Below are 288358 nucleotides of genomic sequence, written 5' to 3' on the forward strand. Positions count from 1 at the left end.
AGTGCGGCAGTTCCCCAGAGCGAGTTTTATGCTAGCACGTCTTTGCCTTTTTCACATCATCATCGCTGCTTCCTTAGCATTTTTTTCAGTCTGTTTTCCCTGTTGCTGCTTTTTTTTAATATAAATACGTACTGTTAAAGTAATGAAGGCTACTTGAGGGGAAACTTGGTTGCAGGGGATGTGAAAAGAGTGCAGAGGTGTGTATTTGATTTGCACCAAGTGTGGAAGTGAGTGCTCTGTCTTCCTTCGATACGCTTGAGCACGTGTCTGCTGTGATAAGTGTCCTGAATGTGCTAAGCTCTCCTTTTCCTCTGTTTTCCATTCAGGGTTTGAACATGGGCACCCAGCCACACGCTGTGACCAAGACAGAGATCCCTGACCATGTTCTTTACACTGTAGGAACGTGCGTGCTCATTATTGGCTCCGTTGGCATCATTGGAAACTTCCTAGTGCTCTACGCGTTTTACAGGTACAAAAATGCTTTTTACGGTTAATCTGACTGGCTTTGAGGTTCACATGTACCTGTGTGCAGATGTTCTGCATTGGTTTCCTCTTGGATTAACTCTCCAAGCAAAGGCTGATGGCATCAAATGGGGGAAGGCAACCCCACCCCACCCTCCACCCCCAATCACTGATAACCTCAGTGTAAATTCCTCATGTTTTAAGGAACCAAAGAAAATAAGCAAACAAATACTGTGTACAATTCTCCTGAAAAGTTTAAAGAAGACTTTAATACTTTTAATGATAGAAACAGCAGACTTCTTCACTCACCCTGTAGAATTTGCAGAAAATACTTGACAAAAACTGACGCTCTTCCCAGCAGCCCAGATGTCCTGGAAGGACCAAGAAAGCAATGTGCTACATGAAATGAGCTCATGCCATCACTGCGTTCCCTGCTTCAGGCAGATCATAGGATTTCTGTCAGTTTGTGTGCTCTCTTGGCTTCTGACGGTGTAATAGACAGCCAAAGCTACTGCAGCTAGAGTATGCAAGAATCTCGTGGAAAAAATAAATAGTAGCCTTCTGTCCTGCACCGTGGTGCTGGATTTCAAAATCCTCCTGGCTCACTGCTTGCTGTCATTATGCATTCAATGGTAGAAAGATCGGTGGGGCTATGAACCAAGCATTAGTTTCCTATTCTTAAATGTTTAAGACAAATAAATTAGTTCAGTTATTTTGAATAACTGGTTTTAATATGAGAGAGAGGAGCAATTGAATTCCCTGCAACTGTAGATACCTTCATGATTTTTGAAATGCAGTGCAAGCTCTCCATTTTTCTTGAAATTTGTTTGTTTTAGTTGGTGTAATAAAAGCATTAAATTGCCAAAGTAGGAAAATCTCTGTAGGCAGACAAGCACGTGTGAAGGTGTGAACTCTGCACACACACCCCCTCAGTTGTTGCAGGCAGTTATGAGACCCAAGATTTTGTTAGAATTGCAGAAGCATTGAGATGGCTTTCTCAATTTCTTTTTCAGTATTTCTTTATCAGCGTGAGGAAAGAAATTCATGTTAGCTGCAAATACTGATATTTTAAAGCACATCAGAGAGGTCTCAGTTGTTCAACTTTCTACACTGAAGGAGGCATTTGGGGGAAAAGAAACAATTATTTCAAACTATTGAGAATTACTGCATGCAGGTTCCAAGAACAAAGCTATTTATAAAATCCCGCTTCCTCCCTATGTCTCACAGTGTGCCAAGTCACTTCTTTCTGTATTATATGTACCTGACACTGTGAAAAGTCCTGAATTCAAACTCTAGATAGCAAAGCTCTTTACTTCACCACACAACCAATACAGTGGTTCACGTTGAGGGACTACTAGTTCAGCGTTACACCTTCTCAGTCGATCCCTCAAAAGTGCCAGTTTTAAGGTAGATTTGGGTGAGCTGAACTCACAAATTAATTTGCCTTTCATAGTGGGACATAATATTTGATCAGAGCAACAAGGGCACATTCAACCTAATAACCCCAAGTAAAAGTGAGACGTTCTTTATCACGTTACCAGTATCTTTATTCCTCTTAGCCAGAGCCAAGGGTGATCTCGAATACCAACTGAAAGTCTCCTAGGAGGTTGTAACTCCAGATATCCCTAAGAAGTGAGACTAAGTGAGGTGGTGAGATGTGGGGAAAAAACCTGGAAGTGAGGTTTGTTTTCTTTGGATAAACTTTGCTTGCCGACTGGCTGCTGCTTTCAAGCTCCTTGTTGCGGTGTTTAATGTTGCCTGTTCATCTGCAGCTGAGTGTTTTTGTTACCTCTTATGAGATGTGTATGAACAAAAGTATTCTTGAACAAAAGTATTTTTTTTCAAATCTCAGTGCATGCTCTGCTTGTCCCATAGCACTTTGCAAAGGGTCGTTTAGTTAGTGGTAATGTGGCCACTTTTCAGGTCAGCAGCTTTTAAAAATTCACCAAAAGCAGGTCCTTTGGCTCTGTAACCTGCTTCAGATCCCGGTCTTGTGCAGTGCAGGACATGTTCAGTGTTACTGCTCTATAGGGAACTGCTCTTCTCCTGAACAAATCCATATTTTTCAAGACAGCTGGAATTCTCAGTTTGAAGAGGAAACAATCCATTTTAGCCCCCTACTATTGTCAGTCATCATTTTGAAATGACTGTAGCTGCAGTAATTGACTGATGATTAGCAATTGATGGACCGTTAAGTAACCACCAATTCCAACCTGGATAGTATTTGTTTATGCTAGTAAGCAAAGTTATAAAGTTAATTGTTCACTTTGTCTATTTAAAATCACATGTTTCTCATATTTTTAAGCAACAAGAAGCTGAGGACACCCCAAAACTACTTTATAATGAATTTGGCTGTGAGTGACTTCCTGATGTCGGCTTCTCAGGCACCCATGTGCTTTGTCAACAGCTTGCACAGAGAGTGGATTCTTGGAGATATAGGTACTTTTCAACACTAATTCTCATACCTTACTAGCTCTACACTGTTTGTTAGCCATAACAATCTTGGTTTGTGCTGGGGAGACAGCAGCACAAGACTCTTGAGTGACAACCCAGGTTCTTGACATCATCAGTCAGCATGATGGCACATGTTTTGTGTTATAGGTTTGATGCTTTCATCTTATTTTGGAAAGAAAGGAGTCAACAACAGCATGTAATCATGTTACCCTTTAGCTTGTAAGGACAGATGCTATGGCTGAAGATGGGTAGAAAAGTTTTATTAAGTCATAAGTATTTTTTTCTGTATTAGTTTAAGAGGGAGTTAATATTTTTATTTAGAAATGTATTTTGATATCCATTAGCATACTTCTAGGAATCTCACATTTAATGAAGAGATTTAAATAACGGTAGTCAGTTGAGGACTCTGTAAATTTACACTCCTTTCTTTCCCACTGCAAGAAAGAAAAGGTGGTGCATGCTCAAATTATAGCTGAAATGTGAGTATAGCAAGCTCCTCAGAAGGCTCAGTGCTCTGCTTGGTACTGCTCATCACATCATTGGGTGACAATTTGCACCAAGTAGTGGTCATGTATTGGTGGAGCAAGCCCAGAAATCATGTATTATTCAGCAGCACAAAAGGGGTGCTTCTTTAGTTTGAGGATGTTTTTAGTCTTGCTTATTCCCTTAGATAAAATCAGTGTAAATTATCATGCTGCCACAAATGAAGCAATTGATTTGGGTTGAGTGGGATTTGGTCCTTAATTGCAGGTTATTTATAAAGACTTTAGAAGAAGCCTGCTTTAAGGTTGAATCTGGTATTTTGACTGCCTCCCATTCCTGGTGGGCTGTTGTCTATAACCACACGGGGTGATGCAAGATCTCAAAAAATGAATGGTCATTCGACACAGGTTTCTGAAACAAATTAGGGCCAGTGCAACTCTACAAGTTTTCATCTGCTAGTGCAATGCCTGAATGCAAAGAGGGGAAAAAAACCTGTTTCATGTAAAAACTGACAGTTTTTTTAAAAAGTGCTGCTATTAAATATAGGAGCTGGAGCTATGTTTTACAGCTGATCTTTTAGCTATCAAATTTAAACCACTTCTACATTTTTAAGCCACATAAACCAAAGTCATTTTTTGAAACATCCATCTGTCATTAGCAGACAGATGTCTGCTGCAGCCTGTTCAGATCAATATACTGGGCAACAGTCCAGGAAAATATAACTTTAATTAGATTAGCTTTTTTTTTGAGGCAGTTTTCCATTGACAAAAGGTTCCTAGTTGCAGCCCGCATTGCAGAGTAGGACTTGTTAAATACATACATTTGTATTTTATTAATATTTGTGGTTTTTCTAATAAACACTTAATAATTATGAAATTGTGAGGCTATGAAAATTCTTCTAATGGGAGAGAAGTCCTGAGCCAGGAAAAATTGGGAAGTTTATCATGTCAGGCTCTGAGAGAAAACATGCGTCTGTTTGAAGAAAATCCCTGACATCATTGCCATTTTCTGCTTCAGGCTGTGAGTTGTACGCTTTCTGTGGGGCGCTCTTTGGAATAACCTCAATGATGACTTTATTAGCTATTTCTGTTGACCGCTACTTTGTGATCACTAAGCCCCTGCGATCCATACAGTGGACTTCAAAGAAACGCACCCTGCAGATCATCGCTGTCGTGTGGCTGTACTCGCTGGGATGGAGTGTGGCTCCGCTCTTCGGGTGGAGTATGTTGTCTGGTCTCTATCTCTTCTAGCGTTCCCTACGTGGTCTGTCTTAGCCTTGCTCGGGGTATGAAAAAATGAGATTTTTTGATAAGTTCTCTGGTGGATGCCTAGCCAGCACCTGATGGTTTACTGCCGTACCGTGTATCTGCATCTGTTGCAGTGCAGACACCTTCCTCTCCCCTACCCCCAGGTTGTATTCAAGAGGAACAAATTGCAGATGGAGTATTAGGTGTACCTGAGTCTGGCAGTCAGGACCTCCTCTCCACGTGTGCACTTGTATTCTCAGACCACACGTATAATACAGCATGCATAGCTCTTGAAGACTATGTATACAGTAGAAGGTTTATTTTAATTGCTCAGTTGTTGGATCAGCAACTGCACAAGCTTTGGGTGTATGTGAAAATAATGTATTCCATGTATTTCATAGGTTCCTATGTGCCTGAGGGCTTGATGATATCCTGTACATGGGACTATGTAACCTACTCCCCTGCAAACAGAAGTTACACCATGATTTTATGTTGCTGCGTGTTTTTTATTCCCCTGATAATAATATTCCATTGCTATTTATTTATGTTCCTGGCCATAAGACGTACTGGCAGGTAAGCAATGTAGCCTGAAATAAGTAAACGTCCCTTTTCTTGTATTAGATTTTCTCAATTTCTTTAGCTGCAGAAAAATCTGAATCAAAAATTAATCTGAATTTAAATTGGAAATAAAGTGGCAGATCATAAACAGCTGTAACTGGAGAAATATTTTTGCCAATGTAAAAACTGGAATGGATAGATGTATTCTGGAGTAGGGAAAGAAGTCTCTGGTGGTTCTAATCTTAGCCCAGACTGTGGTAATTATTAGTATATCAGATAATCTGATAGTTTGAATTATTTGTATTTCAGATTTGCAATGCAAGGAACACAGTCCCTGTGCATTCCAACACAGTTTTCAGCCCCAAGGGATGATAAATAGCATGTAGCATTGGGGTCATCATCTGCCTTTGAGCTGCTCTGTAAACATAACAGTCCTCATATTTTTGACAGTTTTATTTAAGGCAGGCATCCCAGAAAACCTTGTGGTTCACTAAAGCATCACAACTGCACACACAAACTCTGGCTATGCTTGTTAGGACCCTTTTTTTTTTCCCAATTCTTGGTCTATATTTGAAATAAAAAATCAGCAGGGTTTTAGACTTGTAAAGTAACTTCATTCTGTCAGTTATTTTTCTCCTAATGAGCACGTGACTTATCTTTGGTCTGATCCAACAGCAGCTGAAGTTGTGAGTCCTTCCTGCTGCTCGCAGTGTCATCAGCTCTGGTGGCTTTTCTCTGCACCTATCTGCAGGCACTTCTTGAAATCATTTGGGTTCACAAGGCTAAATTCCTTTTTCACAAGCATGTTTCGCTGTATGCCTAAATTGAAGTTCTTACTGAGCTCTATTTTTGGCATTGGTCTTGGTTTTTACTATGCTTTGTGTATGCATATTTGATACCAAGCAAAGAATGCATCCTTAAAACGGTGGTGTCCTGTACACCCATGAAGCAGTGGCCACAAGATTTTTCTATGCCTTTTGCTCACTAATATGGTAAACTCACTTTATGGGTATGTTCACAGCGCTCCAGGAAACAGTTTGTTACCTGCTGGCTGGTAATTACTGTCTTCAGCCTGAAATATATCTTCATTTAACAGCACTGATATGTAAAAATTGTTATTTCTGGGCTAAACTATACAAAACGCTAAACCATATAAAATAATTTTTTTTAATAATGTGTGAGCTGTTTGTCTGATGTGAGAAGATAATTTCATGGGACATTTTTTGGCAAAAATATTACGACTGCCTGTCGTACTCCCCCCTGAAAATACTCTTCTCCAGTGAATAAATCTGCAGGGAACTAAAATGTCGCCATAAGTGTTTGGGGCCAGGTTCCTCAGAGTAGTCAGGGTATTCCAGCACATGTTACCTTGTGAGCTGAATTTCTGCAAGCTGTTCCTGCCTTGAAGAGGAAAAGCCATCAGATTTAATTTTGCATCCAGCTGTGCCTTTGATTGCTCCACCTCTGAGAGCAATGAAGGCCAAGGGATACCAATTTCTTCACCCTCCTTGTGTCAGGATAAGGAGATGGCAATCCTATCCTGTAGTCCCAGGGGTTTCTTCTGGCTCAGTCCCACACGCAGTTGAAGCTCGGGCAAAACACGTGGGACCATTTTCCTACCTTATTTACCTCCTAGATTTTTAAATATCAGAGGACAAAAGAATAGTTAGAGCAGGGAATGATGAAATCTGCTTCATTTTGCATATTGCTGAGAATGCATCAGAGATGTCGCACCTTGCTTTTTCACCCTCCTGCTGACATACCTGTATTTTTTTTCCCCCTCACAGAGATGTTCAAAAGCTAGGGTCCTGCAGCCGGAAATCCTACCTCTCTCAGTCCATGAAGAATGAATGGAAACTGGCAAAAATTGCTTTTGTGGTCATCGTTGTGTTTGTCTTGTCCTGGTCTCCATATGCTTGTGTCACCTTGATTGCCTGGGCAGGGTAAGTGGAAATCTAAAGAGCATGGGGTATTCTGAAGTATGGTTAGTACTGTCACCCACAAGAAACAGATCTCCCTTTGGAATGGGTTTTAAATAGTTCTTACATTAGAGGTGTGATATTGCTTTCTTCACTATATCCTTTTGGATAAAACCAGGAAAAGGGGTTCTCTATGTATTTTAAAACTATTACGACTTTTTATCTACATTTTTGGTACACGTTGTTTCCTCTCCCTCATGATACTTTCTTTGAATGAATTGGAGGAATTGCTTCTTTTCTCTCCTATTACCTGTTGTCTCAAGAGGTTTCCACCATACACTGCTGCCTCTGACAGAAAAGAGATTAAATTCCCAGGTATCTTCACCCCTGAGCTCCCATCTTCCTCCAACTGCTCTCTGCTCCAAGGGACCTGTTGTCTTGTCAGTGCATGTTCTTGATTTCAAGGTCAGGTTGGACGGGGCTTTGAGCAACCGCATCTAGTGAAAGATGTCCCTGCCCATGGCAGGGGGGTTGGACTAGATGATCTTTCAAGGTCCCTTCTGACCTAAACCGTTCTGTGATTCTGTGATACTGACTGTGATTATCCTGCGCCAACGTTGATCACACATGACTGACTGTGGGAACTTAAAGTCAAGAGGAGAGTATTGGTTTAAAACCACTTCCAGTCCTCTCTTCCTTCTGCAGTGTTTGCAACTGAGTCACTGACAGCCATTACTGTGCAGCACTGATGTTGGTGCTGAAAGATTTGTAGGTTTGATTCTGGTTTCTTTTTTATCGCCATTCTCTTTTCCCAGATGGTCACAACGGGCGTTATTTGGTTTTTGGGGTGGGGTTTTTTTTGCCTAGTGTAGAAACAGGGAAGGTGATTCTTTGTGTTCCTGGTCATCCTCAAACAGATAGCTAATTACTTGCATGTCCTTCATCTTCTCCAAATGAATGAAACCAAGTACACACTGTTAAATGCAAGCCTTTCATCTGACCAAAGAATGCATTTGAATGAATTAGTGTTTCAGGGGTATTTCTTATCAAGAGATCACAGGAAAAAACAGTCAAAAAGAGTAATATGTTTTAGTAATTTAGCATTAATCCATGGCATAGCTGTGTGTGTAATGTTTTTGCTTTGTTTTAGTCGAGGCAACACCCTAACACCATATTCCAAAACTGTGCCAGCAGTTATTGCCAAAGCTTCTGCAATCTACAACCCCATCATATATGCAATAATTCACCCAAGATACAGGTACAGTAAAAATCTATGTTTCCAAATATACTGAAAATACTGCTTTTTTATTAGCAGGCTTGCTAACTTTGGTCAACAAGCATTTGCCTTCAAAAAATAAAGCAGACATGTCTGAAATACTGTACTTTGTGGAAAGAAGTCTCTTCTGAAGGCTCAGTTTTCATATTTGTTTCATTTAGTTGTCTCAGGTAAAAGCTTTTCCATTCTTTACCTTTTTAAAGATATTAGCTTTGACTTAAAAAAAAAGTTTTACACTACACTAATGTGGGTCACTGGGCAAAATGTGATGTTGATCACTTCTCTGAAACTCTTCAATATTTTCTTGTAGATGTGAAATATTTCTGAACCTATGCCTTCATAAGCAAATTATTCTACATTCTCATTCTACTTATTATTACAGATACCAACTACTGTATACTTTAAAACAGAAAACTGTGCCAACCAGCACAATTTCACTAATGCTCAAACGCTATCCAGTCTCAATAAGCTGTGTGGTTAGCCAACTTCTCTTGCCTTTTTATTTCCTTCTCAATTCCCTCACAGCCAGTGAATGAGTTTCTGAGCTGAAAGGTGTGAATTCCGCTTTTTATCCAGGCCCTCTGACTGCAGTAAGGTAAGGACTAGAAAGTATAAAGATAATGTGTTCCCACAGAGTAGGTGATTAGAAAGGTAACAATGCATTGTAAAAAAAGATTTCCATACTGTCACTCTGATGGCAAACCTACAAGATTAGGGGAATAGAATGATAATTTCATATACCATAAAGGACATTCCTCCAAAGAATCAAAAACCTTTCCCTTCCAGAAGAAGTTCCATTATAATCTCCTTTAGTAACTTTTAGAGCATCACAAGTGGTCTCCAGAGACCAGCCCAACCTTCCCCAACATCTAGGGAAAGCACCCACCTTGCATTTCAGAAAGGTCACCTGCTCTTTGAGCTAGCTAGGACCTGGAGGCATGCATAGTATGGACACATCAAAAATTATTGTATCTTCGGTGGTGTGGCCCTAAAAGGAGTTACAAAGTACTTTTGCAAGGGAATAAGCTGGCATGGTGTTCTGCTGAATGGTTTCAAACAAGGGCAAACTTAGCCTGCACTTCCTAGACACTATGCAAGCTAAAATTTTTTTGAGGTCATCATTTTATTTAGAAATGTCCTCCCAGCTTCAGCTGAAAAACGTGTTCAAGTACTGGCAAAGTCAGTCACTTCAGTTAAAACTTCTAAAATACTTGGTTTCCAAAAGTCCAGCAAAAGGAGTTTTTTGGGGGTTTGTTCTGGGGATTTTTGTTTGTTTGTTTAATGTAAGGAAAGGACTACAACTCCACTGTGTTCTCAGCCTAATCTCCAGCATCAGATGAGCTCCTAAATATTTTTTTCACCTTCACTACTCACAGCAGTGTACACAGAAGAAGCTATACCACACATAGGAGTCATAGCTCAGAGCTTGCAATTTCCTCCCCTGGCTGTAAGTAATGTGGTTTTGAAACATTGGCAGTGAAAAATACTTTACTATATAAAAGGAGAAATTCTTGTGACAGAACCGTTATTCAGCATATCTCTAGATTTTTCTGCAAGTCTTGCAAAGCGTATCTACCATAAATGGATGCTGCGTCAAAAGTTCAGAAGAAACACGGGGATGTCGCGGTGATGAAACGTGATAAATGTATAAATGCCACTAGATGGCAGGGTTAGTCGTTGGTATGAGGTCTCTCTTGCCCATGAAGAGGAAAAACTGCTAGGTTATATTGCCTGAAAACTGGGATTTAGGGGCTGGAAAGAGAGTTCATAGTTTTGAATGCCTGATGAGTGAAGGTGTGGTTGTAAGAACAGCTAAAGTTTCTCAGAAGGCTGGTGGAAATACACCCAGAAATGGTGAAAACATATATTTTGTTAGAAAATCTCTCTGATCATAACTAACACCATTTTACATCCTCCAAAAACCTGAGTCCATCTTAGTTTTTGAGGGTCATAGAGGATTTTAGTTTATAATAAGAGAATGACTACTCTCTGATGGCTTGCAGAAGTTCAATGAAAAGATTTGCATGGCTGGCTGACACACTATGAACCTGGTATTTTTTTCTGACCCAAAGCTATTGCGTTCAGTGATTCCTTATATTATCCTTGCAAGGTCAAGAGAGTGTTTTCAAAGCAGATACTATATAGTGAACTGCTTCAATTAGTGTTTTTCCTACCAGCATTGGCTTTTCCAAGTAAGACTGTATTAAGGAAAAAGGTTGGAGTCCGCAACAGGATTTCAGAGACTCTCTTAAAATGTGTGGGGGGGGGTTTCCTGCTTCTTTAATTTGTATTTCTAGACATGTCAACAAGAGAAGTGTTTATGCAGTTGTTTTGAAGACATTTTACAGACTTGGTAGTCATCCAGTCAGGAAAAGAGGTAATGTTGGGTCCCTTGTGATGAATTAAACACGCAGTTGTAAAACTGAAAAAGCAGCTACAGTATGCCAGCAAGTCAGCTGGTGAAAATATGTTGGCAGGACCAATTTTGCTTGAACAGTGAATAATGAATATGTATGTAAAGATCAGGGTTTCTGGATAATTTCCATATCTTCTGATAGTTCACATTATGCCTTGAAAGTAATTTATCCAATGATGGATAAATGGGCCAGTCTGTTCAGGCCCAAGACTTAATGGTTGGGGGGGGGGGTGAATTGCCTTTTTGCTGTTGGAACTACTGAACTGGGTTAAATCTAAGTTCTTTTCCAAACCTTTCTAGAAAGAGGTACCTAGAAATCAGGATCTAAAGAGTTCAGATGAGGCTCAAGCCAATGATGTAACGCTACCAAAGCAAGTTGCTTTTTTTTTTTCCACAGAGAATTGCTGTTGCTGCATCTTAACAACCCAACAAATCAAACAAGTCTTTTTGTGGGGTTTCCTTACCTTAAGCAATAAAAAAAAAGTACATTACAATGAATGTAACTGAAAACATAATAGTGACCTTTGTGCTAGCATTTGGCTTTCAAGAACTGGTCTGAGAGGTTGATTGTTATATACCCACCCCCCACCAGTATGAAGGAGAAAAACACTTCTCTCCCTGATAGGTATCACTGGAAGTAACAAATGTGAGTAAGTAAGGAAATGTATGCAAAGTTTTAATTTATGAAACGCTGTTTTGTGGGGGAAGAAAGTTTTCACTCCTTTAACAACCTGTATATGAGCTGTAGGGAGCATCACTTGGCTGTTGTTAGAGTTATTGCAGAACCTTCCTTCGATCTTGGAAGTTTTAGGTTTTGTAATCATTCATTCATAGCAAATGGGGAAATTCTGCATCTCCATGTTTCTAAGTTGCTCCCAAGTGAAGCACAATTTTAAAAAATGGTTTGTTCAAAACTACTCCATCATAAATAACTGAATAATCATGAATAACTTTGATTTGCAGTATTTTCTCAAGAAGATGTTTGCAATTACTACATATTTGACTTTGGGTGACTTATTTTAGAGGATTATAAAAATATCATCAAATAAGCACCACAAAATATTTTGTATTTCACATACACAATATTAAAGCTCCTGTCAAAATCCGTACTTTCATCTCAGTCCCTCAACAGTCCCCTCAAATATTAGTAAAATTGAAACTCTGGTCCCTTGAGACATCAAAAATGTTCTTATGTTGTCCTTGAAATTTCACCGTCAGACATACATTTCCTGAGCCTCCAGTGTGAGGAGGTCTCTGCATGAAATGGCACTTAATAAATGGCATAGTGTATTTTACACCAGCTGGAAGTTACTGAATAGTTTACAGCCCCAGGTAGGCTGTGACAGACATCAAAAGCTACGTCTATGTCTGAGGGAAGTGGTTCAGATCCTCAGCTGGGGAAAAAAGCTGGCAGCTGCTTTTTCAGCACCAGCCTGAGGTCTTCAGCATGGAAATGAACTTATGGGGCTTGGCATTTTCTCGTGTGCTGTAAACCCTTTCTGATTCTCAAAACTTTTTATTTTCTGCACAACATCAGCTCTTTTTTTTTATTCAGCATCATGCGGGCAGCCTCCTGCACCCCGAAGCAGCTCGCTGGGGCTCTGCCAGCTCGCTGGCAGGCATCTTGGCAGAATCAGGAATGACGGTGTAGGCAGAAAGCTTTCTTCAGTCCTCTCTCCGCTGTAGGCACAGAGCTGATTGCTCAGTTGCCTTTGAAGTTAGAGAGGAAAGACATGCAGAAGTCTGGTATACTGAGAGTGGTGATGATGCTAAATATTGGGGTTTGGTGGTGGTGGGTTTCTTTCCTTTTTTTGTTATTTTGGGGGGTTTTTTGGATTGACAACCAGTGATCTTGTCTTGTGATCTCAGAATAAGGTCTCTGAGACTTTAACATGTGTGATCTTTTCTGAGAATAGAAATGATTATTTAAAATGTACTAGTTATTCAACAAACCTGGTAACTACAGAAGCAAAGGTTTTACAATATACATCCACTTGACATGCATCTCAGTGTAAAGTCAATATACTAACATCCTCCATTGAACCGTGAGTCCCGCTATCAGTTGTTTTCCATACGTCTTGCTGCCTCGCTTCTTGACTTACTCATTTAGCTTTGTGCCAGTATTAGCTTCATCTCTTGGGCTGAAATAATGGATGTGGCACTGGGGAGGTGTTACACCAAATGCATCACCCTGCCAGTCCTCGGCGGCAGCGAGGAGCAAGGCCAGCTGGCATCACGCAGGGGAGGCTCTTGGTCTCTTCTGCTCCATGTGGGGCTGGGGCTGGGAGGAATAGACTCATACAACCATTACTGAGATTATTATTTAATGAATTAGGCAGGTTTTAAGTTCTTTGGGGTCCAGATCATCCTTCTCCTCTGTGCTTGTACAGAGTGTTAATTCCTGATAGGAGTTGACAGGAGCTGCCCCAATACAAATAGACAATACCTGATTCTTCTGGCCCTCTCCCCTTTCCTTTTTTCCACCACTCCCGTGCCTTTGCACAGAGAAGACCTTCATACCAGCTAACCTGAAAGTTTTCTGGGTTAACCTTTTAATTAAATCAGAAGCAATCATGCTCTCCAAGATATTTCTAATTCTCACTACTTATCCATGCAGCTCTTCCATGTGTGTTTTGATTCGAGGCCCAGAAGCCACCTGCTCTTTTCCTTTCAGCCTGTTGAGTAGTTTCCACTAGATATACCGTGCTGTTTCCATGTAGGCTTTAAGACCTCCTCAATCAAAACAGAAGCCGTGCTGAGGTTATGGAAAGGGACGGTACTTTCACCACATGATTTTCAAAGCTGCATCACCAATGTGCTATTTGTGTTTTTTTCTCCTGTTTTCCTTCAGAAAAGCCATCCACAATGCTGTTCCCTGCTTGAGGTTCCTAATACGAATATCGAAGAATGACCTCCTGAGAGGCTCCATAAATGAATCATCGTTCAGGACCTCTCTCTCCAGCCACCAGTCTCTTGTTGGCAGGACCAGGAGCAATTGTGTTTCATCAGTTTCCACTGGAGAAGCTGTAAGTCTTTTCTTGTTTCCGTGAAGGAAAGTGAGTATAATGTTTCTCCTACTCCCGAAATTAGTGACTCTATAAATACATATTCACAATGAGAGAATGGAAAAGAGGTGGGGGGGGGGTCACTAAATTTTTTGGGTCATATGAGGTCATTTCTGCAAAGCCTTTCTTGGGCGTTCACGCATGATGATTTCTGATCAGAAAAAGCATCCAGGCATGGCATGCATCCATCTGCGTGACTCAGTTGCTTACTGTGGGATCATGGATGTTTGGGTTAAGTCTTTAATGTGAATTAGAAAGAGCCACTGTCAGGCACTCCCCATGTCACCAACTCTTTGCTACATAATTCAGTACCTGGTGAGGCTGGAGGACAGGAAAACCATCTCCATCCAAAGTTTTGTAACCTATCCAATAGCTGTTTTATTGTTTTAAAGGAAGCCCATTTTCTGTAGACAGGAAACCTTTTTATTTTTTCCCCTGGATTTTAACCGTGAGGAGTGGAAGATTCCCACACCTGGAGCTAGGTGGGGTGTTTTGTGAGCAGCGTACCCCAAGTCGCAGTAAGGCTGGTAGTCTGGCTGAAGCATAGCGTGAAGAAGCAGCTGCCTATAGCATGGAGGCTTTTCCTAGGGAATAGTCACAGGTTAGAAACTCAGGATGTGTAACCTGTCGGTTTGGGTTGCGTTAGGGGGGAAAAAGGTGGAGTCAGCCCTTTCTCTCCTTCCCAACCAAGCAGAATTAAACAGAAACCAGGTCTCATAGCAGTAGGATTTAGGGAGTTAGAAATAAAAAGATCCCTTGGGGTTCTTCACAGCCCTTCTCAGCATGACCTTGCCTGCTTCTATAAGTCACAAGAAGCCGGCCTTGCCCGCAGAGGTGCCGGGAAGGCAGCTCCCAGGGAGGGAAGGCAGCCGCAGCAGGGGCTGGGCTGGGGCTGCCCTCCCAGGGACCTGCGCTGCTCCGCGCTCAGCTCGGGCATAAGACACCTCCCAGAGCGACCGCTGCAGTCAGTAACCTTTCACAAAGGTATAAATCACCGTGACGGGCTGAGTGGCAAGCTCTTGGCTCTCCCCTTGAGGCAGGTGGCAGTGGTCTGAGCAAGGATGGGGCTTGGTTATTTGCGTGCTGTCACCTGCAGGCTGCTGCTTTCAGGGTGCTGTCGCTGAGAGTCGGGCTGTGGAGCTACTTTTCAGTGAATCCGTAACCACGTTGAGTGTTTTTGGGAAGGCTGGGGTCCTTGATTTGGATATCAACCTAGGACCACCAGGAAAACTGGCATGAATGGTGCACCATTCTCAAACACGAAAATTTTCTATTGAATTTTCTGCCTGAGAATGAATGTTGTTCCTTTCAGGTAACAGCACTAGGGAGATTTCTGAACTCTTTCATGGCAGACAGGCAGTAAAGCAAAAACACCTGAGCAAAAAATGGACTGTTCACTGGGAAACCAAGCAGTCCCAGCTAATGCTAGCACTGTGCCCAGGTGCTGACAAGAAATTCAGGCCTTCTGGCTGTGAAATCAAAAAACAGAACAAAAAACCCCCACTTTAAGTGCCTGAGGGGAAGGCTCACTGCCTGAGCTCTAATGAAACAAAATCTATCCCATTACAAAAGACAGGTTACTTTGCAGTCCATGCTGCTGCCTCTCGTGCACATTAACCATACAGCTGCATCAGGTAGACTTCCAGTTAAAACGACTAATTGCACGTTATTGGGTAGCCTCGGTCGTACAGCTTGGGAAGTTGTGAGCTGTTTGGGGACAAGGATCCTCTTCCACTTCGTGACTGTATATCACGTATCCCAGCAACGTTCCCGGCTTTCACTGAACAGCCTATGGGTTACTGTATTACAGACAAGTGATAATGATGATAGTTACAGATCACAAAATCATTTAAATGGAGCGTGTTTTGTCATTCAAAATTAGCAGGTGTTTCAATACCACGCAATGGACAAGCTACTTCTCAGGAGAGACCTGGTCTAGAATTGACAAGCTTTTTCTATAAAGTTTCATAAAATACATCTACCATAAAATTTCATTTAAATTAAAACAATAAATAGAAGAGTGAAAGGCTTCTCTTAGCCTGGGCAAAGACTTTTTAGTATACCGTTGTTCAGATTTGAGCCCAAGTGAGTTTGAAGTGTATGATGAGACTCTTGTGGAGCGTGATACTACTGTACCACACCACACAGCAGGAAGATCCCCAAATTTGCTTGCCTAGGCTCTCGTAGTCTTCAGGGCGTGGGGAGCGCTTTCATGTTTGTCTGGTTGCTGCTATATTAGGGCAAAAGACCTTAATGAGACAGAAAAAAAAGAGTGACTCACTTTGTACGGGCTATGAAATTTAGCATTTGTCTTGGCTCTTGAAGATACAAATAAATGCATAAATATTTCTGTTGCAATGTAAATGAAAATGAGATCATCTATCCTGCTGATTTAATTCCATTTACAGACCGCTGATTACACAATGATGCATGAAAGTATCAACTGTGATGATTTCATAAACTGTAAAATACCAAGATTATCCTTGCAATATGAGGTTAGTATATGCAACATGCCAATATCCTATCATAAAAAAAAAAGAGTATATTTTATTTGGGATTGCTTAACAGCTTGAGCAAACAGAGCACCCACATATATCTGTATCCCACTTGAAATCATGGGGATTACTTGTCTGCTTACACTTCAGCTTCATTCACTGGTTGTAGATAGCAGGTGTAGCCACATGGAAATGTGTTGATGTAGTTTAAAACAGGGAGGCTCCTCATTTACTTATTTCCAACCTTTTTTGCCCCTTTTACCTTTTAATTTTCTTTTACTTAAAGTTTATTGCTAAATTCTGTCCCCATTAAGTCTTTGTGTGATGTCAAATTAGGTAATTTGTGCTGGATCACCCTCCCTGATCCAAGAAGCTTTCTGTTCTTCACTGTTGGTCACTACTTGGTTTTGGTTCATTGGGGTTAGCAGGTTGGGGTTGCTGTTTAAAGAGACTGGATAATGTGGATAAGAGGCTTCGGCCTTTGGTACAACTTTGGCTTAGGAGTCCCAAATATAACACCTGCTGTTAGCTATGCACAGGACCGTGTTGTGCCGAGTTGACACAGCCAAAGGTAATAGTTCTTGGGGCAACTTTCAGCTCAGTGCAGCTGTACAGATTTTAGCTGAAACAGCAGCTGCTGGAATAAAAGCTAAGCTCAACAACTCTTGCATGACAGCAGCACCAAGTGAAATTTGGAATGCTCCAATAAAGTATTGATGGGCAGGAATGACACCACAACTGTAAAAGACGCAGCTGTTGCCACCAACACTTTCCTCTATATGGTATGTACATGTTAGTGTAGGGAACCAACATGTTCGTGAGTCACATAAAGTTGTATTTACAGTTTGATTCTACAAAGGAGGAGAAACAGACAGGCGGTAATACATAGATGTATGAACAAGGTGATGCAGTGGAATTATGCACTAGCTTCCCACTTGTGTGGAGCCCTATCTATCTTTCTATCCGTATCTAAAAGCTGGTGTGGAAAATAGTGGGATGATCTCATCATTGATACTCCATCAAAAAGTCTCCACAAAGTTAGGGATGATAGATGGCCCCTGCCCAAGCCCATAAATGGAAAGGCATGGTTGCAATATCATGATTGCACTCCATTACTGGCATGCTCTTGGCAAATTAGTGCAGAGCCCACCCATTGCCTCCCATCCACTGATGACGGTTCCGAGAAGAAGCAAGCTCATGGGGCTTGAGAAGCCCTGGGTATTCTGGGTGTCCAGCTGGGATGTATGCAAATGTGGTTTTGGACCTGTGCACGTCCACGGTTTTGTACCAGCTGATGGGCACACAGAATGCCATAAGCCATTAAACCGATTGGTTGTACTTGCTCCCGTCTTTAGACTTCAGGTGCTACGCAGCTATAAGCATTGCACAAGCAATGAGATAAGAAAGGGTGAAAAACATCCTGGTGAAAAGAGATTAAATAATTTTTCATTAATTCAATTTTTTTTTTTTTTTTGTTCAGAAAAATAGTCCAGGGTAAGTGACAAGATTAAAAATCAAGCGTCTCCCCAGGGGAGTTTTGGGTGTGAGACCTGTGTTAGAACAGCTTTAGCCTTCTGTAAGTGTGCACGGTTTCTGCTAGGGTTTGAGAACTTTTAGAATTTGAGAAAGGATGTAACAGTGTGAAATCCTTCATTATTTGTGATTAGACCTGGAGCGATGTAGAGCTGGACCCTGTAGAGTCAGCTCATAAGAAACTGCAGCCTCGACGAAGTCATTCTTTCTCAACAAGTGTGAGACAGGAGAAGAGAGACCTGCTCCCAAAGACCTGCAGCTGCGATGCAGCAGCTGCAGAAAAGGTAAGGAAAAAAGTCTCTGCTGGGGACTCTCCATTTTACTGTTAATCTTGCTACAGTATGTCATCTCTGGAATAATAATTCAGCCTTTATACTGATCTCTTTGATCTGTAGGCTTTATTTATACTGATTCCAATGTGCTCTTCAGCCTTGCTGTTGTTTGTTTTTTTGTGAGTAATAAGGATATCAGTAATGCCTTATTAACTTTTTTCACTGATATGTTGCCTGTTTTTGGAAAGCCAGCATCAGCTCATAGGTCTAAAGCTTCATTAAACCATAATCAGTAGCATCAAATGTGAGAAGTTGACTTCTTTGCCCCTTTGCCTGTTTATCTACCCCAGCTCTGGTTCCTCCCATCCTGACCCTCCTGTCTACAATGTGGCAGTCTCCTTTTATTACCAAGTCAAGGCTGCAAAACAGAGTTTGACATGATAGAAGCCACCCTTTTTCCTCTTTTCGGTGTACATTAAAATGTTTTATTTTTGTTGAGGGGGAAGACGAGAAAGAAACTCCCATTTCTCCCTAAGGGTGGGAGAGTCTGGCAGCTGCCACCCTTCCCTCACTGAAAGAGGAGATGGTGAGTACGTAGCGCATCTTCTGTGGATGCATCACACTCATTGCCCAAACCGCTGAGGTTTGGTGTCATGTGGTTGAAGAGCACTCTGTTCCCTGAGGAACTCCTGAGGATGAGAGCAGTAGGTCACCCGCAAGTCAGCTTCTGCCAGCAGCGTATCACCAGCGTCAAAACAAGTACTTTTGTGGGTGGCACAATGTCAAGCATATATCGGTGCTGCATTTTCAAGAAAAAAAAGGACTTAAAATCCCCTGCCTGTGGCTGGACTGAGTAGCTCCCACTTTTTGTTGGAGGCACCCTTTCATGGGGTTACTTTAGTGTGTGTAACCAAACACACGCACTTTGGGCAGCTATGGCATCGGCTTCTGTCCCCTGTGCTCCCTTCCAGCTCTGAGGCTAATTGTTTAGAGAAAGCGTAGTTTAAAGAAGGAGATGTTCTGGAAATTTCCAGCCATCCAATGACCTGGTTCCTGCATGCATCTGCCCTGTCTCCTTTCACGTGTCTCCTTAAGATGAAGTTCTGAGAAACGGTGGTCTTTTCCTGTAACTGTTGTTAATAGTATTGATGGAAAAGAATGGCTTCAAATGTGGCCGCAGGCAGGATGGGCTCAAATCTACTACCCACCTCTGCTGCCCTCCACCAGCAGCCCCGTGTGTCCAAGGTTGTAGGCAAGTGGCAAAGACAGGTGCTGGAGAACCACCGGCTTTTGGTCTCACAAGGAAGTAGGAGGAAAATAAATCTGAGGTGATTGCATAAAAGTGTTCAGTAATACAAAAAAATATTTCTGTATTCTGCAATTTAGTAACTGTGTAGCCCACAAAAAGGCTCAGACACTATACTTTGTCTTTAAAGGACATCTGTTGGATTATTTTGATAAATAACCTTTAAACAGAGTACCTTCATGCTGAGGCTTTCAGTAGAGTTCACTGAGATGTGTGGAGTTTATTTACATTGAATGTTCAAAGCCTCATTTGCTTTTCTCAATCTTTTCAGCAGAGATTCCTGTGTGGCGTGAAGCTCCTTTGCGTGTTAGCTAAATGCATGAATATTCATTCTATCAGAATAAATATTTGTCAAGCTCAATTAGAGTGTTTCACTATAAGGCCACCCATTTATCCTTAAAAAAAAAACCCCAACCAGCCCTAAAGAAACCCCACTGCATTTTTAGATATTTATTTAAAGGTTTTAATAGCATTACTGGATTGTCTATGACTGAATTCCAGTTATGGCACTTCCAAAAATGCTCACTTATGGAAATACATGTGTGAATTTGGTGAAGGGTCACCTAACTTTTTGATTTAACAAAATATGATTTATTTTTTTTTAGGAAAAGAATCTTACACTTCTTTTGCTTTCTTTAAGAAGACCATCTCAACAACATCTAAAAAATTTATGTACCTCTAAATTCTTTTCACTGACTGAGATCGGGTCTCCTTAATGCACAGTTGCAGCTGGGTTGTGAAAAAAGAAAAGTCATCGCTCAAGTGAAAGTAAAAAAGCCAGTCAGTGTCCTGGGCTCCGTGCTTTCCAAAGCCTAAAAACACATGGGACTGTTTTCTGTGCTGCCACAAAGATATGATCCAGCCCCATGACTTATTGCAGTTAGTTAGGATGCTAACAGACTTGCTGTAGACTGACACCTGGAAACCTGGCGTGGCAGGGAATGGCCTCTTTGGAACCATTAAAATGCAGGCATGTATTATGAGGATAAGATAGGTTTGGGTACTTGATTTCAAAGCAGAGTTGCCAAGTGTGCTCTGTGCATCCAGGGTTTGTGTCAAGGGGATTACCCAGCGTGAAAACTGTTAAAAAAACCCTGGAAGTGGCGTCCTGCCCACTAAGCCATATCCCAAAGAAACCCGTCCTTCTGCTGCGGTGAGAATAGCACCTGAAGCAGGGAGGAGTGGTTTTAGGTTTTGGGGTTTTTTATTCTATTATCATTGGTTTGGAAGAACAGACTTTTCTTCTCTGTCAGGTTGATTTAAACCACTTTTTTTTAGCACGTTGTGCTTCCTTCCACTTGGGTAGGTTACAGCGACTGAAGAAATCGTTATCGATTGGGATTGTGGAGTAGAATTACATTATGCTGCAGTTTACACCAGTATCTAATTTTAAACCCAGACTGACAGAGGGACAGAGGCAGGGGAGAGAGAGACCAGAAATTCTGTGTGAAAAACAAAATGTGTTTGGTTTTCTGCCTGTAAAATCAGACCAGACCTATGCTATGCCATAACATATTCTGCCAAACTATTTGCTGAGACTGGGATGGACCCCTAAATCTTAAAAAACAAAACCAAAAACAACAAAAAAACCCCTTCCCTTTTTGATTTAAGGAACCATTTTGTTTGTCAGTATAAAGGCAATATCACCGGCCATGGACTAGGTGGGGCCAAGATTACAGCTCCTGCTGGGCTGTAATCATGCTAGAAACACATCTAATGTTTTTAAAAGACGTTTTAGCACCAAACGACTATAAATCCATGGGAATTGCATGCCTGAATGCTTCAAGATGACTGAAGTTGAGTTAATGAGGTTTGTGACTGGAACAGGAATATCTGCAATAGAGGAAAAACTTTACAAAACTATGATGGGAAGCTCAAGCTATGGAGAGACTCAGTGTAGCTAATTAATACACTTTACAATAATATTAAGAGAAATAAATAAAAGTAGAACTCTGAAAGATGCTTTATAACAATTTGAGTAAAGCTTAGTTGTACTCCAAATTCCATTAGGTTTCATGGGAATACACATAATAATGAAGTAAAAACTGCATTTTACTTTAAATGTTGATTTTCCCCAGGAAGGAGGGACTTCTAACTTCTTTCTGTATCTGGCACAGTGATTTTATAACCTTAACTGTCATTTTCTAAAGCAAGCCAAAATTGATCACTCATGCCTTCTGTTGCCAGTGTATTTAAACATTAACTAACTCTTTCAAAGCTTACTTAGTTTACTCTGGTTTTGCATACTGTGCATGAAGAGGTTTGGAAAGGTCACAGTGGAGTTGCCATCAGGGCCAAGTTAGAAATTAGAGTTCTCTCAAAATAGACAGATGGTAAATGGTTAGCAAAACAAAATCACAGTTGCTGTTTTCCCCTTCTTTTTGGCTGAAGTACTGTCCAACATATGAATGCAAAGCCACTGACTGCCCCGAGGCAGTACCAGGAGCCATTTGGGGACACCATGATAGAGGTTGTCACAAGGATTATCAAACTTTAGGCGAATAAAGACTACAATGTGCTTGAGTTTTATCTGAGATCTCTTCCAGCAGAGAGAGAGAAGTACAATTATCCAGTACCTTGAGATGTGTTAAAAATGGAGAAATGGAGAATTTTTTTTTTTAAACATAAAATAAGTTAGATATAGGAATGGGCTTTTCTTTTTTTCTTTTTGGTCTCTGCTGATATTTGAGCATGTCTTATTTTGCTTCATTTAACATCCTGCTTTCCAAGCTGTAGATGTTAACACATCATGGTATTCCCTCCTTCTAGTCAATGATTCAAGTGTTTAGAAAATATGACTGGTGACTCAAATAGCGACTAGTAGTAGTGAATTTCAAATACTGGTTTCCATAGTCATATGCTGTATGACAACACTAAAGCTTATGTCTCTGCTCTAGGTTTCACTCTCCTCCAGCTGTTTGGAGAAGGTGCTTGGGCAGTCAGTCCTACGCAGTTCCCCTGCAACACTCGTGACCAGCTCCCTAAAAGCAGCTTCTCTGCCTGTTTGTTTGAATAGCAGCAGTGTTGGCAGAGGACAAGACTTGGACACTTCACAGATGGCAACTCAAGAAAGTCAGGTTAATGGAGTCCTGGGCTCTATCATTAGCAATACAGTCCCTCGCATCGTCATCATTCCTACCTCAGAGACCAACCTATTTCGAGAGGAACTGGAAGAGGAAGAGACTGAATTATTCCACTTTCATGACAAAAAGGGCAATCTGCTGGACTTGGAAGGGCTTAGCTCATCCACGGAATTCCTTGAAGCTGTTGAGAAATTTCTATCGTAAGTTTGTCAAAAGAAAACTTTCCGGTAATTATTTTCTTGGCATCTTCTCCACTTAATTATACCAAACAACCGAAGCCTTGTAGGTTAGATCATCGGATTTTTTTGTATACTGTAGTCACTAGGCAGCCTTCAGATTTATCTTTGTCCAGACCAGCTCAGGCATGGAAACAGGCTTTCTTTCAGACTGTGCTGCAGGAAATGAGCAGTGGAAGGTCTGGCAGCACGGTCGAGTGGCATCGGTCAAGCTGGCCGCCTGCTTCGTGGGGCCCTGGTTTGTAACCACAGGTGGAGGTGCCAGCAGAAGGAAAAATGACTGAGCGAGAGGAGGGGCAGCTGCTGAATGTTTCTGCTACCTGCGCGTGAAACAGCATTCCTGTTTTGGCAGCTCTCTTCTGGACAGTGATGGGAAGCGCCACGAGACCACAGCTTCCACCAGCCCCAGCCGTAACGCAGATGGCTAGATGATCTGAACTATCTCTTAATCAAATTATTTTCAGTGTTGTTTTGGTTTCTTTTTAAATAGGCAACTTGCTAAACATAAATGAACACACTGATGGTGTAACTGGGAAGTGACTGCTTGCTTTTAAAGTTTAGTGCTAGAAGTCTGGATTTTACCTCAGCATTTAGCACAATCACCTGAATGTCAAAATGCAAGGTGCTGTATGCTAAAACATGCGCTACTACCTGTAGAAGCATTTAGAGCACCTTCAGAGTTACAGTCTTGATTAAATATGTATGGATCCTAATGAGTCTGTGATTAAAAGGGTGAACGCTCACAGCTGGTTTGACAAGTCATTGACAAAAATAAAGCCTTGGCTGCCATATATCACTTCTCTCTTTAGAGGAGATTCTTCTCCGCTCCTCTAAAATGACCCAGCGGATGTCTTCTCCTGCAGGTCACTTACTGGAGGTCTTCGGAGCAGGTAAAACATCATCTTCGGGAGAAAACTCCACAGTACTGTGGTGTTTGCTGTAGGATCTGCAGTCACATCATTATCTGCGGTTACTGATTGTGCTTATTTTGTCTGTGCCTCACGTTATGGCTCAGGCTCACAAGACCCTCCTAGCACTTTATTCCTAAATGCATTCTTCCTTTCATTACTCATTTTCCCTTTTTACAATATGTTATCCACATCCTCCCTTTCAGTCTCTGACTTTCAAATGTAGACAAGTTGAACTATATTGTTCTCCACATAATGTCAGTATATCTTAGTAGAAAGCAGGCATTTCTCTGGATATAATAGTGCAAATATTTGGTCCAGTGAGTCTAGTAGCATTCAGACATCCAACAAGAGAGTGAGAGTTTATGTTCATAGTTTCGGTTTATTCCCTTGACTGTATCCTAGATTGTGCAGAGACCACTGAGAGCATTTCCAAGTTTTGTGTACGCACTGGCTGGTCTCGAGAAATAATTTCTCTTTTCCTGTTCTCCTGATGCAAAAAACAGATGGAAAGATGGAAAGCGTAGAAGTATTTTTTTTAAATTATTTTTTTATTACAAAAGAAGATAACACAAATCTTGTTTGCAACTAGCTAGACAGGAACACCACTGAAGAACAAACTAAAACCCAAAGCAGCGCAGGAGGCAGAGGAATGCTTCCAAACGTGCAGAGCCAAGGCTGTGCAGGGTGTCAGCACGGCAGACCTTGGAGAGGACTGAGGCACTTGCTTTTGGTACAGGCTCTGCTCTTTTTAGGAAAAACAACCCTCTGAGTTACAGAGGTGATTGCTGAGACAGGCTGCCTATTGCAATGCTAACACTCTTACTGCTGCTATGATTTGAGGTACTCTGCTGTCTAGAGCCCTTCATCAGAAACGAGGCCAACATACCGCCTTGCCTTGTGGAGAAGGGGGAAAAGGGTGGTGGAGCCACGTCATGTGTGTGGTTGTCTGCGTGCAGCCCCGGTGCGTGGTTCGGGGGGCCAGGGCTCAACCGGGGCAGCACCACGCTGTGGTCCCCACAACCGGGCTGCTGAAGGCTGTGCCCACTGGGTGCCGGGTTTTCTACTGGGGCCAGGCATCATGCCAAGGTTGTTTGCAGTCAGCTTAGCATTTCCAAAGGCAATTCCTCCATTCGAGGACTGGTGCAGTGAGCAGGCAGCATGGGGCAGCTGCCAGGGACTGGGACGGAGACCTGCTCGCCTGCAGCTCCTCGGTGCCAGGCTTTCATCCAGTGCATGGTTTTGGCCACAATGAGTAATCAAATGTTAATTAAATACAACGTTCACGAAAAAATGGGGGAGGCTTAATCCTAGGCTAAACATACTGTCCTGCCATCTCTGACTCTTTTCATTTTTTTGCTGAACCTGTCCTCTCTGATTTGTTTTTTTTTCCTACATCAACTCTGCAGTCCCTGACCGTACTTCTTCTTGCATTTAATATCCTCAGCTGTGGTATCTCCTTTCTTCTCGAGCCAGATGTTGGGAAGCAAGTGTTCTTATAAGCCTTCCAAGTCTTATACCTGATGTTTACTGTTGCAATTACTCTAAATAACAACAAGAAAATGCGTCTGGTGTTCCAAGGTATAAAAACATGCCCTGGAGCAGATTTTGCACTCGGATGTTGACAGACTTGTACTGGTAAGACTGTAGGCAGGATGTTGCCATAGTTTCCAACAGGATGAAGAAAGTAAGACCTAAAGTAACAGTCAACAAACTCCTCTGTATCCAGATAAAAAGTTTTGCATTCTACTTGTTAGCCTACGAGATGACTTTCCAGTGATCTCTTGCATGTGTGCTGGTACTGATAAAGTGTCTCAGAAAACTAGTGGGCTTGAGGTATGTGCAAAGAAGTGTTTCACTTTCATACTGTTAATGTAATATGCTATTAGTACCATTGCTTCTGAAGCTAATGTCAAGATTACTGTTTACTTCAGCTGATGTAGGCTAGAATGGCAAATGAGATAGCAGTAGAGAGATAAAACATAATTGTATGAAATATCAGATAGACTTATTATATTCACTGTGAGATTTTTGCAGAAACATCAGTCACAGAGTAAACGAATCTTAAATTGACTACTACAATGCAGAAAAATTTTGCAAACTTCTCTGTTGCCACATTAGAACAGATGGCACATAAAAATGTATAATATTACCTATTGCTTCCCATTTCACAAAGGAATGTATTGGTTCACTCAAATGGAATAAAAAATTCTGAGGAGTTAAACTAAACTACCCATTGTTTGTTTTTCTTATCTAATCATTAATTTCAGGAGCTAGGAGGAGGAATGAAAAAGTTGAGTCAAAGCTTTTGAAACCTGTGCTGTGATCCAGTGAATAGTAAGGTACATATATAACTTTATTTACATGAGCAGCTCCTTTCAAGTCATTTAGACTGCTCACGTGCAACCAAGCACTTGCCTGCTTGAGTGCAGAGCATCTAAAATTAGAGTTCACTGACTCGGTAAAATCTGAAGTTGCTCAGCAACATTTGAAATATGATGACTTCAGCTGGGATGTCAGGCATCAGGCGAACAAAATAATTGAAAAAAATTAGCCAAAGTCAATACATTAGAACTGTGACAGCAGTCTTTGATCTTTGTCCTAAATCTGAATGATAGTTAACCAGCAATTGTTTGTGTTTCTGCTAAATCTTTGTATAGCGGAGTTAGAGGATATGTTCCAGTTTTCATGAGTAACAGAAAGTTCAGACCACAAGCGTAAACATTTTCTTATACCATGGACAATGAATTTATTTTTATAGTTAAGTCAATGGTTAGACAAAGGTTTCAAATAAGAAGGAAGAAATTATTTACCTGAATCTTAATGAATCTTGCTGCCTTGGGTTGGTATGAAGCAGGACCTATACCACTTTCTTCCAGAAAGCTCATTCAGTTCCCAGACATCCATTTCCCTCCTCTCGGGAGACACCCCTGAATAAGAAAACCCTTCCATGCTGCTGTCTGAAAAATTTTTATGTTCCAAGGTGACATGTGGTGCACAAAACTGGAAAATACTGGAAGAGAAATATCCTCTTGTTTAATTTCCTTCCTCTTTCCCCCCATCCCCCTCTCCTTTTTACAGCTGCTCTTTACTGATTCCCTGTGTAGGTTATCCTTGCTATTTTTTGCCTGGTTCTTTCACAAATACATGAAAGCCATGCAAGCTAGTGGGGAGCTGTGTATTATGCAGTGTTTTAAGTGTGGACTCCTTTCTCGCACAGGAGTAGTTCAATATTGACCATGGTGCTTTGGTTCAGCCAGTGCATGTACCAGGTAACTGCAGGATGAGGTTGGACAAAGTGGAAGCAGCGAAGATGTAACTGTCCCTCCTGGGTCATCTCAACACAAGCTGGTGATTATTTCTTGCTTTTCATCTCATCCATATCCTCAGTCTGTACATCAATGTTCTGGCTACACGCCTTGAATGGATAAGTATTTAAGTGGAAAGTTTGGTGCTGGGATGCTTTTATTGTGCCTGTCACATTTACCTGCGTAAATATACTATATACATTATCTAAGATACGTATACTACGGCTTACTAAATTTTGGATGTCTCTCCATATATTTTACCTGCTTTATGACATGTCTGTGTTGCACTCTTATTTGCACTCTGGTTGCACTTGTTAGTGCTACACGTGGTAGCAGGACACGAAAAGCTAACTGCAAAATGTCAAAGTCAGGTGTAAATCCACTGTTACTAATTCTCCCCTGAGCCAGCATGGGGATATATCTGCTTGTCAGCAATCCCGGTGCCAATACGTCATGCTAAAATTTCCTGAGAGAAAATTTCTGGTAGAGTCTTACACAACACATTGAAATTTTTATTCTGAAACATTTTTACACTTTATTTGTGGTTATGTATCATGTAGACATTTTTATTTAAAAAGCCAGATGTTTCCTTCATCTTAAATCAAAACTTCAGAAGACCCCTGTCACCTTCAGGACCTTGTGCTGGACTGAACAAGCCAAAGACATAGGCAATAACACATGAGGAGATGGGCTGCTGCCGTTACCAGCGGTACAGGGTTCTTAGGGTGATGCGCCCCAAGCCTTTCCCTCTGTGCTGAGGAGCAGGTCTGGTCCCCATGGACCAGTCAGACACGTGTGCTAGTGGGTGCATATGAAAACGGTATTTTCCAGAAATTTGTAGGGAACTAAGCGTAGGTAGATTTTCATGGGGACAGCAGAAGATGCCTCCCTAGAGTATCTCCTTGCCAAATTTCAGGTTCCTTTCCACTGTAAGCAGGTGGTAAAGCTCTTCAAAGGAGCAGATGGATGTATTTAACATTAACAACTAATTTTCCATGGGCGTGCTCTTGGAAACGAATGATCCCTATTTCCTGAGATGGAGGAAAAAAAAAAAAATCCAGCCCAGAGCAGACTACAAGTGTGGAAAATGTGAGACGGAACACATTTGAGTTCAGTAAATGTGAAGCAAATGAAAACAGCAGCTTATAGTGGAAATTGTTGAGCCACCAGGAGTGCAGCAAAATAGCCAACTCCATCTTCGTAAAAGATGTAAAAAGCTGTATCCAACCAACTAACACACCCAGGTTTTCTTGTCTGTCCCCATCTATGGACAACCCAACAGAAAGGAACTGGGAGCCACCAGCAGCTTTGTCACGCTTGGGTCACTGTCACCAGACTTGACCGTCTGGACACCAGCATGTGGAGGAAAGGGTGATGAAAAGTTTCTGTTACAAGAGCAAGCTTAATTCGCCTTGTTAAACCCAGCAGAAAAAGACTGAGGGGTATATGACTGCTGTCTTTACATGTGTCTGGGGAGGAAAACGGGCTATTCAAGCCAAGTGTCAATTCTGGCACAGGAATAAGTTAGCATAAACTGTCTGTCTCTGTGAATTAATGTATTCTGAAAATTACATGGGGTTTGGTGGGTTTTTTTGAGCCTGAGGCATGTGCGTTGTGGGGATACAAAAGAAACAACAGTGTTTTATACTGACTTCGAGCCTCGTACAAGCCTTGCCGGCCGGCTGGCTGTAGCCCCAGTGACAGCCATCAGCAGCCAGTCTCAGACACTGATTGCATCAGCAGAATAATGATAATTTTTTTTAAAGTGCAAATACCCCCAGAAACAAATCCTGGTATTAAAAATGTCCTGAGATCACTCATTTGCTGATGGTTCTAAATAGGGCTGGGGTTGTTTTGAGTGTCAGTGACAGGCGACTGTCAGGCGAGTGCACAAGGCAGGAGTCCTGCTGGAGAAATGCAGCAGTTTTCCTGATGATACACAGCCATCGAGCAAGGAACTGCTGCTGATTTGATGAGGGGAAAAATTGCCAAGTGACCGGTAGGATCTCTGTCATCCTTTTTGCAAACTTTAGTGGAAAAATTGCCTGTCCCCTAAGCTGTTTGGCAATGTGGAAATAACTTGAGCTTCGGCTGCCTGGAAGGGCTGAGCCTGCGTTTTGTCACATTCCCCTCCTCGCCTGTCACGCTGCCTAAAAGCCACACGCTTTTCTGGGCCTGAGAGTTGAGCTGGTTTGGCCTTCTCCTCCTGGCCCCAAATTGTGTTTACAATCGCAGCGTAGCTTAAGACCTTATTTTGCAGCGTCGGAGGGTCCAGCAGCAAGTGCCGAACTCCCTGACAGGCCCCCGGGGCTCTCCGCTACACGCCTTATCCTCCCAGCCTTTAGTCTACCAGATGTGCCGGTCTGCGAGGCCAAGGGAAATAGGCAAGTGAAAAGAAGCCTTCTGTGGTTTTCCACGGTTTCACTATCTTGCCTATTTTGGGAGTGACTGGTTGGGGGGGTTTTTTCTCTTTTTTTTTTTTTATTTCTTTTTTTTCCTCAAGGATGCCTTGGCATGCATCCCTGCTGGCACAGGATGCTTCCTCAGAAAGCCTTTGTTTTTGTGCTGGTCTGGATTTATTTTCCCCAAGTGATGATTTTTCCTGGAACAGCTTCTGAGCACTGCTGAAGGTGCCTGGCAGACGGTCCTTCATGGCTGGGTTGCCCTGCCACACTCTGGTGCTGCTGATGCACCGAGACATTTGCTTTTGGGTGAAGCTCTTCCTGTCCAGCAAGACTTAGCAACTAAGATTTCCAGAGGAGAAACTCCCACAGCATGTTTCCGTTTTGACTGAGGTGCTGTTTCCAAAACTGTGTAAAAGGAGGGCTGGAAATGGAAAATTTGGAGGGTGTTTTAACCACCCCACAAAGTCTGCTGGTTTGAATCTCTCTGCTCCACATGCTTCTGTTTCAGAAAAGGCTGTTGTGCACTGCTGGAACATCATCGGTGTTAAAATACTGAAAACATGCTGATACCACAGGCTACAGAGAAATCAGAGGTTTCAATAACCCAAGGGAAAAAAAGGGAGAAAATCAGTCTGTAGGTGGGAATCAATGGACAAGACAAGGTAAAGGGCAGGTAGTAAAGAAGGCTCCTCCGTTGTGCTCCTAAAGTCCAGGCCTGGACTCCGGCGGACACAGTGGGGCTCAGGACAGGTGACTGCAAACACTCAAACAAGCTAGACCCTGAAATAATCATGAAACTGGGTAAAAAGCAGAGGACTACCACAGTGAATTTTCACGAGTCTTCACCTTCTTTTCAAGCTTTGATCTCCAACCTGAATAGACAGAAACACCATTTTTTGCACAGAAAAATGAAAAAAAAAAAAAATCATACAGACTCAGACCAATGGTCCAGTTGACTTAATATCCTGTCTCCAACAGTGACCAGCAACAAGTCTCTAGGAAGCGACACAAAACAGCTACCGATACTTTCCTGCTATGCTTGCCCAGCCTTCAGCAGTTCTACGCCAGAAATTGTATTTAATAAGCCTTCACAGACCTCTTTCTCTTCCACGGATTTATGGAATCGCTTCTGGGACTCACGTGAAAGCCTAACTACCAAAACATCCCGCGGCCTCTGCGGTTTAATTGCGATTTACATGAAACAGAGCCTCCCTTTGCTTGTTTCGAGGCAATGCCTGGTAATTGCACTTGGTGCCCCCCGGTTCTCATAGGGTGCAAAAGAGCGGATGATTGCTGCCTGGTGGGCACCTTCTCTGGACCCCCACTGAGGCTGCGTCATCTCCTCTCCCAGCTGAGGGGTCCCGCTCTGTCCACCAGAACCCAGGAGCTCCATCCCGTTGGCACAGCAATGCAGTGTGAAGCCACTGGATACCACGAGCGAACTGCAAAGCTGCTTTGGTTGCTCATCCCTGGAGGAGGTCCTGGTCGTTTGTCTTTGTCCTTGCCCTTGCCCCCTCCTCTCCCACACCGGTGTGCCCCTGCCCTCCGCCTGCTCTTCCAACAGCATTGCTGGGAAGTTAGGAAAAAGCCTGAAAAACTTGGAGCGGAAAAGTGATGTGCTTGCAGTTAAAGAGTATCTGCAAAATATTTACAGATTATTTAAGCAGTTAGCAAGCACTTTTGGGGAATAACTTATCAACAGGCTGTCTCCCAGCTCTTCTGGGAGGGAGGAAAATGTAATTATCCTCATATAACATCAGCAGAGGCTGGGATGTAGCGTCAGCATGTGCCCAGATGGTAGCAGCATTGTGGCAGTCTCCTCCTCTCCCCAGCCCAACCCAAGACACCAGACCCTTCGCTCTCCCAGACTGTATGCAGCACATGGTCAAAATCACTCAAATCCTTGGCTTTCAGTTGTAGGTTTTACATCAAAAAAACAAAACAAACCCCTAGATCCAGACATTGCAACAGCCATGGTGTTGGATCTTGCCTGGGATCGAAATTTTGCCACTTAGTGTTTCTACCTGTATAAGAGGTGAATTTCAATGATGGATTCAAACGCACAGCTGGAATTGTCACCAAAATGTATGCCTGGGACCCACTCTAGGACACATGACTAAATAGCAGGCACTGGATTAATATTATCCTCACTCCTTAATCTGGTATGCCTCATGGTAGAAACCAGAAATTAATATAAAAATGGTATTTCTAAGGGCAGGGATTCCAAGCCTTCTCTCCCAAAGAATATAACTTTTTTTAATAACCAGTTTGGAAAAAGTGTTGCCCACGCTTCTCTTCCAGCCTATAGGATGTTTTCTTTTTTGCATAGTAACTGAACTTTCTAGTCTTAATGTTATAAAGCATTGGCAATGACAGCAAAAGTCCCAGCATCTTGTGAGCATGCTGCATGGGATGTCCTGTTAGAAAATCAACATTATGCTTATACTGTCTTTGAAAGGAAACAACTGAGGGTGGCATAAGGATGAGGACACGCAGCACGTCTGCCCAAATGTCCTCGTACTGCCCTGGTGAAGCACGAGGAACGCTGTCATCCCCAGCACCCGTCCTGCCTCTGCCAGCGCGGTGTGCCCTGCCAGAGCCAGTGCTGCAGGCAGGCGTCACCTCCCTTAGGCTCACGGATGGGTGGGTGAAGGAAAAGTCTTGGTCTATTTTTGGTGCAGCAAACCCCAAAAGGTAAGTGGCTGTAAGCCCTGGCTGGTTTTCTGCAGCCCAGAGTGGCTGGGAGCATGGGGTGCCTCGGCAGGAGGTATTTGTCTCCCCAGATCCGGGGCACGGAGAAGCCACGCTTTCCAGGGGCAGCTTCTGGTCCATTCAGATCAACTAATAACTTATGAATGTATTTTCTCTGTCTGTCTGTCTGCTGCAGCTTAGGGAGAGACCAGTATTGCTTCAACATGCGTGACCCTTGCTTCCCTTTGCCATCGCGGCTTGCAGGGCTCACCCAAACATAAGCAAGTCAAGACTTTCCTCCCACAGGCTGGACAGAGAGAAAGGCGAGGGGAGGCGGCTCTATTTTTAGCTGCTGAGACATGCAGACCTCATGGTGATGGGCGGCAGATAACGACATAATAAGTCATACTAAGATTTGCTATTTAAGTCTATCTGGCCTCTTCCTTATCTCAAGTGCTGTACTAGCAGTTCCCGCTCTGCATGCCCGTAATCAAAATATAACGCATTTTCCTGGAATTCACTGCATGAAGTAATAGCCTATTTAATGAGCGGCTCTTCTCCATACGCTGTTCTTCCTGGCTAATGCTTACAGCTAGGTGCTGTTGCAGTGGCTATATTGGTATCGCCAGATCTGTTGTAGCCCCATAAGCAAAACCATGGGGTGAGCAAAAGAGGGTCCTTAACCACCGGGGCAGAGGGCCTGCTTTTGAGCAGACTGTCAAATATTGCGGTTATTGCCTCTACCCCGATGCTGCCACCCCTATTGAGGGAAAGTGTTCTACACAGAAAACGCACCTATAAAAACCTTTCTGTCAATAACTTCAGCTTCTGTAGCCAATATGTCCTGGGTGCTTTCATGCTGCTATGACCCAAAATGCACCCACCTATGCGTCACCTGGCAGCCTGCAAAGGCAGCCTGGAGCAGGCAGATGGGACCTTGGGCTTAGTCTCTTCCCCTCCACAACAAGGTATTTGTAAAATTCCTCATGATTGATTTAGGGATTTTGGATCATGCCTGAACCCCTGGCTATGTCCCACTGAGCCCCTCTGGACAGAAAGTTCATCATGGCTGTCTCCACACCTACTTCATGGGGGTTTTGCCAGAAAAACCATCTTTTCCCAATTCCACTAGCAGCAAAAGAGGGGAGCAGTGAAAGCAAGGAGGCTGTTTCATAGAAAAAGGACATGGGAAGCTGTAAGGCTCTTTAGTGGCCTTATCCAGGGAAAAGCCACATATGCTACTGCAATTTGAAGCAGCGATATCTTTTAAAAATACAACCTTTTATTCACATGCTGCTCTAAAGCACTCAGAGGAAACAAGCACATTAAAAATGAGGCAGTGGCCTGCAGTTCCCGGGAATGTCCTGTGCCACATGCCACAGGGGTGCTCTTGGATTCGAGGTGACGCAGAGCCTATATCCAGCTCCCGGGCACAGGGGTGAGTGGAAATACTTCTTGTTGCGTTAAGAACAAAGGGCTAAACTCCAGCCGTCTAAACGCAAGCAATTGGTTGGTGGTTTGGGGAGAAACCAGAAAGGCTCGCTGCAAAGGTTTTTGTTGTGTTGCACATGAACCACAATAGATTTAAAAAAAAAGTGGACGAAAGGTCTCTCTATTTTTATATAGCAGAGTGAAAGTGTTAGGTATCTGCGGCAATATTTAGTCCGAAGGAAAGTGAAATTGAATCTGAGTGACATAATGAGAAAGTGTTTGGCAAAGCCCGGTCCAGAGGAAAAGCAGCAGGGATCACTGCCTTCTAAAATTTAATTTTTAAGATGGATATGCAACGGAACTGAAAGCTATAGTACAGCTAAAAGCTATTGTGTAGTGGAGGCACTGTTTTGGGGGGAGAGACAGAGGTGTTGGCATTTTAAAGCATGAAATGTTTGGACCATGAAGTGAGAGAGAAAATTTTACTAGCATCAGATGAAACTTGGAAGAGTTGCACAGAAGAGAGCAGTGAGCAGGGAACAGAGGAGGGAAGCACCAAGTGCAGAATAAAGGGAGGCAGGATGAAAACTGCCTAAAACTGGCACAGCAAGGTAAATGGGAAAATACCTCACAGCTGGTTTCAGCTCTTGAGCCTCTCTTTCAGGCACTCTCCTGCTACAGGTCTGCCACGGCGGCAGGTGTCTCAAGGTAACGTCAGGCAACACCAGGGTCGTTTTGCTCCCCTTTAGAAATTGGGGCTGAGAGGGGTGTCTCTGGAAAGGAAGGGCTTGAAGAAACAGCTCTGAGTCAGGTAATGTTTCTTTTTGTTCCTCTGAGTTCCTGCAAGAAGTAAGTAATGGAATATTTCAGTGTGAGTAAAATAAGATGTGACAAGTGAGAAATCCTTCAAATGTACTGCAAAGAAAGATTCAAAAGAACAGGCAAATTGGGGGGGGAAGGGGGCAGATAATATGATTGCAGGCAGCAGTCTAAGGATATGCCTGCCAGTGTGGTCTTTGAATGCTGTGTGCATATTTACAGAGATATATATGCTCAACTGATGCAATGAGAACTTGTCGGAGGGGCTGATTTCTCCCTGGTGCTCTGCCTGGCTGAGCAGCGTGCTGTAGGTCATTTTACTGTGGACTGGTGTTTGTCACAGCCCCGCCGCCCCTGTCATCCCCTCCGCAATGGCCTGGTGCAGGCAGCAAGGGGAGTTGGGGGCGCGGGAGCCTTTGCTGGTCCCCCGCTCACGCAGGCTCTGGTTCGTGCTCTGCCTCACGCCTCCCTCCTCCCAGCATAGATGTATCTCCCTGAGGCCCAGCAAAAACGGTGCTAAGAGGTTACAGGGCTATTTTCCCAGGAGGAAATCTTCAGTACACATCTGTGGTTGAGCCCCTTTTCTGTTGTACAAGAAGCAGCTATGGGGTTTCTCAGCTGCTTTTATTAGTATAGGAGATACTGAAGAGGTGTACTGCTTTTTTCAATCTCAGATACTCATAAGCTACAACTATGAGGCCTGAAAAAAATCTCTAGCACTGTCTTCCAGTCTGTCCTGCAGCCCTTGGTACTTTGTTACACTGGGACATTATTTATTTACATCCGGATTAAGAAAGGCTTGGTGTTTGCTACCAGGTGAAAATAAGATACCTTCAATTATTGGAGCTGCAGGTGATAGGTGAGTGGAATTTTTTTCCTGCAAAATCACTGCTGATGATAACTTTGGCTGCAGCCAACAAGAAGTACAGAACTGGCTTCTAACAACCTTGTTGCTACAAAGCATCTTGGGAGAAAATTATCATGAAAATTATTAAGTCCTATAAACAAGGAAAAATACCTTTTTTCCTGCCATAGCTTTGAAAGCTTGCCTTTGAAATACTAACAGTAATATAGGAAGCCACTAATAGGTCAGTAACTGTGAGATGTACGTGCAAATTAAGCTTTCAATCAGGATGCTCCTTGGTTGTCATGCTCTGTATCCCAGTAATTGATGTGCTTTGCCAAGGCTGTCTTGCCACTTATGGTGCCGTTACCGTATAATTGCTGGCGTTAATAGGTGGTTGCAATCGTACCAATTGGATGCATGCTGGCAGTGATGAGGAGGAGACAGATAGACAAAATTTATAAAAAAAAGACAGGATACTCTGCCACTCTATTTGTCTTATATCAAGAGCCGATTCTTCAGTGCAGTAAAAAAATCCTGGTCTGAACAGTATTTGCGGCCACCCATCATGCTGCTAGAAGATAATGGATGAGATAGCAGCAGGACTTGTTATTAAAGCAGCAGGTGTAGAAAATGTAAGTATTAATAATAGTTACTCATTTTTCCACTAATTGCTTTCAGGGTCTTTTCTGGGAGAGACTATGGTTCACCATTACTTGTGTTCAGAGATACAAGGGAGTTTATCAAGAGAAGAGCTATGTGCTAATTGAAGAGCAATCAGTCTTCTAAAACCAGACATTTTTGAAGTGGTGCTTGTCACCCTGTTCCTAGTTTCATGTGCTCTGACCTGCAGGAGAACCGGTAGTGGCCGTGCACCCTAAATGCAAAGTGAGCACAAGCAAGAAAAAGTTGAAATCAAATTGCTGGTTCTGCGCTGTGCTCTTTCAGGATGAATTTTTTTTTTTTTTTAATATAAGCTATTATTCAAGCATATTGCCCAAAGTCCCCAATGTCTCCTTGGGGATTACCAGACCCCCCTTCTTTTCCATTTTTAACCGGTAGAAATGGAAACATTCCTCTAAGAGTGTCTCAGGATCCCATCTGTTACCTAAAGCTGAGAGATGGAGGAACTGGAGGTCAAAGTTTGAGTTCAGCTTCCTGTGAGAAAGCAGAGCCGAGATTCCTTAAACATGTTAAAGTTTTGCTTTATATGGATTGTTTGTCTCCCAGTTCTCATAAAATACTTCTAAAAGAAGTATTTGCATCTTAAAAGCATTCTTTCTCAGTTTCCATGCTTTCTCACTGAAGGTAACAGAGTAAATTGTATCTATGGCTTGGCAGTTCTCCCTTTTTTTAGTTTTCCTTTTGCTGTTTTCCAACACTTTCCAAAACATAGCCAAATTTTGAAAAGCTGCAGCGTAACAAAGCAAACTGATGGAAAAGGATCCCTGGGCCACGTAGGAGAGCGAATGGGGTGAGCAGGAGGAAAGAACGCAACAGAAAATCCAGACTTTTCTGCTTTGATGGAAAACAAACAAAGCTGAGAAGTCTCTTCAGAATAGAGTTTTCCGCATTCAGGATTTTTTGTTTTTTTCTTTTATTCCATTTTTGCACAAAAAATAAATTCTGTGCCCAGCTCTGGTCCTGGTCCATGAAACCTCAGCCCCCTTACAGTTTGACCAAGAGCAAACTGAGAGGCAATCTTACAATGCCGACGGCCTCGCATGATTTGAGCAGCTGAACTAAGCTGCCTGGTTACATTTTTGCAATATATTATATACAGCATTGAATACTCAATGGCTATTTGCCTAATGGAAAAGAAAATGGAGAACACATGGGCCAGATTAATAGGGAAAAAATTGGACTGATTTTTTTTTTTCTTCTACTGGCTTGGTTCCACCTATTTGATGGAGTTATTAATGATTTATGTTGCCATGCAACATATATAGCTAGCAGAGTAGGACTAAGGGTAAAAGAACAATGGACATTACAAGTGTACAGGACAGTTTTGGGGGAGCAGGAGAGCTTAAAAAAATACCAGAGGAGAAAGCATTCACTAAAATTGTGCCTAAAGTTCACTTTTCTCTATAATAAGAAAGAAATGAGCAGGTACAGCATCCCCTTCATCCTCCTCTGCTCTCTGGGAGGGGAGACCCTGGAGCGTCTCCTCTTCGGAGAAGGGCTCCAGGGCACCTGGCTGCTGAGGAGGAGCTGTACATTGCAGGGGAGGGAGCTCTGGAGGGAGGCTTTTTTTCATTTAAAGAGTAAAAGTAGAAAAGCTACATTCAACCTTTCAGTTTTGGTTTGCTCAGCTATGAAAAAAGATGGAGCTTAACTCATGGGTTGTTAATTGCCATTGATGGGTAAACAAGAAAGAACCTAATCTGGCCAAGTTATTTGTAATTTTTTTTTTTTTCCAGTTCACTTGATCTGGAAATCAGTGAGACGCAATAAATAGAACGCCATGAGGTTATCATTCACAGCATCGCTTTTCCTAGTAGAACCATGCTTTAAATCAGCAGGACTGTCAACCCCCTGACACGGCCAGGCTGTAAATACTCAGTCATCGCTTCACTCGGGGTGCAGGGGAGTGGTGAGAGAGGAATGACCAAAAGCTTTCCCAGAAATACGCTGCTCTGAGGATTCATTTGTTAAATAGAGGCTGTGCCAATATGTTGCTCTGCCAGCCTTATACCTCTATTGAAATGTCTCTGCTGATTTATTCTCAGCGTCTGCATTCCCGCATGCGAATTCTATATCTTTCTTCATTTGCCTTCAAGATCTATAGACCCAGGCTGAATTTTACAGGATGCTGTGTGCAACGCTGCAAGGCAAAGACAAGTTTCCTCTCTCCCCTTCTCAGCTAGTCTCAGTGCTCTTCTCTTGTGCTTTAAAAAACATGTTGGGTTTTGGTTTTTTTAAATGTTAGTAAAGCTTTATCCGCTGTCTGTAACTCTGCAGGAATTAGTCTGAGTACTGGCCTTTTGCGATGCATGTGACTGGTCCTGTTTGTTTGGGCTGGTGTCTGAGGATTAAGAGATTTGGGAAAACTCATTCGCTCTTTCATTCTTTCATGATCCTCTCAGTTGCTCTGGCTGGTTTTCTGCCTGCCCGAAGCAGGGAGATGGAAACAAAGATGTGTGGCACTTACACTGTGCTCCTCACAACCAGCAAAACCTTACACTTGTCCCTCGGCAGGAACCAGCAGGACTCCTGTACGATGGGCGTGCACCGTATCTGGCTTATTCCTAGCTGCGCTTTTGGACTTCATATTGTAATATTTATGCTGAGTACTTCACATCAGCTGAGAAGTCTGACTCCAAGGTTTTTTCTACTATAGTATTGTACAGGTGCTAAATAGTCCCTGCAAGGAAACACGGTTGTATACCTGCTGCTAAAAGTGGTTGCTGTTGAATTCATTACAGCTGCTTCTTCAAACTAGTAAAAAGAGAAATTTCTGTTCTTTGTCTCACTATACATCCACAGTCAGAAGTCTATGTTTTCTACTGGGGAGCACTACAGACCACTTCTTGCACCTCCAGTGGTTTTTGTTATCAGATGCTGTTATGGGTTTACAGCAAATGTAGTCAACTTGAAAGTTGCGTGAAATACTGTATCTAAGGCTGTGATTTGCTTGTTATGGAAGTAAACCTCCTTGCACAAACATCTTCTAGGAGAATCAATTACTAGGTTGCTGGGAAAGTGTCAAAGCCTGTAATTGGTGGGGTTTTGTGCTTTGTCCGCAGATGTTAATTCCTTGAGTTTTGGTCTCCTTCCCCGCTGACATGATGGCAGCAAAGGGGTTTCGGTAGCTATTCTTCACGGACGTAGATGTGGAAAAGCAAGCCCTTGGGTGTAAACTGCAGCTTTGCCCACCGGTGCTCTCCTCCCAGGGCCACCCGTCGGAGAAGAGGCCTCTTGGGTACCCTTTAAAGAAGTCTTCTCCGCTGTGATTTGGGAAAACACTAGGTGTCATCAGTGAGGTTTCTTTTTCCAGCAGTAACATCTGCATTTGAGAACCTACAGCGATGTTGTTGATAGCGTATTTGCCCAGGATTGTGATGTGCTTTTATAGAAAAGCCAGGAAGAGTCTCTGAAATCCCCATTCCAGACAAGTCTAGTCAACAATTTAGGTTGTCCAGTAAAAACCATGTCAGGGCGAGGCTTGATTTTTAAGTGCATAGAAGGCTATGTTTTAAAGCCCACTTTTATGAAGAATGAAAACATTATTAAAATACCAAGTGAAATAGAATTTTTCCTTTATTTGTTTTTTAGTTATCAGTTAGATCTTATTGAGGATTTTTTTTCTTTTCTCTCTGTTGCTTTTTCTGCTCTCTGCACAAATCTCTCCCTATTGCAGTACTGTGTCCCTAAAATAAAATGGCAATTACCTTGTTGTTCAGACAGGCTGTTTTCTGCCGGTGGGATGTGAACAGCAGTGCACCTGCACAGCTCAGCCTCCTGGCCCGAGAGGAACTTTCTGTCCCCAGAGGACAGGGAACTCACTAAAATTTCATTTAAAAAAAAAAAAAAAACAAGGAGAACAGAGACAAATGCAAGGAGCTAAAGCTGCCCCAACAACTTTTAAAAAGGTTAAAACTCCTCAGGCACAGAAAAAAAAAAAAATCTCCTTTTTGCCTCTGCTCTGGCTTCACTGTCCCCTGCTCAGACCTCCAAACACAGAGAAGAAAAGGGGCTTTTTTTGACCACAAGGAGGAGGTCACTTTTTTTTCACTCTAGATAATGATCCTTTCTCTTTTTCTCTCCCTCTTGGTCATCTCTGGTGCTAAGATTACAAGAATGGAGGTGGCAGCCAGAGAGAGACGAACTCCAAAGACAAAAAGTCATTTTATCTATTTTCCACTTCTTTTCCTAGACAAATATGTGTATTATAAATACTAAATAGAAAAGTTTTTTTCAGTACACTCTAGGTAGCTAGGATTTTTATCTTCTTTTTTGGAGAAGCACTCTGAGTTGCTAGGAATGAGGGAGTTTCATCTTTTTATGTTTAGGGATTAAATTCGCCACAGATGCTCCAAATCCTCGATTAAGTTCTTGCAGGTGTCAGCTGTAGTGGCACTAGAGACTTCCAAATCCTGGCACCCACGCAGTCTAGCCATAATTTAGGTTCAAAAACCTTTATAACATAACATTTCACAAGACAGCACGTGCTCTGGACTAGGAGAAAACCCTTTTGCCTCCCCTACCAGCTTTGGCAATATCTCAGACCCCCTCTATGAAAGGAGTGTGGCTCAAATGGTAGCATCTATAAAACTAAGATCTATATTTAAGCCAAAATCTAATCTAGCATCTATGAAACTAAAGCAGACTTGCTTTACAGAGTCTGAAAAGTAAATGTACTGCCTAGTCCAGTTCCCCTTAGCTGACTGGTGCAAATCCTGGATCAGACTTACTCAAACTCTTTAACCGTAACACCAGCATGTGTTAAAGTTGGGGCAACGACGGGGACCGCTCCGAGTGGGAGCATGGTGGTGGTGGGTTAATGGTTGGACTTGATGACCTATAGGTCTTTTCCAACCTTAATGATTCTGGAATACACTTAACCCATAAAAAAAGCAAGAAGCCATTCAGAAAATTGCAGCGTATGAGGAATTAGCTGTAAGCAGAGAAGATGGCAGAATTTGTGGGAGAGAATGCTGCCGTAAATAGAAACTGGCAAAATAAAGCTTAGAGGGTTGCAAATGATAAAATAGCTTTCTATTATGCTTAGGCAGGGAAGCAGGTTTTGGGTTGACCCTGTTAGGGAAAGGACCGCCACATAGAACAGTGCTAGCTGACATGATCCTGCATCACACTCTGCAGTTAGCATACAGTATCTGTAGCTACTTCCTAACTAAAAAGGTTTCTAAACAGCAGTTTTTCCTCCCCATCTCAGGAAGAATCACATTTTTCTCCATAGTCTGCTTCACTTCCCCAGCCTGAATGGTGCTAGGTGGTAATTCTCAGCCATGCATGCTGCTGAGCGCTGGCTGTGCTTCACAAAGCCAGAGGAAAGGTGGGCAATGCGGTTCTCAGGGTGGCTGCAACTAAACACAGAGTTAATTTCGGGAGAAGGTCAGTGCTTCTGGAGAAGCAGGGATTGGACAAAATCATGCCTCACTGTTCACATTTTGTCCTCTGTTGTAGAGCTGGCCATTTTTTCAGTTCTTTGCCCATATCTTTGTCTCTGATTCAGCTCTCAAGATAGTCCTTAACTAACAATGTGCCTTACAAATCCTTCTTAAAACAAGAGATGCACAAAAATTGTTGTGGACATATGGTATGCATTAGCTCAGCTGCTTTTTTTCCTCCTTTTAATTTAGCTGGAATAAACTTCTTTATTTCTATTGCTCTGAACTTTCTATCTACAAGATGACAGGGCTGCCCCTCACTTAGGTGTCCCAGCTGGAGAGCAACAGGCAGTGGAGTGATTCCAACAAATTGACCTACAAACCCCGTGACGTCTTCTCTTCCACCACCATGTTCAGCACACAGGTAAGAGGCTTTGTTTCTCTGTTTCTCACCTGCTTCCCCATCTTCATCCTGTTTCCCTTTTCCCCCTATGTTGTTTCCATCCTCAAGAAACTGCTCCCTTTAGCATTTGAAAACAAAAAAGAAAAAAGCTAAAACCCTATGGCATGATTCTCCTCCTTTCTTGTCATTTTTCTAGTAAGCAATCCCTGCTTTTAAAGTAGGGAGCATTTGTGTTCAGTCCTTGGCTGTTGCTCCTCTGTTCCTGCTGAGATACGCTGGGGTTGGTCCTTTAGGTGTAGCTTTACTCATCCACAGAGGGAAGAAAGTAGTTAGCTACCTTTAAAGGTGCTCAAGATCCATTTTTGAGGAACACCTATGGGAAAAGAGAGGATTTCATTCAATCCCTTTTTCACCTTATCAACCCCAGGAGACCCTGGGGCTGGTGGTGAGACCTTGGGAAGAGACCGTTGTCCCTTGGAAGAAGGGTTCATAACCAAATGTCAGCAGAGTAACTCCACCATCCATCTTAAAATTCATACTTTTTTTCCTTGCCTTTACTGTAAGTCGCAGGGAATTTATGGACATTTAGGTACATGGCCTAAACATGCCTTTGAGCAGAACTGAAAGATGAGGGCAAGCAAAGAGGTAAAGAGTAAACACTGAGAGCCTAGGAGATTTTTTTTTTTTAAGGTACCAAGAACCTTCGGCTATCTTTCCATTAAATCCTCTTCATCACTTGGATAGGCTATTATTAGAAAAAAGGTACACAAAGTCTTCTGCCTCCATTACATAAAGGCCGCTAATAAATCTTGTTCGGTTCCTTGCTGGCCAATGCCATTTCTCAGTACAGCAATTTCATTATTGCCTGGGTGGTTGTTGACTGTGTCTCTGGCAGTCTGCAGTGGGAGTAAAATGCTGCCCTTCTGCTGTGGGATCATTTTGCATTCGCTGTGGGGATGTGTCCAAATGAACGTGCAAGCAGCACATGGAGTCTCATATCCCCTGCCTACTCACGAGCTTAGATCAAGCAGCAAAACTACCCCCAGTTTGTATATAAATAGAATTGTATCTAAAATCCCAACACCGTTAGCTTACACAAATTGTGTATGCCAATCATTCTAAAAATTCTTTCCAAGCAAGCAAATCCTCCATAAATCTAAGAGATAATCAAGTACAATGTCTTGCGGTCACTTTACACCTTCAGTGACCCCATCAAAGCATGCCAGTGCTTTGCCAAAATCCATGACTCTGTCTGCAAACCTTAGCTGTTCCAGAAAGTTTGTGCACCTGATGCAATGTTACTTTTATTAAAACTCCTGCTTGTTTTAGTTCCTCCTTTTAATTTAGCTAGGGTCAAGTCAGGTTTCTAGCCATTGGAATAAAGTTAAATGTGAGGAACGATCACTACTGGAATGATACATCCTGTATCTTGTCCTTAGCTAGAGAAATTGATACTTCCCAAAGATATGGGAAAGAGGGAAAAGCCAGAAACTCATAATTTATTCCTGGTATTTTAAACGTTTCAAGGATTAAAGATTATGCTCAGTATCACAAATTTTTAAGACAAAGTGAAAATGTAAAATTATTTAAGGCCATTGCCCTCTGAAAATAACTGTCCTCCAAAACTGATTAACGCATATAAAGGGCAAATGTGTATTATTATTCCTGATAACAGATACAAGAGGTTCTAGTTTTACTGATGCCTGCAGTCTGAATGATATCAAAGCACCTCACAAGGTATGTGTCAGACTTTTTGTCTTGGCCTTAACAATCCCAATTCACCGATGAGTAATTGTAGCTTTCCTCTGGGAAGCCGCAAGGCTACATGAAAAGAGACGCTCCTGGTTTCCCTCCTAAAGAGCAAACCCACATTACAACTGGCAGTAGACACCAACCCTTTGTCAGTCTCAACACACGAAGGGAGATGTTTAAGGGAGCGAAACGCTCCCTAAGGCAGAAGGGACCAAGTCACGGTTCACAAGCCACATCCAGCCATGGAGAGGTTGGCCAGCAATCACCACAGGCGCAGGCTGAAACGAATAGCCGAAACTGTTTTCCAGGTTCAGTAGTTTCTCTTTCTGATTAAGAATGAGGAGGCAGCAGTAAGTTTGATGGGCCACAGCTGCTCTTATTTCGAGAAAACTGAAGAGGTTTCAGAAACTATGCTTAAGTCGAGAATTTTGTCTGGGGGTGAGAAGAGGATCTACCTGTGTTCAAGCAGATGGAGAACTCGCAATGCATTTTCTTTAAATTTGATCTCTCCTACAGCAAGCCAACTTGTGTTACACAGCCTTGTCCACTGCTTTCCTATTCTGCTCATACCACACAGTCTTTTGTAAACAGACCAAACGCCATCCAGAAAAATCAGTGAGGTTGTCTTGTCCCAGCTGCTCCGAAGTTTGCTCCAGGATTTCAGTCTTCTGATGGCTGCAAGGCTTCCAATGCCCAGCCTTAATTTATTCCACCCTCTCTCCGGGTTATTTATCATGCCTGTAGTTATTTATGATCAAAAAGAAGAAAACAGATTTTTTTGCGTTAGTACAGCCAATGGGATAAGTAATCCTTTCTGTTTCAGAACTTACCCTGAGTAACTCTGCACGAAGCCCTCCTGCAGCCCCGTAAATCCCTTCTCAATGCTGTCACAAAGACTTGTGCGATACTTTGAAATCTCCCGTTTGGGAGTTTCTTACCAACTTTCCACCTTTTTTGTAGACATTCTTATTTCCTGCAGTTTGTTTATTAGCTTCCCAAGCAGTCCTAGACCTGATGCTTTCCTGAAATGCAGGGAGATAAAATCTACTTAATTTCCGTAGTCCAGCAAAGGGACTCCCTATCCAGGAAATGTATGGAGTGAGTCCTACAGCACCTGTTTTTAGCCAATATGCTTCATTTTGTCCTACTTTTCATTGACATCTGTATCTGCCTCCATCGTATGAAAAGCTTCTTTACAGCCCTGCATATTTCTGGGCTTCTAATAACTGCAGATGGCTGTTAAGCTCGCCTTTTTCCCCACGCATTTGGTCTTAAGTCAAACCATCTCAAGCGACTGATTACAATCCCCGCCTGCTAGAGATGCCCACAATTTTGGTAGTCGTGGTTTGGCGTGCCCACCTTGCCCAAGGCTGCTTCAGCCCCAGTAGGCAGCTCTGGTGACGAGAGCCGTCCCTGGCGATGCAGGGACCTGCCCCAGCCCCTGAATCGGCACCTACACAGGGATTAAAGCATTCCTGACACAGCTGATTTCCTAGGAAATCACTCATCGGGTTAGCCAGAACATGCAAGTTGTGCAGACAGACTGCCCAAATCGTTGAAGACAGATCAGCGAGGCAGGGTGGGGGAAGTTATGCAAAAGTCTGGCTAGACAGACCCAAAAAAAGAAAAAACATAAGCCCACACCCTCTGTCTGGTGATCCTGATGACTGAACAACAGTGGAAATGCGTTTAGTTGCCAAAAAGAGAGCTTCGCTCCTTACAAGGAGCTGTGTACATTCATCCCTGTCTTTGTGGTCCTCTTAAGCACTTGCATCTCCAGCAACAGGAATGAAAGGCTGGTCAAAATTCGTCACTGGAATGAAACGCTATCGCTCATCCTCTACCTCTTCCTTTCTCGCTGAATAGATAAGGAGGTGGTTCACTCTAGAAGGGTTTGTTTGCTTTATGAGGCATTTCAAGCCGAGCGCCCGAGGCTGTAAGGTTAACGCTGCGGGATGGGGTGTATCTCAGCAGTCAAGTTCTGATTTGTGCAAGAAGGAAAAAAGTCATTTCTCATGCTGTTTTCCCTCTCGTAAATAGAGCTGGTTAGAAGCATTTTTTTTTTTGCAAAAGTTTTGGTGAGACATGGAAAATGTGTTCTGTTCTCTCTGCAGTCGGCTCCTCTCATCTTTTTTTTGTTTTTTGTTCTAACAGCAGCTATTTTGAAATAAGTCTGATTAGTCTGCTCCTAACACATATTTTGGCTTTTGGCATTTTAAAGTGTTTTATGTTATGTATGTGCTGCATACACGATGTGTTATTTTCTTAAATCTATCATCATTTTTTTTTCTCTTCTGCCCTTCCTGTCAGCTAAACAGAGATAACTGAATCTGGATGTAAATTTTATGGGTGGAGAGGGAAGGAAAAGGGGAGGTGGAGGGGGAAGGAGCAGCAAATTGTTTTGCAAAAAGCCTCTGGGCTGGAGCCATGCTTTTGTTTGAAAACATAGATATATACCCAGTGACTGCTAGTGTTAAAAATAACATAATGGTAATAGTCTATGAGAAGGCCTAAGTTACAGGTCACGGAACTGTTAACGACAGGCTCCTATGGCTCCTAAGTGCCCTTTGCAACATGTTTGGTTCGTGTTGTCTCAGTCCACAGGGTTTGTGGGATGAGGGTAACCAGCCCATAGAGGCTAATCTGGTAATTCCTGTATGTGCCTCTGTCTCCGGAGAAAATTGTCAGTAATCCACTGGCTAGTCCGCTGAGAAACAGGAACTGAGGTTAGGTGAGCATTGCTGCCCTGCTAGAGCCGGGCCGGGAGCAGGCTGGGGTGGGAGCAGGAGAGCAACCTGCCCCACGGAGGGAAGCTTTTCGAGGAGATTTTTCCCTGCTAGACTAGGAGTGGTGGAAGCCCTGCCCACAAAAGAGAGGTGAAACTATTTTTATAGCCGCTTGTACTTGCACTTCCCTGGATTATTCAGATACTGCAACGATGAATGCAGGAACGCTTGCAAGTTACTCAGCTACTACGGTGTTGCAAGCTATATGAGGTAATACAGAAATATTTCATTCATTTCCAGGGACCAGCTCGCTGGCCCTTTTCCAGCAGCGCTGTAAACTTGTAAAACTGATGGATCAGTTTCCCAAGGGTCTTTATTACCGAGACTTCTGACTTCTCAGCAACTGGAACAGCCTCGTAAACTATTCAGACCATGCAAGATGCTTAAAATAAGCTTACAATTAGTGTTCCCTAGGGTTTTGTGCTGGGCTGCTTTTCCCAAAGACTCTCTTCTGTCATATTTAGCACAAGAGGATGCGACTCTCTTGGGGCTTATCTCTGTCAACAGGAAAAGGGCACTTCTGAATGAAATTAAATGCTACCGCTTCCTTCCTCAAAGGCAGCAAACACTGCAATGAGTGTCAGTTATGCCTCGGGTTGATGTGAAAAATCCCAACCTTTGGGATGACTTGGATCTGGTTCCAATGCGACTTAGCATAAATATGTGTATAACTGACTTTCAAACATAGCTCTGCACGCAAATTTAACTCTACGAAACACTGTTAATTTGCCTTTTGTCATATAAAATCCGAACTGGTGCGTGCCTCATGTCTCTCTCAGCTGTTCTGCTTTGCCATCCCTGTCCCTCTGTGTCGTGCAGGCAACTGGTTCCAGAATGAAGCCGTCTTCTGTTTGCTGATGTGTGGAGCGCAGATCAGGTATATTACCATTACACACGGGATATAGGATTTTTTTTTTAAAAAAAAAAAAAAGGGTTGCCATTAGAGTGATTCTGGTTTTGAAAGATGAAACACTATTTAGATGTATATATAACAATAATATGTATACAACATAACGCTATACTGATAACTTTTTTTTTAACCAAAAATGAAGGAAAAAAACCCCAAAACACCCAGCATTGCCCATGCATGCTTCTGGATGATAAAAGCTGTCCCCTTCCACTTCAGTTTCAGGAAAATAAAAATAAAATGGGAGCAGAACAACCACTTTGTTCCCCAGCCCTACCCCCGGGTTGTATAAATAGCAGGCGTCCCTGCGCCCGGGTGGCTGCTGGAGTGCCTCTCATTCCAGAGATCTTTGGCCACCCTCTTATCAAAACAGAAAGGCTGACTTCACTCCCGCCCTCCGCTGATTGATTTCATGTTGGAAACAGGTAACACGACAGCTTCCATTGTCCTTGAATTAGCCACCTACTTCCAGAGGTCAAACAAACAGGCTGAAGGTCCAGAAACTCACTTCAGCTAATTGCTGCCAAAATTCCTTCTCCGTGAAATGAGCAGGAGCTGGAGCGGGCCCGGGTGACAAATGTTCTCCAGAGAGACGCACAGAAACCATCCCGGGAGGGCTAACAAGGGGTATCGAGCTACAGCGCTGGGGAAGAGGCGAAATGCGAGACAAAGCCCCGTGCCAATTTTAAACTTAGGAGCGGGAGCTGCAGAAAGTTTCTACTTGATTTTAATAGGCTTTGAAGTCTCGGTCAAGCTGATGGTGGAGCAATAGCGTGAGGACAAGGCTGTCCGATTCAACCCCTGGGCTCGGGAGGCTCAGCTTTACACTGGGCATTGGCATGGCCCTGTATTTGCTGAAAGTTTTCTATCAGCGTCAAAATTTCCTACTGGCTTTCTGCTTTTGTATTTTTAGAAATAATATGAGTTTAGAGGCATTGCCTGGTGGCTAACACTTTTCACTCTTCCCCCTCCTATTGTCACTTTTCTTTTTCCCTTCCACCAGCTTTCTAGCTGTTGCTCTAATTAGTCTCTAATATGTTTCCCCCATGTAGCACGGACACCGCAGCTACTGCTGCGCAACCTGGGTTACGCATGTGACATGTACCCTGTGCCAAAGGTGATTGATGCCGCCCTCCTGTCACTGTCGTATTTTCTTTAAAATGAAAGCTAGAGAATGAGGGGATTGTATCGCTCTGCTTTGGAGGGTTGTCCTCACACGAAGAGACGGAAAGCACAGGCCTGTGCCTGGCTAATACATTGCAGGCACTTCACGCTCCTCCAAAGTACTGTCAGCTCCTGTTTATCCCTGGATTGATTAATCTGACCACGTGTCCCACCTGTAGCTGCACAGATGCTGCGGACAGCACAAGGCAGCATGTAAAGCCAATTGCATTAGATCCTGCTTCACTTATGGCTGTTTATGTATTGTCCTTCCTCTACAGGAACTGGCTTATATGTTTTCCCATAGGTGGGTATAGTCAAGAAGCTCTTAGGGAATAACCCAGGTATCTACAGTTTTGATTTATCAATGTTAGGCCACCAGCTTGCTGATAGGAAGTGTGGATGAGAGATATTTGCCTCTCAACAACAGCTTTTTCTTTCTTTTCCTCTTTCCTTAATCTGTGTAAGAGAATTTTTTAACCCTGCTTTAACAAACCTTAACCCAGCCTAAAATACTGTTTTCCCCATCTTTCTTTTGTTCCCTGTCCTGTTTTGAAACAAACTTCTATTGACCCTCCTAAGTTCTCTGCTTCTGCTGCCTTGCCAACATTGGCATGATAATGTTGTGAATCTAAGACATCGTGAAACTTCTCTATGTTTTAATAGTGGCTCTCTCCGTTCCCTTCGTCACTCAGACCTCTGAGTGGCCTTTGACTCCTGCCGGCTCCCGTCTGAACGTCACTACAGACAGTGCTTGCAGCACGTCTGTGCTTTCCTCCCAGCACGGCTTCTCGGGCTCACCAAGGGCAGCTCGTGTCGGACTAACCTCACAGCTTTCTTCATCACTGTGATTATAAACAAAAGGAATGTGTCAGATCCCATTCGGCCGGGCTTTAGGACAGCATCTGATGTCCTACGGCAATCCTTATGCTGCTGAAGGCCATCGTTTTTATGCAAGGTGAGCAGGAAGACTGCAGCAGGTAATACTGCGACAAAAGGTGCCAGGCAGAAAGGTAGTTAATGGAGTTTATGTACGTACATATATATAGTTATGTGGTTATAAAATTAAAAGGTCTTGGAATCATTCCCGCTTAATGTTTTCTTCAGTAAACTAGGCACAAAGACTACAAGTTTTCTGATTACATTTGTGGATGACAAAAAGTTGGGAGGCACTATCAGGAGGGAGGAAGATCTGAAAAATGTTATGGGAAGAAAAAAATGCAATGAAGTTAAATCCAGAAGCATATATGACAAAAGTACACATATGGAGATTACTTATCGGTAAGCTGAAAATGGAATAAAAGCAGAAAAAAAATGAATCGATGGGGCAACTCTCTGGTACCTCTGGAGCACCAATACTATTTTCTTTGGAGAAGAAGGAAATGTCATTCTGGGACATGTCAGACGAGATGTTTCCAGTGGAAACACTAAATCCATTACAGAAGATGATATCGGTAAGGTGTCCTCAGGATGCTATATATGATTTTGATGTCTCATGTCCAGGGAAAACACAAATGTGAACAGGTGTAAAGAAAGGCTACTGAGATCTCCAGGAGTGCCACAATCTTTCCTTACAAATGGAGGCAAGGCAAGCTCGACTTCTTCAGCCCAGGAGACTGAAGGTTGACAGGGGATATGGTTTCCATCTAAAAATATCCGGGAGTGAAACAGCGGGGAGGGAGAAGAACTATTTAAACTTGTCTGTGACTAAACTTAGTCTGGAAATAAGATGCAGGTTGCTGGCCATTAAAACAAACAGAGGCAAGGACAGCCTTCCGATGGGAACAGCTGGGACTAGAAAAGCACAAGCGCTTTTAAGATGTAAATTTGATTGGGAAGAAACTATAGCACCTCAGGAGGGAAAGGCTTGGGCTCGATGACACCTCCTGTTTGTGTGACTCCTGCATCCCCTCAGGGATGACAGTTTCTGACTGCTAGCTAGAGATGCAGGATGCTCTTAGGTGCCGACGGTCCCTTCTGTCCCTCCTGCTCTTCTTGATTTATGTACGGTCTTTCAGCCAAAAATATTGGCATAGTGTAGGTTTCATTCTTCTGCTGGTGACACTCAGATCTATGTGGCAGCCAACCTTGCAAAGCCAACAAGGAACCGGTGTTTTCACAAACAGCAAGAGGGATATAAATCATTGTAACATAATTCACACATAAATATGCCGCTGGTGTATGTAAATTTGGTCCAAATTCTTAAAATGTATAACCATGAGCTTCTCTGCTGGGTTGTTCTTTTCTCCCCCTTCTCCTCTGTCAGTAAAGATCAGATGTATTTTATTTACTGTGGGAATAGCTATTAGCTGCTTTAATATTTTTGTGGGCAGCAGCTAAAATAAGGTCTCCTTGACGTGTTCTCAGATCTTACTGCTCTCATGGTTGGTTTAATTATTATATTTTTTTCCCCAGAGAAATATAACTTTAGAGGTGGTTACAAAGGCCTACTGTGGTTTCTCCGCACGCAGAGGTTTTTGTACGGATTTACCTAAATAGTTACAAAATCCAGGTCAGTTAAGGCAACGCAACAGGAAAGCTATGTTGATTTTTTTTTTCCTTTTATGTTTGTATTGTTAGACCTGTTGATGCACTGGAATTTCACTAGCTTGGACTACATTGATTTTTGTATCAGTTCAGTTACGTGAACTGGCTGAAGTGATTTGACTTGGTGAAGGTGACACGGGGTCGTGGTGGCCGAGCCCCAAACAGCATCTACCCAGTGCCTCTCCCTGAGCTGCAGGACAGACCCGTCTCACGAATTAGCTGTGCTTGTGTGAATTAGCGGTGCCGGTAGGAATAACCCAGGGGAGCTGCCTGCCCCCCTCCTGTGACGTCTCTCCAAACCCGTGTGCCGGGCTGCTCCCGACGTGCCGTGCCAGGAAAAGTGCTCTTCGTGCCACAGCTTGCACCCGCTCCCTCCCTCGCTAAGGCAATACATTACATAAAAGTTTATAGGCGAAGCTGCACCTCTTCTCTCATGACATTAATTAATATAAATAACTGCAAGGATCACTCTGAAAGTTTGGCTGTTTACCTGCCAAATCCTACTTAATTGGTGTTCGTGGTGTATGTCAAACGTAGCTCAAAGACATCACTCAGCAAGCCCTTCCTGCGCAGCTGATGGACTGTAATTAAACCACACCAAGCCACAGATTTCTGCATTAACCGTTCCCTGTCATTAAGGAAAAGGAGATTTAAGCAGGCGGCTTGCTTCAAGGGGTAAGAGCGTGGATGATTGAAGGTGTTACTCACGTAACATGCTTGGCTCTGTCAAGAACGGTAAATATGAAGTCTGAATTTTTTTTGTTTTTTCTTCCCCTGCATGGCTGTGGTTGAAGAAGCAGAAAGGGCTATGTCAGCCCGGGGTAGGGTAATCCAGTAGTTCGGAGCTGCGCAGGAATTTGGAAGAACTGGTTTCAATTCTTTATCTGACAGTTGATTCCTTGCATGTGTAAATGTTTATTGCCTCTGGTCACCATCTGTAAAATGAGGCTAATGCTTCACAGCGGGGCTGAGGATGAAACTGTCCAGGCTGTGATGTACTGAGAAGCTTCAGATTGGTTTCAGTCCCTAAAACGGGACATGATTAACATAAGTCTGTAACCTGGAGTTCCTCAAAAGGCTTCTTCTGTTCCCTGGAATTTAAAGATTTAGTTGCTGTTTTACTGATTTGGACTCGTAGGGAGGAAATGTTTAACCTGCAGCACGTGCTGTGGCCTCCACATGGGTGGTCCTTCTTTCACCTGAGAAGGAGGGAATAAACCAGATTTGCTTAGCTCGCAGCTTCTCGGTGAATGACCAGGCTCCGGATGCGTCCGCTCAGTCACTACAAAGGAGCCCAGTAATAACACACACTTATTTCCTTTGTTTACACAATTTACCAAGATTCTGGAGGACATTATAAATAAGGAGTATTTTATTAGTAAATACTACTTTTTCTTTAAAAAGAAAAGCACCGATAAAGAAAATTCCAAGAAGGCTTGATAAGCTAAAATAAAGAAGAAATTAGGATACAAAAAAGATGATAAATCCATTCATAACATCAAAGGCTTTAACGGCTAACTATCTAAAGTGGGAAGACCAACACTGTTAATGTTTCAATCTGACAAAAGCCATGGGCTTAGGAACTGGCCTGACCACCGACATGGTGAGCGAACTGCAGGCAGAGAGGACAACAGCTACAGAATCATTAACGCCAGAAAACGTTCCTGGTGCAAAAACAGGCTGATGAAAAGTGAATGTGGTCGGCACAGCTGGAGGAAGTACCAGGGCTCTAGGAGGAGAAAAAAAGAGGTGATGAGTAAACTTGACTATGGGGGTTTTTTTTGCGTGACAAAGCTGACCCGAGGTGAATTGGGTGGGTGTAGCTGGCCGGATCCGGATCCTGACCCCCTGTCCGGCCACCCTGTCCCCCGCCACTCCACCGGCAGCTCCGCGCGAGGAAGTCCTCAGGCTAACTGGAGTTACTGTGGTGGACAGGACGTGTGAGAGAGGATGTAATTCAGCACTGGGTATCTTTCCAGACCAGGGACAGGAAACAGAAAAAAACCCAAAACCACAAAACACCAAACAAACAGAAAAATAGAAGCACTTCTGTGACACCAGTTTGAGGCAGTTTGGGCTTCACCGTGACCGGAGCGTAACAGCTTGCCGTCTGTAGCTGTCAAAAGCTGACTGCAGCCCCTGCTTCTCAGAAACACTAGGAACATATCTAATTTATTTTGTTGTTTGGCCAGAAAGCTATCTTGAACTGGAAATAAGCTGTGAGGCTATAGATGATATTCGCATTAACCTCTTGTAAGAGGGGTTTACTTCATGCTGAACTCCCAGCTATACAGTGACTGTCAATATTTGCATTAGCTTTACCTCTGGAAGAAAAGCAAAAGCGAAACTCACGGTGTAGCAAAAGCGCAGCTCGTAGTTCAGTGTCTCAGCACACAGAAAGCTGATGTTAGATTAACTGCTGCTTAACTGAGAATCATTTTACTGTGCATTGTTAATCTATTCATAATTTAGGGGCTGCTTTTTCCATTTAGGAGAGCCTTTTTGTACTTCAGGACCGCAGGTGATACTCTCTGTCAGAGTTTTGCAGTGCACGTTATCTGGCACCTAAGGCATTTCATTAGCATTTAAACAAGACTTAAGTGCCTGAGTAATTTTGAGATAGGCTGTATCTGCATGGCTCGAAGACTACTGCACTTAATTAATTTCCAGACTTCTTCCTTCCTTGTTCAGAGGGAAAAATGCAAGCTCTGTCTCAAATACGGTGGTGGTAGGAAGAACAGGCAGGCCACAGTTCTGGCTGCTGCTGAGGTTTCTTGCTCAACTTGCTATCTCCTATTTCACTATTCAGCTCTAATGAAAAGCTTTTTCTCAAAGAGGAGAATGTTTGAAAAGTGACCAAGAATGGCGAGATCTCAAACTAATGAGTTGCCCCTAATTTCTGTGTCCTGGCTCTGGAGGGAAAGGGAAACAGATTCATTTGTCACGAACTGATCATGCTGCAGAAAAGCGATGATGGGCTCAAAGACGAGACTGCCAGCTTTGAGCTGGGAGTGGCACTGGCCTGGGTGCAACGGGTGGGTATGGTGCAGAGTGCATGCAGCCTTGCCAAGGGTGAAACTGGCTGCAACGCCTACCAGCAAAAGTCTCTCTGCAAGTTCTCCTTTAGGCTGAGGAATGAATGTAACGTGGTCCTGAGATGCTGCATGTGCAGACAGCTTGGGGAAGCTACTCCTCCATCAAGAAAAGCTGAAGGCTTTTGAAGAACTGAAGTGGCAAAGGATGTTTTTCACTCATGTGGCTAGCCAGTATTCCAGGCTAAGACCACAGGCTGTGCGTGCTGGTGAGCTGAGAGCGGATTGCTGCTACCCAAGCAGTCCGCGCAGGGACACGCTGACCTTGGAGATGTCACATGAGTCACGTTGGGGAGTGGGGTCCTGGAGCTTTTTCTACTCTAATAAATAAAACAGCATGGGAGTGACCTAAGGCCCTTGTGACACAATGAAAAATCCCTGTGTTGGGGAATTTTTACCTCCATGAATTAAAATCATGTGAGAGAGTCTGTGTGTGTAATGGGGATTTTCAGTTTTGCCTGATTAGAGATACTTAATAGGAAAAGAGCAGAGTGAAGAAGAAAGATTTCTGAAAGAGCGGTTTGGCTACATTAGTGTGGGGTTTAGATGCTTTTGGTTTTGAGATGTGGTTTGAGATGCATTTGGCCTAGTCATGGCAGCTGAGGAGACACACAGCTCAGCGGGACGATGTTAAAATACCCCTGTTAAAGTTCACGTAACTAGTACTCGCAGGGCTGGGCTGGCCCCAGTTTCATGCACGCCCAGGCACCCGGGGCTTGGGTGTCCTACCCCAGCATCACCTCCAGCCTGGGGGGTCCCGCTCGGGGTAGCCTGTGTGGGCACGGGGGGGGCAGCTGGGCCACATGCAGGCTCTGGGCCTGTGCAGGTGACAACTGAAGTGAGGGACAGTGCTGCCCTCCTCCTAGATGGGGACAGAGGGGCTAGGCAGGGCCATCCATGGTAAGGACTGCGCGTTGTGTTGGCTGGTGATAAGAATTTAAAGCTTTCTTCTGCACTCTTTCTCCACAGCAAATCCACGCTTGAAGAGGGGATTGAAGTCCTTTGAATTGTAGTGCTAATGGTACTGTTCATTAGATGGACGTTTCTTTCACAGCCACTTTTATTTGTCATGACTTTCAATGTGTGTGAAGCATGGCAGGAACCTCAAGCCTCACCTAGCTGTGCGGCACAGCTCAGCACGAAACCGAAGCGCTGTCACTTCATCTTCGCCCTGTTCCCCCCTCCTGCGAGGCCGCGGCGGTGCCCGGCTCTGCTAAGCACGGCAGCGCGCTCTCCCAGCCAGTCTGTCCTGCTGCAGGCTCAGCAAGCTTGTGGCTTGTCAAGCTGCTAGTCTCTGTGCTAAAGAATGATTCTGCTCGCGGGCAGGTGTATCGTATGACCTAATCTGACCAAGCACCACCTTAGAACCAGTTTGATTTCTTGCACCCGCTCCTACGGAGAGGCTGTGCCAGAAACCTCCCTTTCCTCCTTGCTGGTGGACCCCTACTACTTTCTGAGCTGGACTTACTCATGGCCACTTTACAGCCATTTGTTCTCGTGCCAGCATTGTCTTTTGGCTTGAACAGCTCTTCTGCCTCACTGCTGTTCCCCACTTTGATGTACTTCAGGAGGCGAGTATATCCCTGTCAGCCCTCACGTTACCCCACGTTAAATAAACCAAACTCTTCCTCCTTTTCTAAAGTCTCCTGCTCTGCCCCTGCAGCCCTAGCAGCGTACCTGGGGCTGTACCGATGGCATCGTACGTTTAGAATCATTTTGGTTGGAAAAGACCCTTAAGAGCATCACGTCCGACCGTAAACCTACCCCTGTTCGATACAGCGGGGGGTGCCTGGGGGGCACTTCGGGGGCCGGGCCCCTTCGCTTCCCAGCGCAGCAGCCCCCTCCCTCCGGCCGGGGAGTGGAGGGGCGGCGGCGGACGGAGACCCGGCGCCCCCTCCCCGCTCGCCCTTTCCTTTCACAGGTGCGCCTTGATCGTTTCTGTCTAAAGCGGAGGGGGGGGGGGGGGGGAGCGCGCGTTTCTCTCTTAAAAAAGCGATAAACGGGGGCGGCCCGGGAACGCTGCCCTCCAGCCTTCCCCGCGCCGCTCCGCCGTCCCGTCCCGTCGCTGCCGGGCTGGGCCGGGCCGGGCAGGGCCGGGGGAGGAGCGGCGGGAGACGGAAGTGAAAACAAGACCGGGGGGACGGGGCCGCCGCCGCCCAGACGCGCCGCGGGTGTCCTCGCCTCTCCGCGCCCTGCACCGCACCGCACCGCCGGGTGAGTGGCGGCCCAGGGGGGGCAAGAAAATAAGAAAAAGGGGGAGGGAAGCAGAAAGTCAGCAGGTTGGACGCGGTTTTCAAAGCTTCACGGTGCTTATTTTAAGTTATTTCTTCTTGATTTAATTTTTTTTTTTTTTTAAGCGGGGGGTGCGGTGTGTCGGGGGCTGCGGAGCGCCGGGCCGGGGCGGTCGGTGGTGCCCCGCTGCCCGGGGGCAGCGCCTCGGAGCGCCCGTGGGGTGTCTTGTCCCGCGGCTGTGGGGCACCTGTGGGGCTCCTTGCCCTGGGCCGAGCGTGCGGGGGTGCCTGTGGGGCTGCTCGGGCCCGGGGCTGTGGGGCGCGTTGGTCCCCAGGCTTTGTGGCACCCCTGGGGCTCCTGGGTGTGGGGCTATGGGGGTGCCTTGGGCCGAGACCCAGCGCTCTGGGGGCTGTCTGCTCCCCCAGCCTGCGGTAGCCGTGGGGCTCCTTGTCCCGGGGCGCTTAGAGGGTTTCGGTGGGGGAGCCGGGCAAAGGGGCTGCCCCCCCAGGCACAACCACCGCTCCCGGGGGGCAGGAGGGCCCCGCTGGCCGCCCCTGGGGCTCTGTGCTCTGGTGGCAGTGGTGAAGGCGAGCGTTTCTGCCTGGGTTTTGAAAGTCCCCCTTCCAGAAGTAGATCCACCAAGCCTTTGATCGTCTAAAGGAAAGTTGCACAATTTCACCCTTAGCTGGTTTCTTTGCGCAACGTTCCCCACATGGAGTGGGGTTGGTGGGTTGCAATGCTTAGATGTTGCTTTAGCATGTTTTAAGAAATTTGTTAAATTAAACTTTGAAGAGGTCTCTTTTGTCTGCTATTCCTTCCTGGTGTATTTGTAAGCCTGGAGATGCAGACACGGCAGAATCGAGGGGGTGAGAAAGAAAAGATGAGCGATGCATGGCATTTCAGCATGCAGTCTCTTTCCTCCTATTTGTAGTTGCTACAAATAAAAAAGAACAGTATCCTTTTCTAATATAACTTAACCTTTTCCTGGATCTATTACTGTAACTGGCTGTTACTCAGTTAAAAAAAAAAAAAAAAGATGCTACACAAGTGCTTCAGCTTTAACTGATAGGTAAAGCCTTCTGCCTGTGCCGATGAATTGCATGTGTGCTGGTTGCTAGATGTGATTTGCTTTTCTGCAATCTCTAATTTATAGTGACCTGTCACTGCTGTGGATTTCATTTAGAGGGAATGACAAGAATTTCTATGTTTATACGGAAAGCACTCTGTGACTAATTAAAATCCTCTTTTTATAAGGAATTGGGTGCGCAGAGCAATTAAACGAGTTGTAGTTCTCGCTTTAGCGGTGAGCGAGTCCCCTAAGAGTCCTAGCTCAAACTTGGTGGAGGCTTCTTGTTTCTTTTTTTCTCTCTTCAGCCAGATGAAAGCTCAGCCGCCTGCCTTTCCCCCTCCGTACATCGGTGCTTGTTGAGACTTTCAAGGGTGGGTTGAGTCAGCGCCCGGGGTCGGAGCTGCCCCTTTGCTGGATGCCAACAGGCAGGGGCACGTTGGGAGCTGCCCGGGTGCCCAGGCGCCTCTGTTACCAGCTCCGAAATCTGCTTCCTAATATATATCGTGTTCTGCCCAGTGCCAGCAGCCCCGTTACGGTGACCTGAGCGGTAGTCGGTGTGAATCAAGTTTGCCATTTGATTTGGAAACAGGTCTGAGCCGCCGATCTCTGCAGCTCGGGGAGGTGAACCCAGAAACATGCGGTACCGATGGCCTTCTCGGGGAGTGACATTAAATGTCCTTCCCTGCACCCGCGGGGGCTGTGCGACGGCCCCGCTCTGAGGGGCCGCAAGGCTGGCCGGCGCTTGCAAAAATCCACCGCCTCCAAAAAAATAACCCCCACCCCCAACTCCCCCCGCAGGGTACGACCAGGTAGAAGCGGGCTATGCGGAGCTCGGTGGGGTTTGTGGCCCGCTTGCTTCTCCTTGACTGAAGGTCCACCTTAAATGTCCCTCTGCGAGTATGGAATCTGGCTGTGCCCCGGTGTAGTCTTACACCAGCCCGCCCTGGTGTGCTCCTGCCTGAATTCAGCCGCACAAAAATAGACGGGGTCCACTACCTAAGATGTCATTGTAACGTAACTTATCTGAGGTGAAACTGAAGCCCTTATCTTTGACGCTGAACGGCAACTAAGTGCCTCGGTTGCCTTTTAAAGGTAATTTGTTGCCCACGTTTGTGGGGAGGGAGACGCTTGGGTTTTGCTTTGGTTTTGCTGCCTCAGCGTTAAGTTGTGGCTGTGGGTATTTCGCTTTAGTTCACAGCTTTCATTTGAGGGTTGGTTTTAATATCTGTTTTGCCTGTAGCATCGTTCTACCAATACGAAGCTATGCTATAAAAATAAAAGAGTCAGAGGGATTTTATTTTCTTTTGATTAACTTAAAAGCTGTCATGTTTTGACATCGTTTTGAAATTGTCGAGACATAATGTGTTTAGAAACAAGCTTTGAGCTGATGACATGGTAGCATATGATATTCATTTTGTTAGAAATGAATGTGCCAGTAGTGCTAATTTCTTCCATACTTGGATTTAAGGGATACTATAAATTCATGCTTGTCTCAACATTGACTTTTTTAAGATGAGCTTTAATGTTGGGTGGTTTTTTTTTTCCCCTACAGTTTTTTTTTTTTAGTAAGAAGTAGTTGTCAAACATCTCAGCACCAGAAGTTGTCAAAGTCCTGAGACCACGTTACTAGTTCCCTAGTTATGTTTCTTCCTAAGCTATGGAGGAAAACAACACACGAGGAATGAAAGCACAAGTAATGACAGATCTAGTGTGGTTTGTTTTGGCTGTTTTTATACTCTGGAGGGGAACACAGACAAAGAAAGAAGGCTTTCAAAATGGTAGACAGTGCCTTTTGTTTTTACCGTCTTTAATTTAAAACTCTAATCCTTTTTCACAGGCATCAGTTCTTTGGATTTGATCCTTGAACATTAAACATCATGAGCAACTACAGCGTGTCTTTGGTTGGCCCGGCTCCTTGGGGTTTCAGACTTCAAGGGGGCAAGGATTTCAACATGCCTCTGTCTATCTCTCGGGTAAGTGCATTTGCCTCTTTGCCTGCATGTAGGTATCTGTTATGCTGTGGCCGACCTGCAACCTTCAGACATAAGTATGCAGAGCCATTAATTACAGATGCTGGGGCTCAACTTGCCCTGTGCCATGGAGGGGTGTTGGGGGCTGGTGACAGGGAAGCTGGGAAAATGAATCTCACTTGTCTGAAGGCTCCAACAAAATTGTCTTAGGAAGGATGCATTCTTTTGAAATGGTTGGTTTATCTGCATTTATTTATGCAACAAACAAAAGAAACCAGCCTTGAATTCCCCTCCCTGCTGCCACCCAGAAAACGGAGATGCAGAGATTGGAAGGAAACAAGCCATTTTCTGTGCCGGGCTTAGCCTGCCCAGTTCAAATGGGAGGCAGCAGGGCAAAATCACTCATGTTACCCTTGTTTATTCAGCAGCTCTTAGCAGCTTGAGGATCTTCTGGTGTCTGTTCTTGCAAATCCCACTATTTACAATAAAAAGGCACTTAAATGACAGTAGTTGTAAATAGTGGCTCATCAATATGTGCCTGAGTGAACGTGCCAGTTTCTCACGAGTGTTCTGTAGAGTATGCGCTCTGAACTGGTATTCAAAGGATTTGAGGAACTAAGTCAAAACAAATGTGATCTTTGTACCCAGGCACTATCTAACTAGTTTTCTACTTTAAAACCGCGTTTTCCAGGAAGGCTTGTCTTTCAGTGTGGGCCGAGTTTCAAAGCTTTCCTCAGATGGCTGAAGCACTTCACGTATAAAATATAGGGACAAACTTTACGGTATTGAATTTATAGGATCATTGGAAATCTCGGAGTGAAGAAACTGGCTACTGATGGCTCTGTGCCCTGGCACCTTTAAATTTGATTTGCAGCGTGGAGGCATTTTGTACAAATGGCCCCTTCTCTGTTGACAGATCTCCTCCCCCTCCTGCATAGTCATATAGTTTAGTGACAAAGATGAATTATTTTTTACACCTGTTGGGACTGCAGAATTGATACTGCCCTGGGAGACGGAGCAGGTTTCTATTTGGGTTTATGCATCATGGCAATATTTTTAGCTAATCTCAACTAGCGATTCGAATTCTGCCAGTTCATTTAGACTTGGCTTATCCTGTCCACCTGTGGATTATGCTGATGAAGTTAAAATACAGTTTGGCTCTGCAAATTATTTTTTATATGGCTAAAATGGACTGGAGAGCTGTAGAAATGCCTGCATACAGATGAATACAGCTGATATCTGAGCCAAAAAGGGGTTGAGAAGCAGTTTATTTCCAAATTCCGGGGATTTTCAAGCTAAACTGTAATTCAGTTTCTTGTTCAGTAGCTGGTTACTCCTACACTAAAGAGAAATTTGAACTGGCGATGCGGATAGCACACTTCTGATTTCATGGTAGAAGTGTTCTCATGACAAGGATTTGCAAAAGCATAGGCTCTTGCCTGCATAGGGTGCTTGTGCATGGTACTGATGAGCAATTAAGCGCTGTAGGCAGTAAACCATAGAAAACAACTAGTTTTAGGTAGTACGTTTTTGTAGGGGCCTCTGCTGTCCTGGAGATCTACGGTGCAGTCCTGCTGTAAGCAGGCTTCCCATCTGAAAGCTTCTAAAGAAGAAACATATGTTGAAATTAGCCTAGACCAGTACTTCATTGTAGGAATCAAACATGCTGTCGCAGGGAGTAGCCTAGGGGAATTGGCCTAAAAAGCTACGTATAAAAGCCTCAGTTCTGGGATTCCCTAAAGACAAATGTCAGCGCCCACGAGAGCAGAATGTAATGAAAGATGGGGACCAGGATGGTTTTAGGACTTTAACTTGTGCACGGGAGGGGGAAGCACAATATCCAATTCACCTATTATACCTCAGCACTGCTTCTCAGCTGAACTGTTTCTTCTTATTTGCGGTTAAGAGTATGCAAATATTAGACTGCCTGGTGCTTCCCCCCCTCCTTTGGATCAAAAAAGTGCTTAGTTCTGGTATGCCAATCCAGCTTTGGCCCGGTAGCTGGAAGAATTCAACGCCGTGTTCCTGGTATGCTAGAACAGCGCGTACCATTCACCCCCCCTCCAGCCCTTCTTTTCCTGATGAAGCATAAATGCCTTCCTGTATGTGAAGACTGCTAATTAAATTATTTTAGCAAAACAGTAATGAGACAGCAGAATTACACTCTTTGGCAAGGAGGACTTTTCTGGTTTTGTTTTGTTTTTAATTTGTCCTCTAGATGCTGAGGGTGAATCTGGCTGCACTGCTGAGGGCTAATTTCCTGCTTTAGTTTAAAGTCCTTGAAATTAAGTTCAAATAAAGTACAGTTTACGAAGCACAGAAAATGCACTGGTTTCTAAAGCTGTTTATCTGAAAAGCCAATCTCTTTTTATTAATGATTTGAACAACTTAAGATCTCATATGGTTCCTTGGAGAAAGTTTTTAGTAAGTCATTTGGCTTTGTACAGAATGCAGTTTAAATGGGCGTATTCCTTGTTGCCTCTTTAAGGTGAAACGAGCCTCTTTTGTGTTCTTCAGTTGAAATTCTTAATGTCCGCTAAGGTGTAACAGGTTAACATTAATGCAGGGGTAGCAGTAACATCTAATTTTTCATAAGCTAGTATATTGTAGACTAGTTGCAACATCATAACCGATAGCAAGGGTTATTGCAGGGTTATGTCAGTCACTTAATATAGCTCTTTTAGTGCTTTAAAGTTGCTACATATGCTTATACAGCTGTACACGTTTCATGGTAAGTAATATATGTGATGTGGGGATATAGCCTTGTAGTTAGTGGCATAAATCAGTACAACAAAAACGCGTGCAGTACTTGTTATGTATATTTGTACCTGGCTGGACGTCAGCAGGGTGGCTTTCACAGTCCCCCTCCTTACCTTGCAAAGGCGCCTGTCTGAGCCCTGCAGAGTGCCCTTACGCAGGTCAGGAACTCAACGCTGGGAAGCTGATGCAGGGTGGGAGTGTGGTGGGGGGTATGGCTCTCACAAAGGAGGGGTCAGTGGGAAGGAAGCTGCTCTGAAAATAAAACTACTTGATCTTTCCCCTTCAACCAGGAATAAAGGGTGGGCTGAGGTGGTAGATCTACATCTTCTATTAACAGCCAAGTGTTAAAGCGGCTCAGGCCACCACGTGTAACTGTACTCTAGGGCTTCCAGGTAGTTTATTCTGTAGTGGTACTTGTATAACGAGAGGTTGCAAACTGTGACCAGTTAGCCTGCAGTGAAGAAGGCAGAAATTACTGGAGCCGAGGTATGCAAACTTAGATTGTTCTGAGTTGCCATTCTTACTTTTTCCTCACAGCGTTTTACGTTAATTAAAGAAGCAACTGTTCTCCTTATTCCTTCAAGACCTATGTTGTGATGCAAAAGTGAAGAAAATGGAAAGCTAGAGCAGATAAGAACAAATTACTGAGATGCCAGGTTAATTATGTTCTGGTAGCTGTAAAGTAGCTTTTGTAGGAAATGGCTAAGATTTACTCTTTCCCTATGGAAGAAAAAGCTTAATGTCTATCCATCTGTCTGTAACATATGTAGTCCTGTGAAATGTAGTCTTCCGTAATGCGATTATCTTCATATGAATGAACTGATTGCTTCTGAATCAACACAGACCACTGGAAAGGCAGCTACTTAATAGGCATCTCCATCTCCACCTGATAATTTGGGAGGCATTGTCCAAGTTTCAGGATGTTCTATTAAACACCAGCTGGGTCAAAAAAGACTATCGGACCAAAATAATTGCAGCCGAATTATTTTGTTTTTAACCATGATTACCAATAATAAGGGATCTGCTATTGCTGATACCATGTAGATCTGTGGTCTTGGAGAAATCCTACTGATGCTAGGGGTATGTCCAGTTTGGGGATAACATTGGTCTACACTCAATAGATCTTTGTCTTCTAGATTTCTTTGTGCAAGAGTTTGTTTCTTCTGCTGAATTAGAATAAAGAAATGCAGTTTTGGAGATAAAGTAATCTAAACACACTGCTAGGTGGGATTCCTGGTGTGGCTCGGGCATGCTAAGTATTGTATTTACAGAATTTGGGGTTGATGATATCTATAACATGGTCTATGTTGTTTACGTGCAGCACAGCAGCTTTTAAAACAGTACACGCTTCTTTAGAGTTTGAATTAACATTATATTTGCTTTACATTTTTGGGAGTTGATTAGTTCCCACTGCTTAATTAACATAACCAGAATAAACTCAGTAAGCATGACTGTAGCATTAGAATCATCAAAACTGCTGTCCTCTGCAGATTGAAATAAATAGTGTTTGGTATTGATGATGTATTCATTATGTTGTGATGACCTGTGAGAGGTTTAGATATTTGTTATAAATGTATGCTTGAAATGTTTGTAGCCTATCAAAATTTTTGTGGTGCATTCTCTAAACAGCGCTTATCTTTGGTTTATGGCAGTATTTCCAACTAGAAACAAGGAAATACTGAAGTGAAACTGTAGTTTGAACAGTAACGTAGCATACGTGCAATATATACCCTCCCACCTAATGCAAATACACAGGATATTTTCGTGTATTTAAAAGTTACTTTTTTGTTCAGTCCTGGTGGCAACTGTAGCCATCTTCCTTCAGAAGATGTTTCGCTATTTGTCTTTCTCCTCCTGGAAGAATTAAATGGAATACAGTCGTCTTGCAATGCTTGACCTGACTGACAGCTCTGTTCTTCTACTGCAACTTCTTTCATTGTGTTCCCCCCATGCCCCCAGCTTCTTCCTGCGTCACTGGTCACTTTGCCTCCCCCAAAAAAACCAAACCAACCAAACACACCCCACCCCCCCCTTAGAAATAGCCCCTTTTTGCGGTTTTTCAGCCTTTATTATTTTTTCATGTTTTTCTGTGTTACTGTTGCAAGCTAATAGTTGATGGAAGACTCATGATAATGAATCTGTCAGCAAGCAGTACACCCAGGGAATAGGTGGAAGAGCAGCCTGCCTTGGGATGAAGTCGGGAATGCATGTACAGCACATCAGCTACTCAATATTCATCCCACGTGAGCATACTGACATTCTTCATGCTGGTATTGGGAGGACACTATCAGAGGAGTTGTCTCCTCTGCTCTCCCACTTTCCCTCCTTCCTTCCCAGGTACATGCGTAGTTACACAGCAAGTTGTCCACGTGGATGGAGCATGTATGACTGGTTTTGCACAGTGTTTGCTTATTCAGGGGTTGGGCCTTTGGCCTTCTTAGTGTTTGGAAGCAAGCTATTTTAAAGTCATTAGTATCTATGAAAATGATGCTAACGAGAAGAGAATAACGGAAAATGATGCTTTGAATGGACCTAGAGCATGTCAGCTTTGATTGACTAGAGTCTGGCTGAACCTCTTGCCCTTTGTGTTTGCGTGAATTATTTTAGTAAGCCATATGTATTATTTCCAGTAAAATCAAGTTTTGTATAAGTATGAAATAAGTTATTGCAGTGGGGGATGGGGGAAATGGTCTTTCAAGCAGGCATGTGAAATAGGAGAGAAACACTAGAGCAACTGCTGGCCTGGCCAGTGGTAATTGTGTTGGTAACTTTATGCTTCATCCTGGAAGCTACCGGGAGCTACTAACTAAGCCCTAACTGGCAGCTGCTGGCATTGCTGTGCTGGTTTGATTTGCTACCGAGTTGTGACGGTTTGCACAGAATACAGCTGAAGATGTATTCCACTACTGCAACTTCCCGGCACAGGGTCAGAGATGCCGGCAGAGGTCACAGCACTTACCTGCTGATCCTGCTCCTAGAGTAGTAATTGCTGCATTTTTACAGGAGCTCTCAGTGCTTATGAAATTGGTGGGATTAGCCAAGACATAAAGCAAGAAGCGTTATTCTGTTCTGTTTAATTCTGTTTACAAGATGTGGTTTACTGAAAAAAAAATACTGAGAATGACAAATGAACTACCAGTGCCAAAGTCTGTATCCTCTCTGCACAGAGTCCTGAAGGAGCAGACGTTTGACTTTGGGAACCGAGTGGAATATGGACAATTACAAAGCTCCCAGCTGCACAAGTGGTTTACTATAAGTGAGTTTTCTGAAAGTCCTAAGAGTGCTCGTTAGTGCTTCAGAGTTTGCGTAGTTGCCTGCGAGCAACATCTTCCTTTAGAGAGCTCCTCAGTTTAACCTGAAGACGGAGAGGTCAGTTAGTACGGACGTACTTTCACGATTGCTTCTCTTCCCACCACCGTTTAACCTCTTTGTGCTGAGAATTGGGGAAAAAAGGCTATGTTTGGCTTGACCATTTGTTTTCCTTCCCTTGTCTATTCTGCTATGCAGTTTAAAGCAAGACAGACCATTACTGGAGTGGGGTTGGGAAGAAGGGAGGGCATGGGGGAGAAGAGGCGGAAGAAAAGTGTCTGCGTCTCGTCTGTTCATGACCTTATTTGTCAGACAGCCTCCTCAGACCAAGTAGGAAGCTAACTTATTTTAATATAGTTCCTCTGCTGATACCATTCCCCCAAAAGTGAAGCTGGCTGTACTGGGGGGAAAAAGGAACTAAAGAGCTTGTAGCAGAGGGATATCTGATGTGATGTGTGAACATACTCTTTCTACATTAAAAACTGCTGGTAACTCTTTTTGCCCTTGTAAGTGACAGTTTAGTTACAGTATGAGGAGTACAAGCTAAATATGTCACGGTGGAAAAACTAAAGTATTTTTTGCAGTGTCTGCTTCTCAAAGACAGATGTAGTGAAAAAATAAACTCTGATTAGATGTTCAGAGCAGATGCAAAATTGGCAGTCCTTCTAGAGGCCAAAAAGCAGGACCCTTTACTGAATAGTAACTGCAAAAAAATCAGGCGTGTTTTCTTTGCGAGTATCTGGCCCTGGAGGCCTGACAACTTCTGTCGACTTCCCCACCGTTTGGAGATGCTATTTTTAGTGTAACGGTTTTTCTCATTATTCATTGGCCGATGGCTATCAAAAGGCATTGTGAGAAGAGACATGGTGTTGAAAGGTTTGTTTGTTTGGCTTTGGTATGGAGCCAGGAGATAACATTGTTGGCTTTTTTTTTTTCATTTGTTTTGACTTTTTAAGAATAGATTTCATATGTTATCAATATAAGGGAAAGTGTGAGAGAAAACTATCTCTCGTGCGCCTAGAGCAGTGGAAATACGGGAAAGGTGATATTCCTCCTGTCAGTGGTCAAAAAGAAAAAAAAATTGAGGCTGAGGTTTGTTTGAACAAATATGAGAAATAGAGGTATGTTTACTTCCATAGGTAGCTGTTGCAAGAATAGTCAGAAGGAAAGGAGGCCACTGCTAAGGCTGGTGAGTCTTTGAATGACTCCAGTCTTCAGGGCAGTAAAAGTAGGGAAGATATGACAAAAGTACCTGTTCAGGTTCCCTTACTAGAAGAGGTCCTCAAGCTGAATTTGCGGAGAGAGGTACTATCTTAGAAGAGTTGACATGGGTGGAAGAAAAAGGCTACGAACTGTGGGCACAGAGTCCTTTGAGGTGCAAGTAGCTTCAGTTACTATGTTGACTTAAAGCCTTGCTTGTGTTACTGTCCTGTTGCTCTGATGTGTGATGCTGAAGACAGAGCTGATTTAAACCATTAGCCTGCTTTAAATGCAGACAAGCAACTGCTCTAAGTATGTCGGTAGGTGATTGTGGGCTATACGGGTCTAGATGAGGGCTATGATGGTCTTCTCAGACAAGTTTGCTGGTAGATGAGATTTGTAATTATGTTCGCTTCCAGGAACCGTACCTGAAAGGGTTTTCTTCAGGACCATGGTCATGCTGGTAATGCTGTGCTGTGGCAATTCAGTCTCATGTTCTTAAGAGGAGGAAAAAAAAGAAGGCATTAGGAGCTTGTGCTATGTTTGTGCTGTAAGAACAGCCTCTCTAATGACTTGCTTAAAACTAGCTACATACGGAAGTGAAGTTCAGGGAAAAGTAGGAAGAAGCAACGGAGGAAGAGCGGAACAAAATGTGGATGCTGTTGGGTTTGGTAGAGCTGTGAGGAGGGGCAGGTGCTACCCTGTGACTGACTGCTACCCAAGCACCAGCCAGCTGCATGTGCCCGTGGCCACTAAACACTTCTGCAGAACAGACCTAAGGTTTCAAGTTGGGGAATGAAAGCCACCCTTACTGGACAGGCTGTAAAAAGTCTGATTTAAATGACTTGTGTAACTCTGCCCAGGGGAATTTTCACCCTCTTTTTTCCATTTCTCTGCTTCATTCATCACTCGCCTTTCAACACTGTCAGTTAATGGGGTGGTGCCACACACACAGTAGCTTTTCATCTTTTGTCACTTCAAGACACCAGTGCAGTTCCCACCGCATAGTCTTGTGTATGCTGACACAAGTAGAGAGGTAGTATGGGGGCAAAATAGCATGTTATAAATTGAAGACCGTATCTTGATGCATACCCTCAAAGCACGAGTAAGTGCTACACCAATGGAATATACTCAGTAGTTCTGCTGTAAAGTAAGGTTAGCAGCCACAGAGCACAAAGAGACTTCTGCTGTCAGTCCCTTATTTTTACTTAACGGGGAGAACAGAAGTCTCTGCTGTTTTACAAACCAGAAAACTTGGAGTGAAATTAATAATTCTGTGACACCTGGGTGACTGTTCTGCCTATATGCTATCAAGCTTCAAGATGTACCGAAGTGTTGAGTCCCCACTCAAAACAGGAAGATGCTATGCATTCCTTAAGAGATTGGTGTTTTTTCTTTTAATGTAGGCAAGAAAACTTCAAGTAGAATAGTCCACAATATTTTTCTATTGTGGATTATTATTATTATTATAATTTCTATCTCATTCTGAGTTAGTCTTGCATTAAAAACTTCAGCTTAAACAGTTAAGCTTAGTAAGAGTAAAAGCAAGAGAAAATGGCATTTGATAGTTGAAAGTATTTGAAAGTATGAACTCTCACAATTGCTGTCAGCTGTGCCTGTAACAAAGCCCTGAAGTACAATGTAATGCCTTGTGTGAAGTCCCATAGGCTAAAAAGTGGATCTTGCCAGGTCTTTAGTAGTTCTGTTGGAAAGGTCAAATGGTTTGCATGTTAACTGGATATGAAAGAAGTTTGGCTTACCCTGCTCTATATTAAGGGATGACCTAATGCGGTATCTAGTTCTTTCCCTAACAAGTGATCGAACAATGTGAAGTGCTTATCACGGGAAGGCAACAGAAACATTTATTTTGTGTTAATTATTTCATAGTTCTTTTAAAGGCTTGAATTGTGATTTAGATTCTAGGCCTGGATTAATGTAGAGTGTATCAATTTCAGGAGGGTAAAACTCCCTGTTTGTTAAGCTTTTGCGTTTATGAACGTAATCGGATCACCTTTAGATGTTCTTACACCCCAAATTTATTAAACTTGTGGAGAAAATTATCAAAGTGTCTCCGTTAAGTGTGATGTTGTATTGGTAGTAATAGTGTTTGAGATTTTTAAAAAGGAATTCTGTAGAGCGAAGGCAAAATGCTGTAAATGTGAAAAATGGAGATATAAATAGGGATGTATTTTTGCTATTATAAAAGTTTAAATCACCTTGGTGGAAACTCTAGCTATAGAACATTTTTGTTCAGGACCCTTAAAAAAGAGCTGCTTTGCTGTGCAAACGCTCCCCCTCCCAGACAGAGCAACTTCATCTCAAAGTTTATAGTACATCTGCTATTAAAGCTTTTTCTTTCTAATGTACATCTTATACATGACAAGCCAGGCATAGTTCCGAGTCCAACGCAGCTAGTAAGTGAAACTTTTCTTTCTTCCTGCGAAGTAAGAGGCCAAAATTGTTAGTGTTTTTGAGGGGGAAGGGTGAGGCTCCCTTGCCAGTGATTGCTACCTCTTTTCTTTGCAGTTCTAGACTTAGCTTGGTGTTGTGAAAGACATGGTGAGGTAGGCTAATGGGATTGCTTGTCTCCAACTTGCTCATGTACCTAAGCAATTCCTTCTGTGCTGTTCAATTTTTCTTTACCTAATGCCTTTAAAATGAGGGGAAAAAAAACCAAAAAGAAGACAAAGAAAAGCAAACAAAAAACCAGTGGAGATCTACAAGCCAGAGCGCTTGTGGAAGTTGGGTTGGGCTTGCTTTTATTAGACTGATAGGGAAATGGAAGGCTTGTAAAACTTTAAACATCGAAGACATCTTGGTAGAGTAAATTCTCTTGTTTTCTGTTGGCTTTCTGCAGCTCCTTGTCAAATCACAGTGTTTTGAGTCCAGACCAAGTAAGAGTGTTCTCTGCCTGGTGTCTAAGGTGGCTTGTTAGCAATCATTCAGGAATGAAAAGGCATCCCCCAAAATACGTATTCTGGCAAGCAGAGTATATTCAACCCTCAGAGGACAGTGTACTAGTTCTTTGTGAGGGACTGATTGTCTGGATTCATGGCTTGACCAAATGTTACGTAGATAGTGATCAGGGGACACGATCAGCCTCGCAAAGGAAGCAGTAGCGGTTGGAGAGCAGGCAGCACTGCATCCTATCTGGCAGCCTGAGTTCCTGTCCTCTTGAAATCTTTTCTTAATGCACAGAGATGTGAGAGGGAAAACCCCCCAAAACATTGGCAGTTCACTAAAATGGGAATAAGCTCATGTAATACCGAACACTTTTCTTGTATGTGAACTGGGTCCCACCCTTTTGTCAGTGGTAATCACTGGCCGAAGAAGGTTGGCGGAAGAAAACCTGTGCTTACGTTTCTGTGTCGGAGCTCAAAGCCAGCTCCATGGATGAAACTTTTCATCCATCAGTGCCCTAAGCAGGAACAGTAGGTAGGACTGGTGCAGCAGGGGCTCACTCAGCCCGGCAGCCTTGGCCGCGGTAGCTGGGGCTGCCGGCACAGTGGTGGAGGCGGATACCTGGGGACAGTACAGTCTAGAAGTGCTGAAGCCAGACTTGCTAGGACAGTCAGTGTCAGTGTACTAAGCTGTGAAAACTGCCACTGAATGCTTATTCAATTACAGCTTTTGTCAGCTTTGGATACAGTCTATTCTTTCCACTTTCCAGCTGTCCTATTTTGGCAACTGGCTATAAGCAAAAGTCATTGTAGCAGGGGCTTACATGAATCTCCTTTTGAGAGCATATTCAATTTGTAAATGAAATTATTTTGCTGTTGTGCAGATCGAGCGTAGTCCTGTAAATGCTGAGAACCCAAGCCTTGGCACTGCAAAAACACTTGAGCAAAAGTGTATTTTTAGGCATATAAGTTGTCTCCATAAGATGACTCTTGCTTAAGGCTCAGCCTATGTTGATGCGCATTGCTGCTTAGCACCCTGCAGTGTTCGGCCTTCAGACTATTGCTCCCAGAAGGAAAGAAACATTGACTTGCTTGGAGGAGACAATTGACCTCTCACGGCCAACTTTCTACTTTCTGTCAAAGATGCATTAGCTGGTGATTGTTAGCCGTAAGAGAACTGGCTAGCAGAGATGTTTGTATGACATAATGAGAGCTAGATTACAAACAGACCTTTGACCAGCCAGTCAATCCCCGTCACCAAAACTATAGAGCTAAATCAAGTGGTTAAGTAGCATTTGACGATGAGGTGTCTTTGCGTATTAGGTATGTGGCGGTGTTTTACTACCCCTTGCTCTGGAAATGCTGTAGAGATGCTCTATTCCCTTATTTCTCTTTGCAGTATGCAATTATTGCACTCTTAAGCTAGAGATTAGTATCTTAGAGCAGGTCCTTTTCTGGGTAGTTTTGTAAATCTGTCTCTTCCGAAGTATTGACTAAACTAATTGAGCTTATGAACAAAATATAGATGAGTAAGTTTTTTTGACTGAAGGAATAAATTTTGTGCATACGTCTAGAAATGCAATTCACTTTTCATGTGAAAACCTAAAGATGGTTTCCTTGAGGTGGGCACTTAAATCTTGGAGACTTGAATTCCTGCAATATCTCTCTGGATAAAAGTATCGCCATCCCTGTTATGTTAGAGGGAACATGATACTCTCTGGCCGGTTGAGTAGCTCCTCTGTGAGAGTATTTTCCTCCATTGACACATCTGCACTTGAACTTTGAAATGTAGAAACTGCTGATCATTAAAACTTCAAATGACATTAATTTGTTTTGATACCTGACCTGATGAAAACTGCTGCTGTTGCAGTTGACAGCTCAGATCAGTTTATAACTCTGTCCTGGATGGTGTGGGGTTAAATAACTGGAAATTGCTCGCAGGAAACTCTGATTACAGCAGTCATAGTAAGGATTCAGGGCAAACCAGTCGGTGTTGATGGCTTACTTTGCAACCTCCTGCTGTTGGAGAAGGCTAAACTGCTGGGGTTTTTTTCCCCCGCTTCCTCCTTGCAAATGTAAGGCACGCTTTTGGCATGGTGATGGAGACAGTACGCGATTTTGGACGCTGTAGCCATTGATGTCGACTGGTTCCTGACCTCATCAACAGGATGGAGTCCCTCAAGTGCTTCTGGTAACACCGAATGCCTCCTCTGTCACTTGCTCGCCGCGTGCGCAACTCTGTACTTGGTTTTATTGCATATCCTAATCTATGCCTGTTTGGTTAGCTCAGTAATTACCCCATTCCGGCTCTCTGACTTCTGTTGCTCTCTTTAGCAAAGACCGTAACCTTAGGGTACCAAACGCGGTTTCATAGAGATTTTGCTGTGCTGCTTTTCCCTGATGATGATTACTTAGTACAAGTCAGCCTTTATTCTACAGCATGGACTCATTCCCTTGAAAGAATCTCCTGTATGACATGGCAGGGGGGCGGCTGAATATGGGGTAGAGTTGAGACCTCACAAGAGGGGATCCCTCATGAAGAAAAACATTATCCAAAATAAGGGGATAAAGATATAAAGATGAGCTTTGTGGAATGCATAACTGCTGCGCTTCAGGGGAAGCGTACATTTGGGGGGGTGGCATGCAGATAGTTTAGACTTAGATGCAATGACATTTATGTAATACTAGTATCAATTCTGGGAAACGTAATGCATAACAATGGGCATTATGTATTAGGAAATACTTCACTTCAGCATTTAAGATTGCTAACCACTCAAATTGAATCAGAGTTGGTTTTCTAGTGCCATTTTTTGAGTTTCTGCCAAATAGGTTTTACTCTTTCAATTGGTCACCTGTTTTTCTTTTAGCATAAAGAGGAAGGTAGTTCTGTAAGAACACAGTTTGTGTTGCCTTCCATTTTTTTTCCCCCCTTGCTTTCCGTAGCCTGAGGACATCTCATTATCATTTAAGAGAGATGCCGTTCAGAAGCCATTATTATTTGTGGCATTAACAGGGTTTAGGGTTCAGAACAGTGTATGATGGGGTAAGAATGAAGGGAAGAAGAGCTAAGTATCAAAAAACCCAGCCCGAACTATGAAACCCCACAAAACTATTAAAATCAAATATATAGGCTGTTTGTCAGAAAGCTCCAAATGACAAATGCTCAAAGCTTTGGACTCTGTATACCAGATGATGTAAGTATTTATAGGGATATCTTGCCTCTGTCTTGGATTGCGTAAGTACTGCATTGTAAGTCTGTAACCATCCTTTTCCTTCCAATTTTTCCTTACCGTGCCAGTCCTTGCCAGACTGTAGTATGTCCTGGCTTTACTGTGCCCAGCACTGGGTTTCTGTTTAATCAGAAAAGCAAGGCTGTATGGCAGCTTTTGCTTTATCAGTACAGTTGCAGGAAATGCTTCAGCATCAAGAAACAAGCTGCTCTTTCATACAGCAGAGAGCACTTGGGTACCACTGGATTCCTGAACAAAGCACGGACGCTGTCAGCAGCATGCGCACGCATTGGGTTGCCAGCCCAAAAAGCACTGCTGGCTTCTCCAGGGAAAGTTCTGTAGCTGGTGTTAGGTGGGAGGTGGTGAGATGGGTCTAGAGGTGGCTTCTGGCTTTCAGTCTCCCAACAGACGCGTGATCACCCTGGGCGTGTAGACTCAACTATGTACTTCAGTTTCTTGCCACCCCGTGCGTGGGGCTATCTTTCAGAGCCTGCCACAAGATCCCTGCTGCTCTCCCAGCTTCGTGGCAACAATAGCAGGTCTCCTCCCTCAGCCGTTCTGATTCAGGAGAGCATGAAAGGTTTAGGTTTTGCTTGCCCATGAGGCTTTTACAATGCGGTAGGGCTAAACTGCTTTGTAAAGAAAGTAGCAGCTTCCTTGGGTTGATCTCTGTTCAGCAATAAATGCAGTCTAAAAGCAAAGTGTTGGTTAAAAATCACCTAACAGATACCACTTTGGCCAGCCCCATCCCTCTTCTTCACAGAATCACTAAGGTTGGATAAGACCTGTAAGATCATCAAGTCCAACCATCACACTGGGAGGAAGAGTAAAGGTTGAGTTGTTGTTGAAAGGCTTGACCTAAAATGGAGCCAAAATCGAAGTCATCAGAGGGGCCACGCTGCAGTACAACAGAGCCGAGTTTGTTTTGCCAGTCGTCCCATACAGAGGAGGAAGTGCTTTGAGATCCTCACCAGCAGCCCCAGCTGGACGTTGCTCAGGACCACCCGTAGCTGTCTTCGACCTCTTCTGCTGTCTTCCTGCATGCTGGAGTGATACTCCTAAAGCAGCAGGAAGCAAGGGGGGGCCCGTGGGAAGATTGCTTTGGTCGAGGCTATAGAGAAACCCCGCGTTACTCTTGCTGATGCCGTTCTTGAGTGTCACAGTAGCTGTGAACTGGGAGGGGAGCGGTGAGGGGGTGCTGTTAAGCTCCCAGTCCTTTGCATTGATGCGCTTGTATCAAAATCTGGATTTGATTTAAATCATCAAAATAATCCCTCAGTGTTGCACTGAAGAGTCAAGAAAAGTAATTTGAAAAACCCAGCGAAACCTCAGAGTGTATCTTGGCATTAAAATCGTGAGATTAAAAAACACTCCTTATTTCTAGGGCCTGACTCATGGTTTTTGAATGTGTGAGGGTGGCAGCGCTAGCTCCTATGGTCAAGTAGCATTATAAATATTTCAGGACTTTAGGGCACAGAGCTGTGCCAAATATTTTTCTCGTGTTTGGATGGGTTTTTTTCCTAATTCCCAAAACAAATTTTTGCAGATGTCTTACAACCTGGATTGTGTGTGTAATTAAACAGACACCATGTTAAAGCTCCAAGTTTCTGAAAACAGTGCATCAAATCCAAGTATTTAAATCGATTACATAGTGACCAAAGTGTGGCTGACTGTCTAAAAGCTGTTTTATTGGGACATAATGTATGCAGTTTCATGTGTATGTGGTAGAGGGAAGTGAATTGCAGAGCAGCTGGCTTGCTAGAGGCCTTCAGGAATAAACAGCATGTGGCATATGTAGTAGAATTTGACCTTGTTAGGAAAGTAAATAGGACAAAGTTGCTGGTTCCTAATGGTGGCTCCAGCTTCTGGTGGCAGCATAGGCAAAGCAAAAGTAAAGGAGGGGTGGGGGGTGGAAATCAAGTGGGATTTGAATAATTCTTCCTGCCTGCCAGGAAGCCCTCGGTGCCCTGAAACTCATTCAGCCAAGTCGGAAATGAGTTCTCCTCTGACAGACTGTGCTCTGGGGGAAGTACTTTTCTATTAGTTTTCATGAGGCATTGCAAGTTGTGTTCAAGGATGGAGGGGGCTTCCAGCGGAGGTGTGCAGGAATGTCTTGCTCAGGACTTCGTCGGACGGTGGGATGTGGGGTGCTGCGTGTGAGGAGCCGGCACGTCACCCACTGTGCGGCGGGGTCACCTCCGGCGGCGTGGGGAGGGGCGGGCGGCTGGGAGCGTTGGCCTCATGAATTTCTGGGACGTGAATTGCCAGAAATGCTGAACAAGGTCCCTCCACGCTTTAAAATGAGAACTGAACTGCTAATTTGCTTTCTCTGGTTACCGAATGTTCGGGTGTGAAGAAGCTGCCCAGTGCCCTGTTCTGTGCAGGGGTGAAATAATGAGGTTGAGTGCTGTGGATGGAAAGGGGTGGGTGGTGGGTCTCTTCTGCAATATATCCAGATGAAAAAGATAAAGGATGAATACATACGCTTATTTCTGTAATTTGTCCATCGCGAGTGTGCTGAATCCAAACTGCTGTGCTATGTGGAATAAGCCCTTTAACGGATAAAGCTTTGGGCATCCTTTGTCCTTCAAGAATTCCTGGACTAACTTCACTGATCTCTTCTGATCCTGGGGGAGACAAGTCTTTAGGCAGTGACAAATGTGTATTACTCCAGAAAGTTTCTTCGCTTGTTGTGTTTGCTGCTCTTTTAACAAGTATGTGTCATGTGTGGGAAATCCTCGGAAGTAGGGGATGGAGCATGGCACGTAAGATCCCGAGGAAATGTTGGCATAAGTAGATATGCAGATAATAGTAACCTGAACCTCTCTTGAAGATGATGTGTAGGAAATATATTGCTTCATTTATAAATTTGCAATACTTTTAAAAGACACTAAAACATAAAGATGCTGGAAGAAGGTATGCCACATGATACAGACCTTTTTCATAAATGCCTGGGCTGGGCCCAGTCACTGTAAGCTGTACAGGACTGTAATATAGGTATATTCGTGATTTCTCTTTCTGCAGAGGAGAAAGAATGACGTTTACGATATGTTCCTTATGTCTCCGTATGTTGTTGTTTAAAATAAAGTAACTGAGAGCAGAAGGTAACAAATGTGTAAGCAGAGTACTCCACAGTTATCACTGGGACATAATTCCAATTGGCCATCTGCATGTCCAATGCATTTACTTTGAAAACTGAATTTCAGTGTAAGAATGGGCTTTATATCGTAAGTTAAACTAGCTTTTGGATTTTTAACTAACACATTGTAGAAAAAAATGGAATTAATACATTCCCCTTAAGTGAAACTCTAACCTTGATATCTTTTCCTTTCTTCATTTGGTTTACTCTCTATATACAGGGATATGACAGCTGGCACGACGCCTCCTTTTTGAATGGTGTCGTTTAGCATTTCTGGCAGCTGGATGCGTGTGGAAAGCTGTACAGTGACAAATCTGTTTCTCATACCTTTTGTAGTCTGTTTTTCATCAGATAGAAAAATGTTAATTCCCCCTGAACTTTCCTCCTTTGGCTCACCCGGACAGTAATTTACTCGAGCATTTCCTGTAGGTTGTCTCTGGGTACGGAGCTCGTGCTTTCCATCTCTGCTGCGTTGCAGAGCTGCACCGGGGTGCTGCCTCGTCCCCAAGCCTCTTGGGGCATTTCCTAGGACACCCCAGACTTGCATGCTGCAGCTAATTGAGGCAGTGCAAACTCGCGGAAGGGAATTTATCCCGAATCCAAAACAAAATCTGAAGCAGATTTTGGAAAAATGCTTCATTTTGTGTATTCGTTGCAACGCTGTTCATGTTTCCTGTATATCTTAGCAGAGTTTCATAAATTTTCTGGTCAAACAGAAGTCTGCCTATAAAGAGTTACTGCTTAGAAAAGCAGTGAAAAAAGACAATCCTGTTTTTTCCACCTGTTAAAATGTATTTTGATGCTAGTAAATGAATATTTTCATAAGCGATGAATAGAACCTTTGTTTTCAAGAGAATTTTCCCCACGTTTATTAATGTGTTTTGGCTTCAGAAACCTACAGACAAGTGAAGAATATGGCATGGAGCTGATTTGGCTGTTGAGTGACTATTTTGTGTTTCTTCAGGCTGCATGAGGAATTTTGTGTTGTTTGTGGGCAAATAACCTGATTCTAGTCGACTCTGCCTGTCGTGCTTTAATATCTAAGCAGGTGCTGAATTTTGAGCTCTCGGACATGCAGGTATTGGGATCCATACACACGGTCTGGAGCGGTCACCTACTGTAAGCAATCACCATAATGATTTTGCCTTTTGCTCCTTTTCTTCTCCACTTGGGCACTTAGTACAAACTCTGCAAGCATAAATAGTTCAGCTCGACAGATTGCAGTTACAGCTTTCTCAGTGCGCCAATATGCAGTCTTGCTGCAATACAAAGGGTTTTTTTGGAGACAGAGCAGCAAGAAGTGCTGAAATGCTGCTTGGAGCTCCCACCTTCAGTGCATGGATGGACACTGTAGTGATGACAGTGCCTGGAGGAAAAGTATGCAAACCTTCTTTTCTGACAGCAGTTGGAGAGTCTTGTCTAAAGGTTTTACTTGGCTAGCCTGCTTTAACCATTTATTTATTAAAAACGTGCAGTGTTGAGCCCAGAACTTCAACATTTTGCTGTTTTTTACTCAGTAAGATTTCCTCTACTAAAGCTCCATTTTTCTTTATTCTCCCTTCTTGCTTGAAAAGCTCCTTTTTTTTTTTTTTCCTTTCCTCTGCCCCGTATAGCAAAGCTGAAATAAGAAGGTGGTTTTATCCTTGCAAATATGCCTTGCCCTTCCATTTCACTACTGGTTTTGAATGCTGACGGAACTGTAATTTGTTCTGCTTCTTGTCTTCTCTCCTCCAGTTCTTCTAAGACTTGGAGCTCTCCTCAGACCTCAAATATTTTCACACTGGAGAAAAAAAAGAAAATCTTAGATTATTTGAGCCAGGCTACATAAAAATAATAACAATATGCAAGAACCAAAATACAAATCCTTGAGAGGAGGATGAGGTGTTGTCTTTCAACAAGCTCTTCCTCATCAGTAGTTCACTGAAAAATTTACGTTGATTCTCCTTAAAAAATGTTTTGCATTATTAATGGGCTTTGAAACTTTATTTAGGACACTATTTTCTCTTGTCAAAAATGTCTTGAAGTTCTTCAAAAGCTAATTTGTAAGTTATTGCAAGGATTAAACAGACTCATGTTGACATAAGTAGGCTTTTATGTTTATTATGTAGACATCAAAAATGTGTATGTGCATGTCTTTCTGCATGTTTTATTTTAATGCTGCAGAACGATGAGGGGAGAGAAGTTGCAACACTGAGGTTTTTGTTCAACGTACAAGCTGACCTGCTGCCAGCAGGCACTGGAAAGCTGTCATGCAAGGCTGAAAGAGAAATCAGCAGTGGCTTCCTTAGTACAGCTTTTCATTGATGCATAACAGCCCTAAAAGAGAGGTGGTAACAATTATCTGCAGGGGAGATGCCTTCAAAAATTTTTCAGCACAGCACTATTACCAGAATCTTTAGGAGCAGCGTATATTTATATTGTTCCTGAAGATTTGGGGGTGGGGTGTATAGTGTTGTGTGGGTTTTTTTTTTTTTTTTTTTTAAAGGCAGAGCTACTCAGTTTGGGATGGATTCGGTTTCTGGCAGCACCCACCGCAACCCTTGGTCCAGGATCAAAAACTTGCTCCCAAGAAAAGCAATATCTGTGCTGGCACCTTCCTGGGGAGGGGGGAAGGTGTGACTCGGGCCATGTCCTGTAGCTCAGCTTCATTCATGGAGCCATTTACTATGGCCTGACCCTTCTCCTACCTGGCAGCATTGCAAAAAATGGCAATTGCGAACTTGTGCTTGAACTTACTGTGTAAACCAACCTGGTTTGTGTGTTTTCAAGCCCCTTCCTTCACTGGGGTCTCAAACAAGGAGTGATGAGTTTCATTGTCACATTAAATGCCACTTGCAAATAAGTGGCAAAGGTCCCCTTTTTCTTTTCTCCTTTTGGTTGTTATACTGTACATACCTGACGGAAGCACAGCGTTTGTTATCTACCAAACGAAGCAGCAGCGGTCTGCAACGTTTCGGTATTTTGTTCTGTTTTCACATTGCCCTTTAACATGAAGTTTGTGTGCTGGTAATGCCATTGCTATGGGACAGCCTGTCCCTCGTCCTGCCGTCCCGCCTGACCCTGGTTCGTGGGCATGCTGCTGGTACGGGTGTCCCCAGCCCTCCCGGCACAGCACTGGCACTCTCCCTGCCCTACCTCTTCTGCCCTCTTGCATTTCCTTGTGTCACTGGCTGAGACTGACCCCGGGAAAGCACACGAGCCCTTCATTTTTGTGCTAAGTATAGTTCAGGTGGATAGCTGGATGCTTTTCTTATTTCTGCATTGAAATGGGGCTTCTGCTCAGGTTAGAAAGCAGTGAAGACTGAAGCTGTAAATCAGATGCAGAGTCTGTAAAGCATAGTTAAATTCAGTTGCAAGCTCAGTTTGTTTCACTTATTCATTGTAAATTTTGTCTCTGTTCCATCTGAGACCCTTTGCCAAGCACCTGTGGCATTTTTTTACTGCTGTGGGATACTTCTGCACATCCAGATTTGGCAGAAGCATTAACTAAATCCCGTAATTCTTAAAACGCTAAAGCTGTGGCCCTCTGTCTGCTCCATTTCACCAGAGAGCTGGAGATGAAGCTAAAGGTTCATTATAAAGCAGAGCTGTAACATAATCTATAGGCAGTGTATTAAAGTGACGTGCCAGCTCGATGTGCCGTGGTTTTAAATAACTTGCATTCATCTCCCCCGAGTACTGGATGAAAGTTTAGACCCTTGCTGAGCAGCCCACACCACGCTTGGAGCTTGCCGTTCCACACGTAGGCTCGGGACCGCGTGTCCATTTTGGAGGCTTTCCTCTATCACTCACTCTTCCATTTCTTTTTTTTAATCAGACTTGTGTTTTGTTTTTTGAAGCCAAATTAAAGTGTCAACTCTGGAGACAAAGCTCTCATTTCCTATGCTGTATCTGTCTGTAGATAAATGACTGTGAGCCTTTTCATTCCTCTTCCTTACCACCCTACAGTCTTTGGTATCACTAAATTAGGCTGGAGTGATTTTATTTTTACTTCCAGATGTTTCATATAGGGGAAAGCATTTGACTGAAATTGGATTTTTGGGCAACTATTATAATGTCTTAACTGGATGATAGTTACAATTTGAAGAGAGTGTTTAAAATTATTTAATTATGCAGAACTAAACCAGAAGACTTTTATGCCAGTAAAGGTATCATTCCATCAAGCAAAAAGGAGATAAGATTAATTGGATAAATAAAAAAAAAGTTTTTCATTGGGGGACAGTGTTGGTGAGCTGTGTGACTAGTATTAATTTCTTCATGCAGTGTGTCACAGAAACTTCGCGCTTACCTGGGATTGCATTTGTAATGATTTGTATTTGTGGTTCACAATGTTAATCAAAATTCTTTTCCAGTTTTGGGGTGTTTCCTCTGGTATTGCAAATTTTGCCTTTATGGATCAGAGAGCTCCTCAGCCCTGTCTCCAATAAGCTTGAGTAGGAAGGCACAATCTCATCAAGCCAGTCAAAGTCAGTATTGCCCCAACCCTGCCATGCCCCTGGCCCCAGGTACCACCTCCAGCCCCTCTGCTACTGCCACTGTTCATCTGTTCACCTGCTGTGCTAAAACAGCAGAAAAATATGCTTTGTTTTCAGTTTTGCTGGGTAGTACTATCAGCTTTTCAGTTAGTGTTAGGGATATGCCTGTCCTAAAAAATAGGTTTCCAGGAGAAGTACCTGTAACTGCAGGGCATTGTGTTATTAAAGTGTCAAGTTTAATTATATAAGCTGGAAGTTAGAGCACGTTCTTCTTTTATTTTGGTGAGGTTTGCCTAATCCCACCCCAGGGACATAAGAGTAATTAACTTTCACTTGTTACTGACCTGAGTTAGATTCAGCGATACAAAGGGAGGTGCTGTGCAGCATATCTGGCTAGTAACACTTCCCTTAACGAATATTTACTTCTTCTGATACCTTCCTTTTCTTCTTCTTGTGCACCCTTTTATATGCAGTGATCTGGGTTGCCCTCTCTTCTCTGAGCTGTAATTAGCAGACTCTGATGAGTGTGACAAGTTACTTTGTTTCCCAGCAGATTGCACTTGATCACTCTTGTTCCAACCTGCCCCATCTGCTGTTGAGTTGCTGCATCAGTCTTGTACTCCTCAGGATGATGAAAACCAGCCTGCCTGTGTCTTCTCTGGAACAGGGGGAGGAATGACAGCTATTTTGTGTTCAGTGGGCGCTGTGGTTAGTGTTTAGGAAGCACATGTGACAGTAACGGAGAGGCAGGGAGGTCTGGTGTAACCTCAGGCAGGTTAATCACTACACATGTCAACATTTGAATGGAAACTTTCAGATGCACCAGATTTTCATACGTCTGCTTGGTATTTCTTTTATTTTTTGTTTGCGTTAGTATCTTGGTCTAGTCTGGAAGAAAAAAGAACTATGATGTTCTGCTTTAAGCTTTCTTTATTCAGAAAAGACCTTTTTCCACCCCCTCAATTAATAGGAATGTGGAAGAAACTCTTTCTTCCCTGGTACACATCTTGTGCTGCTGTCATTTTTATTTGAATTTTATATGCTTTCAATTCTCAAAGGCCTGAGCTTCCTCGTTCCAGTTAAGCACTGAGAGTTGAAGGAGTGAACTCAGTTTGCTTATGCATCTGAAGGGCTTGAAATGTAACTTCTTCAGCAGTTGACTTAGTGGTATCATGCTCTTCAGTATGAATCATTGCTACAAAATAGAGCACTGCCAGTGCTGGTCTTTTCCGTTGGCACATTTTAGTTTGTTTAGTTAATGAGAGAAGCTCTCAGAGGTAATTAAATGCTTTGTGAAACTCATGTTAGTGAAAAGTTCCTATAAATGGGAGACTGAAGGCCTCCGGGTGCTCTGGGGCAGCAAAATGCCTGGAGGCACTGAGAGTGGCTGGGCTGTTGGCTCCCATGGGTGAACAAGGACCTGTCCCCTTGGGAAGGCTGCTCTCCTGGGGATGCCGTCTGCTTCTGGCAGCTAGCAGGGCAAACACCTGGGACAGAGACTTTGAAGTCACCAGTTGACTGGTCCTAATGTGAGATGGGAATTGTTTTTGTGACTCTGAGACAGGGTTGCAGTTGGCCAGCAACTCTTGGTCAGGCTAACAAATATCCATGCATTGCTGCATGAGTTGTCTCTTACACTAGCAGTAATAGTGGAAGCTCACACACACGCACATATAAAGACAAGGGAGGGTAGAACTGACCCTGTTACTGCTGCTCCTCTCAATAAGCATCCTAGCGAGGGTGCTGAAGTACCCATATCCATCATCCTCCGCATCTGCTTACTGTGTTCATGCATTCATTTGGAAACATTTGCAAGACTGATTTCTCCCCTTCCCCTCCCCACAAGTCCTGGTTTGCATGCTGCTATTTCCCAGTCTTCAGGAATACGTGTAGCAACATGCTGTGCTCGGTGTGTGGCCCTGGAGGAGACCGTGTTGCCTTCCGCTTTACTGGTGCGAACACTGAGTCTTTTCTATCGAACTCTTTAGAAGCGTAGTCATTAATGCAGTCGCTGTCTGTAGACTATGGTGTGAAGTAGAAGGATTTTGGGGGGGGTCTTGCATTTGGGGGGAGGGTTAAGTATAAAATTAATTGGCTGATTATCGGATCTGTAAGAGCATGTTGTCACCCAAGTGTCTTGCTAATACCTGGCCCAAACTTTGAGTAACATCAACTAGAGTTTTCTGCAGAAATCTGCAGTTTGGCGTCACAGTCTCATGGAGGGTGCTCAGACCTGTGTACTCTGTATTTCTGTAATGACTTACTCCCTCAAATCCTTCCCTTGGAACGGAGGCTGCCAGTTGCATGAGTTTTCTTGTGGTAAGGAACCAAACTCCAGGTTAAAACTGCAAATGCCATGTCAGTTCATGGTCCAAGTAGTATACGTGTTGTAAGAAGGAACTTCAGTGTCTTCATCTGACCTAATTGCCTCGCCAGGTCACGGGTGTCCTTATGTGAATGGGAAAAGAGAAAAACCTGTAAAGCCATGCTAACCTGGTATTCCCCACGCCTCTTTTGTGAGTGGGAATGAAGGTCTGTTTCTGAGAAGATGTTTTAGTTCCAAGGTTTCCAGCTTTATTCATTTTCCTGCTTTGGCCATGCTTGTTGTCCCCTCTCGCTTGTACGGTTTGCTTTTGTTCTTCATCTCTGCGCTCAAAAAGCAGTGCAAAAGGTACTTTTGTAACCTGCAAGAAGACTTGGATAACAAGTCTCTTCTGAGAGAGGCTGTATTTTATTTAAGGTGAGTGAAATATTGGCCCTGTTGAACTACTAAGTAGTAACTTTGTTAGTGCATTCTTTATTTTTGGTCAAGAGGAGATTGTGGAAGGTGTTCGTCTCCTTCAGTCCTCATGCCCACATGACTGTTGTTTGAGTCAGTGACTTGTAGCATAGTGCAGAGAGATCGGAATACTATGGTGTACAAAAAGGTGTTACATCCTTCTCCAGTTAGTGCCTGAAGAGGTTTAAGGACAATCTTACTGGGAAGCTGGAGGAAAAAGAAAAAGCATCTCCAGCTGTACTGCAGGCCTTTCTTGCTCAGGATTCATTTCTCACTATAATCAATTGCAAGACTCCTACTGATGTTAACAGGAGTTTAGCTTGCATGTGATTGTTCCAGGTTAGCTTGAATTATTTTATGTGAGTGAAATAAAACTTCAAAGTGAGAATTTATGCATGTTAAAATAATTCCAGTATCAAATTCAAGTAGGGATAGATCTTAGTATTTTTTGTAGCCGTGTCAGTGCTAATGCCTTCCTTCAAAATTCTTATTACAATGTGCTCTTGTTCTTATTCATGTATGCAATCACTGTATTCTCAGCATACCTAAACATACTTTGGATGCTATAATTGTGCTAAGTTGCCATTTAAATCTAGTAGCTTAGCAGACAGAGAAAACATCCCTGTGCTCCCTGGAAAAGCAAACCTTTTAGTGGATTAGAGGTATGGGCTGTAACTGAACACTAAGCGAGAGCTATAAAACGCTCCCAGACAGCTCAGTCTCTGGAAGAGCTGCTCAAGGACATGTGCTGTAAATCTAGGGCCTCCCTTTGGTAGGTTGCGTAATTTTAAGATATCTGATGCGTTCTAATAGGTGGCCGGAGAGGAATGTATGAAGCTGTTAATTTCAAGAAAGGCATGATGGATGCGTGAAAAGCTTAGATCCTTCTGTAGCTTTTTCATTGTCCCGCTGAACCCATTTGGCTTTTAGAAACTGGTTGAATAAAAATGATATGAGGAAAAAGCTTTCCCCTAAAATTGGTTTGTTAAACAGGCAGTAAATACGCGAACGGTGCATTTTAGGATCAGAGCAATGTGACCCTTGATGTCACCAGCTCATATGACATGAGGACATTGCTTGCCAAAGGTCCCTGGCTGCACGTTAAGTCTCACTTTCTGCTTCCATGCCTGTGGTTGTTCCTGTCTTCCACCTGCAGAAGCAGGACCGGGGATGCTATTGCTGTTTGGTGATTAATAAAGTGCACCTTGAATGGTGGTCTTGGGTGGGAAGCCATCAGACCCTTCTAGTTCTGGTGGCCAGCCCGATTCTGTGATGGCCTTTGAATAACAAATCTTATCCTGCCTCATGATGTTTGGGGAGGGGGGGGAACGGACAGGACTGAAATATGTCTACCTTTTTTATTTTTTGTGTTCCCATGAACTGAAGGTGGAGCCTCAGTAATTTTGGAAACTGTTTGCATTTACTGTATCACCTCAGTACATGGGGGTGGTTTTGCTTCGTTGGGTTCCTCCCTGCATCCCAAGTTTTGCAGCCAAAAGTTGGTTTCTTTTGTCTTGAAGAGCTGTTTTGCAAACATTCAATGCACCACTGCTCAATGAAGCCTTATGTCTCACTGAAATGAGTTATATGCTCATGTGTCTTGTTAAATCATGGTTTTGAGCGTTTGAACGTTAGTCACAGCTGATGGATGCGTCTTGCTGTTAGCTGTGGGGAAGGAGCGGATGCTGCGGAGGCTTGCAGTGAAGGCTTGCTCTGCCATCCTCTCCACCTTGGGCAACAGGCATTGACATCTCCTGAGTGGCGTTTCTGACCTTGCCAGCAGTCCCAGCTGTGGTAAGCCTCCAAGCAGGAAGAAGTGTGAAGGCACAGTAATCCTGCCAGGACAGCTCTCCTGACCCGCTTTCCAAGATCTTTCTTGGATATTCTCACTTCCTTTTTTTTTTTCCTAGGTAGATGAAGAGGTTTTCATTGCTTTCGAGAGGCTGTGTTAGTTGGGTAATTTTTGTTGGATTCAGACTGATGAGGAGAATCTCTTTTGAGGATAAGCTTTCAGCAGTGAACATCCCTGATGACTTATTCCAAATACCTTTTCAATTTGAAAATACTTTCCCGTCTTTCTTCTGCCAAAGGGTACGTAATCATTCACACTCCCAGCTTTCACCAGAGCCTTGCTCTTGAGTGGCCTACACAAACTTGAGGTATACAAAATTCAGTAACGTTCAGGGTAGTACGATGAGACACAAAGAGCAAATCACCATGGCTGTTGCCAAAATAGTGGTCAAAAGGACATTGTTATAAGGGCCAGAAACTTTGCTTTTCATTTGGTATAGCTGATGCAGAATTCAAGCAAAAGCAAGCTGGAAAAAAAACAATTTAAGTACTGATTTTTATTTACTTATTTATAAAACTCTTCCAAAGTGTTATTTCCAGTAGTTCTAGAAGTAATACATTTATTTCTAGAAATTATTTGAAATCTAGCATGAGTCTTCCTACAGTAAATTTTTTTGTTATTGGGTACTCACTCAGTGAAGAAACCTGAAGTGAAATGCTTAAAAAGAAATTGCACAGATTTAGCAGGCATGAAGGTATCATCATGTTTATCAAAAGCCTTCTGCTTCTGTGATGGTCAGGCTTTTATTCTTACATAGCTTTGGAGGCTCTCAAGAGACTGTATGTAGGTTTTAGAGGTTATGAGAAGAGTGTAAATCACATGGAGGCCAGTGACTCCTATGTGAGTGATCAATATTTTGTACTGTTATCAGCAATAATAAAACCACACAAACAAAAAAACCCAACCTGCAGGCTTTCCATACCATCTGTCTTGGATCAAGTTGGAGAAATGAATGGATATTGGCTTTTGGTGTTGCATTGTTTAACCTGGAATTGTTTCCTAGCTTTGTCTGTAACCAGCAGTGCATATTGTATTTTTTTTCAGAATGCTAGAGCAGTCTTATTTTTAGTCCTAAAACTTTAAGACTGTAAATTATTTAAATTTTTATTTCCTTAGATGTGATAATGAAGTAGAGTTTACAATGAATATTTAGGGTGGATTTCTTTTTCTGCATCTTAATTTTGAAATGTCATGATTTTGGTTTTGGTAGTGTAGAGCTCAGAGATTATGACATACAAAGGGGGGGGGGGAGAGAAAATAAAAAAGAAAAAGTCACCAGAGAGCTAATGTGACTACCAGCTCATATTTTACAGGCTTCTTCTGCAAGTCCAGGCTTTGAATGACTGGACACTTTCCACTGCACAGGGATAGACTGAGAGCAAGTGATAGACTGTTGCAGGGAATAAATTTGAAGGGTTGAGTTTTCTTCATTGTTTTTTTTTTTCAGAGCTATTCAATAACCAGCCTTATTCATTGTTTAGTTGTGTGTGTAACTTTTGGATCTCCAGATGTCCAAGTAAGAAGAAACATGTTGCGGCATAACACAGACTTTAGGTTATTATGATTAGGAGTTGCGGTGCAACTCTCAGCAGTGAAACTCAGAAGACTGTTAAAATACAGTTCATAGTGGCAACAAGTACACTAGCATTTTCCTTTCTGGAGCTTTAGTACGGAAGTTCTGCATGGATTTACACTCAGTCTTAAATGTCTGCAGTGCATTTGGCAATTGAATGGCAGGAGAATTTACTTAAAATGAGGGTCTTCATTTTCTAGTCAAAGTATTTGTACTGAATAGCCTTCCTATTTTCTCTGGACAAGTGCTTTTTGTCATGCGCTGCCTAAAAAAAATGCTGATAATCTTCACGTGGTCTTCTCGTACATGTCCCCAGCAGAGAGGACAAATGCCTTTTTATTTATATAGATGTGTGTGTAAAATAAATACTTATACATAAATATTTAGTTAAAGAATATATGTGTATAACACCATCTATAGTAATATATCCAGTGTTTTAAATACATATGTAAATAAAGGTATATATAAAAACCCTACACCTGGAGCTGTATAAACAAATCATGTAAAAGTGATGTTTAAAGTCAAGTAAACTAAAACAGTGGGGGGTGTGTGTATGTATGTAATTTAGAAATGGAAAATTAAATTTGAAATTGTAAAATATTCTCATGAGCTTTATTAGCTTGCGAGAAAGATTTTTGTGTCTAAGCTATAAAAAGCTGGTATGAATTTATTAAACAATGTGCAACTCCTTTAAAATGTGTTTCTTGTTTTCTGAGGGTCTTTTATTGGACTTTTTTCTGCAGTATTTTATACTTTGGGGTTTTAGCCAATAAGTGTCTGGCTTAAAATAAATGTCTGCTGTAATATTTCCTTGACGTATAAAAGGCAAGATATCCACTAGGATTTACCGATGTCTTCTATTTCTGTTTTATTTCTTTGTGCTAGAAGTTTGTGTTGGTCTAATCCTGAGTTCTCTCTCCATTGCATTGAATGAAGGCACGTACGTGTAGGACTGTGCTTCATTGATCTGGAGTAGGTCTCAGCACAGCAGCGTATTAGCCATAATAGGTTTAATTGTTGCTTTCCATGCACTTCGGAGCATGCTTATTTGTCTGAGCTGCGTTGTTGTCTTTCACATGTTTAAGGTTGCCTTTTTCTTCCACGTTACCAAAGGAACATACTGTAAGCGTTAGTGCCTTTGTACTTAAAATGTGAACCCCTCTGTTGATGGAGCACGGTTGAGTTGGCGAAGCTTCTGCACCTTGATGTATTTTTTCTGCACTCTCTCCTTGGGTGCTGAGCTGCACGCTCAAAGGAGAGCTGGCAGAAGTGTAGCTCTGAGTCCCCAGCCTTTTAGGCTGCCGGTTATAATGCTAACAGAATTTCTTCATTACTTTTTTAATACGTGACTCCTAAATGTGGCAAAACTTTCTGCAGGGAGTGGATGTGGTGGGCTTCTACTGCTGCACTTGGGTTTCACCTTGAAAGTAGACTTCTGCTATGGCTTTTGCAGAGTGCCGGTTTGGGATGGCATTCAGGTGAGCTGTGCTCCCTGGACAGGGGATTTGTGCCAATAAGCAACACTCGCAGTGCCTGAACTTGCCTCCATTTTCATCTTTACTTATGTGGTGCAGCTTATCATTATCTCAATTCTTTGAAGCAAGCGGGTTGTTCCTTACGTGTGTATGCATGCCTGGTTTGTTTCTGAATAGGAGAAAGTGAAACAATGGTTGCTGTATCAAGAGGGATTCAATTTGTAGTAGCGTTTTCTTGTCATTGGCTGTTAGTTTTTGTCTGATGAGTTTTTGGTTTACGTTTCCCCACTTAAGTCTCTCTTTGCTTTGCTTTCACGTGTGGGAATGCTTCATTAGTTGCATTTCCTTCTCACTGCTGCCATGTACAAGGCTGCTCTTTTTCCTGTGAGAGGGACTCCAAGGCAAAAAAATCAATACCTTTAAATTACAGTGTAAGATATTATTCTATTTGTATTCCTAAATTGGATGTTCTGGAAAGCATGGGGTGATGGCATCATGTTTGATGCACGAAAGGCACATCCCATTAAGATTGTAGACCATGAAAACCTTATGAAAACACGATGATGCATGTTGGGCTACTAAGGTTATTAAGGAGGTGGATGTTCAGTTAGTGGTATTAATTGTATAATCTGTAAATGAATAAAAATAATCCTGTTTGGGAAGGGAGGAAGTACACCATTATATGTGCTGCAGACATCTTCATATGTATGGCCTTTACAGTATGGAAATTAATTTCTTTGGAAGAAGCTGAGCTCGTTCCCTTTTGCCACTTCACACTTAAGCTTCTTTGTTTCAGGTTAGTTCAGGAGGCCCCAGAAACAAAACTTAGCAACTTTCCAAACTGTTTATTCCAAAAGAGACAGGCACTTAAACTTCTGTTCTGATGCAAATTGCGTGGCTTCTAAGGTATCACCTGCCTCCTCAGCAGTCCAAAGTATTTGCGTGCTTTGGTTATGGAGTTAATTTGTGTTGTCCATCCAAAAAAACCCAACCCTATAACTGAAAGAGAGACTCTACAGGCTTGTACCTCCCAAAAGCTAAAGCAGGCGTACAAAGTTTACGTTGCGTTTTTAGCTACATTTTCATTCCATTTCCTCTTTCTGTCTCTCTGAGAATTAAAGGCAGCAGTAATTTTTACCCACTGGCATATAGTCTCCTAGGGAGAAATCTGAATTAGTTCTGTAAACTCTCCAAACAGAAGAATAATCTTCAGAGAGAAGACAGCCAGTTAAAATAAATAGGGCTCTAAGGCACGCTGGCAGCATGAGAACACGACTGAGCTCCTTGAGAGAAGGCTTAGTGAAAGCTACTAATTTAGGGTCTTAAATATCTGCAGACATTCTGGCACTTGACTGTAAATCATTTTCCATCACTTAACTATTTGGAAAGCATATATTTTTTGGAATTGCCACGTTCTTCTTGCAAATGTGATTTTAGCCACGATGTCTGAGTTATTTTTGCCTCAGTCCTTTTGACAACTTGTTTACTGACATTGTGACATTATTTCTTCTCCAAATCAGAACACTAGTTGTCTCCTGTTATTCAGGGGACCCACAAGTATTGCCTGTCCCATCTTGGTGACAATCCTTTTATCTCTTTGTTCTCTTCAATGCTTCAAGTAGCTTGGAAAAGCAAGACCAGATATTTAGTCTTGTTAGATGCCAATAGAGGTGCACTTGCACAGAGTAGTTTCTTTATTCCTCGTGTGAGGTGAGTGTGAATTTTGACTCATTTTAATAATCCTTTGAATTCCAATTCGAACTTATATGTCAGTACATGAAAAAGGTTTAAGTTACATGTAAAATATGTGAAATGTATCGGAATTTATTGCTCTGTGTGTAGTTAACTGCTTCCATTTCATGTGGACAAGTTCAAAAACAGGGATCATCCTTTCTAATAACTGCTACTGAATTTGCAGTGATGATGCTGTATTGGTATTATGTCAAAAATTAAAGCCAAAGGTACCTTTTGTGAAGTTGTTTGCCTCTGCTTCCTTATGTCCTGGAGCAGCTGGGCTGTCGTTAAGGAAGGGGGAGAGGTAGCAGAGATGAAACCTGCTCATAGAAGAGTAGAGCTGCAAGGAAACCATGATCAGTCCAGCTGTGACAAGTGAGAGATGGCACCAGCTAATAACCCTTCGGGCACTGGCATGTGGAAACTGTTCCTGCTTATTAGCCCCCTGTTCTGGGGCAAGCGAGGGAAGCTTGAGGGCTGCTGCTTCTGCTTCAGTCCCCTGGCATTGAAGTTGATGTGTTTAGTGTTAGTTGACTGAAAAATAAAAGAGCACGTAACCAAAAGGCCTATGCATTGTGCAGTTACCCTATTTTGTAAACTTAATTTATATTTTTGGATGCTTTTCTGCATCAACCTGGTTAACACTATGTGGTGGCTCTTCTGTTTTTAGCAGCTAACATCCTCTCATGCTCCTCTGTAGGTGCATAGCTCCGTGTTTGGTGCATGCAGGGATGGACAGAGTGATGGATGTGTGTGTGTAACAGTTTATTTAAGGTGCAAAAGCAAGTTTTTTTTTTTTTTCCTTTGTGGAGGGCATTAGATAAATGTTAACGTCTGAAATACAGTAAGAGAAAAATGTTAAAAAGAAAATGGAGAGGGTTGAAACCATGTGTTTTTTTCCTAAAACCTGTGAACCCATAGGCATGCTCAGCCGTGTTTGTGTAGAGGGAAAATTCAGACTTTGGGTTAGGTTTTGTTTGACATAATTCCTGAATGTGGGACTACAGGGATGCACAGCATAATCGCATTAAAATGTTGTTGTCAGGGCTACCGCTGAGGATAAGTAGCAGAACTGAGAATGAAATGCAAGAGATGGTTTTGTGGGTTCTTTGCTGGCAAAATGGCTGAATGCCTGCGGGCTCTCCCCGTCCTTTTCCCGTGGCCTGCGATGAGTTGAAGGGCTGGTTTGGGTCTGCTGCAGCCAAGCCACTGCTGCACCGCGGCGAGGGAGCTGCTGCGTGTGGAGGGAAAGGGATGGAGCAAAGCTGGAGGACCTGGGGGGACAGGCTGGGAGGCGTAGGTAGCTCTGAGGACCTGGGGGGACAGGCTGGGAGGTGTAGGTAGCTCTGAGGACCTGGGGGGACAGGCCGAGAGGCGTAGGTAGCTCTGAGGACCTGGGGGGACAGGCTGGGAGGTGTAGGTAGCTCTGAGGACCTGGGGGGACAGGCTGGGAGGCGTAGGTAGCTCTCTGGCCAGGGCTGGGGTGGTATCTGCTGTTGGGGTCCACAGCCAGACCGAGAAGCATGGTGGGTTGGTACTTTGCCCTATATGTTTTTTCCTTACGTGTTATCTTTAATGATTATTGGCGTGCTGTGTGTGCCTTAGCCTACAGGTTTACAGATCAGTCTGGAAGCACCTTTAATGTTACGGGGAGGAGAAGGAGGGAAATGAAAACTTAGAGGAGCACGTGGGAGTACGGCCTCGTGGAGTGAGACGAGGGCAGGGTTTCCTGGCAGTGATACATAGCAAAATACTCTGGTAATCAAGAGGGTTTTTTGACCTAAGCTAATTTTGATCCCTGCTTAGTTTGGGGAAAACCTTCACGTTATTTGCAGGACTGCCTCATAACCCCTTTTATAGCTGGTTGTGTCAGCGGTTTCCACTGCAAACCCTGCATTAGGGTTCTTATAACTCAGCTGTATAAATTTGATCTGGACTTTAAAATTGGCATGTACGTTCTTGATTTGGAAGCAAGTATTGAGGCCGGATGGCTAATCTGTTGGCTATGCGAATAATATTGCTGTAGTAAAGGCTGTGAGGAATATGATACAGCTCTCAGTTTCCATTGAGTGCAGAGGAAGCTTATTTGCCACAAAGAGCAGGTGCTCCCATGGCTCTTTTTTTCATGCAGAAGTGGTAAGCTAGATCCCAAGTGTCCCAAACCCATTGGGAGTCTGGAGTGTACGTTGGGTTTTCGCTTCCTTCCCGGCAGGGAAGGAGGTGAGGAAGGGCTTTGGCGAGCCACCCCGTTAGGTGGGGCGCGCTGGAGCACAGCGATAGCCTATTTGAGCTCGTGGTGTTCGGGTGTCAGACCCGAGCACGCCGTGCTGCTGCCTGCCCGGGTTGCGTGGTGCTGGGGCCACCCATCAGGCGTCAGGTCGGAGGCGCGCAATTAGTTTGAGGGAACTGGTGCAGCCACGGAGCGTAAGCATGCCTGCCCTCATGTTTTGGGACAAGCTTGTGTTCTCCAAAAATACAGTAAGGACTTCTTCTCTTGCAGTGATTCACCAAAGGGGTGCTTTGAGCTCTATGTACATTTGAGAGCATGCTGTTAAAATACTGGCTGTTGGGGCAAGGTGGTTCTTTGGCCAGGTGAAATGAGGCTAGGGATAAACAAGGTAGCAACAGGTAATGAGTGTAAATATTAGCAGAAGGTGTATTATAGCAGGGCGATAAAGCCCTTGTGGTTTGAACGTCTGTGTGAAAAGGCAGAGTTGATAAAAGAGAAGTTGCCTGATTGCTTATTTTGTGATTCTGCAAAGATTTCCTGTAATGTTCTTTCTGTATGCGGGTGTGTTGTGTTTTGTTTTTTTAATTATTTCAAGTACTTTAATATAGGGAAGGACGTAGACTGAAATAGAAGCAAGAGTGGTAACGATACAAAGGTCATTGTCTGGTTGACTTCTGCTTTGAGTGTGCATGTCTTTCAGACTGAATTGCTACAGCCAACCGCGTATCGGAAGTGCTCAAGGGGTAAAACTCAAGCTGGAGGGATTTCAGATAGCCCAGGGAGATTTAAATTGGGAGCAATGAAATTACATTCTGAGAGAAAGTTGCAGATGACATTGAAGGATGTTTGTGTGATGGGGGACCATTGTATACTGTCAGACTATGAAATAGTTTCTCTGGGAGAGTGGTTGTGACGCACTATCACAGGAGCCGGTTGCAGCTAGGATTGATTCAAAGCAGGTGTCATGGAAAAGATAAAAGGCACTTCCCATCTCTAGGCAAATAGATCTTTGTCTTAGGAGTAACTGCAATTTAAGTGTTTCATTTATTACTGCATGAAAGCTAAGTAATGACAGTTCAAAGAAGAACTGCTTGTCAAGTTTTCTTCTTAGTCATGTGAAGAAAAATAGATGGTTATATGTTAATTAGAAATGATTCAGAGATAGATGCACATGTTATCTGCACACATGCAATATTCCTGGAAAGGATCTTTTAAAATACCTCATTTAAGATTAAAAGTAAAGAAGCTATTTTTCTTGCTATTTGTTTTAAATATTGGTTGCTGCAAAACAAAATAATAGGCTGGCTAAAATTTAGCTTGAGAAAACAGTTGCATTCCAGTGTGTTTTGGGCTGTTTGCTTTTAAAAACCTGAGGCGTAGACTATGTTGAGATTACTTTTTATACTGTTGCTTTTGAAGTTGATCATGGATCAAGAACTGGTTTACTTCTGTTTTATCTCTGTTTGGAATGTATTTTAGAACAATATTGCAGTTTTGCAATTCTGATGTTTAAAACAACAAGAACAACAAAAATTTTTTTTTTGGGTCAAACAAAACTGAAATCTAATCTTAGATGGGTGATTTTATTTATGTTTATTAGAAAGCGTCCTGAGCATCTCTGGATGGCATAGGCTGGCTTTTGGCTTTCGGCCATGAAGCTGATTACTGCTGAGGGGCCGAAAAGAGGTTTGCTGCTGGGGGCTGGGGGAGTGACTGGCCTCAGCAGGTGCCTGATCATGACATGTCTCTCCTGCTTGCCTCCCCCTCTGTCTCCAAATGAGCTTCCCAGAGTATAGAGACGTGGAACTAAGTAGGAGGAAACATTAGTGGTTGGCCAGTTTCATGGTTTTAAATCTGCTTTGAAACATCAAAAAACTCCCTATTTTGTTGTAGCTGTAATTCATGCTTGATTTTTAAAAACTTGTCTCATACTGTAAATAGAGAATTAAAACAGATCCATCAAGGATTTCAAGAATATTTGTGGTGCTTAGAAGCTGGTTTGATTCATAAGTAGCCTGTTTTATAATTTTAATGCCATACTCTTCCATGTGTGCATCTTATTGCATTGATTCCATTTGTTTGCACGTGTACATTTAATAAAGGTGTGTTTTAAGGATATGCATATTTCCTACTAGGATTTCAGCATTAGGTGTTTTTTGCTTTTGCACACCAGTTTACTAGTCTTTTGGTATTTAAGCATAGGCTATACTGTAGTTCTGTGACTGATGACATAATTTTACTAAGCTAAGGCTAAACTTGCAGTTTAACAATGAAATCACTCATGCAGGACAAAAAAAGCTGTACAGAAGTAGTAATGATTTATAAATAACACTTCAAAAATTCCTATATCTTGGCACCTACATCTTTTTATATCTTCTGCAGCTGTTGGATTTTTCAGAATCTGGGTGAAAAAAATTAAAGAAATTGAGTTAGTTTCCATTGTGCTAAGGATTATGAGGAACTTTCTCTGAGTTTTGATTCTTGCATCTGTAGTACAACTCTGCCCTGTAGTTTCAGTACGACTTCGTTATAGGCGCTTTGCAAACCAAGGACTTGTGCTCCAGCTGAGATTTCCTAGAAGTACCAACCTCACCTCTCTTGGATAGTCAGATCTCTTATCCAAAATCAGTAGGTGTTACTTGGAAGTCTTACCCCTGTATCTAGATAAGGAGATTACTGCTTTGGCATCGCTCTGTGTGTGCAGCTCTTCAGACTCTTGTCCAGTATTTAGATAATTCAGATGTGTCTATGATAGCCTCACCTATAAGGCAGATTCAGTCCCCTGCCTGCACAGCAGGTCTCGTGGACATAGCTAGGGGCTCATCACACTTCTTGGGACTTGTCTGCTTTTCTTTCTCATCTCCAGGGTGTACTTTCCAGCTGTATTTTTAAGGCATTTTTGGCCTGGGGTTCTGCTGAAATGATTTTACAATTGTCTCCCATGTGTGCTTACAAAGAGTTTCATCACCAGTAGGCAACAGTTTAAGAGTGACCTCTTGAAAGTAAGGTGATTAGTTGTGCGTTGTTGTGTGTTGGCTACTGGAATCAAACAAAAAAGTGACTTTTTTTTTTACTAAGTTGTTTTATTTTACGCTTCTTTGGACAGTAAGCCCCCCCACCCTCCGCCCCCACTTTGAAGTCTTACTGCTGAATGTGTGTAGGTTGCTTTTTTCATCACGAATTGCAATGCATGAATGTCATGCACGTTTGCGTACATTTGGAGAAAGCTAGATTTTATTCACTTCAGCAGTCCAATCACAAAGCACAGCGATCCATTTGACCTTTAGCTTTTAGCGCCCTTACGTTCCTTTCCCTTTTCCAGACCTTGCTGACAAATGTCAGCATGCCGTAACATATTGGTTTAGGGATCTGTTTATGGCAGGTTCCACCCCTCCAAAGGTTTGAGGAGCTTCCCTATAAATAGCTAAGTTGGTCATAGCTTTCTATGTGCTTGTAGGGTTCCCTGATCTGTGTTTTATAGTAAGCAGGTCTCTTAGCTTAGAATTTGGGTATGAACACCAAATTTTGGAGGAATTTTGGCTTTGTTGCTGAAGCATTTTGTAAAACTGTACAAGTTGTAATTCTGATTAATTTAGCAAGTCAAGAAGTTTTTCTGAAATTAGTGCATCTCCTTTTTCCTTTGTCTTCTACCTTTCTTCCTTGCATGGGACTTGCTCTGCTAACTTTCCCTTGTTAGCACCCTTTGGTTTCAACTCTGGGTGAAATTGCTCTGTTGACCTATAATGCTGAGGGACTGGCCGCTATCTTGAATCTGAGAGATGACAAATCTTCCTACATCTCAGGCCTCCCCTTTCACCAGAATAATGTATTTGATAGCGTAGGATTAACACCAACTGGAAGGACTTTTCTGGTTTTGTTTGAATTTTTGGCTATTGTTTTTAGTTACTAAAGATTGTTACTGCAGATGTCTGTGGGACATAGATTGATGTTGAAGAATGCTGGCCGTGATCCACTGAATGTGAAATTTCCTGCTTTCAGACTGTATGTTGTCAAATTATACATTTTTGGAGTATTGCATTTGTCTTGTGCATCAGGCAATACTTTTTCCTCTGTTTAAGTATTTGTCTTTACATGCTGTCTGATAATGCATGTCACAGCTGTCATGTATTATAGTCTCTGAGATTTTAGGAAAGCCTTAATCATACCAGGTAAGCTGATGGGACACTTTCCACAGGTTTACTGACAAGTGACTGTTCATACACAAATGCAAAGACTGAGTCCCCAGTATTTCATGTATTTCTACCCCTTTGCCATACACAGTTTTCAAGAGCTAGCCTCACTTCTCCTGTTGGAGAAGTGAATGGTGTGGAGACTGGTGACTGTATTTTGTGGTTGGTCATTGTTAAAAGGAACCACAAGGAACCAAAACTTCTTGATCCCTACTGAATGAACTAAACCAGAGGCAGTTAAAAAAAAAGAGGTGAAAGCCTTCCTTCTGCCTCCCTTTGAGGAGTTGCTTACTAGAGCATGACTGTGGCCCAAGGTGAACTCCGCTTTTGCAAATAAAGATGAAGTAATTCAGCTGTTTGCAGCACCTCCCTAAAACATAGCACTTTCTTCAAGGAACAGACTCATGCTTGCAGGCAAAGGAAAGAGTTGTGAGGTTTTGTATGCACAGCACAAGCAGCTACAACTTCTCTGCTGTGAGATAGGAGATACATCTGGAAACAAAGGGAATTTGCACCATCCAGGACTGCTCTTTGCAGCCATCTATAACAATGATTAGCAGACCTGAGGACCAGGGATATAAATCGTTGCATAGACCTTACCATGTGTTGCTTTATTTCTATTTCTGTTCTTGGGAATGAAGCTAGTTGAAATTCAGTGGCATCAGATGAAAAGGTTAATTTATTGTTCAGTCAGGGTCAATAATGTGAACTTTACAAAGATTTCTGTTGCAAGACTATTTCATTCAAGTGGACTGATGGCAGTTGAGCTGAACTTCGTCAGTGACCTTGATCAAAGAGGCAGACTGCTCAAGAGGCCGTTCTTATTCTGGTCTGAATATACTGCAGGTCGCTGGGGGCTGTAAACCTACTGAGAGGAAGGCAAAACTAAGTCCTGTAACTGGTCTGTCTGTAATGCTGAACTTCTGACTTTCTGGTAGTTGCAGCTGGGGAAAAGTCAGCTTCACTGTTAATGAAGTCTTCCATACACGTGACCAATCATTGACAAATACATATATTCTGAAAAGATTGTTTTGATGGAAAATCTAAAATGGAAAAAGCTGGTTTACAGTCTCACCTCTCCTCTTGTGAGAAAAATTTAACCTATGAAGAGAAAAGAGGCTGGAACTTGGCATCCAGGAAACTGTGTGTGCCTATCCCTGCTTGTGTCTCTTGGTGAACACGCACAGCTTGCAGCCAGCAAAGTAGAAGTGGAGTTTGATTTTTGAAAAATAGGCAATACTGGGCAATACTTTTCCTGTAGTTCAAGTGAAATAAGAACAAGAACCTATAAATACTGCTTCACCAGGAAGAAATATAGCGCAGCAACTTTCACAGGGACATACTCACAAAGGAGAAAATACATCTTTCCCCACCCCCACCCCCCCCTTCCTGTGAAATGGCACTGTGAATAAGATATTGTGGTCCTGTGTACAGAGAATATAAGCATAAATCATCCAAATTTCTCATTTACCGTTCTTGTGATATTTCAGCTTAACGACGGTGGTAAAGCAGCCCGAGCACACGTGGGGATAGGTGATGTGGTTCTCACCATTGATGGGATAAGCACGGACGGGATGACTCATCTAGAAGCACAAAACAAGATCAAGGCATGTACAGGCAACTTGAACATGACTCTGCAAAGGTAAGATACTTTTTTTTTTTTCCAAAAAAAAAAAAAAATTAACCATCATTGTAACAGTTGTTTGGAGGATAAAAACATGTAAGTGGTTTGGCAAAGTGCATGGAGTTAAGTGGCCACGATTGAAAGATATGCTGCTGTAGCCTGAAATGTGTCTTGATTTATAGCATTTTAGAAAACTTATTAGGTGTTAATTATGTGAGTCAACAAAGACCTTTTCCAACCTTCTGTCACCTGCTCTACATTGAATGAAGTCTAGTTACTCTTCCTTTTGAGCTTTAGTTTTGTTAACACTTGTTTAATTAAAACCAGGTCTTTTTCCCTCCCTTGACTGGCTAGGGGCACTTCTTTTTTGGATCAAGTCCTACATCATCATTTTTATTAGCAAACAGAATGATGGATTTAAACAGTTAACCCTGAGTTATATGGATGAATATACTGCAGCTCAGAGTCACAGAGAGATTTTTCCCAAAGCGATCCTACTGTTTCACAAAGTAGCAGCCTCCCTTTGCTAATAGCAATGTCTACTATAGAAGTTACAGCTTGGTCCACTCTCCCCATTCCTGAAACATACAGTTCATTGAATCTCAGCATACCACTGTCAGCCTGGGACTATGTTTTGGGAGGTGTTGGAAGAAGGGAGCAGGACGCTCGCATACGGGTTATTGGAACTGAAGCAGGAAGAGCAGCAGCACAAGCAAGAAATTCCTTCAAGCTCTCAGAAGTCTCCCAGGGCTAAATACTGGCTTTCATTAGAAGACTGCTATTTTTATTTAATGATGTGAGTAAGCATCTTGGAGCAGGATTGGCCTCTGAAACCATCGCATAATGAGAACCATCCTTTCTTGTTATCAAAGAAAACAACAGCAGTTGCACCCCGTGATTGCTGTTCGTGCCCGCCTTCAGCAGTGAGAAGTTCCTCAATGAGCGTTGGTTGAGGCCCATAGCAGTATCTCTTAACCAGTTACTACCTTTTCTGGCAAATTTTCCTGCCCTTAACGAAAGGACCACCTCTATCAGAGTTCATCAGTGTAAGAATAAAAGAGACATGAATATGTAAGAATAAGAAGAGACGTGGTTGTAGGTCTGACAAATGTCCAGTTCTCCAGGGTGGTGGTGCTTGTTCCTAGCCCTAAGTAACGTGTAGTTGAATGATTGTGCGAGTGATTTCTTTCCTAAGAGGCTCCAGTTCAGCCCTGCTTGTTGTTTCTTGTTTTTCCTGTTGTCCTTCTGTACTTTGGTCCTTAGCTACCTTTAATAAGGGATTCCCTTTGCTCAGCCTCTGAGGAAAGGAGTATCTTGTGGTGTGATTCATGCCTAGGGCATCTTCTCGAGTGAAACTTGTAAAGTTGGCATTGGAAGTTTCTTGATGAAACAGAGGTATTATACCAGCTCATCAGAAGAATCGCACGTTGTATCTAGTGTGGCACTTGCTTTTCTGTCTCCCAACGAGGCAGGCAGCCCTTTTTTAGAAATGCACTTTCCAGGAGCTCACTGAGTCACTCCAGCAGGCAGCTGGAGTGTGGGGGTTTGGCCCACTTTCTCCTGTCACCATAAATTGATGGGCAGGGTTAAAATCAGATATAGGAAAGGAATAGCAGGTGTGTCTCGGTCAGGCAATAACTTGTCTGAGGCTGCTTCTGGTTGGGTGTAGGGATGAGTGGTTTGAAAATCGAATTAATCATGAATTCGCCCGGTACCCTCCTGTTCTCACCCTTCCTACCCAGCGTAGCATCTGACTCACCAGCGTCGGCTACCTGACAGCTGAAGGCTAAGTCAGGATCAGACTAGCAGAGATCAAAGGAGTAGCCTCGGTCCCAGCATCTGGGCGTGGGACAGATGTCCTGTCTTGCGGCTCTGCCGGTCTGCAGTCCCATGGTCTCAGCTGTTTCTAATTCTGCCCAGATCTCATGAAAGCAAAGCCGTAGACAGTGCTCTCCCAGCTCCTCTGCCTGTGAAAACTTCCTCGCTCTGATCGCTGTTTAGCAGGAGACTTGCTTCAGTTGTTTATTTGTTCTTTTTAGCCTGGAAGAAAGTGGTGCTTGGAGTCAGACTGGCTCACGCTAACTGCAGATGCTGGCTGCTCATGGGAAGGACACCTTGAGACTATAAACAGGGTGGCAAGATAAGCCATTTTAATATTGGGGGATCTCCTTAATTATATTCTTCTGATTTTTGCCTCTTGTCCCAAAACAAAACCAAACTAAATTAAATATTTTGAGCTGTTATTGTTCACGTGCAAGGTTAAAGAGAAGCTGTCAGCGTGAAACCATCGGCCTTCAAAATATGAGTTGTTGCCACAGACAGGAAAATCTAAGACATATCTTTTTTTTTTTTTTACTGCTTTTAATTATCTTCAGGGTTTTTTACACTTCCCTGAGCTTTTATCTACCTCCACACAGACTACTGATAGTTTGAACTCCAATGCAAGAATGTTGAGGTTACTCTTGAAAGCACATATAAATTCTTTGATACTGCCCGAGTTTGCTGCTGCTTTAAAGGAACACCGTGATCTGTTGGTTAGCGCTGTTAATTTGAGGTCCGAGAAAATTGGAAGAGCATTATGGCTTGGAATAATGGCTTTTGCACTGTGACCGTGTTCATGTGCTGTTTTATGAAAGATGTGAAAGAACTCAGTTTGATGAAATTAGTTGTAGGAACCAGGATATATTTTTGTAAGTTCAATTTGGTACCTTTTTGGTGGTAGCACCTAGTGAACTTTATTCATGATAAATTGTAAGAAGCACTGTGCACTCATCTGTGGATGCCTGCTTTACTCTTGATCAGTTATAATTTGACACAGATTCATGTGGAATATGTGGAAATTAATATAGTGGCACAGACTTAAGTGTAATGTGAAAATAATGGTAATATGGGGAAAAATGGCTGGGTACGCCGCCAGTCTCACGGCATGTCAGAAACGGGGCTGGCTGTGCTGTTTGCTTGGGAGGGACTAACCAAAATAATCAGTAATTATTTGAAAAAGAAACAGGGTCCTGCCCTGGCTTTTTAGTTTTTGTGGGGTTTTTTGTGAGGATCAAAATGACAGTTGGTAGAAAAGCAGCGGTACACCCAAGGGATTAAGATGAACCCAAATCACTGGTAGGCCAGTGAACTCAAGTGGGTCCCATCTGAGGCTGATGGGCTCCAGCATCCCGGTTTTTACACAGTGGCCGAGGCACGGTGACAGCCTGCCTTTTAAAAGCTACGAAGGAAATGTCGTTGATTCTACGTGGCAAAGGCGAGAGAGGAAATTCTTTATGATCAGCTTCCTTATTATAAATATTTTAACTTGATATGCTTTTGTACTGCTGGTCAAGTTTTCACTTGACTTCTATTCTTTATGTGCAAAGTGGAAAAAATAAAATGGAGAGAAACAGAATACATGGCAAGTAGCTTGTTTGGGAGGTTGGAAGGAATATTTAAAGCAATGCCTTCAAAAGCTTTACTTACAGGTTTAAAGCAGTATATTCATGGAGGCAGATGTGCACGTACCTCTTGTGGAAAACCCATTTAGATGTTTTGTTACTTGTAAATAAATGTTGGCAAAATATTTGAAAGGAGAATAAAAGGCCCCTTTTTTCCTGTGTAAGGCAATATGACATGTTGGGTTTTTAAATATGGAATTGTTCTCTGTCCCTGGAAGGAACTGGAATTACAGCTGTCACAACTGCAAGTCCGCTTTGCTTAAACAGAAGTAGATAATTGTGCTTGCCAGCTGTGTACGGTAGTAGATGCCTAACATTTGCATGTGTTGTCAAGTATTTTCAGGTATATGTCTTTAAAATTAATTAGTTCTGTAAACAAGTCTCGCTGTTTATTATGAAGATTATACCTTTCAAATTGTGACATTAAAAATACAGTTTTGGTGTGTTTATTTGCTCATTTTTAATATTAGTTATGCCTTAAAATTCTGTCGGGAGGTGGTTTTTTTTCTTTTTGTAACATGCAATTTTAGGTTCCTGATAGTTTGTTGAGTTTATTTAAACATTAAATGCCTTTCATAGGAAACTTTTCTTTGTATGCATCCCTCCCTCCCTGAGATCTTGCTCTTTTGCACCCCAATATTTTATTTTCAGTTAAAGCCCTTTCCAGGTTCCCATGAGGACAGATGGAAACCAGATGCTTGCTTTTTGGATATATTTTCAAGTTCAGTAACTTAGCATGGACTTCCATAAATAAATCTGTAAGTTGCTGAACAGCAAAAAGCCAACACCTATTTTAAATATTGGTTTTGGGGACTGTTTCTCCAGACTCCTGCCCTAATGATTCTTTGGAAGTGAGAAAGATAAAGAATTGTGTATTTCTACTGTTACGTGAGATCATGATACCCATGAAACTTCTGGAAGAAGTGTCAGTGAGCAATACAGGGATATTAAAAAAAAACAAAAAAACCCCAAAAAACCCCCAACAAAACAAAAAAAACGAAACAGAAAAGCCTGGAAAATTGGGGGTTTTTTGCTTTTATAATATTGCACTTATTTACCTCTCTATTTTATAAACAGATCTGCACCGCTATAGTGTGCTTTGTAAAGGAATTTCTTTCACCTCTCCCTATGAATTCAGTCATTTAGGACAAAAGGCTTTGGGATTGCTTGGCTTGGGAAGTGAGAGGAGGATTCTCAAGGTTGTTTACCTCTCTCTTGCTATATTGCAATGCTTCAGTAATCTTTTTGGGTGCTGTAGGTCATTGATGAGAAGTTACTATAGTTCTGATTCCAGCTCTTCAATGGATGACTTCATGGATTTTTGCACGTGAACATGGGTGTTACAAAGCAATAGATGAATTTCAGTGATGGCTATGGTTTTGGGGTTTTTCCCCCCCCTAAACCTTTTAAAACCACAGGGTTGTCCAAGTGTCATAGGTGAGGCTAGGGCCTGCTGAATGTTTTTGATGTCCATGTTGACAGGACTCGGAGCCAAAATTCAGATGAGCCTTAAGGCTGGGTTCTGCAGTTGGTGAACTCAAGTGTTAAAAACCATGACACTTATTTTCTGCCTGCCTGAGCATGAATCTTTATCATACTGTTCTCCCTCATCTTTTCAGGTTTTCGTTCAGGAAACGTGAAGTCTAGACTTCTAGCTTAAGAACAGCTGAAATTCTCATGATTTGAGGTGGGGTAATAGGGAAAAAATGTTATGGATCATTTGATTTCTATTTTCTAAGGTAATTTTTCAAGTTATCCTTTTCAGAAAGGGATGTCTGCAGTAAGAGTAGCTCAGTATGCTTTTTACTTAGTATTTTTATTGTTCCCCGTCTTGCTTTTATTAGAAAACAATATAATGATACTACCATTTATTGCGTTGAGAGCCCTGCTCTGCTTTGGAAATGCACAGGAGGAAGAGTGTTTTGCTGTGTGAGGAATGTGTGTTCTGACTATCTATATGGACAAAATGGATGATCTTGCTCCTATTTTGAAGATGAGGAGGTCATGTGCCTTGATGTAGACCAGGCTTTAAGAAAATGGAGTCCTTTGCTCCTCAGGTATTAAAATAATCACCTAGTGTAGGTTAGCTGTAAACTATTTAATTTCACAAAAATACAACCCAGCAATGTGGGGAATGGCACCATGGATCCCAAGAGCCAGCCTTAGTCACTGTTACAGGGGGATCTGAATTGCTAAAGTTTAAAAGTTTTTTAAATTGTCTCCATAGAAAGGTGAGAGAACAGGATAACCGCTGAATAAAATGGCAGGAGAGGCTGTTATAAGAAAAATAAAAGAGGAGGAGCAAGCAGAAGAATACCAGTATAGAAAGGGTGTCACACTATTAACAATACAGGCTTCGCTTTAGATGATGGTTAAAACTCATGCTTTCAGGTTTGAGTCATGGGTTCTTTGGGGTGGATATTTTGTTTCCATAAACCATATAAGGATGAGCTTTAAGAAAACTATGGTAAGAATGCATTCGGAAGTCTTATTTTTCTCCAACTTTGGTTTACTGTCATCATCATTTCCCTTACATAGGCATGTTGAATTTAGTTTTGTTCTTCAATGATTTGTTTTTTTAGCCTATGGAAGAAAGTTTGGTTGTCCCGTGCCACTTGAACATAGGCAACAAATTGGTTGAAAGCATCACAATTTCTGAGTATTTTTTTCTAAATTTGAAAGTGATTTTTTTGCTGGAATTCTTCTTGTAATATTAATTCTTGCATAATTCTTTGTTCAAGGATGTCGAAATTGAGTGTTGATTAAGGGAACAGCACCATTATCCCTCTTTAATTGAGAGAGTTGAGACAGAGAAATTACAAAACTCAGTAGAGGTCATATGGCTAGGAATATATGAACAAACTGTGTATTTATAGTTTAGGCGCTAGTCAAAACTTTAGGCAACTTATTCCTCAATCCTAGATTGTTAACCTCAATCATTAATATTAGTTTTCAGTAATTATGCCTGAAAATAAACTGGCTGAAAAATAATGCCTCCCAAACAGAGGTTCACTTCTCTTATTTATCCATGTCACTAAGCTTTGAGATGTGGTTATTCCACGTAGCTCACTCAGTGGGGCCCCATATAGCCCTGCAAGACTTTAAACGTTGATGTTGAACTTTATTTTATTGACCACAGACTTTTCTGAAAGTTTCAGTAGAAAACGCTTAACTTATTTCTGATCTGTTGCTGATCTTAAATGTTCATGGCCTCTTCTCCTCCAAATGCCAGCATTTTGGCAATTTGAGGCCTTAAAGCCCTCCCGTGAACATTTTTTAGAAGAAAAGAATCAGCTGTCAAAGTTTTTTCCCTAGTTTGTAAGGTCAAAGCAGCAGAGTTTTGGAGAATGAATTTAACGGGCTTAATGATGCAGGTACGGATCTGCCTTGCTCCGTATATTAAAATTCCTGAGTCTCTTCTGTTTTGTTTTATCGTATTATTTTTATGAAATTGCATGGAAAAGCATTGCCAAAGAAGCATTCAGGTTACAAAGCCAGGTATGCAGAAATAGGAAAATGTGGTAATAGAAGAGTCTCCATTAAAACCAGAAATCTGTTACTTAGGGCTCCGGAAGAGAGCCTGCACGACCAGGCAAGAAAAGCAATAAGGCAAAGCAAAGTAATAGAGCCCTCAGAGTTTATTGGTTAAAAAGTATCCGGTGATTTGTTCTGTAGTCCCTCTCACGATCTCCAAAATTGCTATTTCAGCGGCGCACAACTCGCATGTGTTCAGAAATGTGAACATTTCTGTTGAGGGGGTGGAAGGGGAGGAGAGCTGTGCCAGCGGGGCTGTGACGGGGGGTCAGCCTGGAAGGCAGGTGGGTGTGAGTGTTTGTGTAGGTTGCCGGCACTGGTGTTGGGAGCCGCTTTCATTATGGAAGTGTAAGGACTGCGTGTGCACCTGGTGTGGGGCTGCCCGGCCTGCCAGGCCCTCGTCCTGCGGCTTTGGGCTTTGCTCTGTGGCTCCGGGCTGCTGAACAGGGCTGAGGGAGAAATGCTGTGCAGAGCTGGGGCTGGCCCGGCCCGCTGCGCTCGGCAGCGGCCGACAGAGACGTTCGATACGTGGCTTGTTGAGGAGGAGGTGATCCAAGGTTGCGTGCCTCGCGGCATGAAAATCGCCAAGTGCTTTTGTCAGCCTGACCTTTGGGTCTGGAAGTAACCTGACCTGCAGGACCAGCGCTGCTGTGCGATGTACAGTAACTGGGTGCTGCTGAGATGCAAATTTGCAGAATCCGTTTCCGAGCCGGCATTTCTTTGAAGTAAATCCTGCGAACTCTGCGCAGGCTTTCCAAATTCCTGTGAGCTTCGTAAACGCCAGTTTCAGGACTTGTAGGTGAGGCGTTGCTGGTCTAGAGCCCGGCAGTTTTCACCTCTCCCTCAGCTCTGCTGATGGTGTCTTGTTGAAGACTTCCTTCTCTCCTCAGAGCCTGGGCTGGTGCCTTCCCAGGCCACGTCTGAGGCTGTGGCTGCTGCTGTGTGCCTAAGGTGCAGGGTGACAGCTGACCTGAATCCCTCAAGGCTCATACCCGTCCATCTTAACAAGAGCTTTTCGAAAGCTGAAAGGGTTTTGTGTGTGGCATTTTATGTTGTACGTTGCAGTGCAAGCAACTGAGTCACCTTCGGTCCTCCTGTTTTATCTGGCTGTCATTGAGTTTGCGTGGCAAGGTTTTGGTAGCGGGGGGGCTGCAGGGGTGGCTTCTGTGAGAAGCTGCTAGAAGCTTCCCCCATGTCCAAAAGAGCCAATGCCAGCCCGCTCCACAACGGACCCGCTGCTGGCCAAGGCTGAGCCCATCAGCGATGGTGGTAGCACCTCTGGGACAACATATTTAAGAAAGGGGAAAAACAACTGCACAACTGTAGCCGAAGAGAGGAGTGAGACTATGTGAGAGGAACAACTCTGCAGAGTTGCAGACCACCAAGTGACCTTGGTAGGTCAGTGAAGAAGGAGGGGGAGGTGGTGTTCCAGGCACCGGAGCAGAGACTCCCCTGCAGCCCCTGATGAAGACCATGGTGAGGCAGGCTGTGCCCCTTCAGCCCATGGTGGTCCATGTTAGAGCAGATATCCCAAAGGAGGCTGTGACCCCGTGGGAAGCCCACGCTGGAGCAGGCTCCTGGCAGGACCTGTGGACCCGTGGAGAGAGGAGCCCACGCTGGAGCAGGTTTGACAACAGGACTTGTGACCCCGTGGGGGACCCACGCTGGAGCAGTCTGGCCCTGAAGGAACATCATGGAAAGGACCAACTGCTGGAGCGGCTGGTGAACAACTGCAGCCCATGGGAAGGACTCACGTTGGAGAAGTTTGTGGAGGACTCTCTCCCGTGGGAGGGACCCCACACTGCGGGGCAGGGAGGAGGTAGAGAAAATCGTGAGGAAAGTTAAGCCCAGAAAGAAGGGAGGGGTGGGGGGAAGGTGTTTTAAGACTTAGGGTTTTATTTCTCATTACCCTACTCTGATTTGATTGGTAATAAATTAAACTAATTTCCTCAAGTCGAGTCTGCTTTGCCCATGATGGTACTGAGTTGCTGAGGGATCTCCCTGTCCTTATCTCGACCCATGAGCCTTTCGTTATATTTTCTCTCCCCTGTCCAGCTGAGGAGGGGAGTGATAGAGCAGCTTTGGTGGGCACCTGGCATCCAGCCAGGGTCAACCCACTACACTGGTCCTGAAATTAAGTGGTGTTGAGTAAAAAGTTGTCCAAAGAATTCAAAGCTAATAAAGATACTGGTTTCTTCTTTGCCTACAAAGGTGTCTTGGTGCGTAAGTATATGCATTTTTTTTTTTAATTGGAGGCAAGGTAGAAAGCTTTTGCTCCTAATTTAGCAGCTGAACAGGTTTTGCTAGCTAAGCCGTACCTTTGGAAAGCCTGCCCACAAACTAAATACATGGAAGGGTACAGCTCTTGCTTCCAGCTGGAATTCGAAATCTTTTGTCGTGCACAGCACTTTGTTGCACGTCAGCTAGCAATTAGATGAACCACAAAACATGCTGCAGCTAAGTGAACCTGACAAACTAAAGGCTTGCCTGGAAGTTCAAAGGAGAGTTGCTGGGATGAAAATGGAAGGTTGTGGGGTGAAAATGGAGTTCAGTGACTTGCGGGATCATACCTACCCATCTGCCAGGAAAATGGGTGGGAGTGAGGGCTAGTTAAGCAATAGCAGCCTTCTCTGTGTTGTGTACCTTAGAGCCTTCCTGGGAATTGTTACAGCTGCAAAGATCAGGATTTGTAAAGGTGGTTCAGTTTCTTGAGGTTGATACAGTACTTAGCATAGGAACATAATCGCAATAGTAAATATAGGTAGTGGACAAAGCCAGGTATCATGGGTAGCTCATTATTTATTGAGTGTCAAAATGTTTGCTTCAACTGTAAGTTTAAAGACTTTTTTTATATTAATTTTGATTAATTCTTTTTTTCTTTCCCCTACCATATCATTGATACCAACACACAAAGAAACCAGGCAAAGAAAGTGAAACAAAGGAGCAGCCCTGAAATTAATTATTTATTTCAGTGAGGATTGAAGAGGAAACACACAATGTATCTGGGGTTTTTTTTGTTGTTTGTTTGCTCCCAGAGAAATGCAAAATATCACCTTTGAGTTGCAGCAATTGAAGTAAATTTACCGTTATGCTTTTGGGGTTTTTTCTACATACTGTATTGTGGTGGACTGAACCAGAGGGCAGTCAGGTTAGGAGGATATTTCAAAACTCCACCTTCATCTGTATGAAAATGAGGTCATTATGAACTAATTGCTTCTCACAAGCTGGGAGCCTCTAAGTTCAATTTGGGACAAATTTGCAGGATTCCTGCCCTCATAGTCCAAGTTCTTGATGGAATAGGGGTTGGTCAATTGAGAGGCTGCTTGGGAGGATAGCTCAGATGTTATAATCAGCAGAGCCTTATAGGCAGCTGGGTGGGAAATGAGTGGGGCATCACTATTTGAAGGGTAGTGAGTGCTTGAGGGAGAAGGTTTGCAAGTCTGGTGTAATCTGAGAGTCCCTCACTCAAAACGGAGGGAGAAAGTGTTGGATCCCAGAAGTTTCCACCTGTTTGCAATGGATCAAGTGGTAACTAAAGGGCCTTAACATGTCATCTTGCTTCTTTTCCTTAACCAATGAGAAATGGCTGTGCCTTTGCTTTGTACAAGTTGTTGCATAGCACAGACGTCTGACAAATATGGCAAAATCTAATGCTGCTTTGTCTCTTATTTAATTTGTTTTGTTTGTTTGTTTTTAAATTGGTTGCTTTCAGACAAGGAAGTAAAGATATATATTTTTTTTTTTAAAAAGTGATGTAAGTGATTTTGATGGTGTTATAGATGTTTGCTGTAAGGTCTGAAACCACGCATAACTTTCAGATGTGTTGGGACTAGCCAAAGAATAAATGTTTATCACCTGTTGTTATTATATGGACTATATTCTTTAATTCCTACATTTAAGATAGATACAATAATAATTGCCTTCTGTTATAGTTCCACTATAGGGATTAAAATACTTTGATGTAGTCTGATATAAGACTTGTTTAAAACAAAGATTCAGTTGATAAGACAAAAAATATATAGTGAAAAAGACTGAGTTTTAAAAGCAGTTTTACACAAGCAGATCATTGGAAAGGTAATAGTTTGGGCCTGACCTTTAGATGAACAGTAGTTTAGAAGCCTGTTTTCACTCTATTTTAAAACTAAAACTAATCTGTATTCTAGCTGAGATCTGACACGATTCATTTCTGTCTGTGACGACAGGAACAGTGATGTTTTAATAAAACATATTTTACTTGAAACGGTGTACTTCAGTAGGAAATGTCTGGAAGTGAGAGCATCTTTCTTGATCTCAGCGTGTGCTGGGTGGCTAGTATCCCTCAGTACATGAGGTGAGGACCAGTTTGCAGTGCTTTGCCTGGTGGCAAAGTTGGTGACAAGTTAATGATGAACTACCGCTTGTGATTTAAAATAGCTTTCTGTGATATCAATAGCTTTCTCCTGTCTTTCAGAATTCGAAAAAGCTGAGTTGAGGAGGTATCTCAGTGGGCAGCAGGGAATCACCTAATGCACTCTACGTGGTTTGATTTATATGTTCTTACTGTAAGCAAGAAATAACATTTGCAAGCTGAAATTTAATACAGAAAATATGTCTAGGTTGATTGAGGTGGTAACTGGTGTTACTAGGAGTCTGACCACTGCCTAGCAGTAATCTGCAGGTTGCAAACTCCTCAAGTTAGTTTTGCTTGTCTTTTCAAGTTGATTTATATTCCCAGTGTTGAAAATCTTTTCATTGCTAGTGAAGGGTGGAAACAGAACATGCAATACACGTTCAAACATCCCCACTTTGAAAAGGTGCAACTCTTCCTAAGCAGTCTTTAATAGTGTAGATGCTTGTAAGTTGTAGATTGAATTTATTTCCAGAACATTAAATGTATGTATTTTAGGAATGCAGGAACAAAACTAAGCTAATCTTCATTACGGAAGTCTAAAAAACACTCTTGAAAACCACAGGAGTTAATTTTGCTAACTATTGATGTCTACGTGATGTGCAATAAAGCTTCTGTTTAATAGGAAGAAGTGCTGTTTTCCTCCATGAGGGGAAAGCGTTTACTCTCAGCTGATAGTGAAGTGCCGGATCAGCCTTTCTGTAGTCGTTATATCCCAGGTGCTTTGGGCTACGCAACCATTTGTGTTTTGTTTTTGTTTAGTTTTTTTCCAGAAAAAAAGCAGAAATCGAGCCATTGAGTCCTTCAGATTTTGATGGCTGATAGGCAGGCAGTGTTGTTTGCTCTTAGCATGATTTCCCAGTTAAGTCCTGCTTTTTAGTTACTCTGAGGAAAAGGTTCATAGCTATGTTTCAGGAAGCTCATTTGGTAACTGTTTCCCTCCCATTTATAAATAATCCTTAGAGGGGAGTGTAGGTTTTTTTTTTCTTTAATGAGTTACAGCAAGCCATCAGAAAAGTTATATTCTTAGGATATATATTATATATATATTATATTATATTTCTTACATTTTGTTTCATCTGAAGTGATCTTTGTGGAGTATTATTCTCCAGGAGGCCTTTGATGCAATTCTCTCTTTCACTTCCTTATTTTCTAATGGCCTTTGGTGGTATTCATGGTGACAGTCACCGATACTCCATAAGCACTGCAGCACAATGTAGCAAAATGGTTTTTTGTTTCTCTAGTAATAGTACCTACTGTGTGTGGCAGCTAATTACACCTTTTTTTAAGATGCTATATTACTTGCAAAATGTTTTCCATTAGTGATCTTGGTATTTCAGGTGTTGTTTTATTTGTCGAACTGATTTAGTGGTTACGCATAGGTTTTAGATTCATGATTTCTAGTTCCATTTCTGGATTTGCAGCAGACTTGGTTTGGCTTTAATGTTTTATTTCCTAAAACTAGGAGTTTCCTCTTTTTCTTATGCAGATAATCTTTATCTACCATTCACACAGTCAAATCTGATCTTGCTGTTGAGGATCTGAGGACTTCAATAGAAGATACTAAGAAGAATAAAGTATCATGATGACCGTTAAATCAGGGATGACTATTACCAGTCATTTTTGTTTACTTCATTGTGAACTAAAGTGTCTGTGTCCTCCCTCCAAATATTTTCTTGTTAAGAACCCGTAGGCAAATATTGATTGTTGTACTTATTTTTACATGTTGGTGATGACGTAAATCTGCTTTGAACTGTTAAATAATATATAGGTTTTGGAGTGCACACAGGTTTTGCTTCCCGAAGAGAACTTCCCTACAAGAAAATAAAATGAGAAGAAGGGTGCGCTCTTGGATGCTCTGGTGCAAAACACACTGTAGGGTTCCATTGCCCTGTAAAACAGACCTGAGAGTTTCATCTTTTAATGCTGGTGTTAGTTCAATATTAGAAGTAAAATCCAGCTTTGCCTGGTGGTTGAATAACAAAGAGCTGTGCATATATTGATTTTTACATCCTCACCACCGCGTCACATTTTCCGATGGGATGTGTTTTGGCCTGACGCTGAATAGGATCTGTTTCAGCGGATATGTTCTGGTCTGAACACTAAGCCTGAAAAATAATAAGAGAATTGAAAAACTGTAGGGGTGGCTTTATCTTAGGGGAGTGTATTGGATCAGTGAACCTGTTAGTCTGGTATCTAGACCCATTGTGGGTTGGTATCTGATGATTCAGCAGAGCAGGGGGGGTGAGAAGTAAACTGTGCCTTTGTAACCCCTGCGTGGTGAAAACCTGGGTGCTTACACAAGAGATGTGGGTTTGATTATCATAAACACTTGTAACTAATAATTAAATTGGGGTCTTATGGGTGTTGTTTCATATATCCATCAACATGACTCTTGTCCCAGACAGGCTGACAACATCAAGGTGTTTGTGCTGTGTGCAGATGGAAAGTATTTTCTCACATTGATTTTTTTTTTTTTTTTTTTAAATTGTGCTTTCCTCCAGTTTTGTGCACAGTGTATCCCCACTTTCACCTAATGCATGGTGAGCTATGTGGGGGAAAAAAATGTCAGGTTTCTTTACCCACTTCTATGCAACTTTTCCACTTTTGGCAGGGTCTGCACCAGATCTGAGCCTTCGTCAACTTTGTGGTTCGAGACCTGAGCTAGGAAGTATCGAGGATTCACCTGACACTTCAGATTAGTCATAGCTGAATCCTTGTTCCCACCAGAAAAAAAAAAAAAAATGCACTTTGTCTTTGCAGTAGCACTTGTGGAGCTGCAGCAATTTCTGGTATTGAAAGGACTTTGGTTCCCAGCTGGAGAGGAGCTCCAGAGGACATGCTTTCCTCCTGACCTCATGGCATTTCTGGTGGAGCCCTTCTGTGTTTGAGCCTCTACCCAAAAAGTGCTCGGAAGGAAAAATTTCCCTTCCTGTGATGAGTAAGGAGGTTTGAGAGACCCTACCTCAACTTTACAAAGGTTTTGAACTGCCCATTTAACCTGCTGCTTTTGTTTTGTGTTTGCTCCACAATCCTCCTCTGTCTTGCGCATGACCTGACACCACCGGCTGCTGCTGGAGATGTCAGATCCTAGCTGTCCCCAACCCCAAGGCAGCTAATTAATATGAGGGAAGTGTTTGATGCTGCTAATTTCAGGGAGCTCTGAGAAGTGGGAATGTGGGCATCTGGATATAGATTATAAAGATGAGAGCAGAGAGGGCAGAGCAGGATGAAAACAATTGTCAGGAAGAATATTATGTTTCTAAGAATGAAGAGGCTTTTAAGGAAAGATAGTGTAACTCTTAGAGGAAGAAGGAAAAGAGAAATAGCAAACATGGTAGGGGGAAATACAGTGGAAATGATGTGGCACATCCTCAGCACAGAGATGTTAAGAGTTGGTTCACATTGTTGAATGATTGTCTTGTCTTTTGCAAAAATACAAGGTGGCAAAGAGTTGCCTTTGCTTCTGATCCACGAAAGTTTAAAACCAAAAATACTAGCAATAAATGTATAGGGATGAAAGGAAAAAAAAGTTATTGCAGATATTTCAAGAACAGTTTGGGTAGTCATTTGACCACTGAAAAATTTGGGCAGGCTTACTCGCTTGCCTTAGGTGCTCCAAACAGGACTTGCGTAGCTGTGGTGGAGGAGTTGTGCCTGCTTGAACCAGAACTGAACTTGGATATTTTTTAATTTTTTTTTTTTTTTTTTTTTTACTTAGTGACATCTTCTGCTGTTATAAACTGAGTGAATGATTCTTATTCTTGTCTATTTTCTCAGTTTAGGTTTAATTGAACATGATGCTAAAAAAGCATTTCGTGCATAATTTGTAAAACATTGGCGCAAGTTTAAGATTTAGCTTTTTTCCAGCATTCTTGTGGACTGTGTAAGCTGAGTGGAGTCTGTCTGTCAAAATGAAATTTGCAAATTATTTCAATCTCTGTGATGCTTAAATTCACAATAGATTTATATACTTTCATATTTTGAGTCTTCAATATTCCTCTTATTGCCTTACAACTTTTAAGTTTATAATGCCTGCTGAGTATTTCTCTCCACAGTTTGGCAAGCTTTAATTTCCTAACATTTCTAATTCTTACCAAGATGCAATTAAAATATTCCTTAAAAAACCCAAAAGAAACAAAAAAACCCCTGAAAGTTTTAGAAGTTAGTTTTATGTGGCTGAGCATGAAATCTTGCAAAATATAAATGGTGAAATCTGAGAGGCTATAAGCCGTTGTCTGAGACACACAAACTTCATAGAGAATTTATGTCAGCAGGTGAGACTGTCTCGAAGCTGGTGTTTGATGTTGCTTTCTGTTTGGAATAAAGTCTTCACTGGGCAATTAAATGGGTTTTCTGAGTGGCAATTGTTTAGGGGGGGGCTTGCTTTTTTTGCCTAGTCTGTTGTTTGCATTTAAGTTATGACTGACTGTTGCTATACAAGGGAGAACATCTTGCCAGAAGGGAATCAATTATGGAAATAACATGAGCTTCGTCAGAGGGGACTTTTAACATTCACTTAATGTCTTTTGGAGGGAAAATGACCAAACCCAGGGTAGTTAATCTGTTGACCGTATAGTATCCTTTCTAGCTACTAAGCTTCTATGCGAAAAATGGAATGTAGAATACATTCTTAAAATGTATTCCAGAGTTTAGGAAGCCAAAGTTTTAATGAGCACAGTGACTTCAGAGATAACTAATGCTTCTCGATTACTAACAGATTATTTTTCCTTTACATACAAAGCCACTCCACATGAGCAGACTATAAGTTTCAGTGACACATGGAGTCACTAAAATACATGTTCTGTGCTAAGTATAATGTATAACAGTTTTTGCAAGTACAAAAATGCATAATATTTTCCATTCAAGGCCTCTCAAGTACTGAAATTTATAAGTGTGTCTCCTGTCAATAGTGATCTTGGAGTCCCTTGGCCAAAAGAGTTGCCAGTTATATCCTTTCCAAGTTTTGGAAGGAAGGTGATGGCTCAACAAATCAGTCATTTTCCACAAAGTCTTGTTAACCCGTAAGAGACCACCCCATTAATGGGATAGTTAAGTGAATGCTGGGACTGAAGTCCCAGCTGAAGGGAGCTTTCCTGGAACAGAAAGCTCCTAGGGCAATTTGAGTGAGCAAGGGCAGACTGAAGTTCTCCTGGCAGGGCTGCTAGACTAAGGTGGCACAGTGCTCTGAATGGATACTTTGGGCTTATGTGGAAGTGGGGACAAAATCAAGTTTCAGCACAACTCAGGTAACCAATACTGTCATTTAAAAAAAAATCCATATTAAATCTCTGTTATCATATAGACGGTATTTTGACAGGAAATGGGACTCTGGAGAAGAGAACTAGATGTCTCATGTAAGTAAAAATTGCTTCCTGCACTTCCTAGACACCTGTGTGAAGAGCTGTTAGGGTTTTTTTAGAATCCAGATGAATTTCAGAACTAGTATTTTAAACCGATAAATAAAATCTGTGGGTTACTTTTTTTTTTTAACAAAACCAAACAGTCCTTACTTACATTAGCTGTTAAGTATTTTAGTGACACACAATGTAGTTGTTGCAAATAAAGAACAAATACCACTTACAGATTCTGTTAGACAGACTGCATGGAGGTAAGTGGGGGTAGCATGCCAGTGCTAAAATTAATAATATATCAGTTCAGTGTTATTGTTGGTCATTTCAAAGGGGGGAAAAAAGAAAAGGTTGGAGACATCAGAACTACATTTCACGTAATCATAAGGTGGTATAATCTGGTAGACTTATCTTGGTAGGGAGGATGGATTCCTAACTTATATGTGTTTGTTTGGTTTTATATTGGAAATAAAAAAAATGCATTTTTGCATTTAATAATATAGTTATAAAGTTTTGAATTTCTCTTCATGTGGAGAGAAAAAAGGGTTCTTTGTTTAATGAGAAGGACTTCATCTGCTGTTTAAAGATAATGGAGCCTGAGGCATTTAGCAGCCTTCCTGGAGAAACGTAATACCTTGCAGGGCTGGACCTCAACTGTTTTTGGCATAAGCCAGTAATTAGCAGACACAGCACAACTTTGATCAAGATCTGAATAAAAGACATGGTGAAACTATTCCTTTTGTTTTTCTTTTCTTGTTTTTTTGCAAAAGAGAGATGGAGAAGGTTGTAGCTTGCTATGTGGCTTTGTCTGAGGATGTAATAGTATGGCAAATTTTTATTTTAAAGCCACACTGTTTATTTTGATCATGGATATTTTTCTTGGCTGAGTTGGGTTTTTTCTTCCCCCCCCCCCCCCCCCCCCCAATACATTAGCACTAGAGAATGTCTCCTTGTTAAGATGAGATATCATGAATAGCTGCACACGGTGGGTGGGGCCACATGAAAGTATGAGGGTGAGCTGGAGTAATTGCAAACATTAGATACTTACTCTTCACTACCCTATTCATTGTGTGATTCGCCCAAATGATTTTATTCTTAAAAAATGCTAAGAATTCATCTGATCCTTCTCATGACGCACCATGTTCCTACTGTTCAGTTTTGTGTTTTTTGTGGTTTTTTTCAAACAACATGGAAGACTCCTTTCATGGTGAGTCACCAAATCATTATGTTACTACTTGACATTTTCAGCATTTTTCCTTTTTGTCTGTCTATCAATCTGAGTGGAGTGTTTTTGGTGGGGTGTGGTTTTTTTTTTTAATTGCTCTTCCTAAAGAGGGTTTGTCAGACTTTGCTGCTACCCATTTAGGTAGAAATGTGGAAATGAAGATACAGTACATGGCATTAATGGTCAAATACTATTCCCTGCTTTAGGTGACTGTAGATTGCTAATAGGCAGGCAGGGAGGCAAAAGGAAAAACTGGCAGAAATGGGCAGGACCCAAAAGATGATCAGATTTCTGTGATGGCAGATGTGGAAGTGTTTTGGTGTGGGATTAGGGAGCTCCTGCGGTCACAATCATTTCAAACTCACTGTGCCTTCAGGGCTGGTCAAGCCTATAGGAAAGGCTTGGGTAGGCAAGGATCAGCCCTGGTGAGAAATCCCCAAAATTCAGGCTTTGTGCATGTGGCTACTGCAACTGGACACTGCTGGAGTGAAGATGACCATGGGATATCATGTATGGAGACTAGAAGATGGCCAGCACTACTTTGTTGGTTTCCAAACTGTGGTATCCGACCCAAGCTTTGCTTAACTACAGAGAACATTTTTCAGGACTGTGAAGAAATGATTTCTCATTTTTGCATGAGACTGCAGAAATCCTTCCACAGGTCAGTGAAGTATTTTTCTCCTTGTTTGTGGATGTTTCCTCTTGGAGATAGCAGTTGGCCCAAAAAATTAATATTGGTCCCTCGTCTGCTTAACAGAAATGCGTTATTAAAAAAAGATGTCTGGACAGTTGAGCTTTTCATCTTTGTCCAAAGAGATCGCCCAAGAAGTGCAATTGACAGTGCAGAGCCCAATGTTTCACATCATGTGTTTCCTAGCTCCAAGTCAAATGCATGCTTAAAAACTGTTGTAGGAAGCAGCTGAGACCCATGACTCTTTTTCCCCTGAAAAAAATACCTTCAAGTAGTAGACTGTGGAGTTGCACTCCTCACCATGGCTTACCAGGGCAGTATCTTTTACTAAAACAGCATCCGTTAACAATAATTTGCAGGATTGAATTAGTGTGCAACTGTTTGTAAAGAGTATTTTTGCAGTCAGTGAGCCAATGCTTTCAGAGTTCTTGTATTTCAGATAAATAATTTAGATGTTCCCCCCAACTCCACTCTCAAATAGCAGATTTTCTTGCTAATGCCTTTGAAAGAGGGTGTGGGTTCTCCAGTATGACTAGTGGCAGTTCACCATTCACAATCTCAGGTGAAACTTTTCTACCTGTTTCTGGTTTGACCTGTGCAACCCATCAAATACCTTTTTGAAATTTCAAGGGCTCGTTAGCTAGTATGTAAATTGTGGTGCCATTGACCTTGCACATTTATTTTAAACAGGGTCCATAGTTATTGAGTGAAAGATTTAAGGAAACAATGTGAAGTTGGCCACAGTTTATCTTCACTTCTTAAAATAACACAGATACCTCAGAGAGTGGTGTGATCTTTAGTGACATTTTAATTCTGTTGGCACACTTCGAAATAGCCAGCTGGGGCATCAGAGATAGACTACAGTTTTGAAGCCTTGCAGGTACCATCTAAATGCCAAACTTTTGAGTAGCAATGTAATGCATTTATATATAGATTAAACATGCAGTAATCAGAATGCCTCACAACGCATGCCAGTAATTGTGAACAGCTGCATTAGAACAATGCAGCTGTTAAACTCCTCCATGCCCCACAATTCATGTATTTGTCTGGTCCAAATATTACTCATGGGTATATCTGTATGCTTTTTTTGAGGATATAGAGAATCCTTTGGGATGCATTCATTTGAGGAAATTGGTCTTTGATTATGTTCTATCAAGGGAGTGAAAATTATAAGCAGACTCACAGCCATTTAAAAAAATAATCCAAGCCTATTCTCGCACAGCAAACGAATAGTATCTTGCTCTGAGGATCTTTGCTTTGGTGTCTGAAAACAAGTATCTCTGTAACAAAGTTGTATACTGCTTGTGCGTATGGTGTCTAATATGCTGCAGTGCTACCTCCTTGCAGGCTTTAGCTGTATTTGCAAAGTACACAGGGCTGCTACAGACACACATAATCCTCTATTTCAGCTTGATTACTGCTCTATTTCAGCTTGATTACTGTTCTTTTTATACTGTGTTTGGCTGCTCATTACTCTAAAAGGGAAAAGATGCCTGGCCAAATCTTGAGCCAGTTTACAAGGGAGTAGGTGAGAATATTGAAGGGCAGGGCACTCGGATGTGTCAACATAAGCTGTCCGTCTCCATGTGTTAGGACAACTCTCTGGCCCTTTTCCATGGAGTCAGGAATCTAGGCTCTGCAAGGTATTTGTTAAAAGAGGTAATGGTAAGTTTAGATGTGGAAGAATTGTTTTTTTCTTTTCTCAGAAGAATTGTTCCTCTCTTAGGGGTTAATAAATTACTTCTTAAATTTTGCCCACTGTTTTTTATGTCAGCTATAATCATTGAGTTAGAGCAAGCCTGGCCTGTATGGGCAGTCTGAAAAAGTTACCACATTTGATTCACTGAAAAAATGAGACCCTTCAGGTTGTATGTACCAGCAACTGGGCAGGATTTTATGTGGTATGAGGGTATGAAACACTCGAAGATCTCCCCCCCAGCGATTGAACCCGAGTTGGAGAGGCGTCAGCTCTTAGTTGCCGAAATCTTTTTAGTGTCTTGGATAGCATATTTTTGTTAAGAAATACAGTGTGTTACTCCCTGCGTAAAGCACACCAAATTTGTCATGACTGAGACGATAGAGGTAGCTTAACTGATCACTTTCTTTGTGCTTTTGTTTCCTAAAAATTGCTTCATTTTACATTTATTTATCTAGCCAGAGGTATTTGTTTTGTACTTGTTACTTTAAATTAAAAGCATTAAATGCAGGATGATTATTTAAAGATGAAGATGAGAAAATTGAAGGTGGCTTAACCATTATGCCATATCAAACCAGTAGCAAAGAATCCTGGGGGTGCTTTAGCCTCTTCCAGCATGCCAGTGCATAGCTATAAAAATTATTGGTAGTAACAGCTAATGTTATTCTGTGCCTGTTGCTGAGGCATGTTTTGCGCTAATGAGTGCTTGAGGACTGGAACATAAAGTTGAAGAAATTCTTTCACCATGATGGAAACCAGTCTTGTCATCGTCATTGTCATCATGCTGTCAGCGTCTTGTTTTTCCCTTGGGGTTTTCATTAGAGGAAGCCTTCAGCAGCCTCTGATTCAACTGCAGAAAGTTATGTCATACAAAGATGACCAAGAGCAAAGCTGTCAAGGTCTCAAACTAGGAAATATAGGGGAAGCCTCCTCTTCTGTGTGGGGAGCTTCACTTTGGAAGTCTGATGGTCTTCTTGTGCACTCTAATTTCCTAAGGAATACAGGAGCACAGGTCTGATTTTGACTCTGTTACCAATTTACAAACAGCCTGATTAAAAACTTCTTGAGGCTGACATGACCGTACTGTTTGTAGTGCTTTGGGACACTGATCAATATTTTTTTCTTCCCTATATTAGTTATGTAAAGAAAAGTGTTAGTAGGAAGATACCAGAAAGTCAAGAAAACGATGACTCTCTGCAAACGTTAGGCAAAACTTTCTTGCTGCTGCTTTTGAGTCTCCAATGCTAGTGTTAAGTCAAATGTCCGTTGAATTCAATAGTTTAATGAGACTGCCAGAAAGACAGCGAGCTTGAATAATAGCCGTTTGACCCAGGTCCAAAACTTTTCTGATCAAAAAGTTTCTAAAGCACTGTTGGTTTACTTCCCAGAACCTGAAGTAGCCTTGGGATTTGGCAGCCGCTCGGCAGTCATGCGTGAGCAGTGGTGCTTCCTGCAGTCCTGGCCAAGTCTAGATAAATGGAAAAGCTTGCATTTTGGAAAGTTGAAATATTTCTTAGAATATGACTCTTCTACCTGTGAATTTGAATAGTGCGTGAATATATTTGGGAGTGAAACTTTTGTCCCCTTTTTCAGAAAATGTGGGGGTTTGTATTTGATATATTATCTGGATTGTATGACATGCTTAATGGCATTTATTTAAAATCTTCTTTTGAAAATTGACTTAATCTTGCTCCTGTTGTCCCACTGTTAAGAATGGGAGAAGAATAGTTTTCACTGTGTTCTCTCTACTGTGGGTTCCCTATGGCTCCAAATCTGGTCCTGTAGGGGGGCGCTGACCTGACCCGGTGACACCCAAGTCCATCCTACCTCAGTCCACTGCATAATAGGTGTCATTTTTTCCTTCGTAACCACTCATTATCCCATTGTTTGTGTTCCACAAGTGATGTTACTTGTCTCTATTTACACTTCTGTTTTTCAAATACAGCACGTGCCCCACACCTGTTGCTTTCCCTTGAAAAACACATCTCTCCAACATGCGCAGTTTATGATGCTAACTTGCAGGCATTCTTTAATTATAAGAGGGTATGTGATGATCTGTCAAGGGACAGTTGTCTCTAAATGGATTAAAAGAAGCTTACATGGTTTAAAAATGGACTGAGCCCTTCATATGCTGAAAATAGTTCAGGTTAGCTTGCACTGGCTAAAGAGTGCGTCTTTAATACCTATGCAGGTAACTGTTTAGTTTCTCAGTTTCAGAGAGTGGCTTTTGCACCTCTGTGAATGTGGGATGTGAAGGCTAGAAAAAACCCCAAGGTAAATATGTGAACTGACTGGTGGTGTTAGATAAACTCCTAAGCATCGGCCCACAGGAAGAAATGAGACACTGTTTAAATAAAACCTGCCCTCTGCCATGCCAGATTCTCAACAGCTGAGAGATGAACAAAATTGCAGTGTCCTGACTCATCAGTAGGGCTCTTCCTACCTTCCTCTAGTAAAGAGTGGAACAAGAATAAATTAATGATTGGCTGTTTGGAAAATAAATGTCTTCCTGAAGGATAGCGGTAGGATCATGAAAGCCTAACAGCATGAGAAAGATGGGATTTTCTGCTAAAGCTGGGAAAAGCAGGTGGGTTTTCAGGTATACAGGATTTTCTAGAGGTCTGAAACCAAGATACATACAAGTTGAGAGCCACCATTGCAAGTTTAACTAGGTATGTATCTGTTATGCCACCTAATAGAAGGTAAGTAGAAGCCGCAGAGTCAAGTGTCTATTAATAGCTGAATTCCACAGCTGCACTGTTTTTGGGGCTGCTTTTCACCCAGTTTTTGAAAAATTACTGCCTTTGAAGAATTCCAGGGTATTGTCAGCAGAAAGTCATGTCTGTGGCACAGAACCACAAAACCCCATGAGGTAATAAAAACACATATTGTGCCTGTCAAATGTTGCTCACTTACTTTCGTCCTGCCTCACAGCTGTGCAGCATTGTGCAAAATCTCAACAGGTTTTGTGACCATCAGATGTTTTGCATCAGTGATTAGTTGCCCACAAAAGCAGTTAATTGCTTCATATGCTGTGAGCATGCTGTGAATGTTATCCCCTAAGTAGTTTGAGCCGAGAAGGGTAAAAGCTACTTTTTCTAAAGCTAGACTGTGGGAAGTGAAAAGTCTTTAGTTAGCTGGATCAGTCGGAGTCAGATGGGATTATTAGTTTTTCTCGTCTTTCACAGTCGTTGCAAATGACAGAAGAATTACAGCACTCTGTTTTATGCACCTTTACTTAATCAGTGTTAAGAGTTTCCAGCATAACTGGTTCCTTGTGCACTTTATTGACTGCAGGAATTAACTATTTGATACCATTGCTGCTTTTCCATCTTTCTTGCCTAGCTCTTGCAGTAAACAAAGTAATTTCCAGCTACAGCTCATGCTCTGGCAGTTCCTTTTTGACTTCCCTTTCCCTTAAAGGTGTGGTGAGACCTGTTGGCCAGGCTAACTTGAAGTCTTCTAGATGTAAGACTTTATTTCAAGTAAGTTTTTCGATATCTAAAGCTATGTTAGACAGCCATGTCGAGACGTAAATAGCTCTTCTCAACATGTTAGATGGGCAATGCATGCTGCAAAGCCAGTGACCTTAACTATGTAAACATATAAACAATACACGGAAATGAAAAAGGGCAACAAAGGCGAGGACCTGTCGGGGAGAAGTTAACTTCTTCTGGCAAGTGCATGTTCATTGAATTGATCCTGTAATAATTCTGTAATGTCACAGAATCACAGAATCACTAAGGTTGGAAAAGACCTGTAAGATCATTAGGTCCAACCATCAACCAACACCACCATGTCCACTAAACCATGTCCGGCAATGCCACGTCTACAGGTTTTTTGAATGCCTCCAGTGATGGTGACTCCACCACCTCCCTGGGCAGCCTGTTCCAATGCTTCACCACTCTCTCAGTAAAGAACTTCTTCCTAATATCCAGCCTAAACCTCCCCTGGCACAACTTGAGGCCATTTCCTCTTATCCTGTCGCTAGTCACTTGGGAGAAGAGACCAACACCCACCTCACCACAACCCCCTTTCAGGTAGTTGTAGAGAGTGATGAGGTCTCCCCTCAGCCTCCTCTTCTCCAGACTGAACAACCCCAGTTCCCTCAGCTGCTCCTCACAAGACTTGTGCTCCAGACCCCTCACCAGCTTCGTCGCCCTTCTCTGGACACGCTCCAGCACCTCAAATGTCTTTCTTGTAGTTTATATGTGGTTTATAGTGCTTCAGCTCTGCTGTCCAGGGCCACTACTACCTGTGGTGACATCCCCTTTGGGGCCAGGCTGGGGGAGCCCCTCTAAACACACTTGCTGCAGTAAGAGTGGTGCAGGAACGTGCTGGCTGCAATGTCCCCGTGGTGGAAAGGCGCGAGGTAGTCCTTGCGGCAGCTTGCCAGCAAGGCCCTGGGCTTGGACACCTCGAGAGTGGATGCTTATCTCTCACTGCTGGGGTGGCGTAGGAGGGAGGAAAGAGATGTCTGAGAGGCTGGATGGGAAAGAAAATTTGCTGGTTTGGTGGCGGGTCATGCTCAGGACAAATGCTTAATGACATTCCTGACCTTAATTGGAAAGCATTAAAACCATAGTGTATCCTATTAAAAGCAAGGATATGTTGGGGACTGGGGAGCTGTTTGTCATGAATTTCCAGTTGAAGTAGATATGACTGCACTTTCAAGCTTATTTGGGCTGTGGACAAAAGAGGTAATTTCAACTTTAGTCACCATATTGCAGAAAGGACTGGAAAAAATAATTTAGTGTTTAGTGTTGAATCTCCTAAATTATAACCTAGATTTGATGACAGACTGAAGTCAGCATGAAGTTGGGCTTTTTTTTTTTTGAAGGCTTTGGAGGACTGACAAGGTCTGCGAGTCATTTAGACCTATGCTTTTCATTAAGCTGGCTATTTTTAAAAGGTAGCTTGCTGTGGTAGAATTAGTAGCTAATAAGCACTTTTAAAGAAAATCATATGTATAAATTCCACTTTATTAAAAGCCCGGGTACAGTTGTTTTGTCTTGTTATTTTCACTGAACTGTTATGTGGATACTGTTACTTGGCAAGACAGCTTTAGCAAAGCTTAAAGAAAAGAAAAAATTCAGTTTATGACAAGGCATAACTGACAGAAATGACCACTATCACTAAAGGTAATGTATAAGGAGGTCTTAGATACAAGACATTAGTTTTTCTATCACTTATGAGTAGCCAAGCAGTGGCAAGATGGGATTCCTGCCTACCGAACTCGATTGTTTAGACACACCGAGCTACCGCTTGTATGTAGGCTGCTCTATAACTTTTCTAGGACAACCGGCAGCGATCTGCCGTAGAGGGTTGTAAGGCACTGGCCATACTTGGTACTGGAGGTGCTTTACCTGTTTGGGCTCTGACCAGGGGAGTCATGGGCAGGTACGGACAGATGTGCCCCCTAGTCCAGTGATGGTCATACGTATGGGCTGTCTGGGTTTCGAAACCTTCTGCCTTCATGGGAGAGAGAAGCATGTTTTTAAAAGTCTCTGGCAGTCAGAAGGTAAGTGAGATAAATTCCACAGTATTTTTTCCTTAGCTTTTTGTTTGGTTTTTGGTTTTGCTTTAATAGAATAAAATATTATCTGTCTGTACTTAAACTCTTTTTACAAATGCGTTCGGTAGGGTTGCCACAGACCACAGGAATGAGACTATGAGCAGTGGTTGCCTTTGGGAGGTCTTGAAAACAACTAATCCTTTGTGGGTAGGAGTACCAAAGCAGAGGGCAGCTTGTTTCTCTCCTAAAATGTCAGCACTATTTATTTTAACACATCATGATGAAATCCCAAACCTTATTTAAATTTAAGGGGGCTGGGGGGAGCTACATTTGATTTGGCCAACTATCAAATAGCCAGTAAAGCAAGAATGTAATTTTTCTTGCTTTTACCTGACCTAGTGCTTCACTGTAATCTAGTTTGCTGGGGGAGTGCACAATGTGAGGACATAAAGGTATTACGTCGTGTATACCAAATGTAAAATGCTGGCATGCACATTATATTAATTCTCCCGTTTTAAACTTACTGAAAATGTAGAATCTGTTGAGAGTGACTCGTGAGCTAGTATTCCCAGGCAAAATAGAATGAAGTCAGGTGTTAAGTATTATCTCGAGGTACTATTCTGTCAAGAAATAAATACCAATATTCTCAGCATACTCCCATTAAATATACCTTATCAAAGGGCATGAAGTCCAAAAGATGTAAGTTGTTTAAAAATAGCCCATTTGACCAAAGAGATCCTCTTCTGTCATTTCAGATACAAATGGAGCATCCACAGAAACTCTTTCCAATATGTTGTTAATGCTGAGAGAACTGCGTGTCGTACTGTTTGCATTTTAACGTCTGAATTATCACGCGTTTACAGCCTGTATTTTTAGGACAAGAGGAGAAACAATGCATTTTCTTCATGTAAGAATTAGTTTGCAGAATGCGATAGTCGTACTAAGACTCCTGGAGATGTATGGTATCTGAAATGCCATTGTGCATCCCATCTTCCCTCTGGTTTGAAGCTGCCATTTGCTCTCTTAAGCAGGCGGTCGGCGCTGAAGTCTGCATTGTTTGATTGTAATTAACATTCCCGTATTTGTCATAATTTGGTATGTTCAACTAAATGAAAACTGACATAACAAACTACAGCAAAGAGAATAACTTAAGAAATAAAATGTTGTTGACAGCCATCTGTTGGTATGTTAGCAAGCACGATGACCAGAGTATAGATTTGAAAACATTACTGTGTTTCTTAAGAAGAAAAAAAAAGTAATCTCCTTTTCACAGTGACTGCAACAGATTCCAGTTCTCATTGAGTAGTACTTAGTGATGATTTTGCCACCTCTGCTTTGCCATGCACTGGGATCTGCAGAGGTTTGCAGGCTGTCAGCCACAGGTGCTTGTCCTGGCAAGATTGCTGAAGTGCTGATTTGCCAACTGGTGTTGCCCCGGGGCAGTGTGTACGTTTCTACAAAACTGTGGGAAATGTAGTTGTATGTTATATTAGTGTATGTAAGGCAGCCATTTCTGATGGTGTATAAGTTGGAACAAGAAGCAAGCTTAAGAATGTTTTTGTTTTTCTATTGTTGTGAGCCAGAGCGAGGTTGGTAAGAAATGAATTATGTCTGTGATAGAGAAAGGGCTTGGGTCTAAGGAAAAAAGAAATGTATTTGGATTGTTCTTTTTTCTGTGCTTTAAATTACATCTGCGTATGTTTTTGTTCAGATAACCCCTAGTGAAAGTCGTGGCTTGTTATATATGTTAAACATTTTCTGCTTGTCATCTTTTTGCATGAGTTGGCTAATTTATGAAAAGCAAATGTATTTAGCTTTCTGCCCTGTCAACTGACTGCTCTCTAGAAATAAAATGAAGCAAACGAACGGAACTGTAGACTACAATGGCAAAACCGCTAAAAGATCAGGTTTTAGGAAGGAAGATCTGACCAGTGGCTTTTCAGGGATGCCGTATCTGCTGCCAAAGCCTGTATCCTGATTGATCAGCTAGGAAAAAGGAGTTAGTTTTGAAAATGAGAGGAGTGGGAAAAATTCCTTCCGTCCGTCCTTCCGTCTGTCCTTCCTTCAGGCCTTCTCTTAGAAAGATTCAGTTTGGAACAACATCCTTCTTGTTGTATCTCACACCAGAGTTTGAGCAATCCTTTAAGTTAGAGACACGAAAACCCCAAATGCAATAGCTATATTAATACTGGTATTATGTGCTCCTCTTGTTTATAGAGGCGCTCATAAGCGCAGTTACCTTCTTGTGATTTTTCCATTGAGTTCAGTGTCTACTTTTTAGGTTATGAATATAATACAGTCTCTTAACTAAGGGGCAGAAGGACTGGGGATGGTGGGACTTGAAATGGAGTTCAGAGGAGAGACGAATCTGAAATGTCTTTTGGATTTTAGGTTCAGTGAAGCTTTAGGGATTTAATGACTGAGGGTTTGGGCCTCTATTGTGTGGTTATACAGGCAGGACAGCTGAGACTTGGCCAAAAAATCCTGCTTTGCATTGAATTTAATTCTACAACACTACTTATTGAGATTATAGTGTTTTCATTGATGATTGGTCTTTAGAGATGATGTATCAAATTTTACTCATTGCAGAAGCGTGAAATACTGTAGCTTTAGCTTTAATAAGGTATTTTTTCCCAGATATTAGTGATTATGGAAGGATTCTGTTATGTTGCTTGTGTCTTTTTTTTATGGTGAAATACTTGGAAAGGGAATGAATAAAAGGAGAATTTAAAGAATGAATAGTTTTTGCTGGGCATGTTGCTCAGAGCGAAGAGCAGACTAATTCATTTTCCTAATAAGGCTGCGCTGGAAGTTGGAATGTTTTGAATTGCATTAAATGTCACGAAAGTATTCATCCGAGAGGAACGGCTTGTGGTATGTTTAGAGAGCAAATTTAATCATGTTTGGTCGAAATGAACTGTTTACACAGGCTAAATATAGCTTTTTTCTTTTTTTTCTGAAAGAATAAATGACTTTGATGTAGAAGCCTGTGCAAAAACTTTGTGCACTTTCATTTTCAGTATTAGGCTGTCAGTAAGTGATGTCTGCTGCTTCTGTTTTTGTTGTCTATAATAATTCGTATGAAGCTCGAAACTGTAACTGTTTGCCAAGGTCTTTTGTGTGATTTGTTTATAATAAGCATTTATACTGAGCTTTTAGGTCTTTGCTTTGTTTGTATGTTATTGAAAATATTGCAGAAACTAATATACAGAACTGTTCGTTTTAAATCATTCAGAAAATATCCTGCTTCAAGCCATTCTGCTTTTCTAGTAAGTAGTAACAGGGCAAGTGTGTCATCTCGTTTTGAAAGCCTTTATCATCAGTTATTCATACATTCAATGTGACCAAACCAGCATGAAATCCTAATGTGTTTAATTGCTAGGTGGCAAGCGAAGTGCTAACAGCTAAGAAAATGTACAAGATTCTGCAGTTTAATTACTTCTTTGCTATGCAATTTGGTAGTAGCTATCAAAATCCTAAGGGAAATAGCCCTGAAGGAAGTGTTTTCTTAAATGTATGCGTTGGATGTGTTTTGCTTTTCAGTTTGAAGTGTGCATTTCCTTTTGCGCTGTCTTGTCTAACCACCATGCATTTTTCACATTCAGATCTTGGTGGCTCAGTTTGCTGGGTGAGCGTTTTCTTTATATGATACAGGATAAATCACAGATTTTAGGCTGATTATAGTCTGAAGTCAAGAAGGCCAAGTTAAACTGTTTGAAGTATGTCTGGGACACACAAATTTATGTCCTTGTTTCAAGTATGTTTGGGGGAAATAAAGTAATGTTGTGCTGTCTGAGTCCAATGTTAACTGAAATGTTCCCAATGTTCTTTTACCAAGCCTTTTCACCTCCCTTTTTTCTTTTTCTTCTTTTTGTATTATATTTTTGGAGATCAGTTTTGAAGAGTATGTCTTCAGATCATCTGGAAATAGTGGTTTGAAATCGTTTTTGCTCAGTGCTGTATTGATGAAGGCAGAGCAATCTCATCTGTTACAAACTCAAATTTGATTATTTTGTAAAAACAAAAAAAAAAAAGTATGTTCCTTTTATGAGAATGGAACTTCAAGGTCCAGCACTGGCAAAGAGAATTTTTTTTTCTCAAGCATGAAATATGGTAGTTGACTTGAATAATGAATGTTTTTCTACTTCTTACTGTTAGATCAGCTTAATAAATACACAAAACATTCCAAGTTACTTTATTGAAAAACGTATGCCTAAGATATGGAGCAAGATGCATGTTTCCTTCTAACTCCGGTCTTAAAAAAAGAAAGAAAAGTTTCCATATGTGTTGGCATGTTTTTTTCCTTCTTGTTGCCTTTGTTGCTGCAAATGGACAACTCTGCAATTAGGCGTGATTAATGATGCACCCCAGTGCTTTGGAGGGCTGGAGGTCAGTCTTCCCATGGGCTGCACACTCTGAGAAAGGGGAGAACGGACCTGTTCCTCCGAGCAGACAAAAGCCTCTCTCTGGTCATGTGGGCGTAATCTGTGTCAGCAGCGATGCGCAAATGGTGAAGGCAAAGTGCAGAAGATGATCTTTTCATGCGATGTTGGGTTTTTTTCTTCTTGTTTTCTTCTGCCAACATAGCATGTGGATTATATACATCTCCCTTTTTGAAAGTTAGTTACTGAATCTGCAGCAGGATTGCTGTTGCTGGAATCTGATGAACCCTGAGGGCCAAAGGAAGGAGTAAACACTTTGAACGTAATTAGTAAAAAGAAAAAAAAAAGGGGGGGGAGAAGAAAAGGGGGAAAAAAAAAAGGGAAAACAAAGAAAGGCGTTGTTAAATGGACCAAGTGTGCCGAATTAAAATCTAGCTCTCCATGTTTTCCTGGTAGAAACAAGCTGGTTTATATGACAGAGGTGTTTTAAATTGTAGTCTCTGTTAGCTGATCTCCAATTAAATGAACCTTTTGGTCTCCCTGACAAATTATCTTTTGGACATGAGAATCCGGCTTCAGTTCTTCAAAACCCTGTTTAGAAGATTGGTCGGAAATTGGGGTTGTGTGCTTTCAGACAGGATACGATTGCTGGTTCTTGGATCGTTAAGGGTGCCAGCTTTTCTGAGCAGCTACCAAATATGGCCAGAAACGTTTTGAAATATGGCAGGAAGCCACTTTTCTACCAAAACAGCATGAAGAGGCTTAAGTGTATCAGCAGCAATGTTTGCAGACAAAATGTTAGTGGGTCAGATTTTTTGCTGGGTTTTTAATTTTTTTTATTTTTTTTATTTTTTAAATTTTGTGTGTGTGTGTCTTTTTGCATATAAGTATATGCAAACCTGAAAAGCCCAGCCAAGTGAGATGCCTTTACTTGTAACACTTTGCCAGTTCGCTTTAGGTATAACAAAATCTGTCAATTCTTTATCATCTTCATCCTTTCCATTGCGATACTTCCTTTCCTTCCCACCACCCCATAGTAGTTTCAATGGACCCATTGTTTGGAAGAATTTTTTTTGTTGTCTACTGTGGAGTTCAAGTGACATTAACCTTACCTTTGAAGACCAAAGACTGTGCAAAACGTTTCTGTATTATTTAACTTGCCAAGTCCTTCAGGAGGATTTTTGTTGTTGTTGTTCTAAAAGGAAACTTTCTGTTTTAGGCCTGAATAAAGGTTATGCACTGCTTAAAATGCAATTTATCTGACCAGAGCTTTTGAGGTACATGACATAGTTTCTTATGAAAGGATGGAAATCAATAAGCAAATTGGAACTGATGTCTCCTATCTGGTGATATGGTATTACGAATTTATAAATCAAAGAGTACTTGGTGCTAGATGCTACAGTTCCTAACATTGTACCTGGATGAATTAATCCAGTTTGGTTTTGCCTTTTCCTTGTATTAACAACAATGTTGTAAGTTTAACTTGAATGCGTCTTGTTTCCTTTAGAGGGGACAAAATGAAATATTTTATATATCTGTGGGTGGATGTGGTGAGTTGGAAGAGGGAAATGCTTAAACGTTAAGGAACTTGGGTTTTTACAATTATGTATATGTTTTTCCTCTTCCAGAGTGGCTTCTATACCAAAACCTGATCTTGTTCATGTGCCAAAGGTAAGTTCATCATCACAACTAAAAAATGTAGCATGTGGCACTAACTGTTACCCATCTGTCAAACCCTGTTGTTGATAAGCACTGTCATTCAAACTTTCCTTTCAATATAACATGCTTGATTTCCATGTGTTACATCAAAAGTATTGCAGCATTTGAATCTTTGAGGTTTTTTTTTTCTTTTCCCCCAAAAAAAGAAGTAAGAGACGTGGCAAATGATTGTCCACAAAAATAATGTGAATAAATGTTATTTTCCAGCCCTCAGAACATTTTTTTTTTTTTTTTAGAAAGATATTGCTGAAGTTTTTCCTCTGTCCCTAAGAGAGAAACAGTAGTAGGGTTTTTTGGTGGGGGGTTGTTGTTTGTTTTGTTTGTTTGTTTTAATGGGCACTGAAATCTTCCTTTGTATTTGAAAGAAGCTTATCTAAATATTAGAGTTTCAGAGAACAATTTCCCTCACTTTCCTTAGAGCCTGGGGAATTATTTGTTCTTGAGTTCTTCTAATGTTATGTTCTCAAGCAATAGTTTCAAACACCTCATTTTGATAAGAAGGCTGTTTGCAAACCTGAAAATACTTACAGATGGGCTGTACTTGAAAATCCTCTCCATTGGATATAAATAATGCATAGTATATTATTCTTCTGCTGACCATGATTTGAAAGGCCACAGTTTGGGAACCACTGTGTTTAAAACATAGCTCCCAGGAAAAAAAAATATAAAAAATTACATTTTTTGGAGTGTTTGGCTCTGACAAGGGTATATGAAGATGTTGGGGCACATCGATGGAGTGCAACTGGAAAAGCTCACGGAATCCCAAAGCACTGGCCTCTAATAAATGAGCTCCAGGGCTCTGGTTCTGCTTTTAAGGGCCGTATCAACAGATCAATATATACAGCGTGTGTGTACACATGCACATGCCGTTTTTGTATGGGGAATGTGCATATCTCAAATTGGGTTTGAGAGGTGGAATGTGGATTTTTATAAAAAACACTAATTTTTTCCACATGACTTACCCGGTGGGTTTTGCAATAGAGTGGTTCTTCAGTTTGTCTTGAATTTGATTTGTGGGATGTCTATTTTGAATATGAGGAGGAGTTAGCATCGTGGGATTTCATATTGATTGTGCATGCTTGGACCATTCCCTTTCCTAAAACGCATGGCTCGGTTTTTTCCATACATTTCAGGGCTGCAGCCTTGGTAAAGCTTGCTTCTGTGCTTCTTGGTTTCACGCTAGGCTCTCCCCTGAGAGCAGCAAAAATACATGCTGAGGAATGTGCATGCGTTTGGCGTGGTTTTGTGTGTTTCTTTTTTGTTTTTCATCTCGCATAGGGAGAACCTACAGAAGTAGTTAAGCCTGTGCCCATTGCCTCTGCTGTTGCACCCAAAGTCACTGCCACGGCGAGCGTGGCTTACAATAAGACACCGAGGCCGTTTGGAGCCCTAACCACCTCCAAAGTCACCTCCATCCCATCACCGTCCTCCGCCTTCACCCCGGCCCAGGCGGCGGCCCCGGCCCCCGCGGCTGCCGCCCCAGCCCCGTTCGCTGCGCCTGGACTGCATGTTAACGCCAAGCCTAACGCTGAGCAGCGGCCGCCCGCGCCGAGCGCTGCTAAACCTGCAGTTAATGTCCCATGGCAGCCCGCCGCGCACAATGCCACCCCGAGCGCCTCTGCCGGCGACGGCGCCCAGGATGTAGCCGAGGGGCCGCGACGAGGATTCAGAGAGAACCAGGGGGAGAGTAAACAGCAAAATGGGTAGGTGGGACTTTTTTTTGCTGTGAGGGTCTTTCCTCGCAGGAAAAAAGCTGGGCTTGTTTAAGGGCTAAGTAAACCACAGCTTGGAGGAGTCGTTTAATCCTCAGAAGTGAATCTCTGAGGAAGGACTCGCATCTTAAAAGGGACGCTTCGAAGGGCCAAGCCAGACTTTTGGTGATGATTTTTCTCGGGAGTGACATACCGGTTTATAGAGTGTCACAGCTAAATTGAATCGGGACCACAAAATGCTTTACACAATGGGTTGTATCGCGGTGTGTTCTGGACCTTACAACAAGCCTGGTATTAATTTTGATGTCCGTGTCTCACTGTGTATTTGACTCCCGATACAGCGACTGAAAGCAGCAGGCACTCAAAAATGCAGAGCGGTCTGTCAAGAAGGGTTGGTGGGTGCTGCAATGGCTGGGAATGAGGTGCTCTGAAAGACCAGCCATGGCCCCAGCAGGACCGGTGCAGAAAGGTCCCAAAAGGGAGGCAAAGGGACAGATGTCGCGTTACTTCTCTGCTCAACACACGAGAAGCTTTAAGGTGCATTCAAGGAAGCTGGCAGGGTTGAGCAGCTTTTTTTCAGCGTTATAAAGTAAATAGCTCAACTTTAAATGTGACCTTTACCCTAAAAAAGCAACACAGATTTAAAATTTGAGTCATTCTCGTATTCAAATAATTGTTTATGTTAAGGTGGGTATTGGAGACCTAACGTTTAAGGGGCTGTAAGGCTGCCTTAAAGGCTTGTACTATATCTGGGGTAGCATCTAGACGAGTAAACAATGGATTAGTAAATTAAACTGAGCCCAGCAGCAATCCTGGACACTCGGGCCTGCACCGCTGGCCTGTTCCGGCGGCACGCTTTTGGCTGGGGCCGCCTCGGGCTCTCCCAGAAATTCCTGGGCAGGCCTGGGGAGCTGCAGTGCCGCAGGGAGCGGTTGCCAGCGGCTGCTGGGCCGCAGGGAGCGGAGGAGGCTGGGCGCAAGCGGGCCCATGCCAGTTGGCCTCCGTGCCCAGCAGCAGTGTTTGGCGGATTGAATTCAGTAATAAAAAGGGCAGGAGGGGAACTGTAGGTTTCTCTTCGACCTTAAGAACGTAAAACTTGTGCTGAAAACCTAAAAGCTGTGGTTACTGTTTCCCACCCCTCAAAGGAAAGGGGCTGGAGGAATAGGCCTAGTGCCTCTCTCCTCCGATATTCTCTCAGTATATAAAGTATATGAAGAACCCCACAGAAAGGTAAACATCCATGTCAACTAAAATCCAGAATAAATCGCAGTTTCAGCTGAGCTGCTTGTGGGGAGGAAAAAGACTTCTTTAGGTACCTATTCCCTTTATATTGCAGTACGAATATTTTCCATATGTGGATGCATATAATGCAGTCCTTACGCATTTTATATCACACTGTTGTCATGGTAACTTCCAGCCCTTTCTTAAACAGCTGATGGCAGGAGTCCACACTGCATAGAAGTGGGATGAAATAGGGAGATCCCAAAGACTTGCTCAATGCTGGTAGACTTGTTGAATACGTTTTGGCAAACCATCTTATCTTTCCAGGAATGCTGTTTTAGCAAGTAACTGTGTAACGAGTATTCAAAAGCAGCAATTAGTACTGAAAAAGAGGAACAATAGCAACAAAATTAAGTCTCCTGGAAGGAAGTGCTGCAGGCATAGAGTAAGCACTTGACAATCAAGATAGGATGACGGGTGAGCACTGTTACATGCCCTACCTTACAGTTAGGGGATGAATAATACCAACTGAAGAGTATCACAGCTGACAGGTGAAGAAATCCTTGTCTTGCTGCCAGTCTTGCAGATGTAGTTTGGGAAAGCCTGAAAACGTTTAGAGCTATACAAACCTACTTTATTTTGCCATCTTTTTTACAGTAGTGTGTTTGGGCTGTCTAACTGTCTTGCAGTCCTAAGGTAGGAAACAAAAACAAGCCAACAAAACCCCCTAAAGTATTATATTGGTCTGCTGCTACACTACTTAGTTTTACTTAGAAAAATTACATTTCTACAATGATGCTTATCTAGATCCCTATTTAAAATTGAATCAGTGACATTAATGAATTATCAGAAACATTGAAGTTTGGAATAATTGATCAGTCTGAAATAAATTCGATTTTGCCTCTGTGTTTTGCATTATTCATTTTCTCAAAAAAAAAAAAAAAAATGCAACTTGTATCTTGCAGATAGATAACATTGCTGAGTAGATGCAGCTCTTCAGACCTGTACCTTGTCATACTCAGAATTTCCTCCCTTCCTCCTGGCTCCCCTCAAACCACTTTCAGGATGTAAACTATTTGCCTTCACTTCAGGATAGGGAAGGAAGTTTTGTTCCCCTTGTTTAGTCCTGGCTTAGAAAGAAAGCAATTTGCTTTCACTAGGCTGCATGCAATTATGCTTTTATCAAGACCTTCTTGCCAACTCATGCATGAAAATGTGCCTGCTGCTTAAAACAGGTAAGATATCCACAGACTTCACTCAGTTTAAGCTCAGCTGGGCTAAATTTTTCCCTCGTAGGTTCTCTTGGTGATTGTAAGTTTGACTTACGTGATATATGGCTTTACCAGAGCTTGGAATTGGGAGCTCCTGTAATATTTCAAGAAGCAAAGAATATATTAACACATCAAATACTTTTTTTCCCTTGCAGATTACAACAGCGACAAAGTTAGTATCAACAGCACTGGAGTTGAATTATGGTCGTTTTTCCTGTTGGAATAACCAGCATGTATTTTTGTTTTGCAAAATTATAGCTCTTACGGAGTTTTATGTTTAAATTTTGCAAAACAGCTTCAGCTTTTCTTAGTAACTTCTTAGTGTAGTAAATGGTTTTGTCTGCATTGGACATGATGTGATCTTGCTTTTCACTGTGTTAAATTTTGCAGCTTTTTTTTTATTCCACAAAAGATTTGTGTGGTGTTTGTGCATATTGATAAATTCTTGGTGCACCTATGGCTAATTGGTGTCAGTAATTCAACTAGTGAATGGTGAAATACAGTATAAAAGCAAAAAAATTATTTGAGGACTATGGAATGAAGGGCCAGATACTGAAACTGTGATTTGTACATGTTAGCGATGATAAATATGATTGAGGTTTTATTGGCTTGTCTGTTCTCCCCTTGCCTCAAGGCTGAGTTCAGGGAGAGCCTGTCTCGTTGGGTTTTCCTTTGTCTCTGGCACCACCTTGTTGCCTCAATGGGTCATTACCAGTAGACTCTTAAACCTTAAAAAAGGGACCAGTAGGATCCACAAGAGAAGTCAGCGGGATACTTTGTTTATAATACCACTTTCAACAAATGTGAAAGACTACTTATTTCACTGTGGTAGTTGCTAGAATGCAGTCAACTGCATGTAAATAATTACATTTCCATGTAGTTCCACACCTTTAATTTCTGCTTTAATTTTCAGATTTTATTTTTGCTATTAACTGTTTTGATGCTTTACTTCATTTTTCTCTGTAATTCTTGTACTCCATCCTGGAAAAAACACTGTCTTTGTTTCTATACATCTTCCTCTTTTAGTAACTTTGATACCTCACTAATGCTGTGTGTCAATAAATTAAATCTTTTGATTTCATTTTGTATGATAACTTTCACATCATTCTTTCAAGTATTAAGTATTCTTTTAAGCTTAAGTATTTACTAATGCATTCCATTGAATGGGCCTAATTCTTACTTGTTGACAATTAATAATTTACGTCATTCTCGTATTTTCCACCTTTCTTCACCAGAAATGCTTTAGACATTAAAAGTACAGTGGGGGAATAGTGGCAAAAATAAAAGTGACTTTTAAAGTTTTGGGGGTTTTTTGTTTTGGTTTGTTTTTTTTAAATTATTATTAGAATTGTTATGTGTTAGGAGCTAGTTTTGCACAGTTACTCTCCTGTAAAGTATGTAAAAATAAATGAACATTTAAAGGGTCTTAAAGACTAATGCTTTGGGATAACAAATGTAGAATTTTGGAGTAATATATACAGCATGAATCTTCTGTTCTCTTTTCCTAAACTGATCAGTGCCATTACATGTTCTTCACATCAGTTACTGAAAGCAAAGCTTTAAAATCCTGTATTCTTGCAAGTCTGCTAGTGCAGGGATTGATAATAGCGTGTAGGTTACTGTGGGGAAAATCTCCAGATGAAATGATCACCCCACTTCTTTGACTTTCAGAGAGGGTATGGAGCACCAATATCTCCACGTTATGCTCCAGAACATCGCTACCTGCACTTTCAAATGGCCTGGTTCTGATCCAGGCTCTGCCAGGCGCAAAAAAACTTGGTGTGTACTTGGTGGCCCCTGTACACAGCTAGTGCTTTGCCTCTTGTAACCACGGGGAGAATTTGTCGAGGGGTACCTGATGCAAACTAAGCAGACTACCCTGCTTTGCCAAAACAAATTCCCCTCTCATCCCTGTAAGAAAATGGCTGTGAGTTTAATTAAGTATGGGAGTTCTGTGCTGTGGTTTCGGTAGTAGAATGAGAATATCACTATTAATTGGATTTCAGTGCCCTTTCCCACAAAACTAATTCAATAGCATAATTAGCTGCACTTCTGTTTCAACTTTCTGACTTTATTTCTTGTTTTCTTTTTCTCCTTTTCCTGTTTATGCTGGGAAAACTTTCACTTGCTGTCTTACTCTGTCATCTCCAAGGAAAAACCCACCTAAACGGTAAAGGTTTAAACATGTAAATGTCTTGATAATACTGTCTTTTACTGTTTCAAATGCTGCAGCAGTGAAACAAGGAAAAATACTTAGTTGGGTTAGAGTAATTATAAAGCTGTGTTTGGTTCAGAGAACTGAATCTGTGTTCAGGTGTGCCTGTAGAGCTCACTGCTGCACATCTGCAGCCAAACGCAGAAGCCGCCTTTAAACGCGGTGAAAAGTCACAGTTCTGCCTGTGTCTTTGTAGCTACCCCAAGCCGGGTGGTCTCTCAAGCTTTTCGCTCACTGCTCTCTCCTCTCCTTGACACAGTCCCCCGCGGAAGCACATTGTGGATACCTATACAGAGTTTTACCATACACCCACCCACAGCGATGCCAGCAAGAAGCGACTGATTGAAGACACCGAAGACTGGCATCCCCGGACAGGCACCACCCAGTCCCGCTCTTTCCGCATCCTTGCCCAAATCACCGGCACCGATCATAGTGAGTACTTTGGTGTAAGTGAAATAAAAGTAATGGTCTTGGACAGATAGGTGTTTTTAAAAGCGGGAGGCGGGGAATAGTAAAAGGATCCAGTCACATCTCTTGCATTTTCCTTCTTCGATAATAAATCCAGTAGGCAGAATTTGGTGAGCTCTTTGAAAGAAAAAGGTTTGAGAAGACTGTAGTAGGAAAATATTTTTGTAAAACTCCTGCAATTGCTAAATAGCTCAGGACATATACATTACTGGACATTATTCCTGATTGAGTTGAATATTAATACATTCTAGATAGATCTTAAAATTTCCGTTTCAACTCCCAGAGATGTTGGCAGATATGTATTTGTTGTTTCTTTCCCCTCTTGTATCGCTAAAATGGCGACACTCCTGATCAAATTTAATGCTCCAGAAAAATTAAGGTGTTTTCAGGCATGTAGAACATCTTTGACAGTCATACAAAGGTATGTGATCTGCAGTGATTTAACCAATCGGAAGCATAAATCCATAGTTCCTCAGTTGATTCCTAGGTCATGTTTCCATACTCTGCTTATGTTATGGTGTGATTACATGTACTGTGGACTGGAACAAATGATGGAGGAGAAAGTCATTCCCAGTCCTATAATTTTATGGTAAAACTTCAATTTCATATTATGCTGTCGGTTGTAATTCTGATGGCTTACAAATCTCAGCCAATGAAGTGCCATCAGGAGATCTGAGCTCAGTCATGTTCGGACTGAGGCAGCTAATGTAGAGGTGATTATTTCATTATTCTGCTTTCCACAGCTAGCGCTACAATAATGAAGGCAGCGAGGAAATCTGACCCCCTCCCTGGGGGCAGATTTGATTAAATCAACTATCGATTCTCTGGCAGAATTACTCTAGAAGCCAATGATAACATCGCCCCAAATAAGGATTATTGTCCATGTGTGATAAATATTCTGCACTTGGACAAGTTACCTGATTGTTTTGTGGTCCTGAGTTGCGCTAGTCTATTCATGGATCATTGTCTATATTTGGATTCTCTTCATTAATCCTTGTAAGGGCAGACAGAATACGAGACCTGAACGTCAAATAACGTATCATCCTGTATCGATGAATTAATTATGTTGACAAATACTGTAAGAAAGTGACTGCAGATAGATTTGCCAAACTTAAAAACAGGGCTGGGAATTTACACTATCCTGTGTGCAGTCCTCTAGCACCTTGATGGGTCACAGCCTGGCTGCAGACAGATGCTTGGATTATCACCTGATATAAACTCACTGGATGTTCATCCAAAGGAAATGCCTCCCAACTTCCATTCATCTTCCCCTTCTCATCTCATCTTTCTCAATGCCAGTGTGGAGAGTGGGCCAAGGGAAAGGGCAGAGACCAGCAGAGCCACCTTTCAGCAATCCTGCTGGCAAAGGGGCTCTTGCAATTTATAAACACACCTCATTTCCATTGGAGTCGAGAACTCTTCCATAGAGTCGAGAACTCCTAACAAGCCTTGTTGTAGTTTCCTGCTGTGGTGAATGCATTGGCACAAGGGAGAATCTCAGTGTATGGTGGTACATGGTGCCTTTAGTGCCTTAGAAAACAAAAATTTTCTGTTTTCTTACAGTGAAAGAACCAGAACATGAAGCTGCAAAGAAGACTAAGTGAGTTGATGTTTTACATTTTTATTACTTTAATACGTTGCACGTCTTAATTCTTAACTGATAGTGTTTGGTGCATTTGTGTGACATCTGGGTGTTTTTAAAATGTTGCTTCTGGTTTTGCCTTCTACTTCAGCATGTAAAAAGCAAGATCTTTTTCTGTGTAGACCAACCTTTTTAAATCTGTTGGTGCAATCCAGTATTAATGTTTGTGCAGGAGTTTGAGATTTTCCGTAAACTTGGACTGATTCGGTTTTCTGTATGAGGTCAGCTTGTCAACGTGTTTTCCTTTTCCTAACCTAACCAGGCATTTTTGACTTGCGAGTGTGGATCAGATTGCAAGGCATAGCTGGAAAGTATTACCGTTCTGGACTGTGAACAAGGGTCAGCTGTCTGCTTGCTTTGGGATAAGTGTTGTTCAAAGTGAGGACCAACCAGCGGCTAAATCAAATGGTTCTCGCAGTCAGTGGGAGTTTTTCTGCTGACTTTGCCTAACACTTAATCCAAGTTTTTGATGGAGAGGAAGGCAATGTGTGGATAGGAATAGTGCATGGAGATTGCATGCTCATTTGTGAAACTGCTTAAGACAAACTTTCTTTCTTTCTTATTTTTCTTCTATCACTTCTTTCCACAGGGAAAAGGTTCCCATCCACGTCTTTAGCCCCAAATATACAAAATTACGTGACTGGCACCATGAAGTCTCAGCACGTGTTCTTAATGTCCAGTGATTTTACCCAAGTTGCAAAAGCAAAATACAAACACTTCCTTCCTTTCTTCTTTTCCATCTGCTTTGCAAAAAAAAAAAAAAAAAAACCACCACCAAAAAAAACCCCAGAAAAAGTATTTCACTAGCCTTACTGTGAGAGAAATTCTAGCCTTTTCTATACTTTTCTAACACTTTCCTACTGATGTGTAAAAAATGAGAAGAAAATGTTTTTGTGCTAATCACTAGTTGACAAAAAATACATATTTAAAACAGAACAACTTGGGAGACTGAATCTCCCAACATGGGGGAGGAGATGGCTGTTGCGGTTCTTTTCTTGCCTTAAAGGAGTCATTGGCATTGCTGAGTTTGAGTTACTGTAGGTTGTTAGAAAGCAGAAAATTATGAACAAAAGAAATTGTATTACTTTGATTTTGGGGCTGGGGGAAGAGGATGAAGAGGGACTGTATGCACTTACTTCAAACTATTGTACTTACCAGGATAATTTTTTGGATTTCACGAGATTTTCAGCAGGTCAATTTTAGAGTGGTTGTAAATGTTTTACAAAGTAGAGCAAGAAGATAGACTGCTTTTAAGCAAATAAAAAATGAATTTAAAAAAAAATAAATTCCGATGTTGCGAATCAAAGTGCAAGCTAAATATAAAGATTCTGCTGCTTAAACTAGTAATATGTTCATATTGTGAAGAACTTAGAAAAAATTGAGCAGAATGTTGCTGTGTACCTGTAAGAGCTTCAACACGTCCTCTAGAAGAACAAGATAAGACGGTAGTATGTATTTATTACAGAGTGAAGCTCATAGGCTTTCTTGTGTTTATAAAAGCTTCATGACCCTATGGTTCTCCTGTAAAATAATGTATTATAGTAGCTACACATTCGTTAATTTATGCTTTCTGAAGCTTGAAGAGTATTTTAATAAAAGTTGCTTTTATCTTAGCTCTGTCTGTTTTTCTTCTGAGTCTCACCGACTCCTTGAAATAGTCTTCTCATGCACGGAGCTGTAATTTCATGCACCTTCACAGATTATAGTAAGAGAAACAATTACACCCCTGCTGCGTAGTAGAAACAATCTGAATTGCAGAAAACTATCACAGTAGTAGAGTTCCTGATCATGTTAAAAATGGGGTATGTGTTTGTGTTGTCAAAATTGACATGAGATTTGCAGACATTAATAAAATGATTGACCTTTTGGGGGGCTACAGGAGTAAGAATTCTACGAAGTAAAACTCTCTCTCGGCTTTTGCAACACTTACTGAATCAGAGAAGTTTCAAACCTCAAAGGTGAATTGTAAAGCACATATAAATGCCCAATCTTTCATAATTGCTTAATGAGAACCATTTCAATTGGCTTGTAGTTTGTGCAGCTGACCTACACACTTTTCTGATGGCATTGGTCCTGTGAACAGATCAGTGTCTGCTGGAAATGCTTCTACAGACTTGGGTGCGTTGGGTTATTTATTGCACAGCTTGGAAAATTGCAAGGAATAGAGACCTTTGGAAGCATTTTGAGCTTGTGTTTCCTTTTCAGATGGTTTATACTGCTATACAGTACAGCAGTATCTTATGGTATTTGTCATTTTATCTTTAGGAAAAGCCAAACAGAAAATGGAGACTCCAGGTAATAGCCAAGTTACCTAACACTAACAGTCACCGATGTGGATGCCTAACAATGCACAGCATAAAGTACAATTAGATTTGCACTGGTAATGATGGACCAAGGCGTATCACATCTTGCACACCTTTTGGGTTAACTCCTTAGGGACAGCAGGGGAAAATACTCACTTTAATAATGTCACTAAAGACTGTTTTGATGAGAAGTGCCAATCAGTTTTATTTCCCACCCCCGTCACGTAACTTGGTAGTGAGTACTGTGTTACTAAACCCAAGTGTGTTACTGAGTGCCCATACACCACGATGTAATCATTTGATAGAATACTGTATATTAAAGTAGGAATGTGAAGTAGTGTATTAAAGTTGTTTACTGGGTTTAAAGCATTTTTTATGAATGGAAAGGAAGACAGGAGTTTCTGAGGACATCAGTGCAATGAAAACTATGAAAGGTTATCACTTAGACTCTCTGTAAAGTCTTCTTCGTAAGGACAGAATGGTTTGACCTTTAAGTATTTTTGTTTTGGAGATGTACCTAGGTAAGGAGACTATCTTCACGTTGGTATTTAACTTGCCATTATGTCTGTCTATCTTACCAGCTCCTATCTCTTTGAAGGGTGAGTTGCTTTAGTGAGAAATGGAAGAAAAAGCCTCTCTAAATAATCCAAAGTATAGAAGCGTCTGTTTTGATTAAAATTAAATATAGATAGTCATAGTCTATCTATTGAGGATATGAGAATAGTTTGACAAAGGCTACCCAATTTATTAGTTTCCTATAAATTTGTAGTAGCAGATCACTAGTTCCAAAAATGTTTTACAAATGTGTGAAATGAATTTCATTAACTGCTTTCAAGATGTCATTTCTTCACCCAATATCCCCGTTGCACAACACTTGTTGATGTTAAATTTTGGACTTCGTTATTGTTTCCAAAACAATGGACCACTTTCCATTTGCATGTGGATGACATGCCCTAGATCATATCCAATTCCCAGCATACATCTGGTCTTTAAAAAAATATTCTGAGGGGTTTTTGACATAAATGAATAAGCTTACATTTAAGTGATCACCTGGAAGGATGAATATGACAAACAATGAAATAAAAATTTCTCTTCCATCAGTAATCTACAGATAAATATCCCAATTTAGTAATATTCAACTTTTCAGGCAGTCATCATCTGAGACAAATGCCCTGTGGATTTTTTATTACTGTTTATCCCTAAAGTGTAACCCACTAGGGATTTTTGTGTGGATAAAATAGCTTTCTCTGTTCAGCAGCTGGAAGGACAGGAAATAGAAATAGAAAGCCCTCACTGAACTGTGTAAATTGCAACTCTTAAACCTGTTACTTAAAGCTTAGAAAAGCAAAGTCTAGCCTTTATGTAAAGTTTATTTATGTGTTTCAGTAACTGATTAGTTCTAATTCTGCAGCACCCTATTTCCAAGTATGTTGTAGATGTCCACTTTTAACCATTTCCTTTTGGCCAACCACGTACAGATTTGGTTTTGGCCTTCAATTGTAGAGTCAGTTCATTGTCCTGAGTGAAGATGTGTCTGGATTTTCCAGATTTGTAGTTTAGCTAATCCGTAGCCACTGGAAAATATTTGTCCCGCTCTTGGTCAGTCCTGAAACAACCTGTCATAAATAATGTATTTATTTTTCCCCCCCCATGTCATAAATATCTGTAAAGCATACCTGCAGATCTGCCTGATGGAGCAGGAGCCCAGGATACCTGTATTAATCTGAATAAAAACTCCGTAGCTACCCAGACTTTGGAGATGCCACCTGTACCAGAATTTCCATCCACACCTTTACCACCTATGAGGTCTGCTCCCTGGTCATTCCCAAGTCTGTTCAATAATTTTCAGCACTTAAGACTCCCTACCTTATTAAGATACTTAATTCTGCATGCTAATATATATTAAAAAAAAAAAAAGAAAGGCAGCAATGCCTACTCCTGTGGCTAATTTAGTCTGAAAGAAAGAAAGGATATGAAAAAATATTGAGAAATATATAGTCTAACCTTCATAAAACTTAACACTCTAAAAAAGTTGCAGCAAAAAGTGTATAAAAGTTTGGGAGTGAATCCCACTAGCACTTGTGTCTGTTTCTTTTTCAGTATTCCTAGAAGTTTTCTGTCACATAACATAGTACTAAATATATGTAATCCATCTTTGTAAATGTAAAATACTACTTATCTTTTTGAGTTTATAAGCAGCAGGGCACTTCTCAACCTTCACTAAAAACGTGATACTTCCTAAGTGTATTGTGCCTCATTTTATCCTCCTATTTGTATTTTGCTGTAAACTCCACTTTTTTTTTTTCCCTTCCATTTACTAATATTTTCATACACAGTATCTCCTGTTCAGCATACTATTTCAATGTGGGTTAAAAATCTCTTTCTCTGTGTGTCTCCATTTGACTTTATTACTGTGAATGGAGTGAAAATGGTGCTAGACCAGAACCTGCAGCCGCTCTTTTGCCGATAGCAGAGTCTTCCCCTGGCAGTGTCCCCTCTCCCAGAGTTTCTGAACACAGTGCCGCAGCAGCTTCTGGGAGGTAAATCATTCAGAGGGGGTTTCAGTTCAGTTAATGATCTATCTATATGTTGTTCTAGTCTAGATTTGTCTGTCGTGGGGAAGAGAGGGTTGTCTGTTATTCACTTCAAATAAATTTTATTAATAAAAATTAATAAATTTCATTAATCTGCCATGACTAGGGATTTTCCTGGAAATGGTAGGAGGAGGAAGGAGAAGAGAAGTGAAATAAAGCTGAGCAGATTTGTGAACAGTCTTGTGGATACCTGTTAAAATAATATTTAGAGTGTGTCGGTACATTGATAGCGGGTGTCCACCCTGTCACCTGGATGAAGTAACTTTTCGGTGGTCTCAACAACTCAAAAGTGAATTCAGATTTCTTCAACACACAGAAAAGTGCCTTTAAAAATATAAAAATAATTTTTTAAGAAGCGGATTATTTTCTTCATAGCACTGTGCTGTGCTATGATGCAATCAAAGAAAACTAGATGATTATCTGGCAAATTTCCTGTCATCGGCCTTGGATAGCTTCACTGGCACTTATCTTGGCATATTGGTGATCTTTTGGAGGTCATCTATGGGTACTAAACAGCAACAGTAATTTGGGATATAAGAGAGTGACGGTAATTTGGAGGGTTATGATGCTCTTATTGAAGGTCAGTAACATTTTCTCATGGTTTCTGTTTAATAGTGCAGGAGTGTTTTTTGATTCCAGGTAGCTAGTGTTCATTGCACGTGCACAAGCACAAAGTTATAGCATGAAACAAAGCTGCTGCTTTAAAAAATGAGAGCTGAATGAACAGTTCCCTAGAAAGAGTCTTGTCCTTGTGAAAAGCATCCAGGAGTATACTATTGCCCATACCTGTGTGGGCTTTCTGCCACTAGCAATCTAATACTAAGCTTTGGGCTTGACAGTTTCCCCTTTAAAGCAATAGTCTCAGCCAGCTGAGAGAGATGAGGTGAAACCCCACCACAAACTATGTCAAGTCTGTTTTGTTGCAGTGTCTTTTGAAGGCTTTTTTGGTGTCTGAGAGAAGAGGGTACCTTCATGAGCTAACGTGAGATTAGTCAGGAGGGGATGGTGGGTGACGACAGAGGTTTGCTTGGACAGCAGGCCAGTACCTACATGGTAACCTTTGGCTTGAGGCAATACAGAAAAGAAGATTTGCTTGTGATGGTTTCAGCAGCACGTTCTCTTAAATCCCAGGAAGCAGGAGGGGGGAGTACTTATGAGTCACCAAAGACGAAAAATGCACACAAAAGGTGTATGGCAATACTAATGTGTTTTAGGTCTTTTTAAAAGCAGAAAACCTGATATTAAAAAGGCAGTGGGGGAAAAGTACTACTTCAGTCATTGATTTTCACGTCTACCAATGAAACTCTAGTATGATTGTATGAAACTGCTGAGCTGCAGGTGCCTTGCAGGTACTGCTATGACTACTGTGTTCTGAGTACCAAGGAGTTCTTTCTAAATCCTAGCTCTGGATCTGTGTCCAGGGAAAGGAAATTTTAAATCTACTCTCACTCAAGACCTATGGCTACAAGTTTATTATTTGGCAAAATCAACCTAGCAAGAGGACAGCTTTAAAATGAGCCACAGGAATTCGGAAAGGACAACTATGTTCATGGTAGTTCCGGATGAGAGTCGAAGCATTTATACAAATAGTCAAAAAAGTAGATGATGAGTATTTTCCACTCAAGAAGGGCAGAAATCTGAGCAGCTTCTGCTGAGCTGTAGAAGGAAGGATTAGCATTGAGTGTGGGAAGGAAAAGATAAATTATTTGCCAAAGCTATGTAGTCTTGATTCTCTCCCGAAATGAGAGGTTATCAGTGTGGCAACTGTATTTGGTGTTTATGTTTTGTTACTGAGCTGATGTTGCTGTTTTAATAACACTCTTTTGGGTGGGAAATACACCCAAAGCTGATCTCCAAAACCCCTTTTTTATAAAATGGCAGCTAACAGAAATCCGTATGGAGCAACTGGTGCGTGCCACATCAGACTTTTAGTAAAACAAGATTGGGCCATCCAAAGGTCAGTAGACTTGCTTTTGCCACTAAAAACCACACCTCTGTTGTCAATGACTGGCAGAGGTCTTTATTTTCCTAATGGGCTCTGTCTTTTCTTGGCTGAAGCTTTGTGATTTGTACCACCTACTACTGAACCACCAAGGAGAAAGAGCTTGCTGTGAAATTTATGAAGGATCTGGATTTGATTACTGGTTAAAGTTATGTTCGCTGCTTATAAGGCAGACTTCATAATATGAAGCATAATGCTTTTTTATTGTAGTTTTAGTTCTTTATTGAAAGTCTAAACTAGTCATATGGCAATATAGGCAACTATTGTAATGTATAGTGTATTATTACTCAATTTCATATATGCAACGTTCTCCTATAAGTTTAACAGTAAAATATTTAAAAGCGATTACAGCCTTTCTAGAAAGTTGCAAAAAGTCATCTTAAAAAGTCATCCCGGCAATTTTAGACCATGTAAACCACAGAATCTGGCACTTCCTGAGAAATATATAACTAATATAAAGCAGATCCAGTGCCAGCAAGTCTTTAGATTGCTCTTTTGTATACATGCTTTTTACAGCCATACAGACCTACTTTGATCTTTTCTTTTAATGGAATTATTCCTGGTAGTCACAAATACAAAGATTTAGTATTCAATAGTAGGTATTAATCCTGATTTTTGTTGTGTACTTTCTGATTAATGGACAACCAAGAATATTCTCTGCAGAAATTGTAGTCTCCAAGAGTAATTTCTTACTCCTTTTCTAGCTACTGCCAAAGCAAGTGAAAAATGGAAATACATTGTATGAGTAAGATTTGGACTCGGCTTGCTCTCCCATTGGAGCATATACCTAGTGTAATTTATTCCCCTTCTCCTTACCTTCAAGTCCCTTTTTATGACTTATAAAGTGTCACAAAGATGCTGCATGAAGTTTTCGAGAACTTGGGGGCAACTCCAGGAAAGGGCATAATCTGTGCATACCCGTTTTGTTGTGAATTGTTGTAACTGCTGCTGTACTCTCCTCGACTCAGCCAGATCTCCTTTTGGGCAGGTTTGACATCTCTGCATCAATTTTCCTAAACAATTCCCCTCGCTTGTAGTCATCATGCAAAAGGAAATTTGCAGACGGGAGTTGCTCATTTGATTGGCAAATGAGCATCAAATTGGGGAGAAGAGGAGGTCTCAGACTGACCAAGCTAAAACTGTCAGATCTTTTGTGGTTGTCTTGGTTTCGTGACAAGTAAGAGGAAGCAAAATATGGGGGGAAAATACTGCTTTTCTGTGGTGAATGCTGCTTTCTTTTACTTCAGAGAACTTTTGTTTGAGAACCCTTGGGAAGCCTTGCCCAAGTGCGCACCTCATCCCCTTGCAATTGTTCAGGTTTTAAATACCAGCAGCCAAGCAGCCACAGTGTCTAAAGTGCCATCTACTTCCACTAGGTAGAGTTTCTAATATACTGGTTGTGCTCTCATTCAAGTTTGTTGTCTGTTTTTTGAGTGACTACTTTAAACTACCCAAATTGTTTGGTTTTGTGGTTAAACAAGCCTGGTTCTAAGCTCTCAAGCTTCAGCTGTAAAAATGCCCCAAAGAACCAGTTTCAGCATAGTCTGATTGCTTGGGGATGAGTATTTGGTTCCTAGGGAAGAAAAAAAAGCCCTCACGTGCTACTCACTTGTTCTTCTTACGAAAGATGCGAGGACGCCAGCTAGAAGGAGTTGTGCATTACCGTTTGGTATTTTTAATCAAATGAGAGATTTCTTCTCCATATGTTGTCTTGTTGTAATTACTTATGAAATTAACATCAATTAGGAAAAGACCCACGGCGTTGCCCGCTCCAGATGCGGCAAGCTTTGTGACAGCTGATAAAGCGCCTCCTCTCCCCGCGAAGCGCGCTGGGGCCGCGCAGACCTCCGAGCTGCCCCTGCCCACCGCCGCAGCCCGGCCACTGCCTTCCGCAGCCCCGCCGGTGGAGACGGCCCTCGGGCTGCCTCCCGCTCCTGCCAGGTACATCCCAGCCAGCTGCGTTAAAAAGGCACGATCAGAAACTGTGATCTTACATACGGTTTCACCTGTGTGGTGTGTTGGTTTTTTTGGTTTTTTTTTACGATGACACTATGAAGATGGAGTAGCTTACAGGTGTCTCCTGACCCTCATGCTGCTCTGGAAATTTGCTTAGCAATTAGAAATTCGAGTGGCTTTTAGACAAAAGTTAGAAAAATAATTCAAAAATTAAAGTGGCCCTTAGATGGAGGTGGAGAAACCAGTCATGGGTAGGAGATTCGGTTGGAAGGTGACTTTGTTATCAGAAGTTGGTGACGTGGGGTGAATATATAGTGTCAAAGCGTGGAAGAAGGTTTTTGGGGGAGGGCACAGCACAGTGTGCATCATGTATGATTTTTTGGTATTACAGATTTTATTCACGTGCCTTTCAAAGGTTAGTCACCCCTGCTATAACGTGAGTATTTTGGAATTGTCCAGTAACCCGAAGTTTTTGGCAGGAGAATACAAGCATTAACTTTTGAAGTGACAGGATATTCAGAGTATAGTGTTTACCAATACGGAAAGAACGTGCTTCCCTCAGTAATTAACAAGCAGGGGTATTAAACTATACACATTGTTTTCTTTTTTTATGGGTAAGGAGGGCTTTTAAAAGTCCTTAAATGAACTCGTCCTGAGCTTTAGTTAGCATTACCAGAGGTGTAGTAAGTGTTTGATTAATAACTTCTCTTCTCTTGCTGCTTTTGGGCAGGCATGAAGAATCTCTCCCTACTTGCGAAACAAATTATTTCAGTAAAATCTCAAGCTATCAGTCTAAATCATCTGTAAGTCATACAAGGTAAATTTTTTAAGGTATATCTACAGCAGACTGCTAGGTGTGAGCAAGGTTTTTGGGCAGCATTTTTGCGTTTAAATCCAAGAAGTGGTGTAAAGTATGGTTGTGTAAGTGTTTGGAGTGTTTTGTTCACTTCTGAAATGATTTAAAAAAATGCACAGTAATTCTGTGGATAACATGGGAATTTTAAAATAAAGCCTGGGTTACAAATTCACCATTGTAGAAACAATTTTGGAGCTGGTATGGGTTTTTTCACTTTTTTTTTTTGCCTGTTTGCATGTCTCCCAGTCCAGTTAATAAGTAGGGAAAATGAAAAGGGGGGAAGTAGCACACCAAATTTGGTAAAAGGGGTTAAAAATAGACCTACTGAAGTTATATCACCAAATATTCCAAAGTTTTCCATGTTTATTATTTATTATGAAAAAGAGGAGAAGCTAAATGATCTTCAGGGCTCTTTCTGTCAGCACCATGGAGACTTAGGTGGGTCCATGTGAAGTGTCCTGGAGTTCAGTGGGGGTGATCCAGGGGTGTGAGGCAGAGTCTGGGATGGGGAATTTGAAGGCTGATAGATGCTGAACCCTGACTTGATGAGGGGAAAGTTTTATCTGTGGGTGAAATCAAAATTGCTGTTTTCCACATTAGTATTCAAGTGGCCAATATATTGTCCTGATGTCCCTTGAACTGGGAACCTACAATCTCGTAACTCTCCAGTGGATAATGCAGTCCGGCGTTGTACTGTGTCTCTGTCAATCTTACCTGCCTTCTCTGTTTTTTCTTTTGTTGGCTCAAAGCTTCTGTGCTAGAAAAGTACTGCTGGAAAATCCTTTGGGAAGTCTGCCCAAGTTTGGACCTGCTCCTCTTCCCGTTCTTTCTCCTTTCAAGCAGAGATCAAAAATTAAGAGCATGGCCGCTGCTGCCGTGTCTGCTGCTGTTGCTGTCCGGGCCAGGTAGACATCAGCTTTAAAAGAAACGTTTTATAACTTGGTTTAAGAAAGTTCAAGCTCACACGAGAATAATCGGTTCCTGGCAGGGTTACAAAATCAGCTCTTTCACAGTATCGTGGTGGGCAAGTCATTAGAATATGTCCAAGGCTCCCATGCCCTATTTTTTGCTTAGCACCAGACTGCTGCTTTGAACCTTCGTGAGTAGTTCTACCTTTCTGATCCTCACGATACCCATTTTACGGTTCAGTCAGTAAACTGACTAAAAAATAATTATGTTACAGGGGTGACAAAGAATAATCTGCATCTTTGAGTAACTTTTGGATGCCTGAAGACAGTAACTCTCTGAGTTGCATCTAAATCTTTATTGCATTGCTTTTTATAAAGGCTTACTTAGACCAGTGGTCTCAAGTTTTTTCGATCATGCGCCCATATCAGTAAAAAATTTTTGAGCACGCATCTCCAGTATATGTATATTTATGTATTTCTAAATTATATAAATGTCCTAATGTACTAATATGTTAAGTACTTTATAAAACATAGACAAAACCAGAAATTGAAAAAGGATGAGAAAAAGATGAAATAAACACTATTTTGAAAATATTTTCTATTTTACTTTATTAATGGTAAAAATAAAATTTCTTCTCACACCCCAGTGGGTTGTCTTGCACACCCCCTGTGGTGTGCGATCTCCACTTCAGGGACCACTTATTTAGACATAATTTCTAAATCAGTTATTCTAGGTTCAGTTTTTCCATACTGCTACAGAACTTACAGGCTTTTCGTAAGGGTTTTTGGGTTTTCAGTGGTCCCAGCCAACTTGAACTTTGTTTGGTCAACTAGTTTGTTTATATGATCTTTTTAAACGCTCGCTAGACTCTCCGAACCTAGTGTCTACCGCTCGCTCTTGGATGCCCTGCTCATCTCGCCTGTTGCTAAGCCACCTCTGCAGGCCATCGGGCCCTCCAGGAAGTCCACAAGTGCTCTGGAGTTGCAAAAGAGCAAGAGGTATTGTCCGAGTGCAGCGTGTGGTTTGCGCTGAGGACTCGCAAGAAACTGGCTTCTCCTTCAAAGCCTGTTTCTGTTGTCTGCACGCTTGAAGCAGTCTGCCTGTTGTGGTCTTTGGCACGAGGTCACCAACCCCAAATCCTACTGTTTTTCACCCCTTTGCAGAACTAATCTGCACCCTGGTCTTGCCGATGGCGTTTGTACAAGTTCACCCTACTAAGCAAAGGTTTCCTCACTTGCATCAGGTGCCCTGAGATGCACGGTGCAGTTTGTGTTGCGTCGTGAACCTCCAAGGGAGGCACCCTCACTCTAAATAGCCGGCTGGAGAAGAAACGAGATATTCTGGCTTGAAACCTCTATCCGGGTGAATTATTTGCAACAGTTCCTTGAGCAAGTAATCGGCATGTTAGGCTGCGAGGGTGCTCCAGGAACAAAGAGCTGCTATTTTTCAAAGCTCACTTTTAATGTATGAAATCAAATAATTGGCAAGCGGTGCAGCAAATCGCTATTTTAAAACTTATTTGCTGTCTAGGCCCTTTGTTCCAGCACTGATTCTGTTCAGTGCACAGGACTTTTTGTTCTCGTTTCCTGACCGCAGCTGTGTTAACACTGTGGAAAGCTGCTCTTGTGTAATGGACTTCAGTGTCAAAGGCAGAAATCTATTTGGTTATTTCACAGGACAGTATGTATTAAGTTGTCCTAAAGAAGAAATAATGTGTGGGTTTTTGTGTACTTATTTGCATTTTCACAAGAGTAAAACCCTTCTAGAGATAAGGCCCAATTATAAGTAGAGCTGAGATCCACTTGATGTAAGAAATTTCTGTTGAGTAAGAAGTATTAGATCTTTCCCTCCTGTTTCATGGCTTCCAAGATGACCTCAGTCACTGGAAAAGGCTAAAGTAGCCCTAACTTTGGGGAGGGGAAATGGTAGTTGTTAGACATTAACAGACAATCTCAAGTTGTATCAAATTTTCTGACATTGTGTCATATCCACTTCGAAAAGAAAAAAAAAATATTAACAGAATTATAGTGATATAACACAACCCTAAATACTAATTTTGTTTGTGCTACCGAATGATACTAGGAAATCTTTTTATGTGCGCATCCAAAGGGGAAACTTCTCCAGGAGTTGTGGTACCTGTGCACCACGGGTGAAGTCCAGGATGTGCTGCCAGCAAGACCTTCTTCTTTAGCTGTGGTGTTTGTTTGCTGATATTTTAGTAGAGCCAATAATGGCGGTGAAAATTAATTCCCTGACTTCCCTTTTCTTTTTTCCTTCACTCACAAATGTGCATTTTTTATGGCATAAGCTGCAAATGAAGGTAGATTGTTACAAGAATGGAAACAATCCCCTTACGGACTCTGAAACTGGCTCTATGTTAATCCGTCATTTGCTCACCATACTGGTAGAAACTCTCCTTGTTTTGAAGGTTCATTTTTGGAAATGCAAACACTTATTTCTGCTAGAAAGTTGAGATTCTCAAACTGGCTCTGTCCAGTTGCTGTCCCTTGTGAGTACGTGGGACTGCCCATCAGGAAAGGCAGCAAGTAATGGAGAATTTCTTTCATCCTGCCATAGTTAAAGTGCAATTTTGGAGGTTCTTCTCTGTTTTGCTCCTCCAGCTGGCAGAGCTGGAAAGAGATGTGCCGGGGAGCCAGGAGGTTTGCTGCTCCCTGAAACAGTAGATAGAGACCTGCCCAAGAGACCTTATCAGTGTTAGGTATATCAAGACACAGGCTGAACGGCTTGAAATAAACATCCACTGGTTATCAGGGTTTATAAAATGTTGTTTCTAACCCTATGAAAAATGCTTTTTCTCTTAAACCTGCAATAGCCAGGTTATCCTCGTTCAGATTGCTGCGTACAGGCAGTGGCTTAAGGCCATACAGGAAGCATATGATTTTCAGACTGTTAGGAACATTCCAAATAGGATATGACCTAAAATTTGGGAATTGTGATGTAGCAGTAGCATCAGTCTGAGAACGTTATGCATAAATTGCATTTTTGAAGGCTTTTTCCCAAAATAACTGGCGTTGATCTGAAGTTATTGTACAACATACCAGGGTACTGATTTCTGTTTTCCTTATTATCATCCTGAGCTGCCAGCGCCGGTAAGCAGGAAGGGGTTGCCCGTAGACGGAGACGTAGAAATGAAGCTTTGTGCTCCCTCATCCTAGTGAAAAAAGGAGCACAGTCCTATTGTATGGATTGAGAAACATGTAGGAAAAAGAGATAGAAGACGACAAATTGTGCTTACAATATACTGTCAGTAAGTACATATTCTCATTTAAGTTCAACAAAGATCAAGCAAAACCGATCAATTATGTCAGAAAAAAAAGAAAAATAAAAGAGATTTGAGAAATGTACCCAGTGAGTGTGAGAAACTAGGTATTAAAACGTCTTTGCATTACTGCCCATCTAATGACATATTGTAATATGTGCACAGATATAATGCTGAAAAATTATTTTAAGTGGCAACTCACTTCATCCCATAACACAATAGTTGATAAAGAAGGATAGCTGAAATCTTATGTCTCATAATTAGAGAGAAGAGTATACGATACTGTATAGTAGAATAACTTGTTCAAAAAACAACTGGCTGAACCAAGAAAGCCAAGTAAATAAGTTTAAACAACTTTGGGATTTGTGTTTTCTGGCTCTTATCTTGTATAACTTTCATGAAAAGGTAACGAATCTATTTTGCAGAGGTAACTTAGGCTTGTTTGTATTATCTCTGGGGAAAAACTCAAGAAGGTTGTAGCTATAACAAAAGCAGGGTTTTGATTTTGTTTTGCAGTAGGGTTGCTCCAGAAATACTTCCCTTTTATCCCTTTCACTTCGCCATCTCTGTTCCAAAAAAACTGACTGTCTTAAACTACTCTGTACTGGGTAGCTGCCAGAGAACTTGATCTTTTTCTGACTTAATATCTGTTATTAACTGGCCTGTAGTGGTGCTGAACATCCACACGTTTTCTTCCCCTACCAGATTCCTCAGAATGGACTTTTTTTTGTATAACAGGTGTGCAGTCTTTCACTAAGCTAAGTTTCTATCTTGATGGTAACAGAGATAGCCTTAAGTTATGGGAGTTTGTGTTTTTTAACAAACTACTTATATGCAGCAAAGGAAATTATATATTTAATACCTTGCATTTCCAAGAATTGGCGCTCTGCCCTAAAATTAAATCGCATGGCAAAAATGCTGTGAAATTTTAGGAGACGCTAGCAAGAATGGGCATTGACATGGCTTTTGCTTTATCTACTTGACAGTATGCCACCTACAATTACTTGAGAAGACGATAGTCTGGCCTTGTGAGATAAACACCGGTGTTGACTGTGAGAGAATACTTATTCTGAAAGATGCTTTGAATTGCTTCTGTGTAGAGCACTGCCCTCACTGTAACTTGATATGGAAATACTTCCACCCACACAATTTTCTCTGCTCTTTCTTTTTATTATTTTATTTTGCATTTTCTTCTTTCTTGCAAGTTATTGGAACAGCGCTAGGTTAACACGGAACGTAAACACAGTTTTAAAAAGCTGACTGAGACCATGGGTTTGCAGTAGGGGTGGGAACAAGGTCAGCTCTCAGTACTTCTTGTCTTCTGGTGTAACAGTAGAGAAACAGAAAGCCCTTTTAAAAAGGCATATGTATTTCCCCCGTTCATGGGGTTTTGTCATCATTCTCCTACCTCACTTTTTCTGGTCTCCTATATATGTCTTCAGCTAACGTGTATTTTGATACTGGGCAAAATACATCATGCGATGTGTACGACTTAAACAGCATGGCTTAAAACAAGAAATTGAGATCTGAGATTCGAGTTTTATCTCAGCTGTGCTAATACCTTGCTGTAAAGCTTTGGAGAAGCATTTGTATAACAGTTTACTTGGTCTTAGGGCAGACAAATCACTCTTTCCTTACTTTGAAGTTGCAAAGTTTCTTTAATATAAATGTTTCAAAAAGTTAGTATTAAAATTTTCTTTTTTTTTTTCCCCCCTTCAGTGGTATATCAAGCACTGTGGGTATATTTTAGAAGCCATTTATTCAGGTTTCTGCAGCATGCTTGATGCCTTCTTGGGATTTACAGACAACCAAGAGGCAGCAATGTGTAATACAAGGGAAGTCTTACTTTTTTGTTAAACTATTTTGGTTTTAGAAGCCATAAAGCAGAATCAAGGCTATCATATTCCACTTGGTTGTGCCAGAAACCAAGAAGAGTGATTTGCTCACATCTTTTCCTTTTTTTGGTCTTGTTTTTGTCTTTAAAGATTTAGTGTTCTTAAGGGAAAATAACCTCACAGAATTCTTGCCCATCTGAAGAAAGCATTTATAGACTGTCTCTTAGATACTAAATGACTTTCCTGTCAGCAAGCTTCCTCAGGCCACAGAGGACTTGTTCCTGACTCATGCAGTCATTCTGGACAACAAGTGGGAGTTAAAACATAATTATAATCCAGAGAAATATTAGGAAAATACTGATGTACCAGACTGAGCTCGGGGCTCAAGTGATGATGTTTACAGATGGATAACCTGGTATCTTGGGCGTGCATGAGGAAAAAGTCCACCCAGATCTCCTGAAGCTGCTTGGGAAAGTCTGAGAGTCTTGGCTCTTGTTGCCATTTTAGTGGTGTTAGACGATGACAAGGTGTATTTCATTTCTAGTTAGGACCATCGCTTCTCCTTTGGCTAATAACAACATGATACATAGTTATCTTCTTTCAAGTGTGTGTGAAGAAATTCTAGGCAGCATAATATAGGAGTTTCCATGGAAGGATGGAGGAAGGTTTAGGCATCTATAGCCTCAGACCATGCTGGTTTTCTTCTCTTGGATTGGGGAGGGCATCAAAACCTCTAAATAAATTTCAGAAGGATTTTCCAATGCAAATTTCTTAAAATGCCTCTGAAATGTGTTCAGCTTTGTTTTGGTGCATCTGATTTTGGGAAGGAAGGGGATGTAGTATGGATGCAAATATCCCAGAGTGGTCTCTGAAAAACTATTGCTCATTTCACGTGTGACCTGGACCCGCTTCCTCCCCCGCAGGTTCCTTGCCTATCGCCCCTCTGTAGCATCCAAGAAGCTCTCAGTACCACGTTCAGCGATGGGACAGTCATCTGGCAAATGTCTTTTTCTCCCTGTCCTCCCACCAAAAACCAGGGTATAGCACAGTGTTTGGTATTTGAGGAGGAAGATGAGGAGGAATAGCAGAGGAATTATTATTTGCTGTTTAGTCTGTTTTGCCTGTTTCCACAGTGCTTTTGTTTATCAGGAGGGGTTAAGACTGAGGAGCCTGCTGTGAGCTCTAGATAAAGTCTGCACTGGCACTGGAGCCCCGTGTGTGCCCCAGGTCTCAGACTGCGTGCCACCCCCCCCACCCCCCCAGAAAAAGTTCCTTCTTTTCCATACATGCCCTTACTCTGATAGTACAGGGCTGCACTGTGCGGTAGGAGTTCCTCTCCATGGAAATTCAGGACAGTGGGTCATGTACAAGCTAGCATGTGTCAAAGATAGAGAGGTGTCTTTGGCTTGCTTCTTTGCTGGACTTTTTCTTGGGCTGTTCTTGCAAGCTGTTTCCTTTGCAACCCACTTCCAGGATTATTTTGATTAATCTTCCCATAAGTTATTGATTAAACACGTTGTGGGTTTTCAGGACACGAGACTCTGAGTCAGGCTCGTGTTCCACCATTCCTTCATTCCTGCAGTGTTGAAACGCCTTGCCCAAAGCTTGACAGCAGAGCATTCACATCTTGCAAGCAATATTGTCTTTCTTAAAATGGATGTGATTCTTGGTTGCATTAGTTTTCATCATGGAAAGCTTTCATTTTTGCTGTAAGTATTCATCAGGTGGAGGAGGAAGCATTTAAGAGTTACGAAACAGAGTTAAAAGGTTAAAGCTAGAGTTAAAGATAGGCTTGTCATTAATAGCAGTACAAGTGTTTTGACATGAAAATGTGCTTGACCTGAACCTGACCTACGAGTGTCATCTGGGAAGTCTGAGAAAGCTGCTCATGCGGAACTTGGTAAATACGTAAGGTTTATCATTCCTCCTTCAGTTTTCTAGTGACGACACTGAAAAGCAGATGGGAGCTCTCTTCTGTAACCTATTCATTTTCTTGAATTTCTGTATATATTTTGGCTCTTCAAACCATGTATTTTCTAAGTAATGAATCTTGGGTCATCATTGTACAATATCGTAGTGAGTTACAAAATACTAGTAGAGCTAATTGTGGGTATTGTACAGCCACTTTGTGGAAGCTAAGTGCGCTTCTGAAAAGATACATAGCTATATTTATGAAGATGGATAAAAATTGGAGTTTGAGTGTTTCTCATTGTAGAAGAACATAAAGTAAAATGTTGAGGAATTAATTTTGAAGCGTGAATTTGAAGAAGCTTAGCATTTAACAGGTGGAATGTCTTCAGGGTGCAGCCCTTTTAAAAAAGTGAGACAAAGATGGATCTATCTTTCTCTCTATGGAGAACGCTGCACGTGCGCTCCCAAGCAACTGTGTGATTAGAGGCTGTAATTCAGGAAAACCGGTACGTGCAGTATTTCCTGCAGCCCACCGTAGGTGGGCAATATTGCACTGGAAAGACTTGCCAAGCTGCAGCAGCAGCCTGCCTGTTAAATTAACAGGTTGTAGTGCCGGCTTGAGTTTATTGAACTCTTGCTTGAAAGAACCAGGCTTCTTGGGAAGCTTCTCTCTCGGATAGGCTGCTGGCACGTAAACCACCAGAGGTGATAAAAAAATAACAGGTGATTTTATAGCTGGGTTTATCATTGTCTTTTAATTTGGATTCATTAGGATTCACCTAATTTCTAAACAAAAGCCTAAGTGTCTCCAGTAATCTGTTGCTTTAGGAACTAGCATGCCACATCATTCACAAGCCTCAGAATTAAACCACGACAATGGCAGTGGTGGAGGTACCAATCGGCACTACGACTAGCCTTGTGGGCATGCGTCAGTGTCTGCTTCCTCACCTGTATCTACAATAAGGCTGCAGTTTGTCAGCAGCACACCTCGGCCATTTCTGTGGTTTTTTTCTATCCTTCTTCTGCCTGAAGGATACCCTTTTTGCTTGTCTTGCATTCATTTTTGCTTGTTAAGTAGCCTCTTCTGTGTAAAGACAGCTGCTGACTCAGCAGGATTTTCTTATTTATGACAGCTGATTTGTAGTATTTATGATTTATATGTTCCAGACAAAGGCAGTAACGAGGTGCTAGACTGGAAAAGTGGTGATGAGTCTTTTGGATGGAGAAGGAGGAAACTTTCTTCTTTTAGGACCAACAGTGTTTTGAGGAGTTCTTAAAGTTGTAATGGGGCTATGACCTGGAGCACGTTTGATACGTTACGTGTCAAATGTACTCAATAGTATAGAAGGATGTTTCTGTGACACTGAAGTTGCAGACATGCACTTTTTTCATAGTGGAAGCCAGTCCTAAACTACCTTGTAATCTTCAACCACTGAGCTGCGACTTCATGTCAGCGGATGTCGTCTTGTTCTTTTTCTTCCAGTCTGCAACAGCGCTTTTATGCAGTATTTATCTCCATTGCCTCAAAATCTGTTGTTAAAAAGACTTGTATCCTAAGCCTTTAAGAGGAGTCTAACGTGTACCTTAAATGCCGCCATTTGCGCTATACAAATGTCTTAAACTGTCTTTTACCATTTGAACGTAACAGAATGCAAGGGCTCACTTTGTGCTTCACTGGCCTTGTGCGCACTGCGTGTAGCAAATCCATCAGTGTCAGTTCAGCACAGCTACCACTGTTATAAAAAGCCTACAAATGCAGTCGCTGTCACTCATTAAACTGAGCATTCAGATATATTCTCTAAACTGTCTATCTTTTTTATCCCTTACCCAGAAAAAGATTCTAAATACATCAATTATAACCCTGTAAATCTAGAGACAAAAAAAATCAAGGTTATGAACTTGTGTTTTGGCCTCATGGTGTGTTCAGGTTCTTGCATGTCATATGGGCAAGGCAGTATTGTGTGTGTGCAATACTTGTAAAGTAAAAATAACTCAAGGATTTTTACTTTACGAACTTGGCACAATCTGTAATTCTGTGAATGACCCCAGTGAAATATGCACAATGCACATGCGCTGTAAATTTGTTCAACAGAGGAAAGAATACAAGGCTTCTAACGTGTTAACTGATGGGTTTCCAGATGGCACAAAACATGTCTTTGGAATTGTTTTGGCTATGTTTCGCAACGTTGTTGAGTTCATCTCCTGTTTTTGTGATCCTCTTAGTTTGCAAATGACCTTCATTAGCAATTACTCCTCTACTTTGAAGATTTTTAATGAAAAAATTTGTTTTCAGCTTCCCAAAGGCAAATATCCATTATACAAATACTGTTACACTGCATAAAAATTCTGATATGATAACTTTCTCATTCTTGAACAGCCTCTGGAAATGAGAAATGAAAAAATTTCTTGCTGGCAATGTAATTAGTGGCTACTTACACTCTATGTGAATTGTGATTAAGTGCTGTGTTCATAATGAATGTTTTTAAATAGTTAAGAGAGTTCTCCTAACCCTTAAAATACAAAAGCAGCTGTAAACTGCAATATAAAATATTGTGCATCTTGTTTAATGAATAAAGAAACTTGTAGCTCTTTTAAAATACTTAATCATTTGGGGGAGCAGTGGCCCATAGAAGAAAATTGTATCTAATTCAGTCACTTCTAGATTGATGATTTTTATTAAGATCTACAAGTATAATCTGACTATATGAGTATTTGCCTACTCTCCAAGAAAAAAAAAAAAGAGTATTGAAAAAGTCTGGGAGTGTACCAAATTTACAGTAAGGGTTCTGCTTTAACCTGTATCATGCCAACAGTTAATTATTTTAAATGGAAACTGTGAAGGGATTTAGTTGTCTGTATTGACTTTTGACAGAAATTACTCAAGTGTCCAGTTCTTAAAAAAACAGCTTGAAAATGTAACTTCCACAGCATTGTCCTGGGGTGATCACCCCAGCATCAGTGATGACAGAGTAGCGGGTGCTGCTCCGTTGCCCCAGGGTGCAGGGATGTCGCTCCACATCTCCGTTTCATACGTGCTCTTGTTCTAGCAAGAAATGCATTTTACTTTTTCCTCCCTCGTTTCTGAACAGTGATTCCCTGGAGGCTACCCAGCCCGCCGCTTTTACGGCCACCTCGGCGAGGAGCATGCCCGCCCGCCAAGAAAACGCCGACGTGAGACCCGCTCCCACCAGTACCGCGTCTGCTGCAGCCCTCAAGCCAGCGGGACCCCCGGCTGCTGCCAAGTACTCGGGCTGGCAGCCTGCAAACCAAGCAGGTAACTTCCAGTGAGGCTTTTCCTCGTTTGCTTAAAGACCTTTGGATAGCTCAGGAAAATACGCTTCATCGTGGGTGTAAAAACAAAAGCCTTCAAATGGCTATTTGTGTGTTTTGAGTACAGGCCTGTTTGTTTAGAAAAGAGGAGAAGAAAACCAGATTTAGCAGTTTTAGTAAACTAGTGGCCCTTTGTAAGTAGCCTCACAGATGTAATTGGTTTCACAAACAAGCAAAACCAGATGTCTCTGACCTCTACTGAAAGCATGTATACCAATCCAGTGTATATGTACACCTCACAGTTTCAATTTTGCGCTTCCCATGTGATTGTAAACTCAACAGAGCGTATTCCACGCCATTTCAGGGGTGGGAATATCAACAGACCCGTGTTTTCCAAGTGATCTTTTCTGAAGCGGATGTTAATTTAAAAAAAAACCACAAAACCCAAAACCTAAAACATTAGAGTGGTTATGTATTTGGCATTTGTAAGTTTTATTTGAGCAGGGTGCCAGAGTATTGCATAGGTTTGCGAGATGGAGATTTGTTCAAAGGTGGGGTTGTTGCAAGGACAATTCAAATAGCTATTACCTTTGAATGTAGTTCGGTGATTCTTACCCCTTTAAACCAGCAGCAGCAAAACGTCTTATGTCTGGAAAGCATGCCATTTTCTTTATGGACACTCCTATGTTGCAATCATATCTGTATTAAGAAATGCCACCTGTGTAATTGTGTACCTATATTTTCATAATACTGCGTGCAGTAATTTGGGGTGATCTTTTAATGTAACTTGTTTCTTAAATTGAATTGGTCTTTGGTGCTGAACTAAACTTGAGTAGTATATTTCAAAGGATCTAAGAAATCTGTACTTACGAATTAAGCTTTAACTGCAGATTTTTCTTGTAAGAGTGAGGTGAATGTTCTTGATTCTCCTTCTGACAGGATCTAAGGTGATAAATAGCATTTTTTTCTTTTAGTTCTCCTGTTAAGCGCTTTCCCTCTTTAAAAGTATATCCAGTCCAGAAAAGGAACTACAGAGGCCCTGGCATAAAAATGAAGATAAAATAGATGGTGTTTATAATGGCTTTGGTACATCTGACCTAATTACCGTTGTGCCTGGTAACAAATACGTGTATTTTATTTTGGACATGCAGTTCTGCTAGCAAGCCTCAAGATGGCAACACACTGTCATTTCTATACTTACCTGTCAAATCCTGAGTAGATCATTAAGGACAAGGTAAAGACTTATTTAAATTTAGATCAGTTTAATCCTGGCATTGTTTTACTTCCTTGAGTTAGCTATCATTAGAGGAAAAAAAACCCCAACTCTTTTTAAAGTTACATTTCTGTTAGCATGTGTACTTAAGGCAAACATCTGTGGGAATATGATAATCCTGCGTTTTTATAAGTGATTGCACTCCATGTTTGGCATAACTCTTCTTCTGTCTCACAAAGTGATAAATTTATTTCACTTGCACAGAAATCACCTGTCAGCTTGGGATTTCAGTAGTACCACACCCATTTTCAGTATGTTGCTAGGTGTTTCATTGCTAAATCCTACTAGCATGCTTTAGTATTAATATAAGTCTAATGTTTGAAATAGAATTTTTTTTTTTAATATGATGGACACATGAAGGAGAAAGATTTATAAGGATGAATTAAATTACCCTTGATTCCATACTTTGAAAATTTGTGCCCATGCTCTGGATAATATGAAAATCTCTTTTTTCACATTAGAGGCACTAAATAGGTAGGTGAGGGGTAAAGCCAGCCAGAGAATTTTTCGTTGTTGAGTTTTTTGTAAGCTATTCTGGAACATAGGAAATTCATACTGATAGAGAAGCTGGTGGAAGGCAGTGGTCGTGAGGATGTCAGCTCTGTGCTGCCTTGCTGTAGTGGCCTGGGATGTAGTGCTTAACTTCCAGAGAAGCAAAGTCATCACCTCCCCCAAAAATAAAAACTGTAGGAGAGAGAGGCATTGAAAACTCAAAGTTTCCTAAAATGGGGAAGCACAAAAATAAAAATATCCCCAGTTTTGCTGTACCTGAGCTTAGTCAATAAGGCTGAAACCAGCAGTCTGACAGGTAAAACTGTTTCAGTAGTTCAGTGTTTTGATAAAATTAGTCAGATGTTGAAGAAGACCACAACTGTTGCAGGGCATGTTTGGACTTCAGTCATTAATTCTGCTGTTTGTGTGCAGCCTGTGAGCATAAAGTGTTCTTTAAAATAAAATTGCCAGTGCTTCACAGGCCAAACAAAAATCGACTTCATAGATCGCATGCCTGAAAAAATTTTAAACAAACAAAAAAACCCCTCCCTTTGAGCCTGATTGATTTCATAGTTGGAAGTCTAGCTTAGGACATAATTAGAAGGAATTAATAATCGTATGTAAATGCACGTATCAGTATGCTATTAATATCAGAAACTTATTTGGAGTACAGTTTTGTAGCTCTAATAGCACTCACTCTTCTAATGAATATTGTATATAATGCCAGGTTGTTTCCATAGCAAAGCAGATATATTGCAGGATTTTGTTTGTGTCTGGGAAGCTGTAATCTGCTGTTTGATGGTGTGGCATGAATATTACCAATGATTTTATTTATTAAGGTGTCTGACTATACAGATAACTCATTTGGTCAGACAGCATCTTTTAGGTTCTTAGCTGGTATCTCCCTTTCTTGGATAGCCCACCAGAGAATACCATTATATTTTTTTATTAAAAGTAGCATGGTTTCTTTTTTGGGCTTTGGTTTAGGGTTTTGGATTTTTTGGTTTTTTGGGGGGTTTTGTTTTTTATTTTTTTCTTTTGAGATTGTGCAGAGATGCCTAAAGGTGTCAGAGGCCTTTTGTTGGAACTGAAGTATGATCTCTATTTCACAACCTGGCAAGAAAAAGATGTGGAGGAAAAAGATGGTCTAAAATGAATGGCTGAGATAGTGTACCTGGGTTTCTCCGTACAGAAGTCAATTGTGATCCAAGTGATCTCTTGTTGACAGCACCCTTGGAGCAGAACTATCCTCATCTGCTGTTGGAGGGCAGTCATGGGGTCCCCACAAATGCTACTACGCTAGTCACCCACTGTGAAGGTAACAGAGGTTTTATTCCTGTCTGGAATAAAATCCTGATGTTACAGGATTCCTCAGTGGTTTGGTAGAGGAAATGAGGGATAGTTGCCTCACGCTTACTTTTAAGGCATGGGTAAGAAGCTGGATAAACTGGATAAACAGGATAAAAGCCTGGCTTGTCAAACAAATGAACAAACAAAGTCTGATCTTTGGTGCCTTGGGCGCGCAAGGAGTTAAAGATGCGGGGCAGCTGGGGGGTGCATACAGTGCAGCGGTGGCATCTGCCTGGACAGAGCTTTCCAAATAACGCATTTGCTATCAGCCTCTCTTGTCTGTATTGTTGGTTTTTTTTGAGTTGTTGAAATAAGTCAAATTGTGGCTGTTACTGTGTGTTAAGTGTACAGTCTAGGATTTATTACAGTTCTCACTTCATTTTTGTTGAGCTGTTCTGATCACCCACCAGAGGGAGACGCTTTTCACAAAATTATATTCAATTAAAAAAAAAATTGCCCACAATATCCTAGCTACATTGCAGCGAGTTACGTTACTGTTTGGTAGCTGACTATTGCCCTATGCTTATGTAGCATTGTTCACCCCCAAGGAACCCCAAGGTGTTTTACAGTCCTGGTACCACGTGCAAGCACACGATGCACGCACAGGAATGGCTTTCACCCGCTGCCGCCATACAGTCACTTCTTGGGTGAAATGTAACAGCTGCTTGTCAGCACGCCGTAACACTCCACGGCATCTTGAAAGGAAGTGAATAGCACTGTGGCGAATTGAAACTGCTGGGACAATTTAAGAAAGTATAATTACCCAATAAATGCAGTTACACAAACTGGAGTTTGGCCAGGAGACGAATTGTTCTCGCAGAAAGTGCAGCAGGATCTGCGATGGTCGGAAGTGGTCAGGACTTCCAACATTACATTTCTCATGTGAAATCACCTCCTCTTTCCCAGCATCTTCAGAACGCTGTTGCCGGCGGGCGAGCTGCTGGCCCAGAGGGAACCAGAGAGGCTGGGTGCCAGGCACAGCGCTGCCAGCACCGCGTCCTGCCTTCCCGTGCAGCAGCTGGGCAGGCAGCATCCTACTCCACTTGCGGGGGTCTGGCGGGATCGTGGGAGTCCCGTGGTGAGCTGGTACAGCTAGTGGCCAGAAAACCTGGTTTGCTGCTTGGAGTGGAGGGTTTCATTGCAGTCAATGACCTTCATTCCTCCAGGGCTTGGCAGCTGAGTGTGAGGATGGGATGGGGAGGGTTTGCGATAGAAGTGTCCAAAGCTTGCAGTTTTAAGTGACCAGTTACCCGCATGTGCCAATTGCCATATTCCCAGGGTCTCTCTCAGCCTGATACCACTGGGATATATAATCCCCTTCCAATAGAGCTGCTTGGGAATGTCAGCATATCCTGCAATACCCACAACTGTCAGTTGCCTAATCCTGAGCCAGCACATGTGTTAAGCACATGCTTCCTTCTGCAGAGGGAACACACTTGGAAGCTGACTGTAAGCATAGAAAAATTGCTCCCCAGGCAACTTTGTTTGAAAAATTCTGCTATTTCCTTGCAGTTGTTTTTGTGTGTTTGGTAGACTTGCAATTACCATCTTTGGAGTTATCCTTAGCGTGTTGTCTTGCTGCATTTTTTTTCCTATATCCCATTCTCTTGATAATATTAGAACTTTAAAAGCAAAAGAAAATACAAGCCGGCTCCTAGGTGTGAGCTGACATCCTCTCCTGCATATACTGACAGTTTGGGTCTTTGTCTCCTTCCTCGTGACTTATTATGTAGAGTTTTGCTAAGGAAAATGGGGTAAAAATCCAGACCGTATCAGACTGGGGAATTTGGTCATAAGGTCAAACAGTATGAAGCTGGGGAGAGGGAGGAAGGCACCGAGATTTGTTGTGCTATCACAAAATGCTTGTCCTGCCAGTAAGGCCTTGCTCAAGGTCCATAAAGGGATGGACTGCAGCACTTTCTGTCCTTGTCACCTTTGTTTTTCTGTGTCCCATTTGTAATTACCCCAGCCCCTATCTCAGTTCTTACAGGCCACCCGGATTGGGTAACTTAAGTTGATGGCCCATCGGCTTTGGGAATACTTTTGCATGGAAAAGGCAACTAAACTATTGTGTCAGCATCACCTGTTCGTAAAGTTTTGCAACTATGTTTTTAGGGCCCTCTCATCCCAATTTGTTTCCTTTGTAGGACAGGAAATTTAAGGCAGGACTAATTATTATAGGGGCTGAAGGGGCTACGTGCCCATTGAGGACCATGGTCTGAACTTGGGGAAGAAACTGGAGTAACACTACAAGTTGTTAAGGCAAATCCTTACATTGTTGGTAAGGCCTCTGCTAGAAACAGTCCCAACATATAAAGAGTTCCAGTATTTTTCACTGAAAAAGATTGTTGAAGATTGCTCCTCCACAATGCAGTCACCATTCATAAAAACAGAAAGCCTTGTTCATAAAAGTGGTATGATTGACAGGTCAAAACACAAAAGCTTCCTGATCCTGGTGTATGGACTGTTATTCTTATTAATTTTTCATCTAATCTAAATTATTACATCGTCATGTGACAGCAAACCACAAGAATTTATTCTTACAAGTTAAGTAATATGAAGTCACTTAGCCAAGCAAAACCCATTGTGAGACCAGAGTAATTTATAAATGTCAACCTTAATTTGATGGTAGTATGAAATGGTAACTCCCGCAGGCATGGTGATAAAATGAGTATGTTTCTAAAACTTGAATGTTTATATTTAAGAAGGGGCAGATCATAGTAATGATGCAGAAATGTACCACCGGCTTGTTGGAGGCAGCATGACCTGGTGTACCTCACTACAGGATCTGCTGAACAGACACTCAGCTTTCTGTTACAAATACAACCTTTGACAGTTTTCCTGTGATTTGATGTTGCTAAATTCGTGTGCTATTGCACCAAGCTGTGCACTTACACTAATTGCATACATAAATCGGATAGATGCATGGTCCTTTCTCTAGTCATTCAAACCAGAGGTGAGAGATTATTTCTCTCTGTGGTTATTCCACACCCATCGAGTGGGAACATTCACCAGCTTGCAAAATTAGGTGCTCGTCGTCTTTGATTCCTTAAAAAGCAGCTATCCTGTTGTCATGGTCTGGCTCGCCAGATCAGTTTCCCTTCATTGGCTAACACCAGCTCAGAGCAGTGATGTGTCCTGTTCAGATGTACAGGTGTAGGACATCCAAGAATTAGGCCTAATATTTGTTCAAGAAATGAAAAGTCAATATTCCTCTGGTAAATTCTTTCTTATTGCTGTTCGATGTTAAACATCAGCTCCATGAAACTGGCAGATAATCTGTGTGTGAGTGAGTGACACTGGACAGTCATGCTCTCCGCAGGCATAGTCAAGCTGTCGAGGTCAGAACAGGAGCTAAAAGCGAGGGAGGCAAAATGTTATCTGCAGAAAGCTACCAAATGGGTTTCTAAACTGTCACTCCAGAGAAATGAAACACTACTGTACAGGTCTTCGTTTTCTCTTTCTTCTCAAGGCATGTTTTTCAGTAAAAGTGACGCCGGTTGTGCCAAATTTGTGACGGTATGTGATGTAACAAATCACAAGGAGACAGGCTGAGCGAGCTGAAACCACCATACTTATTTTAATTAAGCTGCTTTACAACTAATTTAGCCGGAGCCTTTCCAGTTGAAAGGCTGGTTGCTAGCGCAGGAACTAGCCCCTCGAGCTGCAGGGCTTGTGGAAATTGGGCCGGGGTGACACCTGTTGTGATTTTCCACGGGGCGCATACCAGCCTTCGCCGGCATTTAAAGACATGATAATGGTTTAATCCATCCTGTTCTGCCTTTAATCAGCGGCGGGGTTTAGCTTTGACTGTGCTTCCAAGACTCCATAGGAAACAAAAGAAGAACTGCTGAACACAGGGGTTTGGGGTTGAGGGTTTTTTGTGGTTTTTTTTGTTTTTCTCCCCTTTTGCTTGTCCTGTAGCTTTCTCCATTGAACTTGTGCGATTTCATCGTGGGCCTGGGAGTGGATGGGGTATTATACAGGGCTAATGTAAGAAGCTGACAGCCGAGCTTTTCAGACACGTTGCTTCATCCGGCCATCTGTTTGGTTTGGAGGGAGGGAACAGGAAGATTTCTTACTGTACAGATATATTAAGAAAAGTCAGAAAATTGGACATATGAAGCTTTATATTTTCCATTTATAATACAGTAGTTCGATAGCAGTGTATAAATCATTGAGTTAGAACACTTTAAAATGAAGTTCTGGCACTCCCACCGCTTAAAGTAGCATTGTTATTTATAGATATTACATGAAGCCTGATGTTATGTTTAAGTGAGCGTTAAACAGTTCAGGCTGTTGTATTGTTGCTACGCACCGGAGAACCTCTGTCAAAGTGACTTTGGCACCACTGCGTATCCGCCTTTCTCCCTTTGTCTTCCAAACCTTTCACCAGTGTTTGCAGTTATCCATGTGCTCAGCGATGGAACAGCCTATTGTTAGTCTAACGAGGGCAAAGTCACACTGGGATTTTTAAAAAAGAAAAAAAAGCCAGTTCTTTACCTTGCCTAAAACTTTGTTAAATATTAAACTAGCCATACCAAGGAGTTTAGTGAAAGCAAACACTGAGGGTTTGCTAAACTTAAACCTAATAAAATAGAAAGTTAAGAGTCAGGTACAGAGTGTTTTCTGCTTTAGAAAAGCCAGCTATGACAATACACAAGTGCAAATCAACAGTGCTGTAGAAGGTTTAATTAAAGAGAGCGAAGGTGAAGTGAAGCCTGCAAAACTCCAAGATTTGGCCACAGAGATCTTTTCATGGCTTGCGGAGAACCCAAACCTTTCTGGCACTCAGGGTAGAATAGCTCCTGATGGGGTGTATAATTCTTATAAATTATTTCTTTTATTTATTTATTGTATTTACTGATTATAATTCATAAGTCTTTAGAGCACCCGCCAAAGTTGCTGTGCTCTGTCCATCTGAAGCAACAAAGGTGGCACCCAGAAAATATCTGGTGAGATTGTGTCATGAGGCAGCTGGAGTTGTTTCCTTTTCCCTCCCCACGTGGTCATCGTTCACAACTAAAAATGCGCATGCACCTTGCCAGATCTCGGGTACCGGCGCACCTCCCCAGCCCTCTTTGAGAACAGAGCTGCCAATGGGATCCAAAAATCAGATATGTAAAATGTAAAAAGCAAAGTACAAAGCACAAACCGCAGGAGAGCTCAGACTGATTGCCAAGAGTTGAGAGGTCTTTGCTTAGATTGAGTGTAATAATTTGTACCTACCTTGTTATTACTGGTGTGCCCTGGTAAAAGCTTCTCATTGCAAGAAAAAACACCTGCATAAGTTTTTCGGACCTGATGTTTTTCTTTACATCATGTGGTTGTGTTTCAATCTGAGAGGTTTCCAAGGGAATAGGGAAGAGAAAGGAGAGGAGGAGAATGCCGGAACTCTGAGAGTGTCCCCTTCCTCTTTGCTTGCAGAAAAAAAACCCATCTTGTCCAGTACAGGAACGTTAAACTTGCTGTTTAAGTAGAAGGGATAGTTGGGAAACATCAATGTTCATACTGAACAAGAAAACAGACCTAATAGTTTAAATTCTGTAGCTACAAGAGGTGGAATATTGTTGGAAAAAAATACTGAGAATTCATATAGATTTTAAGTAGGGAACTAATAGTGGGGTTTTTTAAATAAAAAACCAAACCAACCAAACAAAATACCACCACCAACAAAAAAATGCTCTGTGGGTTGCAGTGGGAGTAATGAACCTTTGCTAAAATTACTGGAGTGTTAAAGGCATGTTTGTGGCCTATGGAAAGACACAAGTGGGCAATAAAAGCTGTCCTCTGGCTGGTGTTCAGATGGGAATGAGGAAGATAAGACTGAGGCAAATTAAGTGGTGAGAAAGGGATAATGATCTATGGTGAAAAAAAAACCTAGCAGAACAACTGTAGAAGGTTCACAAAGAAACCAGTATAATAAATGTAATGAAATGGCTATTACTATACTTTACTGGTGTATTTTCTTTAATAAGAGTATGGATTTAAAGGCAATGGAAGCATACTGACTCCTCTTCTTTAGGATGAAAAATCTGAACTGAAATAAAGGGGAGCCCACTTCAGAATAGGAGTAGAGAGGAATAATACTGTGCAAGACCAGCAAGGTCTTAATGTGAATACCAGCAAAGAGAAAAACACCCCTTGAGGGAATGTTATGGGGACAAATTGTGAGCATGGGCAGGGAGTTTCCTGGCTCTACAGTGGCCTCAAGAGATGGAAGAAGCGAGAGTTTCATAAAATGCTTTAAGGTCTTGCTTTTCAAGGATTTTTGAGCAGAAAGCAACCTTTTATGTCTTAGTTCTCAGCTGTTGATGGCATCTGTGGTCATCAATTAGGTTATTTTGTTCCCATCATAATAGATGAAATAGTGATATGATTTTACAAATGACAGTTGAAAAGCTTTTTAAAACTTAGTTTTTGTCCAGTATCCAAAAATATTCTGGCAAATATAGAAGTATCTGAAGACTTAGGGCTTATTTGTTATTCCTCTTATTCTGTTTGCGTTGTGGCTGTGATCCCATGGGAGTCCTGCATCTGCTGGAGGTCTGGGTGTTGAACTTGAGTTCACCAATTTCAGTGGAAGTGGTCCATCTGTCTTTGCTGTCCTTCAATGCTAAATGCCCAGTTTGGTTTTGCTTAGGCCGCAGCTCTTGCTTAACACAGTACAAATGTATGTGGTTTATAGTATGATTTGCTTAAAAAAGAAATTTTTTTTTTAACATAAGGTCATGAATAAACCGAAGTTATTTCTCAAACTGATAGGCTATCTCCTTCTCTCCTTTTTTAGTGCTTTGAATAACTCAGAAATGACTGATTTGTTGAACAACTCTGAAAGAAAGTTTATGGAGACAAATCCTGCTCAGACAAATCCTGCTCACGGCCAGGAGTAACTTTAAAGTTGAGTAGTGTTCAGAAAAGCATCATTCAGGAAACCAGCATTAATCAAAGCTGTAATGAGACCAAAGAAAAGGGAATAATTGTGGTGTTCACACTTTTTTTTTCCCTTTAAGCAAGCAGAAAGACTTTTTTTAACTACACAGTGCAAATGAGCTAGCTGATGTTTCTGAATGGGCTTTGGGATTCAGCAGATAACTCAAACAGAAATTAGCAATATACTAGAAGCTGTGCTGCAATTTGATTTATGTCAAAAGCAGTCTTCAAACAGATTTGGGTTTAGCGTGTGTTTTTGTCTTCTCATGAAATGGGACCTGAAAATTAGAAGGCTATGTGTGATGACAGAGGAGGAAAGTGCTATTAATCAAAACCACTTTTGTTCATGTCTTCAAAGCCTTTCTGCCACCTTTTCCATTTTTATCTGTTCCTATGTTTTCAGTTTAGCAGGCATTTATAATCTAAAATGAACTACGGCAGCAGAGTGACTTGTTCAAGATCACGTGCTTTTATTCCTAAGTACTTTCTACTCAAGAACGCTGAATGTTTCTAGAATCAATGTTATTTTTCAAGATATTGCAAATTAATTAATTAAACATTAAATATAACAATAGTCTTATATTTAAAAACAAAAACCAAAACACAACAAAACCCACTGATGAACTGGTATAATTTTTGCTAATTCAGATACTGAAAAGGATCCAAAAATATGTCAGTCTTGAAATGACCTGATTTGAGAAAATTTGACGCATCGGCCAGTTAGATAAAAAAAGGTGTACGACTATATTGCTTCTTCATACAGAAAAAGAGTAAGCAAAAGTAGGTATTGAGCCCATATCAGTGGATTAATACCAAGCTTAACTATAGTACTAAACTACTGGTGTCAAAAAGGATTGCTCTTCCAGCTGTGTTGCCTTAGCTTACAAGTATGTGTGAAAAGAGGGGAGGGTTGTTAATTAAAGTTCACTGTATTGGTTTGATTAAATTGTGTGGTGTGTGGCTATCTTACCTCTATAAATAGTAGGGGATTTCCGTTTCTGTTTAATTTTATGTGGATTTACTATCGCTTAAATTTATCTTCTCTGTGAATTAGTGTGCCAGTTCCATTTGAACAGGGAATGCAGTATTTTACCTGGAAGGTATTTGCAACTTTTCTACAGGGCAGAGGCTGATCAGCATTACATTAAGGGAGATAACGATAAACGATTTTTCATCTTTTCCCTGGAAGATGATATGAAAAATGGGAGAGGAAGACTAGCACAAAGATTAACAGCTCCACAAACTAGTTTTTTTGCAAAGCTACATACCGATGCCCTGACCATGTGTTGGAGAGCTGCATCACTGCAACAGAAGCATCATCCTGTGCTGTCTGACGTCTCTGTCATTGCTTGGTTGTTTCTCTCTGAGGTTTCACTCGGATCTTAATTTCACTTTTTGATTTACAAGGTTTAGCATGGCTGCACTAAAGCCAGGACACCGAGTAAACACTCACGGTTTCTCTTGCCTGTGGCTCCAAACAAAAGGCTATGGAAATGTGGGGTTTTTCAGTGTACCTGAAAAAGAAAAAGAATTCTCCACTTGACAGGAATAACTGCTCCCATAAACTCTGTTGCTGTAGCTTGTACGTTACCAAGGTACATATATCAATAGAGGAGAAAGAAAAGAGGACTGTTTGTTTCTTCATTACCCTTGGCAACAGTATCACCTGTGCCTTTCATTTTTGTAAATGCATTTTTTGTACTCCATAAAAGCTTAAGTCTACTCTATGACTCTAAAAACCTGAGCACAAATGGAAGTGTGTGGATGTATGCATTTCTGAAATCATCAGGTTTTTATTTCAGTGTCGTAACTTTTATAAAGGGGATATGAATGTGGTCTTTGGAGTGCTTCAGATTGGCAGTATCTAGTGATCTAGACGAGTGTTTAAATTCAATTTAGAAATATGTTTTCCTTATACAGTACTGTATTTTAAGTTCCTGTACATGTTTTATTGAATGTGTACTCTTGTTTAATCTGTCAGTGATGATGTATGATCTATTGCACTCACTGTAAAATGTTTCGAGTAGGTATGTCATATTCTCCCGTCTCTGCTCATACACTGATATTCTTGGCTTCAGCTTTTGTATCTAAAGGAAAATAATGCCTTCGCAGGTTGTATATTCTTTCACCTAACTTCTTTAGTATGTTGAAATTTGTCCACTACTTCAAGTTAACCAAAACCATTCTGTGTTATTTCACAGACATTTCATAAAGTAGGTAGGACTTGGTGGGGGAGGAGGGGAAGATAAGTGCTTTTCAATTTATTCTTTTAGTAGGCAGGTATACACTGGACAAAGATGTTAGGCAAATGTTGCCGGTTGCTTGTATTTCAAAATAATTTACTTGGTAATGAAAGATGGTCTTCTAAATGCTTTTGGTACTCTTTCCCCAGCTCCTGCCAGTGGATGGACATCTAACAGTATTAAACCACCTGGAACAACCGCCCCGAGTGAAAAATTTGTGACAGCGCCTCAGCTGAATGAGCAAGACACGTTGGTTCAGAGGGCAGAGCATATTCCTGCGGGAAAGCGTACTCCCATGTGTGCGCACTGTAATCAAGTCATTAGGTTTGTATCTATTCATCCTGCGGGCTTTGTTTTGCTGTCGTGATTTTTGATTCCTTAGTCACAAGTGTTTTAAGGCTTCATTTCAGTAATGCAGAACACTGTTTTCATGCACGGTTTATCTAACAAAACTGAGAATGAGAGTAACGATGGAGGAAAACATTGTGAACTGCTAACAGTCACAGCCTTACAACCTGTTTTACAGAGAACCAGGAAGCTGGGTGGAGTAGAGCAAAAGTAAAACCAAAGAAAAGTAAGCAAGTTGGTTTTCACTTATACACCTATTTCAAAAAAATTGAGAAGATTAGCTAGCTGGAAACCAATGAGAGAGTATAGTCTTATAAAGACTAAATTGTCACAAATGTTGATTTATAAACCAGAATTTCTAATTAAGAAGAAAAATAGCAGGCTCCATCCATATAAGAAAACCAGGGAAAAGAGGCTTAACAATTGCTAGGACTGGATTAATAATAATTTCCTGCAATGTTAGATTTCAAGCTCTTTGGTGGGCTCTCTGGCCTTTGGGTATTATGGTAGCTGGTGTCCTTGACTTGTATGACATGGGTAGAAAAGATTAAGCAACACAAAGACAAGTTTGCCAAATGAGATTAAGTTAAATAAATGCTGCTGAGCCCCTAAGATATCCTGTCATTAGTCAGAATTTCATACGGAGGAAGAATTGAATTTGAGTTTCATTGTTTGGTCAGTGATTTCTGACAATTAGCCATGATTGTCTCATCTAGGCAACTATAATCACTTTTCATGTCAATGTGCAAATCACGCTGATTTTCATCTACCTTGCATTTTATTTTTTCCTTAAAATAGAGGTTTCCTGGGATTACCTTTGGAAGAAGGGGCAGGTAACTCAGGAGGACTACAGGGATATCATGAGGTTTTGCAGGGAGAAAATGAGAAGGGCCAAAGCCCAACTAGAACTTAATCTGGCTACTGCCATAAAAGACAATGAAAAATGTTTCTATAAATACATTAGCAACAAAAGGAGGGCCAAGGAGAATCTCCATCCTTTATTGGATGCAGGGGGAAACATAGTGACAAAGGATGAGGAAAAGGCTGGGGTCCTTAACGCCTTCTTCGCCTCAGTCTTTAATAGTAAGACCAGTTGTTCTCCAGGTACCCAGCCCCCTGAGCTGGAAGATGGGGACGGGGAGCAGAATGAAGCCTCCATAATCCAAGGGGAAATGGTTAGCTACCTGCTACATCACTTAGAGACACACAAGTCTATGGGACTGGGTGGGATCCACCCAAGGGTACTGAGGGAGCTGGCGGAGGAGCTCACCAAGCCACTTTCCATCATTTATCAGCAGTCCTGGTGAACCAGGGAGATCCCAGTGGACTGGAGGTTAGCAAATGTGATGCCCATCTACAAGAAGGGCCGGAAGGAGGATCTGGGGAACTACAGGCCTGTCAGCCTGACCTTGGTGCCAGGGAAGGTTATGGAGCAGATCATCTTGAGTGCCATCACATGGCACGTACAGGACAACCAGGCCATCAGGCCCAGTCAGCATGGGTTTGTGAAAGGCAGGTCCTGCCTGACTAACCTGATCTCCTCCTATGACCAGGTGACCTGTTTAGTGGATGAGGGAAAGGCTGTGGATGTTGTTTACCTGGACTTTAGTAAAGCGTTTGACACCATTTCCCACAGCTGTGGAGAAATTGGCTGTTTGTGGCTTAGAAAGGCATACTCTTTGCTGCGTAAAAAACGCTGGATGGCTGGACCCAAAGAGTTGTGGTCAATGGAGTAAAATCCAGTTGGCAGCTGGTCACAAGTGGTGTTCCCCAGGGCTCACTACTGGGGTCAGTCTTGTTTAATATCTTTATCAGTGATCTGGATGACGGGATTGAGTGCGCCCTCGGTAAGATTGCAGACGACACCAAGTTGGGCAGGAGTGTTGATCTGCTCAAGGGTAGGAAGGCTCTGCAGAGGGATCTGGACAGGCTGGATCGATGGGCCGAGGCCAATTGGATGAGGTTCAACAAGGCCAAGTGCCGGGTCCTGCACTTGGGTCACAACAACCCCATGCAACACTACAGGCTTGGGGACGAGTGGCTGGAAAGCTGCCCTGCAGAAAAGGACCTGGGGGTGTTGGTCGACAGCTGTCTGAATATGAGCCAGCAGTGTGCCCAGGTGGCCAAGAAGGCCAACGGCATCCTGGCCTGTATCAGAAACAGTGTGGCCAGCAGGAGCAGGGAGGTGATCGTGCCCCTGTACTCGGCGCTGGTGAGGCCGCACCTCGAATGCTGTGTTCAGTTTTGGGCCCCTCACTACAAGAAGGACATTGAGGTGCTGGAGCGTGTCCAGAGAAGGGCAACAAAGCTGGTGAGGGGTCTGGAGCACAAGTCTGATGAGGAGCAGCTGAGGGAACTGGGGTTGTTCAGTCTGGAGAAGAGGAGGCTGAGGGGAGACCTCATCGCTCTCTACAACTACCTGAAAGGGGGTTGCAGAGAGGTGGGTGTTGGTCCCTTCTCCCAAGTGACAAGGGACAGGACAAGAGGAAACTGCCTCAAGTTGTGCCAGAGGAGGTTTAGGCTGGATATTAGGAAAAAGTTCTTTACTGAGGGAGTGGTGAAACACTGGAACAGGCTGCCCAGGGAGGTGGTGGAGTCACCATCACTGGAGGCATTCAAAAAACCTGTAGACGTGGCATTGCTGGACATGGTTTAGTGGACATGGTGGTGTTGGTTGATGGTTGGACTTGATGATCTTACAGGTCTTTTCCAACCTTAGTGATTCTGTGAATCGAGTTCGGCTTGTTTACTTCCATTAGATTTTTGTTCTCATAGTTCACTACCAGTTTACCAGTTCAGTTAACATCAGGTTTGTTTTAGAGAACTCTTTGCTAACTGATCTGTGATGTTTTCAAGAATTTTCTCCTACTTCTATTGTATATGTCAAGGAACTAAAAATATATGATCTGAATCCCCTTGAAGCAATAGAAAAAACTTATATGAATTCCGAACATAGGTGTACATCTTTTCTAATCCAGATTTTTTGCTTCACCACAAAATGGAAGATTAATATCAAAAAGGTCTACACACTTTTTGGGTGAGATTCATCTGATTCGTTAAACAGTTTGGCCTATATAACCATCCTGTTTGTCTTTAGTATTCTGATGTCTTTGTTCCCTGGGCAGTGGAGAGCTTTGGATTTGTGTCTAGTAAATAACAGGCAAGCAACCATGCACTTTCCTTTGTTACCATCATTTCAGTTTATAAATAAATATGAACATAGCAAATCCACTATATGCTGCATCTTTCATGCAAGAAGCTTTCAGTGCCTTTTACAGCACCTGTGGTTTAGCAGGGTTCGCTGATGCTCTGTGCCATGGGTCTCGCAGCACACTCCACAGATCACTCCTGAACAGCCAACCTCTCCTCTCAGTCCTTAAAAAGCAGATGAGCTGCTGCCCTGGATATAGGGGAGTGTATTGGTCCATGGCACAACCTTTGCTCCTTAGTGGCTGCATGAGGAGAAACTGCGGAGACCTGCTTGACAGTACTTAAGCCATCGTCACCTATTGTGTAAGTGACACTTCATGAATAGTAACTGATACCCACTTCTAACTACTTTGTAATTTGCTGGTGGTGTTTAAATCCTTATATTTCTTCATACGTTAAATGCCACCCCAATTATTAAAAGCAAGCATTGTTTCATTTGAGGATGAGTTGATGTGCGTTAATCAATGCCAAATATGCCTCGTGTTCACAGCATACAGTGGATTTGAAAGATTGCAATGGCATTTTGAATCCAAGTTTTAGCATAATTACAGTTCATGCCCTTAGTGGTAGCATTACCTATGAAAAGGTAGGAGGAGGATCGAGTGACATTGCATTGTACATCTGTTTTGAAGCCAAAATGCGTTGTGGAGTTGGTTACTTTACACTCAGGCATAGAATAACCATGGCTGGCTGAGCGAAAACCCTTTCTTAGAGACATCTTATAACTTTTTAATATATCTTTAATTATTCATACAGTGATTGTCTGAAGCTTCTAGTTTTTTCCAAAGCTCAAGTAAGCTTTTCTTTCCATGTCTAAAAGAATCAAAGCTGGAGGCAAACTAAATTTCCCATGATCTACTTGCTGTGATGGTCTGACAAACTTCTGACATTTCCTGATGAAGACTTCTGGTTCCCGGGCAGTCTTACCAAGCGCTGCAGTACAGAGTTGGCTCTTCCTTTGAAGTCCAGATGTGTTTTCCCTAGATCTCCGTTGAGAACATACTCTTTGGCATGTCTGCTTGTGAATGATGAATTGGCTTTGTCACCTTTTCGTACAGCTTGATTGTTTTTAGAGGCAAAAGGGAAAAAGTACAAATGGTGCTTCCCTTCAGCATCTCCTATAAAGAAATTATATCCCATGGCATTTTCAAGTAAGGAGAACAAAAAAAACTTTCCAGAGTGTAGACTGCTGTATGGTTAACTGTAAAGTGAGTGGCCTACTTAGCAGATGTGGAAATACTTTTGATCTCTCTACCACTAAATTTCAGTTCTGGCTTGCTATCGTGATAAAAGCCACATGAGAAGCTAGATTATTGGCATACTAATACATCATGTCCATACTGATAAAGTTATATTTAGTTACCAGGGGAAAGATAGTGAAATTATGCTTATATTCCATATATGTTATTTACTTCCCCTTCCAATTTGCCCCTATATCATTGCTACATGCAGGACCGAAATGTTTTAGGTGGCTACCAAATTTATGTACGTGGTGATCCTTTGGGGCATAAGATTCTGTAAATACTGTTGTAAATACATCAGAATCTCTTAAAAAAAAGAAAAGAATTACGACTGTTTGCCTCCATCTGTGAGTTTGGTTCACGTAGTCTAGATGGTGATGTCAGAAATCTGTTCAGAAAACCTTAGCATGTCAAAGCAGCCTGGGATAGAGGCGCACTCATAGCCAGCTGTTGCTGGTTGGATCATCCCCTATCTTTGGATGGAAGGAACATGGGTTTTTAGCACCACATTTAAAAATATGTTCTAGTTGACAGAGGCATGTGGGGTTTTATTGGTTTTTTGTTTTTAAATGGGGAAGGAAGGATGAAGCCATCTGCAGCCATCTTCCTAGCACTTGATGCCCTAGCTACTTCCCATCAGGTTGTGGGAACATGGGCATGCGGCCCCCTTACTCAAATAGGGGCTTTAAACTCCTTTTCAAATGTATACAGCAAATAAATACCTTTCATTACTGGAAGCTATCGTTTCGATCGCAAAAATACGCAGAGCCCAGGAACACTTCCATGTTCTGAATATCATGTTTTAGTGTATTTTGCATGGCAGGTGTTTATTTTTTCTTTTTTCCACATGCTTTGGGGCAGCTTTTAAGTCGCTGGTATCATTAACCTGCAGTGTCAGCTTGACATGTTTAAACTACAGCCTGATTAAAAGTAAAATTGTATTTAGAAAGTGTTCTTCTGGACATGTGTGTGCAGGGAGGCAGCCCACTAATGGAACACCTCGGAGACATTGTGCAGGGCACAGCCACAGCTGTCTGGGGACTTGAGGAAAGAAACTCTGTAGATGCACTCTCAGGCTATTCCCCATCCGTCTGGGTTCCTGCACGCTGTCCTGAATGGCTACACTCAACATGTCAGAGCTGTAAACTCTGGAGAGCTAAAGGCAGCAGATGTTGTAAAAATTCCTTCCCCTCCCGTCACTAGCATACTTTCTTTCCATTGCAGAGCTAACCGAGCCTATCATTTCAGTGCAGATGGCCAGAAACTCAATCCTACCTGGAGCCGGGAAAGCCTCTTCGGTGTCAGCCCCGTGTTAATGAATCTGTTAAATTAGCCTGTGCTGACACAGCGCACTGAGAGCACTTTGTTGTACATAAGGGCTTGTATTGTTTGATCAGTACATAACTGAAAGGGCACTGATGTAAAAAGGTGCTTGTAGGGCGGTGGGAGGGTATCGGGTTAGGTCAGTGTTTGCACTGCTCAGGCATCCGCTGGGAGTGGGGGCCAGAGAGCCGCGCTCGACCCCAGCTCCCTCCTTAAAGGGCTACGAGCTGCTCTCCAGGAGCCCTTTTTCACTGCTTTCTTTCCCATAATCAGAGGTGAATAGAAGAAACTGTTGCAGATTAAAAATGTTCATCATCTCAGAAGGTCTGTGAGTTGTCCTAAATCTGTTTGAGTCCCTTATCTTTGACTTCTCATCCTGTTGAAAATATATAGCGTCTCCAGAGAAAATGTAGAAAAGAAATTAAAATAATTACCCCCTACTCTCAATGAAGTTGCCCTCTGTCCACTGCCTGTCTTACAGTCAGTGTAACCCTGGAAACAAATTTTAAGGTTTTTTTCTTCTCTATTGCTGTTGCTTTGTGCATATGAGAATCTTACATCACACAAAATTGTTCTTGTAGCTTACTCAATTTAAAAAAAATGTTTAGCAACAAGGTGGTGATACTAGTACCTTACACTTTTTTTTTGCAGTGAAGTATTAGATTAGAAAAAAGTGATGTGTTACCAAAAGAATGGCATCTGTACTGGTATTGCAAAAGCAGGAAATCTGGTGAGGAAGATGAACTTGAACCACACAGTTCACCTGAAACCTAAATTCTGTAAGGTTGGGTGTTGGTGGACCTAGGATGCACCTCATTAAAGTAAATAAGTTCAATAAAGAAATTAGCATGCTGAGTATGTTTTCAAATGAATACAGATACAATGGTATATGCTTGGGATTTATGAGTTACAAACTAAGAATTTTTTGTTGACTGAGGAATGGATGGGTTTATCTTGTCTGTTAAATCTTGTTGCATTAGCCAGACAAATGCTCTTAAAAGCATGATTATTTTTTGTTTGCAAATAATAGAGGAGGGTCTGTATTTGGAGAAGATGGTCCTATTTTAACTAGCTTCTGAAAAAAAGACCACCCCTCCCCCAAAAATCCCTCCACAACTGGGATGGGTTATCCCGTAACAAACTGGTTGGATAAGGACAGCGACTGAATTTTTGTCTCACGAGACACTGATATTATTGGCTCTTGATGGAGTCAAGTCTACTTGAACATACAAATGCATGCTGAAAGAGAGCTGATCATATCACTGAGTCAAATATCTCTTTGCAATAGATGGAAATAATTGGGAACACAGGGAACATCCTTCTTCTCTTCCCTAACAGCCACTTCAGCACTGTATTTAATGTAGTTGTAAAATAAGATTTCTGAAATGCAGTGAAGCAAAGAGAATTAGTATTTATTTTGGTTAGGGTGTTTCTGGGAGACAGTTCAATGGGAATACATACAGTCAACACTTAATGCTTTCTTAGAGCCTGTAGGATGAAGGAGAGATGGAGCAGTGTATGTTTGCGAACAGTGTAGCAGCGGCACATAGGTTAAGCCTATTCACAGCTTTTGCAGGAGCCAACCCAGGGGCATTTGCTGACAAAATCTCCTCTTTCTAATCAGAGGACCCTTCTTGGTGGCTTTGGGGAAGTCGTGGCATCCAGAGGAGTTTAATTGTGCTCATTGCAAAACCTCCATGGCTTACATTGGATTTGTGGAAGAGAAAGGGGCGTTGTATTGCGAGGTCTGCTATGAGAAGTTCTTTGCCCCTGAGTGTTCGAAGTGCCAGAGGAAGATCCTTGGGGTAAGTGACCAGCAAGTGGCCAGTTTTTCAGTGGGAACAATTACCACAGTGTTCAGTGCTTCTCTGTAATGAAATTCTCTTTTATCTGGCCCGGTCTGCATTCCTCCAAACATACTCTGACATACCTTGTCAGCTCCCATCACATACAGAATATGTTTTTGGCTCTTCTAATGTTGAGCCTTTTCAGTCTCTTTGAGAAAAGCTGCTGTAGTCTCCTTGGCTCTTCAAAGTTCAGCTCCTGTTTTCATGAAGCTCTTTTGTAGCTTTTGTGATTACTACGTTTTCCTGAGCAAAATGCTTTTAATTGGCAGCTTTTTACAGAATTGGGGGGGATAGGGGGATGAAAAATAAATAATCCTCCTTAGCTGAGCTGAGCACTGAGGAACATGCTGATTGGCTAGACTTGAAGTACTGAAATAGTCCCAGTGGTAATGTAGATAGAGAGACGCATTATTCTACTCGGCACTAATATTGCTAATTTGAGCCCGCCAGCTGATCGTCCGCTGCTTTACTGCAGACAGCAATGTGTCTGGACTCTTGTGTAACTGGGGTCATGTAGGGCTCTGGCAGCGCAATTCTCAAGTCATATTTGGCACTATAGTGTCTTTCAAAACAACACAGAGCAGTCGTAATTTTCTACGTGATGTCTTCTGATTAACTATTCACAGACTTGAGGAGACATTGGAGATGCTGCTTTTCTTATTTCAGGGGACCGTTGTCGTTGAGATCCTAATTAAAATGGAAAAGGTGAAAAAATGAGTTGTTAAATCTGTCCAACTCTATGTTGAACCTTCCAAAAAATGAAAGCTTGCTTGTGACAAATAAGGAGATGTACCATAAATAAAGCACCTTGTTAAGTTTAACATCAGCAGAGATCGCATGCACAACCCATTTTCAAGGTAGCAGTATTCTTGAAACGAACCAAGTGTGGAGGCATGGTCACCACAATCTAGTCATCACATCAAAATAATGTGTTAATAACAGTTTTTCTAATCCCCACAGGAAGTAATAAATGCTTTGAAACAAACTTGGCACGTTTCCTGCTTCGTGTGTGTGGCCTGTCATAACCCCATCCGCAATAATGTCTTCCACTTAGAAGACGGAGATCCCTACTGTGAGACGGGTAAGAAGCAACACAACCAAAGTTTACTGCGGCTGTGCGGGGAAGCAAAGCTTAATAAGGTTGGAAAAAATAATAATTCCTTTTTCTCAAGCTTCAATTCTTCTGAAGTGTCCCAGCAAATTCATGTAACTTTGATATGTCAATTCAAAGCAGGAACAAGTGCTGTAAACACTTTGAGTTTGCAGCAGGAGAAGTTGGTGAGCGTTTCTTCATCGGCTTCGGCAGGAGCAGGCTTCTTGTCACTGGTTTTCCTTGTTGTTCCTGTTAAGCCCTCAGCTGTAGGTATCAGTGACACAGCAGACTGTTAATTTTAGGGTGACTTTCTGGTTGGCTTTAAAATAATCTGGAGTTTATGTAAATCTGCTTATTTACTAAACAAGCAAATGCCAGTGGAGTAATGTGTTTTACTCTGAATAGCCTTATTCACAGCCGGGAGAGACTTCCAAGAGTAAGCAGTCTGCCCAGAAAGTTTTTTGCAGGATCAGGGATAACATCTGTTGAACATAAGCTTGGGATAAAAAAACAGGCTGTCAGGGGAAAAATACAGTGATACGATTATAGCACTTGAAAGCCTGGTGAGCAATATTGCGTGAAAGATGCAGCTTAGAAGTTCAGAGGGATTCTGGTTTGGGTTTTAGCACTTCCAGCTAATTGTATCGTTTTTACTAATATGAACACTTTTTATTTATGTTGGTTTCCTAGTTGGCTTAAAACTTTCCATGTACCCTTCTGGGTTACAAATGAAAGGACGCAGTAGATTATTGCTAACTCAGTGACACAAGTAGGGTAATGTGTTGCTCCTATTGAATTTGTGGAGCACCAGAGGAAATGGATATATGAGCAGCATCCTCCAGTGTGACAGCACGGTGAAATTTCATCCTGAAGCAATCTGAAGCCCCTAATCTTGGAACCATTTGATGATTCAAAAATAGTACTGGAGGAATCGATAACTCCCCTTTTGGGTAGAACGCTCATGACTGGGTTTGTTCTGCTAATATTGAATTCTTGTTCCTGCCACCAAATGACCCGTATGTTGTGCGGTCCATTGATTTGTGCTACTGTTACAACTCCCGTGCCCAAATGCGCACTTTTCTATGCTGTGAGCAGAAAACACTGGGATAAAATGTGAAGAATATTATACTTCTCGCAAAGTTTATTTCTGATATAGGAAGTTGCTAGCAGAAGTTAATGTAGGCACATTCTATGAGGTGTTATTGGCAGTGATACGCTGTAATGGCTCTGGCTCTCTAACTAGATGTTAATTTGAGATATATTCATTCTTCAAAGACTTTCAGTCCAGCTGGAGTTAAGAGTCTATGACTAATTTTAAAGAAATAAGGAGTAAATGTCATTGCCAAGTTTTTTTCCTAGTGCAAAGAAGGGTTCTAATTTTAAATCTGTATCTGAAATTATAACAGCATCAGCTATTAGTATTAAGGGGGTTTAATCTGCAAATCGTTCTGGTTTTGGATGTCGATGCTAAAATTAAACTAAAAGTGCAGATATCTATGCCTTTGAACTTTTTTTAAGTGCAGAGTTAGTAACCTAGTTTTGAAAATGCTGTGTGCAGGAAGCATTGATATGTGACTGTATGAGAAGTCTGCCTTGGAAGGCGTCTGTGGTATCGCAATTCAAGCATGCAAAAGCAAAAGAAAGCTGATGCCCTTCATTCTGCCTTATCTATTGCCCTTTCTTCAGAAGAAAAGCCAATAAACTTATCAACACAAACCACAGGCCAACTTACAAAAGGCTTTAGTGGCACCAGGAAAATATCAGTAAAAGATTCTGTATGAACTCAAATGCAAAGAGCTGAAAAAGTATGGTCATGAGACCGTGTCCTTCGGGGGTTTTGGACAGAGGTGTTCTACCATTTGACATTTTTATTGTCTGTCTTCTGCTTAAACACTTGCAAATTCATGCCAGTAGCATGGATTAATGAAGGCAATCAGTGAAGCTGTTTCTTGCCACTGGCAGCCATCAAAGCCTTTGCTTTTCCAGAGCACTTGTGTTCCCTGTCCTGCTGAGATGCCTCCTATGATGATGCTTTTTGAGGTCGTCATACAAAACACTGTCTTACTAAATGGAAACAGGACTCTTCCCGTGTGCTTCACACATGTGATAAGCCTCTGTTTGCTCTGCTGCAGTATACGCTAGAGCTTCAGCAGATCTGTATAAACTAGTAGAGAAACAAAATCTTGTACCCTGCTTGCCACTCCTTATAAGGCTCCTTGAAAACAACCCCTGACATTTAATTTCCTTCTCAGAGCCAGAGTGTTACTATTAAGGATGGAGTCCAAAGCTTCATTATGGTTGTCGCTCTGTAGTTCATCTTAAGAAGACATAATGTTGTGTGACGTTATGTATTTGCCATGGTAGCATGCTGATCCCAAATTCTCTCATGTTATAGCACTAATGCTGTTGTCTTCTGTGCAAGAAAAAATAATTTCCTTCTTAGAATGGGGTGTTTGAGAGTTGAAACAAGTGGAAAGGACCGGACAACTTGCGGTGAAATTTAGGGCTGCACGGGTGGGCAGCGGAGGGCTGTGCTGACTTGTAGCCACTGAGATGGCTGTACACACAGAGAAAGGAGTTTCACACACCGAGACCGTGGGGATGGGGGTGGGTGTCAGTGCCTCCCACCCAACTTTTATATGTGTATTTTATCCTGCTAGTCTGCCCTGCCCTCTCTTTTTCAAGCTCTGCAGTCGGTGAGGAATATGAAGGGTTCGATGCCCTTGGTTTTGGACCCTGCTCTCTGAGACTGCTGGAGGAGCTTTTCTCTGCTGACTCCAGGGGAGCCTCCGGAGGCACCAAGTCAATCTGGTGCCTAAAAATGAATGGTGCAAATACCCTTCAGTGAGTCCAGTCACTAATAACCATCCTGACACCCTACTGATACTTTTTGTTACATGCAATAAATATATTGCCTAAAGCCTCTGTTTTGTTTTTGGTTTGGGGTTTTTTGTGTTCGGGTTGGGGGGTGTGTGTGTGTTTTGTTTTGTTTTTGGGTTTTTTTAAAGCTGTGTAATAAACTCCAGTGACTAGGAAACTATTCTGACTTGATCCAAATTGCCAGACTCTGTTTAGGACAGAAGCCTAATGATTGCATGATTTTGCATAGTGCAGTCTGGGGCAAATATTGTGCCAGAATGTAGGCAGGAGTTCGTTACTCGCTGAGGAGGTCTGTCATGTCAACAGCCAGGGTATGCTGTCAAGGCAGAGACAGAGAGAACGTAAGGAGCACGTGGAGCCCACGTGGGAGCTCTGCAAGAAGTGCATTTCCCTGCTCCGAGTGCACCATTGGTCTCAAGGAAATGAAACACCAGGAAGATGGAAGCAGTGCTTACTTGAAAGGATGAGGAAGGGGATGAGAACTGAATTAACGAGGAAAGGAGGGCATCCCAGCCTTTCGATCTAGGAACTCTTTATTCAGTGTACCCAGTATTATAAAACCCCACAAGTGCAAACCCGCTGCCACTGAAAGAAAAGCACAAAGGTTTCAATGGGTCAGTCTCGCTTTTCTGCATACTCTTCATCTTTAAAATCTGTTTCTATTTGTTTGCAGATTACTATGCCCTCTTTGGTACTATGTGCCATGGCTGTGAATTCCCCATTGAAGCTGGAGACAGGTTTCTTGAAGCCTTGGGCCACACTTGGCATGACACTTGCTTTGTATGCTCAGTAAGTAAAGCTAGTCTACATTTTAAACAAACCCATGGCAGCAGTGCTTGTGCTAACCCGACCGCTATGGGAGTTAACAGCTAAAACGTCTTTCAATCCTCTGAGCCCAAACAAAAAGCACTTTCCCAGTTATTTGGAAGGTGTGTTGCTATTGTGAGCCTTTGGCACTGGTCCAGAGGAGCTGACCTGGATTGCAGCCATGTGTCCTAGCATTTAACCCTTGATGTTTACTTCCTCGGAGCAAGGCCATACAGGAACGGGCGGCGTTTCTACAGTAGCAAGAGTGCTTTTGATATAAAGACACTGTAGCCAAAGTATCACCTGCTAATAATTTATGACCAAAAAAACCCCTCTGTCTTAATGATTGGATTATATTTTTTTTTTTAATTCTGAACATAACTCTGCTCCCAGTTAAGAACCTCTTGATTTAAAGAAAGGAAGGTTATGCTTGCATCAACCATTAGTATTTCATCACAAAGAGTATCCCTAAGAAAAAGGTAATAATTCTTTCTCTTTGAATATATTTGTGCATAGAACAATGCTATGATTTGGCATTCTGAATAATGTATGGTGTAATTCATCCATCTGAATTGGGTGATGTTTTCTTTTTTATCCCATTTCAGGTATGTAGTGACAGTTTGGAGGGTCAGACTTTCTTCTCCAAGAAGGACAAACCACTGTGCAAGAAACACGCTCACTCTATCAACATCTGATGCTTGGAGCTCATCTTGTATAACAAATGTACTGAGCAGAAAAAAAGGTTAAAATGTCCATGTTCAATAATTGGTTAAAATTATTTCTGTATTATTTTCTAAAAATGGAAGAGAAATGTGGAAACATGCAAGTGGGGGGGTTGTACACTAATTTTTAGAGCGTTTATCAGTTCGGGTTTTGCTTCATAAAAAGATAGGAATCGGGAATTGCACCCAAGCCAAATGATTAGAGTGCCTTTACCTCTATACGTGGCACGTTACTGTATTGGTTTCATGATTTTATGGCCACATTTATATCTGCTGCAGTATGAGAGGTGAAATGTCTATAAAAATAAATGTTAGAAGTCTTGGTTTTGCTGCTATTCAACAAATAAAAGGAGATTGGCTTCAGCGATCCAGATCACTTTATTGCGCTGATGTTTTTTAAAGTGTGTCTAGAAGTATTGCAGCTAAACTCCATTGAAGAGGAACTCAAAGGAAAGATAAGATTACACAGAATATATAGTTCAACAACTGATATTTTTATCTGATACTTATACACGTGAAGCCTCCTGCACAATGACATGCACATGGGCCTTTGGCAGTTAAATCTCTGATGGGTCTGCAAAGGACAGGGGTTTTTACAAAGCAGTTGAGTGGGGTGGCAGCTATGCTGGTGAACAAGAACAGTTTAAGAAGACGTAAATGGGATATTCTTCCTTAACTCATGTACTACCAGAACACTAGCCAAAAAAACCTGCTAGTGAAGGTGTGCTCAATAGGATGGAAATGTCAGATCAGATCTTAAAAATAAGGGAGCAGAGAGTTACACTCTTAGATTTGCAGTTCAGGTTTTAGATAGTTTTAAGTGCCTTGGAAAGGGGAAATTGCACTGGATCTGCAGGTAACAGTGTTTTATATCCAGAATGTGAGACTCTGGTGTTGAATGAGGGAAACTGCTGAAATGCAACTGAGGACATTGTTTTTCTCTCAGTACATTCTTTACCATGTAGCTCGTGAATATGTATGTTGGTGGTGTGCCAGGTAGTGTACCAAAAACTTATTATCTTGCTCAGCTGTTATGATTTTTATTAGTTTAGGTTTTATTTCTCTCTTTTCCTCCAGATGTAAGGAATATATTGTTGAATAATATAATATTAGAGTTAGGCAGCTCATTATCTCTCAGTTCTTTTGCAAGGGAGCAGAGAGACAATGCTGTCATGACACATTTACTGCGAGCCAGGAGATGTAGCCAATTCTGTGGCTTGATAAGATTTTTTCCTCCATACAGAGTCAGCGCAAGACCTGTGCACCAGCTAAGTCACACTTAACTTCAAATTAGGGCTTAAGTGGTACGGAGCAATTGTAGGCAGATAGGGAAGAGGTGGTGACCCTCTGCACAGGGTGAATTTCACTCCAACGGAGTTGCACAAGAGAGAAGGGGGCTCTCTCGGGGCCAGGTCGGATTCCTGAAGGAAACTGAATTTACATGCTATTTAATTCAAGTGGGGTGTCAGAGCTGAATTGTTAGTCTTCAGTGCTCTTTCCAATAGATGTTAAAAGTAACCATTTACTGGTTTTGTTGGTATTTGTTTTTTTGTTTTTTTAACTGATACAAAGGACAGGTTTATCCATAAAACCATGGGGAAAATCACAAAAAATTGCCATGGTTGAGTAAAGCAATTGTAACAAAGAATGTCAACAAAAGAGAGGAGAAAGAGAACCAAAATTGCTGTACTGAAATACGAAAATATATTTGGCTTACTTCTTAATTCAGCGAGACAGGTTCATGTTGTGAGCTGTTTCACTTTATTTCCTGAAGTTGTTTTTCTTCAATACTACCACATTTCTTTTTTTAATTTCTGGTGGTACGGAAGAAATGGCATAAAGCTGTTTAAAATGTTTACGCTCTTGTAGATGTACCCTTTTGTGAGTTTGACTGAAAATCAGAAGGGTAGAAGCAGACTGGACAAGCTACGGCAACATATGAGCCAGGATGCTTTTGAAATTAGGTTGAATATGGAGAAATGAGACCTACAGACTAGGTTTCAGTGGAGCTATATTGCACATACGTGAGGAAAGAGAATGGGAATGCACAGGATAAGGTGTTCAGTAATTTCTGCAATTCAAACCTTGCTATTTTGAAGTAGGATAGAAACCTTTCAGTTTGTCAGTGTCCTTAATATCAAATGGAATTTTGTTTAGTTTTGTAATTTTAATTGGAATTGTATTTTTTAATCCATATGCTCTAGGGTTTGAAATTTTGCAGTCATTAATGAATTTGAGGACAAAAGCCTGGAAGGCTCCAATAGTACTGCTTCATTTAGCTGCTTTGCCTTTTAATTTCTGCTTTTATCTATTTGTTTAAAAGGAAGCATAGAGTCACTGATACATAATGAATATTTAATGGCTCTACCAAATTATATAAATCAACTAAAAGGAACATAATTTTTATCGTTATTTTAATAAGTGAGATTTTAGTAGAGCACTTTATAATAATGCCGTATATCTCACTGAATATTTATTACCTTTTTTGTTTAGGACTATTTCATACTGGTATCTTTGTATTTTGTTTTATTTGTAAGCCTGCATATTTACCTCTAGAATCTTTTGGTGTGTGAGTGTGTGTATGTATTTATATATACCTCTCTATACATGCACACATATGCGTGTACGTTGAGAGACACACGTATATATGCACATATACATACGTATATTTGACTGCAGACTTGACATAGCAAAAATCACACTGTTCCATCACCATTCGGGGATTTCATGAGATTCCCAATTATTTTTCATACAACACAGGTATAGCATTCATGTTTTGAGGGAATGTTAGAAAGTCAGAAGAGACATGTTAGTAACCTAACTACTGTAGTTTTTTGCATGCTTTTTCAGTCAGTAATTATTTTTCTTCCAAAACTGTGCCTGTAAGAGAAGCGGGTTTAAGTCTGAAGGTAGAAGGTCTTCATAAGTGAATAACTGAATCATGATGACGGTTTCAGTATATTGTAACTAAATAATTCAGAATTATGTGTAAATATAAATGCTTAATATAACAATGCAATAAACTTAAAAGCAGAAGTTGAGTTGTGGATCATTGTGTGTTGATCTGTTCAGTTGTGTACCTGTTTCTTCATGGAGCTACTTGCATCATCTAGCCGTATGAGTGGCTTTGCAAACAGGAGTAAGAAGGGGAACTACATCGATTCGCAGATTACTTGTTTGAATTTCCTTTTTTTTTTTTTTATTGTTTTACACTAAACAACCAGCTGTTAAGTCCTGGTGATTTCCTTGCTTGTGTTTAATAGTCTTTGGTATCAAATTTTGGCTGTTCACATTTGCAAATTTAATTATAATTAAAAAACAAAATAAACAAACCCAACACAAAACCCCAAACTATCTGTCCTCAGCTGTTTTGTGGTTGTTGGATGTTTTCTTTTTCTGAATCATAGTCAGTAAAAGAAAGTCATGATTGTACACATGAACAGATAGCATTTGAGTTGCTTGTTCTTCAGTTTTTTTGGGGTAGAATGGAGGTTTGCCTTACAGAAAAGCACCTGGTGGACACCAAGTTGACTGTGAGCCAGTGATGTCCCCTTTGTGACAAGGAAGACCACCCGCCTCCTGGGCTCTGTTAGGCAGAGCATTGCCAGCAGCTTGAGGGAGGTAATTGTCTGCTGAGCCGTGGTGAGACACATCTGGAGTGCTGGGTCCAGTGCTGGTCTTGCCAGTACAAGAGAGACATGGATATACTGGAGTGAAAAGCCAGGAAAATGATTAAGGGCTTGGAGCATTCGTCATACAAGGAGAGGCTCAGAGAGCTGAGGCTGTTCAGCCTGGAGAAGAGAAGGCTCGGGGGGATCTCATCTACAAATACCTGGAGGGGAGAGTGAAGGAGACGGAGCCAGATTCGGCTCAGTGGTACATAGTGACAGGACAACTGTGAGGATGGCCAAACACTGGCACAGGTTGCACAGAGAGGTTGCGGAGTCTCTGTCCTTGGAGATACTCAAAACCCGACTGGACACGGCCCTTGGACTAGGCAAGATCCCTTCATCTCCAAAGGTCCCTTCCAACCCCGGTGAGTCTCTGATTCTCTGTCATTTCTCAAAATGGAATGAAAGATGGAAACATGGTATTGAACACTGTAGAATATGAAACAACATAAAACTCAATATTGGCCAATTACTATTTATTTGCTATCTTTACTTCATTCTACCGCCCAGCTAGAATACTTTGCAATGCTTGTTTAGGACTGTTTTAATATTTTTCCTAAGTTGAGACTGTTCAAAGAAATACTGCCTGCTCTGGCAAACATTATCTGATACTGTACTTAGCCTTGGCACCCAGCAGCCCCCACTTTCACCACGGGATACTTAACCATCTACTGTAACACGGCCAATTACTTCATGATAATACCAGCCTGGTAAGACTCTCCATAGCTGAGTATCTCTTAACTAGGCAAATGTACTGTTGTTTTCTACCTTTATTTACACAAGCAAAGGAAAACACTGCACACAGCTCTGTAAAATTTAGAGGCAACTTTACAGAAAACTTGCCTCCCCTTCAGTGTTTAGGCTATGAACAAGACAAACGCAAGTCTATTTGCAAACAGTATATTAAACTCCAGAAGCCAAACTTTTAAAGGCATCAAGTCTGCATTTGACGTTTTAATGGCAAAGGTTTGGTTTCTATCAATCACAACGTCATGTAACATTAAAATGCACCAACAAAAAAAAGAGATCTGTCATTCATTCATTAAGACACTGTAATCCAGTGTAAGATTTATAGGCTTAAAACTCAACGGTGTGTTTTCACAATAAATCCACTTTCACTGCTCAGCACAGAACAAATCCCTCTGTCACTCAAACTGTTTGCTGGTCAAAATGCCCTGTATGAGATCTTCAAAGGGTTTCTCACAAAATTGCATATAAATCCTTTTACCAGCAAAGGCTTAATTTAGGTTCGAGTTTTACTTTCTCGGGACATTGGTTAATATCTTGTGCTCAGACAAGATCTTGGTTATATCAGAAACACATAGGGCCTAATTTATTATTAGCAGTCTGGTGTTAATTAGGGGGAATTACCAGAAATAGTTTGCTTGATGGAAATTTATTATGGGATCACACTTTACTGATGGCAAAATAGGAGTCACTGAAAGAGTGCAGCTCCTTCTCATAACCAACTAATTAATAAGGTGCCAAAATTCCTCTGAGAAGGGTTTGGTCCTAACTATGGGAACCTCACAGAGCAAATGGTTCCTATGCAGTATTTAAAATTTAAAAGAGGAAAAGAGAGAGGAGAAAAAGTTGCCCAGCAGAAGTCTCAAAAGTGGTATGGTTTTTTCTTGAATTTATGAAAGAAAATATTTAGCTGTGTTTCCAAGCTCATTAAAGAATTGCTTTTCCCAGTCAGAGAAACAACAGCTAGTTTATAATCTCATTTGGTATGCTTGAACTTGGTTTTCAGTTTTACTTGTGCATACTGCACGCTACAGCTTGTAATTTTATGAATTGGGCTTATAATGAGCTTTTCTATTGCTCTTTATTGTTTTGCCTAAAGGCCTTTTTCATTATCATTTGCCATGAAAGTTGAGGCTGGCATAGATAGGCAACTTGTGTTGATGACTGAAAAACAGGGCAAAGTATTCACATCTCTGATAAGCCCAAATCTAGCGCGTGTACAGCAGTTTGGGGATAGAAACCCACTGTCTGTGGTTAGGGGTCTCATGAAAGTTTTACTTGTGTCAGAATGACATGTTACAATAAGATGGAGTGCAAGAAAAAATGTCTCTAAAGAAATTTTAAATCACCATCCTAAAATTTACACGTGGCTGATTTGAAAAAATATTTTCCATAAGTTTTTTTTCAAAAATATTTAAGATGGTAAGGTATGCAAGTTGTAATAAAGCACTTTTGTATTTGCACTGGAAATACCTTAATCTCTTTAAAAATATCCAGTGTTTTGGGTACGTTTTAAAAGGTTTCTCCTATACTGTGAAACTAAGGATTGTGTCATTGTGCTCTGAGTAATATTCACACCTTCCATAGGATCACAGTTATTTCCTTTTCAGTACTCATGCCTTTGCTTCACTTTTTCTTACTGCTGGGCAGTGCTGGTTTTAGTTTTAAGGTATTTCAGTACAAGATAAACCTGTCAGGTGTGTCCCTTAGTTCTCTCTGTGATGCATCAGTGAAACATCAAATGTTCTTTTGGGAAATATAAACTTGCACTAAATTTTGGCACACTTTCTGAAGTGTCAAGTTTTCCCACCCAGAAGTTTCCGCTGGGAAAATAACTCAAGATACTAGACCAAAGCGGTAATTATATCCCGCATAAACTCTTTCTTTCCCTTGAAATCCATCAAGCAAAAGGGAAACACATGAAAACAAATGCAGGGCCAACATCATTGATAACCTAAGCAGATACAGCCTCACTGATTTCAACTTATTCCCCTCCAAGTCAAAAACAACTAGTATCAAAGCTACATTAATTTTATGCTTACATTTGCCCAATGACTGAGATCAGAATTAAACCACAGATCCGGGCCCATGGTTTTAGCAGGGTTTTCATTAAGTGTCACAAATCTACTTGAAGGAATGCTCTCGTTTGGTAGATGACAAAACAGTTGAGTACCACGCAACCCAGAGACAGGAACATCACTGTAAGAAATAACACTGTTTCCTAACAGTGTATTTTATTGCTCAAATCTCAGATGTTCACTATCTCTGGACGAACCGTAACAGGTTAGGTAAGAAAGTGAAAATCTTTCCTTGATACTAATCTGCCTACTCTAGCACCTTGCTGATTCAATGAAATTTAATTTAATTTTTATACTCTTCCATTCAAATAGAATCTAAATTTTTTGTACTCATCCTGTGCTTGGATCAATATTCTCTGAGAATAGAAAGGAAGGTGAATTCATAAATAATGTAGCTCTGCATGAAAGAAGAACTGTTGGTATTTGCACTAAATTGAAGTACTCTCTGCAGGTTTGACCCACTTCAGAGTTCTTCAGCTTTTCTTGCCATTTATGTTGTCCTAGCAGCATTTCTCCAAATTATGTAAACCCTTTAAAGTGTCCTTTAAGGGTGGATTGAGAATTATTCAGGTCTCTCAAAAATTACTGGAGTATGTATTTTTTCCATTATTGAAAGTGTTGGTCATGACACATAAAGCGATCACTTTTACCCTTTCCTGCTGTGTGCAAAGGATAAGTGAAATTTTATAGGGCAGGACTTTTTTTTGTGTTTTTTTTTAAAGTATAGGGCCTGCTTTTCTTTGTATGTTCTCAGCCTGTACCATTTGGAGGCAGGTAGGGTATAAAATAGAGCAACTTAATATTTACAGCACCTAGGGTCCCATCTTGGACTTATACTTGGATTTAAACAACCCCAGTGAAGTTCATCTGCTGTGTGATTTTTTTTGCCCATGTGGTACCCACTGACAATCAGTAAAGGATTACTGGGACATTCTGAGCAGTGGTATCTGGAGAAGCAAATAGATTGGGCTTTCTCTGAAATAATTCAGTGTATATCAATGGAGGTAAAACAATACTACAATAAGGCTGCAAATTTGTCTTTAAATCTTGCATATTCTTCCTTATTTATTTATATATTTTCCCAAGTATGTGGCTAATCAAGTGTTTTCTCCCCACTTTTAATAGAATGCATCTTACAGTTGGCTAGAAGCTCCCTCTGCAAAATTTGGAGAGGGGTTATTTTTTGATGCTTTCATTTTTCATTTATTCCAAATTGTCTTGGTGGAGATCAGTTTCTGAGGGTGCTCTGATGGAGTCCAAGATACTCCCCCAAAAAAACAGCAATAGCGTATTTCCTTGCTTAAAGTTTGTCTTTTACAAGGTCTCCCTGGCATAGGTTTTCTAGTACCCTATTCATCTTCTAGGCAGATATGTGATTGTAGTAGGAGAATCTTGTGTTTTTCTGCTCAATGGCAATTACCATTCAAGGATTGTGGTGTGTTGTGAGAGCATTGGATCACTGGTTAGACAATGCTATGGTACTACCATGAAACAGAGAGTCATAATTTGGAATGGGATGGGATTGATGTGGTAACTGTTGCTCCACTACACAAAGGGTGCAAACAGTTAAATGCAAATCAATATATGGGAGCTGTGGCTTACCACCTGCATCCAAGCTCCAGCTCCTTTCCTTGGATAGGTCCTGCTGCCGCGGAGACCTTGGCAGAAGCAGCCAGCCAGGCCAGTTTGTCCCAACAAATGCCCGGGCTCGTTGCCTCTCTGCTGTTCATCTCCCGTCCTCCACCCAGCAGCACCCTGGCGACACTGAGCCTTTGCTCTCCCACATCAGGGAGCCAAAAATACATCTTTGGAGACTTATGTATAGGTTAGATTTTTAAATTAATTTAAGTTCAGGGCTAATCACTGTCGAGTGCAAGTGTGAGCCTACTCTATCAATATGTGTATGAGTTAACGCAATAAATTATTTGTTTTTCAGGGAGCATGTTGAGAGAAGACTCTAACTTCTTCTTGGCAGGGGTTTGCAAAATCAACCAGGGTGGAAACTGGCACTCCAAATTAGTTCTTCGAACAGTAATGGTGTTTGCTATTCTGTCCTTTGTGTCTTCCCATGATATACGGTAAGCTCCTGTCCTACTCCTGGAAGGGAGAAAAGGAGTGCTGGGCAGCAATTTTTAATTGTGCTTTCAGTCACCGTGGAGACAGAAGGGAAAAGCAAGCTGCAGCGGAGGCCAGGAGATGGGGCACGGTGATGGGAGGAAAGGGGAGGTGACAGTAGGCAACAGTTTGGTGTTTAGAAAAAGTGCAAGAACATGTGCAAGTCGTGCCATTATGTCAGTAGTTTCTTGTCACAGATTCATGAGAGCATGGTCTGAAAAAGGGGGATGATTTGGGGAGGGCAAGGTAAAACAGCAGGCAGCAGCTGAGGATGCTCCTAAGGGGAACGGAGACCTTGCAGCCTCGTGGGAGGGGACTTTTCTCCCCTCCCTAGTCTATGTTCATATTCATCACCAAATTGTGCACATTTTTCTTCTGCCAGCTTTTTTCTTTGAGGTCAAATAGCTTTTTCACCTTCACAATGTGCTTGGGAGCACAAACAAATCCTTTTTTGTCATCGGCTGATCCTGGGCTACCCAGGGGCTGAAGCGAGTGTTGTTTAACATTACCAGTGCCGGCTGCTGCTTCAGATTACACCGTCCCATCCTGTGCTGTCTGTAGGCAGCAGCCCTATCTCAAATTCCCCCAGGGCTTTGCTTCGCTGAACTTCTTCCAGCTCCTGGCGTGGCCACCTCTGCGGAAGTCCATGTGGAGGTTTTGCAGAGCAGCTCTGTGGGTCTGTGAGTGGGAAATGCGTCTCGAGCTGCTGCAGCCCTTGTGCAGTACCATAACTCGCAGGGGATGAAACAGACTGTAGAATCTCATCTAATCATTAAAATTAAGCTTTTTACCTATTGCTGCATGCAAAGTTGGAGCTGATGTTCTCCACATGCTGTCTGAAACACTGCACGAGGGAGCACTGAGCGTCTGAGCTACGCCGTGCTCCAGTGCAAGGGGCATCCAGCTGCTCTGGGAGCTGACAAATTTCTGGAAGCTCTTTGCTGTGGCTCACGGTTAAACAAATCCATTGCTCCTTCTGGTCTGTGGCTTATGTACCTTGTCCAGCAGTACCCCAGTGCATAGATTTCATATTCTCCTCCCCACGTCAGCCGGAGATGAGTAACCGCACGAGGATTCGCAGAACTAATCCGCAGTCTGATACCCCGCTTTGTCACTTTTGTCAGTGCTGCCTTGTTTGGAGTTCCTGTCCATCTGGAAGAGCTCCCCGGCCCTTCCCCTCCCGCCTGCTACCAGCTCCAGCAGTATTTGCAGCTGGGCGGGCAGTGATGGGAGCCAGAACAACCGCCGTCCGTCTGCCAGGAGGCAGCTTGTGCTGCGGCCGGCAGCGGTGCTGCTGGTTACCTGCCCCAGCCGCCGTTTGAAGCGGCTGCAGCCTGCTAGGTACCAGCTACGATTCGACCGAGCGGTGGCTGGTCGATGAGGATGCTGGAGGGGTGAAACGCTTCGCCTCTCGCAGGCCTGGGCATCCCCTGCCTCGGCCAGGCTGCTGTCCTGGACCATGGGCGGAGGAAGCCTCCAGGAGCTTCTGCCCTTCCCTCCTCGGCCAGGCTTCTTTCTCCTGGGGCCGGTCCAGCCCCAGCTGGCTCTCATGAGGCAGGGGAGGGATGGTGCCCTGAAGAGCACATGGATGGACTTGCAGCACATTTTAATGTGCAAAGCATTTTCAGTGTTTGGGGGTGAAAGACTCAGCCCAGAGAAGTGTATTTAATCATAGAGGAAATGGAAAAAAAAACCACCAACAACAAAACAAGTGTTTAGCCATCAGTGGTTTTTTCTGTTACTCACAAAGGAACTTGGTAATGTGATTGTGGTAGATGTCCCAACACACCCCATGGTAAAGGCTGTTTTCTCTTTCTTATTATACATAGCTTGATGTTTGCAAATAATAACTTAAAAAAAATAATGGAAATAAATTTTGATTTTGATTCAACAGCCTTCTGGGGGCTTGTTCATCTGAGTCCCAGTATCACTGAAAATTAGGGACTGCATCTCAGCAAAAGAAAGTTGCCGTGAGGGGTGTGGGGGTGCTACCTTTAGGAGGTGCTCTCATTTCATTGCGTTGAGCTGTACCCAACAAGAGTGGATTCCTCTGGAAACCAGAGCATACAGTCAGGTAATCAGAGGTTGTATCTGAAGAGGACTGAATCGGCACTCTCTGCTTCCAAACTTTGGAGTCCTTGACTTTTCAACCTTACAGATGTTCTTTTAATGGAATACAATCTGTACAGCAAAGGCACACACTGGTGTGGTATTTATATCAATGCCGTGCTCTGGTTCAAAGCTGAAACTGTTCAGAGGTTTGGAGTGCAAAAATAAATCCAAGGGAAGATTTATTAGTAGACAAAGGCCAGGCACAGCAGTCTGACTGTGCCTGACTAGTGCAATATCTATATGGCTTGTGTGTGTGTGTTCATGCAGTTACAGAAATGAAGGTCTCTATAGTGAAAGATACACTGAGCATCCTCTTAATTTCTGCCCCCCCAGGAATAGATCATGCTATGCAGCAAACAGCACATGAGGAAAAGGGCTTTGATTGTCTGCTCTAGGTAGGAAGAGATTAGTAAAAGGACACATCAAGCTCCTCTAATGAGCAGAAATGAAGTTGATTTAAATTCTGCAAGAGATTTTGGGCAAGCTCAATTCAAATATTCATGTTTAAGTTAAAGACTTGATACACTAGGCATGGACACAAAAAGCTAGAGCAAAACTTGTATAGCTGAAGCGCAGGCTAATTACACAGCGTTTTTTGCAAATGGAAATTCTACGTAAAGACTTAAACACTTTTCTGGTTAATTTAATAAAAAACATCCTGATGTGTTACTAGACTCTTAACAGTTGACCAGAGGAGATACATGGAAGAGAGCAAACAGAGACGGAGAAGGAACTGATGATACTGGAGAAGAAGTGGTGCTGGCAGTTCAAGCAAAACAGGAACAAAGAGGAGATTGCTTTCAGGTGAGGTAAGCTAAATATTTTGCTTTTTTTTCTAATCCCCCCCCAGCTTAGACAGAAGCATTTGCTTCACTTTTCTCATAAGATAAATTAGCCAGAGATATTAAGCAAACTGTTTATTTTGTATCAATTCCAATCAGTCTGGTTTTAATTATCTTGCTTTTGTTATGGTTGTCATATGGCTAATACTATGCAGATGTATGCAAAGAATATAGAACTTTACGCTCTGACTCATAAAGATGTTGAACGTAAAACGCAACCTGCAGCCCTTCTCTCATTCTTGGTCATTGGCTCTGGACTGAGGAGCTCCGTTACAGGAATCTGTACAGCCTTTTGACCTGGGATCTGGACCCAGGGAAATGCCCATTGGAATAAGGTAGAGACTCCAGGTAGCACAACGCTTGTTGCGAACACAATATTCAGTGCCCGGAACCCAGCAAAGCCCTGATGCACGTGCTTCCTCTTCAACATATAAGAAGTCCCCTTGAAGATGAGTGCTTTACTAGGCTTTAACTTCAAGCAGTCTGTCACAGACATCTTTAAAATAATATTTGTAAGGCAAGTTTATCAATGTTTATATTTCTAGCCTTTTAAAAAAATTATTAGTATTTTGAAATTGAGCAGGCTACTTCTCTTCCTTGCAGACCCAGGCAACACGCACACTTTCTAAGCTCCTCACATTTGTCACTTTATGTAGAGTTTTATCAAAATGAATCACGACATTATTATTACTCTGCATGGCTGAATTCGTGGAACGTAACAAGTTTAAGTGATCTTGAATCAGTGCAATTACTTAGTTGAGTCTAGTTCCAGTGTGAATCTTCTCCTGAAAGTTCCGGCTGCCTAAGAGCCAGCAGTAGCAATTTTTAATTCTGGACCAGTGACATATTTAGTATTTGACATGTTATATGTTTGCATAGCTAAAAATAGCTGCAGTCATTGGGACTGTGCTACCCTGACGCTTCCCAGGTCCGCATCTACGTGCCGGGCACCCTGCGGTGTAACAACGCTATCCTCAAGTCAACAGCATTGACCTCTCAGGTCTTGTTGCGTGGAGGTCTAAGATGTCAAACCTAAAATATGTCACTATTCTGGAATTGGGCAGATACAAGCTAAGGGAGAAGATTTATGCTGGAACTAGAGGAGGAGATAGATATTTATAGATGCTGTGAAAAGTGGCCATCTGAAGCTGGTCAGGTTGGAGTCTGGCGCAGATGCAGCAGCCAAGAGGGGAACCGTGCCCTGGCAGTGCGGAGCTGACTGCACCTGGTGATGGCTGCACCCGGTACCCGCTGCGCCTTCTTTTGAGCAAGCAGCTGCCGTTTTTCTAGGGGATATTTTAAAGCATCTCGTGTTTTGTCAGAGTTTCCCCGCTTGTGTTGGAGAGGGTTTCCACACATTGCATCCTTGACTTTGCTCATCAGCCTGCCCATGGCAGGAGGGGTTTCCCTTCTGCAGCACCATGGAGGAGCCAAAATCAGTGCTGTGGAAATGAGGCCAACAAAATGTCAAAACAGGTTGTATGCAGATAGTGCCAAGCAGCCATCTACCTGTGGGGAATTACAGCTGATAGACCACCTTCGTGTGGGAGAGTTGGCTTTAACGTTTAAAACCCCGTGTGAGAATTAAACTGTGTGCAAGAAACGCGTCGCCTGCAGTTTTACAAGTGAGTCTCAGGTGCCCCCAATACACCAGAGCACAATAAGAAATGAAAGGTCTACAGAGGAATTTAATTCAGTGGCAAATAACTCTAACAAAACAGATATCCCAGAGCTTGCTGGGATAACTTGCCAACTTTGGCATAAAATCTTTGCAATAAGGCAAAGAAGGACATGGATATCTGCAAAGAAACTAGGTTCTGTAGCTGTGATTCCTAATTCATGTTCACCCCAGGTAGGATCAGCCCCATCACATTTATCTTAAGCTTGCATTTCAGGGGTGGTTCAAGCTGCCTTTGCTGTTTCACGGGGCTCCTGGCTTTCCTCCTCCCTGGGAAAAGCACAAGGAAGACGCACGCGGCACCCTGTAAAAGGGAAAGGAGACCGTAAATGTTTGCATCGTTACACAGCTTGTGTTACAGATGCTGTCCAAGCCTTCCAAACTCCTCTTCAGAAAGGAGATAGCATTACAGTGCATTTGCACAGGGAATACCTAGGAAGAACTGAAATGAAATTATTTAATTGTAAAGGCTGGAGATTTTTTTTTTTAAAAAAACAAAAGCCAAAGAATTGAAAGGGATTTGGTGATTCTTTCTTTTTGAAGAGACTGCAGGTAAAATTGCTGTATAATATTATATTGTATTACATTTGCTCAGAACTTGGAGCCTCTGTAATATATACCGTCTGTGTAACTTATAAATGTCAGAGCCCTTCCCAGCAGATTTCACCTGTAATATATTTAATGTATAGCACTTATGCATAGCCAAAATTACCCTTCCTAAATAAGTTTCAGCAAGGATTTACAGCCCTTGTTACAAGAATAGTTCACACTGGCATGTGGTGTGAGTTTACCCAAGTGGACCGAGATGAAGGGAAGCGTTACCTCATATCTTGGTATGATTATTTGCCCATCTGCGTAGTCCTTCTTTGAATATTGCCAGGATAGGAAATATAAAATGGCTTCGAAATGTCAAAGTCTTTAATTAAAAAGTAAACAAAACAGTGAAATCTGAAACTAATATTATGGGGGAAATAAAAATAGGAACGAAAGTGTAGGTAAGGACTTTGATATGATTAGTCAAATGCCAGTGAAGCCAAAACTCGAGCTCTGAGGGTATTTCGTGGGAAGCAGTTAAAGTGATCGCTGCGCTGCTTGCTTGCTGGGTGCTGGGATTGTCAGCAGGGCTAGGACTGGTTCAGGGTTTTTTTTTTCCTGAAACACTAAAATTGAGAAGCTGGAGCGAGAGACGTGGTTGGGATGCGTGCGGCAGCTCCCGGGGCTCCCTGTCTGCCTGTCCTTGGCAGAAAAGGAGTCAAAAAGGAGCACGACCGCTCCTTACCACAGCCTGTCTGGACAGCGGAGGCTGAAGCCAAAACCTCATGTGTTGTATCACCGGTGTATTCCCACCCTCGCCGAGCGTTACGAAGTAGGGAAGCGGGGTGGCTGGGAGAAGCCCGGTTACGACTGCTGTTTCATCAATGAATGTTTCAGCCCTGTTCTCTCGGCTGTGTCCGGGCTGCCGAGGCAGGGCAGGAGCCAGCCCTCCACCCCCTGCTCCCGCCGCTGCCTCCCGCACCTTGCACCAGGGCGGCTGTCCCTGCCTGCAGCTCCAGGCCAAGGAAAATATGCCCCAAAAGGCAGAAAGGTTAGCTCATCTGTTGCTTATAGCCTGCGGTCTTTGTTCACGACGGCTACTATATTGGGAGTTTTCTTGGAATCCGTAGTTATAAACAGTAATGGGAGTTCTCAGAAATATCATTTCAACAACCTGTACTTTAACAGATGCCAGTGCATTCAGGCTCTGATCTCAGTTTCCAACCTTGCCCTCATCTTTGAGGCACTCCGCTTCCTTCCTCCCCACAGACAAAAGATGTCGGGCTACGAAATGCAGGGGCAGCGACCTGGCAGAAGAATGAGGTTTGTCATACACGTTTCAACGCTTGTCACGTCTCCCTGGAGATGCTCGTTAGCCGGCTTGAAGTGACTGCAGTTGCATGAAACGCCAAAGGACAAACGTGCCCTTGAAGTGATCAGCCTGCAAACATCCCATGCTGGTCCAAGGGAAAGGATGGCTTGCTTCTTTTTTTTTTTCCTATAGAGAACTGAAAGTAAAATGGATTTGATGGGAGTTTTTCTGAAAGCAGACCAATTAATAGAGAAAAAGTTCTTTATTTAGAAAATGTCATTGGCTATTCGAGAATAGAGAAATGGGAATTGAAAGGGATATCACACTTCAATTTTAACTAGCGGTTTGCAGTCACTTTCTTTGGATATCCTCTTTCCTAGCTGATATTTCCTCTGATTTATTCCACTGCAGAAGTGGATCATTTCAGTGAGTTTTATGTAAGTCCACTTGGCTGTTTTACAGTTGTCTGCATGTTTCAATATATTCCACTGTTAAAAATTTTAAAAGTAGGTGGGGAAAGAGGAAATTTCTGGTTAATATATAACAATTTTTGAAGTCAATGTGCCTGGACTCAATTTTTCAGGGCATTTTTCCAGACATCTAATGATGCCAGAAAATAAAAATAGCCAACTAGCAGGACCTTTCCTACAAACTCCTCTGCAACCCAGGAGAAGTTTCATGGCCCTAATCAGGGCCTTTTTCTAGCATCATTGGGGAGAAACTGAAAAAAACTATCACAGGCTGTTTAAAACCGCTATAGATGATTAAGTCTGCTATAGCAGAAAGAGTTGAAATTAATATGTGATCTTTTTGGTAACATCAGAACAATCATGGTTGACCAAACAGTCTAGCTCGTGAGAATACTGGAAACTTCAGCTGAGCATTTGTATTCATTTACAGTTAGCCACAGGAAGGTCAGCGATCTCGGCACAGACACCAGGTTGGTGCTATTATTATTGCTATTACACACGCTGTGGACAAATAGAGGTATATCTGGAACCTGCGTATGCCGTCCCAGGGATTTCAGGTAAGTTCACATCCAACTGATGAGAGAAAAAATCTTGGATTTGAAAAAAAACCTACTCATTTTCGAACACGCGTGTTTTGGATCATAAATAAGAAAAGCCTCACATTGATGATTTTTATAGAGTTCAACTAATGAAAAATTAAGTGGGTGAAAAATGGAAATAGAAGACCTGAGATGGGAATGTTTTTCAGGTTTTTCTGATTCTCTGGCTTTTGAGGAAATGTAGTAAGAGGATGTACATCGTAAAAAGATCGCGTCTTGTGGGTTTGCCCACGAGATTTATTGCATTGTATTTAAAGAATTTCTATCTTATTGGGATATTGGGTTGCCCAGAGAGGTTGTGCAGTTTCCATTCTTGAAGGTTTTTGAGACTGAATAAAACCCTGAGCGACTTGGTGTGACCCCACTTGGAGCAGGAGGTTAGGCTAGATACCTCCCCAGGTCCCTTCCAAACTGAATTATCCTGTGATCCTACCAAGCAGACAAAGAATTACCATTTTTATTTCATGCTTTTATACAAAATTTTTTGTGTTTGTGATTGTGTGCAAGAAATGCTTTTCTTGATGGAAAGCAAGGACTTAACTGGATTCATATATAATTTTACACACTTTCCAGGAAACATTGCTGAAAATATCATATCAAACCACCTTCCATTTCATTAATAGCCTTCTATGATTTTAGGTGTGAATGAAAATATTACAAAATGTGGAAGTTAAATAAATGACGAAACACAAGAGCAGTTAATGACTGAGTAGCTTGGCAAATGAAGTAACAGGATAGTGTGAAATATATTAGCTTAGTAGGTTGAGCTACATGTATTGTTGATAATACTCTATGCAGAATCAACATTATGGGCTCTGCAGTTATTGCTAAAGCAGAAGGGCCGATTTGGAATAATTCTGGGACCACCTAATTCATCCCACCTATGATTTATGCCAGCTGCCAAATGTTCTCTATGAAATTTTTACTCATGTCTTTATTTAGCCTTCTTCTTGGTTTGGCTGATAAGACAATATCTGTGCTGCTAATCCTTATTATACGATTTTTTTTCTGTCAGTTACCTTGTGTTATTATTACTTATACATGTTTCCAATAATATAGCTGAAGAAAAACGCATGTATGAGAGACTGAATCTGAAATCTTATGCTTGTGCCATTCATAATATTTCAAACTCTTCAGTAAAATATTATTTTGATTAGTCAAAGCTGTTAGAATAAGCATAGGGAGGAGGCTCTGTATTCTTGCTTCCATGGGTGCATACATCTTGTTCGAACCTGCCTGCTGACCTACATCATCATGTTCACAGAAAACTCCACAAAGGTAACGTGCCACATCTTTCAGCTTAGCAGCTGAAAGATGAGTAAATTCAACAGCAAGGGAAAAATTAAATTAGGTAAAGGGAAAAATCAGCCGAGTATTTAGTGATTCAAAGTCACTTAGACCTCAGCTGGTTTGGGTTTGAACACAAGCAAATGAAACTACATGGGCTTTATGTGAAATCTCTTCCATCTGGTTCAAACAGGAAGCCAAACTTTTTGTCGTCTGGTTAGCTATGAATTTTTCAAACATGTTTTTCATAGATCCATTCTGAGTTTATTGTGACGCCTTCCAGAGGTCACAGTAGAAGTCACTGTAAATAGATTAAATTACCGTTCTTGTACAAAGAGAGGAGTGTATACAGTTGCTGGAGTAATCCCAGTCTACTGACTTCCCAACCTTTTGTGGTTGTTTCAAATAGCAAAGTGAAAATCTTCATCTGCGTTTCTTTTGCCTTTGGATTTTTCCAAGCCAGTCATCAATTTCCCCTTCACCTGCACAGAGCTACTCAAATCCTCTTACTTCCTGATACTGATTTATTTTATGATACTGATACTGAAAGGTTCCAAACTAAGGGAAAGTCAGAGTGACTCCAGGAGATACTTTATGTCTTTTGGGTCCTTAAAAAGCCAGCTGACTTGAGAATAACATGATAAAAGAGCCCCTTGTCATTCTCCGAGAGATTAAATCTAACGGGCTGCAATTCAAATGTGGCAGAGAGGTTGGTGTATTGTAGGCGGTTGTTGGCATTTAGTAGAGCATGTGAAATTTTGCCAGAAGATTAACAATCTTTACAAGGAAGATGTGAAGCAGAGAAGATGGACTAGGAAGCTTGAAGGAAAGAATAACTTGGATTCTTATTGTTTTCCTGCAATTATTTAACATTCAGGGCCTGTCCGGTCTCTTCTGGCCACATAAAGAGATAGTAGAGCAAATACATTCAAAAGGTTTGAAGTGTGCATTACTGCAACTAGACTTATGTATAGTATTAAAACCGAAAGTGTTAAGATTTAGAAAGAGGTAGACATAGGTTTAGGTACAGAACAGCGCCTGGAATCGATGGTAGCACTAGGTATAAAGTTTACTTTTGAGAAAGAATTTGCAATAGGTGTAATTTGAATGGTTGACTCTGGGATTAGGATTTCACCTTAAGAGTTCACTAAGCAAGAAATGGAGAAATACATGTTAACACAGATGGAATAATACATGTAATTTTTTTTTTTTAGCTATAAATTAGTTCTGAGATAAAATAAGAAATACTTTTTTTTAAGTTCCATCTCTGTCATTTGCAGAACTGGAAAAAAATCCATGTGCCAGGACTTTTCAGTGCTCAGAAGTTGCTTTTGGGACTGTGAGACACTCCTTTTGCATCTGCCTGTGGACAGAAACTTGCTCAAGTGCTACAGGTGAAAATAATGGAGAAAAGGAAAGACATTTTTTTATAGGTGATTCAGGTTTCTTAAAGTAACATTAGAATGTACTTGGAAGTTTAAAGTTTTAGAGAAAGTCAAAAGAATTATGTTATTGAATAGATACGGGCAGAATGCTTATTGATTGTTTCACGTCCCTGCCAAAATATCACATGGGTTCTAACTCCCATCTCAAGTGTGTTTGTGGGTATAATTACATATACATAATAGGTATGCGTATATATGTATGTGCATGGGTTTCTGTAAGATGAAAGGGCCTGTATACTTTTTCCTGGGTTATGCCCAGCACATTCATTTAATTATTCAGCGAGGACATACACTACCAAGTTCTTGGACCTTTTTCTTTTATTTCTTTTTCTTTGTAAAAGCTTTGATACTTTTTGGCACTCGTTCATATAGTCAGTAGAGTACTTTTAATGGGCCAAAGGCATTTTTATTACCCTTTAAAATGTTTAACAGAGTTTCTGTATGATTTCTCAACATGTTCTATTTGTTTATTTCTGTATATTTTTGGTATGAAGTGGTAACATTGTGGTGTTAGGTTTTATTACCTTGGCACTGTCATCATTAAAGAAGTATCAATCCTTCCATTATATGCCCATATTTTTAGGGGCTTATATTCTGGACATGGGACTTCATTCCCAGTGGGTGTCCCGACACAAATGCCCCAGTAAGATGCAAATCATGATTTTCTTTAATTAAGTTCAAAAGAAATTGGTTTGGCAACTTTTAAATAGCACAAAATCTGGTTTGAGACAGTTTTTTCACAAGTGCAACAGAAAAAATATAGTTTTTATTTGAACAGTTCAGGGATTGATCCATCATTTCTCAGACGCTTCATTATCTTAGTTGTAATGGGACATAGTTTGAGACGAGACTGAAGGTTCAGGCTCCAAAAGTGACATTCAGTTACCAAATAGCTTAGCCTTAGTTTTACCATTATGTGAGAAATGCAAGTGGACTGGACACTAAATATAAAGGAATAGTTGTTTCATATGAAACAGATGAAAACTGAAGTGCATAGAATCTGGATTTTCTCGTATACTACAAACGGGGAAAATAGTACACATCTGGTCTTTTGAGTTTAAAATAACAGCAACATATTAGTCACTAAAATCATACGCATTGTCTCTGTTTCTGTTTGCACCACTGATTATTCCTTCGTTTTTACGTGTGGGTATTCTGCCAGTTAAATATTCTGATTGGTACTTGATTCAATGTAGATTTTTTAAGAGGATAGATTGGTAATTAGGATGTGGTTATAAAAATCCGTAAGAAGGAGCTGCACTGAAGTGTTGGTTGCTTGTATGCAGAAGTCAGACATCAATATCTGAGTTTTGTAAGTATAGATGTCTTAGTAACTCAGTGAGCGTGAGTGTAGTAGACCACCTTCTAGACATCTGGTGGGTGGCAACGCAGGCGCTTTTTTACTGCCTGAGTTCCAGTCTGTTGCATAGCTCCACAGAAAGAAATGGCTCATGGTTAAAACAACTCAGAGTCAGATTTCGTTTCTGACTCTGCTGAGCTTTACCTTTCAATAGGCAAGGGGGCAGCTACAGCAACAAGCTCCTCAGCATTTGGAATCTCTTTCTCACCACTATGTGTATTTTGCAAGGATTTTTTTTCTTCTTCTTTTTTGGCAAAGAAGACACAGCAAGAGGCCAGCAGCACTGTTATCCTGTAGTCTGCAAGTCCTCCTCCCAAATGGTGCTGAGAAGCTGTTGCTCTGCAGATGGAGAAAACCAGCAGATCTGCCGTTTGACCCTAGACTCTTTCACCCCCTCTTTTATTATATGCAGAACACAGAGGTTCAAACAGATGTGAGTAAGATCGGTGGTTGAGTCCAACACTACACCAAAATGATAAATACGGCAACTATATTACAGAGCCCAGAGCATTATCAACAATCAGGACCAGTCTCTGGGTACCAGCATCCAAATGGTCCAAAGGTTCCCAAGAATTCAAGGCAGAGTCAGAAGCCAGTTTTATTTTCAGTTGCTCCAGACAAAGCCCACCAGTGATTTCAAGTTCAGTGCTATTCCCCAATATGGGAGAAGTCATTAAAAAGGTCCAGTGCTTGGAAAGAGACCAGCATCAAAGATATATTCTCTACTGTTCTGGTCTTACTGAAGACGGCTCCTCTCTGTTAGAACAAAATGGTCAAGGTATATCCATTACATTTTAGATGCCTTCTGATGGCACAAAAAAATCATTCCATAATTGGCAGTGCATGTCATTAACATACATGCAGCCTATATAAAATTTATGAACATGCGTATAGATATACAGATAAATACATACATATATAGATGTCCAAGAAGTTAGGGGTGGAGGTAAAATATGTAGGAGGCCACTATATAGTGCATCTTTGTTTGCAGAATGAAGCATCACTTGTGCATCTGTTCTAGGAGAATCTGATGGAAAATAAGTAGATTGCAGTCAGTTACTCATATTACCTGATATCCTAAACTGATGGGAGAAGAGTAAGTACAGCACCAACTACTTTTTTCCCAGCTAAGGATTTACTCTTCACATCTTTGGTCAAACACCATCCCCTCTGGAGTGGCACGGAGCCTTGTTCCACATAAGAATTAGCTTCCCCATAAAGCTGTGGGGCAGTGTGAAGCCAAAAAGCAGGTCAGAAGCTCCTCCTGTTTGTCACTGGTTTCCTTGCCTCAGGAACAGCTATAATCCTTGCCCATCCTTGCATGCTTGGGATCTGTAATGTGGTATATAAATGACAGCATATCGACTTTTGCTGGTTGTTCAACTGCTGGACCCAAAACTCATGTGCTGTTGACGAAGAGCCAGTCTGAGCCCGGGCAAGTGAAAGAAGCCATCAGGTTCCTGCTGACATTTGGAATCTGCCGTCTCAGAAACTGTCATTTTTAACGCATGACTGAAAGCCTTATTTCAATTAGGGGTCTGTGCCATTGGCTACCAGCTGTGATGCTGTGCAGTTTGCTGCGACAGGGTACTCCCTTTTCCCAGACCAGAGTCTCCACTCAGTCTCTTGACAGTCTGCCAAGCTTCGCAACTGGAATGTGTGAAGTTCAGCTTAGAAACAGTTTCTTTCCATCATTCGTGCCTGTTTTGATCTAGTATGTGAAACAGGTTTCTACTTTTGTTATAGGATTCTTGTTCATTCTTGGCAGATTTAAATTCATTATATAATCTAGTGGCATCAGATGACTGCCTAGGAATGAGTTGCAGATGCATCTCCTGAGATACAGAATTCCTTGCTACAGCCGTGTGTCGGTGACTTGATAGCCACCACTATATGACCAGAGCGGTGGCAACAAAGGCATCATGAATTTGATAAAACCAAAACCAGATGTAATGGACTCTGAAGGGTTGTGATACAAAACTGGCCTACCCCACCTTAAGAATGATGGGAAAAGCATTTGTCCTGGCACAATCACACTGTCATGGTAATCCTTTCCTGCCTAAGCACAACTCAGGACAATCCTCCCTGAGGATAGTCATAGCTATTGTCGGTATTAGTCTGGCTTCTCCATTTATAGGTTGCTGTGTTGTAAGCAGACTCTGTCTGGCTGACGTGCTGCTAAAGCATGTCACACAGCTCCTCTTGTGGCTAATCTACCAAGGATGACCACTGATCCGAGCTAATGGATGAGGTCTTTTCATTTGAGGGGCTTTGAGACTGTATTCTGGGCTTTCATTCCCACTGTTGGCATAATGAGAAAGAAGTTACAGGTGGTAATGCTCATGGGGGTGCCAACTGCTGTGCACTTCAGAAACTTGGAAAGAACTTCTGAGAAAACTGGTACGATGTATTTTCCATCTTTTTTTTTTTTATATATAATAATCTACAAAAGACAGCTGCCTGCTACTGCTACCAGCGAGCAGTGCAGTGGCAAAGGCCATTAAACAGCTTAGGAACCTCCATTCAAAAGTGCTCTGAAAAGGCCGGCTAAGCTGCTACTAAACTTCGGAGGTACCTGACCTCTCTAGGAGCTTTTCTGCTTGGTGTTAAGTTCTCCAGGTGCCTAGGATTGTACCTCTGAACATTTCACCTTAATCTTCACAGGACTGAGCAACCCCAGCTGTTAGCATGGAAGTGAAAAACATCAAGATCTTTAAACAGTGCATTTTTCCCCTGATGTCCTCAGCAACAGTTGATCTTGTAGCATAGGCGTCCCCAAAATGGTGCATAACAGTTGTCTGTGCAATCCACCTCAAAGGGGTATACGAGTCTGAATAGAGCTGGCAGGTTTTGCCATCAGTGGTGTTATCTACTCCCACAAATGGTGATTCCCTCAAAAAAACCCCCAAAACCAGACAATAAAAAGCCCCACTAGTGGTTTTACCCTGTCGTAGGCATTCTCAGAAAATGCCTGATACGTACTGAAACGATTAGGTTCTTCACAAAATGAAGTCACAGTTGCCGCTGCCTTTTAAAACACAGCTGGAGGAAAAGGCCTTCATTTCCATAATAGCATCCTAGTAAGATTATTCACCAAGTGAGAGAATGTCTTTGTTTTTTCCTATACTGAAGGGAAACCAAGGTCAGAATGTCCCATCTCTGAAAAGCATCCTAGAGCCCATGCTATGGGTCTTCATGTTTTGTTTTGGTTTAATTTGCCTCTGAGCAAAATAAAAATAATAATTCCAGATTCATTGGCCCAGATGAGATGTGTGACTTTATAGACTATAGAGCAGAGCTTCAACATGTGAAGAATCTTGGGTTCTTATCTCATTATCCCAGATCATTTGTGTATTTCACAGCAACCAGTCATTAGACAAGTTGCATGGGTGAGTCCTTCAATGCGTAGGTGGGCTTAGACCTTCTTCCTTCCCTCTCCAATCCATCTTTGTTGAATGAGAGGAGTCCTACTTACTATGACTACCTTTTAAGTAAAGGATTATGAGTGGGATGAGACCACTCTATCCTCTGAGCTTCCTCCCTCTCTTGGGCCTCAGCTGCTTTCACTTCAGCTCTGACACCCCAAAGTGTCGGTCCATGGTGAGGTACTGGTGCTAGCGTACTTGACACAGGGCTCATCGTCCCATGGGGCTTTACAAACCAAAGTCCTTCACTGTGTCCCTAGTTAATCCAGCTCAGCTAGTAGAGGTCTGTCCCTGAATCGTATCCTGGGATAGAGATCCTTATGCCCTGTGGGTGTAACCATGGTGAGAAGAAAGGGTCGTCTTAGTTCATCACCGCATTTTGCAGAGGCAGGCATAAATTAACTCTTAGCTTTGTATACCAATGTTTATTAACAGTTCTTCAACCAGATGTTAGTGTGTGACAGATTGACTATAGACAGTCCTATAACCAATCCTCACTAAATTATTTGCAGGTTTCTCTTGCAGATCAACAGTTGGCAAGTAGTTTTCCAAACCTGACTAATGTATTATATGCATTGTCTTGAGGATAATAAATGGAAGAACATCTGTGCTTAATACTTTTCCTCCTTTCAGAAATTCTCCACATTCCACAGATGTGAAATGAGATCCTTCCTAAGTGAACAGTGCTTTTGAATTTCTTTCACAGCTAAAGAGGTTAATAACCTGATGACCACAAGGAGACCACTTGGAAGACAAGGCTTCTTTGGCTATTACATGAAGTAATTAAATTCACTAATAGTTGTTGCTGTATAAAAGATGCCAATGCATTGGTCATAATTTTTTTGACGGAAAACCAGTATTAAGGGAGCTAAATGTGATACTGGCACGTATTGTGTTAGATGGTTGGATATGCACGTAGCAACTACCAGAGAGTTTTGTAGGTCTCGGCTGGTGATTCCCACTCTGGTTATTAGGGGTGCTCAGTGTTTTTATTTCAGATGACTTCAGTTATCACGAGTGTCAAGAGCAAGCTGAACCAGCCTGGGTTGGCAGACGTGAGGGACAAACTGGGGAATGAATATTATCAATGATATAAACCTCAGCCAGCTATTTCATCACGAATGGAAGAGCAGAAGGAGATATTTGAATGCTGAATTCTGGGCTATGGGTGGGTCACTTCTTGCCTCAAGACAGAGAGGGCGTGTTGTAAAGGGTGCTTTGAATTGTTTTGAGGGCCGTATGCTAAGATTACTCATTGATAATAGAATTTTTTCAACCTCATTTCCAGGTAATGATTGTTGAGTCATAAAATGGAGCAGAAAATATATATATATATGCCACAACACTTCCATATCCCGGCTTGTGTTCTCTAACGTATGTGAAGGACAGCAAGCAGGTCACCCTGTGCAATGTGCACCAGTTTCAGCATACGCTGAGACAAAATTTTTTGGCATAGAGTAAATCTGCACTCTCAAGGGTGAGGATGCTTTGTTGCTGTTGTCCAAACATTCTTAGAGGGTTTTGTTGTAGCCAAAGTATAATTGCGTATAGCCTTCAGATAATGAATCTGCACTGTAGTAATTTAAGAGGGACTGTGTGAATGTTGTTGAGAGAGAGAGGATTTCCTCTATATTCCTCCACTGTGGAAGATGAAACAAGGGATTCAACTACTAGAGGCTAGAAAGCAGCACAAGACCTCAGCAGCATGTACTGATGTCTCCTGACACGATCCCCACTGAATTTCCAAATCTGGCAAATTACTGTTTGCTTCCTGCCAAGTTGCTGACTTGATGGGAGATTTTCCAGGACTCCTCACCTATACGACTACAAGCAAACCAAGAAACAAGGTCTTTTACATAATACGGACAGCTTTCTGGCACAGGAGGAGGGGAAGTATGATGTACAGTTGGCAACTCGAGCCTCTGTGATAGCACTTCTTCTTTTTTGGTGAGAATACTAGCTTGGCAGATCAGGCATACTAGACTGACATTCTTCACTCGGTGTTTCTGGTCTTATCATCTGGCTGATTTGAAATCGAGGAGGGTTTTTCTTCTGAGGTCAACGGCTCTGTACTTTGCTGGGCTAAACTCCTTGCCTCAGCAGTTGTCAAACTGTGAGGACACCAGTGACTTTGTAAACTACACACCATAACAGCACAAAAGGAAGCTGCTAAGTTAAAGTCGCCATGTGGCCAGATTTTCTTAGAGTATCTTTATCTGATGGCTTTGGCTTCAAGAAACATTGTTGGGCACATTAGTGGCCCAGGATTTTCCATTTACCAGATATAGCTGATGTTCTTCTGAAAGCTTTGTTTTGTATGTATCAAAAATACTGTTTGGTCTATGTCAGAATTTTTCAATATTTTTAACATAGTTGAGGCCCTAGATTTTTCCAGTCAGGATCTTTTCAGAAATTATGCATATTTTAGATCAGTGCACATGAAATGGCTTTTTGCGTTAGCCCTTTGTGGTCCTCTAGAAGTTATTCTCCACCCTTCTGGGTTGAAAACTACTTATCTGCATGTATCGCTGCACTGGGTTGGGTGTGCTCTTTTTACCAGGAATAAACAATCTCTGGGAATGAATAAGCTGTCACAGGCAGCTTTGGGAATAAAGAGCAAAGTCAGGGAAAGTGCAGAGCTATGACGGTTCTTTGTGGCAATGCTCATATTCATCGTTCATAAAAATCTAATTCAGAATGTTCATTTACTAAAAAAAAAAAATAAATATCCCTTCAGACACTGTGCATTTGTCACTTGTGAGCCAGAAGCAGACAATCCTGGTATTGTTCTGTCTCGCAGTCAAAGAAAAGTCAACTTTTATCTTATGAAAAATTATTTTACGTACCTAAAATCTTGCAATATTTTGGGGGGAGGGGGTATTTGTAATGCCTTGCTATATTACAGAGTTAGTACAGCAATCTGTCCCTTGACTGTTTCATGTCCATTTTTAACAGATACAAAGAAAATAAGAGCAATGCATCTGATGCTGAGGTTATGGTAAGACAAACTTCCAAATGATAGTGAATTCAAAGTAAGATTCTTGCCCTATATTTCTTATTTGTTAGCACGTTTCTATGTGAAAGACCAGAGCTCTTTTTGTCTGGGTCCTGTGCTAATGCATACAGAAATGGAGGCACAGTAATGGAAGTGCTTGGGCCAAGCTATGCAGCAGCCACTGCTAGGGCTGGCCACAGCATCCAATTTGCCTGGCTGGAAAAGCAAAGCTGCCGGCCTTCCCCGAAGGTGTCACCTTTAACTTGAGCCACATATTTATTTGGGCTGATTTCCTTATCTGGAGCTTTTTATTCGATATAGCCAGGAGGTTCAGTGATGTGGCTGCAGAAGAGGATCAGAAAGCCTTTCTGATGTTTCTCGCTTTCGTGGACAGTTCTGGTAGCAGGTGCTGGTAGCTCGGATGAGGGAGAAAGCCACAGGGTTCCAGGGGGACCAAACATTAAAACAGTGCTTTTCTTCCAGAAAAGGACAAAAGAAAACACTGTCAGTGCTAGACTTATTTTTTTAAAAATCTATCCTACTAAATTTTATGGCAAAATACGAACTGCATGGTCTGACCTTTTACATATTATTCATCAATGTTTTCTTACCCATTGCTCCCTAAGAAGAGCCCTGTAAGTCAAATAAAGCACTTTGGCACACTGTAATTATTGATGTTCGCTACAAGCAGAGAATAAAATGGGAACACTTCACAAACAGCGATGGCCTACAAAATGGCAAGAAAGGAAAATATGGGTAGCTGGTCTGGGCAGACGTTCCGCACCCTGTTCTTGCTCCCAAATCTGTCAAAAAATCTGCCGTAGAAGATTCCTCAGATGGGCACGCAGGAACAGCTTTTGGCTCTGTCATTAGTCCAGCTTTTATAGTGTCAGGTTTGGTGCCTCTGGGAGAGGCGTGAGGGTTTGAGGGGCATCAGGACATCTATGCATGTGTGGAGAAGGACATTTCTTCCTCGGTTTTGCAAGCAGTCAGACAAAGCTCTGAAGCCTGAAAGCCATGAGAGTCCAGTCTGCAGAAAGATGAGTATTCTGCACCAAAGGGAGAGTTTTCTCAGCACTAAAGTCAGGTCCTTGTACAGGCTGGAGAGACCTCTGGCCAGTCAGCCCCGTACAGTTATAAAACCTCTCTGAAACGTGTCCAGGTGCTCCCTATCGAAGTTTCAGGCAATGTCCTGCAATAGTCTCCAGAGCAGAGGAACTGAAAGGAAGGAGCTTCAGAGGCGGGGTGGTAGCCCAAACTAAGCGAAGAACTGTTTTGTTTGACATTTTGCCCAAGGTTCATAATTGAAAGAAAGAGCTCTGACCTGTAAGAAACCCTGGGTGTGGTGGAAAGTGCTTCCTGGGCTGGGGGAAACGGGTGAGCCGCCCTGTCAGCTGCCTCGGGCACGGGTGAACAAATACACGGTCCCTGGCTGAAAACTGATTATGATGGGAAATATTTTGGATGGGTTCATACTTAATGATTTTCAGGATTACTCAGGTGCTTTTGTTTTAAGGCTTCAGAAAAAATGTTCTTAAGGGCTGCGGGAATAAGCCTATGCAATAAAAGTTGCTGATGCTTTGGGCAAGCAAAATTTTACTCAGAAGATTTAAATTTTCTAAATCCTGTAAGCACAATCTAGCATGTCAAAGTGCGTTGATGAGGTGACACGTCATTTGCTGAAATGTGCAAATCCTAACAAATGAAGATGGTACAACTTGAAAGGATCCAGAAATGAAGTATCTTAATATTCTGGCAATATGCTGCATAGCACAAGGTCGTGCGTGATGGAGAGCAAATGTAGGTGTGTGCACATGTGTGCATATTTTCTACTGGGAAAAAAGTGCAGGCTTTACATTGAAGAGCATGAAAATCCCCATCAGATAGACAGGCAGCAGGTGATACTGGTCCTAATACTATGGCTGTAATGATTGTCTGCATCTTTTGTGCGGAAGACCTTTTTTCCTTCCATCAGAAAAGCTCAAGTCCTTTCCTTGGGCCAGGATGTGTGAGTTTTATGCACCCCCCCGATTTCTTGAGGGAAACATACGTGGGTTTTTTCTTTTCTTTAAGTAACTCCTATTGAAATACATACCCAAATCCCTCCTCAAAAGAGCGAGAGCTTTCCAAAATAGCATAAAACTTAATCCAGCATGAGGGACTCTCCCCTAAATGGGAGCATTTTGGAAGGGCTGTAGTATTCCCAGGCTCTTTTTTTGCATGATACTCCCGATAAAACATGCAAGATTTTGTGATTCTCAAGCTCAGAAAATCCAACATCACACATCCCACAGAGAAGAGCACCTTGTGCGTACAGAGGAAGAAGTCTATGCAAGAAGATTTTGTAGGGCCTCCCAGCATGGAGGAATTTTAGTCTGTACATGCCATACACGCTCCTCATTATTTCACAGTATAACATTGCTTTCTTTTCACAGCCCAGCCATTTCTCTTTCTTGAATTCAGCGTTTTTCCTTTGTCCCCACAGCCATTGCCACGTTCACATTCTGGCTGGTATGTTTCTTCTTAATACACGTGCCCAGAGGACAGATGGCACCCTCTTCTTGACTCCCAAAGAAGCCTGTCAGTTAAGAGTTTAAAATCTCTCTAATCTAGGCTTTTCCAAAATGCCCATGTTTATAATGATTGAGCAGCAGCCCCAGAAAACTGCCACTACATAACCACTAAGTTACCTGGAGAAGCTATTCGATGAGTGTTTCATCACTGTTTTGATTGTAGGTGGATTTCTGTACCAGCTGTTCTGCTCCAAACCTGTTCTGTGTGCAGGCTTCACCCACAGAGACCGAATGGCTGCTCCCTGTTTCCCTGCCTGTCCTGCTTCCCACCTGTGGCCATCAGAATCACCTGGGCTTCTGTTCATTAGGATTTCTTCTCTCCTCATCCACAGCATCTGCGCACACAGCTTGTCCCAACTATGCTACTTGGAAAACCACGAGGACTTTTTATATTCCAAAGTATCTCTTACGAAGAGGGATGGAAGTAAGATGTGAGTGCATCCACACATTACTTTTCACCAGGGAGATGAGCAATATGTTTCTTAAGAGCACGTGGGTTGTTTATGACCTCCTCTGACGTGCACGCTTTCCATATAGAATGACCCTGGCTCAGAAAGTATGTTTATTTAAAATAACATCATTTATTAGCTGAGCTATGGCTGACAACAATCAGTTCCCTGGGTTTTTTTGGCCAGATTTTAAAACTTCATTGAACTTCACTGCGTGTACCCATCTCATGCTGCCGTTGTCTCACTTTGGAGACTGTGGGAGATGTTTCAGGATAGCTTACATGGATGCCGTGATAGCACAGAAGAAACATCATTACAATTTGTAAAAGAGATTGTTTTAATCCAGGACACAATAGCAACACTTTATAAATTGTAAGCATCTGGTCCAAAGAACAAATCTAAAACATTATATCACCACTACTGGGAACTGTGACCTGAGAGTCCACTTTAGTAGTCCTCAGCAGTACGTTTTTCTGGTAAATATTGCAGTGTTGGTTAATGGAGTGTACATTTATGGAAAAATTTTGCCTTTCAAGGGATCAGTTTAACTCTGATGAGGCTCATGTCTGCAAAAAGAGAATTTCATTAGGGAATATGAAGACAGTAGTATCCATTATTACGAACAGTAATGCTTCATGGTTAGGCGGCTTTATATATGTGCTAATTGGTAATACGTGACAGTCTTTTGCTTAGCCAACTGATCCTGAGGGTAATCTCATTGTTTTCTCATGATTTAACAAGGAATTAGAATCCTAAACAGTGGTAAAATGCATTCAAAAGTATTTGACCTTGACCAAATCACAGCCTTTAATTTAATTTTATTTTTCATTCCCTGTAATGGAGAGTTGATAAAAAACTGGCCATGAGTTTTGCACCTGCTATAACTTACTATTTGGCATTATTTGGAATTTGTCTTATGTCTTCTGTGAGACACCCAAGCGTGTTTGTGCCAGTCTACACAGCACAGTCTGTTCCCTTCACTGCTCCAGTATAAAGCGTCTGTTGCTTTTAAGTTCAGTGACTTTCAGAACACTCTAACAGAATACATTTTCTTCAAAAGGAAAAGAGAGAAAGACGACAGTGTCTTGTATTAACTTGTTTATACTCCAGTTATAGTTGGAGAAGCTGCCTGTGGACTGATTGTCCTCAGCTTTCCCAGCCAGGGCAAATTAAGGGAGATAACTTGCCCCTGGGACCTTGAGAGAGTCTCAACTTTTGTTGTTTGTGTTTAAGGCACGTAGCTTTCACATGCAAAATAATAAATTGAGGAATGAGCTCCAGTCTTGCAGTAATCTTGTGAACTTCCCACCTATTACCAATCTGACGACTCTCTGTTGAGGCCTGAGCATGCTAATGAGCCTTAATTACCCCAAGAGGCCCCACCTGGGACCTCCACCCACACATCCTACCCCGCTGACCGGGGCTCCATTTAATGTCAGCTCTGAAGACCTCCTCCTTCCCTCTGAGCACAGCTGCCTCCAGCCCTGTCTTCTGCTGCTCCTGCCTGGCCACCCTAGACCTGGCTCGCCTCTTGCCGTGTCCGGAGGCATTGAAGGACGTAGTTCTGCCCGTTGTGTTCAGGTACTGCGGGGGGACAGGGTCCTGCTGGGTGAGGCTGGTGTGGGTGTTGTTCTCTGCTCCCCCCTGTATTGAGCAGCCCCTCTTGCTGCTCCTTGACCCTATAGCCTTTGCAGCTCAGCATCCTTTATCATGGTGGGGCAAGGACGAGACAAAGCATAACTGAAGAGCTACTAAAGGCAATTTGTGCCCTAGAGAGGCTGTTTGCCCACCTGGTGAGCGCACGTGTGTGGCTGTGGCCCAACCTACTGGCCCTTCACCTGGGCTTTCTATGAGTAATGGGGACAATTCTAAACTAGTAAGTTTGGATAAAAGCTGTGTTTGTCTCATGTGTTGGTGTATGGTGTGTGAAAATTTTAAAAGGTAATTCTGAAGCGTGGTCTCTTTGCTTCTGTTTGCCATTCTCAGTATACGCTAATTTGGGGTAGAAGAGAAGGGAGGGAAGGGGTAGCTGGGGAGCTCACCATCTCCAGCCTTGGTTACAGAGTGGGAGAGGGACTAGGCTTTTGACTGGGCTGACATCAGCTGAGTGTGTAAATGCTGATTAATGTGGCTTCTCATCAGTAACATGATGGCATAACAAGTTAGCACAAACTAGCCAGACCTCAAAATTTTTGAGTATGCAAGTTGGGAGGTTGGGATATGAATCTGGGGTGGGATTTGACTGCCTGCTCCTGTCTTTTTGGTCAAACTGAACTTCGATCCCTGTTGCAAAATACCCCAAAGATAGTGTTTTGCATTATAGACATAAAGGCTTTGCACATTGCTTCCCTGAGTAAAGATGAAGTTGACCTCACCAGAGCATCCCCCTCGTTCAATCTTCTGTGCAACTCTTGCATCTTTGCTTACTGCCTAATGCACCTTCAAAATCCTAATGGCTGGAGATCTTTCTGTATACAGATGAGTACAGGCTGTTAGACATGTATTGTTGGCTTGTTTCTTGCTTGTTGGTTATTTTTTTCATTTCCTTGCCATAAAGTTGTGGGGTTTTTTTTCTTCCGCAGACTTTTTAACTTACATTTTCTTTCATGTGGAATCTTAAGGCCTTTGATTCATATTTGCTCTTTGCTTTTGGTGTATGGAAAAAGCTTAAGACATACTTGGCTCTAATAGCTGTACAAATTTAAACACCGGTAAGGAACAGAAATATTTGAAACTAACCCCATCCCAGTGTATTTAAGGATTTCGGTTACCAATAGCCATGGATTGCAAAAAAACCCCTCATTATATGCATTTTGTTACTAGCTCTTAAAAGAATAGAATCAGCAATAGTTTACATGCTTGCTGGGTGACATTGGGTGTTAAGCAGGAGAGAAAGCTGAGGTTTGCTTCCGAAGGATTCTTGGGAAGTGACTTTGAAACACGGCTTAAAGGGTAATTGTTTTTCCATCATAAAATTTTTAAAGGAGAGTGATTTTCCAGGTGTTTGATAAACACGTGGTAAAATAATATGTCTAAATTCAAATGCTGAATGAAAACCTGTGTTTGAAAAATAACAATTGCAAAGAGAGAGGGAAGAAAACCAGCTCCTCCAATCGTGTAGCACCTCACCCAGAAAGAATGTAAGGGGCTGTAAGCGAAGAGTTATAGGGTTTCAGCATCTACCTATTGCTGACTGCATCCAGAGGGGAGCTGAGATGCAATAGCAACCACTTTAAATTTTATGGCGAAGATATTCATGGATTAATTTATTTTTTCTTTCTTTAACAGTGTTCAAAAAAATAGTTTCAAATTGCAAAATGCTTGTAGCTTTCCCCAGTATGGAGAGAAAAAAGCCAAAGCCAAATATGTGTTGGATAAATAAGGACATATTTTGAAATGTTTTCTCTGTAATGTGCCACTACCTTTAAACAGCACCTCAAAGGAGTAGTAGCGTTCCTATGTCATGGTAGTTGTAAGTACAGGAGGAATGCTCATGCTTTAATAATAAGAGAGTTCTTCAACTTCTACTCCAATGACTGGTTGTAGGTGTTTTTTCTTTCTAATAATGGTTTGGGTTTTCTCCTCCTTGTCCAAAAAATAAAATGAATCCATACTACGTATGTGCTATTTCTGGATCTACAACCACGTGTATCTGCATTCTCTAAAACTTTGAAGGGTTAACACTGAACAAATAGATACAAAACTTCATCCCAGAAAGATCTGTGAAAAAAGGTGTGGGGTTTTTTTGTATAAAAGAAAACTGGATCCTGTGGTTGCAGGGTGGAAGAAAAATTTTTTTTGTCTCCAGTGCACCTTCCTAAATCTTGCTTTTCTCCCACAAGTATATCTGTTTTCAGCAGTAAAATGAAAGTCTGTGGGAGGCAGCGAAGGACACCACTAAGTCAACAGGGCAATCTTTTCTTGTTTTCAATACTTGCATCCTCTGAGCTTTACCTCTTGTGATCACCGCTTTCTGCGCCGAGTATAGATGTGTCCACTGAGGCATACTCATGCCAGCCCTTTGCACTGCCTCCCTTCCCCTTGAATTCCCCCAAACAGGGTTTCAGTGGGGCTCAGACATGGCCATCAACTTCCCATCCATTATCTAAACCATACTAGGGCCACTCCAGCATGAGAGCCCGTGGGCCAAAAAGGGCTGAGCAGGAAGGGGTTTGTAGGCTGCATTTCTGCTTTGTAAAACACTTCCCAGAACTGGCAGGAGCTCATGTTCTACAGTATAATTGCCTTTTCACTTTGGGAACTGGAAGTAAAATGCAGAGATCTCATATATTTTATCTTTGTGATGGATGGCGATAAAAGGGACTGTGCCTCATGTGCTGCTGCTTTTTATTATTGCAATAACAGTAATAGGAAAAGGTTTAAAGGGGATTTCTATAACTCTCATGCAAGAATGGTTGTATTTCACTAGCAGCAATTCCCTCTCTGTATTACGCTCCTATGAATGCAGGATACTGCCTAAATGCTTACAGGTAGCCTGTGTCTGTTTATCAGTGTTGATAACCAAGCCTTCATAAACTTTTCATCTGCCTAAACAAAATAGATTAAACATCAGATTTAGGTGATGCCACCATAGTGGTAGCAGGGGAAGAGAGAAACGCATTTCCCTGATATGTCTTGTTTTACACAAAACCCATGGGGAAGGTACTAGACCATAATTTACTGCGCAAGAGTATATGGTTGTTAGGGCCTGGAGAAAGCTGTTCAAGGTGAAATAGGTTGGTCAGAATACAGGAGAGCAGAGGATGAAGACATAGAGACCTACCAGCATGCAAGGAAATGATTTGTTGCTGGAAAAATAGTTCCTAGAGTGGCAGCTCTTCCCCTCTTGCTCCACACTGCTTCCAGCGCAGCATCGCGATATGCAATGATACAATTAGCAGTGTCCTCCATGCACGGTTTTAGAGATGCCTGTGCTCTGCTGAAAACCAGATCAGTGCAAGCATTTATTAATGGGGACTGCCAACATTTATGTGCAGCAAGTGTATGCCAATCTGCAACTTTTATCTGCTAAGACGTATTTAGGGCTCTGGAGGAGTTTTAATCTTTACATCTTGGCAGCGTAAGGAGACCATTTTCAGTTTCATCATATTCTTATTATGAAATAAGAGCCATCTATTATAAGTGGCTTTATAACTAAGCACTCCACTGGGAATTTAAAAAATCCCACTTTATTTTCCACCAGACCAACGTCCTGCTTTTTTTTGGCCTGGGTCACAGAACACAGCAGGGAAATAACTGTAATCCAGTTTCCGTGTAGTGTCTTCTTGCTTCTTAGAGAGTGTGGATAATTTCACTGGTTCTTTTCCCAATTCTTATCTACACCAACAACTGTAACGTAGCTTTTGGTATCCAATTACTCCAAGGTCCTGGATTTGAAGAAATTTCTTCGCGTGACTTGTGGTAAATGCGAGAGTTTACCTGCTTAAGTCTGTCAATAAAACGCCCTAAACCCAAGCGGTGCCCTAACGATATGGCTGGGATGCACGGTCCCATCTCCAGTAGTCTTTATAAAGGATGTAATGATATGGGGATCTCTGCATCTGAGCTGCAATATGTTCCAGAAGAGTGGTTGGGATAATAGACGCTAGTGGGAAGTTCACGATCTCTCTCATGAGAAGTCTGGGGTAGCACAGGGAAACTTTCCCTGGCTCCTCTTAAAATTGTTCTGTTGTTGTGTATGGAGTAGCTGGGTTGACTGGGCCAGGGAAGGAAAGATGGGCTCTCCAACCTCTGGTTGAGGGCTTCAGTCGGAGAGCAGAGAGTCCTTTCTCAAATGATTTTTTGTTTGTTTGTGTCTCTTACTGTACTCGGATATTGGAAATTACGAGTGGTGGTTATTTTTTTGTTTGCTGCTTTAATAGTATTTACCTCTGGGTTGTCTGGTTACCGTTTTTTACGAGTGAAAATTGGTTTCGGAGTTTTCTCTTTCCTTCTAATAGCATTATGAAGATTTAAGTTCTTTTATTATGATATTTCTCTTTATTTTAGAAGAGAAACTGTAATAGCAGGATTTGGCCCAAATTACTAGCTTTCCAAAGCTTCAATACGCAGCTAGTCCCATAGCCAGCATGTGTGGGGGGGGAATACACAATGATGAATATTTTAAATCTGAGTAGCGTGAAGGCATGGCAAAGCTGTGGGTGGGGCAGGGATGTGGTGGGTGATTCCTGGATGCGTAAGCTTGCCAAGAAATTTCTATTTTTTATAACGAACTGAAGACAAAAACACTTTCTTATTTTCTGGACATTGTACCCATTGGGTTTCACCTGATGCAGTGCTCTGTCATTAACTCATCAAAAGGCTGACTCCTCGGAGCCTCATCAGGAGAAAGCCAGGATACTAAACCGCTGGAAATCATCTCTGCATTGCAAAAGAGAGCAGCAGTCCAACGGATTATGTGATGTGGCAGATCTTGAAAGCATAGCGCATCAAGGAAGGAAGGAAGGAGTGCCATAACTGCAAGGGTATTTGGCTGTTATTTTTAGAGTTGTTTGACTGACAGATCACCATGCAACAGTGATGTGTATGGGGAGAGCTAGTGAAATAGTGCTGGAGATGGTTATAGCCTGATGTAACTCCAGTGTGATGACAATTCCCTGGCTCTTAGTGGTGTTTTATCCCTGACATGCAATGTTCTACATGTCAGCTTTCTTTTGTTTTCGATGGCTTGTTTCTCTTTGCTTTCCACACCATGCAACAGTGAGCAAATGAAAAGGATCCTTTGATGAGCTAATGAATGCCTTTTGTATTTTTACATATTCCAGTTTGGGTATAGGAGAAATGCACTGTATGGTTGGGCCTGCAGTTGGTGAAATGCATACCCACAAATAAAAGGACACCTAATTTAAAACAAAGTGAGACGCTGTTGTTTTCCACTGGGAGAATGAAACAGCCTCTCAGCATGGGACTTCTCTGCGGTGGGTGGGTCACTGGTGTAGAAATCAGCCCTTTTCGTACTCCCATTTTCCAGATCAAGCCTGACACACTTAGAAAAGGCAAAACATGTCCAAAGGGAGATCTCAGTAAAGAAATGTACCTTGCTCTATGCAAGCTCTGCTGACTTCATTAGCCTTCCACCAGGGTCTCCTCTCCGTGTGGCAGTCGTATAGCTCGCTGGATAAAAGTAAAATAGCTTGAACAGTTTTGTTCCAAGAACTCTCTATAGCTGCTTCAAGATCCAGCCCCTATCCTTGTTCTGATGTGTTAAGGAATACCTGGATCTTTCGTTGTCATTCTGCAGAAGGTCGAATTTCATCCCCTGTGACAACACAGCTGAATTCAGGGAGAACTGCTGTTGTTATTGCATTAAGTTGGTCAGTTCACGCTCTCCAGAAAGCCCAATCCTTTTCAAGGGTTTAAATCCAACAGGCAATTCCACTAATATCAAATAACATTACAGTATAGGAAGAATAAGAATATTTCTATATATATACCCTATATATATATAGAAATAACAAACAGTAAATATAAGTCATACTTAGTATGCGAGTCCTAAATTAAGGAGTTGCAAGAGGAAGAAAATGCATAAAGTATACTCCATAGTAGTGAAATGAAATTAATATTCTAAAAGAACGATGATAGACTTGCTTTTAATTAAAATAACACCTGTTGGATTAAGTTTCAAAGAAGTGATCAAAGAAAATACTGTAGCACAAAACAAGGCACACAGTAAGTGTTTAGTAGATCAAAACATTTAAAAATGTTTGAGAGAAGTATGAGATGTAAAAGGAAAAAAAAATCAGGGATTATATTGGGATTATACTGAAACTTGACTAAAGGACCAGCACTCCTGAACAAATAACATTACATTAAACTAATTAGAGTTCAGAATATGAAATTGTTAAAGTTTGCTATCTCAGCTGTTTCTTTAAACTGGAAAAGGGATTAATCCATATTATAAAAATAGTTAGTGGTTCAGAGGGCAGAAGCTATAAAATACGGCTGAAGGTTGGAAAAACAATAACAAAATCCACCAAAAAGTGGAGCCTGAAGTCCCAACCTGTGGAACCCTTAGGCAAGCGAAGAGCTCTTTGTGCGAGTCTGTTCACTGGACTCGGGTGCATTGCTGCTCTCAGCAAGGCGTACGTGGATGCTTTGGGATGTACCCTAACTCCAGGATACTTTGTCTGCAGTTTAAGACTGAGCAGTTTAACTGAAGTTAAAAACATTACAGGCCACAGATTTATTTTTAATCAGAGGGCATTCTTCCCTGCTGTTATTGTCCTAGAGACAGTAATTTGTTTTTATTCTTTTAAATTTCTTTTTAAAGACTTCTGCACTGTAAACTTTCTTATTTAGTAAAGATGTCTAGCGTTCAGATCTGATGGCTTTCAAGCCCCATTTAAATCAATAAGGATTGCGAATGCCAGAAATTCATAAGGAGAAGACTCTGGCACATTGAAACTTGGGGAGGATGTTATGGCTGACTGCTGGCTCCTCTTGCTGGTGAGAGATGCTGAGGCAGGCAGCCAGCTGCTCTCCCCAGGAGGGAGTTAGTCCCTGGATCTCAGTTTGGGAACGGCTGTCTTAAATAATTTTGTTCAAATATAGTGCCTTTTATGTTCTTTCCAATTCTCTGTCCCTCTCTCAATTACCATTTCACATGGGAAGCATGTACCCTTTCTTCTTGTTCCTCTCTTTTTATTGAGATGGGCTGTAACTGCTTTACTCCCGTTGTAATACACACTCGGACGCATGACATGTACATATGCATCCTATGGCAGAGTGAGGTAACGGGAAGTACATTTGATCCTAAGCTTCTAGAGTTTGCATAGCAAATACAAAATTAGACTGCGCTGCATATAAATAAGCATAACTTGAGTCTGTGGGTAACGTTTGGGATCCACTCTTGGCCATTAAAATGTGTTTTACTTGTTTGGTTTTTTATAAGCATACTCCAAGAGACATTGGGTAGAGGTGATCAGTATACCTGATAAACAAAAGCATTTCTGACAAAGCGTATGTGGCAATTTTCTCTTTCCTAAGTCTTTTTGTAGCTGGCTGATGGAGCTTTTTGATATTCTGTTTATCACAGTTTAAGGGCCGATTTGAAAATCACAGCACTGCACTACAGACACTATACTCCAGCAAACAGATGGCAGAGAACCATCAGCTATAATCCCTGAGTAAACAAAGACAAATGAAGTTTGGTATTGAGCTTTGAAGATGAGATGTAATCGTGTTACAGAACTGTAAGAAAGCCATGAAATATTGTATCATCCTGCCTGTACAGTAAAGAACAAACACTATTTAATCTGGCATGATACACCGTTTCTTGCTGCATTACTGAAACCCGCAACTTTGATACGGTAGGAAAATCGTACTGTCTGATCAACAGTTAGGAAATGAGAATTGGTTGCATGTGTGTATTTTTTCCTTTGTGAAATACATAGGGCCACCGAATGACAAACAGACTTGGTGAAGTTGTTTACAGAGTAAAAGCAATGCGTAAAGCGCAGAACCACGGAGCTCTTTGCAAGACAAAGAGAATACTACTGTTTTGGAAAGAGAGCATTTGCTTCTAGAATAGAAAGCATTATGTTGTCTTTTCCAAACATAGACAAAAGGTGAAGAGATCCCACAATATTTGTTTTTTCCACCGGATGGTTTATTTGTATGTGTTTAGGGGGGGGTTCTCCTGCACTGACCACACGTAGTAGCTGAAGGAATTGCAGAGGAGTAGCGCAGCACTCAAGGCTTTGAGGTCGGGAAGGTAAAAGCACGCTGAAAACTTTGCCAGGAGGCTTGAAGATTTTTGTGGTTCATCTGTTTACTTTAGCATTGATAGAAGATTTAGACAATTGCCCAACAACCTCAAATACTGTCCTGTTCAGAAATATTGCATCTCCTTTTTGGTATTGTCACCGGGAGCTCAATACTACAGGCATTTTCATTCAAGTGTTATAATCAGGTCTGATATAATTAGGAGTTAAAGAATGGTGGCTGAAGTGATCCATCTACAAAAGATTAGCTGGAGGTTGTGGAAAGAAGGAGGAAACTGTCATGCTTTCGTCAGAGCTCAGTCCAGGGCTGCATAGTTTCTGTGGCTGCTGATTCATCGCAGCTCAGAAGGGCATGCATTTTCGAAGATTTGCCATATGTTTTCAAGGTAATTGGTAAAGAACTCACTCCTTTTGGGCTTCATGCTGGCCTTGGAGCACTATAGCACAAATCCTTGATTCTTACATACTCGGTAGATAGTTAATTAGATATTTTTGTGCTTCAAAGGCAACCATGCTTTTCAATCTCAGTTCAGCAGTGTGAAGCAGAGGTGTTTGTAATGTCTGTTTTCTCATTGCCAACTGTTTCACTTTGTGGCACTTTTTAATTCTGTTACACCTTCCTTTTGTTCCCTATTTATTTTTATGTCTTCTCTTCCTTTCTATTCCCCTCTCTATTACTTCCTGAGGGGGTGTGTTTTTTTTTTTTCCTCTTTGAGTTCTCTGTTTTCTAGGTTTCTCTTGCCAGTACAGCATGGGGTAGTTATTCAGCTGTTTTCTAGAAGAGCCAGTACTTCTATTTGTCTCAGTCTTCTCTTGTTTGTCTGCAGGAGGCAAACAGAAGAGGGAAACCACTTAAAAAGCGAAGTATCTCTGCTGAGAGGGAAACCTTAGGCTCACAATAGATGATATACCTGTATTATAATGAACTGTGGCTGGGATACAGGCCAAAAACAGTCTGGAGCATGAAGTGCACAAGGACAACTTGCATACACAGATTTCGCAGAAGAGCAGTCCAGAAATCTTGCTGCAACAAGCTTTATCCTAGTTTTTCCAGCATTTCCAAATTTGCCTCAGCTAGTAATAAGTCTTTCTCCACTTCTGCCTCTAGTATTGACTGAGGCATGTGTAAAGTCAAAAAACCCATGCCTACAGTGGCGGAGGGAGTATAGGTTTGGGCCTAAGAACAGAGAGAGATGCAGTGGAAGCAGCTCTCCTTCTCTGGAGCTAGTTTGCTCTCTCTTCCATGTAGCTGCCCCAAAATATTGACTGAATATTCTGCAAATTAGATGTTCTGAGTCAAAGGGGGATAGACTAGCTTCTGTGTACACGAATGTAATAGCTTAATCCCCTCGGAAAGTGAGGGAGACTATTAAGTCCTCTTGAGTGTGAGAAACTGAAATTACATGAGGTTAGGGTAATGTGTGTTTGTACCACCTGCGGGTGTGGCTCAGCAGATTTGCCACCTGAAAGCGCTGGTGCTGAGGACCTGGTGCTGAGGCCAATGCCCTGGAACTGGCTGCAGCCTCCCCCTGTGCATGGAGGCCCGTTGGCCCCAAGGCGTGTTAGGTGTGCTCCCGGGATGCGTTTTCGGGCTTACCGCTTGCGGCCTGCGCGCTGAGGCGCTGCTTCGAAGTGCACTCCTGATGCACGCTAAAATGCTAATGTAGTCATACCTCACAGGTTGCCGTTTTAAATTCACCTTTTTTCCAGAAGTCACAACTTGTAACGCGTTATCATGGGCTATAACTTCTTGTCCCAGACTTCTAATATGATAGCTTGAACTGCTGATCCGTTCTTTACTTTCATCAATGGTAGGAAAGGGGGAAGCAGTAATAAAATAATACTGAGAGGGAAAACCCCGGGCTGAGTTTTCTGTTGTGCCCGTAAGGTTGCGCAGGACGGTAGGCGCTGCTTGTGAGGCGTAGCGCGACTTACAGCAGGAGTGTCTACGGCGGGGCCGTGGTGCAGCCCGCACTTTGCAATAAGTTACTGCTGATGTTACACAACGAACCGGCGATTCGTTTGTTCAATGGGCCGTTCCCACGCTGTCCATCTTATCTCAGTCGTTAATTAATCCCGGCAGTAAATTGCCTCGCTTCCCTTGCGGCTCCCCGTCTCGCCAGCCAAGGCGGGGGGACCCGGCCGGGCGTGTGGGAGGAGGCGGCGCTCGGGGGATGTGGGTAAGGGGCCCGCTAAGCCCCGTCCCTGGGGCTCGGCAGGCCCCAGCGGGCGACCGAGGGTCCCCTCAGGTGGCGGCGGGGCGGCAGCTCCGCGCTGGCCGCCCGCGGGGGGGCGGGAGGAGGCGGCGGCGGCTAATCCTGCGCTGGCTGGCCGGGTGTGCGATCACTAGTGGGAGCTGGAGAGGGCGAGAGGAGGGGAGGGGAAAAAAAAAGCCCAAACCGCCCCAAACCCAAGTGCGGAGGCTGCGAGCCGGGGGGGGGGGGGGGGTGTGCAGGCGGGGTGCGAGCGCGGCGGGAGAGGCGGCCGCGGCAGAGAGCAGCCCCGCGGAGCCCGCCGGCCTCCGCAGCCGGTAAGGACGCCGGGGTCGGGCGGGGAGCGGGGATGCTGCGGCGGGGCGGCCCGGCCGGGACGGTGGCTGGCGGCCGGGCACCTGCGCGGCGGCCGGGGCGGAGCGGGGTCCCGGGGAGCTGCCGTGCCCGGCCGGCGGCAGCGGCCTGCGGGCGCCCCGCACCGCGGCCGTGCGCCGAGGCAGCCTCGGGTGGCCCCGGCTTCGTGCCCGCCCGGGCGAGGGCAGCGCCCCGAAAGCTCGCCGGCGCCTTCCAGCCCGCACCTGGGGCTCTGCTCACCCCGGCTGGGGGGCTCGGCGAGCTCCGCGGCGGGCACCCGTCCCGTCCCGTCCCGTCCCACGCGTGGCATCGAGCATTTGCTTTAGGCTGTCCCTAACTTGCCAAGAAGCTGCGGCGGAGTACGTTACTTGCCCCAGCTGGGAGGCTGGCAGGAACCCCTCGGACCTTCTCTCTTCGGCCCCACGCTGCGTGTTGATACGACGATCTCGTTACTCGCACGCCAGAAGCTGGCGATTAATCTTCAGCGCTCCCGACGCGCGCTTTGAAATCAAAATGCCAGTTTGTCGAGATACCACTTGTGTTGTGACCGAAGACGATGGAGGGCTTGGTGAATGTTTGGGAAGCACTAACCTCTCGCGCGGTGGTACGGTGTTGTTAACTGATGGGCTTTGTCGCTTGTGATGGACTGACGTGAACTCGGAGTTACCGGTCAGATCATAGCACTCGATTTTTTTGGTGACGCTGTTCAGAAACACAGCATTTGGCTACTTGGTTTAAGAACCCGATGAAGGTAAATTGCAGAAAGTGTCCCTGTTCAGGGGAGGCTCTTGTGGATAAAAGCAGAGGTCTGTCTAGCATCCTGGGTCTGACCATGCAAAAAGCGATGTGGGGGTGTGTGTGTGTGAAAATAAGGCAGGCGTGTAAGGATAATTCCCCAGAAGGCGCTCTCAGCATGCAATCATTTGCAGCTTGGATGCTTCCTAAGGGAGAGCTGGTGCCTTTACAGTCCTCACTGATTTTTCCTTTCTATGAACTGCTCTGATTGCCCCTTGACCCTGTGTAAACGTCTAGCATCTGCAGTGTGATGTGGCAAGGAATTTCATAGCTTTAACTTTACGCTGTGTTGAACACCACATCCTTTTATTTTGAACCTTTGTTCAATAGTACGTATGTCTTGCATAGAGATAGTACAGAATTTGTTCCTATTCCTTTCCATCCTAGTCACGCTTTTATAAACTTCCCACGTTTCCTCTGTTGTCTCCTTTTCAGGCTGAAAAGTTCTTTTCTGCTTCGTTTAAAGTTTACATTAAGAGAAGGGAAATGAGTACAGCCATCATTATTTTCTGAGAATGGATCATTTTGAATGACAGACATGTTAAAGTTAGGATGTTAAAAGCTACAGTCTCTGGGAACAACTCATGGAGGCAGCGTACATTAATTTGACAGAGAGGCTACCATGTGATTGCCTACAGAGTACAAAATCACCTCTGTCCGACGACTATCAAGAAGCTTACGGCGCCACTTACTCCTGTTTTCTTTTCCTCGCGAAGGCTGCGTACCCAGGGAGTGAATTTCTTTCAGAGGTTTTTAAAAGTAACCAGAAAACCAAAGTCACATTTTACTCTTAGAGTGATATGTTGAATTCATAATCTACTTGTAAGTAGATTCTTTGGTTCATGTGTTGAAATTTTGTGTTGTTATGAAACAGTTTTGCAGCTATTTCAAAATACGGAATCCATCACAGTAAATACAACCTAAAGGCCTTGATTGTCTTCCCACAACCTACTACCCTGCTTGGCTTCAGCTGAGCTGCTCTTGACTGACACTTGTGCAAGCAGGAAAAAAAAAACCTCAGGCCTTTGGGGTAATTGTATCTGTACCTATCTATATTTGTGTGTGTGTGTGCGTGTCCCAGACCTAGCAGTCCTTCCTGTGGGTTGGTATGCTGAATGCTCTGGCTTCAAGTTAGCGCCTAGATACACGCTCAATTTTAAGGATACGAGCAGGTCTGTTTTAATTGGTGCGCTTGTGTAATTAAAGTGATGCATGTGCTGGGGTCTTTGCTGCAGTGAGGCCAGAGCACTCATTGCTTTGCAGAATCAAGCCCTCAGGTCTTGAAATTCTTTTTAAAAGAGCTTTGGTTGGTAATGATGTAAACGGACAGATTCACAAAGGCTGTTCCCAGCGTCTCGTCTTCTTGCATGTTTCTGTCATTCTTCTCTGTGTATTGTTTCCTAGAAAACAAGAGCTTCAATACGTAAGACGTATCTGTTGCCAGGTGCAAGGAAACAATGAGAGGAAGTCTGATGCTCAGGTGGGAAATGATGTGTTACTACTCCCAAGAAATAAGATGAACTTTTTTTTTAGATGAATGTTTATGAGCTGCTCTGTTTCTTAACCACTGATTGCTTGCCATTGACTACAAAGCACTTACCTAGACTGTAGATCCTGTGGGGAAGGGACTGCTTTGCTTTGTCTTATGAACACAATACCCGGTGCGGTGTGCTGGGGGAGTGAAGGGGTGTCTCTGGGTCCAGCCTAAACGCTGCTGCTAACAACAGCTATTGCAAGTACTTTACAGCCTTCAGACAGAGTATGGGATAAGCCAGAAAAGTCTCTAAAAACTTGGAACAGGTATGTTCTACTGACCTTAGGGTAGTTGCAAGGACAGAATATATAAAGCAACACGGTTATCTTGGTTGTCATTACTCTACTTAAGAAGTTGGTGAGGATTTATAGATGTAGCAGTATGACTCGTACATGCCAAAGTGACCTAGATTGTTATGCTGTCAATATCGCAAATATTGAACGGAAACAAATTAATTAGATCTATTGGTGGCACCCCGTAAAACAAACTCTAAAACATATCTTAAACCTATTACTATTTGGATTTTCGTTCCTTTTTAGAAGATATGAGCTCCTGTTTTTAAATTGTCTCAAACAAACTGAGAATGTTGCCACTGATAGGCAAAATTTGGAGGAAGCTGATTAGAAAACACTGCAGTTTGGTCTAAAGTTTATATGTGCTGAACTGGTTTTTGCACTAGCGTACATTTTGGACTGGGCTTGCGTCTGGTAAGTGCTTTCCTCTTGCTGTTTCCTATCTGGTTGAGGTAGCAAAAATGTAACACGGGTTATATGATAAGGTTTTCAAAAAGTCTACGAATTGTAACGTTCTGATGCTATCTATTAATCGTATCATGCTTTACATCAACAACCCTGTTCTGTTGAGTTAGTGAAAGGAGGAGAGGTTTATCTATCGCAGCTTCTATAAGGGCTGGGCTTCTTTTTGTAATAAGGAAATGATTTTGAGGTAACTAAAATACTTTATAAAGTAGTGTTTGATTACATTATACCAGCTTTTTCATGCATTACATTACTGAGTTTACTTTTCTCTGCTTAAAACGTCAACACCTCATCAAGCTGTAAAGAAATTCCTATGTGATCAATTATTCTTTATGATCAGTTCACGCCGCGCTGTGTGTGTACACCCAGGTGTGAGTGCTTACACAGCGCGCGCACGCAGAGGTGCGTGTATCTGCCTGTCTCTGCTATACAGGCAGTACATTTTAATTGTGCTCGTACCCAGAATAGGCTGCAGGATTTTGATAAGAAGCAAAACCCAAGGAGACCTCTTTTCTTAGACATTGCATCTCAGGGCCGCGGTCCCCGCTAGCTGAGCGGTAAGTCCCTGCTTGAGCCTCTCTCTTCAGAGGGTCGCTAATGGGGGGCTGTATTCTCAGCCCAGCTGCCCGCTTTCCTGACACTTGTCAGAGGGGAATATCTTTTAGGCCTCCAAACCTCTGTCAAATTTGGTTATAATTGGCCAATAGGCTCAAAACTTATTAGAGAGGGTCTGGCAGACGTGTTTATCCGCAGATAAGCAAGTCTAAACATTTCCTTGGGAAAGTAGGCTGACGGAGTTATTTTCTATTTGAGTCTGGATGTAAAGCAAGTCCTCATCTGGTGGTGCAGCGGCAGCTGGGAGGGCGTTTTCTTGGAAGTCTTGATTACAATTTTGAGCCCTATATCATTGGTATCGGGAGTCATCTGTGGCGGCTTGCAGGACTGCAGATACAGAGTTTGAGGAAATGGGCACAAACCACTGCATGTAATGAAGAGACAGGGGTAGGGGTGTGGGCGTGGGAGAGCATCAGTGAGTGTAGCTTTCCCCCTTCGCGTGTTCCGGAAAGTTTTTCCCCACAGTGAGTGAACTGTAGTATGCAGGGATCTGCAGGTACACAGGTCTCGGGAAGTTTCTTCCCCTGAAACTGATTGTGTTACACATTGAAAATTAATTCAGTGCTAAAGTCAAAACACATTGCTACAAACCTCTATACTTTGATGTCATTAAGCCAAAGACTGTAGTTTCACAGACCAGGATGAATAAAGGCACCTATTTAAAACATTCATTTTTTAAAACTACCACTTATTTCCTAACACAAACGTAATTGTTGCTGTTTTTCTGAAACAAAAGCAAATATTGTTTGATGTTCAGAAGAATTTCACACGTAAAGCCTACAATACAAAATGGGTTGTATATAAGAGATATTTATAAAGCAGCCACTTAAAAGTTTTTAAAAGATGAAGTTATTCAAGACTTATTTCCTGAAGCTACAAACGTATTTCTTTATGCATAACTTCACTGAGGAATACTCATGTGAATAAAATTACGCACTTGCAGGTTTGCAGAATCAAGACTGTAATTAGCTCTAGGTTAATTCCCTCCCCTTCCTAATTAAAAACACACAGGTCAGTTAAGGATCAAATGAGACTTTACCTTTTGTGATTATCTTCCTTGGCAGAAATAGCTGTTCTGGTAAGTATTTCAATTTCAGTATAATCTGACCTTTTGTCCAACTTGCTTTCCTTTATCCTTACCAATTTTGGCCAAGGAAAAAAAGTTGTTTTTATAACAGACAATGAAAAGGTGAAATGCTAAAGCACATATTTTGGGCATCCGTTTATTTTAGGGGAAAACAAACCCCATGGTGGCTGAAAGAATAGATTTATTTGCCTTGGTTTGATAATGTGTATGTGAACAGGGTTTGGCTAGTTTGTTTTTATCTCTCAAGTACACAAATAAAGCTTTATTTGTAACCAGAGAGTTAAATACAATTTTCTCCATGTGTCTGCTGATTTCTCTCTTCCCTCTTAGAAGTGATGATGAAATGACATCCACAAGTGTGCATATAAAGTACTGTGCAGAGGATTAAGGTATACTTCCAGGCTAAACCTTTGCTAGTCAGATTTGCTTCAGAGCCTGTTGATTGTAGGCTCTGTACGAACGTGAGAAGATTTGGACGAGGCAAACAAATTCTTGCTTCTGTGCCAGCTGTACTGCAGTCAGGACAGTGTAATGGAGATAAGGTTAATTAGCTATTTGCATTTGCTACTGAAGTTGGATGAACAGTGTTTTTCCTAACAGGGAATTTCTCTTCAGGCATAACTATTTGGTAGAGTTTGTTAAAATGAATATAGCGAGACTTTTGTAGCCTGCAGAAATACAATTAAGTGTGTGCAAGCATCATAGACTTCTTTTATTCATAGGCAAGTCTTGTAGGGTCTTGTCCTACTGCAGAATCGAAGCGGAGAAACCCTTCAAGCTGAGCAGGGTCCTGTTGCTTCAAGGAGATGCCAGAGGATCGGTCCCCAACGTCTCTGTTTCTCAGTTTCTGTCCAGTGGGGTGCAGACACATATACCCCTTGTAAAGTGTTTTGAGATCCTGGCTTAAGAATGAGGTCGAGTGCAAGCTGCTGCCATTGATGGACAGAATGAGACTTCAGTTACTCAAAGACTGCTTTGCGCTTTCATCTTTAGAAATATTAGCATGTATTGTCTTTTTCCTTTATTCACAAGTGTTCCTAGGCAGGCATTCAGGGCTACTACATTCAGCACCTTGCAACTATTATGAATGTGAAACTTTGAATCTGTGTTGTGTTTAGGGTTTGAAATACTAGTATAGTTTCTGTTTGGGAGATGCTAAGAAGTGCTTTGACTTAAGATTGCCCGTGTGATTTCTGTGTTCAAACTACAGTCCGCCTAGCTCGGTGGTTTTCACGGGACACCCATCACTGTCACATGAAGTGAGCTTCTTATGGCAGGAAACATTCTTCCCATAGATATTAATCTCCTTTTTCAAGTTCGCCTTGGCACAGATATAATTGCTTTACTAAAGCTGAAGAGCAAAACCGTTCTCCTCTAGAATTTTGGCATTAGTTGGAAATGGATGGTAAACTCTGGGGGTTTATCTAGGGGTTAACTCTGTTTACATAAGGCATGTAAGTTATGCTGCCAGCGGTACATGAGCAGCAATGGCATCACATAGATGCGTATTTGTATTTTATGGAAGGAAAGGGTGGTTTTCTTTTTTTCCTGACAGCTGTTGGAACAGCACACAGATCCATATTTGCGCACTTGAAGAGGAGAATGAGTGCAGTTTTAACTTGAAGCTAATTAATTTTTCTCCAATAACCAAGTATCACAACAGTTTAGGCTTGTCTGTCTCCCTTGTGTTTCTTACACAAGCCAGTCAGAACCACAAACCCTCCCTGCCCCAAAAGAATTGTTTACAATGGGGATTACACATCATTGTTGGGTGGTTCAGTGTAATAGGGATGCTGCTGATTGAGGACCTGCAGAAACCAATAGTTTACTCCAATTAAAAATGAAAGAAAATAAAAATAACCTTAACAGCTTTTTTTACTTGTAAATCCATTGACAGGGAGTAATCATGCTTCTCTGTAACTGAATTATGGAATTTTTGAGGACTGTTTAATTTTCACAGAATCACTAAGGTTGGAAAAGACCTGTAAGATCATAAAGTCCAACCATCAACCAACACCACCATGTCCCGCAGTGCCACGTCTACACATTCCTTGAACACCTCCAGTGATGGTGACTCCACCACCTCCCTGGGCAGCCTGTTCCAATGCTTCACCACTCTCTCAGTAAAGACATTTTTCCTAATATCCAGCCTGAACCTCCCCTGGCACAACTTGAGGCCATTTCCTCTTGTCCTGTCGCTTGTCACTTGGGAGAAGAGACCGACACCCACCTCACCACAACCCCCTTTCAGGTAATTGTAGAGAGTGATGAGGTCTCCCCTCAGCCTCCTCTTCTCCAGGCTGAACAACCCCAGTTCCCTCAGCTGCTCCTCACAAGACTTGTGCTCCAGACCCCTCACCAGCTTCGTCGCCCTTCTCTGGACACGCTCCAGCACCTCAATGTCCTTGTGGTGAGGGGCCCAAAACTGAACACAGTATTCGAGGTGCGGCCTCACCAGCGCCGAGTACAGGGGCACGATCACCTCCCTGCTCCTGCTGACCACACTATTTCTGATACAGGCCAGGATGCCGTTGGCCTTCTTGGCCACCTGGGCACACTGCTGGCTCATATTCAGCCGGCTGTCAATCAACACCCCCAGGTCCTTTTCCGCAGGGCAGCTTTCCAGCCACTCGTCCCCATTTTGAGTGAAAGTGGTTCTCCTGACAAGAACTGATACGTGATCTGAACGACACACATGCTGTGTTTTGAACTCGTGGAATTCTCTCATGACTTGCTGTTTTAAGGTTTTGTGGAAGTTACTGGTTATTTGAGAATTGGCACTTTAATTAAAAAAAACCCAAAAAACCAAAACAACACAAAGAATAGTTTCTAGTCCTCTTGGTTGTAAACTTTACTCTTATTTTTTGAGGCTTGAATCTTGAGTTGTTTGACACTGTGTGTGCATAATACCATCGGATTTACTTAACTTGGAGCTTAATTTGTGCATAAATGTTTTGCTAGCTTTCTGCAAAAGAGTAGATTTCATACTTTGTGCAGAACTAAATTTTTCTGATTCACCTTGCCAGTTTAGGCAACGTGACTTGGAATGGTGTGAAGAAATGAGAGCCTGTCAAAAGGGTTTGATCTATTTTTATACTGCCCTTCTGCTCTCAAATGCTGCACATATATTTGAAATTATTAATCCCAATGTCATTTCTTTCCTTAGTAGCATTTCAGCTGTTTCTATAAACCATTCTTGGCATTTCTTTTCTCTTACTGTAAATTTAATAAAAACTAAAACTGTGTGACTCTACTTTTGTAAGTGGATATATTCTTACATGTTTAGTTATTGATGCTACATTTTTTAGTAGTTGGTGAGGTCTTTGCATACAGGCAGGAGTTGTCTTACATGTATTGAAATACCTTTTGAAATGTTTTTTTATGCAAGTCATACTTAAATACTGGACACGGTTTGAGGTGAAAAGTAAACTGTAAATAGTCTGAGTGACCAAAAGCAGTGCTGTTAAGGATAAATTAATGATTTGAAGGCTGAGTTAAGCTTTTGGAAGTGCTTTGCCATAAAATTAAGGACCTAAATGGGCAGTCGCTTTGGGAATTGTTGGAGTGTTTCAGGAGCTGCTGTGCCTAACTCTTCTTGTTATCCTTCTTGCTGGAAAATAGGGTCCTCGGCACCCTCAGCAGGTGGTGGGAATGTGCCTGGTCTGCATCAGTGCAAAGGCACCTTCCTTATTTTGTCTCTTCCCCAGCTGTGATGTGAGATAACCTCGTTCGCTGTCCTCAAGCAAAGTGAGGCAATCCTCCTGTGAAAGTGTGCCTTGGCTTAGCTGGCTAGTGCAGAAATGAACAGTTGAAGATGCTATCTTTCTCAAAAATTAATTTCTTTTTCCTGTGACTCCAGAATAAGCAATACTCTCAAATGGTACTTGACAGATGTCAAAGGCTAGAGATGGAGAGGTTTTGATTTTTTTTTTTTTTTTGTGTGTGACTAAAGAATACATGGGGTGTTTTAATTGAAAATAGCGAGTGGTGGTACACATGAGGTAGGCTAGAGAAGATCCAAACACAGTGATACCAACAGAGGTCCTGCAAAGTTACTGCATTCGGTTTTGGTCTTGATAGTGGTGGTGTAACACGCAGAGCTTAACAAGTTACCAGTAGGTACAGTGGTGCTAGTGCTCAGATCCTTGCTGGACTGGAGTGGACGAATGCAGCTTCAGTACCCTGCAACAAATCCTGTGAGTTGTCTGAAGGTACGGCCGAAGGAGAGTGCTGTCAGCCTAACCCTGGGGAGAGAAAGGACAGGAAAGTTTGCAGAGGAAGGTCAGGACTTTTACTGCTTCTGCTTTTCACATTGGCTCAGGATAGAAGGGACAGGTTACTTCAGGCAGCAGCTGTCTATATGTTCTATTAATGGTTAGAGATCATAGTGAACATTGGAAAAGGATTATAATAAAATCCTTGAAGGATGTGCACAGCAATTCCTGTTTTTATTCCAGGCTCTGGTGTTGACCCTTTCATTTAGTCTGCACTTTAAAGTGTAGATGTCGCAGATATAATGTAGACATCATGTAATGAACAGCATGGACCTTTATCTGCATAGGTTATTTCATTTATACCAGTATAGGCTGAAATAGTAAAATCATGCTTAAATTGGCGTATCAGCCCCGTGGGAAAAAAATATCTTTCCTCTAAATAGCATTACTGTCCCAGGGAGCAGTTGCCAACCCCGATAGTCCTTTCTGGGTGGCTACTGGCTGATCATTACTGATTTGATGGTTTGTTGGCTTGATTTCAAAGGATGCACATGCATCTCTGATGCTTGTAAAGTTCTTTGAGCAGTATGAGTATTCAGCACCTTTAAAAATGAAATAAACACCTTTCATGTTTTGCTTGTGTACTGCAAGATTTAATTCACGTTTGTAGGGTTTTTGAACTATCGCAGGTGATGATCTATCTTTTCAGAGAAAACATGTGCTAAAGCACAGGTGGCTTTTTGCTTTCTGACAGAAGTTGATCCAGTTACCTGTTCTCTCTAGATGCAAGAATGGACTAAGCAGTGGCTTTTCTTTTTGCGGGGACTGGAAGCGATCACAGAATAGTTGCTAGCAACTTTAAACTCAATCTTAAACTGCTTGCAGTCTGTAAGCCGTGTCATCAAATAAGGAGAGGTGGTGGGGAATGAATCATAAATGACTGTCAAGAGTTGTGAGAAACTTTCTGCACAGAACAACCTTTTCTGAATCTCGTTGTCCCCTCTGTATTTTCCCTAAAGTTTATAAGGTGAAGTGTCAGACCAGGGGCTGTATTCTTGAAAGGGCTTGTATCTGAGAGAGGGTAATTAGGGTAATTTTTATCCCACTGTGAGGCGCTGCCAAGCGTATGGCATGGACGTATCTACACGCTAATCTTTGCTGAATGAGGAAGGAAACGGTGTGATGGTGGTGGCAGTACTGTGTGGTTTTGGGAGGGTGGGGAAACAGCTCTGGGCCGCAGCACAAGGGATGCATGTGTGAAGTCATTAATCTTGGGGATTTGCTGCATTTTTCTTTCCCTACAGCCTTTCAGCCCACACACAGGTTTTGGCTACGGGCATGGCGTTTTCCAGCAGACAGCCTATTGCAGAGGAAGGCGAGGATGATGTTGGAGACTTTCTGAGCGCGCTGATGTAGTCAACACTTTCGCACATATTCTTAAATTCTGTGAGCCGGTTTCAAAGGAACTGAGTACATGACTGTAAATTTAGGATGTCTTTGCTCCCCCTCTTATTTTCTTTATTGTCCTCAGATACAGATAAAAGTATGGCTCTGGCAGTATGTACGGCTGGACAAGGAGGATAATTAGTGCTGGTTTTCCACCTCCCCCCTTCCCTTCTTTTTTTTTTTAAAGCAGGAAAACAGGTTAGCTATAGAAACACAAGAGCTGCTAAACGTTTGTTCAACTGCAAAACAAGGATCAGTTTATGCTCTTGAGAGCCCTTTACATTTTGTTAATCTATGCAGGCTAAGATTTAGATTTGTAGTGAGATAAACAGCTGGGTTTGCAGTTAAAACTGGTACTACTGTCCTTTAATAGACCATTGCTTCTCTAGTTAGCTGACTTCGGTAACGTCAGGAAAATACACCACAGCTAACAGGATGAAGTAAAAGGTTTTTATTGCTATGTACGTGTATAATTTGGAGGATACAAGCATAGTTTTGTTTTGCTAAGAGCAGTTGTATGTTACGGTATCGGCTGTTGCATGCACTTTTAAAACAGAGGTGTCCACATTTAAATACAATCATATCTTTGGTGATGTTTCTTCCATGAAACTCTTAAAGGGAAAATACATTTTCAAATGAGATTTTTTTTAAAATGTTTATATACGTGGGTTAAATATTTTACTTTGGTTTGTTACATTAGCACTCCAAGAGTGAAATTATATTATCTAAATTGAAAGAAATAATAAAAACAAATATGTCTTGCAAAATACCTTTTAAAATTATTTCATATAATTAGAATATCTTGTAAAAGGTGTTGCAAATAACTCTTCAATTCACTAGTGAAAAATAAAATAAATGGGCTGTCTATTTAATTAATGAAATAATGAATTGATGGAGGCTATTCTACTATTTCTGTAACAAATGGAAATGTTATTTCCATTCAAGTGACTTTACCTCCCCTTCTTCCTGCACTATTTCAGTTCTCTTCCAGCCACTAACCTCTCCTGTCCCCCCAGTTCCCCCTCTTTCCACAGTATTCCTCTGTGAACAAAAGCAGCCAACTGCTGTGCTTGTTGCCAAATAAGACAGTGTCAAAATTTTCAGCTATTTTTATTGTTCAGAGGATGTTCTTTTGAGTAGTATGAAAACTTTCGTGGAGTATTAGCTTAGTGGCAGCAATAATGGTATTTGATGATAATACTCTCACATCAGAAGATAAATGCTTATTTATAGCAGCTATTTTACATGTTCATTAATCAGGAAAGGTTCTTGACACAGTGATAAATATAACTTTAATTCTTGCTTAAATGTACTATATAGAAATAGTACAATCCCGTTCATCGGTGAACCAATGATAGATATACCGTAAGGTGCATAGAAGAAACTAGGAGAGTATGTCAAATAACAGAATATTCTTCTTCCACACACTCGTGTTAAAATGATCGTGTACGCTCTTGGTTTTGCAGTTTTGTGGCTTGCTTAGTTCTGTGCACTTGGGTCTGTGCATGCATTGATCCTTACTGATACGGGTTTCAGAAGTTTGAAGAAACCCTTTGGCATCAGTGCTGCATCAGTTCATCTTCACAGGGTGATGGGTCCACTCTGCTTTATTATCCAGAGTCCTGGAGGTATCAGCATCTCAGTCGAGGACCTGACCAGAGTACATGGCAGCTCATGTGCAAGGGGTCTTTCCCCAGACTAGTGCCGACAATGCTCTCGTTGGCAGTATGGTGTGAGGATGCAACCAGATTGCATACGTAACCTTGGTGGTGAAGCTTCCATAGGTACCAGTTGTGCTTGCTGATCCTGACTTAATAGGTTACCATTCTAGGGAATGCCTCCAAATTCCTGCTTGACCGTTTCATGCAGTGCATACTTGAAAACTTTGCACAGTAGGAGTTAGCTGAAGTCTATTTTCTCTCTTTTGGCATGGCAGAACGAACAGTGGCATTCACTTGTGCCTGTTGTTTGAGGCCAAAAAAATGATATGCAAAATAATACATTCTGCTTCTTTATGAGAAGTGTAGAGAAGCCTCATTTATTTGCAGCAGTCTTCAGGTACTTTGAAACTGAGGCAATCCCCTGTGGCACAGAGAACAGTCATGTAGGCTTTATCTCAGTCATTTTCTTTTTCTAATCAAGATTTTGAGACACCCGCACTTCCTTTCGATCTGCTTTTGAACGTAATGCTTGGGCTGGATCCTCAGTTGCATCTCTGAGCTCTTTTTACTGAGTTTCTCCCAATAAATGCGGATTCTGTGACTACTACATTTTGCTGATGGGCTGGCATTTGCAAAGCCTGTGACCTGTGCCCATGTAAACTTTCTTCGTTCTTTGAGCCATAGCATGTTGTCAGTAATGTTACTGTAGCGTACAGAAACCATCCTGGAGATGGTTTTCATGGGTGTTATTCTCTGCCTTATCTTTAAAGTTGGAGTGTTTGTTTTTCATAGGGGATCATCTGATATTATAATTGTTCAGGAAATAGGGCCTCACACTGGTGAGAATACAAATAATGTTGAGTTCTTTGCTTTGAGAGTTTCTTAGTAAATTCCTGTCTGCCTTGAGTATTGAGATTTTTTTTCAAACCCTTACTTTTTCATGTCTGAAAAGATTTAAAATTTCTTTTAAACATCTGGTCATAACATTTCTTTGAGGAAGGTTTGCTCTCAAAATAGTACTTCTTGAAACCGCTGTGTGCTTTCTGTAGGTGGTCGTCAACATCTGCTGGGGCCAACTGACTGACTAACAAGATCAATATGTTTATTGCTCATTGAATGTGTCAGTGTCTTACTCCGATTTTTCAAATAAAGCTTGGTATTGCTTGGTCTTTTTGAAGCCTAGATAACTGTGGATCTGCATAAGTCAACTTAACGTAAAGTTATTTTTTTGGGTTACTTGATTTTTGTGGGCAGAGGCATCAGTGCTCTGGAGAGCCCCAAAGGGAACCCAGTTCAAATGACTAGCTGACATTTGTTACAATCTCTGTTTGTCCTCTCTCGATGTATTTATGATCCTCCCCAGGAAGTTGAGGGATCCAGTCTGAACTGAGAATTCATAGTCACAGGGTGCAAGTGGCAAGTTCGTGAATGCATCATTGGGACATAGTAGACGAGCAACTACCACGTGCAATTCAGCTGGTCTTACAGATAAGTCTAGGGAATCATACCACGTGTGGAGTTCAAGCATAGCATCTCTGTCCTTCCACACTTCTACTAACCCCAACATAATGCTTACCGTGTCAGTTGACATAGGAAATCCAAAATGGGATTAGATTTCCAGAACCACCATAAGGTAACCGATATACATTTCCAGCAGGTCCTTTGCTCATGGAAATAAAACAAGGGGCTGCACTAAACTGTACTTGGTAGATGTCATCAGAAGACTTGCTAATATGTGAAGGGTGTCTTTGAAATAGCATATGTGCGTAAGATTTCACAAAAAACTTCAATCAGAATTGCCGTAATTGTATACATAAAAGCAGTAGTAGTGACCAAACAAAACTGACACTTCTCAGTCAATTTCATGTCTGTGACCAGCTGGAGAAAGGTTTATGCAAGTCATTCAGCTGAACCTATCGGGCAGATATTATGCCTCTTCCCGTGTTATGATGGACTGCTCCCTAAAGCCTTATTAGCAGGCTGATAAACACGGAGCAGAAGACATGACTGTGGAACTCACGATGCAGTCCTGCATTCAGGATGGAAGTGCTTTGGTTTTCTCTCCTCTACGCTGAATATAATGGTAGTTACGTCTTTGGCGTATTCCCTTCTGTTAGGTTTAGTTTGTGGGCTGTATGGTTCAACACTTACCAGAGGGAAGAACAGAAGAGGTGGTAAATGACAAAGATTGAGGATTGTAAGCCTTATGTTTTTAGGAAAGCAGGCTATGATATGAAGTGTGTGTACATAGTTTGCTTAAAAAATATCTAGAGAGAACTTTATCAAATAGCTTTTAACCTTACGCATTAAATGTGTCTGTGTAAATGTGGGAATGTTTCTTTGTCTCATCAGAATTTCATTTTGACTTTTGGAGTCCTTTCAGCTAAGCTTGTGGGGTGCTGCTATCTTACTGTTACTTGGAGAAGGTGGACTTGAGGGTTATGGGCACTGGGAGAGACTGACAAATTGAGACTTTGCATTGAAAGTTTAACAGAACTAGCAGTTTAGCTGATCTTTGGCTAAACATCTTTATTAAGATTTAAGGTCTAGTCCTCCAACCTGACCCTGCAGCAATCAGTTAGAAGGTTGCCCTTGTGTTCAGCAGTAGGAGGAGGGAGTACTTGATGCGATGGAGTTGCAGACGTTATGCTCATGAGTTAAAAGGAAAGAATGGCAATAGAGATATGAAAGGTCTGAAATGAAAGCAACAGATGATTTTGTTCAGTTCAAAATGACCCTGCCAAAAGAGGCAAATGACATCACAAACTGGAAGGTCATTGTCTCTTAACAGACTTCTAAAATATGTTTTTATCCAAAAAAATACTCGAATTATGATGAATAAACCAGTTTAAACTCATGGGAAGCATACTTAGCTGTTCAGAAATCTTCAAAACTGCTGATGGGGAAGGAGGTCTAACTTCATCTTAATGGATATAATCAAATTCCTCACTGTGCTACTGTCAGGTATGTGCATATGGTGTATTTTCCAGTGTCCTATTCCACTTGACCCAAAAGTCTGAAAAATACAGAAATGACACAAGCTCACTTGGTTATTTTTACAGACCTTGGGAGGGTGCAGTGTCATTTGCCTTGTTTATTTTCCCTTAATCAGCTTTTCCCAGTTACAGTTCTATCATCAGCTGTGGAAATGAATCACAATAGAAGCAGCAATGCAAAAAGTTAATTTTTTCGTTTTGTTAGGATGTGCAAATTACTGTAGCTATGGGTAAAGTACTCTGTGTATTTTCCCATTTTAAAACATAACACAACTTAGAGTCTGAATAATTCTAGAGACCCTTCTTGTTTATGAACCAGAAATTCTTGGAGTGTATCCTCTTGCCTTCTAACACTTCCCTGGAGGTGGAAAGGAGCCTTCGTTTTATTTTTCCACAGATGCCCACTTTTGTTTTCAGAAAATTAACTCCCTTTTCTGCTTTTTCCTGCTATGTCCTAAATCCACTTCCGAGGTAGAGGTGGAGACATCTGAACTCCCCCACTCCAAAGAAGCATCACCTAGTGCTGGGGTATGGGAAGCTCTCCCTCCTCTGCCTTTGCCAGCCCTCACTGAGGATACAAGAAGCAATTGTGAGGAACAAGCTTGTGTTTTTAAAGAACATCGGTTGCCTTCAGACCCTTTTTTGGTTCCCTATAGCATTTACTGGTTTTGCATGCTCAAATTATTTTTGTGAGGTGCTTTTGATTGCTTGAAGACATTTCTTTGACACCTTAATGTCATCTTTTATTCAGTTTGGTATGTAGTCAGCTATTAATCTCCCCTTATAAATCCACCTCTTTAGGCCTTAAGCAGGTTTTTCTTACTACTCTCCGAATTCGTCAAGTTTTTTGTGCTTCTGTAGTGTCAGGTGCTAGGCTGGTGCTGCTCAGTGGTTGTCAGACTTTTTGACTGTGTTCCAGTATTTAAAGGTGTAGGCTATGTACAGATAGAGCTCACCTAGGAGGACATTTACCTCCTCTCCACAGAATTCAGTTTAGCTCTATTGAAGTCTACTGACTTTTCTTTCCTTAGTTGCAAAACCCTAGCAGTTTGTGGATTACAGTTAGTAAAAGCACCATTTCCACTCATCAGTTTTAAAATAATTTTCATTTTCCCTGGTTATACTGCAGTTTTGTAGTTTGTTAGCTGTGAAAATAACATTTACTTTGGACCTTGATCCTATTAATTTTCATGCATGACTTTAAGTACAATATTGACTGAATTCCTCTCTTTTCTCCCTTAGGAGATGTTTCAGGATAAGTGTTTAAAAACAGTCTGAAGAGCGAGGAAATAAGTTAGATACGTAAACCAGAGCAATTCCATTAGCAATTTCTTAAATTTTGATAAATTGCTCTTCCACTGCGTTCATCAAACACTTACCTTGAATGCAGTAAGCTATTCAAACCCTTCTTTTTATTGCGGTGTGTACCCACCCCCTCTGTATTTCCATGTTACAGTTGCAACTGCTTGCCTTAAGTGAATGCCGCTGCATGCATGCAAGAGCTTTTCTGCTGTTTCGTGTCTCTGCAATTTTTCCATGGGCAAGGTGTTTTTGCAAGGAGCAGATTTAGGTGGTCCCTGTATGTGTAGTTTAACGTCTGCTAAATACGTGACTTCAAGCTTGACACAGATTGCATTATTTCAGTCCGTTTCACAGAGCAGAAGTTGCGTTTAGTTTAGCATTAGGTGCTGTATCTATGTCACTGACTGTTTCCAGAAAGCAAGCAGTATTTTGGCAAAAGAACCTCCAGTGGCTCAGGTTGGGTGTGGACAGGGATGCTCGCTCAGCTTGAGTGGTGGTATGAGTGCACAGGCTGCCTGTGGGTATTGGCCAAATGGGCAGTATGCTTCAGGCGTTTATGAATTCCCTGGGAGGGTCCATGGACAACAGATAACAGATACAACCTTTAGTTATAGCTGGATGTCAAGCACATCTCATATGCAAAGCAGTTTTGTTGTTGCGTAATTTCAGGTACGTTGTCTTGCAGGTTTACCTTCTCCTTGGTAACACCCTTTTTATCCAGTTCTCTTGCCTCTGATTTTCTAAAGCTTCAAAAAGTGATCGATCATTTAATGGACTGGCTGTTACAAGAGGCTTGTTGTGGACATGAAAGTGTGTCTCATACAACTTGAGCATATCCAGAGCAAATGGTATTTCAAACACTGGCTTTGCTCTCTTTCGGTGGACTCCAGCTGTTCTGCTGGATGCTGGTTTTTATCATTGTGCTGGACTACAAGGTACAAGTGTTGAGACTACAGATGCTTTTATCTAGTATAAATTTTCAAAGCGTTTCACTGTTGGGGTTTTACATTGCTCAACCTATTCTCTTTTATGCTTTCTATATAATATATGTGGAAATCACTAGCTAGAGAATCATACTTAGCAGCTGGTTAGACTCTGTATTTCTTTCAAGATCTTGTGCAAAACTTCAAAGTTTACATGGACTTACAGGAAAAATAATGCTCGAGTATCAAAGGGGGAGAAATGAGCAGAGTATTTGATAAATGTTGGTGCTGGTTTGAGTGCTTCCATGTTGCCCTGAACACAGCTCACTTATTTCTTTAGAACATGCACTGATATTTATATTACCTTTCTCTATGATCCTTTCTAAAGGATTTTTGTCTATTTAGAAAAAAAAAAACAGCAATGGAAAAGTTTAAAATTAGGTTATGTGCATGAGGTGGAGGTGTATCTTGATTTTTTTTTTTTGCTATTTTTCAGAGTTCATTTATGAACTGCCTTTAATCTACTGAAGGAAACTAAGCTGTTTATATTATGTCATTGGGCTCTCATTAGTTGCTTGCTTGTTTTTTAATAGGAACATAATTTCATTTGGCAAGCCAAAACCTTGTCTTACCACCCCTTTACCTCTGTCTCTGTTTGCAAAGCCCAAGAAAGTCTTTATCTGAACGTTAAGTTTCAAAGCAAAGCAAGAAACCCCTAGACAAAATAATTCAACTCCCACTCACTAGGCTGGTAGGAAAGGCTTAGCACTGTGCGTGCAACGTCCCTGGGGAGTCCCTGGCTCGCCCAGTGTTGCAACCCCCCCAACACCAGAGCAGCCAGGTGAAAGCAGCCACAAGCTCAGGGTCATGGGTGAGTCACAGCTCCACCAGCTTCCAGGGTGGCTTGAGAACACTGATGAAGAATATTTGGATAAAATCAAAATAAAATCTTCTTGTTTTAAGGGCTGCAGAAGAGAGAAACTTTTTAAATCATTATGATGATTTATGAGCTCTTCATTAATGTGGTTCACCCATGAATGTGAGAATTAGTACTCCTCTGAAGTTTAAAGAAATGAAGTGAGTTTGTCATTCACTTGAAGGCATGTTACTAAGTATAATAGTTAAGCTAGGAGCTTAGACTCTCACACTTTAACTGCCAGTGAAGTCCTTGTTTACTATCTTTCTTACTTACTAGGTTTTCTAATGGCCTGTTCTGACAGCGAACACTCTGTCTGGGTCTGTCCATTTGATTTTCTTCTTTCTATGTCATTATATTGGTAACTGGGGCTCATCTCACGTAACTTTTAATTCTGTAGTATTTCTCTGTAGTCAGTGGTGGGAAATGGACCCTCCTGAATACAATTCAGTTCATCCTATCCTAACATTGAGGTGTTTTAAGACAGAGCAATGAATATTTGTAAATCCAGGGTCCTTTTCCTTGAGGTATCAAAATAATGCTAGGGCTTGTAGATGAATACATGTGAGAGATAAATTACAACTTTTTAAATGAAATACTTATTAGATCTCTGGAAGAGTGCCACTCCTTTTTATTTAATCTTTTATTATTTTTTAGGAATGGTTTGAGACGCAGACGTTAAGCTATGCCTTCTACTAGAGTTTACGGCCCCCAACATCAAAATAAGCTTTTGGGATGAATTCCTTCCACCTCTCTCAAGGAATGCTAATTAGGAGCTGAACGCTCCACCAGAAGCTACCTGGAGGAGCTGCCCGTGCTGGGCTTCTCTTTCAGTCTTTCCTGGCAGCAGACCAGCGAGACTTCCTGGGTCACTTTCCAGTTCTCTGCCTTTTCATCTATTAGATAATTCCTTTTGCAGAAGTAGCAAGTTTCTTTTCCTAAAGGCTGAATGTCTGCTTTCTATTTCTCCTGCGTGGAGGGTGTCTTCTGGTGCTGAGCTGTGGAGCCGTGAGGACCTTTGGTTTTATTTCCAACCTGAACATCATCACAACTGGTTCGTACGCAATGCTTGACATGGCCCTTAGCATATATGCTGCTTTTTCCTCTCTGCTATATGTGCCTTCCTCCCCCTCCCTTGATACACTAGTAGGCAGCAATCAAATGCCCTCTTAGCCTTTGTTTTGCTAAGGCGTATTAGCCAGGGTAGGCGAAACTAGTGTCACTCTTTACATGTTTTTATTTACTATTTGCTTCTTGGCAGCTGTAGCTGCAGCAAGGCACTAAGTGGGAAGGTCTGTAGTGACATTTTGTGATGGACAAACCCCAGTGGGCAGCTCAGCCCCACGCAGCCACTCGCTCACTGACCCCCAGCAGGGTGGGGGAGAGAACGGAAGGGTAACAGTAAGAAAACATGGGTTGAGATAACGACAGTTTAACAGGTAAAGCAAAAGCTGCCCAGGCAAGCAAAGCGAAATGAAGAGTTCATTCACTATTTCCCATCTGCAGGCAGATGTTCAGCCATCTCCAGGAAAGCAGGGCTTCATCACACCTAATGGGTACTTGGGAAGACCAACACCATAACTGCGAACGGCCCCCCTTCCTTCTTCTTCCCCCAGCTTTTTTTGCTGACTATGATGTCATATGGTATGGAATATCCCTTTGGTCAGTTGGGGTCAGCTGTCCCGGCTGTGTCCCCTCCCAACCTCTTGTGCACCCCCAGTCTATTCACTGGCAGGGTGGTGCAAGAAGCAGAAAAGGCCTTGACACTGTGCAAGCACTGCTCAGCAATACCTAAAATATCTCTGTGTTATCAACAGTGTTTTCATCACAAATCCAAAACACACCACCATACGAGCTACTATGAAGAAATTAACTCTACCCCAGCCAAAACCAGTATGCATTTCCTCATCAGTAGGGAAGGGAATGTGAGTTAGGCAGCTGGTGGGCTGGTGTGGGCAAGGGCAAGGAAATGCAAAATGAGTATTTGATATAATTTCAGTGGCCGGTGTCCTCAATCCAGAGCCAAATCAGAAGTTTTCTGGTGTCATGTGCTTTCTTTTTTGCACCCCCCCAGCTAATTGGTCTGTGTGTATGTGTGTCCACTTCATTGAAATTCCAGTGGTAGCAGCATAGGACTTAGTGTTATGTGGTGTGGCAGTAACCCCTGACCATGGTGGGTGGCTGTAGTGAGGCTTCCCAGCAGAACATGGCCTGGTTTTACAGTACCTGCTTCTTTCCCCTCTGGTCCATCTGATTTGGTATTCTCCTTCTCCCGTCATAATCAGGAGCACGTCTCAGGGTCAGGAACACCTTTCCCTTTGCTGAAATAAGGGGAGCTCCTAGGCTAGATACTACGGAGAATAAATCTACGGTGGCAACTCTAAATAATGTAAAAACTTTCTCCTTTATTGTAAGTTGCTTGCAGCTAGACAATCCATTTGTTTTCTCAAAAGTTTCAGGCTTCTGGATACCTGACTTGTCGCACCATACGTTTGCTTCCCATTGCAACTCTCAACCATAGGGTCTAGCTTGCAAAGTGCACGGGCCCAGGTTCTCCACTGTGCCCAACTTCTGCGCATAACTAAAGTGACTGTAGGTAAAGATAGACTAATTACAACAGAGCTACATGATATCATGGTGACAAATCATATTTGATAAGCTCTGAATCCTTTCTGGTACTCCTACCAAAAAAAGTATTAAGATGTTATGGACTACTGTGATAACGTTGGACATTTTGGGCAACGATGGTGGGGGATTCTCCCATGTTCTGCTTTGCCAACCTTTTCTTCTGTGTTGCTGAAGCAGAGGGGATGCCCAGGTAGGCTTATTCCACTTGAAGAGTAGATGAGAGAGATGCATGAGCAAGGAGAGGCATGGCTTGATGAAGAAAGGTTGATGGGATTAGTATTGCACATTTAGTAGTAGCATGGTACTCTCAACTAGTAATTCTGGTATTGCACACGTTTAGTCAGGAAGACTGAGATGCCTGTCACAGAGAAGCAGTAGCCAGAGAGAGGTACAAAAGATGGCTTTAGTGGGAGGTTGAGATGTATTTTTTTCTGTTCCCACAATTTAAATGTTTGCTTTTCCCCCCCTCATAGCTCCTTAGATTGGTTTTAATCATCCTTGTATCACTTTTTCCTTTCTAGTGCATCATTTTGAAGATTAAATATTAAGATTTTGGTATTTCCATTGTGAAGCATCTTCCACCACGCTTTCCTGTAGTGAAGTGTATCACAAATGAATGCCAGTAACAGTATCTGAATCCAGCCTTGATTCACCATACCTGCTGTTACCCAAGCAAATGCATTATTTGTAACTTACATGATACTTTCCTGAAAGCGGTATACTTGAAAGCTATGTCTGTAATATAATGTGTCATTATTCCAGAGCTCTGAAAATACGTCCTTTTATATTTCTCCTTAGTAGTACAGTTTATGTGATGTGGAAACTATTTTCTAACACGTGTGCCTAAGCAGTGAGCCCTTTGTTAGATCCAATTAGAATTTCTCCCTTGATAGAGTGTGAGACTCTAAAGTGGTGTTATGCTTGGCTGCAGACAAAATTAATCCAGTCAGTTGGGACTCTCAACATCAATTTTCTGCCATCTCAAGGTATAGAACCACTGATATGTATGTTTACATTCAGCAAATCCAGCATTCAGTGCAAGAGGCAATAGCCAAGCTACTTGTCTGGCGTAGCGTGCAACGTGTCAGCACGTTTCGAAATTATTACGTGCATACGAGCTACTGTATGATAACACTTTCCCCCACAAAGTGTTGTAGCTCCTCTCCTGATGGTGAAGAGGGTTTCTTATTTGTCTTTTTTTTATACTATGATGAACCTGCTATATTCATGAAGATACTTAATAGTATTTAAGAAAACCTTACGTATTTTCTGTTTCTTTTCCACTGTAAATTGTTAATTTACAAAAAACCAAACAAAATGCCCCTAACATTTTGTTGATTGCCATCTATTTTTTCATTTTAGTGTTTCATATGGGGCTTAGCATTATAAAGGATTGTTTGAGAAACTTATCTTTAGGTTGTGTGTTAAGCACATTGATATCAGATACTTTCAAGTATCACTGATTATTTTTTTTCCCCTGTGAAGTTCCTATGCTAAAACCTGGGAATGGAGAGTTAGTTGATATTGATGCTTTGATATAGCAGGAGTGGTGGATGTGACTTAAATCTAATCCAAATTTACTGGTTTTCCTGGGAGTTTATGCAAACGCCAGAATTGTTTCAACAGGTCTTGGACCATAGAAATCTCTATGAGCATCAAAATGACTCATCAGCTTCTTCAGATGTGCAAATGCTTTTAATCTGAACCTTTGTTTTGCTGGCTAGCTATTCTCTTCAAGCATTGCAAGTCCACATCCCTCCTAGGCTAGAAATGGTGTGTCACCTTTGGCGTTCTCCTAGGCCTGACTCTTCTTGGTGTTCAGTTCATATATTTAAATTATCTGGGTAGCTATGACAGAATTGGATTCTTGACGCATGTCTTCATGCGTTAACAGTTGCAGTTATACTTCAGGTTTCCGTTTTTTAAAGTTAGGGATGGCATCATCTTAAAAAAATGGACATAATATGTTTTAGTTAGCTAGATGTAAGGTACAATTTGTTGTGATTATTAACTTTGCTTTAAGTGAGAATTTGAGGGCTAGCAAATCTTAAGTTAGCTGTGCAGTTATAGAGCGAAGCAACTAAATTGTATTCTGGATGCATTTTGCATTGATCTGGTGGAATTCAGAAGGACAAGTTTTAGTTTGCCCTGAAAAAAGTCATCAGAGGATGGCTAAGAGATTTACTAAGATATTAATGAATGTTCCTGAATGTAATTGGTATATGCATGTTGGAAGTGTGTAACTGATCAAGCAGATGCTAATTTACATATCATCAGTTGTGACGTTTTGTATGTAAATTTTGATATCTTCTTGCTCAAGAAGAATTCATTTTCACAGTGTTGCTGAAAATATGCCCTTTTGAATTTCATGAGTAAGTTTTTATGGTAACTTTTTTCTTCAAGATAATATAAAATGGTTTCTTTTAGTGTCAGCTAAAACATACATTTTTATATACCTTAAAGTATAGAAAATCTTGCATTCCATTATTTGAGTGTTTATAAGTTAAACAAAACACTTTATGTTCAAGTATTAATTTTTATGAAGCCAAATTCTAATGTTATGCCAAAGCTAGTGGAAAAGTTACCAAGGCTGACAGCAAGATGATTTTTAGCCCTCTATCTGTTCCTAACTAGAAATGTTTATGGATCTTAGGAATGAAGGTAAAGTGGCATGGGCCTTACTGAAGAATAATGTCATAATAATTCTTATTTAAAAAAACCAACCTGTTATAACTTTCTAGCATATTCCTGTATAACATCTGTTCATAAATGACACAGTGTTATTGGGAGAATTATTTTGTCAGCTTATGATTTTTCTGTACTGGGTTTACATTTCCCATTTGGAAAAAGGTGGCCTACTGTCTTGATCATTGTCTTGTCACATTCAGCTGTCTTGCTGCAAATTGTTAATCTGTTTTGCTAAATGATGGGCTAAATTTGTCAGAATCCGGTTTTTACTTTGTTCTCAAGCCGTTGTGTTCTCTTGATTCCCTTGCTTCATTCATAGCTCTGCCAAGCCCCATCAGTTGTACATTCTGTAACGCTTAGCTTGCTTTCAGGCTTGCCACAAGTATACAGTTTGTTCACTGCATCACTCGTCCCTTTCCTCCCTTGGGCATAGCATCGCCTTCTGAAGCATAGCTGTATCTGTAAACCCAATTATGATAAGCTTTTTGGATCATTGTAACAACTTTGAGAAATCCATCCACATGAAGACTAGTGGCCAGGTTATTACATAGGAAGGGTGACTCTTTGAATATAAACCACTCAACTGTTGGAAAACCTTTTGCATTTGGCTCCCTTTGATTTTTAAATAATGGGGTTTTATGTAGCGCAATTTATGTAAACATGAGTGTATAAGGCAGAGTGCGAATGGTAGAGGAATTGTTTAGGCAAGCTGGTATGAGCAATAAAGCCTAAACGTGAACTTCTTAGTTCTTTCTGACCATGAAAAATCTGTGGTTCGGTCCTACTGCTATTTATTCATTGAGTCGATAACTGAACGGTTATGACTGACAAAGCACTGGAGTGCCTGACAAAGTGAATCCAGTCTTACTGGTGAGTGTCAGTTTAAGTACCAGTTCTTCCTCCAAGCTGTAGTACTAGCCAGGAGTCCTACAGCTTTTTCCAGTTGCTTTGGGCGTTAACGTTAAGGTTAAAAACACTGCCTGCACCCTGCGATGGTGCTTCCTACCTTTCTGTGGCACTTGCTTCTAGCTCAGCATTTGTGAACGACTCCAAAATTGGTCAGACTGCAAATGTTTCAAGGGCAGAACCAGTCTGCCGATTTTTAACAGTACAGACTTCAGAGGAAGAACAAATAGTTTTTTAAAGAGTAAACATTACTTCACAGCTATTACTTTTGCCATCAGTTTATGTTCATTTCTCTGTCTTAGGGAAAGCAGCAGAAATGCTTTCGAGCCTTCTAAAATCACTGAGGTCTTAATTTATGGTAGATCGACACAGTAATGTGACTAACTAAAATACATAATAAGCATTTTCATGTACGGAGTATAATTTCTTGTTTTCGGTTAAATTAGAGATGCAGTAAGTACAGGGGAGTGCTATGTAAATTTTTGTAGTGTTTTTGACAGCATTTTCTTAGACAAATAAAAAGCAGAGTTTGCGTACCATTTTTTATGATTTGTCTTGTGTTTTTCAGCCCTTGGACTTATAAGCCTGATTAAAGATTTACAGGGTCAGAGCTTTTAACTTTCCAGTGGCAAAGAAGGGGAAATCTGTATCTAACACGTTTAATTTGTATGTTTTGGTTTCTGTGTTGTTGAATTGTTTAATGTTTGATGACTTTTGGGGGAATTGTATTATGTGGTGCATGTTTATGTCAGTGTGCTTAGGAGAGAAAAAGGGGAGGTGTGCACTTGTTAGGAAGGGAACTATAAACCACAGTTCTTCAGGCATCATCTGCATAGTGTTGCACTGAAAGAAGCTTTGTGCAAGCAGAAGAGCGTAAGCATCTCTTTTTGGTAGACCTGTAGTATTGTCCAGGGGAGGATGGTGTTCGCATGAACCTTTCACTGTATTTGCATCCACAGTGTGCTTGACTCATTGCGTTGGACCTTACTTCTGATAACGGTGAGGTGGTGGAGGTCTTGGCAACAGATGTCTTGAGAAAAAGGACCTGCGTCCAAGAGGAGGAATAAGGAGACATGAAATAAGAGTGTTCAAACAGCTCTGTTTGGTACCTATGGAAATACCCAGGGTACCGGAATGGATGGAATTCCCCTCAAGTAGTATATAAATTTACATGTCGGTTACCACCACATACTTCCCTTTTTCCTGAGACTTCATGGAAAAAGCAAACACAGACTGGGAAAGTTAATGAGAAACCATTTGAAGGCCTCATTCTTCCAAAGCAGAAGGGAAGAAAGAACACTTTTTTGCTTTTTCACATTGATTTCCTTCATGTTTCATGTTCAGGAAGGAGTGCATTCCACCACATCTGCTTCAGCCCTGGTTGAGAATTACGCTTAAATTTTCCACTCCTGGATGTATATTTTCCCCTCAGTCTATGGTATTTAGCTGCACACCATAACCTAAGAGCCCAGCCCAACTCTGTTAGACAAGTTGTTGTATTGATGCTAGTATTAAGCATCAGGCACCAATTTACCAGTGCGATAGGTGTCCGGTAACACCTCTCCGCTGAACCATTGACAGTTGTCAGATACATCGTAGTGCCTACAATATGATGCTTCCAGTTGAAGTTGGTTAAATGAGTGGAATAGGGATCTTGCAGACATCCATGACAGGACAGAACTTGGCAATCTTTGAAGCTGTAGCTTTTCTGTTTCTTTTATTCTCTCTTTTCACATTTTGGGTTTTCTTGAACACTTCCTTTTGAAAACTAAATCTTAGGGTTTTTTTCCTCCTCCTCATTTGTTTTGATTGTCATGTTCTGTATTTTCTTTTGCCTTTATTGTGTTCATCCACTGACCGTGTGTCCTTGGTGAAGTAGATTATTCTCAATGCTTGTCTCATTTCTCTCCTGATGTTTGTTAGATGGATATAAAGCTATTAGAAACTTCAAGAATGGAAGCACTTTCTCCCACTTTGAGCATTTCTATATAACCTCAGAAATTTTTGTTTGTTTTTTAACAGTAGACCTTAGAGAGTTTAAAAAAAAAAAAAAGTCCAATAAAACAGATCAGAGACAACATTTATGAGAACTATATATTGAAAGAGGCTTTTGAAATCTATTGTTTAAATTATTTTTCCTTTTGGGGCAACTGCAAAAGTACTTAATAAGCTGGTTTTGAACAAGAGCTGGGAGGAAGTAAAAGAATTACAAGTATTTTCTTACTTTCCATTTGTTATGAAGAACAGTTAGTTGCTCTGCCAAGTCTGCTTTCAGTTCAGTTTAGTCCAAATAGAAGCCCAAGAAATTTTCTATTGAAAGGAAAATTTTCTATGTAAAACTAAAAACTTATTTACATTTTGCATTTTTATGTAAAGGAACGTTCTGTGTATCCTAGCTTTATAAAACTTCAGTGTTACTAAAAGTATCCCTAATGCAGCTCAAGGCTACACTTAAAGCTGTGCCAGTATTTTTGAGGACTGTGAATGGGGAGTGTTTAGGAGAAGAAAACAAGGACACATGGGATTAGTAGTCTGCCATGGTTTTGAACGGAAAGAAATGTTTGAGTAACTTCCAAAAATGAACAGCAGAGTAAAACCAGGCAGAATTGTCTTGATTAAAACAGATTGAGATATGTGTCAGACTAGTGAATATGTTAAAGTCAGTAAGAAGGTTTTTGACTGCGTGTTCAAGGCATACGGTCTTGGTCTCATGGTATAGGCAGGTGTTACAGAGCCTCCTCATAGAGTGTAAATGCACCCTTGCCCTGACTTCTTACGGACCACAGCTGTCCCAGTGCACCAGGTGGGCCAAGTGGGGAGTGCCAGGAGAGCATCGGAATGAGTCCAAGGGTTTGTTCTCATGTGTAACCTCAACCCCATGTTAACATAAGCCAAAACTGACTGCAGAGGGGTTGTTCAGCACCTGTGTAGGTCGGCGTGTCTTTTTTGGAAGTGCCCAAATTTCACTTCAGGGACCCAGTTTGAACAATTCAACTTGGTTTTGTGAGGTTTTTTTGGGTTGGTTTGTTTGTTTGGGTTTTTTTTAATTAAAGGGTTTATTGAGGGCAAATAGTCTAATCATGTTTTCCTGTCTGATAGAGAAGTCATTCAGCCTGCACCACAGGCAGACAAATTTGAGTCCTCTTTTGTATAGTAAGAGGGGTAGGAAGGCTTTTATTCTTGTTTGTTTAGTGCAGCTTCATTATTCAACGGGACCTGACAGAACTGAATATTGGATTCCAATCAAAAGATTTTAAGAATTGTATGTCTGGATTCCTTTGGAATTCTTAATATTTGGGTGTCTGGGATTTAGATTCTGGCTTTCATACTCTGTTCATTTCAGTGGGATTAAACTTGCCTGTAAGGGGGAATGTAAGCTCTTTGCAGATTTGCATGTAATCAGGTAGAAATGGTATAGTTAAAACACCAAATTCAGCAAATGGGAAACTTGTAACAGCAGTCAGGTTCCTAGTCTGAGCAACCAGTTGCAGAAGTTCATGTGCAGCAAGCCAAGTTTTTCTGTCTTTTGACACTTGTAGAGAGAAGTCATTCTCCCTCCATTTGTTTTGCTGGGCTAGTTTGATCAATATTTTTTTTGTTGTCTTCTTTGAGAGAGGTTCTCCACTCCTGTAATATCCTAGAAGTCATCCTCTGCCACTGGTTTGTATTCAGTTTTCTGGAGTGTAAATGGCCAGATTTTCATGTGCTGTTCCTGAAGGACAGTGGCCCTAATGCTTTCCTGTCTTTGGACACATGACTCCTGATATGTTTTCAGATCACATTTGCCTTTGAGGTGTCTGCATTACGTTGGCAGGTCACAATCAATCTGTTATCAATGAGTTTTGTCAACAAGGTATTTGCCCGCCCTGAACTTTTCCAGTTGATAAATAGATTCATTTTTCTGGGGCTTCCATGTGTACGTAGCCTTCCATTTTATGCTACAGGACTTCATGCTCAGGTATCTCAAAGTTACCCATTAAATTCTGTGTGATATTCTATATGGTTCTTCTATGTGTTGGTCGTATCTCCTAACTTTGTGTCAGAACCTGTTTTTAATAAGGTATTGCTGGTTTTGTTTTTTTACCTTGCTAAGTGCACTGGTAAAAGTACTAAATAAAATTACTTTCTGAACAAATGTTTGTGGAAGTACGCTAATAATCCCCACATGGTGCATGCTTTCCCTTTTTTAAAACTCCATAAGCTAGTCCGTTTGTTCATACTGCTGATACGTACCTCAAGTTTCTCCTGTTTTTGAGTTCACGAAAGAATTCTTTATATGTTATGCTATCATAGGCTTTATTGAAAGCCAGATAAATGATGTCTACTAGAGATGCTCACATTAAAAGAAAAAAAAAATCAAGTTAGTCTGACATTGGTTTTTTTTTTTTTGGAAATGCATAGAAATTTATTTCTCTGTTTACTTCCATCTCGTCAACACTTTTTTTTTCCCCTCTGGGTAATTGTCCTAAAGCCTTGCATTCTGCTGGGATCAGAATAACTGTACTTTCTTTGCCCAGATTGCATTTTTTTCTTTCTCAAGTTATGGGTATGATATGTGCTATTTTCCGATCAGATGGTACCACCCTCAACATCAGAGACCTATTAAAATATTTTCTTTAACACCTCCTGTTTCATGTGCCAATGTTTCCAGAGCTCTGGGATGTAAATTATCTAGTCCTAACTTGAGTTTATTAAATTCTGTTGAATTTTGCTGTCACATTGTCGGTGTTTATTTTTACATCCATTAACTAATCTCAACAAAGAAAATGTAATTTTTTTTATTTCTAAGTTCCTAAATTAAAAATACGTATTTGGTAATTCACATTCTCCAGAAATCTTGGAAACAGCCTGGTAAACCTTCTTTAAAACTGTGTGTAGAATTCACTGGCCTATTAATATTACCCAAGAAGCCATAAAAAGCACAAGCCAATTGACAGTAAATGTAATGTACATTTCCCAGAAATTTAAAATCGTGGGGTGAAGAGTCATTTGGCAGAAGAATGACCATTTTACTTCATGGCTTTCAACTAGGTTTTGACTTTCGTTCAATCTGTTGCCTCTTGACGTTTCTTTAGTGTAGGAGGAAGAAAATGGATGCCTTGAAATCTTGCATGTGGAGTTTTTCCTTTCATGTATCTGATGTTCCAGCCCATCAAAAATGTTACTGTCCTTCCTGTTTCCTTTCTCCCCACAAGTATTTAATCTCTGTGCTTCTATCTGTGTTTTGTTGTCATCTCCTTTACAGTCTTTCCAGCTTCCTGCACAGTCTTCCAATCCTTGCCTGACTTCCCTTGCAGCTACCTTCCCCGTGCTACCTTTTTTGTACTATTCCTCAATATTTTAGAAAGCAGTTGCTTTGCATATTCAACCATCTGTGTTTTTAATTTTCTTTTTCTGAAAATTTACCCTTTCCACAGGTAAATTGGTGGATGTAATTTAAAAAAAAAAAAAAAAAATATATTACTTCCACATAGTACTTGCTCATTCTGTTAGACTGTTCTTCTTCACCCAGGAACTTTGTCTGACTGTACCTGAATTATTTATTCTCATCTTTTCCTTTAGGTTCTGTGAATTGGTGCAATGTTTTTTTTTTGATGATTTCGAGTCCTATTGCAGTAGTTCAGTTGCTAGTAGCGCTTAATATTACCTAATGGGATCGGGAGTAGCAGGAAATGTGCGATGTTAGGAGCAGAGCAGCTGTCAAGGTATAGCTGTGTAGGTATAGAGCGTTCCACAATTATGTATGGAGAGTGCCTTGTTTTCCCTTTTGGTGTGAAAGGAGGAAATCATGCATTAGACCTGTCATTCAGCAGGTCCCTTCTAGGGCTGCTTTCCTATGAAAAGCCATGGTCAGCCATCACCTTGTCCAGAAATGTCTTCTTCGGGGTTACTCAAGTTACTGGCAGTATTGATTGGAGCACTTTCTATTTCTAAGTGTCAGGAGCCAGTTTACGGCTGGCTGTCTTTATGAGTGGACAAGATGTGATTTAACACATACTTTTCATTGCAAGACCACCCAACTATAACACTCAGAGGGAGAGAGCTGTGGTGCTTGACCATGTTTTTATACGCTGTATTGATATGTATTGGCTGTGAGAGTATCTGGTTACACATTTGAGCACTCCCTAGCTGTTCTGTAATTGCTCCTGTTTTGCTCGCGGTTGCTTAATGTGTAATCTTGACTGCTACACTGTACTCGTATTATTTAAGCTGCTGGGAACCTGTGCTCAGCATTAAATGTACAGCTGGTACAGCTGTGGCTACTTCACTCTGCCACTGTGGAAGCTGCAAGTCTCGCCAAGGAGCAAGCTTGCCAGAGCGTTGACCTGTAAAGTGAGTTGCTTTAATGTAAAGGCCGTGGAAAACACTCCAGCACGTAGCTGCTCTAGTACAACTTGTCGTGGTGTGAATGCACTGCAGAAAGCTTCTAATTCCCTCCTGTGCTGGGGGAGCTCTGTTTCTAATAAGGTTTGGTGAAAAGGTTTAGCAAGTGTGGAATAGAGTTACAACAGTCTAAACTGACTGCAGGGGTGTCTTTAGTATTAACAGCGGTTTTCTGATCTTCTTGCCCCCCAAAAGCAAGCATGCATTGGTTTAGAGAGCTCTAGTTGCTGATGGGGGGAAACTCTCACTATATGAGTTGTATTTAAGGCCAAGAGCTGGATGAGACACTGGAATAAACTGCCCAGGGAGGTGGTGGCGTCACCATCCCTGGAGGTGTTCAAGGAACGTGTGGACGTGGCATTGTGGGTCATGGTTTAATGGGCATGGTGGTGTTTGTTGATTGATGGTTGGACTTGATGATCTTACAGGTCTTTTCCAACCTTAGTGATTCTGTGATATGTTTACCTCCTGTAAGTGGACAGTTTGTCATTTGACCTGGTATTGCTGCAGCAAACCAGAGAGAAGTTACTGGGAAGTAACAGGGAAGTCTCCTGGAGCCACTCATGCAGCATGCCTGCCCATGTGGCCAATAATGTATTTACTGTATGTATACTGTAAGCATACGTAGCATAATGTGTGCATGTGAATGATAGTGTATGTGTATGCTAAATGTTTATTTTAATAAGAAAGCATGGGAAAAAATACGCAAGGAGGAAAAAGGGCTCAAGATAAGCCACTCCAGTGCAGGGTTGTTGCAGGACAACTATTTAACTGCAGGAAATCTGGCTTGAGCCCTTGCAGAGCCGGCCGTGGGGGTTTTGCCCACAGGACAAAAGCTCTGGAGCTGCCAAAACCAAAGGAGTTCTGATTTGAATTATAAAAGGCTACTTTTTATTTCTAGCAGGAAGGGTGGCTGTTGGGGAACTATCTGAAGAAACTAGTACAGGGAGGCAAAATCTGTGTACGATGGCAGGGTCTTTCAAGGAGTCATCCCACGCAGGTGTATTTCTCCTAATTTTGTGAGTTTGGAGCTGGGTAGGAATCATGGCCCAAACTCTCAGATCCCAAGCCCACGGAGGATTGCCAGCATTGCTTTGCCGTAACAGGTTTTACATTTACTGCCTTAGGCAAAGTGCCTGGCTGCTTGCTCATTGGGACTTCAGTTACCAAGCAATTTTTAAAAGAAGGACTAGCAGCTTTCTTCTAGTAAAGCAAAAGTGTTAAATTCTTGATACAGTATTGGAAGTTTAATCACAAAAAAGCAGCATTGAGGCAATAAAATCTGTCCACAGAGTATACTTGACATCAACCTATTTCTAGAGGTGTCTTCGGGTTATGAAGAAGCGTTTGTGAACTTGAGTAAACTCCAAACTGAAGACCTATTCTGCCAGAACGTTTCTGTGGAGTCCTGTGTTTCACAAGATGTTCCTGAGCTTTTGAGGTTCTGTGTTTGAGTGGTGTATTGACTTTCAGTGCTTAAAGCATGTCTCAAGACCTTTCTTATTTCCCTGCTATGAGTGTGTGGTGTTGCCTGGCTGCTAGGCGTCTGTAAGATTGCTCTGCTCTACTTCAGAGTATGTATCCATGATGAGTTTTGGATGTGACGATATCTCCATTCTGTTTGGTCTTTTTCTCAGGGAAGCAAATTAATTGCAGTCATAAAAGTTCACTGTTACATTTTGCAGACACAAAGCATAGAATCTTGATTTTAATTTTTTTTTTTAATCTCAAAAATCATGGCTTGTAACATGAACCTTTTCATAGTTACATCATGGCTTGTGTATTATATATATTAAAACAAACATCCTAAATAATTTTTTTTTTTTAGAGGTGTACTCTGCAGTTTCTGTAGAAAGCTCTGTATAGGGTATTTAAAAAATTAATGCCTGACCTACATGACTCAATTTCTTCCTCCTTTTAGTTTTAAGGAACTTGGTAACATAACATAAAAATTTCTGTTGTTCATAGAGGAAAGAACAGTATTTTTACTAGATACCGAAGATTCCAAGTGGAACATGTACAGAGATAAAATAAGATTTGGAGATCTAAGAACACATTTTATGATTCTGACTTTTTTGGCGCAGACCACACAACAACCTCACAAGTACTCTCTTTTGCATTGCATTGGAGTAACTCATACTGAAAGAAATCATGTAGGTAGAGAAAGACAAATTATTTATTTGACTAACCCTCTCTTCAGTGCTTTCCTGAGAAGCCAGAAGACAGTACCACATGCTGTTGAAAACTTCTTTTACAATTAAAATACTTTGTTGTTGCAGGTAATGTCTATTTTCAACTTAGTTTTTGTGGTCAAGCAAGGAGCCAGTTCTTTTCCTTTCTCCATCTTCTAATACCTTAGGACAGTTTTGGGGCTTTTGTAATGGGTGCTGACTGGCACTGGTAGGGGCAGCAGCAGAGTCACGCCACCCTGCATAGACATCCACTGCATGTTTATGGGCAGGATGGATAAGATTGACTGCATGCAATTTTCCTTAGAATAAAGGTTGCATCATAGAGATTGCTGAGGTGAAGCAGAGGTTGAAAGGATATAGCAGATTTTTTTCTTTTCCTGCTCCAGTTTTAATTTGTTAGCACACCTGCAGGTCTGGCATTTGTTTTGTTCTTTGCTTCTCCTCCTTTCAGTATATATAAATGGCTCACTGGAGGCAAGACTACCTCTAGTTTTATTTCCAACTGACTTAACCTCATGCTGCTGCCCCCCAACACCCACATCCCCGCATCCAGAAGTGCTCTCCATCCTTTTCTTTCTCTCTTTGTTATGTAGTAGTTTGCAAGAGGGAACTGGTGAATGCTGGTCTTGGAAATCCTTGTTAAAAAAAAGAATTTAAAACATCTCTACTTTAAAAAAATATTTTTAATGTTTAAATATAAGGGTCGATATAAAGAGCTTGTAAGAGGAACATAGTTTATCGTTCCACAGGGACAAATGTTGCAGAGCATGACATCTGGAAAGTTTGGTAATATAAATAAAAACAGCTGGAAACAGATGGATAATGGGGGGCTCATCTCCTACTACAAGTCTTCCTGTTTTAAGAAAATACTAAACCTGGTTTTTGTACCTGGCAGTATTTTAAAAAGGATTTTCTGTATGACAGAGGAAGTTGATAATAAAGAAATAGAATTCTTCTGTTCTCTGTGGAGCCAGGATTTATTCACCCAGGTGAGTAAAAACAATGGGGCCAAATGTTTCAAATTCAGCTATTGAACCTCTCCAGTCTTTGGAAAAAGTAACTGTTATTAAGGTGAGAAATACACAGAAAATATACCATTTATGTAACGCAAACTCAGGTTTAGTCTCTAGAGTGGCAAGACCAGTTGTACTAGTACTAACAATTTCTCTTATAATAATTACATTTAATATTAATTAAAATAATAATTACTTTTATAATTAATATTAGTGGCATATTTACTCTTTAATTATTAGGTTAAAATCCTTGTTTATCTGAATGAGAACTGAAAATTAACACTAATGGAACCAGTGTAAATGTCAAATTGATGTAACTTATTGAGGATCATTTCAAATCATATGATGTGGTATCTGGAAGTTAAAACTAGAAGGTGAGCTGATAGCAACAGGTAAATTATCCCTTCACCTGCCACAGAAGACACATTCTTATCCAGAAATACTAATTGATGTAGTTTAAAATGCTATGCCTTTGATTTATTTATTGATAAACAGTGTGCTTAATGCCATGATATGTTCTGTAATGTATGATGAATGTTTTAGCTGGAGTAGACAACTGAAATATTGAGTCTTTTTTCACTTTGCAACATTCACAGATATGAAGGCAATTGAGGTTTTTAAAATTAAGAACTTGTTTGTGTTTGTTTCATATTTCTGTATCATTTATATGTATGTGTGACTGTGTGCATTTACACAATATGAAGGAAACAAAAAGAGAAATCAATTTTAAAGTGTGAGGAACTATTAAAAAATGGAATATGGTGATTTTGCGTTTGTGGGACTGGAACGTTCTGTATGCATTGTGTGAGAAGTGGCCAAAAGCAAGCAAATTGTTCTCAAACCCTGAATAATTCAGCCTGACAATCATATTTTGCTTTTATTTGATTAACTAATAACAATAATAGTCGCTGCTAAGAGCAGTCGGGCTGACAGTGGGTCTTGTACAGGAACCTGTCCCCAGTGGTGTCTGTGCAGGATGTGCCATAGGGGGGACAAACAAGCCTGGCCCCATCAGTGTCCATTCCCCATGGACCCTCCCAGCACCTACGGCTGTTGGGCTGCAGGTGTTAGAGATGACATCCCAGCCTCTTGCCCCCAAGCTTGCCTAGTCTGTTTTTGAACTCCGAGTCTCACGCTACAGCCTCATCCGGCAACAATGATGTTTGCTACCAGCCGTGGAGAAAGGGCGTTTTTGCCTGGTGTAAACCACCTACTTCAGTCCTAACTTTCCTGCCTGATATCACTAATTGCTATTGAACATCACTGCCTTTGTCACTTCTGTTTCTTAGAGAAACCTTGTCAGTGCGACATGCCTGCTGTAACTCTGCTGCATGTCCATGTAGCAATACCTGGCCTGATTTTTTTGTAGTGGAGTTCCACCAGTGTAAAAATGTAATAAAAGATTGTAGGCTTAGATGCATGGGGTTTGCATCTCCCTACGATGAGGTAACACTGTAACTGGAAGGTACTCCATTAATCAAACTGTATGTATTTAAGTAGCCTGCAAAGAACAAAATTACGGGAAATACTCTTACAGATGAGCAGGTCTCTTCTGAAAAATGAAATCTAAGATACCAGATGCTTGCTTTTACTTGATCTATAAAATTACCTTATGAAATCTGGTTTTATAATTGCAGGTTGTACGGAAGCAGTCTGAAAAACACCCGTATGTTTTAAGATACTAAATATCTTACCAGTGATGGGGTATTTAAGATAAGCGGAGGTGAACGGGTCTAGCAGGTTTCTGTTTTCCCTTCTCCACCAGGTGCATTTTGAAAACGCTAATACTTAACTAATCCCCCGAGCCCAAAGACATTCGTGGGTTACATCAGGAGTGGCTACAGCAAATAGGGGCGCTGCGGGGAAGCCTGCCGGCACCGCTGCAAGGGTGGGTGGGCATTGGGGGCAGAGCACCAGCCTGCGCAGAGGCTGGCTGCTGCTGGCCAGGGTTGCTTTGCACCCACTGCTAGGTTGGAGATGGGGTTGTAGTGAGAAGAGCTGTTGATCTTCTCGCTTTGTTGGAATTCTGTGTGTTTTGGTGGAGACTGTTGGTTGGGATTTGAGGTTTGATGCTTCTAGACAAATTTGTGTTTCCAGAGCACTAATAACTGCATGCAAGTGCTTAATTTACTCACCCCCACCTCCCCCCAACCCCTTCCTTTCTGGCAAGAATTGGAATTGGAATGAAAGCTGTATAGCTAATTCCCAGGTGGTTATTTTCTTTGCTTCATATTGCACAAATAGGTTGAGCACTAGCCTTTGACAGAGCACGTTCTTGTGGAAGATAATTATAGGGTATACTGGATAAGGGGTCGTCAGTCAGTACTGTTTAATACTCGTCCTGCTAGGCAGGACCCTTGTGCAGAAAGCTGAAGTAACTGTTGTTACTTACAGAGAATGCCATGCCTCGCCACCAGCAGCGCCGAGCGTCTTCTGTAAACAAATGGACCATCGGTTTAAGCTCTGCCCGCCAACTGCAGCTAGAGAAATGCCATGGCCAATAGCTAATCTAGTGAGCAGTTACTGAGCTACAACAGGCCATAAGTGACAAAAATAACATGGAACTTTATTCCCCATCTGAAAGCATACATCACGCTATTTCACAAAGTATGGCGTGGCTTTTTTTAGGTACCGATTTAGGTACCGATTTAGCCTCAAGTGTTGAAATGTTACAGTAGGCTGACAGCTCATTTCAGGTAAGACATTCCTTTGAACTTTCAAGGTGGGTAACGTGTTCCAGCAAAAATAGGTGCTTGCTGAATCAGGGCCATAGTTTCTTTCTGCTGAGCAGCATGGAGAGTTCACAAGTTGGCTTTGGCTTGCATTGGCGCTTTTTCATTAGCAGTGGATGTAAACAACAGGTACATGCTGTCATACTTTCCTTCAACGAAAAGCAAAATTTATATTTGACTATGCATACACTTTCACATTGTTTTTAATAAATGTCTCACCAGTATTGTGCACCTTGATTTAGATTAGTGTTTATTTCTAATTGATTGTAGTTTTCTAAATTTTAGATATCAGCATGCTTGTGATATATTCGCATATATCAATTGAACACTATTTTTCTTACGCAAGTTTTGCAGATGCCTTGTGCTTTAAGAAAAATAGCACTCGATTTATAATTCTTTGTATGCTGAATGGGGTCCATTGCTAGAGATGTCTGAATCCACCCTGATTCCATATAAACTTCTTTTTATTTTTACCATGTGCCTCTCTTCAAAAATACATCTTAATTTTAGATGCACTGAGTGAGTGATGTTTGAGAAGAGACATGTTTGGGATGCTTGAATAATTCACAATATCTGCATTGACTTCAGCTCATCCCTTGCAAACTTACAGTATGACCCAGGAGTTCCTTTTGCATTGACCGAGAGGGAAAATCAAGCAGTGAATGCTTGCGGTGGACTCGTTAGCGTTCAGCAACACAAATATGGCTCTATGCAGCGTGTAGCAACTCACTAGTACTAGAATAGAAAGAGGAAAGGAAATCTGAAGCCTACCACAGGCAAATCTAATGTTTAAAGCTAACCTGCTTCTGGCATTCCTGCTGCAAACCAACTGAGCTTGACTCTTGCTAGCAAGCAAAATGTCTAAGCCTGTCCCTTTCACATGTCACTCGTGAAAGATGACCAATGTTACTATCAAAATGAAAGGATTACTGATGCAGAGAGTCGATGCACGTTTCCAGTCTAGGGGTACGCTAGGATACTGAAGAAGGAAGAGGAAGGAACTGAAAAGTCAGACTTACGTTTGGGACAGGATCCCATGCCATATCGCTGTGCTAGGATTATATTAGCGATGAATAGTTTCCTTGGGGAAAAAAGAAGGTAGAACAAGACGACCTGAATGCCAAGTGTTAACAGTAAGTTTAGTACCTTGTACAGTGCAGGAACTGTGCGAGAACAGTTAGTCCTTGTGTAAAGATTGCCCCGTAGCGCTGAAAGGTCAGGGAGACCTTGGAGTTATCTGCTGCTTTGTAAACTGATGAAAAACATTTCCTGACATTGGGATTGGAGAAACAACATTTTGCTATTTCCATTCCCTCTCCATCCCCTAGATGTCATACATATAAACCGTACTAAGTGAGAAACAATCAGAAAACCTGAATAGGTACAGTTTTATGTTTTATCTTGTAGAAGGTACTTGGGGAATCCTTTTAAGATGCTCTCTGATCTCATTGTAGCTCTGGATGCTGGAAGATCAAAATGGTTAGGAAGAGTGTCAGAAACATAAAACATCTTGGACTTTGTTCTGTTGCCTGTTTTTTAGTGCTTGCCACCTTTGGTAGATACCTATACAGATCCATTAGCCGTATGTGTTGGTGAGTGAGATGTTAACGCAACTCTGAAGAAAAATTGCCAAGGAAAGGAAATACAAAACCGTGGAGAATTCTAAAAATATGTCAAAACCAGTTGGGGTGGTTTTAGGGCTTTTTAGAAAAACTGGAATGTTTTTGAAAATAAATAATGGAAAAATTTGTGTAAACCAAAATTCTTAGTCAATACCTATGGTCATTTTGGTTTGGATTTAAGTTTCAGCTTGACACTATAGCAGCTCAGTGTTGAATTCTGTATGTTATGAAATTCCCTTTTCCACATTTCTATACAGTCTTTTGATATGTTACGGTACAGTGATATCTTAGACTTCTGTATTATCTAATACAGGATAAACAGTGAATGAAATAAATGTTTAAAGGAGAAGAACAATTTTGGCTTAAAACATTATCCTGATCACTGGAGCATTGGTGGTGTGTGGTTTGTTTTGTTTTTTTTTTTAATTGAGCAAAGCCATTACACTAAATACATATGAGAGGTCTGAATTCATGCTTCACGAACAGCCTTAATTCTAGTGTTATACTAATTTGGGAGCTTGGGTTTTTTAACATTAATCTCCTTTTCATGAGTCTTTCAAGTTTGCATTTTCTTTTTTTTAACCAAAAGCTTGGAACTTGCTTGACAGATTCCATCAATTGCACCACTTGCAATAAGCAGTGAAGTAGTTGTTTTTCAGGATCCAAACTTTGAATTTATGCTTACAAACTTCACTATGAACACCTCCCACTGATGCTTTCACATCAAAAATCAGAGAGGCCATAGCTGAGCAAAATCAGAGCCTTGTTAATAATGGCAAACAAATAGCCTTTTATTTATGTGTCTTATAAAATGCCAGTGGCAAATGAATACGATTGAGTATCTTTTTCATATTAATGCGTACTGCATATGGTACTCATGTATATTTAATGGAAAGAAGGAGATTAGCGGACTCTGTAGATAAGAATTGCAAGATTCTCTCTTTGTAGTGTATTATCCACTTGACTTGAATTCCTGCCTGTTTTGAATGCTCAGCTCTTCTCAGCCTTTTCCCACTGTATGCCGGGCAATTGCAATTAATAGAGTTGTATTTTTTTTTTTCCCCCTGAGAGCGTGATTTTTCTAACCAGGTACTTCATGACATGCACAGTTTGTGGGCTCTCTTCCCATCTTTGAAAATGAGCTTCTCTTCCAAAAACAAACCACAAAAAAGCAAATAGGTGTGTTGTGTTTGCGTGAAACCATTTTTTTCCATTTTACAAACAGGGCTGCTCTCAATGCCTGTGCTGTTGATATGATCCCCAACTGAATCAAGCGATCGACAACTGTGACTATGCTTTTATGATGCTTCCTTTGAATGAACTTGAAGAGGGAGCTCATGATTCCGTTTTAACCATTTATTATAAGTGAATAATAAAGTTTCTTGGCCCAAATTGTGCAGGCTGCAGATAGCTTTTCCTTTTGAGATATACTTTGCATAGAACTGAGTAGTAATAATACAAAAGAAATTCTCTGGAGTAATTGGACTCCACAGTGTATTTGAGAAAAAGAAATGCTTTGTGTTACAGGTTTCCCAATTTCACCTACAGGCTAAGTCTTGTAGATATAATTATGCTTTAGGAGACATTTTAAGTGCTAGTTGAACCTTTAACCTGCGTTTCCTCTGGAATAATTACAGGATGTGAAAATGGCCAAATGAAATGCTTACTCATAGAGATTAATAGAATTAGTTAAGCTACTGTTACCTTATGCTTGATTTATATTGTATGTGTAGGTCGAAACAGGCTGTAATGGCATGTGGGTGTTTTCCTATCTTTTCATACTTGCTAAAGATTTTCCTTATGTTTATTACTTGCTATGTTATGTGAACTGCTTAAAAAGGCATTTTAGAGCACTGGCAGGTAGTTGAATTTCAAAGGTTGGCTCTATTTAAAACAAAACAGTAGTCTTTGAACTTCTATCAATTTTTCTGAAAATAACAGTAATAGAATTGATTCCATCACCTTCCAAGGAAACAAGTTGAAAAAGAAATCTCTCTGGATTAGTAGTCCAGACACCAAATATATTTTGCAGACATCTGAAATCAAGCCTGAGTCAGCTACAATGGAAGCAGGGGAAACTAATAAAAATAACTTGTCTGTCTGCATTGCCAAAATTGATTTAAAAGGTGAAAATAAAAAGTCTATAAGCATGGGGATTGGTAGAGCAGAAGCACACCATTTAATCTTATTTAAAGATTCAAGATTGGTGGTAATTCTAGTATTTTAAGTGAAACATTCACTTAAGAGTGAACTGCCTCTTAAAAATTTGATTTGCTGTGTTTCTTTAAAAAGAGAGTAATGCATTGCCTTTGAAGCCACTTGAATTTTGGTTTTTGAAGAAAGAAAAAGTGTTGAACAGTTACTGGCCTAATCTTCAGAAACAGAATCTTTAACAGAAAACAAATTTAGAGTTAAAGGAAAGTTTGAAGTTGGCTAATCTTGTTAGATAATATGGTGGAAGCCTCTAGGCAGGTTCTTGCCACTTGTTGAAGTACTTTCTGTTGGGTTGCTTTTAGTGAGCCCTTCACAGCCCTCCTCCTGCAGCCTCTACCAGCTACAGATTTGGGGGCTTCACACAGGTGAGGAGCAATGTGCCATGGTGTTATCAAGGAGCAGTAGCTCACCATGGCTGATTTAAACATCTCAGCAGGTGTCAGCTTAATATAGTCATTATTGCTTTTTTTGGTTGTTCAACAGGATCCTGTTTTAAGGTGCAGATGATGCTGCTTATCCTCTGTGGAGATTCTGGGAAGGCTTTGGGGCAGTGAACTGAAACCTTTAAAAACCTTTCTTGCAGAAAATTCTGTATTCAACAACTTCGTTTTGAATCAAAGAGCTTTTGGGTAAACCCATTTTACTGCTCGCATAAGGTATCTTTAGTGAGCTATTTTAAAATCCTGTTTTAATTTGGTTTAGAGTTAATGTTTGTTTCAGTGGTTACAGCAGCCATTGAAAATGAGATATTTTTTTTAAAGTCAGTGAAGTATAAATGCAAAGGAGATTAAAAATCAATTATTAAATCAAGATTTCCTTTATTCTCATTCTATTCATGTTTGCCTCTCTTTAATGACTTCCCCTTAAAGTATTATATTAATGTAGGTTTTCCTTATATACGTTTCTGTATCATCTGGGTTACAGGATTTCTCATCTCTTTCCTGATAAACATGCTCAGTAAGTCCACTTAGCATGTATGAAAGATATGTCTGTGTACAGAGAGGATGCAACTTACTACTTTATAGTAATTATGCGGTTATTAATTATACCAAATTTCTTTTAAGGAAGAAATCCGTGTTTTGCCCCTTGTGTAGAATGGAGATACAATGCAGGAATTACAGCATTTCACTAGATATGCAAGCAGAAATCCTGGAAAAGGATTGCCAAACATGGAATCTGAATGAAAATGGTCTGCAATAAATGTGGACTATTTCTGCCAAAGGGTGTATGTGTACGCATCGTTGTAGTACTATGATGGCATGAAGAGCGTTACGGGAACAGCTGTGCATGGTGAGGTGTGACACTTCAGCTGGGAGATTATACACTAAAATATCTTCCCTTTTATCTTTGTGTCATAATGGCTGTTACTTAAGTAATTTTTTAAGGAGCTTTCAGAAACCCAGAGGCTGTGGTTGAAGGGAAAGAAACTTAGCAAATCATTAACATCAACAAATAAAATAGTATAAGAAAGGAGAGTCTGTAGTATTGGACTACTGACTGATCTGTGTGTTTATTAGAAGACACTAGAATACCATGTTTCAAATAGTTGACTAAAACTTCAAAAGCATTACATTAGTATAGGCTTCATTAAGAATATACTACTTCTATTGAAACGATGAGAAGGGACAGCCAAATCCTTTAATGTACAGTTATCGCATGCTGGTCAGAGAGCTTCCAGCATCTGTTGGAACATCAGTGCTTTATGAAAATGTTTTTAAACTTCTACCAGATTTTCTAAGATTATGGAATGATTAAGTATTAGCCAATTGTGGTGCTCCTGGGAATCATGAGTTTCTGGAAAATATCCCTCTGCTGTCTAAGAAATGAAGTCCTGTTCTGGGGAATTCATCTGGAAAGAGCATTTCTTTTGGGGGCAATGGGGACCATCTGTGGAATTCCAACTACGTGGAAAACCTGGAGAGAGATGGGCAAAAAATACACCAGAAGGCAGGCGGCTCTGAAGAGGTCACTGCAGTAACCTTGTTTTGAGGAAAGGTCTGCATGCGTCGGCTGATCTTCTGACCCTTAATTATTCAAGGGTAATGTTATACACTCTTCATGCCAGTGCAATATTTCCATGGGATAAGGCTAATCATTCCAATCTTCATACAATTTCCATATATATTTATTGACACATACACAATATATAAACACACAAAACCTGTGTTTGTTATTTAGTATGCAGCCCATGTAGTTTAAGAACATTCAACTCTAAAGTAAACAAAAGCAAAAGAGGAAACATGCTCCGAGATTCAATTTACAAATTACTTTCTACTGCAGTGAATTAGTAACTTGCTTTGTGCGGTGACCATTTGGGTCACAAACAACTTTGTACTTCAATGGTTTACTACTGTTGTGAGATTTCATCAGGCAAAAGCGGTGTTTGTCGAGTCACCAGTTTTTGCATGCGTCTTCGTTTACGTTTGGCTATCTGGTTTGAAATTGCATGATATGCTATATTCTAAGTTGCGATGGAAAGCCACCCTTTTTCTCTCTTACCTTCAAGGCAATGAAGTCTGTTCATAAATGGAGAAGATCCAGCTGTCATTTCTCTTCTAGCTTAACATGGCAACTTGACTGTGTCCTTTAAGAAAGGAGTTTTCTGTCCCTGTCCCCTCCTCAATTCACCATATTTTATTTACAGTATGTGGTGAATGGTCTTTTTAATGCAAAATGCAGAGCACTTGTGTATGAAGTCTGAAAATAGGAGAGAAAAGATCTTGTTCCTTGTTTAGAATGGTAATAGCACATCATGTTATAAATAAGAAAGGACTTAGAAATCACTCTGATTTTTATGCTGAATGCATTAGTTTCCTTGTTTTTCACTGCATCAGCCTGAAATGACCTGTAATTCTATCTCCTGTGGGTGTTTCTCACTATCTACTTACATTTTTAGCCTTATTTAAAAAAGAAAAAAATTGAAGTTTTGTAACATTTTTTTGTAACCTTGTCCCATTATAGCTATTTCTTTCATATTGGAGCTATCGTATGTATGGGTAGATAATTTTAACATATTTCACTATTGTCGTAATTCTATTGTTTCAATGGAAAGTTTCAAATTTACAGAGGCACACCCGAAATTGGATGCTGAATCAAATAAATATTTTTCTGTTTCAGTAGGTGTTCCATAGTTGTGGCCTACCGTATCAACACTGCGTTACAGATTAAGCTGAGAAGGTGGGTCCATTAGGAGACCATCTCTCTATTTCGGGAGGATGTCACGTTATTGTGCAGACTGTGCATTCAGAAAGGAGATGGGGTTGGGCCTACAGTTCCTCTTTGGACCACTGTCCTGGGGACCCTGTTTGCACACTGCATCCCAGCTGTGGGAGGTGGGGAACATGTGGCCCTCGGTGTCTCTGGGAGGACCATCTGCATGCCTCATGTTGTCAGTCAGGTACACACGTTGAGTGACTGCTCTCACATAAGCACCCATTGCAGAAAAGTGGTAACCTGCTGCTCCTCAGCATGTACTTCGTCAGATCTGATTTTGTGTAGTCCAGCTTTGTTAGTCCCCTATGGGGACATTATTGTGTTGACATCAAATATGTCAAACACTCTTCAAATATACAGACGTGCTTTTGTCATCAGCATCCTATAGTTTTGTGTACCGTCTTCTCAAACGTGCCTTGGTGTAGGTATTGACGTTATTTTCAAGGAGCACATAGCACTCTCCTTTATGGTCTGTATTATGGTCCATAGCCTAGTGCTCCTTTCAACATCCCTAATAATAGTCTCCATCAGCTCCATGTGGAAAATGTAGCTACACAGGCCCAGAATTTTTGCCAATCGTGCCAGCCAGTTTGTGTGTAGAGAACAAAATAGGTCTTTGGGGCCCAGTCTGTGCTTGAGACTGGAAATGAATTTCCAGTTGCTACGTGTAGGTGGAAGCCACAGCTAAATTCTTAATCTTAGTCCATTGAAATGTATTTTCTGACTCTTCCCTTAAATGTACCTGCCTCAAACTAATCGTGGTAGTTACTTTAAAAAGTATAAATAGATGACTCATAACGTCAACACACATGATTTTTGTAGTGCCTTTTATCCTCTACTTCGGAGTTAAAAACAACACTAGAATGTCTCAAGTATTAATTTCATGACTGGCTAGAATACAGTATTCTAATATTGACAACTCTGATTAGTCTCAATAGAGCCATGTAGACTTAAGGGATATTTATACTGTCTCATTTTGTTTGTACTCGAACTTTGTAGAAAATCTTTAAAAGTTGACTTTGTTTTAAGCGATTACATTTGTTTAGTTCCTTGGTTTCTTTTCCATGAAGTAAGTGGGAATGAGTACAACGTTACTGCATTTCTGCTGATAGGGAGGCATTAAAATCCTTTGAAGCTGAGTGGATTATTAATTATATATTGAAGCTGTTTATCAGTCTTTTAAATATCAAAGATTTATGCAATTGAAAAATCTATAATTCGCTTTAAAAATAAAATAAAGAAAAAAAAAACAAAAACAAAAACCCCAAACCCCCTCCCCAAACCCACAAAAAAACCCAAACCCAGAATCTATTCTAATGCCAAGCAATGACAGCCCATGTCACCTCACTTGTTTATGATTGTGTTGTATCCTGTTAATCCTGGGATAAATCTGACCTAGTCTCGTGAATTATGAATTAGACTTTACTCTCTGAGCATCTGATTTGTGGTACTTGTGTGCTATGGGAACAGTTGCAGCCCATACTTGAAGCCAAATTCCCTATGCTATTTGTAACGCTGGGAATGTAACTCTGCTGTTTTTCTTTGCAGAGACTTTTCAGACTGGAAGGGCGGAGTTTAGTCTTTTCACACTAAGAAAATATTTGAATGTATTATTCCAAAAGACAGTCTGATTTTTTTTTTTTTAATTTTTTTTTTTTGGTGGATTTCAGTTGAAAACAGATGGATCAGGTTTCATACTGGCTGTTTAGATAGGTGCTTGTCATTCTAATAGTGAAAAAAGGAGGCTCAGTGTGTGAATGCCTGAATGGCATGGAGCCATTGGCAAGGAAAGTGTATTATGGGTGGATGTGGGAAAGCATGAGGAAGACAAGGACTTCACTGCATAGGAGATCACCTGTGGTGGGTTTTTTTTTGTGCCCTCACCTTGGAGAATCTCTCAGACAGCACTAATTTGCAGCACAGTAAGTACAGAAAATGGGAAGTAGTAAGACCTTACAGAAATGCATCAAAATAACTGAGCCTTCAGTGTATGGCAAAGCAGCAGTAGTTTTATTTCTGTAATAATTTAAGAATTTCATAAGAAAGGGCCTTGTTTTTTCCTGATAACCTGAACGCTGGCAGCCATAGGGAACCTAGGAAACCTATGGGGAAAAGTTTTAGCCATATCTGTAAATTATGTTTAAGGTGGCAGATCAGCATCTTACCCACTATGTGCTGTAGTTTCCCCTAGGGTTTAGCTGTGTGTATGGGATAGAGGAGTTCACAGTTTAAGTCACTGATGGCCACTTTCCTGCTAGAATCATGTCTTTCCAAAGATTCAGTTCTCCCCAGCTCAAGGTTTGTGTCAATTCAGCTGTTTTGCTGAATCTTCTGTTCTTTTTTTTTTTTTATTTAGAGCTTTCTGCTTGTCTCACTGATATGCCACTTCAAAATTACAATCTTAAAATTGTCCTGATTTTAGCAAAACTGGTATCTTATGTGAATTCTGTCTTACTATGAAATCGTGTAGTCTAATGGGAGGGGAGGAACTGATTCAGTTTCAGATGAAATTTTTTTTGTCTATTTGTAATGAGAATGATGTGCCTACTCAGCTTCTTGTCTGTATTGCAGTTATGTTTTTCCCTGATAAAATCTGTAGGTACAGATAACTGCAAATGCATTAAATTGATTTAATTCTATTGTAACATTGTGTAATTTGAGAACTGAAGCCACTGATGAAAACTGATGTCCAGAAGAATTATCTGGGTTTCTACAAGCAAATGACGTATTTATATACATATGTTACAAAAACACTTCTCATAGGCTTTTCCATTCAGTTTTTATGCCTCATAGAGGCTGCATCAAATGAAATCTCATATTCCTCATGCTGTAGCACTTTTCTATAAACTGTCTCCCTTAGAAACTTTCTGATGGCATCTATTAATTTTCTCCATAGATTTTTAAATACTATTGATTCTGAGTAATTTGTTTAATTAGGCCCAAACTATCTGTGTAATTATTCCAATCTGTGCTTCTTTGTCAGCTTTTGCCTGCAAGGCTGACAAATGGCAGGGGGGAAAGGGCACCTTCCTGTTAGTGGCTGGGGGAGCCTTTGGTCCTCGGTCTGCTTCGTGCCCCGGGTTGTCAGAGCGGGTGGACTCCTTCTGAAAGAGCTGTGAGAGAATGATAAAAATATTATTTAGCTTCATTTAAGAAGTCAAAACAAGTGTCAGTTGTGGCAAAAAGCTTCCTTATCTTATGAAACAGGACATTTTTATGGTTACTTTCGTGTTACCCAGCTTTTTATTGCCATAGTATCAGCTTGCTCATGAAATCCCAGATTGTATCAGCCAGTGTTAAATTCAGCTTTCTCTCTCTATTCTCCCAGGGTTTAAGAGGAGTGATAAATTAGCTCGGGATTACGGGTGTTTTGTATGCAATTTAGAGTGAATGCTAACTGAATCATCTTTACATTTTTATGGGCATTGACCTCTTTGGCTCCTGTATTGGTTATGTACCAATTCTGAGGTCAGACATATGGATGTCAAATCGCAGCTATATTGGCCTGCTGAAGCACAGCATAAATTGTACTGATTATTTTTTATGTATTGTTTTTCTTACTCATTCTAGGCTTTTCTGTCTTTCTGAAAATAAAATGAAGAAAAATCTTTCCATTTTAACCCAGCCCATACAGGTAACATATGGTCAAATTCTAGCTGAAACATTTGTTAGTCACCTCCTCTAGATCACAAATAAAACCAAATTAAATAGATTAAGAAGAGTGGAAAGCATTCTCAAATAAGACAACATGCTTTTTAGAAGCTGGAAGCTTGCATGCAGTGTCATGGCTAATGCGGGCAGAGACACGTGCCTTGTCTGTAGTGAAATGTATCACTGTTTGCATATTTAACATTAGCTTAGCATGGGAAAATTCTTCTTCAAGAATCCTTTAAAAATGATAGTGAAATCATATACGTGAAGGCTGTTTGTAAGTGGAAATTATTATTTTGAGCTGAGGAGACTATGTTGTGATTATTGGGGACATTCTCTTGTAGGGTGTACCTACTCAAGATCAGTCTCTGATCCTCTGCAGGGTGGAGTTGAGAAAAAGAGTGAATGAAACTAGGAAAATGGTTTCCAGAAATTCTAGAAGACAGGAAGATCATGTGAAAATGGCCTTGTCATGTTTTTGCCTGTTGCTGAGCATGGTGAAATGGAGAAGGACATTATTCTTCCTTTGTAGGAGCTGAAGGGAAGGAGCTGTTGTTCTTTACCACCAACCATCCTGTTTAAACTCCTCCAGAAAAAGATCATGGAAATTTAACGGCTTAGATAAATTGTAACCTCCTAATCAGTTCCTCGTCCCTCTTTTAACTGTGCAAGAGGACACAGTCGAACAGATACAAATGACTTCAGATTGGACATTAGGAAAAGGCTCTTCACTGAGAGGGTGGTCAGTCACTGGAACAGGCTCCCCAGGGAAGAAGTCGCAGCACCAAGCCTGTTGGAGTTCAAGGCATGTCTGGACAATGCTCTTAGCCATATGGTTTAGTTTTAGGTAGTCCTGCAAGGAGCAGGGAGTTGGGCTTTCTGATCCTTACGGATCTCTTCAACTCGAGATATTTGGTGACTCTTTACAGAAGCATTTCATAAGAGAAATCGGGAAGTTCAAAAAACTGTGTGGAATGCTTATCTAAGACCTTTGCCTTTTCTGTTCAGGAACAGAATGGTTTTTTTCTCTACCCATACATGAGCATGAAGTTGGTATTTTCTGTCTGCTTTTCACTGCTGCCTCAGTTGTGAATGCAGCTGAAATACGAGGTGAGTTGTATGTGACTGTGGATGGTAGTACCTTTCCTCTCCCCCACAAATGTCCTGTGAGAAGGTACAAATGGTGCTCTGTGGGACCGAAGGATTGAGCTAGGTTTACTGAAAAATGATCACCCTTCGGAGGATAGAAGTTGAAGTCATTAGAGTTTACTGGAAATAACTTTTTAGCCCCTAAGCCTCTTATAAACTTAAAACCTTCTCTCTGGAGGGAAAGTTTACTTTAATCTAGACTTCAGAATAGAGTTTAAATTAGTATTGAAGTGTAAATAATACTTTGGTTTTCAATCCTGAAATTGCTGCGCTTGATTACGATCCTTATTACTTTGAACTCGGAGGTTTATGTCCCTTATTGGGTGGGATCCTCACTGTGAGGAAGTTTGTAGGGAAAACCCTTCACCATAGCCCTGGGCGGCTGCCAGGCAAGTCATCCTGTGAAGCCTTGCTTTGCTGATGTCTGGACTTGCTGGGTCACAAAGTGATGTTGCGAGAGTCGTGCGTCCCCTCTTTTCTAAATAGGAGCCGAGGGAAGAGAGAGGGAAGCAGAGCTGTGTGAATGTTTGGAAGAGGCTATGAGAGTTCGCTGATGAAGCTTTACTAACTGGAGAAAGTTTTTGATGTTGGTGAAAGTTGCTGTGTTAAACATGTGCTGTTAAACAATTTGGTCATGAAATATTGATATAGAGTGGATTGAAAATAAGTTGTTAAACCAAACCTTTTCTACCTGTAGCTTCGTGTAAGCACCAGACAAGCCTCTAGGGTGCATAAACACAATTTAACTTAGTATTTCAGACCAGCTATGAACTTATGCGCACAACTTGATGCATGTGAAAGGGCAGAACCCTCAATATTTGGGCCCTATTGAGGAAGTTCAGCAATGAAGAAGGAAGCTTTCAAAATTCCTTCAGTGAATCTTAGGGAGTGAAGGCAGTAATTTTTCTGACTTTTAATCTAAGTTGCAACATATATTACGAATGTATGAAAGCTGCCAAGATATCAGTATTACAGGTATTTTGGGGAAGATGTACTCACCATTAGCAGCTGGTCTCTGTTAATTAGAAGCAAAACCAAATGATTACAACTCACTTCAGTAGTTTGTTCTATACATGAATGTTCACAGAACTAGTATGAACAAAATGCATGGAGATTTTTCTTTTATCCCGGAAAAAAGGAAACTAACGTACACTGTGAGTTAGCTATGTCATTACAAGCCAGTTGCATATTTAAAATCTGTAGCATATGATTAGTGGCACTTAATTACCTAAGTATTTTCTTTAATAACAAACAACATTAATTTTTCCTTTCAAACAACAGATTATAACAACCGTAGAATAACAAACCTGCTGTAGGAACAAGGACAGCTACTTGAATCGGGTCATTATCAGCAAGTCAGTTGTATTTATGCCCTTGCAAAATTTCTAGCTGTTCCAGTATTGTGAAGGCAATGATAAATATTTGGCCACTGTTTGGGACAGGAATGAAATCGAGCCATTCTGCAACTCTTGAATTGGTGTTGATATGTGTAAAACTACTTCAGATAAGATAAGCAGTGGCATTGTAAAGATTTTAGGGAAGCTGTCTAAATGAATAATTTCTGCTTCACATTCTAGTATGATAATGGAGTAGTTAATTAAAGTGCAAAGAAGCAAAGGCCTGGTCCTCCTGTTTCTCTTTGCCTCTGTGCTCTTGTGCCTTTTGTTCAACCCATGAAATTGCTTTTCCTTACAATACAAACACGTAATGTGTTCATTCTTTAGCAGCCTTGGTCATCATCATCCTACTGTAGCTGTTGTTGCATCTTCTTTTTCTCATTTGCTTCTAGCCTCTATGATTAATTTTCCAGCCTTTATTTCAGCTGACTGAAACTGCTCTTGCTGAGGACTCCTGTAAAGCTTTTATGGCTACCTTGCAGAATAAATTAATCTTGATCTCTCTGCTGCTTATGAGACTGTTGATCTCGTGCTAAGACTTGTAACATTTGTTGCTGTACAAATCCCATCCTACTCCCATTGAAGTGTTGGGGTCAGTGTTTGTTACAACAGGGAGGAGCAATGAGCCTTAGTTTATGAGATATGTGAGTTATTAGGGCATCCAGAATTATATTTAGTAATGTGCATCATATTATCTTATTCTTCTGGGGCCTCTATTAAGATGTGAAGGAAACCTGTGTGGTTTCCTTCCTATGCGTAATGGGTTGCAATATTGCCATTTTCTCTTGAAAGCTGACCTAATAAATGAAAGTGTAATTTTCCCTATAAAATAGTATTGTTTAATATTTTGCTATCAATGGGCTGCAGTTCATAGGAGCATTTACCATGTTACTTGTCGAAATAATATTGTGAACATATAACTAGCTATATGCCATCAGTGGGCTTTTTTCCAGATATCATTATATTTTTACCTGAGTATCATACTAGGATTGGAAGGTCTGTATTATTTTGTAATGTTTTAAACCTTCTTTCAGAATATCACTAATCATTTAAAAAATGTTCTTTGCCCACAGGGTGGAGTTCATTTCTTTTGTTCTTGGGAGCTGAATAGGAGAAAGGGACATTTCAGCTTTTCTTGATAAAGGTAAGACAGCATCTGTTGATAAAGATAAGACACTGTTCATTATTATGAGCTCATAGAAAGTTTGTCAATGGAGGGTTTGTTTATTTTGGGTTATTTTTTTTCAAGTTCTGTGCTTTGTAGTAAGTTCAATATGTGATAATGTAACTTGTATTGGGAACGGAATGTGTAATTCTACCACAGGTATCAGTAAAGGCTCTGAAGATAAGCGAGTACCTGTAGATCAGCATGACAAAGTGGATAGCAATTTGTTCAGCTGCTGGAACTTGTGACATTTTCCATATGCCATTGAACTGGCCTGCCCAAGTTCACTCCATCACGCTTGTACACACTTGGTGAGAGCTCTTAAAAACAGTAGAGTTCTGTCTATGCTGCTTCTCAAAGAAAATGTATAGGCTTGCCTGGTGCTCTCTTTACTGCTCTGTATTGTCGCATGAGAGTGCAGAGGTTTGATGTAAGGAGAGAAAGGTGTTGAGACCTATTTTAATTGAGAGACACCTTCAGAATTAAGAAGCAAATGCCTATCCTAGTAATGCTTGTCAGAAGGAGGAGACAGAGAAGGGAATAAAACTCTGGAAATCTTCTCAGAGGCATGTTTTCCCCAATGACTCTTGCTTCGTGTTGTGCTAAAAGGTCTGATGTTTTATGAATTTTATACAGTGTTAAATTAAAACCTGCAAGAAACACTTAAAGGTGTAGCATGAACTTAGTGTTGAACTCTTACTTGCAATTTTTGATGCAGAAATCAATGGAGCACTGTCATTCCTTATTTCTATTTGGCAAATTTTGAAAAGTTTAGGTAGGTAGGTTTGATGTGACAACTGCAAAGAATGGGCTTGGTCTGGTTTAACAGTTACCACACGCACAGCAGGTTGACCATCTGTGTCCTTTGTGCAGTGCAATGCAGGTAGGGAGCACAAGCCTGTTTCAATTTCTATTCAGAGGGACTGGAATTCATACACGGTCATTTATCATTTCTCATCTGACAGAGGCTGCAGTCTCTAATTGAGGGTGGTAATGTGTTTTAACGAGCACAAGCTGATCACTACCTATTGTGTGATGGTATCTGCAGATCCACTTTTGACTTGTTCAGCATTATGTTTAACTGGATGGTAGTATGAAGGCTCCAGTTGTATATTAATATTTAGATTATCAACAACAGCAAGGCGTAAGTCTACTTCTTGAAAGTTAAATAGTTTGTAAAAGAGAAAAAGACTCAAAACTAACAAACCTGAAGAGAAATCAGAAGCTTCATCAAAAGTCAGATTTGTGTGTTTGTGCTGATGTAGCTGATTTTGAGGTTTTCTTTCTATACACCTTTTTTGAGCAGTAGTTTAAAGCAGCATAATCATGCCACTATGTCTGGATGCAGTTTTCATCAATTTACAGATCCTTACTGTACTATAGCCTACTACTTCAGGGAATGGGAAAGAGCTGCAATCACCTTCATACCCTTATGATTGTATGGGTAGGTAGACATTAAGAGTTACGTTGACTTCTTGCTTAGCAAAACATACAATTACAATATTTTTGCTATAAAAATGTTATTTCAGTGTCTTTGCTTGGTTTCTGAATTTAGGCTTTAACTTTGATCTCTTATCCACTGATTAAAAAAAAAAAAAAAATTCCCTTGCATTCAGTAAAATCCTTCTAACGTACCCTGGTGCTTTTGTCCTTCCCTGCCTTGTGACTTGTGAAGCCATTGCCCATTTCAAATGTTCACGTTTTGTGATTTTTTTTTTTTTATTTTTTTTTTTTAATTTACTGAGCATATATAATCTCAAAGGTTAAATTGCTGTTGGATGAATTCTCGATCAATCATGAAAGGTGAAAGAAATTTTCCTGCTGAAGTGATACATCTCTTGGAGGACTCGCAGACTCTTAAGTGAAGGAATGTGTTCCAGTTGTAGATTGCTAAAGATGCAGGGGGAAAAATTGCTATGCTAACATACATGAAAATGTATTAATAATAATTTACAGATAAATTAATATGCCCTGAGCTTAATCTCATTCTGGCAAAACCCATGTTGAAGGAAATGAGAATTTACTGGGTAGGATCTAATTGAGTCTGACTTTTTTTTTTCCTTTCTTTTTTTCCCTTCTTCCCTGCACTGGAGAACTCATTTAAAGTAATAGCCTTAAATATTTAATAGTGCTGTACCTACTGTGTTAACTTGTTGGTTAGAGGCAAATAATTTTCTTCTGTCCTTGTTAAGACTCAGTTGCCTGTATAAAGCACGGTCCTCTGGTGAAACAGCCTGTTCTTGCATTTTCTGAACGCTGAGCAGAAGTTATTCCTCCTTAGAGATCACTCCATGCTGCTTGTGCATCCATTATGCTTTGCTCAGTGATATATGTAATAGGCGAGATCTGACTCGCTGCACTTCCTTCTCTGTTCAGAAAAAATCAGTACGTCTGAAGTCTCTGGGGTGTGTGGCTCCCCATGGGTGCACAGACAGAGCAGCAGCACTTCGCTTGCTCTTTGGTACTTTGTGGGAGCGGAGGAGCTCAGCGTTCACGCTGAAGTTTATCGGGGTTCAAGAATTGCACTTAATGACAGAAATTCCCAAACATAATCAGTGGCAGACTCAGTTTCTGGCTGTGTTGAATCGGTGCTCGTGTGTAGCTGTGGGAGGAACTTGAGCTGTGCCGGCAGGATCAGTTAACGGTGTCACAGAAAGAAAATTACAGTTTGTGAGCTCTGATGCTTCCCCATATCGTAACTACTTCTTCAGCTTAAATACTCTTGCGATGGCAGCAGGCTTCATGAAGAAAAATGTTAACTGTTCCCTGCCTCCTACCTGCAGTCTGCTCCGAAAAGGCTGCTCTTAAGGATTAGTTTAGCCTTATTTTCATCATTATATGCTTCTGTGTTATACACTGAAAGTTTAAGTCTGTAAATTGTGTGTGAGTGTAGGACAAATGCTTTGAAAACTGAGGATACCAGCGGGCTGCCAGTTCAGCTGCGCTTTCTCCCGGGAGTGATCCCAGTTGACATGATAGACTGGGAAAGCCCAGGTCCTCGGGAGGGGAAGGCCAGAAACTGTCCTTCAGCTTTCCTACGTCTTCCCTCCCAGTTATGATGAACGGTGTAATTTTTTTTTTTCATCACAACATAGTTCAAGTCCAAACCCAACAATCCGCCCCATGTGCATCTTAATTCTCTCTTCCCTGACCCTTTTTTTAAAATCCAGAACACCCTGGGGCAGCAGCACTCTTCGTACTGGTCTGGCTTACAGCAGTGCACGTGCGTGTTCTGCTCAGGCTTCTCCCTGAACGGAGCTGTGTCAGAAAGCAAATGCTGCCCCCAATAATAATATTTGCCTCAAAGGAGCTTGACCTGCCTTGTGATGTTTTTGGAAACAAAATACAGGAATAAGTGTTATATCACAAATGAAGCAAGGAAAATAATGTTGCTGTTTTCCTTAAATATGAACAGAGCTTTAATGCTGGTGAAGGGTTTGTTTTGCTGGGGGAGGTTAACTTGCCAGGAAGTTGGACGTTTTCTTGACATGTTTATTTTGGATATTTCCCCTAATTGATTGTAATCTAATTATCAAAATGTAAAGCCAGGCCTCTGAAACAGACAGTAACTGCAGCTGGAAAGATTTATTGTGATTCCTCCATTGAAGGAAGAGAACTGAGCAGCATTTACATTTCTAGCACTGCATATAGCTGGCAGGGGAGTCACTGCCTCGGTGAAGTGTATGATGTTTTGTGACTGGGAACCATTCTTCCATAACTGTTCTCATGACTTTCAGTTTATCAATGCATAACTTAGTTGCGTGTTACGATGTAGAACAAATATCAGCAGAGCAAGACTGATTTGCGCAGAAAATTATTCAAGGGAACGTCTTGTTACCTTTCCTGTTTCATAATCGAACAAAATAGTCCGTTTCAGATTACTGGTAAGCAATTTTCAGCTTGGAAAAGTGACTACTATGAAATATAAATGCTGAGGAGTATATCTGGTACAAATACACCTCTTTCCTACATTGCGGCTGACTTTCTTTTGTGTCTGAAAGGCGATTAGCACAGAAGAGGGAGGTTGGGGGGAGGAGTGGATGTTGCTGAATGGAGTGGAACAGGTTACTCATTCTTTAGAATAGCCAGAAGGTAAACTCAAGTGCACTTGAAAAACCACCCTGGTAAAATACCCCATGTGTAGTTCAGGCTCTTAAATACAATGTTTACTATTGACTTTTATATTAGGTTAGAGAATGAATCAACTCCTGAGAATGCACTGGAAAAATACACTGTGGAGGATGTTAAAAATAGGCAGTGTAGGCTGCAGTGCTTTGCACCCTCCACAGTCACTTAAATGTCTGTGTGTGTGGTGTGTCTATGTTCTCTATACATATAGAACATACGTATATATGTATATGGTCTATATACAGACGTTCATATATAAATGTTCTGTATATAGAATATACATATATTCATTCAGATGCATATATGTGTATATGTACACATACATATGTATATATATATGTATGTGTATGGACAACGACAATAGTCAAACTGGGGATGCAGCAAGTATCCTGGAAGGCAGGAGCTGGCCCAGGAAGATTGAAACCAGGGTTTTCCCTTCCTATCCGTCCACAAATACTCTCTCGTCACCAGTACTTGTATGGAGAGAGTAATTTTTGATTTGGTGTAGTAAGGAGAAGGTGACAGGAATCAGTGAGGGAGTACAAGAAGCTTGCAGGCAACTGGGTGGTGTAATCCCCTGCTGATAGGTGAGGTGCAGGATTTGGGAAGTCAGGCTGGAATAGGTCAACCTAACTCTGAGAGTAATTGGTACTTACAGTGCCTTTTTTTTAGTAAGGGAGGAAAAGGGAGCAAAGGGGTTAATGGTATGATTTATTACTAGACCTGGCAGGACTGAAGTTTGGGGCAGGTTGGGAATGAGATTCTTTTGAGATACATATTTATATTGCAGGGGGAGAAGAAGCAGGAGAAGTGGTACAAAAAACCTATTAAAAAAACCAAGATAGAGGAAGGAGAATTTACAGTGCTTGAGAAATGTGGAGCAAGCCTGAAACCTCTATGCATGGAGAAGTTGCTGGCTAAAGTATTAGTTTCCATGTGATTAAAAAAAAAGGTTGCTCAGGTACTTATGAAACGATGAAAATAAGGTAAAACAAGTTGCGGTGGCAAGGGCAGGGTAATGTAACCTTGGGGGATAAAAAGCAGGATATAAACACAGCAACTAAACCCACCTTATCTTAGTACAGAAAGTACGATTTGCATCTCCTCTGGCCTTGGATAAAGAGACAAGCTGTAGGATGCCTAAGAGAAGTTGTTCTAGCCACTTCAAGTGGAAACAAACCTATGTCACGATATGAAGTCAAGAATTTTCATTAAAAATGCACATCTTGTGAATCCATGGAGTTGCAAGTCCACTGCCAAAAAGGTATTGGGTGGCAAGTCCAGAGCAAAAGAGGAGGAAGCTGAGTAAGATTTTGATCTGCCAGAGTTGGCTATTGCTGACTGAGACTATTTTAACTGAATCCTGCCATATTAGTATTAAAATACTGACTGTGTCAACCAGTGTTGTCTACTAGAATAGCAGAAAACACTTTGGAAATAAGCTGATTGCTACAGTTCCTTGGAAATTATTATCTGCAGTCACGACTACCTAACGCACAAAAACGTTATGTTCTGCGCCAGGATAGTACAATAGAAGCAGTGTGATAATGTGATAATTTTTCTTCCTGGAAAAGCATAATTTAGATCACCAAAATTAGTGGGACTGAAGGACACAGTTAAAATAAATCATGTGTTGCTCTCCTGAATAGTGCTAGCTGGACCTTAAATATGCTTCTAGGTAATCTAGTTGGAACCATACACCTTCCTCCATCATTTTTGGGACACTGAGATTTTCAGCGGCCAAAACTCCCGTATGTGTTATGGCTGAACAACATATTGCAGACTACTGAAACTACACGTGAAGATACCGCATTTTGATAATCACAGCTCTGTGTCTGGAATTGAATTATTTGTATAATATATTTCATGACCTATTGGCATGTTGGATGAATGAGACTGTCTCTGGAGGCTTATAAATGGGAATATTTATTTGGAGAATTAGGAGACAAAACCAAAGGACTAAGCCTTCTGTAGAGATCAGCCTGCTGCGCTGAGAAAATCAAAGTCCATGTGCATGATCTAAACCATGTTTGACATGCCAGGCTTTGGTTTCACCAGGAGACTCACTATGGTATTTGGTTATGTTTTTAAAACCCGCAAGTGTAAATTAGAACGAGCTAATTTTATAATTATTCCCAACAGACACGCAAGTAATTTAGTCTCAAACATGTTTATTTTATAAAGACACAATTATTCCAAAAAGAAATGCTGAGAAACCACAAGTGGTTTGAGCGATAGAGGCTTAGAGCTTTTGCAAACACGCACGTGTTTAAAATGTGGTAGCATTTGTTTAAAAGCCATTGAGTGTTCTGTCTCTTTCTTTGTGGCTTTATGACTGTCCATAAGATTAATACCAAGGAACTGGAGGGTGGGAGGGTTGTTTTGTTGTTGGTGGTGTTAGTCATTAATTTAGTTTAAATTCCAGGAAAAAACTCGGTTGTTCAAACTTTAGGAATGAAGAACAAAATCATGCTTGTTTAAGATGCTGCTGGAGGGGAGACTGATCCTGAGACTGAATAGAGAAAGGGATTTTTTTGTTTGTTTGTGTTTTATCCTCAGACTTGGTGGCTTGTTCATTCTGAAGAGACAGGGATACCACTTTTATCTGCTTTTTTTTCCTGTCTCAATAGCTTGAGGAAGTGACTGCTGACAGGATACAAATATGCTGTGAGGAAAGGGCACCATATACAAATATGTTAAAATCAAGATTGTAATATTAGCCTGTGTATAAGTCCGGAAAAAGATGCTTAGAAATGGTGAGGTGTTCTCGGCAGTTAATGAGCAAGTTCACCTATGTCATGATTCTCACCAGTTCTCTGATAGTTATTGTGGCGTGACCTGAGAAGAATAAATATTTGACAGTGATAGAAGTTAAATGTCCCACAGTTTTTGGCTCTTATACAATGCATGATGTTACATTTTTTTGAAAAATAGTGCTAGTAATAGCAATACAATTTACAGGTGACAAACAGCTCTCAAAAACATTGCGCTTTCTGAGAGCAGTAAGCTTTACTGGCTTTGGTTCTCTTACTAGGAGAGATTAAACAAACAACTGCAGTGTGGCTGTAAGGTGCTGTCAAAGGTGAGTTTTAGCCTACCTCGCTTCTTTAAGGCGTTGTTTAAACAAATCTGTATTTGCCTTTTTGTAAGCAGTACTTTGTTTTCTGTTTTTGAGAAAAGTATCAACTTTGGGGGGGGGAAGGGAGACTCGTGGTCGTTTTTGCGTGGTTATGTATACACGTTGTTCTGTTTATAATGTCTGGATTCATATTTATTTCATACAGTGCAGAGATAAAACTTTTTGTAAACTTGTAAGATTTTTAAATGCAGCTAGGTAGCAACCAGTCTTTTTATATTTCCCATGTCAGTTTTTAGGATCAAATAACTAATCCTTAATCAGGCAATGTATCATGTTTTAGGTTCAAGTGTCTTGCTTCTGGGACAAGTTATTTAGCTGCATCTGAAGCCTAATGCTGCTGGAGTTAATATATAAATCTCTATTCCTAGAGTTTTCAAAAGGTCTACAAAAATCAAGCACCAATTTTTCAGTAAAAGTAGTAGGATTTAGGACTATAACTTCATATAAGCTTTTAAAATTTCAAGCCCTGCTCAAAGTAGGATAGTATGGTTGGGAAGCCAAGATGACGTGAATTACAAAAAATTGCAGAAAATGGTTCTTTTAGATACCAGACCTTTCTGGCAATTTCCGTAAAATTTCTCGTGTAAAGTAGACCTGAGTATTTTGTGAATGAATCAATTGCTTTCTAAGTTAGAATATATGTTTTAGTCTTCCAGTCTGGAGAACTCACACTGATTGAAGGAGGTTTTAGGCTTTATGGAATATCTTAAAATATATTTAGAACTTTCCACTGAATTGTAGATAACTTTTTTTAACATCGTATGGTCATTGGTTTTGTAAAATATACCAGACTCATAGCTTCAGTGAAAAATTAGATTTTTAACTTGAGTGAAGAAATATAGCCCTGACGAGAACAGATTTTAGTGGCTTGAGGAAAGGAATTATTACGAGTATTCAAGTCAGGCTTCTGCATGCACTTACTTTGTACTGATCTCCTGCAATGTTTTAATACTGGTCGTCAAGTTTCCAGCACTGTCTAAAACTGTAATTCCAAGCCTTTCTCTTTGGTCAAATGTACAAGTCATTGCTCTCTGCTCTAATCGGTATGCCTTCATATTTACATTTCCCATCACACAATGTGTGTTTTAAATTGTTGAGTGCAGGTTTCAAGATTGCCTCCAAAGTTGGAGAACTTTGTGGAGCAAGGGGTTACGTGTGGTACGTCCTCATCCACGTCTCCCCAAGGTCAGCAGAAAGGCACCCATTGATGGCACTGGGTGGTTGAGCACCATTGGTAGCGTTCTCCTCTAATGTTTTTTCTGTTAGTTTACATGGTTGTATGCCAGAAGCATATTTTTTGCAGTTTCAGTTATTAAAAAGTTCTGCCTTTCAGTTTTTGCAGCAACATGTATGACACATAGCTCTTCTGTGAAGTTTATAATATAGATGCACTGTTTCACCACTTTCATCGAACAAAGAATTTTCTTGATAATCAGACATCAAAATCCTCAAATGTCTTCATCTTCAAATCGGTATTTTATTTTAAAAAGTTGCCAAAGCTGAGTGCTTACATACTTCCTTCCTGGAAGTTTTAATGCTGAAATATTTTATTTATGTATTTAATTTTCTGTACATTATCTGCAGCATGTGTTTTCCTATTTCATTTTCATTTCCTTTTTATGCCTCTAAGACACCTTGCAATTTTTGAGGTTAGATGTTCAACTTCCCTTTTGGGACTATCGGCTTAGATAAATGGGAATTAATGTTCAATATAGTCTTTGTAGCCCTTTGTTATCAAAAGCAGATGTGATGGGTGATTCCTACTTTTTTACTTCAGTGGCTTTCCAGCTGCATTTAGCTAGTTATGTTTTGTTATAAGTGTCATAATTCACAAGAACAAAAGATGAAATGCAATGAATATTGCAAAGCAGCAACAACAGAAAGTGTCACTTGTTTTGTGAAAGCTGAAATAAATTGATTTTACTCTCAAGGTTTCTGCAGTGATGCAAATTTTGTCAAAATAAAGTATACATATCTAAAACACCAACAAACACATGAAACCTATGAATACTGTTATTCCGCATATATCTCTAGTGTTTATAGGCATATGAAGAATTGCACTAAACACTAGAGCTACAAAGTAAAAGGAGGGTCCTTAGAAAATGTGGTGCCACATGGAGAGAGCCTCAGGGTGTGGTATGCACACATTTCTCATCTCCTTTTTGTTTCATAGAGCAGTGAAGTGTGGGAATTCTGCTTCCCTTTTGGCATGCCTATACTTCTGTGCTTTTAAAAGGTTTTCACAAATGTAAATATTCTAAGTGAGGCGTTGTGTATAAAGACCGCCTAGAGAACATCTTTTATGAGGGTCACAATATTGACTGGGAGAGAATAGATGTGTTGATGGCTGAAAGCAAAATAAGTAAGTAAATAAAATCACCAGATAGTCCTATTAGAGTTTCTAGCTCTGGGAATATAAATATATATATGTACACACACTCTGTGGGAATTTTTGTTAGAATAAAAAAAAAACCACCCAAACAATAAGAGGTGGCAGATATGGAGATTATTAATTATGAAATTGCATTTGGATTTTAAATGCTTATAAGCTGCAAATAAAGTTTAAAAAAACCACCTCTGAAATCCATAGTTTATTTTAAAGACTTTTCCCATTGCATTTAACAGTATTTATAGGTATCACACTTATATAAAGTTCAGCAGTGCAACATAAATTCTCTCAGTAAAGCCTCTCCATCTGAATGTATACTCAAAGAACTTTCTACTCAGTTTTCCTCCATTAGCCTATGTGTAGTTAAAAGCTACAATTAAAATGTCATCTGAGATAGGTGAGAAAAAAGAAAAAAGGATCCTACAGTACTTCAAACATGATGCACGCTTCTGTTTGACTGCCAAAATTACCCTTGAAGACCTTATTTAAAATGATATTTACAGCACTTGTGTGCATAGTCAACGAAGGGAAATGAAAATGTAATTGCAAGCACTCATCAAAAGCTCCAGCTTTCAGTTAGCTTCAGTTAAAAAGCACAGTTTATTATGAAGTGACATGGTAAAGTTAGCAGGATTTTGTCAAGTCTAAGCTGGAGCTGAATGAGCTGCAGAGAGGAGA

The 288358-nt window shown here is 41.4% G+C and overlaps 2 protein-coding genes across 5 annotated transcripts; both read left to right on the top strand.

Annotated features, from left to right (window-relative positions):
- Positions 1-335: 335 nt before the first annotated feature.
- LOC104259659 (melanopsin) lies at positions 336-22773 on the top strand. Its single transcript, XM_059818024.1, has 10 exons — positions 336-469; positions 2768-2901; positions 4417-4620; positions 5048-5219; positions 6992-7147; positions 8274-8381; positions 13667-13841; positions 16289-16375; positions 18043-18192; positions 22384-22773. The coding sequence occupies exons 1-10, from the start codon at positions 336-338 to the stop codon at positions 22771-22773; spliced, it is 1710 nt and encodes a 569-aa protein (XP_059674007.1).
- Positions 22774-56094: 33321 nt separating this feature from the next.
- Positions 56095-187862, top strand: PDLIM5 (PDZ and LIM domain 5). 4 transcript variants are annotated; one of them, XM_059817473.1, is made up of 21 exons: positions 56095-56144; positions 59069-59204; positions 97538-97689; positions 129524-129566; positions 131202-131317; positions 135971-135988; positions 136293-136465; positions 138065-138101; positions 140409-140438; positions 142118-142252; positions 142870-142986; positions 146789-146983; positions 147729-147815; positions 148604-148759; positions 149630-149761; positions 158879-159063; positions 171500-171674; positions 179097-179277; positions 180280-180400; positions 183966-184081; positions 184705-187862. In XM_059817473.1, exons 2-21 carry the CDS (start codon positions 59109-59111, stop codon positions 184792-184794), a joined length of 2355 nt encoding a protein of 784 aa, XP_059673456.1. In that variant the 5' UTR covers positions 56095-56144; positions 59069-59108; the 3' UTR covers positions 184795-187862. The 4 variants fall into 4 exon arrangements, with proteins under 4 accessions (XP_059673456.1, XP_059673457.1, XP_059673455.1 ...); XM_059817474.1 differs by lacking the exon at positions 131202-131317 and adding an exon at positions 133974-133990; XM_059817472.1 differs by lacking the exon at positions 135971-135988 and having other exon boundaries at positions 130893-131317.
- Positions 187863-288358: the final 100496 nt, after the last annotated feature.

Source organism: Gavia stellata, chromosome 5 (genome assembly GCF_030936135.1).
Source record: "Gavia stellata isolate bGavSte3 chromosome 5, bGavSte3.hap2, whole genome shotgun sequence".
Taxonomy (NCBI): Eukaryota; Metazoa; Chordata; class Aves; order Gaviiformes; family Gaviidae; genus Gavia; species Gavia stellata.

Excerpts from the sequence above, each read along its gene's own strand:
- PDLIM5 (XM_059817472.1), top strand. The coding sequence starts at position 59,109 with ATGAGCAACTACAGCGTGTCTTTGGTTGGCCCGGCTCCTTGGGGTTTC. Across the intron at positions 136,466-138,064 it reads AATCACCGGCACCGATCATA|TGAAAGAACCAGAACATGAA; the intron begins GTGAGTACTTTG and ends GTTTTCTTACAG. Across the intron at positions 180,401-183,965 it reads AGATCCCTACTGTGAGACGG|ATTACTATGCCCTCTTTGGT; the intron begins GTAAGAAGCAAC and ends ATTTGTTTGCAG.
- LOC104259659 (XM_059818024.1), top strand. The coding sequence starts at position 336 with ATGGGCACCCAGCCACACGCTGTGACCAAGACAGAGATCCCTGACCAT. Across the intron at positions 2,902-4,416 it reads GTGGATTCTTGGAGATATAG|GCTGTGAGTTGTACGCTTTC; the intron begins GTACTTTTCAAC and ends TTTCTGCTTCAG. Across the intron at positions 13,842-16,288 it reads CAGTTTCCACTGGAGAAGCT|ACCGCTGATTACACAATGAT; the intron begins GTAAGTCTTTTC and ends TTCCATTTACAG.